Source organism: Drosophila miranda, chromosome 2 (genome assembly GCF_003369915.1).
Source record: "Drosophila miranda strain MSH22 chromosome 2, D.miranda_PacBio2.1, whole genome shotgun sequence".
Lineage (NCBI taxonomy): Eukaryota > Metazoa > Arthropoda > Insecta > Diptera > Drosophilidae > Drosophila > Drosophila miranda.
The window spans coordinates 10,788,347-11,001,011 of record NC_046675.1 but is presented as its reverse complement, the minus strand read 5'-3'; the positions used below and the strand labels follow the sequence as shown (position 1 = coordinate 11,001,011).

Below are 212,665 nucleotides of genomic sequence, written 5' to 3'. Positions count from 1 at the left end.
GCTTTAGCTGTAGCATTTGCTTTTCTCTCTCCTCGCTATTCCTCTTCGAACTGTGCAACTTCTGCTTTGTTCGATTTCAATTACTACAAATGATTTCTCTGTGTGTGTTTCGTTTCTCTCTTGCAGGTCGGAAAAGCTTCAGGGCTGAGATAGGGCTGGGGCTAGGCCTTGGGTTCTGTGGCACTTGATTTTCATTGACTTTGCACCTTCATATGCTTGCTGCTTTCTTTTCTCTGCCTTTTTCAATTGCTTCATTTAGTTTGACTTCTCTGTCGGCCATGAAGATTGTACCAATTTGTGTTACAGAGGTAGGTGGAGCCGAAGCTTAATAAATTACCTGGAAGCAACTTGTTTACTTTTATGTTGAAAATCACAAACTTTTGTCCCTTTTGGTCATTAAGTTAAATTGTGTATGTGCGTGGGGGTACATACATATGTATGTGTATCTGTGAGTGGCATCAAAAGTTGCCCTAGCCTTTGTCCTGGCCTCCCCCCAAATGGCTATCTCAGTCACCCGCTTGCCTCTACTTTTTAATTATGTATCACTGTCAGGACACTCGCACACATACTACAGTTGCACAGGACCCACGGACCCCGGAACCCGAACCCACACGATGTCAAAGTGGCCTGTCAACAGCCGTTGACCACTCGCCCGGGCAATCGAGCGGCCATCGGTGCAAACTTTTGATGAGGGTTGTCATCATCAGCGTCAAACAAATGAAAACATATGTAGCGGCAACATCAGAGGCGGTCCAGAGGCAGCAGCTCCTGTGGCACCAGCATCATAAGCAGCAGCTACTGACCAGAGACCAGAGAGCGTCTATATTAATATCAAATGAACTGTAAGCACAATGATGAGGTCGGGCATTGCGGCCTCGAATGTGGGTCCACTCTGATGAGATGGCAGCAGAACGTGCGAGACAAAACTTCATCCTGACAGTTGATACATGGCAGCAGCAGCAGCAGCAGCAGTGGCAGTGGCAACAACAATGAAAGTTAATAAGATTTTACAAGAATAAAGCCATCTGATGATGGCGAAACGGTCCGTCCCAAAATCAACAAGCTAATGTCGAGTGAAGTATCATGAGCACGACTTTGTTACACCGAAAGCCTTGATTTATCACAGGTTTATAGAATTTGATCGATCTGATTGTGCTACAAATCCGTATAGGATTACGGGAAGATAATATTTGAAATGTATTAATAGAAGAGTGTTGTTCTAGGGACCAATCAATAAATTAATTTGAAAGTTAATATATTTAATGTATTCGCTGCAAAGAGCGATAATCACATGTTTAACGTACTCATGCATAATAATAGTATGGACTCGAAAAAGTACTCAAAAAGTACTCGCACGGTGAAAATGCCAAACGTAGTGGAGTTCAATTTGCGAATGTGTTTAAACAACTCTTGACTCTCTCTCGCTCTCTCTGCACTGTAAAAATAATTGCGGCTGGCTGCTCAATTTGCAGCAGCTGGGCGTTGCACTGCCGAGCGTAGCACCCCGGGGGAGTAATGTCCGGGTTCGGTTGTTTGTTTGTGGCACATAAATAAAGCAAACACTCCGACAACTCCGGCATCGGGTTCAGGCAGTACACACGCAGTACACTCGCAGTGCCCCCACAGACAGAGTCCGGATTGCGTCTGGTGTGATATAATCAAAGACTATCGCATGGCGTTCTCCACCACTCCATTCCATTCCATTCGACTCCATACCGTTTCCTGGGCCCAGCCAGCCGTTCACTCGTTCAACTGGTGTGCGATAGCCGGATCCGGGTGCTCGCTTTATTGCACCTACGACTGACCGACGACTGCGACTCCCAATGCAAAGTCAACTGCTCCTGCCACTGGACAGAGGTAACTTCATTAGCACGGGCTCCTGATACGCAGCGAGTAAATTGCTCGTGAAGTTTCTGGACGGACGGACTTGACCAACGGCAGTCGTATCTTTAGACCTGGATCTTTGACTCAATTACTGGCAAGCGGCAGGTTGTTGATTTTGTCAGCTGCAGTTGACTTCCACTACCACTACCACTACCATTCCACGGCGGACTGTGCCCCATTTATGCATATGAATTTATTCAAATAAGGACCTGGCCAGAGCCGAAAGCATTTGTTGTGGCGCTGGCAGCGCTAAACTATTTTACATTTAGAGCAACTGCAAAGTTTGGGGCAGAACCAAAGGCACCGTCGAAGCCATGGCCAGAAGCCGAAGCCGAAGCCTGCCACCGGATTCGAGTATGTGGCAGCCACATGCATGCCTCTGTGCGTGCGCGCGTATGCCCGAGTGTGTGTTGGTGCTTTGTTCACATGTTTTCACTTTGTGCTTAATTTGCATTTAAATGGTTTTTGCACTTAGGCTATTTCCCGTGTAAATGAGCTTTGTTTGCCCCGTTGTTCCCGTTGCTTTGCTCGACTAAGCGAGTGAGTGAGCCCAAAAAAAGCGTGAGCCGGCCGAGCTTTTGTGTGTCTCGGGTTTTGGCCTGCATCGCTTCGCCTTCTTCAACATATCCTAACCAAATACTCGTCGAGGAGCCGGGCACCTTCGGAGGGGCACGGTCTCTATGTGACTGAGCGCTGGAAATTGCTTGGGGGCATGCCAGGCGCTTGCTTTTTTATTGGAACAAATTTCTCATCGCCCCCGCAGCCAATAGGATATTACGACCCCCGTGCCTGTGGCCGTGCCCGAGACACGAAATTTCCAGCTCAGCGCGTGCAATGCCCCCCAAAAGACTTCGAAATTTGGCCTTCTTTCAGTTTCACACTCGATGAAATTCCACAGAAATCCCAAACGGGAACACAATTCGAACATCGCTGAACGCATCAGCATTTTCCGCATTGATGCCCACGAGGGGTGGAAATTTGTGTTATTAAAATGGTTTTTAGTTGTATTTTAATTGCAGGACAGCTAAATGCACGGAGCACAAACATACAAAATTACTCGCCCATCAAAACTTTCCCCGCATTTGCATAAGCAAATATGAAATGGCAATAGGCATGAGAATTTGACTGTTGGCATTTATTCCATTTCCCATTTCCATTTTATGTGCAGACAGAAAAACTAACAGGAAACTCGCATTTGTTCAGCTGGGGGGATGGCCCTGACCGAGTGCTGACGGGGCTTGTGACATGATTTGTTTTCCTGGTTTATTTTCCGATTTGTGTATAGAGGGGTATTTCATTTAATGGATTTCAAGGATTTCGTGGATTTTTAGAGCATTTTCCAATTGCTTAAACAGGAATGGTTTGATCAGACTTTGAAGAGTGTCTATGGTTAATTTCTTCCCATGAAAGGTGGACTAAATTATTGCTCAAATTAGCAAAGGCAACGCCTTTTATGACTTAATACGTTAGACAAAATATATGTCACATACACAAGCATAGTACTAAAACAAACAAGAAGTGTGGATGGGAAAAGCGGATGGGACTGGGAATGGGACTGGGACCGAGCAGTGACCGACCGTGTTCTCATTTAGCGCAATGTCAACTTTTGCTGTTGTGGTCCCTAATGATGACAGCCTGGCCCGAACCCACACGCAGACACACTCGTTGAGCGGCTTTAGCCTGGTCAGTGCACAATGCAGAAACCTTGTCCAGAGACCTTGCTGTTCACTTGTCACCGAAGCTATGACAATGATGTGGCCCATGTCCGGCACATCCAGTCCCGCCGGCCACAGCTTGGACTACGACCAGAACTGGGGCAGGGGTTGATGTTAGCTGCCATCGCGGTTCTCGCACTACGGCGGAAAAAAAGGAAACAAAAGCAAACAGATTTGATTGTTTGTAATTAAAAGTGGACGGACGCGGCGAAAATTAAATGACCATACAGGGGGATATGCGGCAGGTCGTAGGTCGTACTGCCAGTGGGGTTGGTGGTGGTCCTGATCCTCGTCTGGGTCAGACTTTCCCTGTGTGTTTGCGTTTAAGCCGGACATAAAAGTTTACGGCCAGACGCCATGACGGGACTCTCTCGTTAATTTAAAAAGTAGAAATCTAATAAAACGGAAACCGCCGACAGGTACTGCACGTGCCGGAGATGGATCTGAGGCACACGCGTTTGTCTGTATGTGGGGACAATTTAAATGGTTAGTTAGCATAAATAATTCCGGGGGTTCATTTATTCCATCAAAACTTAAATGTTACGCGAAACATCTCGAGACAGTGGCAGTGGCACGACTTGAGGCAGATCCGTAGGCAAGCCCGTAGAATGTCTGTCAACATACACCATACAAATATGTATATATATGTATTAGTGGGAATGAGTAATGAGCTGTCAAAGGTCTTACACAGAAACAGCAACAGAAACGTGTCGGAAGAGCACAATCAAGAACTACGGAAGGAGTTGAGTACAAAATAAGGGACATGGCATTGAATGAAATATAATTGGTTATTCCTGATTTAAATATTATAATTGTGGAGATAATGTTTTTTATCCCCAATCGGCCGACTAATTATTTCGAATTAAATAAAACTCGGCGCAGAAATAAAATTACGATATGTTCTTTAATGCGTGACATCCAAATTGCAAGTGTGGCTTGCCTGCCCTTTACATTGCCGCTCCGGTCGCTAAGCGCAGCTTCGCTCGGCCGACGTCGGTAGGCAGACGCAAAGCGGAGATAGCGAAGAGCGAGCTGGCAGAGAGCGTTTAGCAGGGCAAGCAAGCGCAAAGCTTTAACAAACAAATGAGTGACATAGACATAAGTAACAAACAAAATAAGCGGCTGAGGGCCAAGAATTAGGTGCTATTTGGCAAGCAGCTAATCGGCTGGGTTCTGCTCCGAACATTCACCCCCCGTTGGAAGGCAAAGGCTTTCAACAGATCCATCCTGAAGGGGCAGAACCGCTATTTTTCCAACGGCCCTCTTGAAGATGCTTGCTTGGGCGCAGCTGGCGGCTACGCTGGGATGATCGTCGAACGCAGCAATCGGCGCTTCTTTACGAAGGCGGCTTGTCGTGATTACGTCTTGATCATCGGGAACCTCTGTAATTGTATAGAATGGCAGGAAATTTGGCAATGTAGAAATTGTTGAAAGTTGAATTTCATTTAGCGTGGATATGTAGGTTTTTAATATATAAAAAGGTCGCGCTGCAGTTCCTGATTCTCCGATCGCAGTTTTTCCACTTGCACCTGGCACTCGAGCAGCTGCTTCCTGCATTGCTGCTCTAAGTTTTGGTACTCCAGCGTTGTGGGTCGAAAATCGTCAATAGAGATGCACGAGGAATTTTCAAAAGCGGCTAAAGCTGCACGCTTATTCTCCGAGCTATCAATGCTTCCTGATACTATCCAACCAAGTTTTGTCTCCTGCAATGTTGGCAATTGGGCTGATAGTCGAATCTGTCCGACGCACATTAAATCGAAGAACAAACCAGAACCTATCAACAGATCGATACGTTGGGGCTTGGAGAAATTAGGATCAGCTAGTTTTAGATTATTCGGCATTGGCCAATCCTCTGCGTCTACGCCGAAGTTAGGCTGCATTTCCGTAATTGAGTTGGTGACAATTGCAGCGAAGGAAGCTCGATAGCTTGCGTCCTGGGATTGTACAACTATATGTACAGACTTGCTCGAAGGTAGAATGGAATCTCCGATTCCAGAGATGTGAACATAAGACGAGCGATGATCCAACTGCAACTGATCAGCAAGTCTAGATGTTACAAAGTTTGCCTGTGATGCAGAATCCAAAATGGCACGACATGGGATAAGTGCTCCATAACGATCTGTTACATGGACGAGTGCAGTAGATAGCAACACGTTCTGGCTAGGCTGAGATTTCTGGATCGAGGGGGGAGGGCTGGAACACCCGCTTGCTAGAAGCACAGTCGCGGCCTCTTGCTGGATCGATTCCTCGGCCGGTGAAGAGGAAGATGAAGCACCAGTTCCCGATGGAATGTGGAGTAGCGTGTGATGTTTGGCCTGGCAATGCCTGCAAAGTCCTGACCTGCACCTCTGCAATTCATGGCCTTTGTTGAGGCAGTTCAAACACAAGCGGCTCTTCTTTGCTTCTTTGTATCGTTCAAACGCAGAGAGATTCAGGAATGCCTGACATCTAGATATGTAATGCTCGGAGGAATTGCAATGGTTACATATGGGGTTAGGATGGTCGTTACTGGAGGTGATAAGGGTGACAGGTTTGTCTTCTCCCACCTGTTGACTAGGACTTGTTGCCATGGCTGATCCCAAATTCTCCAGCATCCGACATCTCGCTTCCAGAAATGAGGCCATGCTTGACCACCGAGGCAATTCTGACGTCGGCAAGTTCTCTTCCCATTTCTCCTTTGTTTTGTGGTCCAGTTTCGTGCCTATGATGAAGATCAGCAACCCATCGGATATCTCCTGCGGGGTCGCCAAGGTCTGAAGTGCACGCAAGTGCGAATTGATTTTGTCGCTGAGCGCGCGCAAGCCGATAGCCGAGCCCTTCTCCACCCCTTGCAGCCCGAAAATAGCCTTGACGTGTGCCTGAAAATGTAACAGTTTATTATCGAATCGCAACATTAGTAAATTCAACGCCTTGTCGTAATTCTCCTCAGAAAGTTCCAAGGAACGAATCGTATCCAGCGCAGCACCATCTAGACATCCACGAAGATATTGGAATTTTTCGATGATTGGTATACTCGGGCATTCGAGAACGGCCTATACTATTATAGGCGAACAACGACGAATTCCCCTCGAGAGTATGCCGAGTCGTTGAATTGGCAACATTTACCGTGCGAGCAGCCATCAACTCCCGCGACAGCCTGGACCTAACCTTGACATAAACATTCGAAAAGTCCAGCCGGGCATCATGGGCTAACTGCAGGAAATCTAGCCTTTCAAGGCTCGTTTGAGCGGCATCGAAATCCGCATTCATTCGCTCGATTTGCTCTAAGCGAGCTTGAAGTTCTGCCTCATCTAACTCGGCAAGCTCTTCCTTGGTAAGAAAGCGATCCATGGCCTTTAGTTGGCGCGCGATGGACTCGGCCTTGTGCTTGTAGAAATCTACATCACTCGGCATTGCTGCGTTCGCGACATTGGTAGGCTCAGGTGCTGCCATGTTGAGGTTTTAAAAGAGTCTCTCAGCACGACCGAAAAAGACACCCTGTATACGTATAAACGTGGGAACCGAAAGCAAAGGGATTACAGCTAATGCCTTTAGCTGTGCGGCTGTGCGAGCTGTCCGATTCCGCTTTGTACTCCGCTTGTGTGTATTAGTGAGTTCGCTGCACTGCCTACCGCACTGCACTGTATGTAGGTGTATGTAAGTGTGTTTTAGCACCGAATTGTGCTTAACCGCCGAAAATTTGCTAGGGCTAACGAATGTCGATCGCGAATGATTATTAATTGACACTGCAACTCAGAAATCACGTCGGGGTCACCAAACTTTATGTGGAGATAATGTTTTTTATCCCCAATCGGCCGACTAATTATTTCGAATTAAATAAAACTCGGCGCAGAAATAAAATTACGATATGTTCTTTAATGCGTGACATCCAAATTGCAAGTGTGGCTTGCCTGCCCTTTACATTGCCGCTCCGGTCGCTAAGCGCAGCTTCGCTCGGCCGACGTCGGTAGGCAGACGCAAAGCGGAGATAGCGAAGAGCGAGCTGGCAGAGAGCGTTTAGCAGGGCAAGCAAGCGCAAAGCTTTAACAAACAAATGAGTGACATAGACATAAGTAACAAACAAAATAAGCGGCTGAGGGCCAAGAATTAGGTGCTATTTGGCAAGCAGCTAATCGGCTGGGTTCTGCTCCGAACAATAATATCTAAGCTCTCTTTTGAGTATAGTAGACTATTTAATGAACTAGAAAATAGAGACAACCACAATAATATATGTATAAGTAATTCAAGAATAGGCATTCTTTAAAAATTCAAAATAAACTATGATTATATGTGTGCTCCACAATTGAGAGAGCTATAAAAGTCAACTGCTTAACTAATTAAAAAATACAAGGCCATTTTCTGGACGTGCCATAAACGGTACGGTATGGCCTGAGCTAAGGACCAGGGCCAGGCCACACTTAATGCATTTAAAGCGGCTGCTTTGGCCGCACACAGTCGAACGGACGGGGCCAAGAGGCCTGGGCCATCTAGCAGCCTGTTGATTCAGTGGGTTTTCAAGAAGAGGGGGGCTGGCTGGAACCGGCGTTGGGCGGAGACAGGCCAAGGAACTGTTGCCGTAGCGCAACAACTGGCCGGATAACTGAGCGGAAAAGCTCTCGTCCTGAGCTTTCGCTCTCTCGTGCCTGGCGCGGCTGGTGCTCGTGTTCGTGTTCGTGTTCGTGTCTCGGGTTCGTGGGGTGTGCACTTCCCTGGAATGCCTCGACTCCCACGTTGGGGGCTCTGGTGTGGAGGCGTCGGTGTGGGAGTATTCTCAGCCCGTCGATTTTCCAGCCAGGCAGTGCGTTCCGTTTCGCTTGCCACTTCAGTCTAGGATAAACGCTTGCGACGAGCACAACAAGTGCGCGCATGCAACCAGCCCCGGATCCAACCTCAGTCCGGAGTCAGTCAACAGCTCCGCAAGCCTGTTGTGTAGTGTAGTGCGAAAGTGAAATTTCCGAGTGCGAAGTCCATCAGAAGAGTGAGAGTGGGAGACGAGTGGGTGACTGGCAGGACATCTGCCCCAGCCGAATCCTTTCCTCCGGGGATGCGCGATGCGATTGCCCCCGAGTTAATTAACTGCGCGCGTGCATCAATCGTCGGGAAATCAAACATGTAACTCTGCGATCGATATTTGTGAGGTGGTGCCAAAGTAGAACCCCCAAAACGAAATCAGAAACAAGCCACCGATTTTGTGCAACTCCAAAGGAAGCATTGCCAGTGATTTTGTGAAGATAATCAGTGGCCTGATCGGGCAAGAAATCATTCGATTTTCGATATTGACTGATGGCCAACAACTCGTTTTGTTTGAAGAGTTTTGTGTGCTTTTAGGAAAAAAAATCAAAACCAATCCAATTGCAAAACCTATTCCGAACCCAACCCCAATCCAAAATTCAACCCACTTGCAAAGAGGGGCGGAACTTCTGCATCGAGTTGCCATTTCAGCTGGAACAAACCAATACGGAAATATGCATAGGTTTTGGATAATCGTTTTACTTTTAGGATTACTATATACAAAGCCAATAAGTAAGTACATTTCCAATCATGTATCGGCTTACCATTTTGTGGCTGATTGTGGATTATTCTCCGTTTTGTTGGTTTGGATTCCCTCAAATTTTAGTTGGGAAGAAAGCTTAGGCATCCTGGGACTGGCCGATCAATATTTTATGAATAGTTTCTCCCAAGTTTACCCAACGAAAACTTCGTTTATTTATAAAATATTGGCATTTAGCTTGGGGTTTGCATATGCAAAAAAGTTAAGAGTAAACCTGCCGCTGGCTAATTGCAAATGGGGCACGGGCATGTCAGCAGCCGACTCGACTCTGAAGAAAGTCGAATGTCACGCACTTGGTGAGACATAGGGTTGGGCAGGGGCAGCAGCCGGACACATTCTCAGCACCTGCCACCTCTGACTGCTGCTTGCTTTTCCATAAGATTCATGAATAATTCATGGTGCACGCTTCGATTATTTACTCCATAAACATACATACTCCTCCTTTACGGTCCGGTCTGGCTCGGTCGAATGGGAGGGAGTGCCAGTGCCAGTGCCAGTGCCCATGCCTTGGCCTTGGGTGGTCTGGCAGTTTACAAGTTTAATTTTAATAAATTGTGAATGGTTAGCTTTCCAGGGATCGGCACTTGCAGCACTTGCAACTCGCGATGAATGCGAAATGTCGCTGCTAATGGGAATTGCCTTTGGCAATTTGATTTGATTAACGAACCAGTGAGTGGCGGAAAGTATGCCACAAAATTAAATTTCATTACAGCTTCATTTCGGGCAAAAGTTAATCAAAAACCCAATGAGCAGCTCGTAAAACACAACTGCGCGGTTGCGGAGCGGTTCAAAGTCTCCGACTCCCACTTGGATCCTGGCTCCCAACACGCTGACTCGTTGACTCCCGCCGAATCCTGGCTTGTATCTATTACACGTTGTCGCTGGCAACGTAATTGCTGAAAAATTAATTCGCCAAGGGGCGCGGCAGGAGCGGCAGCGTCATCAGCAGCTTCAACCAAACGAAGGAGATCATCCTGTCGTAAAGCACGTTTTTGCCATTTTACCCCAGCACACTCTCTCCTTCGGCAAGGGAGCAAGGATACATGGAGTGGCGTCATATAAAATGCGCCGATGCCACAGTGAAATCAATTTCAAGTCATTAAACGAAATGAATCTTTATGGAGACGATGCCAGTGAAAGCAAAAGTTTCCCCGACCCCCGACCCCCGACAAAGATTAGCAGCTCCGGCTGTTGAGTGGTTGGTTGAGTGTATGGGCTCTTAAGAATTTAAACACGTTGCCATCTCCGACTCCACTTCCACTTCCAGCTTCAGCCTCTGCCTCTGCTTCAGATCCGGAAAGTGTAATCGAAACTGCCCGAAGACACTTGATGCGATTATTATTGATTTTCTGTACTGAAATTGTTCTGATTGAATTATTTATTGGGCGAGTGCTGGGTGGGTTGCTGGATCGAATCGGTGCAAAGTGGAGTGGAGTTCATTAGTTGGGCCACTCAGCACTCGCTCGGCTGACGGCTTAATTGAGTTGTGAAGTCTGCCGAACACTTATTTACACAAGCAACAAAAGGCGCACGTGACGGGAATACGCTTATCGAATGCTTCTTCTGCTTCTGCCGGGCCAACTCGTTCTCTGTTTGCACTGCTCTTGATGGCGAATAGCGTTTCGAAATTAAAGCAAAACATAAATCAATTTGACTAACTAAACAGTAAGCTGCATCATGAAATTCACATTTGAATAAATATTGTGTCAAGCCACTGGCTAACAGCCACTTCAGCGACGACGACGACGACGACATTAGCTGAGGAGGAGCAGGAGTCGGGGCAACAGCCTTAAGCGATGGCTGGCCTTCGCGTCGTATACTTAATGTGGCCACATGTCCATACAAATGTAATAATTGTGAGACCTAGTAGTGGCTGTGGCAAAGGAGACTGGGACAGCCATAACAAGGCAAGTGTGTGCACTCGGTGCAACCTCAATGGCAGGGCTGGTCCTGCCCCTGCTCCTGCTCCTGCCCCGCGGGCCAGCCAGAGATGTGGATGTAAATGAGGATGTAGATGTAGTTGGGGATGTCTGTTTGGGGACCTACACATCACACAGGCGACAGGCAACGACAGATCGGAGCAGAGAGAGATAGAGAGAGACGCAGCAAGATAGACCCTTATAGCCTGCAGCAGACTAACTGACTGCGTGGCCATGCCTGTGCCTGGCCGCCTGCCTCGCCTGTCTGCCATATGACATGTGATGACTTTGACAAAGCCAGCTCCTCTTCGGGCCGAAGTGAGTACCGTGCTGTGCAAAGACGCTTTTGGCATATCTAATGAAAGTTTTTTGCAGACTGCCCTTCGGCCCCCGGCCATAGCCACAGCCACAGCCACAGCCACATCCACATCCACAGCCGTTTGACATTGCACTTTAATGGACTCTCCACTCGAAAGAAAACGCAGAGAAAACTTGGCCTTTCCAATCGAAATAAATATTGTAAGCGGTCCATAAATTGTTGCTTTTTCCACGGGCAAAGTTTCGACCCATACCCACTCCGTGTGCTGTCGAAGTTAAGTTGAGTGGCAGAAATCAGATTAAGGCAAATATTATACTCGTACATGGCAGGCAGACTCGCGGCGCCGTATTGCATGGGACTTGCCCCATACCCAGTCGAACAATTTGCTCCAGCCAGCCGCAGGTGAGCGGAATTTGGAACAGGACTTGGAACAATTTTGCACAAATTTGGCGCAAAGACAATCAAAAAGTTATAAAACAAGCTTCGGTAAAAACAAAAGCAATGCTCGAGAGCGAGAGCTGCCATCAGAGCCGGAAGCTGAATCCGGACCCGACCCAGACCCCCATCTCCATCTCCATCTCGTTCGGAACTGAAGCTGGCCTAGGTGTCTCTGAGGCGTGTGTGTATCGGGCTGTGAAAACTTTGCTCAACTCTCGTTTTTTTCCCATTGTTTTCCTGTGTTTTGGGCCGTGGCTTTGCTGGCAATGCGCATACGCCGCGCGGTCTTATTATCAGCCGCATCAGAGGCGCCGTAAAGTAAATGCAAAGTGTGCAAAGTCTATAAACGAGCGTCAAACTTAAAAGCCCCAAGGTGGCGTCGCCTCGCCAAGGACGACAAGGACTTAAGCTTGTTTTTCCTTTAGCCTGAAGAGAGGGGAAAGCAGCGAAAGCACAGAGGAAAGCGAAATGGAGAGACGAGGGAAAGTCCCCGGTTTATCGGCCAAAGCGTGGTGCGGCCTATCAAAAAGTTGCTCACACGACAAATTGCCAGAGCGACATGAGAGGTAGTACCAGAACCAGAACCAGGAGCGGCGACAGGAGCGACACCAGGAGCGGAAGACGAAGGCTTCGAACAAGAAAACGAATTTTATATTTCTGCGTTTCCTATTATTTGTATTATTTATGGTGCCTCTGGCAATGTCGTTAAACGGGGGGACCATTAAAAAGACCTCCTATACGTTTTGCCTCTGCTACAGATGTGTGTGTGGGTGACAGATGCCAGATGCCAGCTGCCAGCTGCTAGACGGCACGAGACAGCGGATCACAAACAGGCAAATAAAAAAAAATGACGCTTCCTTGAAACAATTATGCCTAAGTGTAGGATCTGAAATATTTATGAAGCTTACTTTGCAAAACACTGCTCTGTGCCCCCAATTTCAAGCAGAGCCAATCCGATTGTCAGCTATTCTCGGCTGTAAAGTTCCCCAAATAAAAGTCAAAGCGGCTAAAGGGACTTGGAAAAACTATTAAGATGTCAGCAAATAATTACGCATGAAAGCAGCTGCATAAATCTGGTCGCCTCCCAATGCCAAATCCGCCACTAAAACGAACTGAGCTGGAAACTGCGGAGCCATCGAGGCGTTGCCTCCGAGAATGGCCATAATGCGACACTTGAGGAAAAGCGCTTCAACTTGCCAGTCACTGGATGCTGGATGCCGGAGGTCTGCCCGAAAGAAAGCACTTTATCAAGAGGGATTTGCGGAGCTGGCCCCAAACGTGGGAGAGGATGCATTTGCCCCACACTTGTCCCAGGGATCCGGACCCGGTCTCCACTTGGGATCTGGCTGGGTCTGGTCTGACAGTTTTGTAATAACAATGACCGCAAAGGAACGGAATCGATTTGCCATTTTTCACTAAATTTATGAGTTTATGAAGAATCATCCTTGTTGTTGCCGTTGACAGTAAATCGCGCCCCGGTTTTTATCATGAGAAATACTGATGGTATTTATATTTTATTGCCTCCCCTGCAGCTCCGTCCTCGGACTTGATAACTTTTTTTTTCCGGAACTTGTTCGCCAGAGTCTGCCTTAATGAGCCTTAATAAGGCGGCACGCAGCAGGAAACCACTGCAGCATAAATCTCAGCGAACCCGAGCCCGGCGAATCAGTGAACCCTACCCGAACCGACCCGAAATAAATTTCGCAAAAATCCATAAATTGCCCAGCGACACGCGAGGGTCAACGAGTGTTGACAAAAAAAAGGGAAAGTCTGACAAGTCCACCAGCAAAATCGAAATGTAAATTGACTTCCTACAATGACAGCCGGCACTGGCACATCGATGGGATGCGGCACGAGTCCGGCTTGAATGCTGCCCAGCGATGCGTTAATTATTCAGGACCAGAATAGCAGGTCCACGTATTATGAGCCAAGGATCAAGGACCCAGGCAAGCACTAGGCCACAAAGTGCTGGCCACCGCATTCATCATTATCCACAGTTTGATTTTTGCCACAAAGTTTTCGGCCTCAAAACTTTTGACAAAGGTCGAGAGCAGTTTAAATCCGAAGCCAAAGTCAAGTCAAACGCTCCAGGCAATTCCTACAAAATGAATGAATGATCCTCCTGCCTGGATGGCGGGGGGGCTGCCTGGCGGGAGGGTGAAAGTTTCAGCTTTTTTGAGGTTTTAAGGGATTTGGGGCGGAAGCAGCACACAAATGCAGAAACACCCGGAATTAAAGGCCAAAGTGATGGCGCATAAATTTCTGGGCAGAATCCGAAACAGCTTAAGCCATAAGCGAGGTGGTCAAGAAAACAAATGACAGCAAAACGCATAAATTGAACCGAAACCCGATACCGCTACCGGTCCTGGCCCCGGTCCCAGTTCTATTCAAATCATAGAAGTACGGGTACAGTCGGGCAGTTATGGGAAAAGTTCAATCTGTAAATGTCTGTGCAAGTCATTAGGAATCGGGTTATGGCCCGAGCATTTGTTGGCTTTGCGGTGAGCGGAACAGAACAGAACAGAACAGAACAGACCCTGATTCCGAGCTCCATGAATCACCGAAAACATCATTCTCCCTACTCAGAGGCAGAGTCATAACAATTTAATCACTGCCAAAGCCTGGGACAATTTAAAGTCAGCGACTGAGTATTTTATTTTATTGCCGCGATACGTACACAAGCCCGCGATATAAAGCCGCATGGTGCACATCCAAACGATTCGCCGACAGTGGGGAAAATTAATTAAAAAAGCCTGTGCCTGCCTGTGTCCGTGTGTCCTCTATCGCCTCCCCAATCTCTTCCACCCACAACATCCCTATCAAGCAAAATAAAAACATGTCTAGGCACTAAAAAGTTTATTATTGTAAGGCCGCCCAAGTAAAAAAGAACTCGCATTAAATGCCCCAAAAAAGAACGTCTCTGCGAAAGAGTGAACCGAGCAGAATGGAAAATTAAACAGAGTCGGAAATGTCACACATATATGTACAAGCCGCACCCACTCGCGCCCCACACACAGCCGCACACAGTGATACAGCCAGGAGGCAGGAGAAAGGAGTCGGGCAGTCAGGCAGCCAGGCAGACAGGAAGCAGGACGAAAGAACAAACAAACAATAACGACAGCAAATGCCTGGAAAAAGGGCTAGCAAAAGTTGGCCGACTGAGCTTCACGCGGCCGGGAGTGGGAAATGTGAATGGGTGAACCAACAAACAAAGACAAAAAAAAAACCAGAGAGAGCCAAGAGTCGACAATGAGATACCCGCTGCACACATGAGAATGGAAAATTAGCTGATATATAGAGTCGACGTTCGCGGTAAGCGACATACAAAAGGTATCATTAACTGCTTAGTCTCTCAGGTAGATGCAAGAAAACAATTGAAAGATACTGAGAATTATTTTTGGATAAAGTGTTCGACCGATAATTTCTCTGGCAGCTTTATGCTGTAGTGATCATACCTAAAAACATGCGATTATTAATTTTGTAATGCATGAATGGAAATATAGGGTATGCCGAAAGTGCCTACATGACACATCAAAATCATAATACCCTCCTCTGCAAGGGTACAAAAAGGAAAAACGAAGTAAACTACACATTTTTATTATGCAAAGGGGGCGCAAATGAAAGGCAAATGTTTTGTTTTTGCACTCGTGTCTTCCCTCTCTCCAAGTGCGTGCGGGTATATGTATGTGTGTAATTTTCTTTCATTGCATATGTGTGTGTGTGTGTGTGCTCACTTGAAAGTATTGTTAACGGGACACATAAAAGCAGAGTATAGAAGTGGAAAAGGGAAGCTCTGAAGAGTGGAGCAAAGCCCCATACGAGTGGGGCGCCCCAAAGTAGGCAATAAAACACTAGTCGAAATCTAGACACGCGCCCCTAAACACATGACAAACAATAAGCTGGAGCCTGGGCCCCGATTTTGGGCCCGAACTTCTGCCTTTTTATGAACACCAGAAATGAGACAAATAAAGTGTGATTACTGCAAATTGAGTGAGTCACATGAATTGTGTGACAAGCGGCTAAAACAACTTGCAGTTTGTCATGGGACGAAGTGTGAAAAGTTGAATATAAATCTAGAAATTATAACGAATTTGTGATTAAATCGTTGAATAGTTATGGATGGTGGATGGAACAAATCCATAAATTATACAGAATAAACCAAATAATCTTGTTTAAGTGCTGCTGTATAAACACAGATTTACCATTTATCCGTGCTTAGAACTTGAGCAGTTAAGCAATTTAGTCCATGCCACATATCTCCGGGCTGAAGTTCTGAAGTTCCCATGCAAATCGGATACATGTGTCTACTTATCCCAGGGCACTTTGTGTAGTATGCTTTGCTTACCCCGTCCAGAAAGCACAAAGCAGCTGCTTAATTAATTGGACTGACTCTCCGAGTCCTGATGCTTGTGCTGCTGCTCCTGGCCATGCTTCTGAGTGTGTATGCTTGTGAGAAAGGGCAATAATTTATCCAGTTGGCGGAGGACTGTGCAGGCTGTAATGATTGTGCGGCTTTCTCGACAATATCCTAGCCCTGCAGTTAATATGCGCCAGGTGACTCAGCATGAGGGTTCGAGAGCTGCTAATGAACACCCATGGAGGCTGATGTTGGAGTAATACCAGAAAGTACCATTGCCTTCCTTAACACGATCTTGGTCTGCGTATGAATAAAATATTTCATGCGTTAAATTGAATTAATAATGGTAATGGAAAGGCTTATGAATATGCGCTTTCGTGCCTACTTGACTTCTGGTCGGGGCTCACGTGCGAATGCGTAATCTTCGCTTCGCCCCAGCGCCTTATTAATTACCCCATTTGCGACATTTAAGCATACTGCGAACCATTGCCGTATACATTGGCATTTATATTCTTTGCTCAGCTATTTGCCGGCCATTTAAAATTCAATGCCAAGCACTGAACAAAATCCAAGTTAAGCCAAGTTCGGGCTGAGACTAAGCTGCTTATTATTCCAGAAGCTATATGGCTGCTCATAGCCTCATAGCTCCACAGCTCCACAGCTCCGTGGCTCTATCGCTCTTCTCTTCATGGCTGCTCGGGAGACGGCAATCACGGCGCGCTCAATAATTGTATATTATATAAGAGAGCAGGCAAGCAGGCGGCAAAGCACAGAGCACAAAGCCAAATACGCGTCAATTGGCAGCCACATGCGCACTTGAGTAAACACAATCCTCAAGGAATTACCAGCTGAATAATGGGGCAGCAACAATGGCTTCTGCCTCATAATAATGGAATCAGTGGGTTGTGGGGAGAAGGAAATACACAGAGTCAGCGGTAAAAATTAAATATAAATAAATAACACAGAAATGTGTGCAAATTAACAGCAGCAATCTGGAAGGACTGACTGCAAATGAGGTTGGTTGCCAGCCAAAGACATTTTTCCACTTTCAAACTTAACTTTCAGACCAGCTTGGAGCACAGTCAAGTGTATGCAGCGACGAGTTGGGAAAAGGCGTTTTGGGAATAGCTTAGCCAAAAGAAAACGAAGACAAAAGCAGCCAGAAAAGGGAAAACTTTCCACGAACACAGACCCAGACACTCACACAGACAGACAGACAGAGACAGAGAAAGAAAGTGAGATAGACCCAGTGGGTGGAGGGGTACGGGATTCACATAAGGACACACTTGAATGGCTGGCACTTCTGTCTTTGTAATTGCGGCCCCAATGCTAATGCCTCCTTGGGGCTGGGCAAAATGAAAATGCGTAAATTATTGATTACAATCGCCAGAAATCATGCAGTCCAAATAAAGGCCCAGCCACTCGCCACACCATACCCATGGCATACCATACTGTGCCATACCATTCGGATATATATATAGCCTTTTTTATGATGCCCTGAGCTGATTGTTACGCCTTTTGTGGCTACAGTGTGGGGGGGAGTATGTGGGGTTCCGGGCTGGATAAAAATAAAAATATTCGAGCCCTTGGCCCTGGTCGAGGGCCCCGGCCTGAAATCGGTGACGGGAAGCAATCGCATAATGAAGGCACTTTACATAGCCGTCGCCGTCCATAGCCGGCTGTGCGTTGATTTTTTAATGGCGCCTCGGGCCAGCGGGAGCAGCGGCAATTGGAATTCGGATTCAGATTGGGATCGGGTTCGGAATTGGAATGCAAACAAAGGCCGTTTGGCATTGATTGTGCAAGGACTTTTGTCCTACGCGCATTGTTTCAACAAGTTCTGGCCAAGGTTGACGAGGGTATGCTGTCGCCCAGGGCTTTGTGAGTCTGCTGCTCGTCTCCTTATTAGCACTAAGCAAATATGGTTTTACTTTTGCTTTTGCCACTGCCTTGGCCAAGGCGCCATACGGGGCTCAACTCAGCGACCAATGCGCATTTTCTGTCAGGGGTTGGAAGCACACGGCAAATGTCCAGACCATTCTGGACGTTCAATGTGTTTGTGTCTGTGCATCGCCCCCACTTTGCCGCAGACATTAACCAAACAGGTTGTCAGGTGGGCGGCAGTCAGGCAGGAGGCATGTGGCAGGCAGTCAGGAGGCAGGAGGCAAGCGGCAGGCGACAGGCGGCAGAAGCAGGTGCGGCCAAGTGTCAACGAAAATTGTGCCCCACATTTTGATCAAAATGATGAAGCCAACAAAAAACCAGAAGGAAATGCTAGCTATTGGGAGCCGTAGCTTTTGATACCCTTGCAGATCGATAGAATTTTGTATATGATATAAAATCATCCGGCTTGTGTTCAAAAAACATGAAACTAAAATATCTTACTTTCTGTAGGTTATGAATCTTATGAAAACTATATGAAATTTCGGTGTAGCATAGAGTAAGAACTAGTTGATTCTTCCTTTATGCTGAAGAGAGACATACTGAATGTATGGACTTACCTTTGATGCTAATTGAAAATATATTTACAAGGTTTCTTCTTTGCATTGCCAACATCTGATCAACATCGGAACACCCTCTGCAAGTGCATACTAAGCAAAACGAAACACGAACGAGGAAACAGAAAAAAAACGCTCAGCTGTGGGTCAAGCATAAATGTCAATATCATCAGCAGGCTCGAATATTGCTGCAGGCCCAGTCGCGTCATCCCCTGCTCTGCGCCGCTCCGCTCCGCCCTCATCCCATGTTTGTGTCAGCGGCCTAATGCCTGTGTAGATTAGAGATTAGGCCAACTTCAAAAAGCTGGCCAGGAGGATATTCCTTAACTGATTGGCGTTGCGTATACACAACATAATTGTGACTCTGGCTGTGGATGTGGCTTTGGCTCTGGCTCAAACGTTATGGCGGTCAGGAAAGGATGGTTTGCACAGAACGATTGGCAAGGACCCCCATTATTTTTCAAGGTGGGCGTGTGCTACCAGACACAGCCCACATCCCCATTACGGCCCCTTCCTTTTGCCCGTGTCCAACTGCGGTTGCCCGACAATCCTGTCATTTGCCCTGTGTCCTGGGGCAAAAGTTTTCAATTTTGAAAAGCCGTAAAACAGCTGCGCGTGTCACTTTTCCCACATCGTAGCCGCGAACTAAAAAAAAAATAAATAATTCTTCCTAACCCCGCCCCGTATTTAATTGCTTGCGACTAGACTGGTGTGTGGCGGCCCGTTGGCAGAGTCGAAATTGAATCGGATTTGGTAATAAACAAATCGAGCCATCCACAGAAATGTGCGGCGAGAGGAAAAATGTCAAATCCAGTTTTTGGGTTCGGCCAGCTGTCGTGAATGATTTAAATGTGTTTGCCAACCCAACCCGATTGCGGAATGTGTTTTTGCGGCACATGAATAAATGTAGCCGCCGGAAATGGGGCGCCTTTTGTGAACCGGAGTATTCCTCAATGAAAATTGCATTTTTCGGGCCGGCTGCTCAAATGTTCAAACTCAAATTGAAAATGTTTTTTACGCATCCGCCGCATTAGCCATGGCACACAATTATTGAAAATGAAACCGAAACCCTGCTCCGCCCCGCCCTGTCCACACGTTGTTTGGTGGGAAGCAGGAGCCCATTAATAATAAATAATTCCCCTTAAAAGTAATTTAAGTATTTTTATGTGTGGTTCGTCGTCGGTGGGGCCGGCGTCGTCAGCGTTTGCTTTTCATTTCTTTAATGGTCTGCATCTTTACGAGGCAGTAAGGTCCAGGTCGCGCTCACTGAAGCGGCAACTGTTGGCCAGCCATGCCACACACACAGACACAGATACGTACTAACACACACACACACGCGCAAAACACAAACACAAAGACATTGGGTCGTGGCGCATGTCTAACACTCGTTATGAGATTCATGGCCTACATGTGCTTGCTCCATGGCCTTGTAAATGGGCGCGGGGCGTGTTACCGGGCATGTACTTTACGTGCCGGGCAGGGCAGCCCTGTGGGCGCGACTGGGACTGGAGCTGGGGGTGGGGCAGGGCCAGAGCCTAGGCATTAGATGGCCCTGTAGCTGTAGCTGTAGCTGTAGTTGTGGCTGTGGCTGTAGTTGTGCAGCCGCCAGCAACAGCCCTACCATGAGGTGTCCTTGAAGCCATTTTCTTATAGTCGCACTCGCACTCGTACTCGTACATATAAACGGATTCTGTTCGTTTTGCCTTCTTTCTTTTCTTCCCATTTTGGTAGTCGCTGCCAGGACCGCCCAGATAAAATTTTCAACCAGGAAGTTGGCTTCCTGTGGCGCGCTGGTTCTGCTTTTGGCTCTGCTGCTGCTGGCACTTGTACTGCTGCTGGCTGCTGGCTGTGGCTCTGGCTCTGGCACTGGCCCTGGCCGGTCCGCAATTTTCTTTCATATTTTGTTTTGGCCATTACATTGGCTACTTTTTGTCGGTCATGGTGCTTGAATGCCTCTGTGTGTGGGGGCACAGGATGGTGTCTGTGTGTGTGTGTATGGCTGTGGAAGACATTCGCGTTGGCTATTTTCATTTTCTTTTGATTTTGATTTCATTCATGCAGCATTCGGCTTTGATTTAATTTCAGAAATGTGACTAAAATGTGCGAGTGAAAATTACAGAATCAAATAAAAGATTGCCTTTGTGCGGCAATTCAATTTGGAGTTCTACGCTGGAAGCCAACAAAACTTTAACAGTTTTTACTCCAGTTTAAGTTACCTTTTTCCAAAGTCAAAGTAATTTGTATTCCCAGGTAGTTTTACAATTTAAAACTCTGTTCTATTCCTCGGGGATCTGCAGGGAATAAAGTTTTTCATGCACTCGTTCGAGGTGGAGTATATGTATGAATATTTTTCCATTTCCAATCTGAAATTACAAGCCCTAAACAAGGATACTCTGCTGCAGGGCCACGTCCAGGCCACAATCGGCCATTTTTCTTGCGTCCCTTCAATGTTGCGTGTAGTCCTAGTCCTCATCCCGTAGTCCCCCCTCATCCTTTTGGGGTCCGTTTCTCCGTTTCAGATATTTGAATTTCACGCGCGCATACACTGGCAGGGATAAACTGGATTTATATCCGCTAATGCCTGTGATTTGTTCTATAAAATTACTTTATGCCTCCTCCAACATGCTGGCGGACCTTGTTGGGGCTTTTGTTTTCGTGCCCCAGCAAGGACAGCCGCCGCTGCGGGCCCCCGCCGACCAACGACCAAAGCCAGTGCTTACATTTTCTGAGCGAACGCCTCGGCAGCATAACGACTTATGGCCTTATCCTTTTTGTTGGCCAAGTGTGGGTAAATGTCGGGTGTTTGCCGTTTTATTGTTTGGCTTATGTTTGCTGATAGTGTGCGTGCCAGCCTTAGATATACTCGTACTCCTACGAGTATATACATGTGTATATCTCTGTGCATATTTGTGGGATTAGAAAAATGTTGGCTTTCGTGCGGTCAGCCTTAAAACCTTGCGGACTTTTGCCGCCCGAATTGGTCTGTCAGCCATGACTGCCCGGATCAGGCCTTGGGCTCCCAATCAAGCATACATTTACATTGGAAAGCCACATGGCCACAAATCAATTAGAAAATGGATGGTGTCCGTGCCCTGGCAGGACAAGACACTGGATGTTGAAAATTATTGACTGTCACGCTCGGCGGCACAGCTCGGCCAAGTTACTGGAGCGAGCAGCACACAAACAGCAGTAATGAGGACAGGAAATCAGTTTTGAAAAGTATTTGTTGGGGAATAGACAGGCAGACGGGCAGATAGGGGAAGGAAGGCCGGTTTGGCAGTTGCCACTGTCTAATGAACTCCATGGAATGTGCTCTTCTAAGTCGCACTCGTATTTTGTATTGTTCTGTTCTGGGCTACGGCTACGGCTTTGGCTATCCGTCTGCCAATCAACCATAATGGTTAGAGCAACAGAATGTTCAAAGCGCCGTGGGGCTTCTAACAGCCTGACTGACAGCTGGACGAACAAGCTCTTAGTCGAACGGACGGACAGACAGGAGACTGACCACAACGCTTCGAGTTGATATAATTGCGTTTTGCCTTGTCATTGCAACAGGCGCCGAGCATCCACCGACAATCATTCACTCCAAAATATCGTACTATTCGTATTCATTTTGTACTCGTGGTTTCTGTGAATTGGGGCCCTCGGGGTTGAGCATCGTTCATCGAGCTTGAATCATCAATGGAAAAGCTGCCAAAGTGCAGATATTGATTCGGAAATCAATTCATACAAAATGCCCGAAAATTGATCTTTATTGTTTGTGTGTCCTGGTGCTGTTTGTGTGTTTGCTGCAATTAGCGGTGTAGCAGAGGCAAACTCGTATTGTGGCTCCGGCAGTGTCAGTGGTGGCCACACTGTAATTATTGCGGCCTTTCCATGTGGTTCGGGAGCAATCAATCACCTGGCTAGCTCAATAGTTCTTAAATTATCCTCTGGCAAACAATAATTGACTTTAATAGTGCGCCCATTAATCAAGGCATTTGCCACTCATTCAGGACCATTCATTTAACTGGGATGGAGATGGAGAGCGGCTCAAATTGCTTCTGAGTAGCGGTCAGCAATGTGGTTGCCCAGAGGCAAAAGTTGAAATGGAGAGAATACCGTACTCGTAAATAGTATGAATGATTTCGGTAAACGGTTCGTAGGGGGTGTATATTTTTGAACACCTGTCCGAAAGTTTATTGCCATCTGGGAGTGAATGAGAATATGGAAGCGCATAAAGTTCCTATTGATAAATCTTTCCGAAACACTTAAAATTGATAACTCTCCGAATTGGATTTGTTGTTCCATCTGGCAATAAATTTCAATTGACTTGGAGGCCTAATCTAGTTGTTAAAGTCAGAAGGAAGCGGCCCAGAACGAAGTTGCTGCAACAGTTGCCCAGTGCGGCTTGTCTCGGGGGCAGAGCGTTGATTAATGTTGATTGATTGATTATTTGCGTTTTTCTGACATGATGCACGCTTTATTGTCGCTCAGCGCGTGGAAAATCATCAATTTCCGCTTGTAAAAAAGTACAACACGTACAACAAAACGTAGCTGCTGTCAAAGCAACCTCGTTTTTTCCATCTATCCATCCATCCATCCATCCATCCACCCATCCGACCATCCATTCAGTCAGTCAGGCAGTAAACGCAGTGGGATGGCAACGGAGGAGAGGTAAAGCCTCCTGCCAACGCGGCTCGTGGCTTGTTGCACAACCCAAAGAAGTCGCCTCCTCTCTCTTTGCCAGGGCCTGTAATGAATTTTTTTTTGTGCTCCCGTCTGGCAGGCAGTCAGCGGAGCATAATTGCGGTGGCTGAGCTCCTTGTCAGCGGTTCGTCGTGCAGTTCGAATTCGTTATTTTGCCCTGTTTTTCATTGTCTTTTCTTGGATATATATTGGCTAGCCGCCAACCGCCTGCCGTAGTCTACCATCTGCGATGTGCCATCTCCCATCTGCCAGCTGGGTAAAAAATGACGTAAAGTATTGCGACATTAATGTCAAAAAATTCGACATGATTATAAAGCCAGGAGGGATGGGTGCTTCTGGAAGTCAGAGGCCAGTGAGGTTGTAGGTCTTTGGCCGTGCAGCCTCTGGTGTCAGTTTGCTCCTTCGTCTGCTCGTCTGCTGCTTTTGCCTGTGGCCAGATGCCCGTGCCTCTTGCCTGCGGCTGACGGTTGCGGTTTTATCTACCGAAGAGTCTTGGTTCTAGGTCTGGGTCTGGCCGGCCTGGGCAATGATTGAATTTTCGTAAATTTTGGCTTGTTAGCGTGCGGCACGAACACGTACGTCATGCTGGGGGCTACGATACCAAAGCGGTGAAGGCATTTTGGCCATATTTATACCATGTATGGCAACAAGTTGCCAGCTGTTCCAGGGCAGTCCATACACCCTGCAACCTACAGCCAACACTCACACCGCACTCGCACACTCGCACTCGCATTCGCACTTGACACGCTTCATTTCATTGGGTTTTGTTCTTTTGGCCTCACGTTATCCGATTATTTCCATATTTTTCGCGCTGTCAGACACGTTTTTTACTTACTCAGTCGTTGACATTTTGCGTGACTGACGATAGACGCGTGGTGTGAATAAATGAAAATGAAAATGGAATCGAAATTGGCGCCGCGGGGTAGGCGCAGGCCCTTTTCGATCCCGACTGTGGCAATGTGTTTGCTTGTCCTTTGCCACTTTGTGTCTTAATTATGATTGCGAATGGCGGAAGCGCCCTGGTAGCTGCTGCCACATGCAAAATTAATTTATCGATTTCCACCGAGCAATTTTGAAAAGTCGTTCCAAAGAGTCTATTGGGGAATTATGTCCCAGGAAAATAGGAAAAAAGTACAGAAGATCTCACCGATTAAAGCTATGCTCATCATTTTACAGGGAAGTTACTTCATTTAACGTACAGTTTATTTGGTTTTGAAACACACACTAAATGTCAACAAGTGCCTGGAAAATATCCAGTGCTGACATTACGTATACGCAGCGGGTGTCCGGCGAGTGGCTGGCCATGAGTGTGGAGTGCGAACAAATATAAATTTTTCAATTTTAAAGCTCAATTTAGTACCGTCACCTTGGCTTGTACGTGCCGGCCACTGGGGTCAGTAGAGCGGGATACCAGCCGGAAAAAATGTCGTTTAAATGCCACCTTGCCCCACATGGCACGATGACACCATCAGAAGGCGAAGGAAAGAGACCGAGTGCAAAGAGGGGCACAAATATTTGACACCCGGGCTGCGCCGGGCAGACGCGCCGCCACCCCTGGCCCCCGGCATGCAGGCGCAAAAATTTCTCATGTGCACTTTGGCAAACAAATTAAGATTTATTGAGCCAGGGCGGGGTCACAATCCTGGGAGGACGATGTCCAGTAAGCTGGCAGCTCAGAGCAGGAGAAGAGCAGAACGGATCGTTCAGAGTGGGAAGCCGCACCAGGCAGGGTCTCCAGGGGGTCCTGTGTCTCCTCTTGTATTTTTACAGAAGAATAGTCGAAAAATGTGGGGTACATGTACGGCACTGCGGGGCTGCCACACTTTAAATTGCCTGCATATTCTCGGTGTTCGGTATTTTTCGATTTCCTTTTTATTTGGCCAAGCCCTTTTAATGGTTTTTCAATTAAGCCACAATTGGGCGAGCATCGATGTCGATGATTTTCATTGTAATTGCTTTTTTTCCGCACCTACATATAATCGAGACTTTCTGCTTGTTTAACCTGCCCACAGATGGACAATCGGACGTGGAGGTGCAGCTGGTGGTGCCCCGGTATGTGGAGCGCGGCTCGAGCGCCACTTTCAAGTGCCGGCACAATGTCCAACCGGAAATACTCTTCAAGGTAAGTGGCGATGGATTAGAATGGCCTCAGTCCATTAGCGTGGCGTGACCTGGATTAGTCCATGCATGGGGGATATAAATTATGGAAAGCGCATTAAAAACTTTAAATTGAAAAATAAAAACTGCCCCGTCTACGGCCGCTATTTTTCTCTCCCCCGCTCACAAAGAAACTTTGTTCGCCTTGCCTTGTGCTATTTTGTGGGCAAAAGTTTCCGGTACTGCATTGTGACAAACAAAACCGAACAGAACCCTGAAACATGGAGGAATTTTAAGCAAGTTTCGTGCCGCAACTTTGTGGTAGTCAAAGGCATCCCGCATCGCGGACCGGACCCTGTGCCAGTGCAGCAAACAAACTTGCACTCAAAGTGCCATTCCGCACCATCGAAGGGATCCAGTCGTAAACCGTTTACAACTTCCGTCTCAATATCGGCTCCTGGTTCTAGGTTTCTGCTAGGTTCGGTGTTCAGTGTTCGGTGTGGGTTTCCCAGACGCGGCAATTAATTTCACTTCAGTTTACTTAATTCCATCACGAAACATCAGCAGACACGCACTTGCGTAGGCGAAATCATGACCAAGCCCTGCCCTCCGCCTGATCCGTGTCCCGCTTCGAGGAGCCGTAGAATTTATGGCAAACATACTGCCCCAGTCACCGAGTCCAGAACAACTTGACCGCATAATGGCCCAGTGGCCCATGGCCCCTAGCCTCCATTGCCTCCGCATACTTTCAATTTAGCTCGGAACTTTGTGGCGGGGCGCACTTTGGAACTACAATTCGCACAGCTCAAGGCCAGAGCCAGAGAGAAGTCTCCTCTGCGTCCAGGTTAACGTTGACGTTGACGTTTTGTTCACTCTAAGTACCATAAAAAAAGCGTACAAATTTTTATGGCACATCAAGGAGGAATGGCTTGGGCAGCCAGCAGTGGATTACATTACGCGAATATTGATTTTTTCCATGAAACTAAGATGGATTTAGTGCGCCAAAGTTGATTATAGAAATGAGTGAGAGTTGGATGTCCCTCTGTTGTTCCTTGTTCCATTTCCGAATCGTGATCCGGGGCAACTTTAAGCTGGCTTTGTGTGCGACGTCTCATTTGCATGGAAATTCATTCGTGCAACGCTTCGTTGCCGATTTGCCGCCAAAGTGTCAGCGAACAAGTTTAATGCGCTGCTGAGCCGCACAAATGTGAAATGTGTTCCGGCGAGTGGACACGGATCAGGACCGGGGACCACGGACGGGAAACATGTACAATTAGCTGGCTAACCAAATAACCAAACAGTCAAATAGCAGCGACGCCTCCCCATGCAGATGTAGACATTCATTTATTCGGCCAGTTGGTCGAGTTGTGGCCAGTGCGATGGCTAATTAGTATAATTAACTATATACTCGTGAGCAAGGGCTCTTCCACCGTGAGCGACGCCCGATCTCATTCGAATTGTGGCACGAAGCGTGGCAAATTGTGTGGAAGTGGCACTAAAAAGGCAATTAAAACGCAAATGCGAATACTGTCGTCCGTACGGGCCGCTTTACACATGTAGAGCATACATTTTTGGGTAATATTCGTATTCGTACATATAAAAAATATTTATGCACACAAATTAAATAAACTAATTACGCCATAAGCCAGGGGGAATCGACGCCGGAATCGGGGCCAGTGCACATTAATGAGATTTTGATTTGCCGCCTGCCAGGCACGACACTTTTCAGCATTTTTGTGACAAGAGACCTGGGAACAAAGCGCGGCCCGGCTCGGCTCGACTCGACTTGGCTCGTATATGCGGGCTAATAAGCACAAACATCAACAAGAAGAAAAGTAAAAGCAAAGGAAATAAAGTCGAGCACTGAATGTGGCCCCGAGCAGCAGACTCGCCAAAAGCAAACACATGCCAGGCTCCTGGCTGCCGACTCCCGACTGCCGCGACTCCTGGGATGGTAAATATTTGGAGTGGGAGGCGAGGCCTTTGTTTTTCATTACTCTGAGAGATCCATTGGCAATATTATGACGATACGGTGCTGCATGTCAAATCGAGGGAAAATGTTTGGAACGACCACAAGTGGTTGATAAAATTTGATGCGTGTCTGGCGGTCCTAGAGTGCGGTAATGGCTGGTCATTCCCTCCACGTTCCACATTGGTCGCAATGTTTGTGTTTGAGTTTGTGTTTGCCCTCTCATTATATGTCAGGGGTGTGTGCTTTATCGATTGAGCCGCAGAACAAACGACCCGCAAAACGCTAAGCACACAGACACCCAAACACATACGGATCAGGGGCCACGGGTCGGCTGAGTAATGGCCAGGCTTGCGGTAGACATTACGCATACGCCTCGCCTGCCGCGGACACATTCAATGAGCACATTAATATTATTAAGTTGCGTGCAATCAATGCAATTTACTGGGAGCGTGTCAATCGGGCAATCAGCAGACGCCCGGGAGACACACGTGGAATAACTGAGCGAGTGGACACAGTCCACAGAGTGCAGCCGGATAAGACCTTATCTAAAGAGCAAAATAAATTACTTTTCTACTTTAATCCACCAGCACAAATACAGTGCACAAATATGATTATAACAAATACATAAATGGTAGGGCTGGCGTTAAAAAATATGCATAATAAATAAATGCTCTGCTGTAATTAAAAACCGGCAACAAGAGCCGCACATCCAGCCACCATCCCCGGCCACCACCATCCGACGGTAGTCCGGAATGTCTCCCATTCTGGCCCTCAGTTAGTTGTAAGTTGAATGTGGAAAACTTGCGCATGAAAATTAATTTCCATTTTCATTATTCATATTTGCCGTTGACATTGCTTAAGCCCCTTCCGCTTCCATCTCTGCAATGATGAAACTTTTTGTGTGTGCCGTGCCGTCCCTTGCGCTGCTAGTGGCATTTGTACGAGTACGAGTAGATTTTGTTTTTAATTGCAGGGGTGACATGCGCAAAGTCCCCCTTCATTCCGCCATTCTGACATTGCCATTGCCATTCCAATAAAAACATTTTATTATTTACAGTTTTACAGTTTAACGCGCAAACAATTCGCCCAGCATCGTTCTGTTTGTTGCAACTTGTTGCAAAGTTAAATTGCATCGCCAGGGGAGACAGAGTCGGAGATGAAGGGGAAAGCTCCCTGGCATTCGAGTTGTGCAATTTAAACAGTTTAATAATTTACTTTGGCAATATTAACTGAGCCCCGAAGCGGGGAGTCGGGGTCCTGGACAGAGGACAGCGGCTGCTGCCATGCCATCAAATATGACACATTCAATCACTGTCAGAAACAGCCATGGATTGACTTGAATCTGGGTCGAGTTTGGGATTTCCTGGTATTGCTGGGAGCCATCATTCGCAACAGTTTTTCGGATATATTTTAATATTACGCAAAATGTTTTGTGCTTTGCAGGTGACATGGCTGAAGGTTGACAAGGGAAAGTTCTTCGAGTTTATAAATGGACGGAACCCGCCATTCCGTAACTCCACCATCGAAGGGGCTGAAATTGACGTAAGTACATGGTTTGGCGGCATCCAAAGTGCTCTCTGGGCCGTGCTCACTTATTTACTCAATCATCATTAACGCTGCCACTGGGACTTCGATAATTGTCATCGAATTAAGCATTGAATAATGGTCTAGTAAATCGCAGCTAATTGGTAGACGTTTACCATACATCTACGAGACCCACCTTGTGGAAGAATCAATTGATTTGCTAATGAACTTTTTGTGTCTGGTCTGCCACTTTAATCCGCTCCTTTCCTCTGTTTCCTTTCTCACTTACAGTGGGACAACTCCAACGAGCAGCAGGTGACCCTCAGGGATGTGCAGTTCGATCTCTCCGGGCAGTTCTACTGCGAAGTCTCCACGGATACACCCATCTTCACCAAGGCCAGCGCCGACGAGCTGATGAGCGTGTTCTGTGCGTAACAATTATCGCCACCATTTACAAGAGGCCCACTCTAATTATTGTCTCCTTTCCCATCCATCTCCATCTATCTATCTATTTATCCATCTATCTGTCATGCAGTGCCCCAGACGGGTCCACCCACAATTAAGTTCCGCAAACGCACGCCCTTTGCGGTGGGCGAGAAACTTTTCGCACTGTGCAACACCACTCGCGGACGGCCTGCCCCGCACATCACGTGGCTAATCAATGGTAAAAAGGTGCGTATGCGTGATATTTGAAACCGTATGGCATGGAGGGATAGGGATCCACCACAATTGGATTGCGTGAATGTTACTCGCTTGTTTGCCCTTTAAAAAAAGTCAATTTGCAATGGATTATTAGCAAGTATCACATGTGTCGGGGCCTCGAATAGCCTTCTGGTTAATCAGTGGGATAATGCACTCAAAATGACTGTCAGGGGAAGTGGCAGAGCCAGTGTCTGTTTCAGTGGCAGTGTTGCAGAGCCCGTATCCATGGGAGCAGTGCATGGAGATTAACATCAGTTTAAGCCATTTTATAATTATGGCCTACACGAGCGGTCAGGGCAGCTTTCATTTTAATTACGAAAAGCCAGAGCCAGATGTTGCTGTCCTCCCACGAAAAAAAATAAAAAAATATACAGCTAGCGAGCGAGAAAAGGAAATGAAATTTAAATAAATTTATTATGTCTGCCAGTGGCGGATGGAATATGGGAAAACTCTAAAATGAAATTTATTCATAAACGCGCCCCTGGGCCACACTGAACCCCACTTACCCGCACCACCCCTACCGCCCGAAAAAATGCACCAGTGTATGGGCGTATGGGTGTCCTGGAGTGGAGAGCAGATGTGGAACTGACCCGCTGTGCCATGATCCATATTTAATTTAAGCTGTTCGCCAGAGAATGGGGTCGTGGAGAGGGCAGAGGTTTGACATTGAAGTGACTTTTGTGCAAAGCGTATTGTAGCAATTACAATGAACCGAGTACCCTTATCACGCCCGCAAACCCCACCCACCAACACTGAATTTCAACCCCCGTTTTTGTGTGTTTTTTGTGTTTGTCTTTCGGCAGGTGGAGGAGAAGTACGTGCGCACTCATCATGTGTTCTCGTTCAACGGCAAGCACCAGCGCCGCACGCAGCAGCAGCAGCAGACGCAGCTGAGTCAGCAGCAGCTGCAGCAGCAGTACTATCAGCAGCAGTACTACAACCAGTACCACCAGCAGTACCACATCCCAGTGGGCCAATTCATGGACCGCTATGACAAGAGCCTTCGTTGGCCGGCCGGCGCCCGTGCGGGTGAGTACGACTAGGATAGGGTGAGGGGTCCTTGAGCGTGGGAGTGGGTCCGACAATGGTAATCACTTTTTTGCTGCGCCGCTGATGCGACATTTCTGTGTGTCGTTATTTGAGTTCCAAATTGTGGAGAATGGAACATGGACAGAGGAGTCATCAGAAACCAAAAACTGCTGCAGCATTTACGTTAATTAGATTGTTTGATCGCTGATGTCCTGCTCTTTGCTCTTTACTATTTTTCTTTGCAGATGAATTTCCGCATTTTGCCGCACACCATCACGAGGGCCACCATCATGGCGGCGGCGCTGGCGGCGGAAGCAATATATACAACAATCCGTTTGGCTCGCTGGCTAACTACCATGACGTGGGCGAGTTCCATGAGATACATCAGCGCAACTATGACATCAACAAGAAGAAGCTCGAGCTGAAGAAGCAACAGCAGATGGAGCTGAAGAAGCACAGGTGAGTGTTGATGGGGACCCAGGCCCATTAATCACGAAACCTGACCCTTAACGCCATTACGGAGACCGGAGACCGCTCTCTGAACCATATTTATGAGCTATACAAATTAAAAAGCTGCAACTTTCGCGAGCCACAAGCCAAGCTCAGCCGCCGTTCCACAGCTCCTGGAAGGACTGGGACTATGACTAGGAAGGAATGTGAAAAGTTTCCCTCTGCTAGGATTCTGGCGGCAGGGGGTTGCTAGGCAAGCTGCTCAGTGCCCAGCGCAAACTTTTCATATTCTTATCAATTTCCCAGGTTGCGTGTGTGGCGTGTTTATTAAAGTTTTCTTATCTATGGTCTGAAAGGATTTCGCTATGGCGCTGCTAAGGCCAACGGCTGTTGGCACATTGTTTGGGGCTTGTTGGAGCTTGTGGTAGCTTGCCGTTGCCTGACTTCTTCGTCTTTTTTTGCCTTTTTGTTGTATAACGCATAAATAAATTCTGTGGCACGGCTCCCCTGTTTCCGCTGTTGCCCCTTCCCAGGCTGCCATGGCGCTGGGTATTCGAAATCTTCACGTGGGTGGCGATTGGATGTGAAACGTAAATGAACGCAATAAATTATTTACGTTCACCTGTGATATTAAAAATCAAGCACAGAAACTTTTCCAATATAACAACTTTTCGTTGCAAGTGTGTATGCGAAGGGGGGGAGGGCGAGAAGGTGAAGGTGTCGTATGGAGTGGATGTGGGTGTGGTCTCAGTTTAATGAAAGCCACAAGTCGCTGCGAGTTTCCACGAAGTGGCTGCTTCTTTGAAGTTGCCTGGTCGTGCCTGATATTACACATACGCCACGTGGCACGTAGCACACTTTCGGGGGAGGGATGGTAGATGGTGTGTGAGGTTCCTAAAAATACTAACATTGCAACCAACTTTCGCTCTTTGGGACAATTCAGGCCACTGGTCGGTCCACTATTCCCTGAGTGATGATGCACACTCTAAATGTCAAGGCCCCTGGTAATTGGTTAATGAATTTGCCATTTAAGGACTGCCGAAAGCTTATTGCCTGCCTTGGCTTTGCATTTGCATAAGCTAAAAAGTTTCGTATTCCGCCTCCGCCATAGAATTCCCAATTTATGGCCGTAAAAAGTTTGAACTCCGCATGTGTGTGTGTGTGGGAGCATGAAATAAACCCACTTGGTTAATTTGCCATAAACTAAAAACCATAATTTACACTCGTGCCATTTCCTTGCCTGGTAATCAGCGGACGCTAATTGCATTTGCCGTAAGCAGAAAGGGAGGCAGAGTGCCAGAGCCAGCTCCAAATGCACGAGCCGAACGCGAAACTATTTTATAAATAATTTCCCCGCAACTCAGAGTGGGGTATACGACGGGGTCTGGAGAACTAATTTCGCTAAAACCAAATGGCAATATGAAATAAATTATATGCAAAGCACAGAGGGAATATACATAAGCCAGAATAACGCAGAAGATGTGTACTACACTGGAAGGAAGGATTAGAGGCTTGTGCAATAAATTAGATTGAATCGTTAACTTTTTGCTGGCTGGGAAACCCAGCCAGACAGACACCTGTAGACGGCTTCGGTTATAGGTTTATGTGGGCGTGATTTCACACTCGCCCTTAACTGGAAACTGGGAAACCTTTGTGCCATAAAAGCATGTGATAAGCGTTGCATATTTATGCAGCAGTCTGGTGTAAACTCGGAAAAAATGGATACACATAAAGTGCACATGCAATAACAACATCCTACAAAAACAAACAACAAAAGTATAATTTTGGCGTCGAAGGTTCAGATACCCTGATACAGCCAATATTTCAAGTTGAAGTTGAAGCTTTATGATATGTTATATATAGAGTGTTCCGATCTTGGTGGCTTCAGCTCCTATACTGACTGACGGACATAGTTATTCCTTCCAGGTGGAACAAGATCATATGCTGTTTGGGTCGAAAATGCTTCCTGCATTGCGAACACCTGCTCAAAATGATTATACCCTATGAAAGGAACAACAAATACGGCAACAGCAACAATTACAAGGACGAACAACGGAAACAAAAGGGGAGGCGGCTGTGGCAGGCAGTAACAGGCAGCGTTTATGTGCATGCCAATGCCAATGTGCATAAATTCCATTGCATGTGTGTGCTTATTCATGGGGTAGAGTGTGGGTGCACGGCTTGGGCTGCTCGGCCGTCCAGGAATAAACTGCGCTCTTTATTAAGTTTATGCCTTATGCGCCCCTCGAACGTGTGTGGGTGTCGCCTCGCGCTGTGCGCCTGACTGGTGTTGTGGGCGTACTGTGGAGCATGGCGAAAATATTCATGTTATTTTATGCAAATGCAATGCTAATGTCATACCCACCGCCAGACAAGAGCCATGCCTTGGGTCAGGCACTGAACTGCTCTGCCGCCTAGCGGCCTTGCAAGATTTATGGCCTGCAATGGGCAACGCCATGTGGGGTGTGTGTGTGTGATTGGTTGGGTGGGAGTGTATGGGAATGTGCGATATAAGCAATCCAAAGTAATTAACCGCTTAACGTGATTAGTGACTGGGGGGCCGACAAACCGGCTTCGTCGAGTGCCACTTAAAAGCCAGAACATCAAAATGCTTTCATACTCTCATTGCCGTATTATGAAGCTGAATACTCGTACAACAATTCGTTATGGCTGGCTGCTCTCCTCCTTTCTCTAGAGCAGCTTGAAATGACTTTAAGAATGCAACATGAAAAGCACAAAAAACAAAAGAAGAGCTACAGCCATGAGGCAACAAAAGCAACAGCAGCAGACGTTCCTTCCATGGCTATAAAAGGTATAACACGTAGCTTTGAATGAACACTTGCCGAGGGAACAACGAGCAGCAGCAGCAGCAGAAACAGGAATACTCGTAGGATACCAAGGCAGGTCTGGCCTGGGCAAGGACATGGGGATGGGAATGGCGCGTTTCATGCAGTCAAAAAGTAGTTTACACGTTGTTGCACAATTTATGTTTGTGCAACACGTAAGGCCTTTGTGGCAGGCTCAGCTGTACAGGCCAGCCGGAGCACAACTCAACCTAAGCGCTGTGCAGGTCTGAAGGTCTGTATCTGCTTCTGCTTCTGTGGAAGTGTCGGTGTCTAGCTGCAACTTGGCTGCCTACTGCCTTTTATTCCGGCCGTTTGGCTGCCCTTTGCTTGCTTCCTTTGTGCCGTAAGTTCCCCGAACAGGTGGCCAACACACACGGGATCCGAAAAGCAATCCAAAAAGCCAGCAAACGGCAACCTAACTCGGCCACAGGAAACACCTCCTTAATCGCTGCTGTGGAATGTTTCTCCTGCTCCCTCAATGTCAGTTTAAAGGGAGGCTAAGCAGTCCCCATGGACTAGGGGAGTAGTGGAGTAGTTCCACTCGTAGATTGCACTTGGTTCATAATGAAATTCCTATTAAAAGTAAATTTCTAAATTATTTTGAGAGATGTCTGAGGAAGTACTTAAACAGCAACTGTTTCGGCGAAGGACTTCTGCACTTTTGCCAACAATTCTCAGCCTTCCTCTGCCCGAAGAAATTCCCAAGCACAAACAAAGGCAGAGCTGAGCGCTCCTAAAATGCAGCTGGCAATTTTCATTTAATTTTCAGTGTGGCTTTCCTTCATTCTCCTCTCCTTTCCTTGCCCTTCGCCAAGACCAAATTGCCACTGACTTGACCCTCAAAAGGGTGCCCATTAAATGTCGCGACTGGTGTATTTGAAGCGCCAGAAATTGGCTGGCCGTGTAGCTGTGGCTGCGGCGGTAATTAGCTGCTTTGCTGGCCCTGATCGCGTGTGTGGCGGTAATCCTTTAAGGCGGGTCAACGGTGGCCAACGTTGACGTGCCATAAACCGCGGCAGTAATGCCGGAGCCGGTTCTAGGGTTCCAGGGGACAAAGAACTGGACAAGGCCAGGACTCGGACTCCGACTCCGACACTGGGCCACTCGGATAAGGGACCGGTCGGTCACTTAAATTTACGGCAACTTTTAAACGCCAACGTCCAATGCCAATGCGCTTTTAGTTTTAATTGCAAGCTATGGGAGGGGATGGAGACGGACCAGAATGTCTAGGTAAGTGCCTCGTCGATAGCGACTACAAGACGTCGAAATGGCGTGCCCCATTAATCTCAACGAGAACAAGAACAAGAACAGCAAGCGCGCACATTAAAATTAAATTTCTATTTTATAACGAAGGAGGTTGAAGGAGGGTACTCCACAATTTGGCTAATTTGTTAATAAGGCTAGACTTCGAGCAACTATTTGACCTTGTTCACAGGCAAGTAAGTGGCCACAGGCGCGGCCTGGGCCGTGGGTGGGATGTAGGAAGTGGAGGGGGCCTCCAGCTCAACGCCAATGTTCGACACACTGCCAGTCGACGCCACATTGATGTTGGAGGCACGACGCTCATCCACCAGCTGCACTTGCTGTTGCTGCTGCTGTTGCTGTTGCTGTTGGAACTGTTGCTGGCGCTTGGAGGTGAAGTCCAGGACTGGAGCAACTCCTCCATTGTGAGAGGCAGAGGAGCCACCCAGGCGCTCATACTCCTGCTGGATGGTACGCTGGGCATTCAGAGCGTCCTCCGGCGTGCGGTACTTGACAAAGTGCACCTCGGGCTTGCTGGCACTCACATGGTTCAGGTTCTGCAGCTGGTTGGCCAGGCTGGAGAGGTCACCCTGCTTGGTCAGCACGTAGATGGCGGTCTGCTGCTCGGCAGCCTGCTTGGCCAGAGCCAGGGCGGCGTTCTCCAGGCCCTTGTTTTCGGGGGCACGGATGAAGACCACGCGCAAGTTCTTTTTCAGCGAAGCGGCCAGGTCACTAACGCTTTTGTTGTCCTCGAAGTCGGCCTCTGGGGCGCTGTAGGTGAAGAACTCCTTATTGAAATCGGTGTTGACGGGTGCATAGTCATTGGAGTAGCCCACGGAAGAGCCAAGCGATCCGCCAGACAGCGTAGCGCCGGAAATAGAGCCCCCAGAAAGGGAGCCGCTGGAACCACCAGAGTATGAACCGCCAGAGATTGAGCCGCCAGACAGAGATCCACCAGAGTTAGAACCTCCATTAGAGCCGCCAGACGAGCCACTCAGGCCGGCTCCGTAGTTGTAGCCACCTACATCGGCGCGCACTGCTGCTGCTGCTGCTGTCAAGAAGGTCAGAACCTGCTAAGGAAATCCAATCCAATGTATAATCCAAATGTTTGCAGCGACCCAACTCAATTTCACTTACGATTAATCCACGCATCTTCTGCGGTCTTTGCTGAACTCTTTTTCCCTGGAGGCTGCTAAAGCTGTCAACGCGTTAGTGGGCACGCCTCGAGTTGTGAACGGGTAATGTTGTGGCCCCTCCATCCGATGGGCGTTTTTATAGCCCGTCCCAAAGCGTGGTTAAGAAGAGATGCGATGCGGCTGTAGCTATTGCCGTTGTCTTGGTTCGATTATCCGCCTCATCCGCTAACCGCGAGCCGTTGCAAGTGACGCAAAACGTAAAACGGACCAACTGTATCCGCCAGCGAATTAGTTTTGCATAAATTCAAAGCGTATTGCCAATTTCTCTGAATGAAATGCAAATGCAAAGTGGAACTGGAGCTGGTGCTGCGGCTGCGGCTGGACATCGATAGGCCAAGCTTATCACCGTTCAAATGGAGCAATGCCAAATAATTTGCATAGCTGGCAGTTTTGTGGATACGTAATTAATGAATTACTAACATTACAGCCAAGAGGAGACAGCACAAAAACCGGACTACAAACAATAAAAAATAAATCAATTACAATGTCAACAGCACAGCCATCGGAGCCCATCCATCCATCCGCCCAACCAGATATAATTCTGGGAATGATTTGCAAAACTCAAAATTAATTAATGCCAACCGATATTTCGCTCTGTCAATTGGCAGCTCGAAAGCAGTGGAAACTGGCTGCAGCGGATCACAAATCATGGTCCCATCGAACGCGACTCGACTGGCTGTCCACTGTACAAAATCTATGGCTATTCGAATCTATTTCGTAAAAGCAACAGATACAATACTCGCACACATGTGGCCACAAAAAGACCTATTTATGCAAATTAGCTGGCGTCGCTTGCGGCATTTATAGTTTAGGGTTTCGTTTTTTTGTTGTTCGGCTTGTTGTTTGCATATGATTGAAGCATTTATGATAACATTTATGGTGGCATTTGAGATATGACTGATTTATTCCATTGATTTCGCAATTAGATGTGTTCAAGTGAGAATATAAGTTATAAATATTATTTTGAAAAAAAAAGCGATAAGTGATGGAGTGGAGCTATGGAGCTATAAGCCGCTGGGGATGTTACCTTCTGTACTTTGTATTATTTTATTATTACTTTTGTACTTTTTTGTATTTTGACACGAGTATCTGCGTCTTTAGACGAATCTTTCCACTTAAAATTCGGCGATTCGATGCATAAATTATATGTAAAAATATCAACGAGCTTTTGAATGAGAGCAACAGATCACGTAGTTTCCGCTGATATCAGTAGTGGCGCCACTGGAGTGAAATGTCATGTCATGTAAAATAAAGCAGTAGCTCCAGTTCACCTCAAACTGTTAAGATAAGCACTGTACTCTCTTGCGGCATTGAACTTAATCTCTGACACGTTTCTGTCTGTTGCCAAGAAGCCTGAAAGCCTGGAAGCGCTGCCAATAGAAATGCAATCAAGTTAATTACGGAAATATGCATTTTTCAAGTCAAACATGAACATGCAACTCTCTGTGATTGACGATAAATGGCCAATTACGGCAATTACCCGGCTCAGTACCCTGCGGCGGTACAACTTCAATGTCTGCATGTCGCGTGCAACATGTGCAAAGAGAATACATTCCGGAGAGTGAGTGTATGAATACCAAAATATTTTGCTATAATTTGATTTAAACTTAATTTATCGAATTGTTGCTCCTAATTGGTTGTGTTAAACGATGGAATTCTCCAATAATGAACAGCATTTTCCATTCGGTTTGACCTCACAGTCTACCTCTAATTAGCTGCATGCCCCATCTGCGAGTGGTCGGAGTGACACGCATGCAATTAATACACTTCTATGGCCATCTAAATGAGGTTTGCCAAGGGCAACACGCAAACAGCACTGACGCTCGCACGCGAAAAACGTCCGTTTTAAATGCATTTACATCACAATACCAAACATACCATCGCGTCGAGTCTCCTGTCTCTCGTTCTCTCTGGCATTTTTTGACTTGTTCGAGTCCTCGTACCTGCCATGGCAGGAAACGTATCGTAACGTAGCGTAGAGGCATGGCCAGGGGCTGTGGCACTTTATAGTGCATAAATTATTCAATGGGCCGCATGCCACAGCGAGTCAGAGACGACAAAAGGAGCTTCGCTGTCAGTTATAATTTCACACGCGTTGCCGTTGTCAGTGGCGGTAGTTTCTTTGTTGCGGCTGTGTCGGTGTTTGTGCCACGCAATGCGACGCGTCGCTTCTAACCCAGTTTTAAAGCCATTTCATGGCATACTTTTGTGCGCGCGCATCCGATCCGACTTTGGCCTGGTTCCCGTTCCCGTCCCAGATGACGAAACATTTTACACCCCTGAATAGTTAATACAAATTAGCTGGCCCCAGGCAACTACTTGCCAGCGAAAATTTGCATGCGTTGTGCCATGTAATTTAGCAGAGAGGGGAGTCAGGGTTCGGTTCTTGCCCCCCGGGTTAAGCTTTGATTTTGGCCAACAGTTTTGGGCTTTTGCAAAGTTAGCCTAGCAAAAAGTTGAGCTGGTAATCTGTGTGTCTGGTGTCTGGTTAGGATCCTGCTGCCTCTGTTCTGTTTTTGCTGTTGTTTCGAGTTGGTGCTGCCAAGTTGCGGTTCGCCCAAGTTCCGGTTTCCGATTTCCGATTTCAAGACCTCTTTCTGTGTACACCCGTATAAGAAATTCATGGTCCTGCACGCAGCCCTTGCGCCCACCTAAGTTGCTTTCCTTGTTCCTGCTAAGTGGAACGATGGAGCACAGAGCGGAATGCTTTCTCCTCTGTTCCAGTATTGGAAATACTATTTCGTGCTCTTCCCGCTCTGCCGTGTCCATCATAAATAGCTAAAAGGTTTTTCTGCCTTCGGGGGTTTGCTTGCGTTTTCAAACTAAATTAGTCTGCGGTTTCTGTGGCCCAGAGACAAATAAATATGCCAATACCACTCCAGCAGCAGCCCCAAAGAAACTACATGACTTATCAATTAATTAAGCCTATTTCTCAAATTATCACCCAGGGCCCGGGCGCCCCAAAGGCTGTTTTGCATGTCAGTGGAGAGTTAAGACATTTGGTAGTTTCTTTTCCTTAGTTGAGTGGAATTTAAAGTGTCATGCCAGACAGCAGTTTCATAACTTCGGAACACATTTTCGTCTAAGAATATTCCACGACTGTATACTGTACACCGGGGGCCGCATTTCCGTCTGATTTGAATTGCTTGGCAAGTTTGTTATGTTTTGAACTTGAGCTTCCTGCCACGGGTGCTGATGCTGTTGTTTCTTGCCTCGTCCTGCCAGCTTTCATGTTGCTGCCTTGCGTTCCTTGTTGTCGCTACCGGTGCTAGCTGGCTCTTCCTGCGAAAAGTGCGCTGCATAAGGAATTTTATTAAGACAACTGTAGCAACAGCAGCAGCAACAGTAGCAGCACCAACATCAACAGTAACAAGAGCTCTACGTTGATGATGCCGGGGCTGCAGCTGGTGCCTCTCTGTCTCGGATCCTTGCTGTCATCAGCCCCGTGCGGGCAAGGCGAGGACCTCCTCCTCCTCGTCGTCATCTTCGTAGAGCCAGAGCTGTCGAAGGCTTATGCGGATGATGTGCATTTGCTTTGAGTTTTGCCCAGCATTTGTTTGCTCCCCTAGTTAAACTGGCTTACTGTTGCCTCGAGCTGTCGTTTGGTTACTGCGTTCCCAGTTACCAAGCTACCGGCTATCTCTTCGTTATTATTGGTACTCGTACTGTTGCTGTTGCTTAAGTTTTTCCCAAGCTGCTGCTGCTGCTGCTACTCCTGCTGTTTGCGTTTCGTGCGTGCTGTGTGCCAGAGTTTGCAATGAATACCCTTTACGAAAGCCAAGGAATTCATGGCTTGTAAGCCACACTGGGAACTCTTAACAGCAATTCAGACCGTATTTTATTTGAAAAAACCTTAAAGAATGCATAATGGAAATCGATTTTTGTGTGCTCCTTATGATTATGCGATTGGGATATTCTCCATTTTGCTGGCAGCGCATCCATGTGCCGTCATATGCTCTCACAATTTGCATGACATTTGCCCATATTCTCTCTGGTTACCAAGTGCTCTCCCAGCACAGAGGAAGCGCACACACCCTCATAGCATACACACCATACACACACACACATTGCCGAAAGATTGAAAGAGAAGCAAACACTCGCACACAAAAGCAACTTTTTGCTGACACCTTGCTTTATCTCCAGGACTCCTTGCGGCATCCGTTGCCTTAGTTCATTCCGCTCTTGCTCTTGGTCTTAGTTCCGCTGCTGCTGCTGCACTTTAAGCCAAGTAATATTTAAATATAATTTTGCTAAAATTCTATGCCATTTACTTTCCAATTTGCATAAGCAGGCGAGCCTGACACAGAGCCAAAGGCAAACACAACGCCAGAGCGAAAGGAAGAGCAGACCGAAGTGATATGCAAATGAAATAATTGTTTAAATGAGACGGAAGTAAGCGCCCTGCAAATGGCATTCGAAAACGAGTTTGCCACAAAATCTAATGCTGTGTGCTGATGGCCCGTAAAGTGGGGTTCGGGCCGTAAACCAACACATCTGACAATTGGTTTGCCAGCACATTCGATGCATTAAACTTTATGGTATGGTATGGTATCCACATTATTTGCTCAAGTGTCTGGGCACGCACGGGGCTCGGCACCCATGTGAGTGATGTGTGTGGGTGTTTGTGAGTTTGCTCAGGCAATTTCGCTGTCATTTTGCATTTGTAATAAAGCAACATGTCGCTACGCCGCACATCGTCACAGCCTCTGTGGCGGCCTAAACCCAGCGAAGCCCAAGGTAATTACAGGGAAGGAGATCAGGCCCTCTCCCTGCCACAGCCAGCGGAACCGGGTTCATTTGTATGCCGTTCAGGCCTCTTATCAAATATGAAGCAAAGTCGTAAAAGCTAATTAGAGTTAGAATGTGCGTGGGCCAAGCAGAAACTGCTGCCGCCGCCTGAATAATGCAAGCTAATCAACCAGTAATGCAGGAGAATCATTAGAGAGCACGCCCATTGAGCGGCAAAAGTTTATTTCAAACGATCAATAACCGCACACAATGCTCGCCATTTCCAGGGAGTGAACGTCTGTGAACTTGAGAATAAGATTTGTATTTATGAAACTCGTTCGATTATCAATTATTTGGGGCTCTGCTGGAAATTATGACAGCTCGCATATCCATTCGGCTGGGATCCTTTGGGCAGATGTGCGTGCCTGGAATGTGGTGGGCTTCTCTTATGTGTCTTTTATTTGCTTTTCACGTTGCTATACATCAATCATAAAATGCAAATATTTACGATTTTATTTGTGTGCAAATTGGCCCAGACCCACGCCCATTAAACCCTGGCTCTAACTCTCCACACTCAATCGAATCCCTCCTTTTTTATTGCAGGAACAGCAGCAACCGCAAGTATCGGCGGCACATCAACGAGAACGCCCTGGGCATCATCCGGAGTACCCTGAACAGCGGTGGCTTTGGCCCCCAGGCGCCCAACATTGCCAAAGAGCTGGGCATACCCCCGAATTCGGGTCCCATGAATCAGCTGGCGGCCGGCTACCAGCGTCCGCTCTCCCATCCAGGCGGCGGTAGTGGCGTGGCAGCAGCCGCAGCGGCTGTGACCGCCGCCCAGCAGGAGAAGGGCATGTTTAGCATCAGCCAACTGAACCTGGAAATCACCGACGAGCATGTGGGCAGCAATGGGCGCATGGAGATCACCTGTCTGTCGACGATACCGGCGACTGTCGGCCAGGGCGAACAGTATGCCGACTACAAAACGTACTCCGTCAAAGGTGAGTGGTGGCGCAACGCAACGCAGCGTAATGTGGCGTATGCGTGATTCGCATGAATTGTGCGTCTCTGTCTGTGTGCACATTCGGTTTATTTATTCTGTAATGTAATGCTATGCAGGCATAATATTTGCTTTGGGTGTTGGGCCATACTCTCGTCCCGCAAAATGACGAGCCGTGAGCTCATCAAAAAATGCTCGCTTTTCACTCGGGGGAGGCACGCGCGACGAAAATTATGAGATGTAGAAGAGAATCACGGATGGAATTTTCACAAAATAAATTAGCATGATAATGGGATATATGTGTGTTGGGGTTTCGTTAGGGGTACGTTTGGGGTATGCCCATTGTTATTTCTCGGGCTGTCAGGATGTCTCCCGCAGCCGCCAAGAAAGATATACACAAAAGTCAACGTTGTCTTCCGTCTTTCTGGCAGATTTGAAATGTTGTCCTTATTTGCATTGGAGTTTGCCGAGCTGCTTTTGGCCGGGCTCATAAGCTACGCAAAGGGAGGTGCGGTGTCATGTCTCTTGCGTAAGTCTACACTGAGAATAATGGGAGGTTTTTGGAAAACCGTCTTAGCTTCTTAGCCAAGTGCATGAAAACTGACATTTTCTACAAGTGCACTGAATGTACGTTTAATTTCGAGTAACCCCCACCGCTAGAGAGACAAGGCAAACAAAGGTTAATTTATATATATTTGCCGACAGTGTTTGCCTACAAGCCGGTTGTTAACACTTGCTTCCAGACGAGTCGTTGCCTCGACTCGGGCACTGTTGTAAATTGTCCAGGATTGTAGGAAATAATTTACACATTACCAGGTCCATGACTCACAACGGTCGTTGGCCGTGGTCCCTGGCATCTAGCCGGAGGCGACTCCATTGTCTTTCGACCTCTTTGCCGCCCAAAAGTGCCGAAGTGGCTGCCAAACTGTCACTTGAACCAAGGGGCGTATGCGTGTTATTTATGTTGCGTGAAGTGCGTCATTTGTTTGGGCCACTTCGCAGCCGAGAATGCTCCTCCACATTGTAATTGTTTCTTATGATGCCCTAAGGGGCTACCATCAGTTAGCTGCTGGTCGCCGTCGCCTTGTTTATGCCAAAACTTTTTAGCGGCTGACTATTTCCATTCAATTCCATTCGTCTAATCGGCGACCTTTGCTGTGGTTTGCTGCTAGTCAGTTTCAAGGTCTTTTCCGCGATTTAAATTATTCAGCCCACAAGTGGAGCGCTGCTATTTCAAATTGATTTCCCCTTTTTTACGGCTTGGGCAATCATCCTGTCAGTCGGATATACTCATTCTCGCTGCCGTAATGGCTTTTAGTCTGTTCAATTAATTTTCCCTGCCAGCCTTGACCGGCAGCTCCTAGCAGCTCGCTAGCAAGGACACTGGTATTTCTTTTCACCTGATCCCCGCATTGTTTATCACAATCTAAGCCCCTATATATACGAGTATATATATATATTATATTTATCTTCTCTTTTCCGGATTTCTGCAGTTGAGGTTGAGCGACAATTGGCCTCCTCCACGTCGACGGCCGCGCCCAGCATCGGTATGGCGGCACTGGGCAACGGTAATGGACACGGGAACGAGACTTCGGCTGGGTCCGTGTCCGTAATGCCACATCTGTGGTCTCTTGCGCAGATTCTGCTACTCATGCTCCTGCCCCTGCCCCTGAGCTACTAGGAGCCCCAGCATGTGCAGCAGCAGCTGGAGAGAAGCAGACCACCGACATACTAAGGCATAGTTACGCCAAAACAAAGGACACCCACATCATCATCATCAGCATCAAGGACAGGAGCAGCAGCAGCAGCAGAAGCAGCAGCAGTAGCAGCAGAACTAAGTTGGGTTTTTATAAATTGTACACAAAATTTTAATTTATTTCCATGTGCATGAGCTCGATCGAGCAGGAAAATTAGCACAGCACAAAAACAAATTACAACAAAGACGGGGGACACGACGAAGAGCGAGTGGATTTGGAGGAGAATTTGTACCATTTTTGTGCTGCTCTCCTTGACAGCCAATTTAAATAGTTTACTTGTAGATATCGTAATTTGAAATGGTCGAGGGGCTTGATTTTTCCCCCTCGTTTTTTTTGTGGGGCACCAATGCCAAAGAGAAATGTTTGTAATTAAGTTGCAGTCGGATACCACGGGCTGTGGGTAGCCATTCCATTGCAGCCGATGCCGACGGGCATTTTTTGTAGCGCAAAGAAATTTTTGTATAGCTAATTGAACATAAGTTTTGTGGAGAGCGGCACCCACCGGGCGGCCAGCTAATCCAACTGAGAATATCAAGTTTTTGTGCTCTTCAAGGTCAGTGCACAATGGGTGTGGCATTCCACCCAGTGATTTTCCATCGCCGGCCTTGCCAGAAGTTTGTGCGAATGCCGCCCCCTGAGAAATCCACCATCCAAGCAAACGAAAAACGAAAAACGATTGAAGCCAAGTTTTTAGGCGTTTCCAAGCAGTCGCTACGAAGCTTGTACCTAAAATGCATCGCATCATCCAAGTGCAACAGCAAACAGATGAACAGATCCCCATCCCCCAGAGGCACATTAACAATTTAGCGAAATGAGAGTTATTTTTTATGGTGTTTGTAGCTTGTAGCTCCGGCTAGTCAAGGATGTGCATGTGGATGTGGCCACTGAGGGTTAGGCTAAGATTAAGGCAAATTGAATTTAAGCGCCAGCCACATTCCGCTAAATACGACTACCCCGAGAAACCCAGAGAAAATTAAACGTTTAAATGTAAAATAATTAGACAGTTAAACCAAGAAGCTTACAAAAACAATCAGTGTTAAAAACATTTTGAGAAAACCAAAAAAAGACAAACGAAACAAAGGAAACGGAAAACGAGACACAAGAAAATGGCGTCGCAATGGGCGCGCGTCTGCGGCGCGTGGTCGACCTCCAAAAAGGGTCAGCTCCGAATGGGTTGGACCGGCAGGGCTAATGGGTATCCACGGGCAGAAACAGAAACAGATTCATACCCAGACCCAGACCCAGGCCCCGCCGCAACACATTACGACGCTTATTTATTTATATTCATTTCGGGCTTTATTCTCGTTTAGTTCTGTGTGTACAAATGGTTATCGTTGCAATGGATCGTTTAGAGAGTAGTTAGGAAAATATTTGCCATTGCGATTAATTGTGTTTGCAATCGTTTTCGTTTCCGTTTCCGTTTTTGTTGAATCCTAGGCGCCCGTACTTGAGAGCAAGTACGGATGCATTACGTGTGTGTATATTTAGGAGAACCCTTTTTCAAACGCGCTTTAAGTGTCTATTTGCTAGAGGACAAAATTAAACACATCCATACATACGAGTAGCATACCAATGTAACTATGTAAAGCAAGACGATAGTAACCGGTAGCAGAAACGGTAACATAACAAACAACACGGCAAAGTAAATAAATGTAAAGCAATTAGCGGACTAGTCTGTATATCATATACCCCTATATACTATTATATATACGTGTACGTACATATATGTACATACATAGTACATACCCTACCTATACATGAGCATCTGTTTTGTGTGTGTAATTAGGCTTCTATTTTTGACTTCAAAATCGACGACGGCGAAACGCAACCAAAACCCAAAATAATATTAGTGTATAGAATTTAGCCTGCAGAAGTTCTCCTAAGCGAAATCAGCTAAACAAACCGATTGACAATTACCAGTTAAACAAAAACAATTGCAGAAAAAGATAGAGAAAACAACTCTTTTCCCAGTTGAAACACTTTCCAAACGGTTGTTCAGAGTGATCGGAACTGTAGTAAGTAGATCTAATACGAATACGATTACGAGTAGTTTCACGTCCATTGGTGGCGGCCGAGGGAGGGAGTGCAGCAACCGGATATTGCTTGAAAGAACTACAACAATTTTTTATAAATGAAAATATACTATAGTTATGACGACGGTAACGGTAACATCAAGTAAAGTAATAATAACAAAAACAGAAACAAAACAAAACAAAACAAAGTTCATATTACATATAAAAATATGGCTAAAATGTCTTATGCAGGTATTGACGTCTTCCTATGCTACGCTGTCTATTATTAACTGAACAAATGAATTACATTTATAAATTATACATTATGAATAGGTATGCATACAAAGTTTACTGTATGTGAAAGAAAAAACCAATGAAAACCGAAAAAAAAGAGAGATTAAATATTAATACTTATACACAAAAAATGATAATGCTTTAAGATCGTACGATAAGTTGTTTCTCTTAAGTTTCAATATGTCACTCACTATGATCAACTATTTTCCATCATCAGGACTCTATTCAATTCTGGATAATTTCGCTTGATTTGTGTAAGATTATCAAGGGAACTGGCTCCCAGTTTGTTATGGGTTTGATACTCACTCGTAAATGTTTCCCACCAATCTATAAACAAGTGCAAACACATCTTAACTCTCGGCACCTCATCGCATTGACACATATGCAGTTTGCACCTCCCAGTACCCATTATCACTCCCCAATCAGCACTCTCTCTTTCTACATGTGTATATGTGTATGTATCTGTCTGTTAAATATGCAAGCTGTGCGTTGTCCGCTAGTCAGTCGTCTCAGTCTGTTGTCTCAACATATACTAACTGCATGAATATGCATAATTGGTAATGGGCCAGGTGTCAATCATCCAGGTGTCTGCTAATTAATGTATGTGTCCCATGCAGGCACTCTCTATCCAGCATATAAGTGTGTATTTATGTAAAAAAAAAGCATTCATGTAAGTGTCAAGTGCAAAGGTAACACAAAAACGATGATATTTATAAAGAACAAATTAACGTACATTAAGTGTCGCAGCAATTCGTAAAACATATCATAAATGTTGTAACATTTTCTCTATATCATGTGTCAGTAACCTAAGAGAGAGACAAGCGACATACTTCATTAATAACATATGGTATTTTTCATTTAATTATTGTTTTTCTTTGAGGCCTCTCCCTTGGGAGCTACTACCAGTGAAAGTAATTCAAGCTGAAAATTGAATCAATTTGGAGGCGATGGAAATAACTGAAACACACACACAGCAAACACACATTAAATTTAAAAATGTTGTGTTTTGATAAGTCAAAAGTATTATAATGCCAGATCGTCAGACAAAGAGAGCAACTCGTTTCGTTCGGGGTCTGCGCCTCACATCATTTCACTCGCATCAAAATCTTCCAGTCACACATATCATTGCATATTGAACAAGCTGCAAGAAATTATACAAAATATATATTTAAAATATGTATGTATACAAAAAGAGAGGAGAAAAACCTCACAAAGGGTGTATAAAAAATATATATATATATATACACATTTATAAATGATGGCATAATTTATTAATTTTAAACACTTACACCACAAAAAGCTTTAACGTTTTTATTTCCATTGTTTGTCGAACATTTATATATTCCCATGCACATATTATACACATGGACATATTCAATACTCGTGTTGTACGACTTTATTTGACTTAACCTTTTTTGTATTGTATAAAATATTTTACTGTAAGAAAAGGTCTAGATAAATAGCATAATTCGAGGCTACTCCGAGTGCGGATAACTGACAAACAAAAAAAACCAATGAGGAAAAAAGACAAATTAAAATTGATTAAAATAACGAACATATTTATTTATAGATACAGACATACCAGTACCACTACGAATAGCAGGCGACAGTTGCAATTGTAATTGTTGTGAAAGGCAATATGCAGATTATACGCGATCGTAACCGCGTAATATTTGTGTGTATAATTGTACTAATACTAACATTTAAACATTAACAGATACGAGTCATTGCCGAGCAGGAAGGCAGGCGATTGTGCTGTGTGAAGCACAAACTAAATGTAAAATTTAAATGTAAAAAATACGAAAAACCATAAGAACAACAAGAACAAGAAATATAATTACAACTCAACCCAAATTATGGCGCCTACTGCTTGGCCAATCTACTACACTGAAGAGATATACAGCATATTAAATATACATACAGAAATACGAGTACGAATATTTGTGGTAAAAAGAGAACGAACTAAAAAATAAATGTTGAAAACAAGAAGCCAAAGGCATTTCATTTTGGGACAGACCCCCAACCAAAACCCTTTAAGCGGACCCGGCAAACAAAAAGCCGAAAGCACACACAAAAAGGCAAATGTAGAAAAACACGCAACGAAGTGGCAGCCGCAGAGAGTGCCACAAAAATCGGGTTGAGTGTGGAGGGTAGAGGGTAGAGTAGGGCTCTACTCCTCCCTGGGGTGGAGACAGGATTTTGCGGTGCGGGACCACACAAGTGCGTTAAACAAACTTGCGTAACTTTCTGCTTGACGAATATCCTTTTAATCCTTTTAAATGTGCAGGGAAATTGAAGCAGCCGGAGCCGGAGCCGGAGTTGGAGCCACAGCAGCAGCCGGGGCGGGACTGCTGTCCTGCGTAAGTGCGTAAACAAAGGCGGGCCACGTAAGGACACATAAGGTCAAAAGTCCCAGCAAAATTACCAAAGGGGCGGGCGTAAATGTCCTGCAATAATCAACGAAGGGATAAACTACGAAATAAATGGCGAATCAAGGGTATCATGGCCGTAAAACACATCCGCCCCAGAGACAGCGCCAGAGTCGAAATCGGAATGGGGGACGGGGACTGGGGCTGAGGCTGGTGCCACAAACAAAGCCCAAGACACAATGGTCGAGTATTTTCTTTTTCCTTCTTCTGCGATGTCTCTCTCCCTCTGCGACTCGTTTGTATGCCCCCAACGCCACAAAGGTGCAACGGTCCTGGTTGGCTCATTACGGAATCAAAGCCCTGTACACAGACACACACAACACACTCACAAGTCGTGGACAAGAGGACATCAGTGTGGGGGTGAGCGGGTGTATGGGTGTGTGTCTGGTGACAGATGCGCGCTATCGATTGCGAATTCGTGTGGCAAGCAAGCCGAGAGTCAGGCTGGAAGCAGGGGCCAAACGACAACGTTGCATGGAAATGAGCAATTAACGCCTGGGCATCGTTAGGCCAGACCAGTCTGGATATCGACGAATCAACAGATTTTCTGTGGCCCCATCAAAAGGGTTCTTTGCTGCTGTCTCTGGCCCTGGCTCTGGCTCTGTCCTGTGTCTCTCTTGATTAAGGTATAAATATTAAATTAGCAGTGGATATAGCCAAGATGTAGGAAGCTTCGCATAGCAGCAGTGGTAGTGGCAGCTGCTCCTACTGCTGCTACAGCTACTGCTTTTGGCCTTTGCTTTTACTGTTAATGAGCCATGGCCATGCCAGGAGAGGAAGACGGAGAGCGCAAACAGGATGTGGTTTGTTAAGAGGTTCGTTCGTTGCTTAATTATACATGGCAGCGCCTAAAAGTCGCCTAATTAATATGCAGCAGTCAGCCAGCGGAGAGTGGCACGGTTAATGAGCCGAAACTCCCAGCATGTGTGCCAAGAAGTTTCGACAGTCAGTCAAGCGTCTGTTTGGCATGCACACATTGAGATGCCAAATGCCAAAAGGCAGAAGGCGGAAGGCGGAAAGCAGTCGGAGTGCTAGTATTGCCCCGAGGGCTGCACTCTGTAGACGATGTTGCCCAAAAACAACTCAATTTTCATAGAGTGGCCCGGCTCGAGTACTCGCTCATGGGGAACACCAATAAACACTTTTTGCAACAAATCCGAACCATGCCCCTCAGAACCCGAACGAAGCGGCAGGCAACCACAGCGACAGGCGCAGTAAAACTTTTTGACAGCGACAACATGGCGTACAACTGCCAACTGCAAATGCATTTGGATGTGGCCAGGATTGGGGCTTTAGTTTGGGCTCCAGCCTCGGTTTGGGCCCACAGCTCATTGCCACCTGTATGGGTGAGTGCTGCGGTTGCCGAATTAACAAAAGCGAGCTACAGCGACTCCAGAAACTTTGTAGCCCCAAAAGGAGACTCGCTGAGAGCAGGGCCAAAAACAATAGCGACTGCAAAAACTGTCTCGAGCACATTTCAATTTGCGCTTATTTCTACCCTACAAAGTTGCCGCCTGCATGCGGACAAATGTCAAAATATTTAGTTGCACAACAAAACTTTCCTGCAAAGCGCGAGCGCATTCAGAAATTGAAAAGAAATATTGGTTAGCCGAAAAGGGTGGGTGGCATGAGAAGAACCTTGCCAGCAGAGCGAGAGCGGCAAAGTTCTGCTCCGTGAATTAAATCGAAATAAAAATGTTTGTTGCCTGCTGCCTGCATAGGGAGCATTGTTTGCTTGCAATTTGCCTCTGTGCCACACTGCCACACCGCCATGGTGCTGTGTTGTTGGCTCACCGCAGCTGTCGGCTGTTGTGATTGAAAGTGGCACAATACCCGTGCCCCTGTTTGCAAACAGTTCCATAATACCAGCGATTTGTATTTGGTTTTTGGTTATCCGCGTACAAAAAAAATGGATTTGATTTGGGCTTGTGCGCAAGAAGCCCCGAAAAAACCCCACTTGAGCGGGGCTCTGGATAAAAAACGCAGCCCAAAGGCAGGCTATACGTTTTTTCGAGATTTTCGGATCGTATACGCAACTTCTTTCTGCTGGCAATGTGGCGTATGTGCAACTACTTTGTGGGCCGTGAACTTGGGCCTCTTCAGTTTAGGACGAAAAAACTGGTCATTACCGCTTTTTTTAATACACTTAACTTGCGGTGGCACAGGGGTCTCTGTCAATTTGTTTACTTCAGGGGAATGCGGTAAATCATATTTATTGTGTTGGAGTGAAACCAATTTACACGTGCCCTATATGACTTATGTAATATTACTAAAAAAAGAAACATAAAATGTGATATATATACACTCTTTAATTCTACCTTTGTGAAACCCTTGTGGGGTGTTCTTCCGTGCAGGCAAAGCTTTTCAACTTTGCGGAAAATATGTTTGATATCTCTCTGGGTGTCAAAAGGAGCTTCAGCGTCAGCTTCAGCTTTGCCTTGGCGACAGTCGAGAGCGCAGTGAATGTCGTTTTAATAATTTATTTTCCGCGCACAGCAGGCTTCTCATTAACACACAAATACAGGCGCAGAAGGACAGACACACACACACACAGCAAGTACACGCATAGAACACGCACTTGGCAGCCTCGTCGGCGTTGATTCGGTCGGCTGACTGCTGCATATCACCTTAATTACAGGCAGCAGTCTGGGCGCAGTCAGACGGCAAATGGCAGACAAGCTAACAGCGTTTATGGTGGGCCAAATTGCCATTCCCCCATTCCCCATTCCCCAGCCCCCACTTGTACAAGCCATATTGTCGTTGCCGTTACGCTTTAGCGATTCGTTACTGTACTCGACAGAAAGAGCAACGGATTCAGTTTGCACTCGACTGCTGATAAGCGTGCGATTCCTGCAGGGGCTTCCACTTAGCGCACACACAAACTCATATCACCCAGTCACCGACACAGTCAAACAGCTGCCATGATGGCCATGAATACATGCACCGTTGGGTTGCGTTTATATCGGGCTTATGTTACATCTAAGTGAAATTTAAGGACTCCACTCAACAGCGTACCAAATCCTCTGCATAGTTCATGGATAGCCGTAGCCCTGATGGGGTCTGTGGGTTCGGGGGCTTGGGGCACATGGTGGCATTTCACATGATGAGTTTGCTTTCCACGGAAGCAGGAAGCCATCAAGGCACACACCCACTCACCGCCACGCTCTTATGTACACTCATCTACACTCACACAGAGATACACAATCATAGCCGATGAGTGTCAGCTGGCAAAACAGAACAGAGCAAATCAGCAGACCCAGCAGCCAGCAGCCAGCAGCCAGATTCCACCTGCAACAGGACGTTGCCACTTACACGGACCATAACTGGCAATGGCCTCAAAACGATAGCCGCCCAACCCAACCAACGGACCAGCCCGAAAAGGGTTGAATGAGAACCGGGCCTAGACCGGGCCATTGTGCAACCACTTCATTTCGATTCTAATAACTCCAATTACAAATGGCGGATGGGATAAAGCCGTTGTGCATATGCGACCGGAGGGTGGGAAGGGTGGAATCTATGATTGCGTGGGCTCGTTTTCCATGAGAGCCTTCTGTTGGGGGTGGCTCAACTTGTTGCTGGACTTTATGACATGCCAGCCGCTTTATCCAGGCTATTATTTCAAGGATTTAATGTGAAGGGACAACGCTCGAATACACAGCCGCACGCCAATGCTACGGCCACTGCCACTGCCATCGCCATCGCCCTCGCCATGACCATACTCGTTTCCATTGCCGTGGGCTGGGATTTGCCTCGCAAAACAAATCACACATAAAAGGAACGAAAAAGGGCGAAGAATGGTCCACGTCCCCGTCCGCATCCGTCCACGTACCCACTGTGTGGAAAGATTCGAACAATTAGGCGCCACCGAATGTGTTGTTAGCTGCAGACTGTTGGGGGCAGAGAGAGGGAGTTCACATCGGAAATTCGTCAGTTAACAAATTTTATTCCTAGACACTCGTATGGATACTTAAAAGCTAATTTGTTGCAATATGATGGGGGAAGTAATTTTCGATGTGGTCGTTTAGGAAACGTTACCGTGGTGGAAGCTCTATTTGTATTCGGTGCTTACTTGACGCGGAAGCGGCGCAGAGTAGGTGGCAGATAATCCTGGCCAGCCACCACATTGGCGGGCAGGTACTCAGAGCTGGGAGAGCGCGATACACTGGCGGGGACCGACTGGGACGCCGGCGAGGCAAAGTTCAACACTGGAGCTCGACCCTCATTGGAGATGCGGGACACGCCTGGCAGCTGGTTGTACTGGTTCTGGATGGCAAGCTGGGCGTTGGCCGCATCCTCGGGAGTGCGGTACTTGACGAAGTGCACCTCAGGCTTGTTGCTGGAAGTCGACTTAAGGGCATTCAGCTGCTTGGCCAGGTTGGCAACGTCAGCCTGTTTGCTCAGCACATAGATGGCTGTCTCCTGTTGAGCTGACTGCTTGGCCAACTGCAGGGCGGCACGCTCGAAGCCCTGGTTCTCGGGTGTCCGGATGAAGACGACGCGCAGGTTCTTCTTCAGCGAACTGGCGATCTGCTGGTTGTTTACACCCTCATCGAACTGCTCCTCGGGCGCCGCGTAGCTGTAGAACTCCTTCTGGAACTCCTCGACCAGAGGCACAGCCTGGGGAATGATGGGGGCCTCGATGGGCTGTGAGAGCACTGCCTCTCCGCTCTGCACCTGCTGCAGCTGCTGCTGGATCTCGACGGGTATCTGTCCGCTGCCCGGGAGGAAGGAGAGGCCCTCATCTGCATGGGCCACGGGCTGGTAGTTGTACCCCAGCTTATCGGCACAGCAGCTGGCTGCAAAAAGGCAGAGAAGCTGTGGGAAGGTGGCGGCGAGTGGTTAGAGGTGATACTTTTCCCCAATCAATGGATTGTTGACTTACAATGAAGACGCGCATTGTGGCTGGGCTGGTGGCTTGGTCTTGGAGGTGACAAGAGGAACTAATGCTCAAAGTTCAACAAAGTCTCGCTTTTATAGCCACAAACGAAACATTGAGAGAGGGAGAGAAATCGATGCATTGGGACGTTTGACACTCATCCCCCTCCCACAACACAAAATGAGGGGATCGCCTGGTTTCGGTGTGACCTTGCCGTTGATTTCGATGCCATTCGATAGTCATTAAAATGCCTCGACCGTTTAAATATGCATGCGTCTTCCCTGGCTTAGGCCTAGACCTGATCCATGAACGTCTGACTTGCCTCTTTTTGATTTAAATGCACTCTGCGACATCTATAAATATGCATGGACCGATCGCGATTGCGAATGCTGCTGCTGCTGCCACTGCCACTGCCACTGCCACATTATCTAATTGATTTGTGTTGGCTGCGACAGGCCATAAAACAGACTCTCAGTCGATGCTCCACAGCAGCATCACAGAGGGAGAGCATCACAGCAACACAGCAGCTGCCACTGTGTTGAAATGCCGTGGAAAATAAACAGCTACTGGCTTTGCCGATAATATCTGGAAGTTGGCTGTTGGCTTTGAGTCTTTGGGTCCAGGCCGAGGCCCAGGCACTTGCCAGCCGACCCGGCTTAAGCCGGTAATTATAATTTTCATAATTTTCCACAACTTGGGTTTTTCGCTGTGCTTGCTCGCTGCTCGCTGCTGGCTGCTATCTGCCGGCTGGCTGTTGGCTGTTGGCCGCGGACGTCAATCTCTTTCGACGGTTCAGTTAATGAAGTTCTTTAACTAATTTAAACTTTTTGGCATCGTTTGATGGCCGAGCAAAATAAGAATTTAACATTTTTTATCAACAGCTGCGTGGGCCGAGGCCTGTCCTGAAGACACAGAGATACAAAGAGATACGGGAATGAATTCTCAAATTCATAATTACAATTTCCCCTGACAAGTCATTTGCTTTGGCATAATTCCCTGACTACCCGACAACGTCAAAGCCAAAGTTTGTAATGTACTCTGATAAGCAGGGATTGGTTGATTGAATATTGATTTTAATACAGCGTTCCCTGCTCCCCAAGCTCCCACTTGAACTATTTTCTATGATAGAATATATCGTATTCGGGGGAAAGTGAATCTATAAACTTTCGGCTACTCATGCTGGCTATTACCCCTCTGCCCCTTCCAAGAGGCGATTGCCTCGCAAAGTTGGACGCCTCGGGTGAAAATAACAAGAGCAAAACCAGCGCCAAAATCCGCCTAATTTGTGGATGGGATGGGTATGGCGCTCCGCAAAAACGGAGAAAAGATTGAAAAACACGCAAACTTGGCAGCTGCTGCTGCTGTTGCTGCTGGAGTGAATCCGATCCAAGACTTGGACCTTGGATACACCTGTCCCGAAATTGCAGCCAGTCATGAGTCGTCCTGGCAGCCGCTGCCTCTGGCCAGGATTAAAGCAGTTCTCGCTTTGGCTATGGCTCTGGCTCCGTGCAGCCTGCTCCAGCCTGCTGGATACAACACGAAGAGAGGAGTTTCCTCCTCATTCTCCTCAGCTCCTCTAGAGCAGAATGTGAGACCGGCAGCTTTGACGTGACTGGCAAACTTTTTGGCAGGCACCGCTAACGAGCGACGCTCCTACTCCCCCGCTCCCGTCACCGTCCCCGTCCACTATGTTGCTCGAAAATGCTTAAACTAAAACTTGCTCAACAGATTTTCAGTGGCAGGGCGCCTTTTTTACGGCTGCACTTCACCGTGTCATATGGCAATGGAGGTGGAAGTGTGTGTTTGACCTTTGACACTAAAACAATTTGCAAAGCGAAATGATGTCAGCCTCTGTGTCCTCCTGCTTCACTCCCACTTCCCTATTCCACTTCCTGCTCTTCCTCCTGCATCTTGTCGTAATTTAGTTGAAACATTCTTAAAGCAGCGCCTGTCGTAAAGTCCGTGGCGACACAGAAGTTTGGGGCAGCGGATGCGACAGCGTTTGGGGCTCATGTGGGGAGGGGCGAGGGCGAGCTGCGGGAAAACTCCAAGTGTAGCTCATTAAAAAGTTTTCCAACGACAAGCAACAGCAACAGCAACGGCGACATTTGCTCAAGAAAACATTTGCATGGTTGGAAGCAAAGAGGAGTTGGATACCAACACCTTAATGATTATCTAAGAGATACTTTGAAGATACTCTTAATCCACGAAGTGTGTGTGGCCGGGCTCTGGGAGAACTCAAAAGTAAAATGTTACGTTCTGAGGCCGTGCCGTGCCGTACCGTGTAATTAATTATTCATAATAGCTATAAGAGCTATACATAGATAAACATCGGCCGCGTCGCCGTCTTGGCCAGCTTTCCATCCTTTCACGGCCTTGGCTACAACTAAATGTTTTTTGATTGAAATTTCAATTAAATTTGTTTGCCAAGTAATGCAAAGACAGCACAGCGAATCCTCGAAATACATTGAGTAATTTATGGGCGTTGTTGCGTTGTTTTTTGGCGCGAAACAATTATTCGCATAATTTCCATTAAGCAACGGGAGAAATTTCCCAGAAATTTAGTAATTCAAACGCCACAAAACTTTGTCTTTATTTACTAATTACAATTATAATTTAATTTAGTTTTTACAGTCTTTGGCAGAGGCCCTTTTCTACTTACAACCTAGCGGTGCTTTCCTGGCGGCAGGTATTCCCGGAACAGTGCCTGCAGCCGGGCCATCTCCAGTTCTGTGGCCTCCTCGTGCACTTCATAGTCAGAGCCACCTTTCGGCAGGATCTTGAAAATGACAGGCTCCGGCTGGCGGATTGTCTGGGGGACAGGTGGTCGAACAGTCTGGGGTATCACAGGCTGACTCAATGTCTGCAGCTGGGGCTTCACCTCGAAGACGTCGGCTGTCTCGATGGCGTGGCTAATACTGTTGCCGGGCAGCTGATCGTAGCCGCTCCTCAGGCTGGCCAGAGCCCGGGTGACATCTGCGGGAGTTCGGTACTTGACAAAGTGCACCGAGGGCTTGTGCTCCGCCTGCTGTTGGATGGCGGCTTGCTGTTGAGCCAGGGCTGCGGTGTCCGCTTGTCGCTGCAGCACATAAATATCCAGTGGATTCTGGGAAGCCAGCTGCTTGGCCGTCAGCGTGAAGATATTGGTCTCCGGGGTGCGGATGAAGACGACCTGCTGGGGCGGCACCAGGGCCTTGGCCAACTGGCGGGCTGCCTGCCAGGGCGCTGCCTGATCCTCATCCGGCGGAGCTGCGTAGGTGAAGTATTCCGTAGCCAAAGGGCGCTTCGGGGCGTAGTCACTGTTGGCCGGGAGGTAGGCGTTGTTCAGGGCATGGCTAATGCTGAAGAGCAGCGAGATGGACTGTGGATAGACACGGTTATTTTCTGGTTATCAGATAGCATCGCTTTCATCCTATTCCTACATACCATCAGGGTGCGCATGCTGAGAGGATCTTCTAAGTGTGCTATGGATGGCGGCCTGCCGCGGCTGATTTTCACCGTTCGAAGCTCTGTTTGGTTATAGTTTAGTCACAGCAACAAAACCATCCTTATATACGACACAAACAACAAGAGATGCTCGAAAGTAAGCTGACTTCTCGGCAGCGTCTCTCGGCTCTCTTTATGATTTTATGTTTTATTTAATTTTTTGCATTCGTTTTTCTTTTTATGAACTTATAAAAGATTTTTGCAAACACTGGCTCTGGCCAGCTAGCTCTGACGCTGGCTGTGGCTCTGCTCTGGTTTTGTGTGTGTTTGCTGCTCCGATTATCCATGTTAATGTCGTTTAATTTTGAAATGCAAATTTGTGGGCTTGCAAGACACCCGAGACAAAAGCCAAGTCCAAGCCAAATACGAGCCCAACAGCTACAGCCCATACGTGACCCGGGCACGGCGTGAACTTGAATTTAATTCGCATAAAATTTACAAATGAGCTCCCAATTTGAATTAGTTATAAAATATTTTCATATGCTATTGGGGCACCCTTGTTGTCGCTTGTCATAGACAAAGCCATTTGTTGTGACTGCTCCCCCGGCGGAGCGGCAGCAGAAGCAGCAGCAGCTGCTCTCCGGAGAGGCTTACACCTCCGCAGCTTTACTTTCACTTGGAAGATATTTTTATGGTCGACGTTTTATGGCTACCTGATTCGTTAATTTACACGTCATTTTGATGCTTGTTTTTTTCAGAGTCTTCTTTTTGTCATAAGCAAACGAGCATCATCGCATCGCCTAGGCCAGGCTCGGACTCGCATCTGATAAGCCGCTTAACAAATTTACAACTTAGACCCGGACCGATCACCGACCCGTTGAGATCTCACCAAAGAAGCAGAAGCGTAAGCAGAAACCCTGGTGGCAGGCAATTCATTGATATCTTGGGTTTTATTTGCAGCTACAACTAGATACACACGGGGCATGGCAGTCTTATGGAACTATTTTAATGTCTTAATTAGCGGAGGCATGTTTAGAGGTGGGCGCGTCTTCGGCGCTTGGAGACTTGCTGGGAACGATAGTAGTTGGAGGAGGATAGCTCTGTGGGAAAGACCATGCGACTGCCCGAGCGCCGTCTCTCGTTGGCTCGGAAACCGGTGCGAAGCGATCTCCCGGATCGTTCATCCAAGTCGTCGTAGCTGCCACCAAGATCCTGCTGCGGCTCAGGCAGAGGAGGCAAATCGATCTGCCCCAGAGTGCCTGCTGCCCCAGATCCAGCTCCAGCTGCATTGTAGCCCTGAGAAATGGAGGCATAGTTGGGCAAGGACGGCAGATATCCTGCTTGGGGAGGAGATGGGGGAAGGTAACTCGATTGAGGAGCTGGTGGCAGGTAATTCGTTTGCGGACGAGGTGCTGGTGGCAAATAGCTTGGTTGGGGGACTGGTGGCAAGTAGCTCGTCTGGGGCAAAGGTGTCGGCAAGTAACTGGTCGAAGGAGAAGGTGTTGGCAAGTAGCTGGACTGAGGAGATGGTGGCAAGTAACCAGGCCGTGGTGGTGGTGAGGCCGGCAATTGGGGCTCTGGATAGTAGCCCTGGTCCTGGTCCGGCTGCGGCTGCGGCTGCTGCTCCGGATAGTAGCCCAATGAGGATGCCTGTGCTGGCTGCGGGGACCCCGTTCCGCCGTACTGCTCCTGAATGTGCAGCTGTGCCTGGGCTGCCTCCGCTTCCGTCCTGTATTTGACAAAATGAACTTGGGGCTTGTGTTTGTGCTGCGCCTTCACGGCGCTCAGTTGGCTTGCCAATTCGTTCGAATCCGTCTGCTTGTTCAGCACATAGATGGCAGTCTTATCTTCGGTGGTCTGCTTGGCCAGTGCGTTGAGAGCCCCCACCACGGCCTTGTTTTCCGGGGCCTTGATGAACACCACCTGCAGGTTCTTCTGCGCGAGAGAGGCCAATTTTGTCTCCACCAGGTCCGCCTCCTCGGTGGAGTCGTAGGGCGCTTCGAAGGCATAAAAATGCTTGTGGAAATCGGCATGGTCGTGGTAGTGTTCATTAGCTAATGTTGGATAACCACCATCTCCAGCGGTTCCTTCGCTTCCATAGTCCTGAGCCGCAGCTCCATAACTGTTGAGGAGTGCATTGTTCTGCTGGTACTGGTACCCCAACTCTGCCGAGCAGGTGGCCAGAAATACAAGAAACTAAAATATCTTTATTAATATCTTGAAATACCTACAATATCCATTCCACTTACCACGATTCCTAACATGATATAACCACAGCGAAGAGCAACAGGCATTTGTCAGACAATCAACCAGCTCCGGTGCGTTTTATAATCTTAAGTCGTCTACCCAACCCCGCCAAATCGGGACTAATGATGGAACCGAGTCGTCCCGCCTTATAGGGTAAATAGTTCAATGTCGCGCTACGAAATTCGCCAGCTATTCCCAGACGCTTACAACATTTCGCATTAACAATATTTTATTTTAATTTTATTTTGGACTTCTCGTCTCGAAAATCGCAATACAAACTATTCAACAGAGATGGTCTCCATGTGGAGAAGGAGAGATGGGTCGCAGCGAGTGCGTAGGAATCAGTGAGGGTCAGTCGGGTCAGTCGGTTCAGTCGGCTGTCGTACGGCTCTTACAGGCGGCGACGCAGCACCGACGCGGGCAGGTAGGAGTTCTCCGGCGAGGAGGGAGCGGCCACTGGACGAGCGGGTGCCTGGGAGGCGAAGTTTAGCACTGGGGCAACACCGCCGTTCTGGATGGAGGAAGATCCTCCAAGCTGATCGTACTGTCCCTGGATGGCCTGCTGGGCATTGGCAGCGTCCTCGGGAGTGCGGTACTTGACGAAGTGCACCTCGGGCTTGTTGTTGTTGTTGCTGCGAATGGAGTTCAGCTTGTTGGCCAAATCTCCGATGTCAGCCTGCTTGTTCAGGACATAGATGGCGGTCTCCTGCTGGCCGGCCTGCTTGGCCAGGGCCAGGGCAGCATTCTCCAGGCCACGGTTCTCGGGTCCCTTGATGAAGATCACGCGCAGGGCCTTGTTCAAGGAGCTGGACACCTGCTCGGATCCAGCTGGCTCGTTGAAGGCGCTCTCATCGGCGGTGTACGTGAAGAACTCCTTCTGCAGCTCGGTCTGGGGAGCGGAGTAGTTGGGGGCGTCAGCCGAGGGAGCAGCTTCGGGAGCGCTAACAAAAGGTTCAGAGGGGGCATTGAATGTGGGCTGTTCCTGGGTGGCAGCCGCCGCGGGGCTGTAGGATTGTCCGCCAGTGGATTGGGTGTACGAGGGTTGGGCAGCAGCTTGGCTATATGATGGTCCGGCAGCAGAGGGAGCATAGGACGATGAGCCAGTGGAGGCAGATGGCTGATAGTTGTAGCCGAGCGAGTCAGCGCTGGCAGCAGCCACAAGGCAAAGGGCCTAAAGGAGTAGCAGAAGAAGGAGATTATAGTAGTCTTTAAATGAGTACTGACCAATCGAGGACTTACAATTAGGAAGCGCATCTTGGGACTTGTGTGTAGGTAGATAACTCCGATCGGTTTGCTGGGTAAACTTCGAGTATGCTGATGTCACAGACGCCCACGTCTTTTATGCGAAACTAAAGCTCGAAAAGGGGACTGCAGTTTGCAGCTCTCCTAATTAGCATTCCGCATTTTAATTGGGTGTCTTTTATTTTTGCACCTCATTTGGAGCAGGTCGATATTGGATGTTTGTCGCCAGTAATTCGCTGGCCATTCGCTCCCTCATCAGCGCCATCAGAGCATCGCCTCTTGCCAATTCCCATTCGCTTTTTGGCCACTTTTAATTTTAATTTGTACTTTTTTGTTTTTTTTTCGCATTTTTACTCGTATCGTTTGGTCTCAGTCTCAGTCTCAGGTTTGGTCTTGGCTCTGGGCATCGTTATCTGTGTTTTTCGCGCTTGGCTTGGCTTTTTTGCATAATTTGTCGACGAGCATAATTTTATATGATTTTTCTAACAGACTCTGGTGACGTTTCTGTTTTCGTTTTATGCTAATCAGCCGTAGTGGGTGCTCTTGAACAGAGCAGTCGATGTCCACTTTGGCTCTTTGTTATTGGCAATTCATCCGGCCGCTCTGTTATCACTCATACATTATGTATTACCCGATCCGATCCGAACCGATCCAGGCCCGTACCGTCTTGGTCTTGGTTCCGTCTTGCAGTTGCCATAAATTTACGCGCTAATAGTTTGTCTAACCTTTTACTTCACGCAGATTAACATTTTAATTATGATAAAAAAATTTCGTCGATTGTTTCGCCTGCATTCAAGAAAACAAAATATGTTAATTTTTTTTATTGATTTCCACTTGTATTCCATTTGGCGCCGTCGCTTCGGAATTTTTATTGCCACTCGGGGCATGTAATAAACGCCGAAATCTGCAATTTTTCAATCAAATCCGCTCCGAGTGAGTAATCTGCGTCCACCATCGACATTCACTTTTGACACTGACAACTTCATACGAACTTCATCCCACCACTCACTGTTCAGAGCGCCCAACTAAATAGTAAAACACTTGATTGCTTCAGTTTAAAGTATAATTGTATTTGAGGCGTTCGAAAAATCAATAGATAACACAAGAGCTAACAAATGGCAGATGGAAGAGCTCGAAAAGAGCTTTGGTTATGGCCTTCCTAGTAACGGAAGCGCAGGCGACGCAGCACCGACGAGGGCAGGTACGAGTTCTCAGGGATCTGGGCCTGGGCCTGACGCACTGGTCCCGCGGAGGCGAAGTTCAGGGCGTTGGCCACACCACCATCATGGGCCTGAGAGGATCCACCCAACTGGTCGTACTGGCTCTGGATGGCGCGCTGGGCGTTGGCAGCGTCCTCGGGAGTGCGGTACTTGACGAAGTGCACCTCGGGCTTGTTGTTCGAGTTGCTGCGGATGGCATTCAGCTTGCTGGCCAGATCTCCGATATCGGCCTGCTTGTTCAGGACATAGATGGCGGTCTCCTGCTGGGCAGCCTGCTTGGCCAGAGCCAGAGCAGCGTTCTCCAAGCCACGGTTCTCGGGTCCCTTGATGAAGACGACGCGCAGACCCTTGTTCACAGAGCTGGAGACGCGTTCCAAAGCCTCGGGTTCATCGAAGTCCTGTTCGTTGGCGGAGAAGGTAAAGAATTCCTTGTTGAGCTCAGCAGATGGAGCGGGAGCTTCGTAGCTGACGGGACCACTGAAGCCACCACCAAGACCGGAAGATCCAAGACCGGAGGATCCCAAGCCGGAAGATCCCAGACCGGAAGATCCCAGACCAGAAGATCCCAGACCAGAGCTGCCAAAGCCAGAGGATCCCAGATCCGAGGATCCAAGACCAAGTCCGGACAGGCCGCTGGAGCCACCGCCCAGACCGCTGTCCAGGCTGCCGAAGTTGCTGCCGCCTCCCAGACCTCCCAGGCTTCCTCCGAGTCCTTGGAGTCCTCCTCCGATGCTACCACTACCGATGCTGCCGCCGCCGATGCTACCACCACCAATGCTGCCGCTGCCAGGAGCAAAGGACAGGCCGGAGTTGGAGTGGCCCACGGGCTTGTAGTTGTAGCCGAGTTTGTCGGCGCAGGCGACGGCCACGAGGCACAGGACGATGAAGGCGCGCATCTTTGTTGATGTTCTACTTGGAGCTCTCGATTGAGAATGATGTCGGAGGTGGCCGGTGGGCCATTTATATACATGGATGTCAATCAGAACAAGCGCTTGACAATCATGCTAGAGATCACGATAAGGTCCGCATTGTTTGGGCCAACCTGTTTTTCTTTTCTTCTTGTTGGCGGTGTCTATGTCTATTTTGGCCTAGTCGCAGCCCAAGAAGCCACAACAACAACAACCAATACGAGCAGCAGCAGCGGCAGAAGTTGCGGTGGCGTCGTTGGCGGTGGCGGCGTTGGGGGCGACGGTGTTGATTAAAATTTGATGAACTTGCAGCTTACAATCCAACGAATCTTTATGCAAATCAGCAGCTCAGGCAGCGACGATAGCCACAAAGGGCTGGGCGGCAGCAGCTCCAAATTGTTCGACTGTGCAGTAGCCAGGTCCCTTTGTTCATTCATTTTGTTATGCAAATCGCTATGATGCCCCGCGCGATGATTGAAAGTAAGACTCTGCTCTGACCAATGCTTTTGGGCTAATTTCCCAGCTTAATAATTTTAAATTGCTTGGCTCCCTCCATGGACTTGGCCATTGTCAGCTGTCGTCTGCCGTCTAATGCAATTTGTCAAACGACGCGGCAGATTCAATTTGCCGAATGCGTGGGCTCCGCCACGAGGTGGCCCAAGTAGCAGGCAGATACAGATACCCGATAAGCCGTGTGTTATACACCGGATTATACAAAACGCTGCGGCAGAGAACATGTTATATTTCCGCTCATTTGCAATTTTCATAAACAGCCTAGCCGGCGGACTCATAATTCAGCATTCAGCCCGTCGGACCCGTTTGCCAGACGAAATGCGCGCCTCGCCGCCCAAGACTGCGGAGTGGAGCGGAGTTCAAAACAGACTATAACACGGAATACGTAAAATACTGACATTCCGAAACTCGCAAATACGTATCATTTCCATGTCTAGGAATGTTCGTTGAGTAGATCCGCAAACTATTTGGCAATTTAGATTTAACAAACAAATTTATTTTCGTATCATAAGAAAAACAGTAACAAAGGAATGTCGGCAACGGACTGGGATCTTAGAATCGCAGGCGGCGCAGAATGTTAGCGGGCAGGTAGGTGCTTCCAGGCGTCGATGGGGGCACATAGGAGGAGATTGGAGCAGTGGCCTCGGGCAGGCCAGAGGGCACGAACGGTCCCTGGGCGATGCCGGCGCCTGCGGGGGCGGCCACTGGAGCAGGAGCGCTTGAGGCGAAGTTCAGGGCTGGGGCAACACCACCATCGGTGGACTGGGAGGATCCTCCAAGCTGATCGTACTGTCCTTGGATGGCGCGCTGGGCGTTGGCCGCATCCTCGGGAGTGCGGTACTTGACGAAGTGAACCTCGGGCTTGTTGTTGTTGTTGCTGCGGATGGCATTCAGCTTGCTGGCCAGATCTCCGATATCAGCCTGCTTGTTCAGGACATAGATGGCGGTCTCCTGCTGGGCAGCTTGCTTGGCCAGGGCCAGGGCAGCGTTCTCCAGACCACGGTTCTCAGGTCCCTTGATGAAGACGACTCGCAGGGCCTTGTTCAGGGCGCTGGACACCTTCTCGGAGGCAGCGGGGTCGTTGAAATCACCCTCGTCGGCGGTGTAGGTAAAAAACTCCTTCTCCAGCTCAGCCTGGGGAGCGGCGTAGTTGGGGGAACCAGACGAAGAGGCTCCTACGGGACCGTCGATCGGTGCGGAGGGTCCAGCGGCAAAGCTGGGAGCATCGTTGCTGGACAATCCCGATGGCTGGAAGCTGCTCAATCCGGACGGCTGGAAGCTGGGTGCATCATTGCTGCCCGATTCCGATGGCTGGAAGCTGGGTCCCGCTGCAAAGCTGGGCGACTCATTGCTGGCCAGGCCGGATGGCTGGAAGCTGAGTCCGGAGGGTGAGTGCGCCACAGGCTGGTAGTTGTAGCCCAGTTTGTCGGCACTGGCCACTGCGGCGAGGCAAAAGCAGAGGATGAGGGAGAACTGACGCATGTTTAGCTGACGGATTGGCGGAGGAGTGTGATGCTGGTGGCAGGTGGTTCTTTGGCTTTTATGCAGATGGTTATGTGAGGCATTTACTCTTATGCAAAAAGCTCTTGCATAAAGCGGTCTAATTATGGTCGATACGCCGGAGCCCGGGCGACTAAAATATGCAAGAGATCCACTCGATTGCACTGCTATTTCGCTCGGCGAGGGTCGGTCGGCTACGTGGCTTGGCAGGAAGAAGCGATGCGATGTCCATGTATACTAGTAGTATTATGGCTGTCGCCATAAAACTCATATTAAATTCAATATGCTTATGTGCTGTTTTAATCAATAATTTTCGTTATTCTTCTTCGCGGCTCAACCTTGCCAAAGTTGGCAACTTCACATAGCCTTATCGTTGAAATCAATAAAATCGAACTACAAAAAGGTATGCTGAGTCGTAAAGCCGATTCGGGTAAATTTCATTCCCTCTTACTCACCTTTGAGTAGGAGGAGCCTCGGCCCCGCTCCGCACCGCACCGCAACGCACCCCCTGGGGCGGGCCGGGATGAGAAGTGTCGCCCACAATTGGTCCGCGAGCAAACAAAACGTTTGGCAGACCGTTTCACATGCAAATGAGGCGCGCCTAGTCGCGTTGTTGCTGCCAAAAATAAATATTTTAACGATTCGCGAAATTATTATTGCCTTTTTCAGCGGCTTTGTTCGCTTTGTGTGTTTTGTCCGTTTGTATGCTGAGATTTATGCAAATGTTGCGGGTGGAGGCGACCTTCCGCAGTCGCTCGTCCGCGCCGGAAGTGCGGCTCCGACTTCATTGCTAAATATAGCCGCCATCTTCTTTCTGCCTAACCTCTAATTGAAAACTGCACTGCAGCGACTTGTCAGCGACAAATAAAACAGTCTGATAATTGGTCTATTAATAAACTACTTGGCGCCATCTGGTTTGGCAATCGGAATCGAAATCACAGTCTCTTATCTGTGATCTGTGATCCAATCCCCAACCCGATGCTCTCTGGTCCAGCTATTTCTGGTCATCATCTAATTTGCATTGAAACTTCCAAAAAAAAAACATGGCTTAGTGTCGCAGAGCTATGCAAAAATCTGCAGCCGCAACAGAAAACGACATAAAAATATATATAATAAAACAAACGTATTTTAAGCAGATTATTTATGCATTTTCAAAGCAAATTTAGACTCTTCATAATTCATACGAGTTTATATTAATAATGCAGTGGTCGCCCCTTGTTTCAGATCATTAATTTCGCCGAATTTTGCCAAATCGAAGAACTGAATCTTGCACTTATAAAAGCCCAGAGTGCACGGAACTAAGGCAGTTACAAATCATCTCTCCAATCCACCAAATCACAAATCGCACTCCACAATCACAATGCGTGCTTTCATCGTCCTTTGCCTCGTGGCCCTGGCCAGCGCCGACAAACTGGGCTACAACTACCAGCCCGTGGCTCACTCCCCCTCCGGACTCAGCTTCCAGCCATCCGGCCTGGCCAGCAATGAGGCGCCCAGCTTTGCAGCGGGACCCAGCTTCCAGCCATCCGGATTGAGCAGCTTCCAGCCATCCGGATTGAGCAGCTTCCAGCCATCGGGATTGGCCAGCAATGATGCTCCTAGCTTTGCCGCTGGACCCTCCGCACCGATCGACGGTCCCGTAGGAGCCTCTTCGTCTGGTTCCCCCAACTACGCCGCTCCCCAGGCTGAGCTGGAGAAGGAGTTCTTCACCTACACCGCCGACGAGGGTGACTTCTACGATCCAGCAGCCTCCGAGAAGGTGTCTAGCGCCCTGAACAAGGCCCTGCGAGTCGTCTTCATCAAGGGACCCGAGAACCGTGGTCTGGAGAACGCTGCCCTGGCCCTGGCCAAGCAGGCTGCCCAGCAGGAGACCGCCATCTATGTCCTGAACAAGCAGGCCGATATCGGAGATCTGGCCAACAAGCTGAACTCCATCCGCAGCAACAACAACAACAAGCCCGAGGTGCACTTCGTCAAGTACCGCACTCCCGAGGATGCGGCCAACGCCCAGCGCGCCATTCAAGGACAGTACGATCAGCTTGGAGGATCCTCCCAGTCCACCGATGGTGGTGTCGCTTCCTCCCTAAACTTCGCCTCCCAGCCGGCGCCTGCTCATGAAAATCTTGGTGGTTCTGCCAGCGCTCCAGGCGCTAGCTACTTGCCTGCCAACATTTTCCGCCGTCTCCGTTTCTAAGATGGAACTAAAAATTGTTGATTTGTTGATTATTGTTTAAATAAATGAAAATATAATACGAATTTCAAATTGATTTTTCTTCTGAACAAAGAGCCGATCCTTAGGATAATCATCTGAAATGTCTTTTGAAATTTTGAATTTTGAATTTCGTATATCATATAACTCTTCGAATTGTGTTATATTGGTTTTAAATTCTATTATAGTATTCGGCTAAATTCTTTTAAATTCTATTCTTTTTTTCCGTCTATTTGTGCGCAGCCACAAACCAAAGAAGAAAGATCATTTGTGTCTAAAAGGAATTGACTCCTAAACATATGCTTTAAAAAAACCTCTTGCCATAAAGTTGAATAGTCTTAATAAAACTTGAAGCCCGGAAAAAACTGTATTTCTCTATATTAATAAGATTTAAAGCATTAAATATTATCATAAAATTTTTACAAGGTGATGTCAATTCTGACTTGGTTTCTTTATAAATAGACTTTGGAGACGAATCTCAGCCAGAATGATGCCTGAATGATGTAATTTGAGTTTTCGTCCCATTCTGACCGAAGTGATCTTATGGGGAGAGGTCGGTTTCCCACTGACGCAATGTGTTATTGATGGGACTTATGTAGAGGACTATTTAGTGTGGAATTCCCCTGCCGATCTGAAACTAGTTTCCAGCCACATACGTGGACAAACGAAGAGTTCAAAAAGCTCTTCCGACAACATTCTTCTTGACTTTGCACCCTCGAACTAGAACTAGAAACTTGTTCGATTTCTAACTCACTTTCGATTCATGGTGAGACAGAGATTCATAAACTATCAATGGAATCAGCATATCTGTAGGTTAATTTTATTGACTTGTAGGCGGAACTCCTAGAATGCAACGCATTGTTGTCGACTTTAACGACCGCTAGAACATTTATTGCCGACTCTTACTTTTGCGAAACGGGTTCGATAGTTTTGCAGCATTTTCCCAGTCGAATTCCAATCTGTTTCAGATCGGCCGAGAATAGAACCCGGCGCCGGGAACCGGTCCTCTAAAGCGCCTCTGCACTTGGGCAGAAAGTCGGGGTTCGCCGACTGGATCGGCATCGGCTCTATATAGGAATTAGATAGTTTTGCATAATCATTTCATAAGCGCAACACTTTGCATAAAAAACTAGTTGAGTTATGGACGAACCCGTCGGGAATCATTTCGGCTATTTCGGCTATTGTTCTAAGGCCGATCCCGCTGCGGTTCTTCCGTATAAAAGGTGCGCGCCGCAGCCTCAGGATTCAGTCTTGGCCTTTGCCTGTTCACTACACCTCAATCTACCAATCATCGACAATGCGTTTCCTCATCGCTCTCTGCCTGGTTGGCGCCGCATGCGCCCAGTACAACTACGGTGCGGGACAGTACACTGGCTCCGCCTCCGAAAATGTTCCTAGCTACTCCGGCGGCTCTGACAGCTCCTACGATGCCGCACCCAGCAACCAGAGGAACGACTACGCGCCCTCAAGCGAGCTGAACAAGGAATACTACACCTTCGAGGCTGATGAGAACGAGTTCGAGGATCCTCTTGCCGCCCAGAAGATTGCTGGCTCCGTGAACAAGGGTCTCCGTGTGGTCTTCATCAAGGGACCCGAAAACCGTGGCTTGGAGAACGCTGCCCTGGCCCTGGCCAAGCAGGCTGCCGAGCAGAGGACCGCCATCTATGTCCTGAACAAGCAGGCCGATATCGGAGATCTGGCCAACAAGCTGAATGCCGTCCGCCAGAATGCCAACAACAAGCCCGAGGTGCACTTCGTCAAGTACCGCACTCCCGAGGACGCTGCCAACGCCCAGCGCGCCATCCAGAGCCAGTATGACAACCTCGGTGGATCCTCTCAGTCCATCAACGGAGGCATTGCCAACGCCATCAACTTCGCCTCGCAGGCCCCAGCGGGTCCCTCCCGTCAGTCCGGTGGCAACTACTCGCCGCCCGGAGCCGTGAGCAACTCGTACCTGCCCGCCAACATCCTGCGTCGCCTGCGCGTCCGTTAAGGAGGGTATCCGCCCGCACTGATTGTTGTTGTATATTTTCCCCAGTTGTACCAATTTTTAAACGAATAAAGACGAAAAAAACGATGTAAACCCAAATTCCAGTCGATGGGAGTATGTCTTGTGTAATATGGCGGTCGCATTCCATGTTCAGCATTGCTGGCCGCATTGTGTGCGGTTATTGCATTTTTATGCTCATGTTTTTTATTTTTATTGATTTTCCTTATAATAACATTTATGCAAAGCTGAATTGCTCCGAGCTGGGCCCAAGCGCACACAAAGGCCGAGCGCTGCTACTTTGTAGGCGGAAAAAACATTTAGCGGCGTCATCGCTTTGTCTTCGAGAAGCTGCGCTGACAGCCTCGAAGACAGATTTGTATAAATAATAACCACCACCGCAGAGACAGTCAGAAGCCAACCGTGCTCCAAGCCAAGAGAACCTAAGCAGCAGAATCCAAGATGCGTGCCTTTATTGTAAGTTTCCGGCAGGATCAGCGCCAGCGCCAGCTCCAGCTGCAGCTCCAGCGCAAAGGCCTCTACTAATGGATTACTTTCGCCCCCACGTACTCGTACAATAGGTTATGTGCCTGATCGCAGTCGCTTGCGCCGACAAACTGGGCTACAACTACCAGCCCGTCGGACACTCCAACTCCGGACTTTCCTTTGCTCCTGGCAGCGGCAACATTGGTGGTGGTAGCATCGGCGGTGGCAGCATCGGCGGTGGCAGCATCGGCGGTGGCAGCATCGGCGGTGGCAGCATCGGAGGTGGACTCCAAGGACTCGGAGGTGGTCTAGGAGGTGGCAGCATCGGAGGTGGACTTGGAGGACTTGGAGGAGGATCCCTGGGAGGAGGATCTCTCGGAGGAGGATCTCTCGGTGGTGGCCTCATTGGCGACTCTGGTCTGGGCAGCCTCGGTGGTCTGTCTGGCGATTCTCTGAACGCTCCCGTCTCCTACAACGCCCCTGCCCCTACTGCCGAGCTCGAGAAGGAGTTCTTCACTTTCAGCGCCAACGAACAGGACTTCGATGAGCCCCAGGCTTTGGAGCGCGTTGCCGGTTCAGTCAACAAGGGACTGCGCGTCGTCTTCATCAAGGGACCCGAGAACCGTGGTCTGGAGAACGCTGCCCTGGCCCTGGCCAAGCAGGCTGCCCAGCAGGAGACCGCCATCTATGTCCTGAACAAGCAGGCTGATATCGGAGATCTGGCCAGCAAGCTGAATGCCATCCGCAGCAACAACAACAACAAGCCCGAGGTGCACTTCGTCAAGTACCGCACTCCCGAGGACGCTGCCAACGCCCAGCGCGCCATTCAGTCGCAGTACGATCAGCTCGGTGGCACCTCCTCGGCCACCGATGGTGGTGTTGCCCCAGCCCTGAACTTCGCCTCCGCTGGTCCAGTGCGTCAGGCTACTGCCCAGAGCCCTGACAACTCCTACCTGCCAACTTCGGTCTTCCGTCGCCTGCGCTTCTAAAAAGCGCATTCCTGAATGGTTTCGAGCAATCGAAACTATTTCTGGTCTTTGTTAAAGAATTATTGTTGAAGCTTATTGATAAATATAAAATAAAATAAAATAAAACCGAAATCAAAATATACACAATCTTTATTAATTAACATAAACTATAGTACAATTTAAAAGAATCTTGAAGTTGGTATTGACAGATGCATTTTTGAAGAAATGGCAGGAGTGGCTCTGTTTCAGATAGTGTCAACCATACTGAACCATTTCTTGACTGTTTCTGATATCTCAAAAGAATCATATTTCCAGCCTCCAAACCAATCTAGGAAAAAATAACCGACAGTTATCTTAAAAAATAATCAATAAAAAATTAGTCTTGATGGGATTTCAACAAAGCAAAAATATATATTTCTAGGGATTTAATTACACTTAAAACTGTGTTCTGTTGCTTTCTATGAGAAGCTAAATCTATTAAAAAATGAGATCGTGTTTCATGTCCATAGACTATGTTCTATATAAATTCCTCTTCATGGCTTTTGAGTATAATAATAATCAGGAAAAGAGTGTATTTGTGTTCTTCCGTTTTGCAATATTTTAGATTCGATTGTCCTTGGAGGTCGATGATCCAAAAAAATCACATAATATTCAAAAGCATTATCGTTCAAAGTTCAAACAAATCTCGTACTAAAAATAGCTGGATGATTCAATAAATAAATCAGAGAGGCGGCGTCTGAAACACCTCATTAGATGCACCTTCTAATTATGGAGCTTGTGTCATGCCCATAAATCAAAACCATAAAGATGTGTCGACATCGATTATGATAACTAAACGATTGTCGGTTGTCGGGTGTCGGTCTATCGGAAAAACCAAGTGCAGATGTCCTACATAGCACGACTCGATAGCCTTGCCAAAGAATTTGAGGGAGATATTTATTTTATATAATACATAATTATGACCCATCTGCATGATAAACTCATTCCGATGTGCTCGCGACATATTAATTTTATAATTTAATATTAATTCTTGTAAAATTATTGAATAAAAACTCGAATATTTGAATAACCCAAAGCCACCAGCTGCCGCAGCCCGATCGCAGCGCCATTCCAGCGCCGCTGCCCATCCGAACGCAACAAAAATTCCATTGCGACCATAAAACCAAAGAGGCAAAAACCTTTGTAGGCGGCAAAACACAGTGGCATCAAAGCGATCTCCGTGCAGCGACGACGCCGCGGCGGCGGTATCTTTGTCTTTATCAGCCTCGAAGATGGATTTGTATAAATAATAAAGATCGCTCCCATCCAAAGACAGAAGCAGTTCATATCTCGAATTGAAAGAACCAAAAACGAAGCAGAAAGATGCGCGCATTCATCGTAAGTCCCAAAATCGCCAAATCTCCAGGATAACCCCCACTCCCGACCATGGATAACCCTTCTCTTATTCTCTGTGCAACAGGTCTTGTGTTTGGTGGCAGTCGCCTGCGCCGATAAGCTCGGCTACAACTACCAGCCCGTGGGGCACTCCAACTCCGGCCTGTCTTTCGCTCCTGGCAGCGGCAGCATCGGCGGTGGTAGCATCGGCGGCGGCAGCATTGGAGGTGGCAGCATCGGCGGTGGCAGCATCGGCGGTGGCAGCATTGGAGCTGGCAGCATTGGAGGTGGCAGCCTCGGCGGTGGAAACCTCGGTGGTGGCCTCATTGGTGGCGACTCCGGTCTGGGCGGCCTCGGTGGTCTGTCTGGCGATTCTCTGAACGCTCCCGTCTCCTACAACGCCCCTGCCCCTACTGCCGAGCTCGAGAAGGAGTTCTTCACTTTCAGCGCCAACGAACAGGACTTCGATGAGCCCCAGGCTTTGGAGCGCGTTTCCGGTTCAGTCAACAAGGGACTGCGCGTCGTCTTCATCAAGGGACCCGAGAACCGTGGTCTGGAGAACGCCGCCCTGGCCCTGGCCAAGCAGGCTGCCCAGCAGGAGACCGCCATCTATGTCCTGAACAAGCAGGCCGATATCGGAGATCTGGCCAACAAGCTGAATGCCATCCGCAGCAACAACAACAACAAGCCCGAGGTGCACTTCGTCAAGTACCGCACTCCCGAGGACGCTGCCAACGCCCAGCGCGCCATTCAGTCGCAGTACGATCAGCTCGGTGGCACCTCCTCGGCCACCGATGGTGGTGTTGCCCCAGCCCTGAACTTCGCCTCCGCTGGTCCAGTGCGTCAGGCTACTGCCCAGAGCCCTGACAACTCCTACCTGCCAACTTCGGTCTTCCGTCGCCTGCGTTTCTAAATGGATTCCTGGACTTAGCTTAAGTGTGAACCGACTGAAGAAACTTCACTACCGACTCTTCTTGTTACAAATTGTTGACTAATGCATAATTACCCGAATAAATTTGAGATTTATATTTGACCCCGAAAATTCAGACAAAGGTGTTCTTTTAATGTTTGGCTAAGTGCCGTTTTATGGCGGATGTCTGCTCAGAATTTTATGAGCTTCGTGATCTTGTTTGCTAACGGATGCGGCAAATATAGACAATGCCATTCAAACTATAAATAGATTGAGTTAGTTTGAACTAGAATATACTCACTCGTTCATATATAGACAGGTTTCCTGTTAGAAGTATACGATTCACTTTCCGCTAAACGCTTTTGACAAATTCCTTTCCTGTCGATCCGAACAAATTAGCTACAAGATTACTCACGGATCTTCGCCCACCTAGGCGCCGGGGAAACACTAATTTCGTTCTCCCAGTTAGTGGCTTGACTAATTCCCCGCTGGTGACAGCTCAAGGTCTCCGAGCTGCCAACAACAGTTAGGTGACCTGGTTTTTGAGTGTGGCCCCGCCGTGTGTCAGGTACAATTAGAAAGGAATCTCAAGTGCAACCCACATACGAAGACAAAGAAGATTTATGCTCGATCGAAACCTGATTAGCCATAAAAACAAAAATCTAATCATTAATTTTATTAAGCTGACGATCACTTTTTTGTTGAAATCATTAACAAATAAGCGGTTCTGTATACATATTCAAACATATTGCGTGAGCGCCGATCTCTGTCTTATGCATAAATTATAAGCCAATTATGGGTGAATCACGGCTATCCAATCACCGCTCGGAAAACGATCGTCGATCGCCCCAGCTCGGGAACTGGACTCGTGCACGGACTCGGAATCGGAATTGGACCTGCACTCGGAACCGCATTCGGGCAAAAGGCGGCGCGATTGAAGCTGGCCCTCTGCTCAAAACAATGTGTTAAATGTGTTAAGAGCGAAATTATGTTAGCAGATTAACAGCATTCCGAAAACCCGATGGCCATTGGCCATTCACGAGTCGAGCTCGGAGATCGATGATCGTCAGCGGTCCAGCGGGCCAGAAGCGACGGGAACGCTGCTCAGCTCCGACGCGACGCTATGCGACGGCTCCATTCGACCAGATTTTCTGGTCTAATTTGAACCGTCTTCGCGTTGGCGGTATAAAAGCTAGTTAATAAAGATACATCCCGCATTCTATTAGAACAGTTCGGCAGCGATAGGACAACATCAGAATGCGTGCATTTATCTTCTTATGCTTTGTGGCGGTCGCCAGCGCCGGCCGCTTGTCCGGCTACAACTACGGACAGGGAACTAGCGGTGGAGCTATCGGTGGCGGCATTGGCAGTGGCATTGTCGGAGTCAGCAAGGGACTAGGAGGCCCAGTCAGCTATAATGCCGCTCCCCAGGCCGGAGTGACCAAGGAGTTCTACAGCTTCTACGCCAACGAGGCTGACTTTGAGGATCCCGATGCCCAGAGGAAGATCGCCGCCTCTCTGAAGAAGAGCGTGCGCGTCATCTTTATCAAGGGACCTGAGAACCGCGGCTACGAGAACGCTGTCCTCGCCTTGGCTAAGCAGGCCGCCGAGCAGCAGACCGCCATCTACGTCCTGCACAAGCAAACGGACATCAACGAGCTGGCCAACAAGTTCAATGCCGTTCGCCAGAACGCCAACCAGAAGCCCGAGGTGCACTTCGTCAAGTACCGCACGCCCGAGGACGCTGCCAACGCCCAGCGAGCTATCCAGTCGCAGTACGACAACCTGGGTGGATCCTCGCAGTCCATCAACGGAGGAGTCGCCAAAGCCCTGAACTTTGCCTCCCGTGCTCCTGCTCCAGTCCGTGCTGGACAGGTTCAAGCGCCCAACAGCGACTACCTTCCCGCCTCGATCATCAATCGCCTGCGCCACTGAAAAGCTTTCTAGTCGATCCATTTGTTATAGGTTACTTTCGAATAAAAAATCATAGAGTTTTGTTTTTAATTTTAAACTATATTGAGTTGTATCTATTTTTGACTAAAGTCAATATTTTAAAGGCTTTCAAAGGAGAGGCTGCAAGGTCCCGACCAGTGAAAGGACTGGAACCTAAAAAAGACTTCACATATTCGTCATATCTTCACTCAGAAAAAAATGGCATAGAAAAAAAAACCAAACAATATTTAAATATATATTTTTTAATTAAAAAAAAGTGAAATTAAATAGAATTCACATTGATTTAAGCATAGTTGTATTAAAAAGTGTTTTTATTACTACCCATATTTAATCGAAATATAAAACATTTTCAAATAATATAACATATTCAATTTGTAGGAAATTTATTTAATTTAAATATTTTATATTTTAGTTCTCGTTCTTTTGCTCATAGCCTATGCCTATTAGGCATACTATTTAAAACAAAAGGTTTATATTATTTTTCGATAATTTAGTTTGAATGTATGCTCTAAAGCTCTTACGGATAGCATTTGATTCCTTACAATTGGAATCTTTTGGCAATAATGCAATGCTGCTAATGATCCACCAGAATCGGAGAACCACCAAACAGGATTTAAAAAACATTATTTTTAAATGTAAAAATTGGAATTTATTTATTCATTAGTCAACAATAACTAGGATTTAAAATCAGTCAAAGATCGCTGGCGTTTTCGATTCAGAATTTCAGAATCAAACGAGCAACTTAGACGCGACGGAAGACGGAGCTGGGCAGGTAGGAGTTGTCGGGGTTCTGGGCGGTAGCCTGACGCACTGGTCCCGCCGAGGCGAAGTTCAGGACGGGAGCAACACCACCGTTGTGAGCCTGGGAAGATCCACCGAGCTGATCGTACTGACCCTGGATGGCGCGCTGGGCGTTGGCAGCGTCCTCGGGAGTGCGGTACTTGACGAAGTGCACCTCGGGCTTGTTGTTGTTGTTGCTGCGGATGGCATTCAGCTTGCTGGCCAGATCTCCGATATCAGCCTGCTTGTTCAGGACATAGATGGCGGTCTCCTGCTGGGCAGCCTGCTTGGCCAGGGCCAGGGCAGCGTTCTCCAGACCACGGTTCTCGGGTCCCTTGATGAAGACGACGCGCAGAGCCTTGTTCAGAGAGCTAGAGACGCGTTCCAAAGCTTGGGGCTCATCGAAGTCCTGTTCGTTGGCGGTGAAGGTGAAGAACTCCTTCTCGAGCTCGGCAGCTGGGGCAGGGGCGTTGTAGGAGACGGGAGCGCTGAGAGAATCGCCGGACTGGCCACCAAGGCCGCCCAGACCACCGAGGCTGCCACCACCGATGCTGCCACCGCCAATGCTGCCACCGCCTAGGGATCCGCCACCAATGCTGCCACCTCCGAGACTACCTCCAATTCCTCCAAGTCCTCCGAGTCCACCTCCAATACTGCCGCCGCCAATGCTGCTGCCGCCGATGCTGCCACCGCCGATGCTGCCACCGCCGATGCTGCCACCGCCGATGCTGCCACCGCCAATGCTGCCGCTACCAGGAGCGAAGGACAGGCCGGAGTTGGAGTGTCCCACGGGCTGGTAGTTGTAGCCGAGCTTATCGGCGCAGGCGACTGCCACCAAGCACATAACCTAGGGAGAGAAGAGTGTTAGTGTAATCCTTGGATATCCTTTGGGGGCTGCCCTGGATACTTACAATGAATGCACGCATTTTGAATTTAGTTCTTTGACTTCGACCACTGAGTTGTGTCTGACGTTTGCATCACCGAAAGGTCCAGTATTTATACGAAAACCACCGATCGGTGTCACTAGACTGCGCTCAAGTTCATGCAGACTTTTGCCGTGGCCACGGAGGCTGCTCTGGGCTCTGGCCATGTGGTTGTTGCTGTTGCTGCTGTTTCCTCAGCCGCTGCCGATCGGCAGTAGCTTCTTCTGCCGCTGCCTTTGTCTCTCGAATGGCTGTCCACCTTCGACAGAGACGCCAAAGCGATAAAACAATGGCGCCATCGCTGCGGACAAAGCGCAGTGCTATCTTGTCGCCCTATTCTTGCAAATGTTGCTGCCGTCATTATGATAATTTTCCAGTGTCAGAGCCAACTACAAGCAGCACTAGCCCTAACCATAGCCCAAGAGTGAGTCGCATTAATACGACAACCTTTGGCGGTCGCTCAGATTGTAAATCGATAGACCAGCACCGCATCGCATCGCATCAGGGCAGGCAGGCTCGGGTCATCAGCAGAGGAGAGCAGAGCAGAGCCGAGCGGAGCATCAAACTTGTTTAGCAAAAGCCACTATAAATGGTCATGCTTTCAATAAAAGAAATGTTTTTCTTCATATTTTATATGCTAAAACATTTGGCGGAGCATCAAAAAACGAGTTGTACGAGACGAAAACTAGACGAGACCGGCTCGGTTTTTCTACACTTTTTAGTTTGTTCAACCACATATTTCTAGCTGGGAATTCCCAAACGATTATTGCGTCCGTCCACGGTTTGGTATTCGGCGTTTGGTATTTGATATTTGATATTCGGTATTCAGTATTTGGAACTGGCTCTTCTTTCGCTGTATGGTCTTTCCGATAGCCAAACAAAGCTTATCAAGTTACATTGGTTGGAATGCAGGCTGCTGGTGGGGGGAGGGGAAACAATGGATGAAATCAATTTTCGCCAGCCTTTTTTGCCCATCCATTCAATCCATTCATCCATCAATCCATCGATCTGTCCATCCGTCCGTGCCGTCATCTCATCCATTTAACCTGTAGCAAAAACACGGTGCTCTGTTCGGCCAAATAGAAGCCATAAAGTTAACAACCGTTGCGACCTTGAGGTTTTTTACTGTTGACCAGCATCGCCTAGAGCCATCCATAGCCATCCGGCGGTAATCAGCTGGCGCCAGGCGACCATTTAATCTGATCAGCGATTATCACGTTTTTCATCATGGTTTATTGATATCATAAAAATTATTGCTTTTGCGTATTGATACACAAAAATTTCGGGTGTAGAAGGAGCGAAATAGCAACAACATTGTGCTGAAAACTGATTCGATTTGCATAATTAAAGAGTTTCAGCAGAGAAATACCCAAGATCCATATTTAAGATAGACGTATAGATTTGCAAATCAATAGCGAAATCTGTGACTGCCAGCCGGGCTTATGACTAAGATCAAATGATTGATATCATGGATAACTATAGCTATGAGTAACCCGAAGATGGGGGTCATGGAGCAGGCCTATGGTCTATGCCGTGTCATCCATGAGGTCACAGCGCATCTTTCGTTCTATATCTTTCTAGGTCTCCCATCGCAGCGGAGTTGGAGCGTGCTCATCGGAATCTAATCAAGATTCACAGTCGTAGTCACAAACAATTTGTCTTGTCTTTGTCTGTGCGCCCCACCGAAACCCAACCCAACCCGGTCCAATCGACTTGAGTCGGACCCAACTGTTGCTGATCGACCAATGGCCGGCCTCTCTGCTGCTCTGTGGCTGCTCTGCCACTCTCCATGTCGCTGGTGGCAATGTCATATGCAAACTAAACAAATGTAAACCTAATAAAACAAACCAGCCACAATTTCAAGGTCTCGGGCGCCACACGCACATAAAAGATGCACGCAGCGGCGACATAAAAATGGATAAGATTCAAAAAGACAGTGGAGCGCAGAGACCAGACCTCTCCCTCCAGTCCCCCACAAAGTCAGCCGATAATAGCGGTCGGACAACGTTGGCGTATCAATAAATAAATAAAAATCGACCCAGCTCCGGGAGGGAACTCCGGCGTCCGGAGACCGGACAGCGCTTTATGCAAATGCCCTTTGGGGTCAATCGATCTATTTACAAAATCTGTCACAGTTTTTGATGTTTTTTTCCCCCTTTCTTCTGAACAATAAGCCTACCCCCTATATTATTTTATTGCCATTGTAGCGAAAAAACAAACAAAATCAGGTAAAGTCCAAAAGAGCATACCTAAATTATATGGCATAATAGCTGTCAAACCGGGGCGGGGTCTTTCAGGTGCAAAAACCACTAAAACGAAACTGTCATCTCACATCATAAATAGGAGCATTAGTAAGTTCCTTAAATCACAAGGTTTATGTGCAATAATTTGCACTTTTTGATACGCTACTCATACTGGTCTGACTAGTTTGTTTGCTTCTTGCCTTTCTTTTGCAGAAATGTTTGAGCGGCTGCCTTTTAAGAACATTTTACGAGCTGTCCGCCGCTCTTTCGATTCTATTTGAAAAAATATTTCCGCATACCGCACCAAAAAAGGCAACAAAAACTGTTTCGCTAAAGAAAAAAAAAAAAACAGCCAGCTGCCAGTTAGCCATAAAATTGGCCGGTGTCGGTGTCTGCAGAAAAAAATATGCAAATTTATTAAATTTGATATGCAAATATCGGATAGGATAGCAATTATTGCATACGAAAAAAACCAACACTAGCTAAAAAAAAAAACGGAAACTAAAACTAAACTAAACTGAAAGCGGGCGCGAAAAGAGGCACGATTTTAATAACTGGCCGAGAGTGCTGAAAGGAATAAATCAAATCAAATCAAATTTCGCCGATTGGGCCAATTTGTTTAGCAAATTGTGTTAGCGTTCAAAACGTTTTGTATTGACAATCAAACGGCAACGACGACAGTCTTTGATTATTATTTTTCGGTTGTTTTTCAGCCCCAGATTATTTATTAAAAAGATGAGCAGAAAGCAGATTACTGCACTCTGGCAAATTGGCACCCGAATTGATGGGAGTAGGAAATGCCCTGATTCTTGGAAGTGCTCCCAAAATAAACATTTGAGATTGTTCTGCTTCTACCTTCAGAAGTAGCGGGTACGAACAAGAAACAAAAGAATAAATTCCAGGATTATTGTGGCCGCCCACAGGGAGGCAATGAATTATTTTCGAGTCCTCCTAAGTACGCGTCTTAAGCCCAGATGTAGCTCAAGACACATTGCTCGTATACGTGTATGTAGTGCATATTGTCGACGACACTTGAGCTTTGCTTTTTATTTTAATTGCAAGCATGCCTCTTGTTAATGCTGGCATTATGTCCCGGTTGCCGGCTTTTCAAAACGTTTTTCACGTAAGGACGGACGCTTAACGAGACAGTGGATTTTCCAAGTGCGAATTGTCGTTTAATTTATTAAGCAGCGAGTGGCAACGGCAACTGCTTTTAATATGAATAATAAACGTACAATACAAAACACTAATTACAAATACACAAGCATCCATCCAAACAAGCACACACCCACACTTAGAGAGTTATTAGAAAATAAAACACACAGATACACATAGTGTGCGCCCATTCGCGTCTCGCTGGTTGACATAAATTTGGCGCAACACTGCGTATACGTAATGAAAGCCATAAAGAGAGCACTAACAATTAAGCAGGGAGGGCGGCGGCGACTGGCTCTGGATCTGCAGAACGTCGGACGCACCATTGGGCTATATAAGCCAGACCGAACGAACGCGCAGACGGTTGGCCCCGGGCCAGAAACGGGTTGCCCGTATAGACACTGGAAACTGGTTGGCACCACTGTCACCTGGTTTGCCTGGCCTTTCCCCCAGAGCTCGCGCACGCACACCCGCAACGCACCACGAAATTTATTGCCAACTTGAACTTGAAGATGTCGCCAGGCTGATTTGCATTTATAATGAATACTCGCCGCACAGCACAGCAGAAGAACTCGGCCGCGTCTGCAGTGGTCAAGCGGAGAGCTTTGTCATCAAACCATTATGGAATTAACATGCTTCATGGCTGGCTCCAGCAGAGGGATGCACCCCGTAGAGTTAGTCGTAAGGCTGTGGGAAATATGTCAACATAAATTCCCAAATATTTGCCTAGCTCTGCCTTCTTTTAAACACTGGCAATTGCGTTAAATATATTTTCACAATTAAGCCATGGGGTGTTGTGGGTGGATTGTATTCTTGTTACGTTTTTAAGGACTACCAGGAAGAGGATGAAGCATCTAATGTTTCCACAATGTCCTCGAGTGTTTGCCTGTTGACAACAATCTGGATTTTTAGCATGCTCGCACTTGAGTTGTTAAATATTTCTGCAAGTAATTTCGTCAGCCCGTTTGGTATTTGATTTTATGGTATGGCATGCTTATGCTCGACTTTAAGTACTAAAATGAGAGTGAGAGTGATAACGAGAGTACACAGTGCGTATACTTGATGCCCATGCGCTTTAATCAGCGACCTTGCCCGAGGCTGTCATATTGGTTATTCCTGGCTGCCACTCATCACTAGCCCCGCCCAGCGCCCCCTTTACGCGTTACACATGACAATGAGACGCAGTCCCTTCTCAGGGTATCTGGCTCAGGATATCGCCCATTGCCCGCACTTGTCACGTCTGAGTCAATGAACATGGGGTTACGCTCTGGGCTGGATGGAACTCCCGTCTGGAGCTGGGACCGTGTTAAGTGGTGCCGAGTTTTTCCGTTAAAAGTGACTTTAGCACGTGTGCCGTCCACGTCAGATCAGCATCCCCATCAGCTTCTGCTTCAGCCCCGAAATCAACATCCACATCAGCACCAGCTCCAGTACCAGGACAACCGTTCCGAAGTGTATAGGAATGGGCAAAACTAGCAAACGATCTAATAACAATTCCTGGAACGTTCCCTTGCTTGTAGTTGATGCCGTTTCAAGTTGCTGGTGGGATGCTTGCGTGGTTTAATCAATCAGCAAACTAGTTGCACGTGCCAGCCACAGTCCATGCCACACAGACCCACATTAGGCAGAGCCCTGGCCTAAGACTTTGGTAATTTATGAACTTGGTCAATGCCAGCGGAAATGGAAACCCTGGCTTAGCCCCATAGGCTTATTATTGGAAATTTCATAAATTATTAGCTGAGGTTATCATGTTTTTCTCAAACGTCAAAAAGGTCTCTTTTTGTGCCGGCCCCGCCCCATCGGTGGCTTATGTTTCCCGTACGTGAGCAGGTGACAGATCTGTCAGCGGGGGAGGGGGTCTCCTGACATGCGTACTCTCATATCCATATCCAGGAGCTCCACGAGGAGCGACTGTCTGCCTTGTTTGTTCCTTTGGCTACACTTTGCCCTATCAATAAGCCTCGGAACAGGTAGCAGTTGTTGTTGTTTTTGTATGTTACCGCGTGTCACGTATCAAATTTATTACACACAAAAATTCTTCAATTTAGCAAAGGACCTCGCACCAATTTCCGCCGATATAGAGGGATTGGTCTTCCTCAGAATATGCGCTCATATATGTAGGGGGAACGACTGCTCCTGAATATTCGCTGATGTGGAGGTAGGAGGCAGGAGCTCTACAAAGGAGTCGAAATGTTATTCCCAGAACACTGTGGTAAACTATTTAATTAGCTGACAAGACAAAAGCCATTTGACTCGCAGAAAAACATCGATTGAATTAGTGTCCAACTCAGAAAGCAGTAATGGAGGCAAAAATCAACTTTGTGTCTTCGCTTCGATTCGATACAAGCCGCGCCGGATTACTGGTGGATGCGACTCGGTAAGTGCCTGTCCCTAATCTGGCCAGCATTAAGCCCTGGAGAACAAACAGCCGTCGAATGTCACTTGACTGTCTGATTGCGAAACAAATAAAATTGTTGGCCCGAAAAAAAGAATGGGCTACATCGACCGACAGCCGGCCGTGACTGACGCTTATCAATATTTGCACAGTAACGAGGCGAGAATTTTTTCTCTTTTTCTTCGGGCACGGCTTAGTGAAAGGCAAATAAGAAATTTCAAAGTAATCAAAAACTCATTGTGCTTCCATCTCTTTTGCTCAGTGTCTGGCTGTCTCTCTCTTCCATCTCTTTGTTCAGGGTTGAGGAAGAGTGCCTGATGTCGACCGAGGGTTTCCGCCCAGGCAACTATATTTTTATGGCCATGCTTTGGTTATTGCAAATTGCAAAAGCAAAACGCCTTCGCACACATTGCCACTTAGCTCGGCATTCAATTGCCGTTAAGCGGCCCCCCTGTAACAGCAGCAGCAGCAGGACCACCACCGCCAACAAACAGCACCACGAACAACGGACAAGGAACAACAGTAATGCCAACAATAAGTGTGTGTTCTCCTAAAAACGCCTAACGCGTCTGCCACGCCTCGCCAAGTTTTTAAAGAAAGCATTCTCAGCGTGTGTGTGTGTGTGTGTGTGTGTGTGTGTGTGTGGGAAGACATTTTTATGTTTATAGTGTCCGCCCCACCATTGACACTTGTTACAAGAGTGTGGTGGCCTTGGATGGCATTTTGTACTTTGGATTTCGCATTTTGTAAGTATTTCGGTTTTCGTTTTCATTTTCTTCGCATTTTGTATTCGCTTTGTTCGCGTCGCTTTTCGCTCGCTTTTATATTTATTTATATGAAAACTTTGGCTAGCAATTTGTGAGTACATAAAAGAAATTTGTTTTACGCTCAGCTATTTTATAAAATTGCCACTTAAACTTAAAGCTTTAGATCCCTCGTCCTCCGCCTCTGCCTACTCCCAGATACTACGTGACTTCTTCGTCCTTCTTCGTCCTTCCACCGAGTTTAATAAGCAGTTAAAAAAGTGTTGCCCGCTCATAGGCGCGCGGCAGCCAAATGACATTTCCGCATGTCAACCGCGAGATACGAGGCACCAAATTTATTGCCAGATACGAGACGAGACCCTCGAAATTGCAGCTGTGATTAGGCCCCGAATGGATGTCATTTGGGTTTGATGTGTCTGGAGTCTAGAGACAGATATGACAGAGCCTAAGCGAAAGATTGGCACATGGTAATGACTGTATTAATGCGTTGTTAGACTTGATTAATGTCGCCCCACAATTGGGAATAATAATGATAAATTTGTGCCCCAGATTCGACTGCTAGAACTAGAGACTTGGTGTATTGAAACACAAATATCAATTCACTCACGGTACTCGTAGGTTGGTTCTCCAACTGACCAACCGACCGACCACTCGACCACTCTATGGGTTTGTGCGGCTCTGTTCGAGCGTTGAGCAAATATAAATTTATTGATCCAAGCAATTATCGTTAATTGGGTAAATAAACAATATTTCAACGGTCGCTCTGCGACGTCCCGAACGCAGTAGTCGGTCAGGTGTGTCCTGGTGTGTGTGTGTTTGTGTCCCTGTATCTGTATCTGTGTCATTGGCCTGGTCTCGACTGCTCCTGCGGTGGCACTGCAAGTGGCAAATGAAAAGGAAAAGGGCGAAAAGGCGGAAAGGACAAGGCGAGGAGAGCCAACAACAGGCAAAACATCATTAAGCCCGGGCAACGCCCTCAATCGCCAGAAAATTCAAGTGTTCGGCTGAAGTGGCTTAAAGTTGAGGCAAGTGAAAAACCCAGCAACGAACATAGTTGCCGCAAGTGGCACTAAATCAAAACTGCAAGTAGAGACCGAGACCAAGAGACCGAAACCGAGAGACAGAGAGACCGAGACCAGAGAATGGAGAATGGTGAAAGGACACTGGCCAGTGTCTCGAGTTGTCTCCACTGAACTCGAGTTACAGACACATTGATGTATTTTATGTGCGTGCCAGGCCGGCTCCGGATCCGGATTCGGGAAAGACAAACTGAGACGTGGATAGGAATTACAACTACAAGTTGGCGTAATTTATATGCAGACATGAACATCGACGGCACATTGCGAGACACTGGGCTGAGGCTGAGACTGAGCCCCGCAGCAGCCGGCAAATCGAAGCAAAGTGCTCTCAAAAATATTGTTGCAAAATGTGGAGTACGACAGGAGGAATGCCCGCCCGGATATGAATGCCACTTGCTGTTTATAATGCAATGCAAAACTTTGCGGTTCCTCAATTTAAAAAGTACACAAAAAAGCTCCAAAATGAATTTTTATGATATGCAAATGATCCATCACGCTGCCCCTGCCTCAGCTCTCGGATACGCACTCACTCCGCTTGACCGCTTCCACTTGGCAGACCTCTCTGTGTGCCTGTGTGTGTGGGGGGCGTATGCAAATGGGGTTCCCCATTCCCCACGAAAACTAAATATTTATTTTTGGATACACACACACACACACATGTTTATAAAAGTCAGAAAATGTATACGTATTGTACGAGCAAACGGCAACAATTAAATGTTGATTAGATACAAAGTGAGGGGACCGCCTCAGACATCACTCGATATTTCATTTGCATCATCAATTTGCGATGACAGTCCCATTCGAATGTCCTTCCACACCCTGCAGTCCTGTAGAAGTCCGCCTGTCAGCCAAACAGGACGTGCTACTGGCTTTGCTCCTGTTCTCCGTTCTCAGTTTTCCGTTCTCCCAGTGTGCAAATAAATGGATCGAATCAAGAGTCGAAGCTCAAAGAAGTTCTCCGCCTGACGACGCACATGTGGGCGGCACCCGCACAATCATGCTTCACCCTCTGCCCCTCTTTATCTCTGTCTCTCTGTCTTGCCTCTGCGGTGCATAAAATAAAGAAGCTGCCACGCACATAAAAATGTTCTCTTAACGGAAGACTCAAATTGTTTTATTTTTTCGCACATACTTCGCCAGGGAGACGACGACGACCCACAGCGCAGCCCAATAAACTTTACAGTGTGTGTATTAAGTTCTGAAAATTACAGACGAAAATGCAGGTACCTCTGTGCGACTATGGATTGAATTTACAATTCCGAGTAGGTCATTTAAAGTAAGGTACAAAGATTACCAAAGGAACAGCTGATGGTAGGGTTGTATGGGATGCCATTTCTCTTGCGAAATTGTGGATGAAAAGTAAAATCTTGCATAACAATGCATTTCCCCTTCCCCTGCCCTGGGGCTTAGCTTCGTAGGTGGACAGCATCTAATTGCACAAAATTTATGAAATGCCATTTTTAGCCCAGGCAGAGAGAGCCCCAGCCAGGAAGCAGGAACCAGAAACACTAACCCCAAAGCCCCTTTTCCCCGGCTATGTGGATGCTGTTGCAAATATTTTGTGGCTGCGGTACCTGTGCCACGGCACCGCTCCACTTCCCCCTTTTCGGAACACGTCAACAGCAGCTGCATGGCTGCTGTTTTAAATAATTAAAAGCCAAGTGTTCAAGCAATGAAATATCTGGCAGGCAGTGGCCTTGCTTAGCACATGCCACTGCCACTAGCCTGCATGAGCGTGTAATCAGCCACCGAGTAATGGCGACGCCCACGCAAACAACTCAAACAATCTTGACAAAGAAAACAAATGAATCTCATTTCCGACAAATTTGAGCTTGAGCAAAAAGATTTGCCAAACGCCAGCTCCAGCTCCGGCGCGACGAAAACTATGAAAATTGCTTAACTTAAGTCCGCTGACAACTTATTTGTTGTGCGTCGCATTTGCTGGTTTACGGGAAAGCCGCAACTAATTACAACAAAATTGTCATTAGTTTCAACTTGTCGGCCGCCGCACAGCGGACAAAGTTTTTGTTCATGTTTTGCCACTTAGTCGTTGGCATTGCCACTGCCACTGCCATAGCCATCTCTCTCCATCGTTGCCACTTCCTATCCCTGCCGTACCCATCGCCGCACCGCCATTGCCATTTCGCAGTTGTAATTTTTTGCGCGCTTCCGCTTCCGTTGCCATCGCCAGAGTCAGAGCCAGAATCAGAGTCACAGTCAGAGCTACCGCCTTCGTTTGGAACAGTGCCAGAGCCACTGCCTCTGCACTTGACTTTTATTGGGCAAGAGGAGGAATCGCACAGGCAGATACATTTATAGAGTCATTCCGGCTGCATCCTGCAATTGAATGGCTGCCGAGTCCAACTGCCGACCGGCAACAGTTGGCATTGACCACATTAGCGTGCCTCGGCACGGACGCGGCTCGTTGACAAATGAAATATGCTTTTTTTGCCATGGAAGTGCAACAAGTTATGCAATAACCTGCCTGATCAAATGAATTTATTATTCATTTTTATTTCGCGTAACGATTCCCATTGTTCTCTGTAATAGCTGGGGGCGATATTCAATTATCTTTTGAATACAAATTTGATATTAGAAATATACGATTTAATATGACCCCCTGCAAATGTGCTACCAAGACATCAATTCATGGCCAAAGGGTTTTCAGCTGAAATATTGAACGATTTTTCACTTTTGTTCTTTTTCCGAGTACGAGTACAAGGCAGATGCCTGAAACAGCTGCAGATTTAACGCTTAAATTCGATTTTGCGAGAGTCGCTTTAATATTTCAGCAGACACTGTGCACTCGATCAAGATGATTTATTTTGTTGCCCAACGAGAAACTGGAAATTCCCCAACTAAATGGCAAGGAAAGTGCACTTAAAGCCGGCAATGTCGCCGCTTTTTATCAGCCAGCATCCCAGCATCCCAGCATCCAGCATACAGCATCCCGCACAGCTAGTCCTAGTCGTAACCCAAATAGTTTTAGAGACGGGTCGGTCGTTGGCGGGGGCAACAAGGTTGCGTTGCGTTCATGCAAAATCAAAAGCAAAGTTTTTACGGGCTAAAATGGGGCACAGCTTGAGGCTGGGGCGGGGGTGTGATGTGGATGCGGATGCGGATGGAGTCTGCTAGCTGTGCGCCTGCATAGGCGACATTTGGAAACTTTTATTTGAAGAGTGCGGGCGCGTGTGAGCTTAAGACACTTTCAGCACAATCCATCATTAGGTGGGAGCCGCGGGAGGCTCATCCCAAGGAGCAGCACAGCACAGCACAGCAGTGCAGAAGCGGCTGCTGCTGCAGCTTTCGTCTCCTTCCGTTTCCTGCGGATCCAGCGACAATATTTTTCAATTTTCTCCAGCAATCGAGCGTTGATAACAAACTAATGTTGAGTGCAGCAAAGTTGTTGCCGCCGCTGCTGCTGCTGCAGTTTCTGTGGCTGAAACAGACAGCAAATAGGGCTGAAAGCTGATGAGAAATGAAAGCAGCGGGTTATCAGAGCATTTCCCACAGTAGGGTTCATTTTTCTAGCGCACTTTTCAGGCGAATTGTAGTGTGGTTGACTCCATTGATATGCACGTAATAGCAATCAGCGAATTTTCATTTTTTACCAAACCTCTGATATTTAAATGCGTGAATCATCGTGTGGCATCGATTGAGTGTTCTTTACATTCGAACTCGCTTAATATCGGTTTAATTAAAAAGAGAAAAGAATTGTACAAAAATGCATATATAAATAAGTGTGTCGTTTACCAATGAAAAACAATGCACATTAAATGGACAATGGGAAAACCACGAGTTCGTCATCGGAGGCCTGTTCTTCCTGTTACTTTTGATGTTCCATGGTGACGACGATGATGTGAATGCTGTGTCAGAGCGTCGTGCTTATTAATGAGCTTGCATCGCTCAATCTGCCACATGCAACGAGGCGTTGCAAGTGACATGGGGTGGTCTCGCGTCCATCCCATTTAAATCAGTGGCCCAGGATAATCACAATCAAAATGTATGCAAATTGCGATGGTGCCATGGCTTCAACCAATTTAAGAGATTTTTTCAACTGCTCTTCCGCTGTGGCCGCCAGTTGATGGAGAGCCGGGATGAACAGGAATGCAACTCCAGAGCCAGACAACCAGAGCATATATGTATGCATGAAAATTAATTAACGGAGTTAAGTTGGATGGAAACGTAATGAAAGAATTTAAGGTAGAATAATTAAAATATTTCAGGGGAATGTTGCCCCCAGTTGAAGCTTCAGCAGAAAATAAATAGAAGGATAGAGGATGCTGCAGAATAAAGAATTCTGCAGCTGCAGCTTCAGTGGAACTTGAATCAATTTTGGAATGTTTGCAGTTAACTGCTTCCACCCATGAATTATGCTTGGCCATGTCGGAGTCCGCTCCGCGTTCACGTCTGCTTCCGTGTCCATGTCCGTGTCCGAGTCTCGGGAGTGTTTCTTGTATCTGCTGCTGCCTTTCGCCGCCTCATTACCATCGGGTTGCCTCATCTCTCTCCAAGGCTTGCCAACTGCACAAACACAGATAAACTTTTATGGTGTGAAGAGCAAGCTGCGCTCTCTTTCGCGTGTCTGGGATCCGGCGGTATGCCGGATACGGATACGGGCGCCAGCTCCTTGTCTTTGTTGGTGATTGCTTGCCTTTCGACTGCACTTTAAGCACCGAAGTTTGTTAATGCGAATACGTGAGCGTTGTTCAGATTCCCGGAGAGCGGCCCATCAACTTAGGGCTTCTCCACATCCTCCCCCACTGCTTGGATTAGGAACGGAGAAAAAGTTCGAGGTTCGAGGCAAAACTATGGTGAAACAACAACAAAGGAAACGAGCTGTCTATTTTCATTTTCGTTCAAGCAAATGTCGGAAATCTCGTAATACCAGATCCAGCACAAGCATACACCTTAACACACAGCTCATTATTAATGTTCCAACTTCGATGTGCCTCCCCTCCCGACGAGCACTCACTCACTAACCTTATATAACCCAAAAATGGGTGGCATCATTGTTACGCCAACGCCAACGCCAACTACTATGGCCGCCAGCTAATGATGGCGGAGTGGGCCTGTGCCTTTGCCATGTGCCTTACGCCTTGTGCCTTTGCCATGTGCCTTACGCCTTGTGCCTTTGCCTGTGCACAAGTGCTGGCTGGGTGATGCTCTGGGGCAGCATTAATAAATTCCGCACGTACTGAGCCCTCCATATAAATCTGTTTCAAGCATATCCTTGAAAATTGCAATTGCAAAGCAGCAGTTGCCGCAGTGGTGCGAAAAAGAGGAACAGCGCCAAGCCAAGACAGGCAGCTCAGAAAAAATTGGATTGGTGTGGGGATATGGGGTTGGCTTTGTCGTTGGGGAGGCACCAGGCACTAAATGAAAAAAAAAAAAAGTAAACGCGCCGCTTTCCAGGCAGTGAAAGAACAAAAAGCAAACTTCCAGGCAACGGAAACAACGGACACGATGAGGCCAACAACGACGACGAGGACGAGGACGAAGTCCCTTTGGGGACCTGCCCCACGCAAACAACTATTACAGCCCGGCGTGTGTTTGGATAAAGCCACGGATAAAATGTCCTTTGGAGGGGAAAGGCCAACTGCAACAGTTTGCGCTGACTTCCAGCGCCTGCGCAGTTTGTGCCACCAGCCAGAATCGGGCCGAGCAGCAACAGGCTGAAGGAGCAGCCTAACACACAATAGAAATCTGACTGAGAGAGGGGCTGTGGCCGTAACTGTGGCTGTGGCAGCATAAAAATTGCAATGCTAGTCGTGCATTTTTATGCCATCGGCTCTGCCCCAATGGCCCAGTGTTCATGGCAGGATACGATACGCTTATTCGTTCTTCGTGAGACCGAAAGTTCATCGAATTGGATTATTGTTTTCCATGGATATTTCATTGTCAGACTGGACTCCTTCTGGCCCTGATAAAGTGCTTGATAAATGAATCAGCCCGTTAAGCGCAATGGAGCTGCGCTCAATGTAAGCGCAACTAAACTTTCGAATAAAACGGAATATTATGCAGAGTCACAATTCCGTGTCCTCCTCTGTCTTGGGACTGCTCCTGGTCCCAGGTCCCTGGTCCCAGCTACGCCGCCGACGACCCACTTGGTGCCACCAGCCAGCCAGCCAGCTGCTGTGCTTATTTAAAATTTATGAAAACGCATCATCTGCACAGCACGTTCCATTATTTGCCAGATAACTCAGCAACGGGCGGCAGCAAATAGCACGACGAGCACGCGTCCAAGGACCACCGCCACAGACTCTTCTATTTCTACCTCTACCTCTACCTGGTCATATGTGGTGGCTCCTATGCCTGTCTTCATGGGTGTGTGTGTGTGTCTTTGTGCTACACAAACAAACAGTGGACATTTTTCAAAAGGTTCGACGACTAGCAGTAGCAGCAAGAAACATCCTTCCAGGATTTATGTGTGTAATGCGAAAAATTCTTAGCAGCAAATGCTGTAAATTTATGTGTGGCACCCACTCGACCAGAATGTGTGTGCCCTGCTGCTGGTGCATGGTGCATGGTGCCGGAATGTCTGTGTATGCGTATGCGTGTCCAAGGATATTTGTGTTTAACCAAGCATAATCCTATTAAATGTGACAGGGGACGACAATTGGCTGGATTTTTGGCCACGACAGCGATGCTTGTACTCGCCCTTGCACCACTTTCCACCAGAACACTCCAGGAGGGACCCCGCATCCTGACAGGGCAGCCAGCCATCAGTTGCATTGTCAGACCACTGGAGTGTATTAAAATATGACAAACTGTTTTTGTTTTTACCACCTCTACCCTGCGACCGTGCTCTCAGAGACTGCAACAATAGCACTGAGAGAAAATAAGTGATAAATACATTCCACATAAATGATATTTCGCACTGAATGCATTGATTGAAATGGACCTCGTCTTTTCCGAGTGTATGTAATGGGCAATGCGTCTGTGTCCTGCCCGGTCTGTCCCTCTGTGTATATGTGTGGGTGCCACCCACCCAAAATGAGATTTTGATTAATGCGTCGAGCATGGGTTAGATGTTGGTGGTGGTGCTGCACCGCTGCGGAGGTTGCATTAGCGTCATTGCCGAAATGCCCGCAGCACTGGAGCAGCTTCTGCATGTGAAGGGCTCCCCAAATGCAAATGCAACTGCATCAAGAGGCACGGGCCTCGCGTCGCGGGGCGCTCCGGAACAGGGCGGTCAAGGGCACGGGGAGACTCACACACATTCATTTGTCTTACTCAGCGCAGCGACAGAGAGCCTGAACCTGCCAGGCACAGGAGCATTGCACTTGGCACATGCAACATGCAACATGCAGCAGGCATCAGGCAACAGTGCAACATCTACGTCAGAAGACTGCTTTCCTCAGCGTTCAACAGAGCTTAATTCAATTGGTGGGCATGGAATACTTAATATGATGACGCAAGTGCACCCCAGTGTAAGTCTCTATCTCTCTCTCAGACGAGTACGTTGCGCACTCCAAATCGTATTATGCACCGTGCACAAAGTAGGAAACGTGAGTCTGTTCCCGTCCCCTGGCCATGGCCCGAGGACTCTACACGTTTCCTTTTCTTTCCGCTTCAAACTTCTTCTAGGCACACACGCAGATACGCGTTCCGTACTCATGCCCGTATGATGTGAACATTGAGCATGAGCCCTGAACGAATTCTAACGATTTTCACATTAGCAATCCGCCCCGTACCATGCCACGCCCTCGGACCTCGTACGCTCCTGGCAGCTGTCTATCTATTTGACTACCTGAACAGACGATGTCGGAAGACATTCTGCTGTGCGTTCTAGTTGTAGAACTCTCGCTCCCATCCCCATTGCCGTTCTCTAAAGTGGCAGCGCCTTCCGCTTTGCCATTCACTCCCACGACAGCCACCGTTGGAGGCTGATATCCCAGCCAAACAGATACGCATGCTTCACATGTATCTCATAGATACGCGCTGTCGAATAAGTTTCCTTATTGTTCAGCTTTAACAATATTTAATATATTCCTTTTAAAGGAAGTGCGCCATGCGAGATGTCAATTTGTTGCGATGTGGGTGCGGGCGGTATACCTGTTACATAAATCACTTACATCGCGACAGTTTGCTAAATAAAAATGTACGAATATAGGCATCTATTTATAGAGATGCCTGTGCTCGGGACCATTTTCAATGCCATTTTTTGTTGAATTTTAAGCCTCTCAACTGGTGCTGCCACTGCCAGGACTCTGCTCCTCTCTGCTGGAAAATATTTTCGGGCAAATCCATTTGACATAATTACACGCCCACGGCAATGGCAACAGCGACTGCTACAGCAACATGACAGAAGCAATCCTCGTTGAAAACCAATATCCAGTGAAGGCTCACGCCCACGGTCTAGAGCCAATCCCCATTAAGTACAGCACAAATTAAAGATTGAAAAGACTTGTTTGGCTTTAAATAAAAATGCATACAATTGGTTTATTATCATTCGTGTTTCGTTTTTCGCTTTTCTCTTAGTTTCGTTTCAATAAAAAGTTGAGTTTACACACTAAATATCATAGGTAGGTATTACATAAAATTGCTTGTAAAGATTTTTACATTTACATTTATATAAAAGTTGAAACTGAAATCGCTTTAGGATGTCGACAGTTCATACTCGTAGTTGTGCTTATGCATTGTGCATTGTTTACTTGCTAGGGATTACAACTGGACGATGCACTTACAGATTGCTATTCACTATTATTTACGATTAATAGTACGATTACGATATTTGATTTGTGTCTGTTTTCGCTTCGTCTCGAATCGTTTTGCTTATGGATACAACTAAGAGGAGTATGCCCCGGAAAATGCGGGCAATCGGAATGCTGACAGAAGGATCAGATCATGTCATAGTGAATACTTCAGACCGCTGCAGCGACTCGTATTATTTCTTGTGCTAAAACATAAAATGCAAATTAAATTGGCAGAAATTAAAAAAAAAAACGAAGCCCATTCGGAAAATGCAGTATGATGCAGGGACAAACTAGTGTACATACGTATGCAATATGCAAATGATAGTTAAATGCAAACAAAATGAAATTATTTAATTCAATTAAATAAGATTTTTGTTTCTGGTTGTATTAATACATATCTTTTATGAGGGCTTCGGATCGGGGCTGATGTGGTGTCTTTTTGTGGTTGCTGCACAACATTAAAATTTACGATTAATGTTGTACTCTGGGCAATTTTCATCTTTTTTTGTTTTTAATTTGCAATGAAAATATTTTGCTTCATGATTAGTAACAAATGAGTTTTTTTAAAGGCAGGGGACACGTTATTTGCACAATTAATTAAAATTATCAATACATATGCGTACATCGTACTGTACATACATACATATATTTACATATGTATACAATTAGTGGGAAAATAATGGACAGTGTCTGTGTGTGCGCTTGAAGTGGGAAATCACATACGAACCACATGGCGTATACGCAATCTCATCTCCTCCTTCCTTCTTTTTATTCTTTTTCCTATTTCTTCTTTCCCTTGCGCTTGTTCTTGTTGCGGTTATTGCTGCCATTGCCACCGCGATTGCTCTGCTGCTTGGTAATGCTCTCCGGTCGTGGAATGCCGCTGGTAACAATATTGGATACGGTCCTCGTGGTGGTCACCACACTGGTACTTGGCTCGCCAGCTGACGCTGCCGCTGCCGCCGCCGCCGCAGCTGATGTCGCTCCCTGTCCGGCGCTAGTTACAGCCTCTGTGGTCGTGGTGGTTGTCGTGATGGTCTCGCCCTGCTGCTGGTCGAAGATCTGGCGCTCCGCCTCGCCGGCACTCAGCAGACGGTTGAACAGAGCCTCTCCCGACTCCGAGGATACCTTTTTCTTCTCTTTCCTCACCACCTCCGTGACGGTTACCACCGCCGCACTGTCGCTGGCAGCGGGCAGGGTGTAGGTGCGCTGTGTCTCCACCACAGTGCCACCATCGGCACTGAGCAAATCCTCGACAGACTTGCGCAGCTGCTTTGAGATCTCGGCCAGGGCACGCTGTTCGGCCTGCAGCTGGGCCAGAGTGTCGGCGCCGCACTGGGATTCTGCTGGAGTCCGATCAGCCTCAGCGATAGCTTCAGTTTCGGGTTCGGGTGCGGCTTGGGGGTGCTCCTCCTCGGCCTGCTTCATGGTGGTGTAGGTTTGCGACTTTTGGAGCTTGCCGCCGGTGGCCAGCGTATTGAGATTCTCGATTACCTGGGCGCCCTGCACATAGGTAACATTCAGCTGCTCTTCGGCATTGTCCTCCTCGTCAGAGTCGTCGCTATCCTCGTCTGATGAGTCGCTGCTTTCGTCCTCCTCGTCGTCATCCTCCTCGTCATCATCGTCGGACAATTGGCCTGCCAATTTAGCAATGATTGTGTTGCGGTTGCTGTCCTTTATCAGCTCCTCGAGCAGCTGCTGATTGCCGTTCGCGGCATCATCCTGGTCATTAGTTCCACGGGTTGTGACCGGGGCAGCACCAAAGTCAACAACATCGTCCATGGCATCACCGTAGGCGCTCCTCTCGTCGTCGTCCCTCGCATCGCCAAAAGCATCCTCCCCATCCTCATCGTTGTCGTTGTCGCTGTGCTCCTCGAGGCTCTTCTGTAAATTCAATTTGACGCGCTCGTTCTCCAGCAGCTCCTCGAGCACAGTTTTCATTTTTGCATTTAATGACAGCTCAGACCTGCCGCCCACAACGCCTCCGCCGCTCTGGGGCAATACAAATGTTTCGCTACGCAGCACGGACACGGCCCCCTGCTCGAATTCGTCATCGTCAAACGGCACCCCGCTCACGTGGATGGTGCGGGCAGTGCCATCGCCCCCGATGACGGGATTTAGTACCTCCACGATGGTCGTCTCCTTGGCCAGTGTCTGGTGGAGGGACAGCGGCGTGGGCTTGATGCGCATCTTGCCGGATGTGACGCTCTCGATGGAGGACGGTCCGTAGGCATCCGAATCGTGTCGCAAAAACAGTTTCTCATTATTGCCCTGGACGGTAACAATAGAGGCGGTATCTTCCTCTTCTTCTTCCTCCTCCTCTTCTTCTTCATCCTCGTCGTCGTCATCGTCGTCATCGTCGTCATCTTCTGCAGCATCTTCGAAATCATCTTCCTCCTCCTCCAGTTCGAATGGCGGCTGTGTGTCGTCCAAAGTGCCATCCTCCGACTCGGGCACCTGCAGCTCCAGTGAAATGATACGCTCCTTGCAGGTCTCCACCTAAGTACATGGGAGATGCGGATACGTTGTGCATTTGGTTTTGGCCGGCACACTAACTTCTAACGAAAGCAACGACAGAAAGCAACAGGCAGGTGTCCACAACCAGAAGCAACTCAATCTACATGGAGTTTATGGGAAACAGGCGCTTTAAGGCGCTCGAACTCAAATTAAGCTAATTTACACAGCGTGGTAGAAAATGAAAATCTTGTGAATAGTGCATAGAGTGTGTGTAAGCCACAGCCCAACAAAAGGTGAATTAGTACAGTGAAATTTAAGTTATATATGCTTACAGAGGTGTAAAGGTGTAAGTCATTAGTTGTTGTGGAAGGAGAAGGACAGGCTGGGCAGGGCAGGGCAATATGTGCAAAAGTTTTTTGGTTCAGTTGTCTAGAACTAATCTGATCTGATCAGGGCTAGAAGATGACTAGCTGTCTGGCCGTCGAGAGAGGCGTCTAGGTAAATGTAAGGTAGGCACGCACGATGGCAGCCATGTCGGGTACGTGATATGAGGCAAATTGACAAACGACTGCTTCTGGGGAAAATTGCCTGCATTTTCTACTTGTCAAAGTGAAAGAGTCCTGAATAGGAAGATAAGATGAAACTAAGTCCTGCCGCTCCTCTGCTGCCGCTGACAGGCACTGTGCACTGTGCACTGTGCAATCGGAGAACAGAGGCTGGATGGCTTCTGCAGGCCGCCTGCGGTGCGGTGCATTTTGTGCAACGGGGTCAGCCTCTGGCCAGGAGGCTAGCTCTCAAGGCAAGGCAAAGGCAAAAGTTTCTCTCCAGCAGTCTGCCTACAGCAAAGTTTTTTGCACTCGAATTACCCGGAATGAAACCACAACCAGCTTGGGCTTCAGCTTCAGCCCCTCTTTCAGCTGCAGCTCCAGGGCCTTTGGCTGACATTCTTTCTAGTGGATGATGGGGTTGGGCTTTCGGCTCTGATGGCCCTTCCTTCCGTTGGCAAATTGAAAAGCAAATCAGAACCGTTTCCGAACCGAAACACGTGCCCCCAAAATATAACAATAGCGCATAAAATTCTTTGCGTGTTTGTTTTTATTTTTTTTTTTTTCGTTTTTATTTGCATTCTTTTCGGATACCCTAGAAGGGGGTATATGCAAGCATTGGGGAAAGCATCTTTGAACTATAAAGTAAAGTTGTTTTTTATTATCCTTCAATCAAACGATTGGGAAATCTGTAAAGTTGTTCGATCTCGATTTCGGGCGACTATTTTCTATAGCAAATATAAGAAGAAATGGTTCTGCTAGGGTATTAAGAGCTTCGGCCCTCGGGCCACTGCTGTTTTGAATTTATTTATTTTGAAAGTCATTAAAACGTGGCTGCCGCAAAACAAAAAACTTTTGCTTTAATTTTAATGGAGCTGGCCATAAAACGCTGCGCGTCATTATAATGCGTTTGCATACCAAAAATGGTATCCAGAATCAAGTCGAAGCCCAGGCTCCCAAATGACGGTCTGACGGTCGACTTCGCCGTCATCGACGTCGGGCTGTTTGTTATTGTCGCGCAGTCGCTCTATAGACACGTGACAACAACAAACCCTAAAACAGACAATGAAACTCTTTGAGGGTTCGAGACCCTGAAGTTGTATGGTAAAACCGCGACTCTCAAACATCAACAATAACTGGAAATGATTTCAGGCCCCGCGCGCGTGCACTGACTCTGCGCTGGCTCTCGACTCTGAAAACCTTTTCGCGTAGGTGGCTAACAAAAGTGGCTTATTGTCCTTTTATGCGCTGCACTTCAGCCGAGGATGGTGCATGGTGGATGGTCGTGGGAGGGCTGATGCTTGCGACCACCTGGTCGCGTAAGCCGGAGAAATGTCAACAGAATCCCCATAGCAGCCGAGAGTGCTTCGCGGATGTAAAAATTTGTTTTTACTCAACAAAATTCGAGCCGGAGATACTAAAAAGCGGAGGAGAGTTTTCCTGAGAGAATATGCACAAACAGACAAAAGGCTGACAGGAACAGGCCACGACCTCGACAGACCATAAAAATGATGAGCTCTATAAAATAATTAAGACTGTGAGGGAGACGGGATTTGCAGGAACGGGGACGTGGTGGGGACGGACTCGTGAGATGTTTGCTTTGTACAATGAGAGACGAGTGCTGCTGGATCCATTCAAGTGGTTCGTGGGGGTGCATTAAATGTTTAGGAGTGTGCAACTTGATAACTACTGTACGATACAATCTACTCGCAGATGAAAGACGCACAAACAAGAGGCGGCAACAAAAAACCGGGTATACTTGGAAAAAAAATAGAGTATCTTAAACGCTTTAGCATTGCTCTAACGAAACTCAAGATTGGTGCCAATTGATATATGTACAGTACGGATAACTGGATTGGATTTAATTTTGATTTTGTATGTAGCTAACCTCCGTTTCGATGATTTTCTCAATGTACTCGACGGTCCGCAGTTGAGGTCGCCCCGTTATGGGGCAGGCAACCTCCTCAGTGCGGCGCACGATTTTCTCGTCGAGTATTTTCTCGCGTTCGCGTACAATTACTGGACCGTCGCTTGATTTTATGGCAATTTTTGGAAATACTATTTTCGGCTGAGCCTGATTAGTGGATAAACAGCCATAAAGAGGGAGAGAGATAAAGATGGAGGGGGTTTGGGTGAGAGAAAGATAAAGATAGAATTTTGATTGAAATATAATTCGAGCGAGCGAGCACTTCATTCCTTCTTTATCCCTCTCATCATTAGTCACAGTCGAGAGGTAGGCTGGGGGTTTAGTTGGGGTTATTGTCTTGCAGTTAGTAAAGCAGACCATATGCAGCGCTTTTCTGGGTTATGTTCTCGGGCAGGATCGGGCCATTCCTCGGGCGATTCGCGCGCATGTTAATGGATATGTGGCTTTGGTTTTTGTTTTTGGGGGGGGTTTTTCGCTATGGGTTCGGTTAGTGCTCAAGATCAGTAGGGCCCTGGAGATGCGACTTACCTCGCTGGCCCTCGACTCGTGCGTGATCAGATCATCGGTCACCTTGCGCATATTCTTGATGACATCCTGGGCCTCGACGGCGCCCTGTTCGAGGGACCGGAGACGGGCTGCCCTCCAGGAGGCACGCTTCTCAGAGCTACATTGAATAAAAGTGAAATCCATTAGATATGTCTTTGATTTTCGGGGGAAATGACTACTCAATACGGCCGACAGACAGAATCTAAACTCCAGCTGAAGCAAAAATAATTACAAAATGTGACTATTGTACAGAGAGACTATTGTATTTACACAGAGACAGAGATATATATATATATAGTAAGAGTGTAAAAGAGTAGAAAGAAGATTGGGTGTGGGTGTGGCCTGAACAGTCACCGCAAAAACTAAAAACAAAGATGGGGGAAGGTGTTCCATCAATGGATATATATACTATACTAGGAGGATACATATACGGAAACATTGAGAATTCATATTTGCCTCTTCTCTGCGTGTGTGTGTGCGTTTGTTTGTGTGGGTGGGTGCATTTCTTGTGGGTGGTGGTGTGTAGGCTGCGGTCGAACCCAAATAGGGATTGTCTTTGTCTATTACCCTCGGATAAGCTACGCCTACAGCTGTATACCGGACAGCAGATGCTTGACCTGTGACCTTTCTTTCTAGGGCAGCTCCAACCTGTACACAACCTGTGCACGCACGTCAACTCTTTGACCGGCACGCATATAACTTACTTAATCATGGCCCGGCTCTTGCCTGTGGGCGTTGTCGGGGCCGCTGGCGATGTTGGCGATGATGGCGACTCGCCCTGGAGTCGCTCCTCCTCCAGCCGCCTTACGTACTCGTCGACACCGAGGCCCGCCTGCCGGGCGGCCGCTGCCAGGGCTCGGCGTTCAGCCTTCAGGGTGCGCACGGGTATCCGACTGCTGGTGGGAGATGTCGCCGCCAGCTCCTCCTCATGGTCCTCGGGTATGGTGGGCTCCTCTGGCTGGGATTGCTGCTGTTGCTGGTGCTGTTGCTCCTGCTGCTGCTTGAGGCGCTGCTGCAGTGCCGGCGGAATGACAACTTTGACCTTTGGCTTCGGCAGCAGCGAGGGCTTGGGCGGATCAGTTGCCGTGGCAGGTTTGATGGGAGCCGCCTTCGCTTTTGGCTTCTCCTTCTGCTTCTGCTTGGGGATTTTGCTGACTTTGATGGGGGCGTGCGGCAGTGTCGGCGCCAGACTTTGTGCGGTTCTGTCATAATTTTGAGATTTTTTTTTTTTTTTTTTTCGGTGTTCGAATTGTGCAAAGTAAAACACACATTTAATCAAAAAATTAGCTTGTTTGACAAAAAGGAGGGGTGTGGTTTGTGGTGGCGGTGAAATGCGGTTAGCACGTGATATGAGCTGTTACAGACATAATGACGTTAATTTTAGTCTTTTCCTTTAGTCACACACATGTACTGACGCGCACGTACGTGCCCTGACTTTCCTCCGCAGTTACCCAGTTACCGAGCTACCCCGAGTTTCCCAGTGCTCGAAAACTTTGGAATAACAAGTCGAATTCATTGTAATTAAAAACCAAGAAACATACTGTAAAGTTTTACACGAAAAACCCTCCTCAGCCCAACTCATCAGCCCAGTTGTCGGTAGTCGTCCCAGTCCCTGACAAAATCACTTTTTGAAAAACTTTCCCCAACAAGTGCAATAACATGGCAGCTGGAGATTAGCGTGTTGGGGCTCCGGCTCCTCCTTCGAGCAGCAGGAGCACCAGCACCAGCAGCATGTCTGTGGAGTCGTAAAACTTGCCAAACGTCGTCTCGCACTATATATATACGATATATATACGGTATATGGTATGCAAAATTTAATTTTAAATAAATCGTCTGAGAACTATTCGCAAGACGGTTTCTCATGTATATTTTTTTGTTTTGTCTAAGCTGCTGAGAGACCTATCTATGGGTAGCAGAACCTTCTCTCCTCCGACTTTCCTATTTTTCTTGCACCCAACTGGCTTTTGTTTTAAACAAATTGCTACACACTTTCAATTTAACTTTAATACGAAATTATTCCGCACAGAGCCTCAGCTTTGGGTACGGCTTCGTCGTCTACAACTACACGGCGTTAGTGGCAACAACTTCTGCTTGAGTGATTTATGTTTTTCAATTTGGGCGCCGCCGGCGTCTTGGTGGGGAAAACTTTTCGTTGGAGCATTTTCACTCACTACCTACAAATGTCACGCCTGAGAGGCGTCCGGAGAGGGTGCCCTGCCATTGCCACTGCCACACGAAGGAGTAGGGCAGATCTTGACCCAGGGAATTGCACTTATAATGTTCTCCAGATTCTCTTCTTGCTCATTTCTTCAGCCTGGCATTTGCTTGGCGCTCCGCTCCTCTTATTCATTCATTTGTCCCCTCGACTTTTAAATGAACTTTGCTCTGACACTCGAGCGCGTACCGACATACAATGGTCGCCCGTCCTGGGGCTCCATCGTCCGCGCAGTGCTAGTCCTGGCGGCTCGAGAGAGAACTCCCAGTGAAAGTATTTGAGCGCTCGTTCAGCTTTTGCAATTGACAGATTTATGCAATGGGCCTTCCACGGAACTTTCTTTTCCACCCCCAGGAAAAAAAATGTTTTGTGCTACTGTTCTGAGCTGGTGGATTGTTGGCCGCTTTCAATTGCTAATTGCTGAATTCCCCCCGTCTCATTATGATGGAGAGGCCAGCCCAGTTCGCAGCCCAGTGCTCGTTCCATAATCAAAAACACTTCCAATAAACGTCCGCGGCACAGATTGATAAGTAGTTATGGGTGGTTAGAGGGGGGGTAAAGTGGGTGTGGAAAGTGAAAAACGATGCAGAAACCACAACCTGAGAGTGCTCGAAAGTTGGTTAAAGTTCAAACAATTATGCAACGGTATTAAGTAGAAGCAATACAACTTTTTTCGATTCATTCACCTTTATTTTCTAGTTTCATGAAATTGTACTCTCTTTTTTTTTTTGATTTTTTTTTTGTTTTGTTTGTTTGGTGGCAAAATAACAGAAATACATTAATATGTTTATGTGTATGGCACAAATAGATGGATGATAAATAAATACAAAAGTACAAATACTTTGATGTGGGATGATAAATAGTATAATGACAGTGATGTAGTATAATGCAGGTGCTGGCCGTAACCATAGGCGTAATAAGTAATATATATATTATAATTAATACATGGATTAGCAGTGCTTAATTATGCTGTTCTTATTGTTCACACATTAACGTATAAATATTGTATTTATAAAATATATCGAAAAATGTAACGCTGCCTCGACACTACTACTCATCGTGAATGATAAAACTTAACTTTCAGAGGGACAAAACATTTGCAGTACATGTACTATGGATAACTATTAGGACTAACTTTAAGTCAGGAACTTTAAGCACTAATCGTTTCACAATGGAATCTCACTATAACATATGTAAAAGCAAATGCCCTGAATGACCCGCACAGCAAATTACTCGGCAATAAATCGACTCTATATCTGTGGGATCGTAACACATGTCTGTATCTTGTATCTGCGGCAATTAAAAGCCATTCACAAAAGGACATTCGTGGTCGAAAAGCAGGGCAAATAGTAATGAGTGTCCTATTAGTGGTCCTGCTCGAAAAATCATTACTTTTAATAACAAACATTTTTAAAATGCAAAATGCATATAAATTATGCAAGCAACAAAACGCCAGCCAAGGCACTCGTGTATCTGTCTATCAGAGTGTTAGTGTATCTATGTGAGTGTGTGCATTTTAAAAGCGTTGAAGGTGTGTGAGTGTGCAGGTGGTATACTCAAAAATTTCAAGTGCTGGCAGCCCGGACAGGGTCTCATACTCGTACTCGTACTCATACTCATACTGTAGTGCAGTTGTACTCGTACTCGTAGTTCTGGGGGGGAGGAGAAAAAGTTGGCCAATTTGGAAAAAGAGAGAAATAATTAGGCTAATAAAATGCACAAAAATAAAAGGCGGGCAAGTGGGCGGTACGTAACACACACGTGTGCCAGCATTAACACCATGCCTATCAAGTGTGAGGGGTGGGTGGGTGTACGGCTGTACGGCTGTACGCCTGTACGGGTGGGGCGTGGTGTTTGTGTGGCAGTAGTTGTCACTCTATAAAGTTTACGCTCGTAAAAAGTTGCCGTCTCGTATAGTAAAGTAGTATAAAAAATTACTTTATGTATATTGTAGGTTCAGTTGTAGGTTGCTTCTGTTTACTGGCTTGCTTTAGCAGTAGTAACTTATAGTCTGAAAAGTCTCGTGTCGAAATAAATATATAGATATACAAATACATATAAATATACATACATACATATACATATGTATGTATAAAGGTTAGAGTTTAAGTTATAGTTATAGTTTTTAATTATAGTTATTGTTAATAAACGTGTCACATTCTCACAACTGTGTGTTCGGTGTGGGTGTGTGTGTGTGTGGTTGTGGTTTGTGTTGTGTCAAAGCTTATTTTAGTTTTAATATCTAAATACTGCTTCAATTTCTTCAAGTGGATTCCTGGAAAAGTGATTGGGAAAAGCAGAAACAGAGAGAGAGAGAAAGAGAGTTTGTTGTTTTTTTTTTTGTGAGTTTTTTTTCTGGTGTGGTGTACAATCAAAACAGGTGCAGAGAGTCTCGCTAATTGTAAAATAATAAACACAGTCAAATTTCCACTCATTTTTGGTCTGGTTCTGTATCAGTTGAGCCGGGGGGTGGTGGGAGGGGATTTTGATTAATATTTATGCCCAACGAAAAGGGCGAAACAAAAAACGCATACTATAGACAAAAAATAAAATAAAAATTAAATAAAATAGACTGAGAAAAGCAAACAAAAACATCATTAACGCCCTCATTTTTAGCTTAAGGTCAAATTATGCTTTTGATATCAGAGACACGGTGAAAGAGAGACAACAACAGAGCATTCTGCGATTTGCATATGCGGAGCAGCAGCAGCAGCAGCGGCAGCGGCAGCAGAGGGGATGCGGAGCCGGTCCATTTGTGGAACGAACGAAGCGCCAACGCCATAAAATATAAATTAATTTATGCGCAATCAACAAAACATAAATATTTTCATCTGCATAAAATCACAAAAACGTCCAAAAGTCCAAGAAGCAAACGGCCGCAAACATATACATTTATAAATGTAAAATACAATAACAAAAAAAAAAACCAAAAAAAGAAGAGAGAAGCAGCATCATCCAATCTGCTGCTGTCGCCATCTCCACTGACCACCAATTGTCTTGTCGCGTCCAAAAGATTTTCAGATTCAGGGTCAACCGCTGCGCCAAACCGAATGACCAAAAAAAAAGTCCGAAAAACCAATTGAAAGCGAGAGCGACAGCGACAGCGACAGCGAGGGAGTTATATGCCAGTCCCCGAGTCCGAGTTCGATTTCGAGTCCGATCATTGGCCGGGCCAGGCCCAAGCCTTGGGCTACCAGAACAGGGGAGACGGACGACCAACTAATAATAGTTCATAAATTATCAAACAATAAATTAGACGATTAATGCACGGCTAAGAATTCGATTGCGTTTTGCCGCCGTCGCTGCCGTCGCGTCGTCTTTGTCGTCACGGAAGCCAAACTCTAATGTTGCCAAAAAAGAAGAAAAAATTCATAAACACGGATCTGGCGAGCCTTTTGTGTTTCACCGTTTTTATAGATTTAGACGAGTTTAATTTGAATATAAATAGAAATAGTTTTTTGGAGAACATTGCTATTGCCGGCTAATTTGATATCTGGGTTTTTTTTCTTTTTTTATACGCAACAAACATTCTTCTGGTCTTGCTCTGTTCTGTTCTATTCTATTTTTTTTTGTTTTGTTTTTTTTTACATACATTCTGCTATGCCAAAATTTATGCATAAAAACAGGAAAAAAGAAACCGACCGGCCGACCGACCGACCGACCGACCGACCCTGGGAGAACTAGTAGAAATTCTTGCCTAGAAATTTATTACAAGGTTATTAACATGTTTATCTTCTTTTCCTCGTTATGGATTCCAAGGGCAGGGCAGGCCGGAGAGGTGGAGGGGGCACCCAGCCGCAACATAATAACACACATTTCAATTTATTATATTATGCATGTAAAGTTGTAAGGCCAGACTGGTTCGAGACCCAAAACTTTTGGCAAATTTGATTTCAAGGTTTTCTTCGACAAAAACAGCCAGATTCCAGTGGGTTCTGGGTTCTAGGGTTCTGGGCGTTGGGCTTTTGGGAAATTGCGCAGATAACTCTTGTGAGGTCCGGAGCTATGAAGTCATGGTATATTTATTCCAAATTTTAATGATTAGTTCAAGGCTAGATCTAAATGCTGGCGTAGATCAAAAGAATAGCTCGAAAGTGGGAGGATTGGGAAAGGGTTCTGTTCACAGGGGGAATCCATCAAATGCCTTTGTAATGAAATGTACATAAATGGTGCCGCCCAAGTGAAAATTTACTCTCCTTGTTTTCATAGCCCTATCCAACATTTCATCTGCAAACACACAAAAAGGACACCATTTTGTTCGTGTGTGTGGGTGTGTGCCATATGCCATATGATATCTGCTGTTGTCATACGTGTTGTGTCGTCTGTCGTCTGTTTTCTGTTTGTGCACATTTTTCCCCCCTTTGCTGTTGTTGTTGTTTTCTTCTCCTTTGTCTTTGGCTAATATACCCTTATGACCGGAAGCAGGCATTCATTCGTTTTGCACTAGATGAAAGACTTCTCCGACTATCTATCTATCTATCTATTGATTTCCATATAAATACTCGTATGTGTGTGTCTGTGTGTGGGGGGAATTTATGGGGCTATAATTTGTGGCAAAGGTCAGTCTATTCGATCTGGTTTCTTGACGGGGGGATTGACCCGAGTAGAGTATGCCAAAGGCGACTCTTTCTCTCGCGCTCTGTGGCTTTTGTGCTCTTTTTAATGTTTTCCTGCAGCAGCTTTGGGGGCTAAAATTGTATTAAATTACTTTGTTGTTGCTCATTATATGATGTTGTTAGAGTCAGCCACCGGAACATCGCGTGGGGAGCAGCAGCTCCTTCAAGCCGCGACGCATATGTGTGAAAGTTTCCCGTTAAGCGCCGTCGGAGGATGGGCGACAGGGAAAATATGTGTTCGAGGGGTTCCGGGTGCTCTTAAATGGCTGCCATGGATCTAGGGGGAAGGTGCTGGCGTGGGCAGGTGAGAGCTTTCAGTCGTAGTTTCTTTCATTGTTTGTTTGGCAGACACCCTACACGCAGCACAGCTTTTGAAATGACAGAAGAGGAGCAACAGAAACAGCACCAACAACAACAGCAGCTTGCGGTAAAAGTTCCGCCGGGGTAACGCTTTGTGGTTGCTACGTGTTGCATGCAACCAACCTTCAGCGCGTCCAAGGGTCATCAAGTGGGGCAGCGACACAGGTACAGACAGCGCCCACAAAGGCGCTAATTATAATTGCCAGTTTCTGTCGTGTGGCCGACATTAAAATATCATTTGTCGCCGCACCCTTCACTCCTGTTTGTTTGTGTGTGTATGGGGCGTGGGGGGGGGGGGGGGGGGCATGCAAAAGGCTAGAAAATCAGTGAAATTTCCCGCTAGGTAGTCGTGATTCCCGGCACCTGGCTGCTGCAGCAACATACTTGGCATAAAATCATCGATTCCCCAGTGAATGCCAAAATTATGCGTACGTGTGCGTGGGCTCCTCCCCAAACGCAATTTGCGGAATGCCCAAAATGAAGTTATTCAATTGTAAAACAGATGGCATGGCGCCGCGGGGAATCGAAGTGCGCCCAAGTCGAGCACAGATATCGGGAGCGACTCACCCTAGGGGCATACCACAGTACCACGTTGCGTATACGCAATGCTTGCTCAAAATTAAGTAGAAGCAGCGCGGAAGTACTTACATTTTTGAGTTAAGTTTCCGACAGGAGGGGGGCAGAGAGATTACACACCCGCCCACAGCCATGTACTCTCTCCTACAGGATGATTTGATGCCCACTGGGTGGGTGGGTGTGTGGTCTACAATGTACTAAAAAGATTTCGCTGGCAGAGGAGAAGCCATAACATGTTTGCCGTACACTTTTTTAAAGTAAATGAACGGCTCAGAGGCTGATGCCTGTGCTGGCTGCCGGCTCTCGTCTGACGTCTGCGATTTACGAGTCCATGGAACGCGCTTAAGTGCTACATAAAACTTAAACTGCTTAGGGCTGCTTACACGCTTATAATCGTATGCATGGATATGAGGCGGAGGGTGAGCGGGCGGAGGGTGTGTACTGTGCTGTGCTGTGCGGAGTACTTACTATTAAAGACCTCTCTCTTACTCAGCCATAGATCGCTATCCTATCATATCCTTATTTAATAACACACTAAGTCTCAATAATGATTAGCAGCTCCGTCAGCGGGCTGAGTGTGTGTGTGTGTGTTGGTGTGGCATGTACAAATAGAGAAATATTTTGTATGTGTGTGTGCAGCATGTTGCATGTTGTATGATTGAAAGTAATCTAATTTAAGAGCAACGTAAAGAGAAACCGGCACCAGAACCAAACCAAAAGTCAGCGGAAAAACTTGACCAATAAAAATAAAAAATAAAAATATTGAAAAATATAGAGATAGATAATATTCTACGGCAAATGCACAAACACCGTGAAAATAATGTATGTGTGTGCGGAGTTGTGTGAGGGTGCATGTTTATGTGTTATCATAATCGTATATTCGGTTGGGGGGGTGTGTGGGAGAGGATGGCTGGATGTGGGGTTTTTTGATTGATTGGGGGGCGTGTCTGTGCATTCAGATGTAACATAAAAAGCGCAAAAACGCAAGCACCGATAATCCGAATAAATGAAGGCTCTCTCCCGGACATAGCCGACACTCACCTCATGTCTTCCGCCTCATTGAAGCGCCCCAAAGCGGCATTGTCGACGGCATCCTCTCGTGCGTTAGCCTCCTGGTCGCTGTCGTCGTCGTCGTTCTCATCCTCATCCTCATCCTCATCGTCGTCGTCGTCGTTGCCGCTGCCGCTGCTGTTGCCGGCGTTATCATAGCGCTTATCGGTATGACTGGCAGCGTCCTTGTCAATGTTGTCATTGGCTGCATCCAATAATCTGGATTTCTTATCACGGCGCAATGTTGCAATTTTCTTCTCCTCCTCCTGTCGCAACTTTTCCACTTCGTCCTTTGACAGGAATGAGAAAACTTTCTCTGAAAAGAGAAAGAGGGATGGGCAAAGAAAGTCGTAGCAAATCAGTGGGAATTCAAATATAAAAGGTATGTCGTCAAGAGGGAAATTAAATAAATAGCGATAGTTGCATTTATCTCCTCCAGATGCTCTTTCTCCCAGTCGTTGCATGCAACAGACAGTGCGGTGCGATACGATTCCACTCTCTCTAATTACTCGAACCACTGGAGCAAAAGGTGGCAGCAAACTGCGGTTGCTTCGCAACCATTGATAAGTGGTTTGATTGACAACTTGTGCGGCAAGTCTAAGTCTAAGATTTAAGTGGCAAGTGGCAAGTGGGAAGTGGCAAAGTGCCAGCCAGGGAAGAGGCGGGGCTTACATTGAGGTTCATTTGGGAAAGTTTTCTCACCTGTCTTTTGTGTGGGCTTGTGCTGATCCTCCATGGCTGATTCGAAGAAGCGTTTTTTATCGGAAACCGATTTAGGCACTTTTGTGAGTGTTGCCTCCTGGCCGCCAGGTGTTGACTGAAAAATGGCAAAAGGTTTTTCGTTAGCAACGTCAAAGGCGACACAATAAAGCAAAAAAAAAGAAGCCCAAAGATTTATTAATACTAAAATCAATAGACATATAAAGTCGAAACGGCAGTAGCTTTTGACTTTGTGCGCCATATTTTCAATTAAATGACTGGGAAAAAAAAGAAAGAAAGAGCAGCGAGAGCATTTTCCCCACAGTGAAAGCGGGGCAAAGTCCAAACGACCATAAAGAAAATTGATGACACCACACACACAGACACAAGTTTATTAAAAAGCAGAAGCGGAACGGAATGGAACGAACTGCGAGGTTGCTTTTTCTTGTTGTTTGTGGGACGATCATCATCCGTAGGCAGAGAGGTCGAGGCTTCAATCATAAAGCGAGCCCAGGGAGCTGTGTTTGGTTCCGTGCAACCCGGGGGCATGTAATTTACGGGGGGGGAGGCGGACACTGGAAGACCGGGCTTAGGATGGCTGCAGAAGTGGGCGCAAATTACAGCTGAGAGAGCGGGCTCCATCCTCGACCAGGGCCATTTATCACCCAAAGTCATGTACTGTCGGTTTTATGCTTTCATGCAATTCCTTCGTTTTAGCCAACATGAGACGACGACGACGACGCAGTGGACGCCAGCAGCCAGGAGCTGCAGCAGATAAGAGCCCGGCCGATGTGGGATGTGTGTGGCCGGGGGGTGGGGCAGGGGATAGATAGTTAGTGCCTCCAGCGGCAGCAACAGCAACGGCTACGACGACAAAGTCATTAAATGGCAACCATGCAATGGGCCAGAACGATGGCAAAAACAAAAGCAGGGAGCATCAGCATCAGCAGCAGGCCAAAGGCCAGCGTTAAACTGCACAAATTGCAACCGTATACCAATCCCTGGCTGTGGGCAATGGCACTCCAGCACATATACGGGATATGGGATACGGGATACGAGAGTCGGGGACAAGACCACACTAGGCCACTCCTGGGCTCATAAATAAAGCCAGGGCCAGGACCAGGACCGGAGACCATCGACCAGCAACGAACGATCCAGCGACAAGTGCATGGACAAAAGTGAAAGCTGAGAAGGAGTGCAAGCAAAAAGCAGGAGTGGCAGGAGAAGAAGCAGAGCTAAGCTGTATTTTTAGAAGAGAAATTAATTTCGTATCGGATTTTTCGATTTTCAATTAAAGTCAATGTCTGGGAGCGAGGCACTCGGTGTCCTGTTTGGTCCCTTGCCTTTACTTCATGGTAAAGTCCAACTAATAGAAATTTATTGAGCCATGAAAGTGTTGAGAGAGAGAGAGAGAGAGTGTGTGTGTGTGTGTACATGAACCCTCGACAGAGCATTAAAAGCCAATAAGCCATTGAAGTGGGGCGGCAGGGATGGCATGGGGAGTGTCATGCTAGTCGGTGACACATCATCGATAAGATAAGATAAGATAAAACGAAAGACAAGGCCCTATCGCGGTCTATTAGGGGTACTCGGTACGTACTCCCCGATAAGACTACAACCACGTTGATAAGGGAAATGGGAGCACTGGGAAATACACCTGCTGCTGCGGCCGCCTATATAAAGCGGTCTATGGTCGCTAGCCAAATCAGTGCAGGGCCCACTGCCAAACCGTGTGAGTGGCATGCCGCACAGCAGGGTCTGCCCACGAATGAGTGACCCACAAGTGAGGTCAAGGTCAATGCTCGCCAACATCTAGTTCCAGGGGCATTTACCGAAATAAACATTTAAATTAGAACCGAACCGAGGGGTTTTTTTTTCTGTCGGTTCGGGGAGGGACAAAAACAAAATGAAAAGCGTTCCGGCAACGGGGAGTACGAATACGAATAATACGCAGTGTTTATTTGCCTTAAGGTATGCAATTAAAAATGTTTCAGCTTTTGTTTTTTTCCCCCACTCTCTCCTGATAAAAATAAATTAGCATTAAAATCAACTTAACAGAGCGCTCTGCTCTTCGCTACAGCGAAATTAACTTTATAAATTGTTAAATTTTATTTTCTGTTTGTCTCTGTTTTTTGTTTTCCTTTGTTTATTCGGTTTTTTGGTTTCTGCAGTGTTTCGGTTTTTTGGTATTTCGTTTTTCATTTTATTCAAGTATTATTTTCCTTTCGTTATAATTATTTATTCGTTGGTTTTTGCACCGTAAAATAGGGGGCGGCAAAAAGTTAATGGGCCAGTGGGCGTGGCAGTTAGCTGCAGTTGGGGGGGCGGGCGACCGAAAACTGTTTCAATCAACGTCAAATTAAACCTGGCCAAAAAGTGCGGGGGCGCCGGACAGGTCTGCTGCTCAATTTCAACTGCAATTTTCTGAGGAGGGGGCAATTTTATCGTTGATGTGGCTTGGGGCTAGGTGGGGGCTGGGTTGATTGTCAAAGTCAACAAAAACTCGCATTCTAATTAGCTGGAAAGGTGCGTCGCCTGGGGCAAGTGCTGCCAGGGAAATCCAACAACAAATCAATCAATTTAAATGGCGAACGAAAATATTGAAAATTGTGCTACAAGAGAAACCCATTCACTGCCATGATTGGGGTTGTGGTTGGGGGTGGGCCCCATTTAATGGATGGCGAAAAGGTGCTAGAATTTAATTAAAATGTATGAGCAGTGACAGGAAGAAATAGTGGAGAGAGAAAGCCAAAGAAATGGTGTAGAAAAGAGAGAGGGAAACCCAAAGAAATGGAGTGGAAAAAGCGGTGGCAGAGCTGTTTGAATGGAAAGGTTGGGTGCTCTTGGAGTAATTAAAAGAACCTCTGAGAGAGCACTTGGCATGTGCCACAATCTACACAGTGGTCTCTTTTCCTGTGGGCGTTGTAGGAGTATGCGGCAGCGGGCTCCGGGCCCAGGACTGTGCCTCCAACTGCGGCTGGGACTGGGAGGAGCGCAGCTTGAAGCTGGCCAGGCCACGGAGTCCGTGCGGCTTGTGGGCCACTGGTGGAGCCGGTGCGGTGCGCACTACGTTCGGCTTCAGTGGCCGCTTGGGCGGCAATGGAGGCGGCGTGGGGGACTTGGAGGCGCGGCAGGAGAGCGAGGTGTCGCTGCTGCGACGCGAATCAAAGAACGCGGTATTACTGTAGATGGCCTCCTCAATGGTCGAGTAGATCTCCTCCGCCGTCTCATAGTAGCTGGACAGACCACCACCCCCAGTGGCTGGTGCGGAGGACTTGGTCTGCAGCGACGACGTGGAGGAGTCGATGGAGAAGGAGCTGCTGGTGGCCAGCGAGGAGTTGGATATGCCGGCGCGCGATGTGGTCATGTTTTGGTAATTGCTATTTGAGTCGGGACTGACCAGAATTTCCGAGAATGTGGGAAATTTCATTGCCGTGTACGAGGGCGATGGCGAGGAGGAGGCGCTGGAGGGCGGTGCCAGGAATTGTTGGGGCGGCTTTCCACTCGATTCACTCACCGGATTCTGCTGCACCGATTGCAGGTAGAGCGATGACACTTGACCCTGGTCGCCGGGCAGCAGCACAAAGTTGAAAATGGGCTGCGTTTGGGGCGGACTCTGGAGGTGAGACTGTGTCTTGGACGGGGACGGGGACTTTGTCTGTGTCTGGGTCTGAGGCGGTGTCAATGTAAGCGTATTCGGCTGTTGCGGTTGCGGGAGACTCGCATACTGCACGGGCAGTATTTGGGCCGTGGGAAAGATCTGTGTGGGCGACCCGGCGACCAGCAGCTGCTGCGGCGAACGCGAGGCGGCATCCATCAGGAGGCGGCCAGTGGCGGCGGCGGAGGAAGAAAATGGAGACGTTGATGCGTTAGTGGCGGCAGCGGTTAGTGGTGGCGCAGGCGGCTCATGCAAATGACGATTGGGGTGGTGGTGGTGTTGTTGGTGTTCGAGGTAGTGATGTAGCTGTGGTGGTGCTGCCTGTTCGGTGGGCGGTGTGGGCGGTGGTGGCAGTGGCAGGCTGTCAATGTCAGTGTCGCAACTATCTAGGAAGGGATTCGTTACCGCATAGCCGCCGCTCCCGCTGCCCGCAATGGGTATGGGCGGCGCGGGATCGAAGGGGGCCCGCAGCTGGTTCCGCAGCTCGTTCTCCCGCAGCAGATACTCTCGATGCTCCTGCGGCGTCACCAGGATGTTGTCCGGCGAGTTCTCGTGCACAAACTCGTGGGGACGGCGCTGCGAGGGCGGCACCGGTGGCAGGGCCTCCATATACAGCGACTCCTCCAGCACCGTGGGCGTGCTGGGCACCGGAATCTTTGGCAGGGTGGAATAGTTGACGGGCGGCGGCGGTGGACTCTCACGCGGCCGCGGCGGCGTCTTTGTGGACACACGCACCGGCACCTTGGCGCCCACGGGATGGATGGTGTTGGTGCTGGCGTCGTGCTCGAACACCGTGAAGTCCCCTGGCCCACATCGCTGGCCTGGAACGTCTCCAGGGCCACGTTTCGCACCAGATCCGCCTTCTTCACCAGCGGCTTGGGCGGCACCTTCGGCCGCGTGCCCGTCAGGTTCTCCGTCGATTTGGATATCACGGTGTTGGGGGTGCTGCGTCCACTGGAAAACGATTGCTCGAGCAGATCCTCGCTGGAGCGGGCGGAACCGAAGAAGAACTGATCCCGGGGGGAGCGGGGTGACCGCGGAGACCTGTTGATTGCCTTGGCGATCTGCGTGTACTCATCGTCCTCTATGGGGGTATGGCGGAAGGGATTCTCCCGCTCCAGTTCCCCGGGTCGTTCCGGCGAAGTGGCCCTCGACACGCGCTGCACCTGCGGGGATTCCACCTCTATGATGCGTGCCACAGTCGGCACAATGGGCGCCACCTTCTCCGGACGACGCTCCAGGGTGGAGCTGGTCGACGAAGACGGGCTCGTGGCCCGAAGGATGCCCTTCCGGGCAGGCGGTTCCGCGAATTGCCTCGATTATCCTGCTCGGAATCGTAGGCCCGCGTATAGCCATCCGGTGTTCGGGACCTCGAGCGTTCGAAGTCCGATCGGGAGCGCTCATCGCCGCTGAGGTCAAAGCTCACGGACTTGCGATGCCCTCCACCGTACTCTGGGGTACTGCGACCCGATCTCGAAGGCTTATACGGTCGACAGTCGCTCTCCGAGTCGCTGGTGTAACGTCCCCGGCGACGATCGAAGCAGTCGGAGTCGGACTCCGCATAGGAAGGTGGGGACTGCAGATCCAGGGGCGGAGAGCTCTCTACTTCCTCTTCGTCCTCCTCTTCGATGGCATCAATGTCGTCCAGATGCTGACGCGAGGTATCATCGTCCTCTTCGTCGTCGTCATCCTCATCATCGATGATGTACACGGTTCGGCCTTCTTGGACTTCTCTGACTGGGCCTTTGCACTGTTCCGGCTCTCCTCCTGATGCTCCAGCATCTGCTGGTAGGAGAATCGCGCACCTGGGGCCAGGCGTTCGGGCGTCTGGGTTCCACGCTGCTATTTGGAGTTTTCGGATTTCTCATTTAGTTTTTCAAATATCTTTATTTTAGTTGGGGTTTTTATTTGTTTTTTTTTTTTTTGTTTAATGTTTGTCAGAGGTGCAACGTCTTCTTCTTCGCACACAAGCATTGAACACAGACTGCAATGTGCAACGTTAATTGGTGGGGTGAGTGGTTGGTGTGTGCTTTGATTGTGTGTGTGTTTTTGTGGGTGGGGTGTTGATGGTTGGTTTTGTTGGAGGCAGGCTGCTGTTGGGGTTGGGTGCACACACAAATATCTGTACGATTGATTTTATTCTTTGTCTGTGCGGTGGGAAGGAGGATACCAATACCACTCTGCCATCTGCAGTCCATTAGCCAATTACCAGTGATTTCTGATTTCTGCTTTGATGATGAATGAGAGTTTGCGCGCTTCTGGCCGAATTTTTGGTTTCATTGATGATGAGGTTGATGAACTCGACGAAACATCAGCGATGCGATGCACAAAAACAGCGATACAGATACAGATATAGTCACAGATACAGATACAGATACAGAGACGCAGCGACAACGTCACATATGTGGCAAAATAAAAGCGCAAAAAAAAAACACTAAATCATAAGAAACTTTTTCAATTAACGAAAAGAACTCGTATCCTAAGTAAAAGTCCACCAATCCCCAATTTCTTTTCGTACGACAAATACATTAAGATTTATTGACACATCAAAAATGCACACTTTGAATTCCGTTTAGCTATCGTTTTAACTGTAACTATCGTATCATTAGGTAACAATGAAAGTGGGCGTGGTGGGTGTGGGTGAAAACCATACACAAAAACCCAACAAACGAGTATTCCTGCTGGTTTTAACAGTTGATACCTTTAACAAAATATCCTCTTTTTTTCCTAGTTTTATAGATAGGTAGTATACGATCTATAACAATGTTTTCTCTTTTGTTGCCTCCGGGTTTATTGTTTTTTTTTTCCTCTTGAGTATTATTCAGTTGCATAATTGGACCGTTTTGTGTGTGCTCTCCACACATTGTTACACATTTAGTAATATATATGTATTTAGTATCTGTGTGTGTGTAGTAGTAGCTTTTGGTACAAACATCGAAAGACTATAATTTACACGTGTATATGTTTTTTTTTTTGAATAATTTTTGTGCCGCAAAATGGCGACATTTTCCAGAGGTTTCCTTTTTAGATCTGTTTGCTCGGTATAAACAGTAGTTTTAGGGGGCAGAGAGAGAGAAAGAGAGAGAGAGAGACATTGAAACCGTTTGGGAATTCAGTTTTTGATTGAATTTCAAAATCGGAGGAGATACACGATATAGTATACATATATGTATGTATGTATGTATATAGACACACTGCCTACTATTCTGAAAATAGTAACTCTTGGCCCTTTGAACACGCGCCGCTCGAAGACAGACGCTCTTCTTGTTGTTTCTGTTTTCGGTTTTCCACTGAATCTTATACAAATTCTATCTGTGGGTTTGTCCTTGTACTCGTCCTCGTCCTTTCCCTTTAGCATATTTGTCTGTCTGTCTGTCTGTTTGTTTGCTTGTTTAAACTAAATATTCAGTCTTTTGGTGATAAACATCCGCTTGTTAAGCAATACGCTGCAATGAAAATCGAATGCAAGAACCCAAAAAGCAACAAAACAACAACAATCGAGTACAAACAAAAAGCCAACAGAAAATTCAGATTGCAAAATGATTGAAGGGGGGGGCGGGGAAAAAACCAAGAACGGAAAATGCCAGGGAAAAATATGTTTGTTGTTGAAAAGCAGCCAACGAGAGCCAGCATCAGAATCAGAATCAGAGCCAGAACGAGAACGAGAACGAGAACGATAGCGCAATATAGGAGTAAGAATGAGAGAAGTGAGGAGAGTGTATAAGAATGAGAAGAAGAAGGACGAGAAGAAGATATAAGAGAGACATTTTAATGGAAATTTTCTTCTGCAGTTTTTGAATTATTTACATTTACATATACATTTATTATATGTACGTATAGCGAGATGGTATATATATTAACTTGTATTTGTATTTGTATATTCGTATATATTTCAGCTTTTTTTTTTGTTTTGTTTTTTTGCACACTGCTTTCAATGCAAATTTCAAATGGGGCATGCTTTAAAGCCGGCAACCAGTTATACAAGCCACAAACAACGAAAACATTAAGGCACAATCATAACAGGCTACAGACAGGATAGATGTTGAAGGCAGACACCTTGGATACCCCTGCAGAGGTGTACTTTTTAAGGGAAAATACTATCAAATATAGTCATCTGATTTTGATAGATATAGATCGATTTTGATAGATATTACTATTAATGAAAAATTTAAAATATTTAGAAAAAATAAAAACAAAACCAATCCTCCCTATAAACAACAATCCTATACTATATTATATAGTGATACAATTTGTTCCATTTTTTTCCATTTTTTTAATTACCGATATGCATCTGCATGTAAAAATGCAATCTCCAAAAATTGTTTAAATTTTCTTTACAAATAAAAACGTTTGCTATATCATTCCTATACCCCTATACTATATTATAAAGCGAAACAATTTGTTCCCATTGAAAATTAAATTTTCAAAAATTGTTTGCATTTTCTTTACAAATAAAAAGGTTTGCTACAGCATTCCTATGGCAGTTATCCGATATAGTTAACCGATTTTAATAATTTTTGGAATAACTATGTAGGAACTCAGTGAATATAAATGGTTTTACAAGTTCTTTGAACGATTTTTGGTATCTTACAGGCGGACATGGCTATATATTCCTTTTTTTCCTTGTTTCTATATATTGTACATAAATCTATTGAAAATCATAATACCCTCTGCAAGGGGTATAAAAAGAATGCCCACGCAATGGAACAAAGACGGAAGGAACTAAAATGAATATAATATGAAAGTAGCATAAATAACACCAACAACAACAACAACAAGAACAACAACAATGATCAGGCCCCGCGTCAGCCGAAGGAACAGCTCCAATATGCTAATAAATAATAAATTGTCTGCTGCCATATCAATAAATGCGGGAAAGGTGAGAAAGAGGGGGAGAGCTCCCCCACAGAGTCGGTCGCGAGCGCCACGTGGGAGCAGCAGCGGCAGCATCATCTCGCAACCGACTCCCAGTGGCAGGCGGGGCAGGCAGGCAGACTGGCTCATACATAACTCATACGCCCCTGTGGCAGGCCCAAAGAGATAGGCAATGATTTTTTTATTCACTTTTAATTCAAATGCAACACAAAAGCACATTTAGAAAGCAGCAAAAACAAATGGACAACCGATGGATAATGCTTCATGGAGAAAGTGTACGTGAAAGTGCTCTCGTTTTAGTCACACTTTAGTAATGTTTTAATGGGTCAAAGGGTGAGTGAGTGACGGAGAGAGAACATGCTGTGAAAACAGTACTGGAAACTGTTTTCATTTCACAGAATAATGAATCGTTTGGTTTATGGTTTGTGGTGATTATGAGAGAACAATGATGATTCGGTTTTTTTTGTTTTATTTTTTATTTATATGGTATAATTTTGAACAACAAATACGAGTATATGTATAGACAACAGTTACGGACACAGACACACAAAACGGCACGCATACGAGTATCATTGACAGGGGCATTAGTGGGAGTTACACAGAAACAAGCAAACAGAAAAGTACGAAATCAAGTTAAAAGATTCGTGAGGTTTTTCTTTTGGGGTACAGGTATGTGTATGGGATTGAATGGCGACTGTCGGTTCATGTTAGGAAAGTTACAAGGGAAAAGTAAATCAAAAAGGCAGAGGGAGAGACACAAACGCACAACAGAAACGAGAAACATACGATCGGGAGGGATTTACACAGACAGACTCACACAGACACATACACATACACATACACGTACACATACAGATATTAAAGCCAAGACAACAGACACAAGACGTGCAGGCAGTCACTCGTCGTTTGGGTACATACCTGTAGCACCAGCTTCGCCTCATCCTTGTCCTCGGAGGGGGTCTGCGTCTGCACAGCCACAGCGGGCACTGGAGCAGGAGTGGGAGTGGGCGTGGGAGTGGTAGTGGGTGCTGGCACGGCGGCAGCTCCAGGGGCAACTGCGGTCACTGACTCCGCTGCAGAGCCAATGGGCGGGAGTGCTGACGGCGCTGACGGCGTTGTCGGTGTGGTCGGATTCGTGTCGAGCGTATGCTTCGATATGACAACCGTCGTCGTCTTTTGTATTTTATCCTGTTCATGGTGCTCGGACGGGGATTTCGGTGGCACGGCGGTGAAGGCGTCTGCGGCGCGTACAATTTCCAGCACCTGATTTGCGAATCGAAACAAGTCACATTAATTTTGGACTGCCCAAAAAGGGAAGGAGAGGCGAAGGAGGCCACCGGACTAACCTTCTCCTGGGTGCTCTTCTCCTGACCCAACGGCGCCAACTGCGTCTGCGGCTGTTGCTGCTGCTGCTGGTGGGCCCGTTCTGCGTGAATAAGCGCCACGGTCTGTGCGGCTGTTGTGTCCGATGGCGGTGCCAAGTCAGCGGCTGCCACAGGCGGCGTAGGTGTGGTGGGTACAGGCGATGGGGCGCCATGCACCAGGGCAGCAGCAGCTGCCAGACCCGTCTGACTCGTTGGCTCCGCCTCGGAATCCACCACCTTCTGTGTGGCAAACACGTCAAAGTCCTGCGCAAGGGAGAGGGTAATTTTAAAGAGGCTAAAGTTCGTGCGCTTGAAGATGGAAGGCAGGGCAACACTCACCTGTCGCAGTCGCTCATCCTCTTCGTGATCCAAACTGGATACGCTCTGACTTTGACTGAGCTCCGAGCCCGTTTCCGAGGCGCGAGAGCCTTGAGGAACGGAACCAAACGAAACGAAACGAAACGAAACAAACAGAATGCAAAGTGAGTGAAGGAGGAGGAGGCTTAAGGCCAAGGATTATGGTGGGTTACGTTACCTTGACGACTGCCACCGCTGCAGGATGCAGAGGAGTTGAATCCGGTGCTCATGCCGCCCGCCTGGCCGATGGAATGAATTAAATTGGATTTGTCGTAGCCCTTGCAGACAACCAACTGGATCTCGTTGCCGGCGTTCCTCAAGACATTGACCGCATCCTGATGCGAGGCACCCAGCAGGGAGTGTCCGTTAACCTCCAGCAGCCGCATGCCCACCTGCAGCCGCACACGCACGCACACAAGCAAAGAAAGTTTCGATTAAGTTCATGCCACGCCAGACAACAATGGTGTGTGGCACAAAACGTGTTACCTTAAGCCTTCCGTCGCGTCTGGCGGCGCCCACAGAGTTGATTTTGGAGACGAACACACCCTCGTCGGAGGGATCCCCGGGATTACCGCGCTGTCCGTTGAGGCCGCCCTTGATGTGCATGCCCAGGCGCTCGTTCTCGGCCTTGCTCAGGAGAACTTCCTGTGATTCACAAATTAGCAAAGAAACGGGGAAATTAGCAAGGACCGGCAAGGACTTGGCCATAACAATCAAGTGGTAAAAACAATGCAGAGGATGGATTGGGCGGAGCGGGAACGGGGGAACGGGGGAACTTAAACTATGGAAGGCATTTGGCTAATTGAAATGTTAATGCAAGTAATATTTGTTTTTGTTCTGCAGAGGGAGGGACAAGGAGGAGCTCTTTGTGTCGTGAGCAAGGGCTTACCTCGGTCTTTACATACTCTACTTCAATTTTCTGTGCGATATACATAATTTCGTGTGAAAGCGTTTTGTTTGCAGAGTACAATAACAATAAGAAGTACAAGTTGAGGTATAAGAAACAGTGACTCAAAGCTTATATACAACTAAAGATTGAAAGAAAGACAAAGAAGAGCAGAGTAAACCGGAAACTCACTTGGAAACCAGGTGGCAGTGGATCGTGCTGTATGGTCAATTTGATGTCATCTCCGGGCTTCAGTAGCTCCAGCACCGCATCCTGATGCGTTGCCTTGGACACATCCGCATCGTTTACCTTCAGTATACGATCGCCCATCCTCAGCTTGCCGCACTTTGAGGCAATGCCGCCAGGCACAATCTGTGGGTGTGTGTTTTTTCGGCTTAGTAAAAGTTTCTCCAAAGGTTGCCCTTTCATCTACTTACGTGTGAAATAAAGATGCCAGGCTCACGATTGCCAAACGGCACACAGGAATGATCCGTGCCGCCGATGATGCTGAAGCCCAGCGATCCCTGATTCTTGGGCAGTACAACCTCCTATGGAAACAATAGAGTAACCCGATTAGCAGGTCTTCAGAATGGTATGTATATAACTCTAGAAACCCTAAAAGGACTGCCGTGTATGATGCTGGGGTGCGCGTGCGTGCTTATATGTATGTCGGTGAGTGTCGTATGAATGTGAGATGTGTGTGCAAAATTGTTGGTGATATTTACATGGAATTTCAATCATTTATTTTCCGGGAGACATAAAAACATAAAAACAAAACAGACACCAGACACAAAAGAAAAAAAGGAAGGAAGGAAGGAAACAATCAAGAAACCCATAACAGAACAGAGAGAGCATTCATTAAACAAACATTTAATACCGGAAAGTGAGTAATAATTTAATAAATAATGAATAACCTTTGGCTTATGAATAACTTAACATTAGATTAAATGGCAGACCAGACCAGAGAGCAGAAAGCAGAGAGCTCTCTCCTTTTTGCAGTTTTATTAGTCAGATTCCGAGAAGCCATTCCCACACAAAGGGACTTTGCGGGCGGACCTGCGGTTCGTTCAAATCCTGAGTACTGAGATATTAAAATATCAAAACAAGAGGCACGGCACTTGTCTGGCAATCAAACAAAACTCCACTCCTGTCAAGATGCCAAATAAACACATGTGCGTGTGCAGTCTTGTGCATGTACATATGTGGCATGCAACAGCAAACTTTTATCAATTAACTCTGGCAACAAATTGAATTCTTAAGAGTTCGATGCCGCCGGCCAGCAGGGCAGCCATGGAAATTAAAAACAATTAAATATTTGATATAACATTTGCTTGAATGCCAGCAGCGGCATCAGTGTTTGCACACCACAGACCGACAGACAGACAGAAAGCCAGCAGATTGTGGAAGCAAACAGAAATATTTAAAGTTTACTTATGGGCTGATGCTCTGGATGAGCGAACAACCGGGAGAAATAAATCTGCAGTTGAGGCATTTAGAGTAAATCTCTTTTCGGGGCTCGAGACTCTGGTCTCTAGTAGTTTTTCATTCGTATATTATTTAAACACGTTTGCATGTTGCATAGTTTGCTGCTTTACTTATTTATGCAGCAAGTGGCAAAGTGACAAAGCTTGTGCCACACACACACAGAGAGAGAGGGAAAGAGAGATTTCTTGCCGGGATTTGCTTCATGTCAACGATGACACTCGAGTGGCTTTCTGTGGAGGAGGAGAAGGAGGATATAGAGGAGTGTGAGTGTGTAAACCGTTCTGTCGTTCAAAAGCGAAGGCGCTTTGGCCCGTCACTTGAAACGGATTCAGTTACAGCCAAAGAAAAAAAAAAAACACTAAATATTCAAGTGCTCAAGAGCCTTTTCCTCTTCCAGTCACTCTTTTTTTTTTTTGAGGGAAACATTAAAAACATGGTTTGTTCATTAGGGAATTATATTTATATATAAAATGTTGGTTAGTAGAGTAGTAGAATATTTAGTGTATTTTTTTTCTTTTCTTTTTTTTTAGTTGTTAAATTTTAAGTACAGAAAATGATTGATTGCATGCAAAAGTAGGTTTCCTTTCAAGTGATTAATCGATTAATAATTATTACTATAGGCTGTCCCTTCCATAACCATAACCATTTCATTGATATCCATTTCCGTTTCCCGTTTCCAGTCTCAAATGCTACTCAAATTAGTCATCGAAGCAGTCTCACAGCTCTCGTGTGAGTGTGTGTGGCAGAGGGTGCATGTTTTGCATGAAACGTAATGTAAGCGCAACCTCGTCCTCCATTCCATTCTTGGTTGTGGATGTGGGATGTGGATGGACCACTCGGACCAACAGTTAAATCAAATCGTTTTGCAAAACGCACAAGAATATTTATTAACCAAATGCATCGCTTAATCGAGTGCCAATATTGCAGTGTAGAATTATTAAATCATAAATTTCAATAAACATTTCGTTTTCGATTCATTGTGAAGGTGCATTGTGTGGAGACTTGAGTGCAGGTTTGGGGGTGCAGGTGGCATGTGTGTGTTTGTGGCAAGAGAGAAAGCTCGGAATGAACTGCTGTTCTGCCGCTGTACCGCTGTACCGCTACTGTTTTGTGGGGCAGGTTTACACAACGATTCGTTAACTCTTTGGTGGAGGGTGGAGGTTGGCGGTCTCTTGGCGGTGGGTCTGGCTCTGGGTGGGCTATGTGGGCTCTAGTGTAAGCGTGATGTGGAGATAGTCACCTCACTGATCAGGGGCTCCGCCAGCTGATTGTCGGTGATGCGCGTCATCACCGTCTCCGTGAACGTGGACTTGGTGATGGTCTCGGTGACTGTCCCCAGTTCGGTGGGCGCTGCCGGGAACATGGGCAGGTCGGGCTGCGGCTTGTTCACATTCACCGTTACAGCGCTGACGCCCACCTCATTGGGCCGTGCCACATGCACCTGATGCTGACTGCCGCCGCTGAGGAAGTGGGCCGGTATCATCGCCTGAAAATCATCGCTGGTCAGCGGTCGCAACGAGGAGGACTGCTCGGTATCGGGTATCGATGGGTTTTTTCGGCGGGGTTTCAGTTTTGTTTTTTTTGGTAGGTTTTTTCGGAATAATCAAAATAGTTTTAGGCAATTTTTTTTTGTTTTTTTTTTGGGTCGGTGTGGATTTAGAGAAAAAGAAAAACAAAAATATGTTGATTTTTTTTGTAAATTTTGGATGGATGCTCTATCTTTATCTATAATCTAAGCTAAGCTAAGCTAAGCTGCCCAAAGCCAAAGATTAGAGAACTGCATAGATGATGCATATCATTCCTTGAATTTGTTTTTCGTTTACTTTTTGAATGGAAAGCGATCATCTATGTGTTCTATAATCTTTGCTAACACGTTATACGTATGTTATATTATATATTGGATGATATATTGTATATACAATCCTCTAGGGGAAAACTCTGGCCTTCTTTTTTTTTGTATTTTGAGGTGCATTCAAGCCGGGGGGACAGAGAACACACATACAAATCAGTGCAGAACTTAAGCTATAAGATATATGGTTATGTGTCATGTATCTGGAGCTATAGAATGATGTTTTTTGGGGGAGGTACAGTACAGACAAAACACAAGGCAGGGGGCGCACAAGGGGGGCACATGCAAAACAAAACACATACAAATCCATTAGACGAGTACGAGTACGAGGGATGAGGAGAGCATATTGATAGGAGAGTTCTAGGAGTTCTATGGGGTTATGGATAATCTGGCGGATAAATGGATTAGCACAATTAGATATTAACTTAGGATCTACAATATAGGGTGTTGTGTTCATGTTTCATGTTTCCATTGATTTCTTTTCTTTTTTTTTTGGCGCAAAATATCAACAACAATTTGCGTGCGACTCGAAGACCTGCGCTGCAGTTCCTTAGGTATCCCAATACGACTTACCTTCGAAGGAATCACTTCTCTGTTTAATAAATAATAGGTATTCAATAATTTATGCCAACTGCAGCGCAGGTTTCTTTTTCTAAAGGGGGGCGGGGCAGGGAGGGCTCTTAAGTCTACCGAAAAATGATCTTATGGACAAGAACATTGAGAATGACGTGCAATGCAGCTAAACGGAAGACTAAGAGTTAGGGCTAATGGTGTCCCTGGTTTCCTTACCTGAGCCTCGCCCGAATCACCGCTGGCGGTGGAGGCCGCCCCATTGGGCGCCACACTCTCTGCGTCCCCCATGGGCACGGAATTGGTGCGCCTCGGGGCGGGCACTGGCTGGCCCGTCGTCTTGTCCAGTACTATCGAGCCAGCAGCTGCGGCAGCACCAAATCCATTCGTTTTTCTGCTTGGCAGCGTGTTGTTATTGTTGTTGTTGGCTGCCACAGGTGCCACAGCTGCGGATGCAAGTGTGGTGGGTGTGGTGGTGGCCAATGTGTTGTACTTGTACGGCTGCTCGACGTAACTGCCATCGCCCGCAGACCGCTGGAAGTTGGCTGCAGGAACACAGGAAAATGTCGGTTAATCAACGCGCAGGGGGGCAGGGGGATATCCGGAGGAGGAGGCGCACTAACCTGGACGATTGGCCAGATAGCCGGATGGACTCAACGAGTTGAGTACGGCGGGACTGCGCGGACTTGTCGGCGGCTCTAGGGGGCCGCGGTACTCGCGCTGCAGGACGAGCCGCACAAAGCGCTGCGGCTCGGTGAGGCAGGCCACGGCCGCATCGTGATGCGCCTCCGTCATATCGTTGCCGTTAATCTGCGCATCGGATGGTACAACGAAATGCCATTAGCACGTGTCGGAAGACCAACCCTAACCCTGGACCGCTACTTACCGCCATCACCCGGTCGCCGACCATGATTTTGCCATCGCGATGCGCCAGTCCGCCCTCCGTGATGCGTGATATGAAAATGCCATCGCAATCGTCCTTGAACGGTGGCGAGCCCTTGCCCCCGGCAATGCTGAAGCCCAGTCCCTGGCCAATTTGATCGCGTATCAGCGTCGTGTGCAGCTGGATGTAGCTCAACGGAGCAGCTTCCTGCAAGGATTCAACACAGAAATCAATCACGAGTGGGTGAATGCTAGGAAATTATGGGACACACACCCTGCCATTCGGTAGCAGGCCATTGGGGGCCGGCTCCACGATGCTCTGTACAGCTGGGGGCGTGGCAAACACATTAGCGGAATAGCCATGCGCCGGAGCCACCATTTGCTGGACTACAGGCTGCTGCAACATCTGTTGTGGCTGCTGGAGCTGCAGTTGCTGCTGCTGCTGGGGCATTATCTCGATGGGCGCTGGAATGTATCTCTCTTGCTGCGACTGTGGCACCTCTGTGGCCACCAGAGGACGCGTCTCCACGGAGATCTGTGACACACTGCCGTCCTCGCTGAACACCGGATGTCCAATCAGACGCGTCACCTCACGCTGCACCACCAGCACGAGGACAGCGCCGCAGGCCTTGAGCACCTGCACCGCCTGATAGTGGTCCGCCTCGACCACGACAATCCCATTGACCTTGAGCACTTTGTCGCCGACTTTGAGGCCGGCCAGGTCGGCGGGTCCCGCCTCGGTGACGCGTGATATGAAGATGCCGTCGTCGTCGCCCTTGAACGGTGTGGATCCCTTGCCACCGGCAATGCTCAAGCCGAGTCCCGCCGCCGTGCGCTCAATGTGGATCTCGTACTGCTCCAAACGCAGCTCTGTGACGCCATCCAAGTTATCTGCAAATAAAAGAGACAAAGGGAGACAACGTTTAAATGGTGCTTCTGGTGAGGATGATCTCTCGCTCGCTGTCTACCGTAGTGCTGTCGCTGCCTTTCCGCGTAATCCCTATCCACGGGATCATAGCTGGTGACGATGCGCACACGTTTGCCCTTCCTCTGAAGGGAGCCCATGGGACTGCGGTTCGAGGAGGCCAAAGAGCTTCGAAGGCTGCTCATCGCGGGGCTGTTCCTGCCACTGCCCGCTCCCGAATAGCCCCCAAAGTGGCTCCCATTGCCGTTTCCATTGCTCTTTTGGCCATTTCGTGGCAGGGTATTGTTACCCTCTTTGACTTTGATTTTGACATTGAACATTTTGTTTTTGTTTTATATATATTTGAGTGCACTTTTTAATATGAAAGCAGCAGCATCTTTGAACCGCCTGTGGAGGGTGAGGGGGAGGCAAGAACGTATTTTTTATTTCACTGCACTTTTTAATATGCTCAAAAACTAAACGAAACTTTGTTTGGCTATCGATCTGGTGCATGCACCATCTACTGCTTGCAATGCATCTGCTCGTGTGCAGTGGCATAGAAAACTCCTCTCCCTCGCCTCCCTCCCATCGCATCCATGCCCTGGAAATTAGCTCGATTTAATCAAATTTAAAACGACCCCCGCCCCGCCCCCCCACAAAACACCCACTTAGATAGATTTGGGCCTCGCATAAATTTGCGCTTTAATGACATTCAAATGGCCCCGAAAAAGTTGGCCCAAGCATCTGCCACTTGGCCATAAACACGGCAGTCAATGAACCGCTGCCGAAAAGAGACTAGAAAACAGACATAAAACCAACGACCTTGGGTTGGGGGTGGGATAGGGGGGGAGAGAGAACTTTCCCACCTCCGAATGACCGACGTTACAACGAGTTTGAATAATTATTTAATAAATAAACAGACACTCGACTTTTCAGGGGGGAGGAGCAACAAAATGGTGTCCCAGACAGGAGAGGCCCCACCGCACAGGTGGGTCATGGGGCAAGAGGTTGGGCCTGCGAGCCTCCCTGCTAGCTCATGATTTGCACTCAATAAATCCGTCGGCAACATGTTTTTGGCAACTCTCAAGGACGCCATAAAACGTAGAAAGAGACAGCCAGACAGTTGACAAAAGTAAAAGTAAGAGACAATTTCTGTTTGTAATTGTATGCGAGTTGTTTTTTCTTCATGTTAATCAAAGTATAATTCCAAAGAAAACCCAAAGAAAAGTCTGTCTCTGCCTTTTCCTGCCATCGTCGGAGTCAAAGACTTTAATTTTGTTGGCTTTCAGTCTCCTTCTCCGTCTCCTTCCTCCTCTTTGGCATCAAATCGATTTCAATTCGATTACAATGCGATTCCTTATTGAGTTTGACAAGTTGAGCGAAATATATTTACGAGCATATTCTTGAGATTTGTATACGAGTACTTTACGCATCATAATTCTCGTAAATTTACCAGCAAAAGGTGTTTCATTAAATTGTGTATAAATGCACAAGGCGAATATTTATGAATGTCTTTTTGTGTGCGTTTGTTTTTCGTACCCTGTTAAGGGGGTGGTATGATTTTCGTATGCCTATGTTTCCAAATGCAGAAAGAAAGAGTAGTTGTAGAGGAGGCAGTGGCCCAATAACGACTACAAATCCTTATCAGCGAGACTTGAATGGAGCATAAATGTGCCGCGTCATGTACACGACATGTACGTTGTTGCATATTTCGCTTGTGCCTCTCAAGTTCAGCATTAGTATGCCTGTATTGTATGTTGTTTTTTTATTCTAAGCCCCCAGCCTCGGTCTCCATCTCGGCTATATTTTGTTTTTGCATGCGCGGCCATTTTCCTTTGCATTTCTCTGAGAAATAGAAGCCATGAATATCAGCTTCAAAATATAATTTCTTTTTTTTCTATACACAATGGCTGTTCCAGGATATCAACAGCCCTTAAAGATAGTCCTTCCTTCCCTTGTCTTTTATGTTTGATTCCCTCATATTCTCGGAAAAACGGAAGGACATTCTTTATGGATTTGCAGGACAAGCCACACACTCGCACCCACACATGGAATGCGATGGCTTCATTTTGCCATCTTTTCAGGCTTTTCTTTGGCCTGTAAGAGGAGCCAGGGTCAACAATAACCCGAGGGGGGGAAAGCCATAAAACAAAATAAGATTTGTGTTGCCATGTGGCAAGAGGAGGACACGTGCCATGCCGTGTGTGTGGGTTCCAGGACTGTATTTAAGGAAAAGGTACAGCCACTACAAGTACAGCAGCAACGCATGCCACATATTTTGTTTTCACTCATTTGTGGCAGCAACTCTCTCTCTCTCTCTCGCCGTGTGGCAGCCCACTTAAGCAGACATTTAACCATTTTACGATGACATCCGTGGCTGTGATGCGTCCCTCCCAAAAGTAATACCCGCGTAAAAGAAATGGCATAAAGCATATAAAAATTTAAATACGCCAAAAGATGAGGAGAGACATAAAATGTTAAGGGGGACTCCAGCACAAGAAGGTGATGATGATTACGATGGAGATTCCCCGAATGCATTAGCATTCGCATTCACATTCGCACATGTATCTGGGAGTCTGTATCTCTGTTGCTGTATCTCTGGTGTATGGCAAATTCCAAATCAATGTTGTCCCTTCTCCGGTTTTTTTTTTTTTGTCATCTATATGTAAATGCGACCTGGAGGGAGAGGACTCCACTCCCCTGTTGGCCCTGGTAAATTAGCAGACAGTCGTCTGGACACATGCCAAAAGCCAGCAGCACAAATCATATTTCGCATCACCGCAGTCGTCTGTGGCCAAGAAATGACAGCACCAGTCCTCCTGCACCTCCGTCTCCGACTCATCCATGATATATTCGTTTGGACAAGTGGCACGGAAACTTTTGAGGCACACAAACAACTTTTCTGTCTTCGTTTATGCAGATGCCGGAATACATTTGCCCCCCCACAGTCGGGCCCTGCTTTGAGGCAATGACCGTATCGATTCAATCGATTTTAATTATCATGGAACACAAGATCAAGTATTCCAGGGCATATAAAGCGACTTAAAGAGCCCCATCTGCCCGTAGATCCATCGCTGCCCGCAGTCCCATCGATAGGGCCACGTGAGCTGCTGCGTCTGTTGTGAAAAATGCCCGAGTTATGGCCGGGGGAAAAGGTCAGAGCAGACTCCATGATTAATTGCAGTTCAGGTTGGTCGGGGACTAGTGTTGGGGCATGCCGCGGTTGACAAATTGCAAGTGTTAAGCTTTGAAACATCAACAATGCGGCGATGCCGCTTAAATGTGGCGACAAAAATTAATGAACAAAGTTTTTATGCCACCATCAAAATAAAACGGGGAAAAAAAAAACAATCACAATCTGACCCTCAATCAAATTTGGGGCGAAGGAGGGAAACCCTCTGTTTCCCTAGAGGATATTCCGGTAAAAATGTCCCCCAAGCGAAAGGATACATTCGAACTGTGGCGAATATTGCCATTCACGCGTGAACGTGAGAGAAACAACTCCCCTGCGAGTATTGCCCCACGAATAGAGGGGTGTCCTATCTTATCGCCACTTTCGGAATGCCTAAGCTTCCTTCATGTTGCGATAAGGGGAGTTGGGGGAGATAAAAAAAAAACACCTCTGACGCGACGCGTAGACCAAAAACAAAGCGATATGGATTGTATGTAGAACTTTGTGAATCATTACGACATACACGTATTTTTGGACACATGAAAGCATTACAAGGGGCACAGTCAAGTGGCAGGGCAGGTAATGACCTTGGTCCACCTGTCGTATCGGGATATACAGCGGGGGGAGGGGTGGGGAAAACTACTAAAAATCGTGTGCGAACTGTTGGCTGATTAACGTGTTTACAGAGAACTCTGTTGGATGATATCATGGCATTCTGGAGTCGGGAAGGGGGGGTGGGGTGGCAGACTGATTGTCCCTCCGGGTGCCATGTTGATTGCTATTGCCACTTGCCACAGGCGGCCGCATGTTGCTGCTTCTTGTTGCTGTTGCAGTCGGTTTGCTCGGCAATTACGCGAATTTTCCACATTTTCCGTACTGCTATCAACATGGCGGCGGGAAATATTGGAAAATGCTATGCAAAATTCTTTGACCTAACCGTCGCTCCCTCTCCCCCTCCCCCTCTCTCTCTCTCACTATTTCTGGATCTCTTGCTGTATCTCTCACTCGTTCTGTAGCTGGCATTTATTGCATTTTTGTTTGTTTTTGTCGCGCAAACGAGAAAATGGGGTTTGGGCTTTGGGGGGAAGGGGGGAAAGCTGTCACAAATCGGGAGGAAGACAGTTACCCCCCCTCCCCTCCCCCCGTTTAAAGCGTTAAACTTTGCATGCAACTGTGAAATGCCCCCAAGGCCCGTGAGCCGAAAACCTAAACAATATTTTTGGGCCAGGCCAGCAATAGAATTGCGCTTTTGTTTGGGGCAGAACAGAGCAAATAGTTTAAATTGTTATTTACACAGGGACTGTGCTGGGGCTGCAACACGCAACAATGATGTGTGATGAAAGGGTGCAAGCAAAACAGAACAAACAGAACAAACACAAGGAGCGGCAGCAAAAATTCAATAAGAATCCGATGCAATCAACGATACACAATACATAAATAATGAATGCCATTGCCTTGAGCTTATCAATGGTATTATTTATTGGCCAACATGCATCCCAGGACCCAGAAGCCCACAATGTTTTCGCTTTAAGGAAGGATATGTGCAGCTTATTGTTTGCCTTCGCAGCCGGCAAAAGGAATGCCAAAGGAATTGTGCAAATGTTGATTGTATTGCCGTAGCCGTGGCCGTATATCTAGCCAGAAAAATCTGTGCTGGCGCACATCGAAAAGGAAAGGGAAATTCCGGGGTAAACCGGATATGCACACAGAACCCGACCGAGCACTTTCCGATATTTGTCATCTGCAAATATCCAACAGAGCAGCAGCAGAGCTACCGTGTGATAGTGTGAGAATCCCAGCATTGAGGGATGCCTCCTCTCCTCTATATAAACAAGACTAAATTTACTTTCAAGTAGCTCATTTTCGGGGGTATGCCTGACAGACCCCGAATGCAAATAGGGCTTCTGCAAGGAGTATGCACTTGGCTTTTTCCGGTGGCAAGGGGGGGGCAACCTTGAAGGGCCTTGCATTTGCTACGGCAAATTTGCAGTTTGAAATTCAATTTGAGGCATACGCCGCGTATGCGCAATGCTCTACAGACAATCCAGACCAGAAGAAAAACCAAACAAAAATCGATATTCACACGTCGGAAGACAGACACAGAAAAAGAAGCATTTCACACACTCTCTCTCTCTCTCTCTCCCTCTCTCTGTGTTTCTTTCTCTTGAGAAATGCTTCTTTTTTTTGGGGTCTGGCCTTCTCTGTCGATGAGTCAGGTGTCTCAAGGCGTACTGCTGCGAAAGTGAAGTTCTGTGCGAAGTAAATGCAACTTCAGCTATTGTTAATTCAATGGCTATTGTTTATGCCTCTCTTTTGAAACAATAATAAAAGTTAAGTTCAACAAATTAGCAGCGAAACGGTGCTGTGCGGTGCGGTGCGGTGCGCGTCTCTCGCGACGTTGACAAAACGCAAGCGTAACTGAAAAATGACTAAAGCAGGCGTCCGGGCAGAGTGGGCCAAGTGCCCCAGGCCCCAAGCCCCAAGCCCCAGGCCGCAGGCAGAGTGGCCCCCACTCAATGGCAAATGCAATCAGTCGCTCTCCAAGAGAGCTCCCTCTCTCTCTCTCTCTTAGTCACTCTTTCTTTCTTGCTGTGCGCTCTCTGTGTACAGGTAGGCGGCGGCACTCGGGTACTGGCCATAATATGGCGACTCATTTCAGTTTCATTTAAACAGTTTTTTTTCCCCCCCCAGTACCCTGGAAAGTGTGGGTGGAACGAGGGTATGCTGTAGATACTCTTTTAAACTAATTGAATGTCTGTTTGTGCAGCTGTGTATCGAGGGCTACAGCACTTTGTGGAGAGTCATCATCGTGGAGCTGTGCTTTCAACAATTTTAAAGATATGGCACTCATAGTTGTATCTATTACAGGCACAGATATTATCCACTTAACTAACCCAAGGAGGTTCCCTTCTCTACAATTTCGCCATCTTTTTAGCCCATTCAAAATGGATTGCTCGCTGATTCCCTCAGTAAAAGGTACTCCCTAGTCGTTATCTACCCTTTTATAGTGTATTTTTTTCGTACTTGTTGCCCATCGAGCGCTCTCTAGCCTCGTCTTCTCTCTCTCTGTTCTCTTTTCTTTGTGCTCTGCCTGTTTATCCCCTCTTTCGAGTGAAGTTTGCACTGTTTTTGTCCGCTGTTCTTCGTTCTTTTATCTCTATGGTTCCTCCATTATTGCATTGCACCCTGCCGTGGGCTTGTAGCTGTTCATTTTTTTTGTGTTGTTTTGTTATCAGCTTTTGCAAGCCAGCAAACAGATATCGCTGGCTGATAAGCCCTACCTGCCGCTGCCCCTGTGATGGTGTGCGTGTTAGTGTAAAACTACGTGCAAGGCCTATTTATAGGCCAAGTTTTTCTGCCTGTTGCGTGTCTGCGTGTGTTGCACAAGCCCCGAGCCAGAGCCAGAGCCAGTGCCAAAGCGGGGGGCGTCTCTCCACACCTGTCGCTCTGTCGTAACGCGCTTTTAATCGTCGTCTCTCTCCCACTCTTTTTTCCTCTATTTTTTTGTTGTTTGTTGATATAATTAACGTCGAGCGTCGGACATAGGAAGTACAAGCCATTGAAAGGCCTAGACCGACATTTACATTTATATCTATAAAGATATGTGTTTGTGGGATGCACGAAAGAGCCACATCTAAAAGGGGTCATATGGGTGGCTCTCTCTCTCTTTCTGTGGTTTTTCTTTCTTTATGAATTTATTTCCACTTTAGCCTCTGATGCAAAATGAGTGGAAATTACTGGTCACTGGTCACTGGACCCCACCCCCTCCTCTCCTTTCCATATCGATTTCCCAATCAATGAAGCACTCATCAGGGCACTGTGCTGTACTGCTTGTGGAGGCAGTAATATGTACATGTATTGTAGATTTAATTAATTAGAACTATTTTGATATTTACCTTGTGTCCCTCCCTCCTTTGTCTTGCCTGTGGGTATGGGTATAGGCGATAGCGAGACGTCGAATGGATGCTGGGTCTGGGTCTGTGACTCTTGCCCCTCGGAATCGACATCGATATCGGCGTTCTCCTCCTCCTCAATGGGCGACGTCACTTTGCCCAGCGATGAGTGCGGCGGTGTGGTGGTTTCGTTGCGTTCCTGGGTGGCCAAGGCATTGGCCAGTATTTCGTTGGCCTGCTTGTCGGTTAAATGCTGAACGCGTTTGTTCTTCAAATGATGGGGAGTGTCCCTGGGGATTACAAGAATATAAATTAGTTTTAGTCGGGGGAAATGCAGTGTGGTTTCCCTCCCCTCTCTCTTACCTTCTGTGGAGTTTCGGTGGACGTTTGTAAAAGTCATCGTCCTCGCCCTCCACCTGAAAGCCCACACGGCGATCGGATTCCTGGTAAAGCGGGTAATTACAAACGATTACAGAGAATAACAGAAAGGCCCTTTCTAAACTTACGAATTCATCTTCCTGCTCTTCGTCGTCCGGCACATCTTCGGAGGCTGCGGCCACCGTTGCAGCTGCTGCCACAATCTCAACAACAGCTGCTGGTGCTGCCGCCTTTGTGTTGTTGTGGCTGCTGCCTTTGCTGCTGTTGTTGTCTGCGGCAGGTGCTGCAGGGGCACCTGTTGGAATGCTGTTGTTGGAGGAGGTCTGCTTGGAATTTACACCAACGACCGGTTGCTGCACTGGCTGCGGTGGCGCCTGTTGGTGATTATTTGCAAGGGTGCGCGTCTCGGTTGGTGTCTCCGCGACTTTTGTGCCATTCTACAAAAGAAACAGATACAGTAGATGTAGTTTCAAAGTATAATATAAGTAAAATGTATATGGTTTCTACAGAAGTAGTAATTGAGACATGTCTAAAACGTGTAAGATACATGTAGAGATCTGAAACCTACTGGCGCCAGCAGGTGTCGCTAGTATGTAGCAGCTGTGTCGTGTTACATCTATCCATCAAATGTAGATTTAAGAGGCTATACCATTTTGATTCAATTGAAATCTTTATAACTTTGCTATATACAATCGAAAAGATATGAAAATTGGTGGATACGCAGATAATTACTTCCCACACGTTTGGGCGCTGTTTCATTGCTCTGACTAAACAATTAAGGGCAATACCCAGGAGAGATTTGCCCAATCGCTCAAAATTATTGATTAAATCTAATTTATTTACATGTTTTTATAAAGATCTATAAAACGTTCCCTTGAAAACATAAAAATAAATACTTTCCCTTACTTTTGACCCCCCACCCCATATCGTTATGACTAAGTAAATGTATTAATCACACGATCAATGTGTGTTTTATGCCACAAATGAGTGTCATATATACACTACAGAGTCATGCCGATTACTGATAGATAGGGATGACCCGCTATCTGCAAAGACCCCACCACACAATTATGGATCCTAAACACTCACCTCCTCTGGCAGCGTCACCAGATTGGCATGCTCCTCGTGGCGACTGCGCTCCACCTTCAGCTTTTGCGCCTTGGCCTTGAGATCCTTGGGATGCGGCGTGTTCTGGCGCACGAAGGGCGTGTCCTTCTCCTGGGTGGCCTCCTCCGAGAACTTGACCACCGTGCGGGATGGCTCTCGCTCCTCGAACGGTTCCGAATCCGATTCCAGATCGCGTGCTGTATTTATGAAGAAAGCAGGCGAAAGAATTCCATTAGCAAGCAATTAATCGAGGTATACGAAGTGTGTGTGTGTTCGGGGGTGTTTCGGGGTCTCAGATTAGTGGAACTGCATGCCCATGCACACACACACACGATATATACATGGCTACTATATAATATACTCTATATACTATATGAAGAGTGTTATTTATTATATACAAACGGATTTATGTATTGGCTAAAAGCGCTTAATGGTCTACGGTTTTGGCTGTTGGCATTGGGTTTTTGCACAAATCAATAAATAATAAATAATACGACTATTAAAAGCCGAAGGAAACTATTTTCGGGCGCCGCGGCGTAAACATTTCCGGAGCAGCAAGTGGCAGGCATCCAATCGAAAACCTGGACACAACCAGAACCTCTCTAATCCATCAAGTGCTTATGAGTAGGCTGTGTGTGCGGCCGTAAATTTTCACACATGTAAACAACATAAAAGTTGCAACATGTGGCAACCAGAGAGGCACCTCTCAGGCACAGGCACAGCCTCCTGCCCCACCAATCAATCTACGCAGCAATTGCAGGCGCCCTCCCCCTTGCCCCGAGTGGTGGTTGGGTGGTTGGGTGGGTGGTCTGTTTGTTACAACAAATAAACAAGAATTTAATTATAGACTGCGGTAGTCGAGGCTGTAGATACCCTTACACCCTCAACCGAGGAGGGCTGCTGCATGACGCGGGACTCCATATGTTTCATATTTTGATGTTTTTTTACTGATTCGATCTAGGGGATTGCCTTGTATGTGCCTCGTAACGAAATTTAAGGAATCTGTTGTTTCCTACAGTCAGATACATATCTTTCCAATTGAGAGCCTAGCTCGTAAAAAACGCCTCCTTCTGCGAACCCCCCAGAGCTCCTCGAAGCTCTTCCAGAGTACAAACAAATGTACATGTAAATCATTGTTTATGGCACTTCCGTAGCCCAGGGCCGGCCCTGAGTCCTAAGTAGCTGCATCCACACACTGTCGTAACTTACAATCGTTAACGATTTTAGCATAGACAAATACTCGGTAGATCAACAGCCAGCAGGTTCCCTCGCAGCGGGGGGGAAAGAGACTTGAATAAACTGAATTTTGTGGGTCATCCAAGGAACAAATATGAAGATTTATGCAAATTAAATAAGCTGAATGAAACAACATGTTGTAATGACAATCATTTAAAGCCATGGGGGGCGTTAGGTGGTTCCGAGTCTTCCATGACCGTCACTCAAAAGAGCTTTAATTGGATAATTTGTACGACGCTGACGACTACGACGCTTACATGACTCTAAAAATATAATATCTACTCGCATTCGTAGATAGAAAACAATGAAAGCCAGTGCCAAAGCCAACGCCAAAGCGGTTTGATCTTGAAATCGTTCACACATTTGTCTAAATTGTTTGAGTTATGCGAGTTTTCCCCCCAGAGGTTGTTTTGTGTGCACTTAATCCGTCATTGGAGTGGATTGAATGGATCGGAACGGTACGGAACGGATCGGCAGTCGAGTCTGAGACGAGTTTTTTGAGCCGAGATCTATGCTGATGATATATACTATTTATAGGCCAGCACTTCTTCAATGCTAAAACCCGTTTCGAAGCCAAATAACAGTTACGACATATTGATAGATATACATTTCGATTGGGGAAGGAACTACGCAACAGAATGGCGACCACAAAACAGCAACAACATCTACTACTACAGCAACTACTACACAAAACAACAAAAATAACAGGTTGGAATCATAAGGCGACTGCCTTATGGATGGCACAGTGAAGACTCTAAAGAGGGGAGGCTAGACTCCAAACTAAAGCCATATTTACATATGATATTATTCAGAAATATGGTAGAAATAGCATACATTTCGATTTACTCATTTGTAGGATTGTATACCGCCCAAGAAAAATCTATACCATACGCATCATAGCTCTGGACTGTGTTATCGTATGTTATCGAATTATATCGATTTCTATGTTTGCTAAAAATCGAATATACTTTTGCTATTGATTGAAATAAAGTATTTCCATATCGAAATTGGTTTTATGATCAATTCTATATGGTTAAAAAAACATTTTGTTATCGAAATCGGGCTAAATATCCGTTTTAATATCGATCTAGGACTAAATATCGCTGTATCTGTCCATAGCCCGCTGATTTCATCCTAGTATATTACCTGCAGATTGTCTCCTGCATAAAACGATTGTTTATAAAATTCCAATTTCAATAAATAATCGATAAATCGATAGTTTATCATTCCTATGAAAGCTAGATATCGTTCTACCTCGAGAAACTCACAACTTTTGATACACTTTATGGCATGGGGCCGTTCCATCGTTAACCTCAAAGCCATGTTCCACTGTAATCCCCCCCGTGTGACAGGCCATTAATCAACCGTTAGTTTTGGTGGCACACACACACACACACACATTGAGAGCACTCACAAGGCGATTAATAATATTAACCAACGCAGCGTCATACCCAATTCTAATTACATTGCCCGACGATCTTGTTCCACATTCGCTTCCCCCAAACGCCACTCCCTGCCATGACGTCACACAATCGTTGACATCACTCAAGTGCTCGGTGGTGGGGTGGTGGGGGGGGGATACTCTTTGCAACAGACACACTTTTGGTGTTGTGTGTGCAGCATGGAAGATAAATGGAAATGGATCGCAACAGCAGCATCTTCGTGGCATTTGCAGCCAACAAACAAATCGTCTGTGTGGGGCATGTGGGGCATGTGAAGCCCGCTTTGATCATCTGGCATGCTGCCACTGACACGACAGCCAAAACTGCTCAATCAGAGGGCACCGAACAGGGTGGCAGGCGATCCATAACCAAATCCAAGTCCAAATCCGAAATGCCCCATTTGCCATTCCTCAAGTGGGGCAAAGCTTGTGGAAAATTCTGGCATTTGCGAATGAATGGAATATAAACAGAAAAGTACTATAATAACATAATCAAATCATAGACACACAAATCGACACACACTTTTGCCATCCATCTGCATGCGAGTATATTCGATGGGTGCGTGTGCCTTTTTCTAGATATTTGTTCTGAATATTTTCCCAGCCAACGCCCGGGCCAGAGATTGTTACTACAACAACAACAAAAAACTGAAAACAGAAAACTAGTTGTCATGACGTCATTTGTTAGTAGAGTAAAGACCGGTTTCTGTTTTGGTTTTCAAGCAATGACAATGGCCCAATGCTGACCGAGCCAAGATGCGTTTCAGAGACAAGTTTTTTTTCGGCAGAACTATGATCTAAGGAGAGCTTTAAGAAGGGGTACAGAATCGAGATGTTAATGAAGAAGAGGGAAAAGGAAAAAGAATGGTATATAGTCTTGTTTCTTTGGAGATCATCTAAATCTAAGATTCAAATGATTTTTCCTACGGCATTGGGATTGAATTTTGTTTAAAATCGAATGAAAATGCTGTTAAAGCTGAGATCATCTATATTATTCATCGGTTATGGTATACGATATACATTCCAAGCAGAGATCACATGCAAATGTTTTTGGGTCAGAGGCATGCTATGAAAGCGCGTCTTTAGAGTAGAGTCGGGATTCGCACAACTCTACTATAAAGACATATGTTTTATGTACAAAATGCTGATACATAGATAGATAGATAGATATATAGATAGCGTTTTTTTTTCACACACAAAAACAACGAGGTAATACTTAAGGCAAACCTTTCTGTTGATAACTGAAGAATTCCATTGAATCGAACTTTTCGCTTGATCTATAAAGCGTCGTGGCTGGATAGTCTTTCGATTGATTGGATCATCGATACACACACACACACACACACACACACACGCACACATACAGAGAGAAAGAGATAGGGAGCGAAAGAAGGTGGGTGGTTGGATAGAGTGAAGGACGTGTGTTGCAGAGCGTGATGTGGCAGATTGCAAAGAAAGTAAATCCAAAAATAAATCAGTAGGAAAACAATTAAGGAAAAAGGTGCCAACGCACAGATCACAATAGATATTTAGTTACACAGGGGAAAAGACACATACTATAAAATATAATATATAATAGGGCCAACAAATTGAATTTCAAAATCTTTTCCAGTTTGGAATTTGTTCCCCCCAAAGAGAGAGAGAGATAGTGAAAGGTTCGGGTTCCTCTACACACGGGTAACGGGCATTGTACACAGAGCTCTTTTGGATAGCAGCTCGTTTCTGGTTCTGTTTTTGCTTTTTGTCTGCGATGTTTGCTCACTTTGCTCCCTCGTTCTCTGCGGCTCAAAGTACACAAGACTCCACTTGGAGAAATATTCTCTGTGCAATTTAATAATATAAAATATTCCAGATATTAGAGAAAATAGTTGGAGAACTTTTAATCTGAATCTCAATTTTATAGCTTTCTTTACTTTTGAAAAATTGCCTTTGCCGCTTTTTTTGCAGGAAATTCAAATGATTTTAATTTTAAATTAGCTGATCAATTGATAGTGAGTTTAAAGGACATTTTCCTTTTGCATACAACAAGAATTGTTGTTTTTTTTAATTTAATTTTTTTAATTTAATTTTTGTAATTTAATTTTTTTAATTTAATTTTTTTAATTTAATTTTTTAATTTAATTTTTTTAATTTAATTTTTTTAATTTAATTTTTTTAATTTAATTTTTTTAATTTAATTTTTTTAATTTAATTTTTTTAATTTAATTTTTTAATTTAATTTAAATTGTTTGAATCAATTTTTTTTAAATTAATTTGATTTTATTTATTTTTTATTTTTTTAATTGATTTCATGTGGAAAACATATTTGTATTTATAAAGTTTATTAATTTATTTATTTCTAAATATGTCATTTTTATATCTTTAATTATTTCTTTATTTTTAATCATTTATTTATTTCTAATTATTTATTTATTTTTAATTATTTATTTATTTTTAATTATTTATTTATTTTTAATTATATATTTATTTTTAATGATTTATTTATTTTTAATTATTTAGTTTATCATTTATTTAAATATTTAGTTTATCATTTATTTAATTTTTTATTTTTACCTTTTCTTATTTATTAATTTTTTTAATTTTTTATTTTCTTTTATGTTTTTTATTGTTTTACGTTTCTCTTTTTTGTACCTTTTCTTTTTATTTTATTTATTATTATTTTTTATTCAAGATCTATCCAAAGTGTTTCTAGCCCAATTTCTAAGTTCCTTTCCTTTCTACCTGTTCGCTTTCTTAAATCTTTTTCTCTGAGTGCAGCGCACCACAGGTAGTGTTCGTATCTTATCGCGGAAATTCGAGCATAGATTGAAGATATTGCACAACGATAGGGGCTAGGGAATAGGGGCACAGTGGCCGCGTCAATGGGGTTTTGTGGAATCTATGTCAAAGGCAGATAAGAGGATTGGGAGGGCGCATAACTTGGCCAAAATTGGGCTTTCCAGTGCCGTGGCAGAACGGAGGCCAAAGCAACCAAAGCGAGCAAACAGCGCACAGCACAAGCCCCGTAGAGCCCCCATAAACCGTTCCATAGATGGTCGACTTTCGGCCCACTTGGTGGTAAACTCCTGGTGCTCACCTGGGGTAATCGGCTGGTACTCCTGCTGGGGCAACAGGTAGCAGGAGAGCACCTGCTCGCCCGTCTCCGAGTCCGTGTCCGGCTGGAAGGTGAGCAGCGGCTGCGACTGGTTCTCCGAGAGCCACACAGCCTTCAGCTGCAGATTGACCAGCGAGTAGGGCAGATACAGCAGCTGATTCCCGCTCACATCCAGCACATGCAGCACCGTGCAGTTGCCCAGCTCTGGGGGCAGCCTCTTCAGCTTGTTGTCGCGCAAACTGAGGACACCCAAATTGGCGCACTGGCCTATCTCCAGCGGCAGATACTCCAGGGCATTCCGATCCACATTCAGATTGCTCAGCTTCGTCATCCGTCCGATGGAGGCCGGCAGCTCCGAGAGGAAGTTCTCGGTCAGGATTAGTTCCTGCATATTGTCGCAGCTGAAGCGGAGAGATTGGTAGAGGTTAGAGATTAGATGTGTCCTTTGGGGGGTGGTGCTCCTTGCTACTTACTTCCCCAGGGTATCGTTCAATCGCTGCAATCGATTTTGGTCCAGCTTGAGGATGGTCAGACGACTCAGTTTCGCTATGCCGTCGGGCAGTGTTTCGAGCAGATTCTGTGCCAGATCGAGGTCCGTGAGGCTCACCAGACCGCTGATCTCGTTGGGCAGCTCCTCCAGCCGATTCTCGGACACATCGAGGTACGTGAGTTTCGTCAGCAGCCCCAGCTCTGGGGGCAGTCGCTGCAGCTGGTTGTGGTCCAGCCAGAGCTCGTGGAGACCCGGCAGATAGCCCAGATAGGGGGGCAGATCCTCGATTTCGTTGTCGCCCAGATCGAGGCGTTTGAGCTTCGTCAGTTGGCTTATTGTCTCCGGCAGATGCTTGAGCAGATTCTCGCGCAGCTCCAGCGACTCGAGCTGTGTGAGGCTGCCAAAGTCCGCCGGCAATGTCGTCAGCGACATGTCGTTTAGGCCCAGTATCGTCAGGTTCTTCAGCTGTGTGAAGCCCGATGGCAGTTTGGGTATCGGGTTCGAGCTGAAATCCGCCACCTGGAGGCTCTGCAGATGCTTGATGTCATCGGGAATGTCGGGTATGTCTGCAAAAAGGTGGAAAATAAGAGGGTTTTTTTTTATTAAGAGGCATTCCATATGGTTTCGGTTGCTGTTCGTTCAATTATCAGGTTACACAAAATCTCTTCCTCTCTCTCCCTCTCTCTCTTAGCTGTAGCTATTGATGGCCTTTCCCCCCGCCCCCTTTGTTAATATTTCACGCATGAATTGGCTTTAAGGGCCGCGCATTAATTTATTAATAAAACTTCTATAAATATTTCACGAGTGACAGAGTGACAGAGTGAGAGTGAGGCCTTGTTATTGCCTATAAAATCGGTTTTAATGCGTGGATTATACATCGATTTTCCACTATTCCACATTATGCCGTTATGCCGTACATACCCTGAACTGCTAAGCCACACTGGGAGAGAGAAAGAGGGTAAATTATGGTACCATTTTGCATTAAAGTTCATTCTTCTTCCTGGTTTTTCATAATTTTCATATCTTTCGCATCCCCATACATCCCCTTTATATCCTGTCGCCTCTTCCCTCTTCTGTTTCCTCTATTTCCTCTCTTTCTTTGGGGTCTTGGGGCCTTTGTTATTATTATTGTTTGCTGTTGTGCGGCGATAGAGCGAGACGAAGCGTAAAATGACAAACGAAACTTGTTGATCGAATAAATTTCGAGCTGCCAAAGCGGAAATGCGCACGCAAAGGACCCCCACAAGGCACGTGTAAATGTAGCTGTGTATCTGTGTATCTATGGGTTGCGTATGTATCTATGTGTGTTTTTGCACACACTCTCGCCCACAAAAGGGTCGTATGAAAAAAAAAAACAGCCAGCACAGTGGCAAAAAGTATGACAGGTGGACGGAGATGGGGGCGTGTCCGACGTGGAGTGTCAATCCTTTACAACACTGTTTAAAGTGACCCGGAATCGACGCTGCCACCCACTCGGCTGGGGTCAACCCATGCCCTTTGCGTCCACATTCAATACAACAAATACGACACGTGGGCCACAATGTGCCACAGTGGCAGTGTGGCAGTGTGGTAGGTGGCGGTGCCAGGAAACAGCATGGAGTATGTGGGGCTGGGGCTGTGTGTGGATCAAACAATGGACATGCCTGTGGCCTTCGTGCCCACGGCGGATGTGGCGAGTCACCTCCCACTACCCCTCCCACTCCCCCTCCCACTCCCCTCCCACTCCCCCTCCCACTCCCACTCATGTATTCGGACTGTTTGAAAATGTCGCCATTTGTGGCAGCTCGCCGATAAGCCATTTGCAACTGCAACAGCAACAGAATCATCAGAAACTGCTGTCAAACACGGGTTTTGTGGGCTGAGAAACAGCAGCCTTTTAATTAAAATATATATGTATTAGATTTTGCATTTATTTGTCTTGCATTTTGTTGGATTTTTCTCTCGTGCCAGACCTTGTTCCAAGGCCTTGTATGTCTTTCATTGAATCAAAGAACATTTGGATTTATTCTTATGCTCAAAAGAAAGACAAAGCTCTTTAGATCGAGGCACATGCAGATTATGGTGCTCTCTTTTATATGATTTATGATATTTTACACAGAAAATATATTTTCAAAAAAGATGTTTTCCGTTCTCTGCTAAGTCACACTGGGATAGAAAGAACATGCATTTTTAAGAGGCTTTCCCCCTTTTTCGGATTAAAAATCTCATCTGAATTTGAAAATCGGTCGTAAAACAGTGGATTATTGATAGATGATGGATTGAGGAAAATGTCCAGATCTTAAAAGACTTTAAAATCATTTAATGTCTGCTTAAGCTCCTTGAAAAATACCTCTTCCATTGCCCCCTCCATGGAATCATCTGTCATCTAAGAACAATATTCAATGCAATATTTGTAGTGTTTTATTCCGAATTTAACCGCAAAGTGAAGAAAACATCTTGAGTTTCTTCCTAGTTACAGAAACCATTCTACAAAGATATTCAGTATAAAGATATTTTTTTAAGGAATAAACTTCCATAAAATTTAATAATTCCACTCCATTTTTCTGCCAGTGTTTGTGCTCTTCAAACTTGCAATTGTCAAAAGAGGCCTTCTTGCAACATTGTAGCCTTGATCTGCAAGAGAGAGAGGCCACGAGAGTCAAGAGCATCAGAATCAGCAGCAGCCCCACACATCAGTCAATCCGTCAAGCAAAACACTCAGCGCGCGCATTGGGATCCCGCTGTCGACCGCAGACAAATGGACGCAGCAAGGCGTCCACAAACAGTTACACCCACACAACCTCACACGTATGGGGGGGGGGGCCATTAGAAACATATGGGGGATTGCTCTTGCTCCACATTTCTCTATCTCTCTCTATAGAGATTCGATGCTCAGATGTGCCGCACAGTTGGCGGTCATTAGATGGAACGACGACGACGACGTCGACGGTGACAAACAATTCATTGACCTTTCATGCCCCAAAGATAGAGATGGTGAGGGGAAAACTGTGCCAACATTTTCGGGAAACCCATTAAGAGAGACGGGAAATTATAGGAAATTGGAGGAAATGCTGTCGACCAGGCGGCACCCAACTGGGCAACCGGAGGGAAATTCGTAATCAATTTATGCAATTATGCAACACAGAGGCGCACAGAGGCAGCGGCAGAGGCAAACTTCAAAGAGACATCAAATATACAATTTAATCATTTTCATCATATATTATCACGGACTGTAAAAAGAGAAACAACGATCCGTAAATAGCATCTGAAACGGAGGAAAAACGGGAACGATGTGGCAGATTTTTTATAGCGTTTATAAATTTCCCCAAAAAAGAACCAGAGAAAGCTACAAAATCACACAACGATCGAAATAAGGGAAACAGACGGAAGGAAAATCTGATGATAGATGAAAGAACAAGCAACAGAGACACAATATATAACCAGACTAAGGGATCAGAAAGGATGCACCGACTGGGAAGATACCCTCTAATGGAGGGAAATATCTGTACAACTGGAATATCTTGGAACTGAATGTAAAAATTAAGCATTACAGTCGATGAGGCATTTCCTTGAATTTCTGGCGGAATTTTCTATATATTTTGATTGAAACGTAATAACGCAAAATTGTAGAACATATCTTTAATATTTATATCTGGAAGCTTCCCAAGAGTACATAGTTTTTCATTGATAGTATTTTTAGTACTTTGAAGTATTCTTTTGTAGTATTTCTGGCATTTAAAATTTCTGGTATTTTCTAGTATTTCTGATATTTGTAGTATTTTTGGTATTTTTAGTAGTTTCTAGTATTCCTATTATGGAATTTAGTATTTCTCGAATTTTTGGTATTTTTTAATATTTCTGATATTTTCTAGTATTTTTGTTATTATTAGTATTTAAAATATTTAAAAATACCATAAAATACAAGGAATACTAGAAATTACTAAAAATACGTGAATTGACAAAAAATATCAAAAATACTAAAAGCACAAAAATACTAGAAAATACCAGAAATAATAAGAATAACAAAAATACTAAAATTTTGTCAATTCAATGACTAAAAAGTCATTTCTAGTATTCCTAGTATTTTCTGATACTTTTAGTATTTATTAGATTTTCATAAAGCTTGCTTTTTCCTACCAATATTCATGTTAAGCCCAAAATTTTGACCAATTTCGATTCGTACACAAATAGTCTCTGTTTTGTGTCATTTGAGACGAATGTGTCCTCTCGCTTATGGGGAATTCGTATAGCGAATCAACGTCATGGGCGCATCATATGTCCCTTGTTACATACAGTTCTACGAAAACCATATACCCTTTCTGTTTCTGCAAATCTCAGATATTAATAAACGAGGCGAAACGTCAGCAACGACAGAGAAAAAACCAAGGAACGAAATGCTGTGGAGACGTGAGTGGGGATTTTTCACATATGAAAATTCTTTTCAATGTCATTGAACGAACAACAATTTTAAGAGCATGCCTGAAAATCGAGGGAAAATGAAATGATTTGTCAGTATATGAAGGCGAGACAGGCAGAAAGAGAGGCAGAAAGACAGACAGACAGACAGGCAGACAGGGAGAGGAGGAGATGGTTTTGGGGTCATCGGTGTGTCTCAATAGGAAGACTGCACTTAATGAAGATGATGTCGAGAAGGATGGATATGCAATGCATATTTCATTTGCCAGGGCTTTTCAATTTGTGCCCTGAATCCTGCCAGTGCCTGTGCAGCAGCAGCATACAAGGCTCCTGGCTCGTGGCTCCTGGCTCCTCTATACCTCGTTATGAGCTGCTTCTGCTCTTCATGGCACATTGCCATTTCGCTTATTGCATCCATCCATCCATCCCCCAAACTGATGAAAAGAAAGGCCAGCGAAAGCTGCCGGGGGAAAAGAAGTGGAGTCCTCGCTCATTGTCGTCTGTCTGGGCTGCAATTTTATGGCTGCAGCTGTGGCTGGCTCGTGGCATTGTGCAAAGTGCTCTCCTCGACAGAGTGCTGCTAAATCCCTAAGCGTCAACAGGGGAAAATGGCTTTCCGTCACAGAACGAGTGCCGCTGCGGGCGCGCGCTGTCTTTTGTGTCAGGAAGAGGGGGGCAAGAGAGGGATGGGAATAAGAGTGATAAGTGAAATGACTCTTAATTGTGGCAAGATTATCGCTTGGCTGCTGTGGAGCAACAGGTGCCACTCAAACGTTGCAGCGCATCTGTTTAGCAAAAGATTTTTAATTGATTTGAAAGCTCATTTCCTTCATGGGATTTAATTCGCATTAGTCTCACCCCCATCCACAGATGCGTATCTGAGTATCTGGCAGATACACGTCTGCTATTGACATTTTGAAGCCTCTGTCAGGGCAAAGTCCTTTGCTTCCTGCATGACATAATCAATTTTCCTTAACATTTTTCACTTAACCACGACCTTTGGACACCTGTGCCACATTTAGCGAGCGCGGCTTGTTGCCACAAAAAACAGGTTCTAGCCACAAAATATTAGCTAACCAGAAAAGCTGTTTTTCCAGCATTTTTTCAACAGCTTTTCCATGTGTACGTGTGTGTCTGCACTTAAAAACTGCGTTTAATGAGTAAAAACAAAAATACAAATAAATAAAACAGCTGTAAGCTGCAGGCCATTGAATGAAGTGTCAAAATGGGGCTTTTGATTTACTTTAAACAAAAAAAAAAATGCTTAACATTCAAAGAAAATTTGATTTTCCTAAGAAGAAAACGAATATTTCAATGCTTTTCTATTTTCTGATTGAAAATTCTTTATAATTTTCATACATCGAAGATTTCAGATGCCTTTTACACCCTTTACAAGCGTTGATCTTTAAAAATTTTTCGTAGAAATTTAATATTATCTCCAGAGGAAAGTGGGATCCGATTTGTATCCTTGCATATCAAAGAATCCAAGAAAATTCTATAAAAAAATTTCTAGGATTTTTCATACATTTTTCTAAAAAAGAAAGTAGCATACATTGTACATAAAAATTCAATTGAAATTCGTGTTTGTGTTTGCTTAAAATCAAGTTTGTTATTTTTTGGAATGAGTAAAACATTGTTTTCTTTTGGCAATTGAATAATTTTTGGCCACGTTTTGCTGCTTTTCGGTTGCCATGTCGAATCGCTCTGGCAACTTTTGATTTGTTGTTTTTACAGTCGAAGTAGGCAACCGATGGATGCCCCGTGCTGCCTGTTGCCTGCCTCCGAGTAGTTTTTAATTGCCTGCGCCCCCCACGCCTCTTTTTGAGGGGGAGGGAGTGACGTCAATTGGTTGCCAGAGTTTTAGATCATTGGGCGCTCTTCGCCGTTCAATGATTTCTGGCCAGTTTTCGCTGATTCTTTTCTGACATTTTGATTTAGTTTTTGTTTAATTCTATTAATTATACAATTCTTTTTGTTTGTCTGTCTGTCTGTCCATCCTTCCGTCTGTCTATCTGTTTGCTTGTTTAGAGACTACATTGAAATGTTCCCATCACTTGGACTTTGGTTTCTCTATTTGGCCAATTTCTAGTTCTTACAAAGTCATGGACGCTAATGGACGGCACGACAAAAGCTTGGGCTTTGATTTTTCTTTTGCCCTGTTTGTTCTCGTTGATTCCTTCTTTGCCTCCAGGTTTTTCTTCTTCATTTGAGGCTTATGGTTTATTTGCGAGTGTGTGTGTGCTGCACTTGGGGCAACAAAATGAGCACGCCACTTGAATGGAGGCGCCGCCGCGCATGGCACTTTAACTTTGACCCAGTTGACGCCTCAATTGCAACACAGCAGCAGCAGCAACAAACAAGCCACCATTTGAGGCACAAGCAACATCTCAAGAAGCGGCAGGCAACCATCTGAGGCATCAAGAAACATTATAGTAAATTTACTCGTGCGACACACATTTCCTGCTGAAGGGAGAGATGTGTCGCCTAAGGGCATGACTTTCAAATGGCATTTAATTGAGGTTTTTTCTGCCCAAGGGCAGGGCAAGGGATTGTGTCCCAATCAGCTTTATATATGGTATAGGGGGGGGTGGAGGGCCTCTCTTCCATAAATAGTTCCCATCGTTTCTATTGCTGGGAAAAGCTGATTATGGCAAATAATTACATTCCACAATCGAACGCCATATCTCGACTTTCCACTCTAATAAGTCGCGAGAATCATAGAGAGAGAGAGATTCCACCAGAGAGGGAAATGAAATTCCAGTTGAATAAATCACACTATTTCCACTATTGACATTATGGGAGTCGCCTCTCCCCCTCCCTCTCGCATCTGTTGCGCTTCACGCCTCGTCACACCGTGACTCCAATTGGGACGACAAATTCCACCACAAAAACGGAATTTTGGCAGCAATTTTGCCTGCAAAACGCAGTGCCAGTAGCCTTAAAAAAATACGTATTCGTGACACGAAATATTTGTTATTTAATAAACACGACACGCCGCCGACTGACTCTTCCACAAACAACGAAACTGCAGCTTGCGGAAAAATGTACTACTCGTAGAAATCATTGGGTGTCGACAACAAATATGCCCCTTAGCGACGGCAAAGAATAGAGTGCAAAAAAAGCAATCAGAAGCGATCAGCCGAGAGCCATTGACGATTGCCGAGACTCACAGACAGACAGCTAGAAGACGAAAGCCGAAGACGACATCCGACGAGAGACAGGCAGACAGAAGCGATACCCGTAGGCGACCCTCAAAGTCAGACAGAAGTGTTACCCGAAGGCCACCCACAAAGGCAGACAAAAGCGATACCCAAAGGCGATCCGCAAACACAGACAGAAGCGAAAGCCGATGACGATCCTCGCAGACAGGCAGAAACAAAAGCCGAATCCAAAGACAAGCGACCGACGAAGACAGACAGAAGCAGTCGTCAAAAGCTTTCTTCTATTTTTAGCGTCAAAAGCAAAGGGACTTACGTCCCTGATGCGATTTTAAAAATATTGCCATTTGGCCTAGGAATATCCCTATTCCCTATATCTGTAGGAATAATACACCCGTCAATAAATGCAGTTCTTTGATGGATAATAACCCTTTTGTATTAAGAGTATCTTTAATGGTCACCAAAGCACCTTTTCTAGTCAAAATCATCATACCCCTCTCTCCAAGAGGGTATCAAAATAATGTACATGCAAGAAAAGCAGGAAAAACTACAACTACATTTCATATGTACATGAAAATGAAATGAAAATAGAAAACGCAATACGCAAATAAACAAACAATTAGCAACAGTCGGCAAGAAGCAAAAAAAAATTCATTTTATATAGCAGCAGAGCCCTTTTGGCTCTCGGGTTTTGTAAGCGGGTCAGAAATTGTCATAATGATTTACGTGCACAACTCGCGAGTCGCTGTAGCCGTCGCCGACGACAAACAATGACACCTGCACAGGGGCACAGACCCTCACACAGCGGGGGTCACACGAATAGCACCAAGACCCACTTAAGGGGGCACAGATCTTGCATTGGGTTGGGGGCTTTTTTGCGTAGAAGGAATGGCATTTCTTGGGCAAATGTGACTCGAGCCAGGGAATAGTTTCTTGCATTCGATGGAATTTCACGTCAAAGTCGTGTTTAGATTTTGCTGATTCACTGTACACGTTCCCCATAAGCGAAGGGACACATTGGCAACGAAATTCACATCTCTGAGGGGATTTTATTTAACTATGGTAACATCTATTCTGCCTTTTGTCCCAAGAAATCGTCGAGAAGGTGGATAACATTTTAAGATCATATTTTATCTGAATTGGTCACAAAATGCTACGAAATTTCATTAAATAAACTTTCTTAATTAAAAAAAAAAAATAAAATTAAGAAATAAAATAAAATCAAATAAATAAATTAAAAATAAATAAACAAAATAAAAACAAATAAAGAATAAACTTTTTCTAATGCTGGTTTATCCAACTTAAAATTGTAACAGTGGAATATCTCAGAAGAAAAAGATTCAGAAGACCCCTATAAACCCTAATAAATATGATTTCAGAAGTATTCTGTCCTTAAAAAAACCCTTAAAAAGTGTTCCAAATCTACAGAAACTTTTCTAGCAAACTGTCTATAAAAATTGGAATCACTTTGTGAATGGGAAAATTGGTTTTTGGCCAAGGCCTTAACTATTTTTCCGCCAGTTAACGCTGCTATTATTCCGAGCACAGCTGTGCACACACAGTGCCGTGTATAAGTATATGTAAACACAGCAACACCCCCAAACCCACACCCACACCCACCACCGACATATAGCGATATGGGAATTTCATGTTTCTGTGAGAATTGTTATTGCAGCCACAGAGTCGGTCGTCGCGTTTCGATGTGACAAAGCGGCTCCCAGCTGCTGCTGCAACAAATTCTATTGTCAAGTGCAGCAACACCACGGACTCAGGGACTCACGGACTTTGGCTCTGTGTGGCATGGCCATCTATTGTTGTGGCAGCTTGGCTCTTTCTCTCCCTGAAATACGAATCGAGAAGGCTAATTTGAGGCGAAAATAGAATCGACAGGGCGCGCGCTGAGAATTGCGAAAGAAGAAATAAATGTGGCAATGAAAGAAAGGTGTGCCACAGAGATAGGGCGGGGGGGGCATGCCCCACACCTGTGCGGCGGCAAAACGAGTTCGGGCACTTGAGCGACGGCGTGTGGCAGCAATTGAATGTGAAAGGTCCCCTCCCCCACCCCCACCCACACACGTATCCACAGATTAAACGAAAATCTCTTTCAATATTTGCCCGATCGACTTATCCGCTCTTTGGCCGGCCATTAATCACGCCGATAGGAGGCCGTATAATCGCGAAATTTTTTCACGTGGGCGTCCGACTCCTTTCACCTTCTGGAAGGCAGGAAAATCCAGCTCATATTTCCAACAGCCAACAGGCCAGGCCATTCACTTGGTCATTTTGTGGGTCATGCCTATAAAGCCATAAACTGCACAATCAGCAGTGCAACACGATGCCGCATGCCGAATGCCGCGTCGCGTCTCGTCGCGGTGCCAAACTCGTCATCCCTCAAAGGCAAAGCAATGCTCGATCCAATTTGGGTAATGAGTGCACTCATGAGTGCCCTCCAATGAATGTCCGCCGGCAGGTAATGCAATATTTGGTCAAATGAAACCTTTTTTTGAAGACCTCCCGCACCAGAAAGGGAAACCCCGGAACAGCGACCCCAGACACACAGAGAAAACCGGAAGAAGGCGTTCATATATCGCTCGCTCTCTCTCTTCCAGTGGGTCTTGGCTCTCTTTCTCTCACTCTGCGCAGCTAGGAGGCACTCTCTCCCAGTGTGGCTGAGCAGCAAACCATTTTAGATTGGATTTTCATCGCATTGCCTCAACTTCTCTTGCTCTCTCCCGAAGAGACTTCAAGTCGAAAGGAAGCGTTTCTTCCGCTTCTTTATCTTTTTCTCTCTCCCAGTGTGGTCTAGAAGTAAAGAGTAGGTTCTCATGGACTCGAAGAGAGCGCACTCTGTCTCTGTCTCTTGATTTCTCCCCAATGATAGCTCCCTTACAGTGAGACTTTCTTTCTAACTCTCTCTCTCTCTCTTCCCCTCTCCCAGAGTGGGCTCCTGCACTCGGAGTGTACTCTTTCTCCTTCTTTCTTTACAGATATCTCCCTTCTTGGTCTTTTTTTCTGCAAGTGCAGTCCGAGTGCCGTATCGTGAATGAATGAACGATGAATCGTACGATATCCACTGTTGCTGTTGCCATGGCAATGCCAGTAGGAGAGTGGCGGCGGTTGTTGTATATTTTCTGTATATGTTTTATGTGTTTATTTTCTCATTTATTTTGACACAAAATGCAGCGGCAGGGGCAGGGGCAGAGGAGTTGCTGCCGGCGCTGCACTTGACTCCAATTACTGTTTACTGTTTACGGATTTACGCTTGCCTAAGCAGAAAAATCCATATGCCATGAAAGAATCGTATCTCTCCGATTCCCCCCAGTATCTGAGTGTGTGTGGGGGTGTGCATCTGTATCTGTGCAAGTGCATTCGAATATGACTAAAATTAAAAAAGTTATCAAACTTTCTGACAGAAACCTGGAACCTCGATGCCCACAGATGTTCGGGGCACGCGGCTTTCTGGTGCAGAAGAGATACTTCCTTTTCGTTGTGTTCTTTTCTGTTGCCTTTTAAATTGAACTGCACATTGGGGAATATCTTTTCGTGGTGCAGTGAAATTTAAAAGGGCAAATGCATCCAAATGGAAATTTCTGCATGCAAATGCAAAGAATATTGTATTTCATGCCAACAAATGGGACAAAGATACTCTGAAGATACAGATACTTGTGCTCTAGACACGGTACACCGATGCCAGTGTATTTTCTAACAAAAGATACTCGAATTTAATAGATACTTGCACTTTTCATTGCTCTAGATACATTGCTCAACGAATTCCAATCATTTTCCAGCCATTAAATACCATTTTGAGTTTATTTTCCTATCAAATACACTGCTTAAATGTATCTAAGAATCTTTGCAGCTCGAATTCCCAATCTAATGGATTAAACACCTCGAAATAATTTATGATTGATTCAATAAATGCTTCTAATGCCACAATTAAACGTGAATATGCAGTGGCTTCGGCAGGCGATTTATTCGATTAAATAATTTAAGACATTTAAAAAACAAAGTATTTTGTTGGCATTGCACACACACATTTTAGCCCGTATAATAATCATGAATAATCTAAAAACAATTCCATTCGCGGCACAATTCAATTTTTGCCTGTGATTTAATTTATTAAAAATAAATGGATGTTTGATTGAATTAGTCGCTCAATTGATATTGATATTTGATTGGAATGAACCGTGATAAAAGAGAGAGAGAGAGAGTCGTAGGAGAGAGGAAGAGAGAGTTCTATGAATATTTATGATAATTTTTGACAGCAAAAGCCATGAAATCCCATCACTCAATTAAACAAAAATTAAATCACTGCCAAACCACACTGGGAGAGGGAGAGGTAGCCGTGAGATACTTTAATTAAGAGTGCAAATCCCCTGCTGAGTCCCATCCATCCGCTGCACGATGCACACACAATTATCTGTGCATTGTTGCAGCATCTGTCCGTTGCATGTGGCACTCAATTTGTATATCAAAAGCCAAACATTTCCACCGCTGCTGTGGCGGCTGTTTCCCCGTCAATCAATCAATCATCTCTAACCCACAGGAACAGGCCTACCCACTTGTTGCATGCCACTTACCATTGCGTGAAACATCGAGCTCGACAAGATTTTCAAAATTTTGTATATCCGGCGGCAGGCGTCCAATTTCATTGTCACTCAGCCCCAACTTTCTCAGGCGATTCAATCTGAAGAAATTCTGCAAAAGAAAGAAAAGATTTAGACCTCAGAGCACGACACAAAAACACATCAAAGATACATTCAAATGTCATTGCATTTTCCGCTTTTCTCTGAAAGAAAGAAATTGCATTGCCCCTCGATATTCGTGGCCATAAATCTCCTTCAAGAGTTTGTCATTTGTTTTTGGGAAGCCGTGACCCAAACGTCGTCCATTAGAATGGAGCCATGGATAGGTTCGGTTCGGTTCGGTCCGGAGGAGACTCCGTGGGGCTGTGCTTTCTTTTCCCTCCGACTGGGGGTACATGTCGCCAACAATTCATTTATGAAAACTCACGACTTTGATTCGCAAATAAATTATGTCTCTCTGTCTGTCTTTTTGGTACTTTCCAAAAGTGAAGGGAGACCCCAGACCCGAGACCCCAGATCCCCAGACTCCACTCCATTGACCTTCCTTCAGTGCAATGTGGAGTACGACCCATCTCCCATCTTGCCGTCCCTTTTTCATTTCCACACCCACATTTTCACATTTCCACTGAGTCATAGACCTCAAGGTTAACAGCCGCAGCGGTCGGCTGGTCGTCGCCTGCCTCTTCCTCTTTTTATAGCCGCCCCCCCTGCGGGGGCCCGCAAACATTTGTGCCACCGCAGGAATAATAATGAAAATAATTCGTAGTTCTCGTAGTCATCATAAAGTTTATTAAATTCTTCTTCGGTTTCTTTTCTTTTACTTTTTTGGAATGCCCTGTAATACGTGTGAACACAAGGGAAGGGTATATTGTGTTTGCCTAGAGATGGGACACACCCAAGGGAGGGGAGAGCCAGTCTGCTGTTGGAGGAGGACACATGCCAGGCCATGGATTCCCCTGAGGTTTGTGCCGCCCTGTCTTTAGATACGACTAAATTTCTAAATGTTTTGCCTGTAAGAAGTTTTAGAGGAACTTTTTACCCATCTACTATCCAGAACTTAAGAGATACAAGTCTCTTTTTGGTATTGCTATAATCTAGCTAGAGGCAGAAGACTTTTTGTTAGCCTTCGTTAGAATCATATTTATTTGGGTCTTAAATACTTTAATTATTTTTTAAAATATTAATTTGATCTGAGAGGACCTCTACCCTAGAAACCTGGACAAATAATTGAACCAAATAATATCCCCCTCCCAATTCTTCGACCTTGATCACACGCTTTTTTTATTTTTTTCTTTTAAAACATCATAATTTGTTCTGTATAATTTTCTCCAACAAAAAAAAATTAATTAGTCTTAAATACTTTAATTATTTTAAAAAAATATTAATTTGAGTATTAAATACTTTAAATAATTTTTAAAAATAAAAATAAAATATCTATCGACCAACAAAAAAAATTATTAAAATTAAATATTAAAAAAAAAAAAAAAATAAAATTTCTATCTACTAAAAAAAATCATTAAAATCGCATCGCACATCCATACAGCATATGGAAAAATATGGGAATAATCGTCGAATATTTTGCTCTATTTTTAAGCAAGATACTTTGGCTTAAAAATATACCCCTTAAAATGTCACATTTTTTAGGGTATCCCCCAGTCGCTACTCTCAGTTTTAACCCGCTGTTGGCCCCCACATGACAATGGGAAATATGAGTACTGCTGTCCGTATGAGCCGCCGCTGCTGCTGCCTTTGGGGCCGTGACTCAATGAGATTGTTGACCCACTTCCAAAGAGACACAGAACAAAAACGAAATTCCACAAGAACACACACACACACACACAGACACAGACAGAACACACAGATACACGTACACGTACTTTTTGGACTTACAAATCGAATGGAATTCAAAGAACGAAACTAATTCTCTCTTTTTGGGGCCACCACGAGAGACAGAGAGAGAGAGAGAGAGAGAGAGAGAGGGAGAGAGAGTCAATGCCAAGCGCAAAAAAAAAGCAGCAAAAAATCAACGAACGAGAGACAAAAGGAGGTCTAAGCCCTAGAGGGACTGGACTCCATTAGTGCCTCCCACAAAAAAAAAACCTTTCAACAAATCATGCGTCAAAAAGTTGCAACTGTCAGGCGACTGACGACAAAGGCGACAGGCACACAGAGGCCGAAGAAAAGAAGAAACTTGCATATGAAAATGGCCCAAAGCGAAGTGCAGCAAAGATGGGGCGGGGCAATGGCCGAGAGGAAAGAATTGGAAGCAGGAGCCTTGGATACCCTTTTTGAAGGCAGAAACTATAGCTTTTTGAGGCCTCAACCGATCTGGATATAGTGCTCCCATCTTAGCCATTTCCCACTTCAACTAAAGCCTTAAGCCAGATACTTTTGCATCTTTTCCAGGGTGGATTTTGAAAGTGGCTTCAGGCTCTGTTAAAGCTCCCAAATCATCTGTACACACACATGCAAGCGGATTCCATTTACGGATTTCCATATATTTGCTCGCTTCCCAAAACCCTCGCTGCATATAACCATGGAAATGTATGGGCGTTACTCATCGTAATATTTATATTGTCTTTGGGTTTATCGCCCTTGTCTTGCAACCCATGGGATCGATAGGGTATTCCACCAAAAGAGGCACCCATGATGACAATAAAAGCCAAGTTCTGGCGCTGGCGCTGGCACTGGCTGGAGCCCACAAAAGAGAGGCGCATTCCCTGCTCCATGCAACCCACGCTTGCAACTTGAGTTTTGTTTGTATCTTTGCCTCCCTCTCTCTCTCTTGCCTGCTGCATGGACCATAAATTACCGGCCGGCCAGCAGACACCGGCCGGCAAATGCAATGTGGCTGCAACCTACCAGTTTTCTATGCCACACACACACACGCACACTCACACAGAGAGCGAGAGAGAGAGACAGGCTTTGGCTTTGGGGCAGGCACGACGACAGCCACAGCCACAGCAACACTTTTACTATTGTATCTAGTCGGAGCAGGCGCACAGCAAGTGGCAGAAGGCAGAGGCACTGCCGAGACTGGTTGCAACACAGCAGCGGGATTGGTGGCATGTTGCAGCTGAAACCCAACGATAATTTGATTTTCTGGCAAAGGCAAAAGCTTTTTATAAACGAATCTGATTTTCAAACAATTCAATTTTCTGTTTGGTTAAAACCCAATTTGTTTGCCTAATGGAATGTATCTGCTTCTAGATGAGAAACTATGTATCTCAGAGATACATCTGGGCTAAAGGGCAAGGGGGCAGGGCACTGAACCATGACATGTAAATGCAGTGCGCGCTTCGCTGGATTTGAGCAATTTTTTAAATGTTTCTGCTTTTTGTATCTCTATCTGCAAGTGTAGTCCGTGTATCTGTGTATCTGTCGCTCTTTCTGTCTCTGTTTTTTTCAGGGTTGTGTGTGCATGTTGCCGGCGACTAGGCGCCCAGCAACCAGTAGCCCGCGACACACACACACGCCTCGAGGCCGTGTGGAAAACGAGTTATAGATACATTTTGTGTGGACGAGACGCATCTGAAGCGTATAACCAGCTGAGAAGCTAGAACCAGAGACACGACCCGACACACGAGTGGCAACAATAATGTGGCCAGAGAGTGGCTTCCATGGCAGCCACGTTTAGTATTTCACGCCGCACTGCATCTTCAGATACACATGCGGCAGCGGCAGCACCAGCACCACTTGTAGATACACAGATACAAATATGTGTTGCAAATCCGCAAAAACAGAGCCCGTCTCCGGGTGGCATCTGGGCGCATCTGTGCGCCTATTCGAATCTGTACATCTTCATTTTTCTATCCAACGCAAACACACACGCACGCACACCAGCAACCAGTAACAGTAACAGATACAGTATCTGCAGCAGCAGCATCTGCATCTGTGTTTGTTTGTTAACAAAACTTTCTTTATAGCCGATGATTGCAACAGATACGAACTGCAGACAGCTGCTGGTGCATAATTTAGTAGCTTTCAAAGGCAATCCCATTAAGTTTAGTATCTCTCAGATGCAAATAAAGAAATTGCAACGCAATTGCCATAAATCTGAGTTATATCTTCGGAGCGGGAATCTTTGCCAACGAAAGCAGATGCACTCCTCTCCCGCTCTCTCTCTCTCTTTCTCTCTCTTCAACTGTATCTACGTATCTTTGTGCTTAAACAAAAGCTAAACAGAGCCTCAGATACGAATGCCATTGAGAACAATTAAGTGGAGAGAACGTTTCGAGGGGGAGAGGGGGGAAACCGGTTTCAAGCAGCGCTAAAGATAGATCTATCTATGGCCGGTAGAGGGGGGCGGTGGGGGGAAGTCTAGATTCTGTGTGTGACGAATGGAAAAACTAAAAACAAACACGAAATAAAACATTCCACATTCCACAGGTGGAAAGTACAGTTCAAATTGAAAACTGCACAAATGTATCTATGGAATGTACCAAATGTATCTGCTACTATTAAGCATGCAGTTTTCGGTTTCTTTTAGTTGGGAACCTCTTAAAAAATCACCAATTAAAGTACATAAAACCAAGATCGACAAATCTCTGAGGAAAAAAGATTTTTGAAGATTTTCTATTTCTAATTTTGGAACATTTTAACTGGAAATATATAGATCACGCTTGGGGGAAATCAAGCGAGATAGAGACCATTTCTAGATTATATTCCAATGACAATTTTTTAAGAAAAAATATAATTTTTCAGTAATGGATTTATAAAGTAGAATATTTGAGATTAATGTATATCAGAAGTCTGTGCTAAGCCACACTGCGAGAGAGAGAGAGAGAGAGAGGGCTTATAGACAGAGAATGAATGAGCGGACACAAGAGAGAGCGAGAGGGAGGGGGAGGGGGAGGCATAGAGAGAGGGAAAGCAAGGGAGAGCGAGAGGGCGGTAACGTTAGCCCTGAACCTGGAAACTTTCCTTCTTCATTCTGGCTGTAATCATCGGATCGGATAGCCATAACTTTCTAAAATCTAGTAAGAAAAATTATAATTTTTAAGGATTCTGGGTTCTGCCACAGGACTTGCTTTTGGAGGAGGTAATCTATGAGGTAAACCGGATATAAAAATACAATTTTGTACATTTTTGGTCGATGGATTTTAAGGGCCTCCAAGATTAAGTAAAATCCAAAGAAAAATAAACTTTGAAAACTTATTAAATTCTTTGAAAAATGTTTTGCAAATCTATTTAAAATTGTTGCAACAATATTTGAAAGATATCAATCCCTGAAATATCCATAGATACTGTAGAATACCGCTATGACAGCTGTAACTGGCAGATAGTGCATAATTATCCACAAATATCCGGTCTATTCCTCTGCTTATTCGATATATAAATCTCTTCAAAGCTAGAAGAAAATGTATCTCGAATTATAGCCCAAAGATAGATTACACAAAACACTGTCCAAAGAGCCACTAAAAACCGAAAGCCAGCGGTCATGTACGATTCGATACGATTCGATCTTCGATTGGAAGTGTTTCCCATAGCTGCCTGCCTTTTCATTGGGGTTTCTCCTATGGTCGAACGCCTCGAATGCCGATTACTGCCAAAATGATGTCATTGCCGCGCTGCTGCTGCTTATTTTCTGGGTCCCACTTTTGTGGAAGGGAAGGCGGGAAGGGTGCACCTGGGCTGCGACGGCTTCAGGTTTCGTAAGCCAAGAGGTAGACAATCAGGCAATGGATGGGGGCAATGCCAGGGCGATAAGGTGGCGATTACCTGGTATCTTATCTTTGAGCCGTGACTAATTGGCCCAAATGAATGGCGGAGGGCCCCAAACCATGGGTGGGTACTCTCTCCCCTCCCTCCTCTCTTTGTGTGTGTGTGTGTGTGTCTGCCACAAATTCTGGTTTGTTCTTGGGGTAGGTCCTCCCCCCCAGCCCCTGTCAAGAGGCGTTTCGCTGCTCTGCCACACAATTGTTAACCGAAATGAATGGCCTGTAGATTGAAGTAGATTGAGAGCCAGAGTCGATGCCCTACCGCTTATTGTTGCCTCTGACAACGCGGAAATGTGGTTCTGCATAAAAAAAGGGTTGTCCAGAGACCCCTCCCCCCCACAGTACATCAGTACATCCGTTGCTGCTGCCATCGTGATTGCTGTGAGAGACTTGTGTCCATTGTGGCAGCAACATGTGGCAGCGGCGACGGCGGCCGTTGAACGATGCTCTAATAAAATTGTGTCCGACTTGTGGCAGACATGAATTTGCATTAGAAGTTCATTAGTGAAAGGAGGAGGAAAACTCGAGGAAAACTCTAGGAAAACTCTAATGAAAACACAAGCCACAGCGACCGCAAATAAATTTGCAACCAGAGAAGGGGAACATGGACGGGGGGCTGCTCCTTCGCTTGGGTTGCAATTGCGGGGAGTACATGCATCTGTGTGCCACAGCACTCCTGCTCCGCCCCCACTCGTTGCTATGTCAACGAGACTGCTTCTGTTTATGTCTGTCCGACTCTGCCCCGCCGTTGTGGGTTCTCAGAGTTCTGCTTATTTGTTGTTGATTCGTCTATCCGGCAGATACAGATACACTCGCACACTCGCAAACGGAAGACCGCTGACAGAAAGAAATCAGAACCAGAAGCAGATACAGATACAGATACAGCAAATACAAATAAATTGCAGTTCAACGGAAGCTTCAGAACTTTTTCAATTATATCTAGTACATCCCATGGAAGTGATGGATTAGTTCCACATTTATTCAGATTAAAGGCAGATACTGGAAAAATATCAGAAAATACTAGAAGATACTAATATCACTACTAGAGTAGTATATTTTGTTTTAAGAATTATACTAGAAAAATAATAAAAAGCTGTTACTAGAATTTACATAATTAATGCTAGGAAAAATGCTGTTACATTACCAGAAAAATACTAGACTGATATTGATATAGATCAAAAATAAATACATACTAAAAAAAAATTCTCAACCGATACCAGAAACATATTGGAAACAAATTTTCGATTGAAGTTCGAAAAAATCTGCAATGATACTGACAAAAATACTAATCTTGTACTAGAAAATACTAAAAAAAAAAAAAAATACCAGAGAATATTGAATATTGGAGTTAGAATACACAAATACACAAAAAAAAATTATAAAAAAATAAAAAAAATCATTATTCTAGCTGAATATCTTATAAAAAAAATTACAACATTCGATTGTACGGTCGGATTTAAGACTAAATACGACCTGAAATTACATCACCAAAAAACAGAAGCGGTTCTTGAGGTTGGGTTACAAAATTACAAAACTATGCGAATTCGGTAGGACGACCTTTACAGCATTTTTGATGCTAATATAAGAAGTATTGAGCGATAATTTGTTCAAGTTCTTTTAACAAGAATCATCTCTCTTAAAGGAGATAATAATAAAGGAAAACATGACCTTAAAAATACCAAAAAAATACCGAACAGTTAACTTTTGGTTTTTTTAATAGGTTTTCACCTTAAAGTGCCCAAAATTATATGGAAATCTATTTTTATTGATTTTGAATGTTTTTGGAAGTGTGGATTTTATGTCGGCAATGCAAGAAAAATGCTAGAAAATACCAATAAAATTCTAATGCCACAACAGTGAATCAGAAATACTCTGCGAATGTCTCCTCCATAGATTCAGCGGGGCAGCGGGTGGAGGGTCCAATATTATCATAGGGGCAGCACTTGGCTATTAATTGGTATTACAGCCGGTGGCTTTTGATGTTGACATAATGCCCAAGAGTATCTTTGTGGCTGTGTCGATGTGTATCTATGTGTATCCACAAGTTGCGTAATTGTGGATTCAATTATGCATGCAACGCCCGACAGCCACCATGCCACCAGCCCCATGTACAGCATGTACTCAATATTAAAGCTTGTGCATTGTTAAATGTTAAAGATGCCTCCTCCCCCTTCCCCTGCCCCTGCCACCGCCCCGACCCGCTCTCCGCATTAATTAAAGACTTCCGCTCGGACGGAGGCACCGTCTTTTGTCGTAATTGTTGTCTGCTGTTCCCAAACGGTGGATGCCGAAGAAGCTACCCGTCGTACCAGGAGGCTGGCCAAAGTAGACCCTAGGCCCGAGGGTCAATGTCCTTCCAGGAATGTAGACTACGCGCCGAGGCGCATCAACCCTCTCCCGTCGTATCTGAGAGATGCGCAACAAGGTCATCCTCAGGGAGGTTCAGGTTTGACAAATTTGTTTGCTCTCCGATGATGGACCTTTCGGTTTGTTCTTTCAGATAACCCGATGGTTCGTAAATGTATCTTAGAATATTTACAAAGAACCAACTAAACGTTCACTCCTTCCCATTAATATTTAAAGTATTCATTTCCCAAACCACGGCGGAAACTGTAAAGGTCCCGCCCAGACCGAATTTCATTTCAATTTCCCCACGCACTTTTGAGAGCCCTGACATTTGTGGCACCACCCACCCACACACTCACCTTGGGCAAGTCCCTGATGTGATTGGCGTCCAGGAAGAGCTCCTCGAGGGTACGCGAGTAGCGTAGTATCTCCTCGGGCACTTGGGGCAGGGAGCAGTGGCGCTTGTCCACGAACTCCACCTGCCGGTTGCAGCCCTTGAAGATTGGAATGCACTTGAACATCGCGTCGCGTCGCGTCGCTTCGGGTCGGGCTTACTTTATTGGTCGTTTAGTGAATCTTTTAGATATTATTTTCGTATTTTCCTTTTTTTTGTATTCGCTTAAGTTATTTCCCACTGTGGTTGTTGCTGTTGTTGTTGTCGATTGTTTTGGGCCCAGGCTCAAACAACAGCATACACGCAGAAATGGCCAAATTGTTGCCACATTTGTTGTTTTGGCACTTTTTTAACTTTTCTTTTTTTTTGTTTCACGTTTTATTTTATTTACATCGATTATCGCACACTTTTTGACCACATTTTGGCCAGAATTTGATTCTGTAATTTATAGGAATTTTCATTAATTATTTGTATATTTTTTTCATTTATTTATTTCTTATTTATTTCACTTTGCGTCACGTTATCCGCGGTCTTTACGTTTGCGTTATGACGTTATGCGAAAAATAAACGGCAAAAAGGTAGCAACAAAAAAACGCACAAAAGAAGAAGAGAGACCTTGTCGCTGACAACAACAGCAACGTTGAGGAGTTGTTTGCCCGAGAGTGAGAGAGAGATAGAAGGAGAAGGAGGGAACAAAAGAGAGACACTCAAAAGAGAGCGCGTTTTTGGAGTCTTATGAAAATGAAATTGTTTGTCGCTGCTAATGTGTGTCTGGGTGTGTGTGTGTATCAGTAATAAGAGAAATAATGAATAATAATCAATTCTAATTGGCACTTAAGGGACCCGGGGAGGGGGCCAAAGGTAAAGGCAGGACAGGGACAGAGACACTTTATGCATTTCATCACGTAGTTGGTAGTCGCATTTGTTGCTTCTCTTTCCACACAAAACACAAACAGCACACGGCCAGCCAGCGAATGAGCCGAAAATGAGGGAATGACGGGGAGCACAAAGAGAGACAGACACACATTCCAAGCGGCATAAAAGTGGGAAAATTATAATAAAAGGCGAACCAGAGACACACCCAAAAATCGGAGTTACTTTTTGTGAGCTATAGTACATTTTAGTTAACTCCTCACCCTATACTCATGCACCTTGCCGCCACTGTGCAAAGAGCGGCGTATGTTTTGGAATTTACACACAACATACACACACACCACACACTTAACGCACTCCAAGCTACACCATACACACACTTTTGCACACGTATACGATGCGCAACAACAAAATGCTGGTCTTAGGCGGCGAAAAAAAGGAGCTAAGGAGATGGAGTGAGGGAGACGGAACTCAATATGAACGACAGCATTTTTCTCGGTTTTTTTTTTCGTTTTGCCTCGTTCTTGTTACCACCTTTCGCACGCTTTAACACGTTTTGACTTTTCGGCCACTTTGCGAATAAAGTAAAATAAATTTACTGTACAGGGAAAAACGCAAAAACAAAAAACAACAACGAAAACGACGCGCGTACAAGGCTCGTTTTTTCCCGCAGGCGGCAAACGTTTCACGGTTTCACATGGGAACTTCAGCCAAAAGATTATCAAATGGCACGGCACTGTTATTGTAGCACATTTAAATATTTGACTCTCCAAGAACTTTTCGAATTTCGCTTTCAGTTAAGTTAAGTTACCAAAATCATTAAAAGGCGCGCGCTGTTGCTGCCGGCCGAGAAATTTTAAGTTACCTGCAAATGGCTTCGATTGGAAATAAAACAAAAACACGCAAAAACCACCCAAACCAAAACACACGACCAGTGTGACCGCGAATTTAACGATAAAATATACCTTCCGACCCTCAGAAATATACCGAAACATACCGCCTCTTTTTCAAAATGTACCGTAAATATACTGACGAATTCAAGTTCTATTTTACATATTCCGATTTTGATCTTCCGTCGAATATTACTAACTATATAAAACATTTAGCCATGCCCACATAATTTTATCCGATTAATGAATCAATTTTTTACTTAACTGGCTTATTCGAAATACTTGCTTTTATTGGTTCTTGTCAGAAAAAAGGTGTTAGCGAAAATGGCCAACAGGCAATACGGTCCAGAAAATGCAAGCAATATTAAAACAGATAGTACCTATCACGACCAGTGCTGCCAGTTTAGCTTTTTCGGGCTAGATCTAGCATTTTAGAGGTGGACTAGCATATAAAATTTGCAAATAGCTGTTCAAGGCTGTTTAGCAATTTTTTAAAATAGATCCTTTTTTTGATTTTTTGTTGAATACAAAATATCGGAACTAGCTTTTTATGTATTTTGTGATGGAAACCGACACTTATCGTATAAATTTCTTATAAATTCACTGTATTTATTCAAATGGGAAAATACCGCAACTGCGAATTGACATTAAAATATTTTAAGTTAGTTTAAAAGAACGACAAATACTATAACAGTCAAGAGTAGGATGCTAAGGTGGCTAAACCTCTTTTAGCATATTTTTATTTGTTTGAAATCTAGCTTATATTGACTCTGAAAACCTGACAGCACTGATCACGTCAGACGATTGAACTAACTAAGCCCACCTAAACCCCTCTATTTAAACAGGCGAGAAACTTGAATTAAGTCGGGCAAAATAATTATATTTGTAAATTCTTCTGATAGATCCACCACACCCTATCTATCATCTTTTCAAAAATTACCACAATATCTTACACCTGAACAGCGCTAAAATTATCACATTTTCATTATTTTTGGTGGCATATAATAGTACCCCCCTTGGTCTAAAATGGGTTAATTTAATCGTTCTCCGTCAAAGATTAGAAACCATATTCCCTGATTTTGATATTCGATTTGATATTACCAGCTAGATAAAACGCTCGGCCCTGCCCACATAATTTTATCCGATTTATTAACATATTTTCAACTTGACTGGCTTATTTTAAACACTTTCTTTTATTGCATTTTGCGTAAAAAGAGGTTTTAGCGAAAAGGGTCAAACAAAAAAGGTCTTAGCGAAATAGGTCAAAACAAAAAAACCAAAAGGATAGTCGTTCATATTGCTCAATTTAGGGATTCCGTGGAATAATTCTGGCTAACTAAAATTCTTAGTTCTGCCCACATAGTTTTAGGCCGTTGATGAATAAATTTTCTTTAAGATTGGGTAGTTTTTAGTCCTTGCTTTTTTTGTATTTTGACTAAAACAAGGCTTAAACAAAATAGTTCAACAAAAAAAAACAGTCGCTATGTTGCGTGTAAGCCCTAGTATATGCCTTTGTATACCCTATTTTGTTAAAACCCAAAACAGATCTACATGTATGTATGTAATTTTTGTTGTTGTCCCAAGTCCTTTGTGGGATTGCTGAACTATAAACGATACGAAGAGGTTGGGATACGAACGAACATTTACTATTAATTTGGATTGATACACTTAAATTTTGGATCTGTACACTATGGAATTTTCTGCCAAGGAGTTTAGAAGGGTGATAGCTACGCAGAACTGATTAATCGGCGTTCATCAGTGTATCGTCATCGCCGTCACCGGGCGCTGTTAGTACATCATTCAAATATTCCTCGTTGTCATAGTCCTCAAAGTCATAGCCAATATGGCCGGTGTCGCGCGTCATCTCCTCCAGTTGTTCGGACATCGAAATGTAGTCCGACAGAGGCACAAACTGTTCCGGATCTTCGTCGGCCATCATCGTGCGCTGGACGGGGATCTGTTGTGGGGCCAAGTAAATGTTCAAGTTGGAGACGAACTTGTTGATCCAAACGGTTAGGTTGTTGGCCAATATCTTCTGATATTCGCGTAGGTTACTGGTCGTGTAGAACTCTTGATCTGCAGGGATGCCATACACAATATTTATTTTCAATTTGTCAACAGCTTAAGAGTTCTGTCACTCACCCGTAAACTCCCTAATCTTATCCAGTATCACAGCACAGAGCGGCGAGTTTTCGTCAACGATAAACTGATCGTTGAGCAGGAAATCCTTCATCTCCTCGAACAACACGCACACGATCTTCTGCATCTGGTTGCGCTGCCGCAGGAGGATTCGCTTCTTCAGGCTCTTGCAGCGACGGCGATGCAGTTGCTTGGCCGCTCGACGCTGTCGCAGCTCCTCCTCCAGGTACTCCAGGGCCCTGTCCATGCTCATCACCTCCACGGGCGGCTTGGGCTTCATTTGGTTCTGCAAGGCGGCCAATTGGCGGGGCTCGAGTACGTTCTTGTAGGTCTTGATCGTGTCCTTGACCCGGACCGGCAGGGGATCGGCCAGGCGTTCAATGCGGGCCGTGCACGTTGGCATAAAGTACTTTTTGGAGTAGTAAACCGGCGGCTTGAGTAGCTGTGGTGAGATCGGGTCCTTCTTGGGTGTGGCCAGGAAACAGATGTGCTCTTCCCGCGACAGCACGTCGCGGTCGATGATGATCTGGCCCGTGTGCTGGCAGGGTCCGTAGCAGGGATGGTATCGGGGACAGACGCAGATGAACTTGTACAATGCCTGCTGCTCGGTTGGGGGAAACTTGACCAGACGCTTGATGCGCTTGGCCCGATTCTCGCGCACGTGCACCATGGCCAGGCGAGCATTCAGCTCGTCCGCCACTGTGGGACCATCGGTCTCCTTGGACTTCATGGCTTCCTCTGGCTGGCGCATGCATGCCAGCTTCATGAAATTGAGAGCCTCCGCGACGGTCTGCTTCTCGTTCTCCAGCTTGATGGTGCGCGGTGGCATCGCGGACATCTCCTTGAAATTTATAGGCTTTTTGGCCATTTTACCGAATAAAACAAGAATAATTCAACAAAAAAACGAATGAGTGGGAACGCAACGAAACGATAGGTTTTACGGGTTCCTATGAACTGATGGAATGGATGACTTTTTTTTTTCGAAATCCAGCTCATGGCATGTCTTGACCTTACGGCCTTCGGTCCTTGCGAATCAAATATGTTGTATGCGTCCCTTGCCGATTTTCACAACGTTCCCGCTCGTTCCTTTTAAGGGTAAATGTTTTTTTGTATGGCAAATGTTCGGTTAAAACTGATGATGGGCCGCGATTTATTAAGAATTTACGTGCAGAAAGCCTGTTGGGGTATCCCAATCGAATATAAAGCTTTTGTGCGATACAAACCTCTCTAAAATTTTGTAACGCATTGTTTCCAAGGGTATCAAAATGTTCATCATTCCGCCGGAATGTTTTTTATTCGATGTTTAGCTGCCATCACCACAACTACAACAAAAAGTAGCTAGGTGGCGCGACGAAAGACACTAGGTGGCGCGACAAAAGATGCTAGGTGGCGCAACATGGAATGTTAACAGAATGTTGAGCTAACGTAAATTTTGTGTAGATGCCGTGTAGATATGAAACGTACAAAGCTTCCGTTCTATGAAACTATTAAGCCAGGATCTGGATATGCTGGACACGAACCTAGCGAAGCAACCATGCTTCCATTTAAAAATAAGCATTTGTCTTTATATTAGCCTTAGCCGCCGCCTCTGGGAAAAAGAAAGCTGAGAGGCCAACAGTTCCAGGAGTCGCCTTTCATGGAGTATCTAACCACTAGGACCCTACGACCGCGCGACTATCTGGCCCTTAATGTGGCCTTGAAAGTTGGTCCTCGAGCATTCATTCTCATCGGCTGTACGCTCCAGTCACAATTATTTATTACTTGCTACGCCTCAATCGATCAAGACGTGATTTTGGATAATTTAATCGACCAGGGGACCGCGATTTATCAAGAATATAGATACAGAAACTATTTGGTGGTCAGACATGGTCAGACATTTAATTTTTGCCCACATATGCTTTTTCGACGATGATGACCACCCACACAAATTTTATATAATTAAGAGCTATTGAAATCGGTGGATAAAATTTAATAATAATTTAATAAATAAATCTTCAAGCTTTAGTTCCTCCAATACAAAGACAATACAAATTACTGCTAAAATTAAATTTCCTCTAAATTTTAGAATAAAACATCACTTATTTCACTTATTTTTATATGGGTTTCAATAGCTCCCCCCCGGCAGAGGTGCGAAATTATTCCACCAGAAAATCAAGTAGAAAGTGAGCGATAGGACGAAGCCTGATTCGTTCAGTCCGCTTTGGTCGAGCTTGTTGATGTAGTGTTTCCACAGAAGTATACATACATATATCCATACCGCCCAAGAAAATCCCAGACATCCTTCCTTTCTAATTACCCCATTGAGTGGCGTTTCTCAGGACACCCCCTTTTCCCATGGCCCCCTTGTCTCTTTTATATTTATAGTTTGTCTAATATTCACTTAAGAATATTTAACCAGAAAAAGGCTAAAACGATTTCGAGAGACACAAACAAACAATCAGAAGAAAAATAATAAAACTTGAAAATGCAACTTTTTGGGGCTGTTGTGGCTACGCCGTTGCAAGGTTGCTGCTTCTTTTGCCGTTGTTGCCTCTTCTTCTTCTGCTGTTTTGTTGCTGCTGTTGCTGTTGTTGCAAGTTGTTAGTGGCTGTTGTTGCAGGTTTGCAAGTGCCACTGACAAACACAGCTGTCGAGTGTGGCGCTTAAATGGCAAGTAAACTGCAGCAGCACCAGAGCCGTTTGCTTTGCTAATTTTCCAGGCCGCCTTTGGGTGCACTTCTCTTGCACCACCTCCTGCAATTGTGTGGGCGTGGCAGCAACAACAACACCAGCAGTGGCACCAGCACCAGCACCAGTTGTGAAGTGTGGCAAGGTGCTGGGGCATGGGCGTGGCTGTGCACTTGCTGCTTATTATTTGCACTCGGCGGCAAGGCCAACAGCATAATAAATTGGTGTGAGGATGAGGGGCAAGCGTCTGGGGGTGAATCGGAAAATCTTTTATTCATGAATGCCCCATGCCGCCATCCGCCCCTCCTTCGCCCCATAAAAATTGCACAATTTGAAGCGGGTCCTCGTCCTCCAGTCCACATTTTGCGGCAGACGTATGTCCAAAAAAAAAAAAAAACAGAAAGAGTGGAAAAAATTTACGCGCCTTGGGCGGTGCTCTCAAGGATTTCGGCAATGGCTCTCTTGGTCGGAAACCATCCCCACCCGATCCCCCGACTACGTCTTGGGCGGGCTGCAGGCGATAGTTGCATAAATCATAAAAGGCGCGTTTCAGCTCCTTGCTGCCACACCTCTGCCCCGCACTCGAAGAAGGACTTTACGACACTTAAGCACCCGCTTGTCGAGAGCCGGAGAAGGAGTGAAGGTGCCACAGAGAATGTCTCCAAATGTCTGAATTTGATTGCGCGGCCACAACAGGCGCTTCTTTCCACGGGCTCCCTACTTAATCTTCAATGGGTTGCAGCAACTCCCCTTGAAATACTTCCAGCATTTATTTATGAAGGTCTGAAGGTCCTACCCCCGCTACAGCCCCAACTCTTGAGTGAATATCTGTAGATTTTCGAGGCTGGAAAATTGTGTTAATGTCGGGGAAAAATGGCAGAGAAGGGGTACTGATGGAGAGCTGGCGAAGGTGTGGAGAGGGGCGAGAGCTAGAGGGAGCGAGACGGGAGTGGATTCCGTGGGATATAGAGAGGTAGAAAGCGTGGGCAAAGCAAGATACAGATACATTGTTGAGAGACACTTTCGTGCAACAAGTTTTGTATTGGGGAAAAAATCCCTTCAGGCTGACATTCTGCTCTTTCGGCATTTGACAAACCAAAAAACTATTCCCAAAATTCCAAACTTTTCCAAACAAAACGTAGATGCTCGTAGAAGTTCGATTTAAATTGAAATTGAGTGAACTAAAATGACAAACACATCAACTAAAACAGATTTCGAAAGATTATAGACACAAACAATAAATAATTTGCATAATGTGAGAAATGTGTGGATAAAGAGAAATGTTTTTGATGCAAAGTGATGAAAAACAATTTTAAATATTCAGGAGGAAGATATGCTCTAAAAGATATTAATTACGATTTTAGTTTGGAGAAAATGTTTATAACAGACAACTTTTTGTAGGAAAATTCAAACAAAAATGCCTTCTTTGTTTTGTAATTCTCAGATTTAAGGTCAAATATCAATTAATTAAAAGTAAAAAAATTTGAGTGAAGATTAAGCTTAAAAACAGAATTAAAAGCAAAGCTAAAACAAAACGAAAGTCGAATATGGGCCGAGGTTGATTAAGATATTCAAAGGTCATGTTCAAAGTATGAATGATTATGTTTACACTTCTGAAATTCAATTAAAACGGAACCATATCTGACTGCACGTAATTTTGTATAAATCTCGGTGCATCGAGGGTATGTTTTTTCAATATTTTAGGAATATAGGCCCTTATATCGGACATCTACCCAATTGTATATCAAAGAATGTAATCCAAAATGTACATCCGTAGTAATTCCCTAAGGATTTATCTATCATTAAGGTGAACCAAAAATATTATCAAGAGGAAACAGGTAATGCGATCGATAGGAAATCTGTTCATCGTAAAGATCATTCATCGGGAAAACTTAAAGGGCCAGTATCTTATTCTATTAGGAATACATATTTTTATAGGCAATATATACTATTTATCCTGGAAACTGCATTGCACTTCAACAGAATGTGCATTGAGGATTATACCTCAAGTTTTTGGTATCTTCAGACACTACTTTTTGTAATTCTTCTCTCTTTACAGTCTTCTTAGGTAAATCTACCATTGATGATGATAGCTAGGACAACGATTATCGTACATATCGATATATGATACTTTGAACTATTTCCATTTACAATCCTTAGATGCAACACGGAGATCGTTGAACGCAAACCAGGCACCTGCCACCTCCGACACTCCTGCCCCTCCATTCACTCCATTCCCCATTCCACCTTCCCCTTCATCACTCTCCTTGCCCCCTGCAGGGCCACAGGTCAGAGGGGCTACGCACTTAATTTATGACTTGGCGGGCAATAATTCAAAGTCATAGGCCTCCAGAGACCATTCAGGGAACACTCGTCCACTCATTCGTCCAAGTGGCCAAGGGAGTGAGTGGCCACTGTTACACCTCAGAACAGGAAGAGGATGGACGCCTTAGAGGGCCGACACCTCAGGACCTGGTCTAAGGAGGGACGGAGCTGGCAAATTGTGGCTAAGGAATTTTTAATTAAAATATTAAAGCATTGGCCGTAAGGTGTTTTTAATCTTGAAAATTGTTTTAATTGTTATTTAGGATTTGTTGCTCCTAATGTTGTTGTGGTTCCTGTTGTTGCTGCCTCGGTGGGTGGATGGCTATGGCTGTGGCTGTGGCTGTGCCTGTTTGTGGTGCAATTTATGGGCGCCTAATTAGAACAGACAACAACGGTGTCAGAGGTTCGGTCTCAGAGTCGTCTGCTTTCTGTTGTTGTTCCTCTTGGTTTTTGTTTTTAATATTTTTCTTTTCGTAGCTGCTTTTATTTTTTTCCTGATGCAAAGCCGCTTCATAATTACCATATTTTCAAATTACCATTCGCCAAGTGCGTCCGGGGCCACGGCCATGGCCGCCATTTTCCTTTGCCCGGCGGCCATAAAAGCTAATTGTATGCGTGCGAGGCGCCCCCCAAAGAGTGTGGGTGAGTGGAGAGAGCGAGAGGAGCGGACGGAAGAGGGGCTTAGTGGGTGTGAGGTAAATCCTTGGCATGTTGTTGCTCGGTGATTTATATTTAATTGTTGTCATTATGGTCATCAAAATCGTGTGAAGTTCCAGCGGCTCTCGCGGTGGAGCGCGTCGCAAGCAAGTAAAGAATGAGGAGAGGATGTGGCATGATGGAGTGCCTGCTGCTGCCACCTGCCACAGGACTTTCCTATACACTTGGGGGAATGCTTTCCACATAGCAAGAAGTTTTGCAATCATTAAAGCCTTCAGGAATACAGGTTATAAATACATTTTGGACTATTCAGAAGATTTATTTTAAATTTGCATAAGATCAACACTTAATCACTAATAAATACACTCGAAGCAAGGCCTGTTCTAAGGAGCCAAGAGTTTACTATCAAGAAAACTAGCAATATGTAGATATAAGATTTATTTTCTAACTTTCGGAAATTTTTGTAGCGCAAACAACTATGAGATTATTTGTATTTGCAAACAAAATTGATTTGTATTCGTATCCTGATCGTTTTAAGTATTTCCAGGATTTGTTTTGATCAGCATTTGATCGCAAAATGTTAGTGCATTCAAGTTCTTCTCTTTTTTTCCTTATTTTAATTTCAGAAATGAAGGCTACCTTTTTCATGTATTTTTCTCAGTGTAATATTTGCTAGGTCTGAGTTTGAGTCTTCCTGCCAGATGCCTAATTGTTGTGCATGTTCTGGCCCATCCTGGTGCTGTTTACGTTTCTAGGAATACCGTCTCTCCTGTGATAAGAACAGCTCCTGGGTTTCTCTTCGAGCACGATAAAAGAGTAAACAGTATATAATCAACATTGCAACATTGTGGCAATGGAACACAGAGATGGCTCGGCGCATGCCTCGCTCTCGTTTCGTTCGTTTCAGTTTCAGGACATCGTTCTGTGGGGCTTCGTCTCAGTCGCCGGCCGTTTATGGCCGTTTATGGACGGTGTTTCCTGGGCCAGAACCGAATGGGCAGAATGTGTTCATATTATAATTTGGCTTGGCTTCCACGTACGAATAGCCGTAAATTATATTGCCAAGTGGATGTCCATCGTCCATAAGTGTCGATTGGAGGTGGAGCACAGTGGAGGATGTATTTGATATTGATATGCAACTTATCAAATTAATTTGCCTTTGAATGCGTTTTGGGATGAATTATATTCACACGAATGCTGGACTCGAGTGACGCAAATTTAATTGAATTGATTGGGCTGTACGGGATATGGTATGGATTTGATTATGCAATTTGGGCTTTAAGTGTGCATGAAAGTCAATTTGCCGTTGCGTTGGCCCGTTGGCCGGTGGCCGGTGTTGGAGTTCATCAGCATTCGGGGCAAAACCCAATAAATAATTTCAATTATTAATGGAATAAAGCGTACACTTATTTGTCTGATTAATACAATTTTCCCTGTCCGACTCGCTGCTTCCTTTCGTCTCCTCCTCCTCTCTCTCTCTCTCTTTTGATCTGAATTGACACAAATTAAATTAAACTCTTTTTTTTTCATTCGGTTTGGTTGTATTTTTGAATGAGATGGGGAAAAACAGAATAACATCAGTCTGAAACAGCACGAGCCATATTCATTAGTGATATTAATTCAATATGAAATTCCTTTTCTCATTGGTTCTGATGCAGTTTCTCCCGCTGTTCAGCCGCTCCCCGTCCCCCATTCTATCCCCCGTAATCGATTGTATGTTAAATATATTATTAATTTAAATTCGCTTAATGCCATTGTACGCGGGTTGTACGCTACCCTTTTTGTGTGGGTGTTCAATTTGTGGTAGGAATCAATCGGAGTGTTTGTTGGGGAATACTGGGTTACTAGATCATATAGCAACTGCAGGATCATTTTCTGGCTAAACTGATTTCACAGATTACCCTTTTTGTGGTCCATTAAAATTAATTAAAATGTTATTAATACGCTTTTTCTGTTTGTACATATCTTTCCATAACATCATAAATAAACAACTGCCAAACCTATTTTTAAATGCACAAATTATGTATTTTTTACTGAAGTTACATACATGTTTTATACCCTACTATTATTATTAATAATAAATCCGATTGAAATGCTTGAGGATAATATTTTTTTAGTCTTTAGGACAGAACCATTTAAAAAAGTTAAAAAAAATATGTTAAAATTGTCTGCCTGCAAATAAGGGTCCAACAAGATACTAGATTACAATTTTTACTACTGATTTTATGTGTAATATGCCAACAACATATTGGAATAATGAATAAATTGTAGAATGTTGGAAGAACCAAAGTGGTTTATTATTTACATAAAATAATCCTAAGTCTACTCAAAGAATAGTCGATTTAAGGTGCAGTTTCGAAGCGGTAAATTAACTATCTTTTAAGATCTCGTAAGGATATTTGGGAATTAATTTGAATCGGCTGACCAAATCCCATTATAGTAAAGAGAAAGAATGCTACTCGATGTCAAATAAATGCTTAGATATTTTAATTAAATCCGACAACATCCGATGACCATATTTCACACTTTTCAAAGAGAAAACTTTCTGACATCTCGAAGGGTATTTCAATATTCGATTTGCTTTGCCCATTTCCCATCTGTAGTTTTTTTAATTGACTTATCGCATAGTTGTGGGCATCCTCGTTGCAGTTTTTCTGTATTTTATTTTTAACATTTTTCTGCAAACGACAAACGCATTCATCGGACAGATTGTGCTGATATAATCAGCACTTTTCTGGTTAACCAGCAGATGCAGATACTCGTTGTATCCTTGAATTAGCTGGGGAAAAAGCCGAGTAAAACAGAGAATAAAATTAAAGAGATTCTCGCACTCATCTCGAAGATGGGCCTTTTTTCCCACAAATGAAAAACGGAAAAAGGGAAAAAAGCACCATTGGGGAGAGGAAAAACAAATTACTTAGGTTTGTTTGTTTTGCAAAAATATTTTTCCCATTTTCCCATTTTCCCATTTGCTTGTGCGACTTGGGCCCTAGACAAAAGCGCCTCGAGAGCCAAATATGGCTTCGTCATTTGCAAATTCGACAGTTTTTGCCATGGGAGTGTATCGAATTGAGGCACACAAATACACCCACAGAGACAGAAAATGAGTACAGCCCACGTAAATATCTAAAATTAAGTCCTCCCTTTCCCTAAACAAAGCACAAAACCCAAACCCGCAGAAGCATTCCAATAAATATGAGCTGGGAAATAAAATATCTCTCGTTAAATGATGACAGCAGCAAATATGAAAGCATGCCTGGAGGGGCAAAACATCATCCACCAGATACAGATACAATTACAGATCGAGATACGCAGCTTTCCGCACCTGTCCGGGGGGATGGGATGTGTGCAGGTGTGTGGGATGTGTGCGATGTGAGTGCGTGTGTGTGTGTGTGTGTGTGGGAAAGGGCATTAATTACAACTGTCTAAGTGCGATTCAAAAGGAAGAGTCGCACCCTCTACGGTGAGGTCCAGGCGCAGGCTCAGGACCAGTCAAGTGCTCTCCTGCTAAACAAATATTTAAGTTGATTGGGCGGGCGAGAGCAAATGCAAAAAGTTTCCACTCAAGGAGTTCACCAAATTCGCATAAATTCAATGCGTGCCCTGGCAGCCGTGAACTTTTTAATGTATTTTAAAACACTTTCCACTAAACATTTTAAGCAAACTGCTTGCCTCTTTCTCTCTCTACCTCAGTGCTCAGTCTTTGCCATCGTATCGTCTCTCTGTTTTAGTCGCAGTCACTGTCTCTGGCGGAGTCGCAAGTCCAAGTCGCTGGGCTGCCAAGTTGACTTCCTGTGAGAGCGGCAAAGTTTTCGTTCCTTGGTGCTGCTGCACGAAATCCCACGGAGGCTGAAATCAAGTATTTCATTTTGGATTCAACTGCTGTCCGAGAGCATTGCAACAACTAAATGGGGCAACCAGAGGGAAGGAAACTCAGCTTGGGGAAAGTCAAACGAATTTTAGATACCCTTGAATATGTGGAGCCCACAAAAACAAACATTTTTTTATCATGGATTCACTTTTAATAGTTGAAAATTTGGTTCTTTTTAGCTGAAACGATTAATAAATCTAGAAATTTCGCTATTTTCTGGATGAAAGAAAAAGGCCTCATCCGATGTGTAGGATAACATGATCATAGCTTCCAGTTTCTAAGGTTGCAAGTGTTGCTCTCTTTTCTGCTCATTAACTGCTAAGAAAATCACCTGATAAGGGCTCAAACCCCATTGTAGTTCTCAAAAAGTTCTAGTTCAATTCTTATGATACTTGACCGCGGGTTTCAATTTTTAGGATTCCTGAAAGTGCTTAATGCACAGATTTCACGCCTTCTTTAAAAAGGGAACTCGACTTTCGTGGAGAGCCAGGAGCAACAGCAAAAGCAACAGCAGCAGCATCCTCAACGTGGTAATAACAATGCCGGGAATAAGGAAAAGTTCTTGAGGAGTTTTTCGGCACTGCTCCTAGGATCCCATCCCACTCTTATGCTACCATCTTTCACTTCTCCGCCCCCCCCGCCCGTCGGCAGTTGGCAGATGAGTTTCGAGCAAGTTTTGGTCTACACAAAAAATACACGATATAAACTCCATTTTGTGGGGCTGGCTTGGTCAGTGTGTCAATGTTTGTTTTATGTGCCTAGCAGAAGTTTTACTCTTCCCCAAAAGAAAACTCAATCTCCCACACCCGCAGAGACGCATTTTTCAATTAATTATAGACTACAGGAAAAGGCGAATGGAATGGATGGGGAGGGTGGGGTAATAAATGAACAAATAGTGTGGAAAATCTTTGATTTGCTCACTTTTGCATTCACACAAGCGATTAATAATGCTGTCGATGCACTGGCCGGACTTAATTTGTGTGTGTTTTTGGTCTATTTAGAGCGGCTTAGGCCTGGCCTTTATTCCTTGGCTGTCGAGCATGTAATTGCATTAATTTATTTGGCCAAAAACGATGGCCAGAACTTTTGCCAGTTGCTCTGATCTCTGACCACGACAAGAGTCCGAATCCGTGCAGGACCTGGCCCGATATGCTCCGACTTGCCAGTAATTAAAACACTGAAAATGTTGGAGGGAAAATCCGGAAAACAAAATACAATTTAAAGTGTGTGGGGGGAGGGAGGTTGCAGCAGGAGGGCAAACAAAAGTTTTGCACATTTGAAATGCAGCTTGGATTTGTTTTAGTTTTTGCTTAGCATTGCTGCCAAATATTTGCAATGGCCCAGAGATTTGTTTGCTGCATTTACAGAGGCCCACAATGGCACAATGGAAGCCCAAATGCTTGACGGTTCAAATTGGAATTTGCTTTTAATTGTTTTTAATTAAGTATAATTTATTGTGCAAACATCGTCGGCCACAGTTTGTCTGCAAATGGAGCTTATTCCTAAGATTTCGAGTGGGGAAAACATTCTCGAAATTTCTTGGTAGCAACAACAAAAGCTTAAAGGTTGCTCTAGTTACTCGAATTTAAATAATAAATGGCTTGCTTTTGGAGGTTAATGCGAATCCGTTTAAATGGTTATCGATTTTGTTCAGCAGTTAATAAGCAGAAAATTCTAGCGACACTGAGAGGAAAACCATGAGAGAAACATTCGTAAACAATATTTGAATGAAAGAAGTATTTTGAAATGCTAATAACTTCATGCGATCCTCCTACGATTGGGGCTTAATCCCCCTTCTTTAATCTCTTGATTCGGTAATTCTTTGTTCTCAGTGCAAATCCAGGACTATAAAAGCCGGTGAACCTTGCAGTACAGTTCCACTTTGCTTGCAACATGCTGACAGAAAAGTTTCTGCGGCTACAGTCCTTTTACTTTCGCCTCCTGGGACTAGAGCTGTTGGACCAGCAGGAGGTTCAGAGTGTAGGGGATATAAGGCGAAGCATTTGCTGCATCCTGGCCGTGGCCACATTCCTGCCACTGAGCATCGCCTTTGGTCTAAACAACATCCACAATATGGATAAACTAACCGACACACTCTGCTCTGTGCTGGTGGATCTGTTGGCCCTCTGCAAGATTGGAATCTTCTTGGGGTTGTACAAAGACTTCAGAAGGCTAATTCAAAGATTTCACGATATGCTTGAGAGGGGTAATATTTGGTATGTGATTTGTAGGTTGATTTCCACAAAATTTCTCCTTTAGAGTGCCACTGGGAGGTTGCAGCGAAGATAGTTACCAGACAGAATGATCGGGATCAATTCATCAGCTCCTTGTACACAATCTGCTTCCTGGTGGCTGGTGGCTCCGCCTGCCTGATGTCTCCCCTGCACATGATAATACGCTTTTGGAGAACAGCCGAAATGGAGCCAGACTATTCCTTTCCCAGCGTGTAAGTGGAGGAAAAGAGTCCCCGGATGCATACATCACGTATCTTTCTCCTTTCAGATACCCCTGGGACAATCGTCGCTTCCACAACTACCTCTTCTCGTATCTGTGGAATGTGCTTGCCGCCTTCGGCGTGGCACTGGCCACCATCTGCGTGGACACACTCTTCTGCTCGCTGACGCACAATCTGTGCGGACTCTTTGAGATCTGCCGCCACAAAATGTTGACCTTTAATCGCAGAAGACCAGTGGAGACGCAGCAGAACCTAAGGCACATCTTCCACCTGTATGGCGAGTGCCTGGAGTTGGGGAGCTCATTAAATGGCTTCTTCAGGCTGATCATCTTTGCCCAGTTCATTGCCGCCTCGCTGCACCTGTGCGTGCTCTGCTACCAGCTCTCCTCGAACCTGATGCAGCCCGGTATGCTCTTCTATGCCGCCTTCATGGCGGCCATTCTCGGCCAGGTGGCCATCTACTGCCATGGCGGGGCCTGTGTCCAGGCGGAGAGCCAGCTCTTTGCAGAGGCCATCTACGAGAGCGACTGGCTTCCGCTGCTGCTGGACGGAAGGCTCGATGTGGGACGCTCGTTGCAGATTGGTATGGTGCGTGCCCAGCGCGGCTGTCGCCTCGATGGCTACTTTTTTGAGGCCAATCGGAAGACATTTGATTTGGTACGTGGCGTTGTCAAAGTGACTGTGAAAATTCCACTAAATAATATCTATTCGCTTGCAGATTGTTCGTACTGCCATGTCGTATGTGGCCCTACTGCGATCCACATCTTAGATCATCGATTATATTGTTCCGGTCATAAAAGAGCACAATTATTGATACAAATCGATTAGCTTGATAACGATAACTTTAGATTGAGTGGAAATGTTGTTAGTTACTCGTAGAAAGGGATACTCCTTCAAAGGGTCCCACTTTCAATATAGTTCTCCGTCGCCCCCATTAAATATTCATGAGTGCCCGAGGCGGCGCGTTCTGGTTTGATTAAGCTGCATGGAAATATTTGCAATTATGCTTTAAGCTGGTGTGGTTTAAGCCACTTGGCTAATTAAGCCTTGTTAATGGCAATAACTGCGTTGAAAAATCAGTGCCGGGGCCTGTTAATGCCTTTTGCATTATTGGTCCAGTCGCTCGTTGTTGTTGCTGTTACCACTTTACCCTGCTCATTGGACACGCAGAGGAGGGACGCACGTATACGTAATGTTTGCTGTTCGTTGTTCGGTTGGTTGCTTTTTTTTTCCATCATAGTAGCCTCGCACAACATTGCGGTTGTCTGCACGTGCCTGGGCCCACGATTATGTATAAAACTGTGACATGGTCAAAGGATTTTGGGCGATTTAACTTTGTTCCATCGATAGACACGCTCTCTCTTTCTCTGTCTCTGTCTCTCTCTCTCTCTTTTACTCACCTTCTCTGTCTTTCTCTATCTCTCTCTCTCTCTGTCTTTTGTGAGTGTTTGCTTGTGTGGCACGTGAGTGCGGTCGCGGAAAAGCCAATTGCAGTGACATGGATTTTGAACGCATCCGCATGCAACGCTTTGTCATAAACTGCACGCAACATGGAGGCTTAAGTTTAGCCGATTTTGTAATTTGACGGTGGCCCACAATGACAGGAAGCAGTGCAGGAACGGGGCAGGAAGTGAGAGGCGGGAGCAGAAAACAGATCTAGAGGTCAGGTAGGAAATAAAGGTGGAGCTATAGGGCAGGGTTATGGCCCGAAGTCCCCCAGGACTCTTTCAAAGCAACAATAGCCCCAACATTTTGTTTCATAACTCATTTGCTGGTTATGCACAAGTTTCCTTCGATTAAACATGACAAAATGCTGTTTAATTCCTGGTGTAACCGTTTCCCCCCCTCTCCACTCCACTCCCACAGCCCACAGACCAGAGGGCAAAGGGCATCCCACCAAGACACTTGTACCGTTCAATTGTGGGCCCAAGTTTTTCGGTGGCAAAACAGGCAGACAAACAAAATCAAAGACAGTCAACACTTTTGGCCGGGGCGGCGAAAGTGGCAAAAATATACCCCAAGGGCATTGGACTATCACTGTCTGCAGTCGGTCGCTCTCTAGTTCTTCCTCTCGCTCTCTCTGTCTTCTCTCTCTTTCTATCTCCGTTTGATGCTGTTGCCATCTCTTTTGGCGTGTCGTGTGGCGCTTTGTGGCCCATTGAGGCAAATAGTTTCGGTTTAGTCCAATAATGATGCTATTGCAACAGAGAGTTGCCAGTCCCTTGCCTCTAATACGATTCCCTTCTCTTTCTCTGGGAGTGTGTGTATTGAGGGAGGTGTGTCTATATGTGTGTGTGTGTGGGCGTGGCCGTTGGTCCACTTTCATTCAATTGACGCTCCTCGAGTTGAAATGCCATAATAAATTCAATTGTGCCAGTGAGACCATCCCACCCCGTAGGGCGTCTGTCACTTTTGTGTCGCCACAGATCCGTTCCAGCATTCCATTTCATCTCCATCTTCCTGCTCCGAAATCATTTATTATTTCGGTTTCCGAACATTGTCATAACATTTTCCCTTTTTACTTTCTTTCACTCTTTGCTCTCTGAGCGGCTGGTTTTCTTTGTGGAAGGAAATTCCCTTTTTAATTTGGCAATTAATCGAATCAATCGCCTGCACTTCCGCTGCCTGCCTTCCTGCGAGCCCCTGTCTTTTGGGTATTTGGCATTTTAATGTCGTTAATTTATGTGGTCAATTGTTCTTAGTTTTAACGAGGCATTCCGTTCATTTTTTATTGTAACGCTCCATTGATTCCGGGGCCGGACGCTTTCTAATTTTGGGTTTCTTTTTTGGTTCCTTACATTTTTTTTCTTTTGCAAGAGGGAAAAAAATGATGGAAAGTGACTTTTGAGTGCCAAAAACTGTATACTCTTGCAGTCAGATTACAAGGAAAAATGGTTTCTAAGAAATGCTCTACCTTTAGGAGAAAAGCCTTAAAAGTGAGTTAAAAGAAATGCCTTTATGACAACTTCGGATAATGATAAAGTTATATCTATTGTTTGAAAATTGAAGCCAACAATAGATTTGTTTCGCTTTGATTTCCAAAGATATCCATCTACTCAGAGAGCAAATACTCGTATGACCTAATGAATGCTGATTGGAACCCCACAAACTCTCACTCACACACACACAGATAGGACACGACAAGCAATACATGTACTGGACAGGGTTCAGGGCCTAGCTGTACCCTCAATTAGAGAATAAATATCAAATATTACGTATACGCCCAGCACTTCGCATATCCGAACATGCATCTGTATATGGGCCAAGCTAATGGATTCATTTATGGATATTGCTTGGTAAACGGCCGTTGCGAAAATACTCATAGTTTGTTGAATAAATGCCGGACCAGATGAAGCCATCTTGAGGTTTGGATTCCAAAACCGAAGGTTTATTAAAGGCAGCCTGTCTATAGTGGGGGATTCGTCCGCCTGGACCTGGACCTGGCCAACTAAAGTTCGGCATTGTACATGAAATTGTTATAAAGAGCTAACCGGATATTTTCGGAATTTTTAATTAATTCGTCTGCACATGCCCATGCCCCCGAAAACCTACCTACCTATGTATACACATCCTGAGCAGTCGTCCGGTGGCAAGTCCTTGCCTGTTGTCCTGCTGCTGCTGCAGCCTCTGCTGTCCTTCTTCTGTCCAGCAACTTGCAACTCAGCTGCTGCCCTACTATACATGCATGTATGTGGCTGCGTGAGTGTGTGTGTGTGTGAGTTCAATTTGCAGTTGTGTTGCTGTTGTCAAGGAGCGAGCGAGGAGAGAGAGCTGCAGCAATTTTCGGCAATTGCTATCCTGACTGAGGACACACTACTGCTCCTCTCATGCTCATCCTCTCCCGGTGCTCTCCATCGCCATCTCCATCTCCTGCTGCTCCTTTGTTGTTGCTCATTCATTGTGCAAAGTTTGTATAAATTTTTGATTTCTTTACACAAAATGCTGTGCATGTCTCTCTGACTGTCTGATGTCCTGCTGTTCCTGCTCCAGAGGAAGACTTCCTCGTCCTCGTCCTTGTACTCATTCTCGTTCTGGTTCTCGATCTGGGGTCTCGGTTCGGTTTCCCATTTCCCCCAACCCCAACCCCAATCCCCATCTCTAGCCTCAGTTCCAGCCCCATCGTTGCCGCCGTCACACAACACAAATGCCATTGATTGAGTCACATCGCCTGGGCATATAAATCTCCACTGATGGGGTGTGGCACGGTTGGCTGCTGTCAGAATTTTCTGGCTTGCCTACCTTAAAGTTTTCGCCGTGCTGCATGCCTCAGAGCCCAGACTGAAGAGACTCACAGTCACAGTCACATTCAGCGTCAGAGTCAGAGTCAGAGTCTGTGGCGTTTGGCGTAACTTGCCCGATGATTTCGTTATTGTTCGATTGACAATAAAAAATCAACTGAAAGTTGCAAAAGGCACAAAACTGTCATTGAATTTGCACAGACATACAGATGCGAAACGAATCCTTCGATGAGGGTCAGAACACGGTATGGTCTGCTCCTGGGGGAGAGCAAATGTAAGCATATAAAAATAAGTCGCTCGAGGCTTCCAGTGGCCCCCCACCCCCATCCCAAGCTTCCCATTTCGGACAAAAGGTTTCCAAATTTGTATGCAAAAATGCAATAAGCGAGTGCAGCTTAAATAAAATGCATTTCAATGATTGCATTTTGGATTAAAACAACAACAACAGCAGTCGAACAGCATTTTCTACATACATATTTATTAAAAGTTTTTCCCAGCCTCTGCCTTTTTTTTTTGCTTGTTGTTGTTGTTTAAGTTGTACAATATACTGAAAATGCAACGGACAGACATGGCATATCTACCGGTTTGCCTCTCAGTTTGCGTCTAAGTTTAGGTTTAATGAAGTGCAAATAGAAATATTTTCAATTAGAGGAGAGGATAACCGGAGAAACAGCACAAACCGAGACCAAACAATGTGGAAAAAGGTAAAAGTCGGAATGCCGACAAAAACAACGACATCTGAGCAGAGCAGGTGAGTGGCATGCAAATGCAGCTTGCTACACTTTCCCTTACCACACTTGCACACACACAACAGACAAAGCCCAAGTGCACTCACCCAAAGTTGCAAGCTCGAGTTTGTTGTCGGCTTTGGGTTGGTTTTTTCGTTGGCATCCTATCTACCGCTCACCCTTCAGAGCGGTTTACACATCTCTCAAAGTGGCTCCTGGCAGACACTGAGATCTCCGATCCTACTTGATCACTACTCCACTTTCCAGCATCCAAAGTCACACATGCTGCGGATATCTCTGGGATAAGACTTTGCCAAAAGTCAGTGCTTCGTTGCCACTGATTTGCCCTTACAGGGAAACCACTTTCAGAGGGGTTTATGCATCTTACTAAGTGCTCCCGAACATTCTTGATCGCCTGTAGCTCTCTCAGACCTCTCAAGGAAATACAAATTTCTGGGTGTATGTTCTTTTAGGATATCTTAACGATAAGGCTTCAGCACGTGCGTGATTTATGCCAAGGTCTGTGTTTCATTGTCCCTGATTGGCCTTTGTTGCCAGTCCCGACTAAACATTCAATAAATAAGGCAAACAAATTATGATTCGTTGATATTTTTACGACGGCGACGTGCGCATTTAAAAGTGTTTTTGATTTGTTGCCATCGCCGTTGCCGGCACATTAAATTTATATGCCAACATTTCACGCACTTCTAATTTATGTGGCTAAAAGTTGATGTTGCAAGTCGTATTCTGCCACCCAACAACTTTATTATTACGCTTCTTCCCCCCTTCAACTAAACACTTGGGCGATGACATTTTTATGTCTGCTATCAAAAACAAAAAGCGCTTTTTCCCCAGGCCAATGAATGGTAAATTATTACACAAAAAAGATTTGTCCCTCAAGAAAACGAAAGTGAAACTACATATTAGCGAAGGAAGAAAAGAAGGAAGGAAGGAATCTGTAAAATCTAGAGCCTATTATCATTTGATGATCCACTCCATGATTAATGATTAATGTACTGACACATGAATTACACATATGTACATATGTATTATCTGTTGAAATTATCTGAAATTGTTGCAAAAAAGTTGGAAAGATTTGAAAAAAAAAAATGAAATAATCATAACAATCAGAAATAAAATGTAATTTGTTGATCTATGTACTTAAAAAATGATGCATCCTTTGGCATGTGGGTTTATTGTAACATTTAACAGGGTAACCTTTAAAAATACGACTAAAATTCAATCACGAAAATATTTTATCCCAAGTAAATACTGCACTTGAAACTTTCAAGTTAGGAAAGCTATCTATTGAAATCAATAATCTATTGCCTCTTGTGGCTGAATAAATTATTTCAAATTTGTGTATGCTGTTTTTTCTATTCTATGTACGAATAAATTTAAAGAAAATACATTTTATTTTGGTTCAAAACAAGACATATATGTGAAATTTGACTATTTCTATAGCTACAAGTATTTGTGGTGCAATTATATATTTGTAAATAATTCTTTTACAAATTTTAATAAAAGTGTTACAACATTTGGAGTTGTATTTGTATGTTGTTGTTGTATGAGTATTTAAATAATTTGACTAGACTTCATTAAGTTAAGACAATGTCAGGAAAAGAATGACAAAAATGAAACTATATTTATACAGTCAAAATTGTGTGTCGTCAGGATACGATTTGCTGATATCCCTTCAAGCCAATTAGGGTTTCCTGTGGCTGAAGGGCCCCAGTGGTCAGAGAAGACTCAAGGAATCATATTTAATATCAAAAAATTTGTAAAAGTTAACCATTCAAGAATCTATTTAAAGCTCAGTTAAACTTTCTCTGCAGGCCCCCCCCACCCATACTATCGAGTGGCTCACATTCAGTCCAACATACCTCACATGCACTCGGTATTCGTGCAACAACAATTTGGAGAAGTTTTCAACTTATAGTTCGTTATTGCCGGGCGATGTTCCCCGGCACCCTCGTTCCCTTAAATATAATTTTTTCGCTTTCTGCCCCTCCAGCACACACACTCACACTGCTCGGTAGTTGTTGTCAGAGTCGCAGCCATAGACATGTAGCCATAATGCTTACCTGAGCGAAAGCACAGAAAAAATATACAAAAAATTTGCATGAAATCGCTTAAGTGCTTTTCCCATAACTTTGCAAGGCAAGACCGGAGCACAGAGGGGTAGTAGCCTGTTGAGAACTTTTCATAAAAGACAGAAACAACGGGAAATTGTGTGTATATATACAATATATATATATAAATAAAGAAAAGTTGTGCACATGTGATGAGCAATAAATACAGCAAATTAAACAGAATCCAACAAATTAAATCCTCAGCAAGGAAGGGTCTTCTTTTCGCTCTAGTAGTTATCGCTTGGTGTTGGACCTGTAGTCAGATCTCCAAGATGGAAAAAACTTCCGCATTGGGGAGTGTGTTTATCCATCCATTCATTCACTCACTTGGAGTTGGGGCCCCAAACAGCCTTGAGCTGTTGAGGCGACACTGAATCAAACTTAGAATAAGCTGAATTTGCTCCTTTCCATTGACAATGTGCTTCCGTGTAGTAGCTTCTTTCTTTCTTTCGTTGGGGGTTTTTTTTTTTTGAGACTTGCCATCTATCCAGGCAGCCATCTATCTATGTGTTCTATCCTCACGTAACTGAAAGCAGCTGCTATAGTTCTACCGTAGCTCTCTTCATTTGCTTTTGCTACTGCTCCTGTCATGGCTCCTCTCTGCCGTGTTGCATTGTCCGTATAGCTGCAGGCGCCATGTGTTTTGTAATTTCCTTTTGGCTCTCTCTCACGGATTGTTGCTACTTTCGTAGTCTCCTCTCCGTTGATATCCCATTCCATTTCCAGTGCATTGACCGATGGACAACGACCCACTGACACAAACTAATCCCTCACTCGGTCGGCACTCCTGAATGACGAATAGTGAATGGCAGGAGAACCAAAAAAGAGTCCTATATCCAAAGATATAGGATCCATAGAGTGTGTGGGTGGTTTTGGTCTGTTCCATTGTAAATTAATTTCGTAAAAACAATTAAATTTGACAAAATGAAACGGAATGAAAAGTGTGCGTGGCCCGGTGGTTTCCGCAACCGAATGGAAAAACTCAAATGAAATTTAATTAGTGCTAAAATGTGGAAATATATTTCGCTAATGACACAGCAAACCAATTTACTTGCGGCTCAGCGGCTCCATTCCTGTCACTCTCTCTCTCTCATTGTGCCACATTTAGCTGCAATTATTCGTGTTCTGTTGGATTGCATTCCCATTGCCATTGCCCCTATCAATTTAAATTCATTGCGTTTTGTCCATTCATTTGTTTATCAGACAACAGCTTTTTGGCAGTCAATGGGCGCGAGCGGTTGGTTGGGTTGGTTGGGTGGTTGCTTGTTGCTTATCATCGATTTTATTGGCATAATCAGCGTGAAAATTTGCATTATCCAACTTTTTGGCATCGGGCCACGCCCAACGCCCCCCACAAAGCGATAAACATTTATCTTCATTATCAAATTTGCGGCAGTCCACGGGTCTACCTTCTCATCCTCGTTCTCCGCCTGTTGTTGAGTTTCTTTTCCATCTTGTCGACCGCCTCCGTCATCATCAGCATCATCGTTGGCAGCTTAATGAAAAACTTTTTGCGTCTCGCGCATAACCCTTTTTAATTTTTATTAAGCAGAAAATTGCCTGTCGGCAAGGGCCCAAGCCCAGGTCCAGGCCCAGGCCAAGGCCCAGCAAAAGTAGCATAAAAATAACAACAGGCCAAGGAACACTGGCCCTTTGGCTTTACTGACTTTCAGGGCGCTACTTTTTTGCCGAAGAGAGAGTCCTGTCTGAGGATAGCCTTCTTCGAGATGTCGGCATTCTTAAAGTGGGAAATGGACACACGTAGTTTCTATACCACTGCTTCTTTGGATTATTCTTTACTTCTAATCTTGAAATAAGATCCTTAGAGGTGTTCCTTTTTCCCATGCCAAAGACTTTGAAATTCTTTCACTCCTATCAAGTTCGAAAATACTTTTCAAAGCTACATACAGCGCTCTCAGATTTCCTCTAGGCCTGGCCCAAAATCTCCATTGTCTACCCCTTTTTTTGTTTTGGGGCCACTTTGCTTTATCAACTTTTGCCTTGTTTATTTTGCTTCGCATTTTTCTGCGCTCTTTCAAAAATCTTTGCCCCAACTTAACATGGGGCGGGGGCGGGTACATTTTAAGCTGATTTTCCTCGGCACTGAGGCTTGAGATTGTTTCTGGAAAAAACAAATTAGGGAAAAAATAATTGCGTTCTTATTAGCCGAAAGTCCGGTTCAAATATTTTCAATCAATTCAATGACTGGGACGAGGACGAGAACAAGGAAGAGGATGCAGACAGGGAAACTGGCAGACCTGGTAGCACTTCAATCGGTGGCACGTGTCGCCTGTTTGCACTTCATTATTGTTAGCTCATCCATCAGTTGATTTTGCTGTTATTACATGTAAATGTACATGCCTGGCCACAATGAATATTTAAATGATTTCCGGTTGCCATATTTTTTTTGCTCAGCACCCGATTTAATTACACTTTTGTGAAAAATGACTCTCGCACAGTGCCTCACTGCCTCACTCTCTTACTGACTGAACGGTGGACAAAGTGTGCGAGTTAATTAAAATTTAATTTTATGTGTCATAAAAATATTTAACCAAATTTAGCAGAGCTTAATAAAATGCTTAATAGTTTATTTAGTGCGGCTAATTGAAATCATTTGCGGCTGACCCGGCGTATGAGTAATGTTTTAGAATACATTTGTATTCGCTTTGATGGATTGAGGCATTTAAGCGATTTAAACGATAATTGATCTGGAATTCAATAGACAGACAATTAAATATTCGAATTCGTCTACATTTCATACAGAATATCCCCCCTTTGTTGCTTCGAAATGCGGTTCCGATTCCGACTTGAAGGATGGCGGCTTAAGGCGATGCATTTAATAACCAATTGAGCGACCTTTAATATTGCTACAAATGTTCTCCAGAGCGCTTTGGGGAAACATGGGAAGCAAGAACTTCTCTCGCACCGCAGCAGGACTCTTTGTCATTTTACAAGCAACAAATTTCGACCACGCTTGCTTATTTAGTTAATTATCCCAGATTACTTGCTCTTGATTATTTTGTACCCGTCTCCAGACTTGCTCCAGATCCTTCAGCTCCTGCAGCTTTTGCTCCTTGCCAGCTGTAAAGTCAGCAACTTCGTGGGCCAACAGTTGACTGTTGTCTGGGTCCCCGTCATGTTTGCTTATTTTGACGCAGCATGTGGCCCTGCCAGCGCACAGCAGGCCAATGCCAGCTTGGATTTTCTTAGCTGACAAACGGAAGGACATACGGCACTGAGCGAGGGGGGCGAACAGAGGGGACATCTGGCCGAGTCCGTGGCTTTTTCCTCCAGGCTGCGATTCATTTGTAGCGTCGTAGCCATATCAACAATTAAATTAAACGTGTTTGCCTTACACAAGCGGGGCTTAAGCGTTCAATCAACGTTACGTAGATGGCGGAGCTCCGCCCCGAGAGCTATTCAATGCACGTGCCGCATTTTAAATTACTAATTACTCGTGTTTCAGGTAGCATTTACCCAGCAGCCCAGCAGCTGCTTGCTGGCTTTCACTCACATAATTAGCTGCAGGCGGAAAGGGTCTGGTAGAGAAAACTATGGATTCCTGTGCAAAAGATTCTTGTCGCACGATGCCGACATTCAAAGTCCAAGGTGGGGCAGGGAGCTCTGACAGAAGTATACCCTAATATCATTGAAGTTTATTTCTAAATTATGTCTCAATTAAAGCCTTGCATTTTGTCAGCCTGTTGTCTGCATATTTCACAGGCCATTGCAGTTCACTGATTTCATTTGTAGCCAGCCAGTGGCCGGCACACGTAGGGCGGTCAACATTAACAGGCAAAAGAGGCGCCCGACATCATCATCATCATCATCATCACTCTCAGCATCAGTATTGGTAGGCACACACAAAAACCCCAAAAACCCAAACTCAATTCCCAATTTCGTCGTCATAGTCATGACCATCCATGTCCGGGGCGGTCGGGCACCATTCTGCAGTGCAAATAAATACGCAGACTGCAGTTGCAGTTGCAGCGACGTGGCAACCCTAACCGTTTGGATAGCCCCCGTTGCAAATGAGCGGCAATAAACGCCAAAAGCAGAAAATTCAAGTTAATTACGTTTTTCAATTAAGCACTGGCTCCCAGCTTTAGCTCCATCTACAGTCCCATTCCCATTCCCCGCTCTCGCCCATTCAGCCCTCATCAGCGCCCCATCGGTGAAAGTCGCCCAGTCAACGTGGTGGAGGGTACGGCAACAAAAATTTGGCATTGAAATTGAATTGATGATGGGAGCTTAAAACGAAATCACTTTACGGGCATTATATTCCTGCGAAAAGCCTGCGATCGGAATGTTACATTTTGTCCATTAGAAATCCAAGGTGTTTTAGAGACCTTCGATAGCCGATAGAGTGGCAGTTCCAGTAAGTTTTTGGCTTACTATTCTTTGAAAATTCTGCATTTCGGCACTTCATGAGTAAAGAGCCTCTAACCGAAGAATTTCTAATGAAAATGTAGACTGCAGAAGGATTTTCTCTTGAAGCCATTAGTGTTGGTCTCTTCATATTATTGTGGCTGAGAAATTCATCTTGTTTTTGGTTGCAAAGAGCCTTCGATCTGTTTTTGGCTATCCTTTGTAGAAAATTCACCACTTTGGTGCTTGATGATGGAGCTTAAAGTGAAATCAGTTTAGGAGTTGTATTTCACTAGAGTAATCCTCCTATCAGAATGGATAAAATGCTTTAAAGATGCCTTGTTCAGTAGCAAGAAGGAAAAAGGAGCATGCTTTCGAGAGCATTCTCTACATCGATGCTTGACAAAAGTGGGATTATTGGTGATACTTTATATTTTATTGCTATGTCCGAGGCATACCAGGGGCAGTGGGGCAGGGCACTGCAATATGTATCCCAAATTGACCACCAAATATAATTCATCATTCATGTGTCCAAACTGACACGTCTGTGGCCGCAACACACAAAATGAAATTCACTTTGTTTGCGGTTTTAAAATTGTGCTATGGCTTCGTTTTGTATTTTTGTATGCCCTTTACCCTATACATTTTTTTGTGCACTCTCCAAGCGGAGGCCCCCTTTGTGGCATTAAATATTTATTGCCGAGCATTTTGTACGTGCATATATCGGTATAGAATTAATCAGAAAAATATGCGCTCAAGTGGAAGTTTTTGTAATCATCGCGGTTGGCAGTCGATTAGTAGGATGTGTTATACTATGATGAGTACCTAGGAACCTGCAAGCACCTTGGGGGTGGCGAGAAAGCCATCAAGCCAGCTAATAACTCGCCTTGGCTGTGTGGCACATTAAAAATTTATATAATTTTAATTTTTAAATAAGCAACTCGATGCTGAAACTTGAAGCGGGTTCCCGGCACTTCCCCCATTCGACTCTCAGTCTCGCTCGGCAAGGAAGCCACTCGAAGCCGTATAAATCCAAGATTGTGGCCTCCAACTTGTCGCATGTGTGTGTGTGTGTTCCTGTGTGAGTGTATGAGTCCTTGTGTGGGGGGAGGGAGGGCCATGTGTATGTGTGTGTGTGTGTGGCTGCTATCTTGACTTCATCCATGACTGGCACTGGAGCTCAGGCTTTGGCTTTGGCTTGGGCGATGGCCTGCTCCCATGCTCTCCTGCTCCTCTCTCACACTCTACGTTTGACTGTAATTGAAGCAAAATGAAAATCTTTTATTCATGAGGCTATAAAATTGCCCAATTTTCAGGCCATTAGCAAAATTTACGCCTTTTTCTCTGCACGCAGCGCATAGTGGCCATTAAGCACAGTCGCCTGCATAAGTATGCATGCCGCCATTCCGCCATGCCATGTGGTTTCTCTGGTGGGCGTTTAGATTTCTCAATCGCGTCTGCCGTTTCGGGTTGGTTTTTATTTTTAAATACACTGGTCGCTGCTCGCTGTTCGCTGCTCACTGCTCGGCACTTAACACTTTTCACCAGCTCCGCCTTGCCTTCCGCCATCCGCCTTTATCTTCGACTCCTGCTGGCAGGGGCCATAAACAACGCGGCGTATGCTTGATTTCTGCCTTAGTGCCTCTTGACAGCGGCAGCGTCAGTGCCTAATCCTATTAGGCCCGCTTGCTCGGCTTGTATCGAAAGCAGCTTAGACATGTCAACGTTGTAATTAAAAGCAGTTGAAAACATCAGTCTCAGAACGCCTCAGAGCACTCAGACCCTTCGTCGTCGTCGAAAATGCTGCCAAGTCACGCGTTGCCTGTCGGCTTTTCAAGCAAGTACTCAACAAAGAGGCCCTTCCATTCAGCTTGGCCTGGCTGGCCAATTATTATGTTAATTTTATGGTCAAGTGCGGCTCATTGAGAGTAATTAAAGTGCAGCCAGCGAGCTGTAAGCTCCACTACCACTACACCATGTCCAGGGTTCAAGCATAATGAGTTTTGTTCTTAGAAACATATTTGCTGAAAAGTATCCGTTACTTGTGTCCTCATCCGGATTAACAGATTCATTAAAATTGTGCTTCGCTGGCTTTTGTCTGAACTTGACATTCCACCAGGAATGAGCCAGGAAACTGGAAACTAGGCGGATAATACCTAATAGATTTTCAATTTCAATTTTCCAGCTATTGAGTAACCACACGGCAAGCGGCACGAGGCAAGAGGCAGGGTGTAAGGCACGGCAAGGCAAGGCTATACGTGGCTGCCGCACAATCTGCCAACTTTTGCCGTATTTCTGTTTTTATGAGAGTGCACAGGCACACATGGAGTATGCTTTTGCCTTTCGATTGCGTCTGAGCCTGGCTCTGAACTGTGGCAGCGTCAGCGGATTTATAGTCCTTTTATCCTGGTTAGGCTTCGATTCCTGGCAACTTTATCTACACCTGTTTGAGTGCGGATTTAATCGAATTTGTCTTCTTCTCTTTGACAGGCATATGTTCTGCTCTCTATGTTTTTCAATCTCTGTTTCTCTTTCTCTCTCTCTCTCGTTCTCTTTCTCTCTCTCCTTCTCTTTGGCTCGTTTAACCATATTATGCATACATTCAAAGACAGGACTTGTGGGCATTGGCCAGATATTACTTACAAATAAATAGCCTCAAGCAGATTCCACATCCAGACACTTTGGTCGGCCTCAGCTTAATAAATATTTATGAAATCCTCAAAGCATGCCATGCCATGCCTTTGCCAGTGAGCCCTCTGGCAAATTTTCGGCCCAGACATCCATCCATCCATAGTCTTTTTGTTCTTTGGTTAGTTAGCAACCGATTTAATCTGATCGAATTCGAATTTGGCTTTCTCTATAAGAGTATATGCTTGAATAATATTCAATTCAGTACAAAATACAGCTCCACAAGCTGCCATTAGAAATCAAACAACAATGGGAAATTCTTCTGCTCTTTCGCTTCCATCCCTCTATGCATTTTCGGGGGCATGGCAATGCTCATGGTGTGGCCATGTTCAACATGCAAACAAATGGTCGAAAAAATGTTTGTTCACACACAGATGCACACACCATACACTATACACATACACATACTTACACCGTGGCAAGCACAACTGTTGGCTGTGTGGCCGTGCCACACTCAAAGCGGAAGTATATAGGGGCATTTAAATATGCAAAGGAAGTGTGCACTTAATTTGTGCCATCCTTGTTGTTTGCCCTTGCTGTAGCCGTAGTTGTCGTTGTCGTCGCTTTTGCTTTTGTTTGTGTGGCCGAAAAACCCTCAAAATACAGCAAAAAAAAAAAAAATAAGAGAAAGGAACAGATGAGCAGTGGCCGATGTGACCGTAGAGCACAATATTCACAGCTCAAACACAAATCCCAACTAATGTGGGCCAAAAACTTTTGCGTGTCCCCCTCCCGATCCCACATAGGAGCAGCCGCCGCTGTGGCAGGCCCACAGGCCGGCAACCAGCTGACTCTGTTGACTGTTGAGTGGCGGAGTGGCAACGGGCGGACAGCAGCGCAGAGCAGAGGCAGAGGCAGAGCAGAGGAGGCGATCCGGCGGACAGACAGAGACTGGCGGGCCAGGCCACGCGGACAGCTTTAGTGGTCAGAATGTTGGCCGTGGCCCGCTGCTTTTGCCCTGGTCTGGCCATGTGCCATGGCCGTGCGCACAAGACAAAAGTTATCAGTGGGCCACAGCGTATACTCCCATCCACATGCAACGCCCCACCGTTGTTACCCCACTCGTTTTCCCATTTTCATCTGACAGTTTTAATTGCCTTGAATGTTTGCAAATTTCTTGCGATAGGAACGGGGAGAAATTGTTGTACCATGCGGTTGGCTAGACAGACAGACGCCGCCCTCGTTGCTGGCCAAATGGCAGTGGGGAATGGCAGCGGCAGGGAGGAGGAGCACGGACGAAGATCTTAAGCTGGTGAAAAGTTGTGCGTTGTATTTTTCTAAATGCTATTGCAAAAGTTTTCAGATACATGCTGTAGATGAAGTGACTTACACTGCAAGCGAGAACGAAACTTCAGAGACGCAGAACAAGAGCTGGAGCTGGAAGGAGCTGACGGAGCATCGAGAATGGAAGCTGCAGTTGGCCATCAAATCAGTGGCCAAATGTCCTCATTGTCTAGAAGGAGAGAAAATATGCTAATTATACGAGTACGACAGTTTTGTGGGTGCATTTCAATCTCCTGAGTGTGCGCATAGTAGTTCTTAAATTGAATTTAATTTCTGGTGACGCACTGCGCCAGAGTTGATCATTAAAAATTATTGATTGACTTGCCAACAAGCACCCCTTGACTGCTTCATCAATCCTTGCCCTTAGCCGCAGCACGGATACTCGTACTTCTATTGTTTTTATGCCACAGACCACATGCATCAAGGGGCAATGTTATGTACAGATATATACATATCGGTGTCATGTCCCTGCAGTGGCAAGCTCATCAGAATGCCGATGCTGCAGCATCGTCATCCACATTCACATCCACATCATCATCATCGTCGTCGTCGTCGTCTGCTTGCTAAGCGGTTGGCTCTGACTTTGGTTTATTGATTTCACAATGCAAGAGGAAAACACTTCCACTGCCAGGAAACGCCACCCATCATCCCACCATTCCTGCTAAGGGCAATCCTTCTGCAACACACACAGACTCCTCTGCAACATCGTGTGAACACGGACACATGTGTCAAGCACCTTTCAGGGCATGTCCTTTATATGCCGTCCACCAAATGACTTTAAGCCACAAGCTTATTATCTTTCACAAACGTTGTTTAAATTACCGTCTGCTGGCTCGAGGGCAATGTAATTAAGTTTTAATCAAACTTTAAGGCACGAGTACAGCTCATCCGCCGTGTGTTACGGCTAAAAAAAAAAAACAACAGAGATAACAACAACAACAACAAGAGAGTTGGGAGAATAAGGGGGAGTGAGGGCCAGACAATGAGCCAGAAAGAAGACAAATGTTTGATCATTATTACGCTACCATAAATAAAGCAGACGGATGCGGACCACGGGACAGACAACAATCCAACACAGACAACGACACGAACACCGGAGACCGAAGACCAAATTCCAACAGAGCAGGGACTCCGGCGATGGCGCACCTTTGGCCCACCTGAAAAGCGTAAATGATGACGGCCAAGATGGGTGGCCAGAAGGCTGAATGGTTGAATGGCTGGACAGGGTGGCGGTGGCTGGCTGTGGCCGTTTGAATAACTGCGATTAAAGCGGGCAACAAAACAATTATTGAGGATTTAATTGCTCGACAGAATGTAATTAAGCCAAGGTATCACGTTCTACCAGAGGCTCCAACCTACTCTCCCGCTCCCGCTCCCCCTCTTTCTCTCTCTCTCTCTGTGGATGGCGATAAACCACAGGATGGCTGGAACCTTTCTCTTCTTTGTGTCCTTTTCAATGCGATCGCATTAAACGCACTCTGGGGGGATAGTCGTTGCCTCAAGGGCCATACGGCCATAATGAAGTGAAGAGGCCTATTAGGGACAGCAAGACTTCAAAATCGTTTCGGCTGCTGACATGCCAAAAATGCCCCAACCAGCCATCAGCATCGCATTGGTGACAGCTCTTGGCACTTGCCGCGGAGGCACAGAATGGCTTCTGGCTTTGGCCATGGCTTTTGCTTCTGCCACACTGTTAAAACTTTGAAGCAAGTTTCAATTTATTAACGAAATAAAATGCAGATAAATGCTCTGGGCTCTAGGAGGCGCTGCTGCGCCATAAGCCGCAGTTGTTGTCGGAACTTTTGATGGCGCGCGGCATCAAGTTTTCTGGCGAGGCTAAAGTTCACCTCCGGCTGGGTGAAAGTAAAGGTGAGCGTGATTGCCCGCAGCCATATTTATGCACCGCTTGATTGACACTCAACACACATATAAAGCCACGGAATAGAGGAAGTGGCCAAGCCTTAACCTCCATTCCTTCCTTTCGGCCATGTTTTTTGACCAGGCTCCATTTTTGCTGCTATAGCTATTGCTTTGTGCTATTGCCACGAGTACTATATTGCCCCGGTTGCGGGGCGTTAGGCATCAATGGCAACGAAATTGCGGAATTTTATTTGTTACGCGCCCGCGATTTTCAATGCAATTTTCACCAGACACAGACAGAGAGACAGAGACACAGAGGCCCAAGGAACGTCAGTGGAGGAGCTGCCCCGCCGCTTGCAATCGGATTGCACATTGCATGTGTCTGTTGCTCTACGAATTGAAATTTTTTCAACATCCCGGGGTTTTCGTATTTATTTTTGTAGTTTCCTTTTTGTTTTTTTTCGACTTTTTTCTAGGCTCAGGCCCTGTGGCCTATGGACGGGCCAAAGGGACTGGCACTGCATTTATTGCGCTGACCAGCCAAAGCTGCGGGCGGCAATAATGCTCTCTGTGTTTGCTTAAACAGCGCAAGGGTCAAAGGGTATCGACTGAATGGTAAAGGGCAGGCTGAGGCTCACTCTCAGAAAAGGAAGAAACATTTCCCAAAATATCTTCTTAAAGTCTAGTTAAGTTTTCAGATCTCAATGGCTGTTTCCCCAACTTTGTGGCTATGGAAATTCCTTTCAATTTATATTTCAGTGGCTGTGTAAACGATTTGCAACCACTGCTAAAGGATTTTCGCGTTGTTGCCCTTGACAGACAGCTGTCTGAGGGCCTAACCGACTGACGTACTGAATGACTGAATGTCTGTCTGTGTGTTGCTATGTTGCGGCAGCAGCCCACCGCATACGAATGAGCAATGGGTTGTGAAAAGTTTTTCGATTAAAGTTCATAATTACACTTGCAAGTGTTGCAACTACAGAGCAAGAGCGGCCATGCCTCACATATTCTGATTGCCTAAGTAGTTTTAATTGAAAATCTTTAGCATTCAACCGAAAAAAAGAACAGAAATGATTCTCAAAATTCAGCGCAAATATGGTGGCAGTCAGCCGCCTGCAAGGCGCCATCTAAACTGCAGCCATCTGTATCTCGTAGCAGTATCTGTGTCTGTCTCTATATGTGTTTGTATCTATATCTACATCCATTTGTGAGTGCATATGTGTGTCTGTCGTTGCATTGATAGCTTCACTTTGCCTTTTTGCTGTCCCTCTGTGAGCTTCCCACACATTTATTTCAATTCCTGGGGACTGTTTAGCAATTCTCCACCCGGGCAGACAGTCAGACAGACAGACAGACAGACTGTCTGCTTCACTCCACACTCGACACTCTGCTGCGTGTGTGTGTGGGTTTGTCTCGAACTTGCTTGAATGACTCAAATATTTTAAATGTCTTTGTCTGAGTGACTGACTCGGTAACTGGCTCAGTGCGTTGTCAATCATGTGCATCGCTGGCTTTACGGGCTCCCACAATGGCAAATAGGAAAAGCAGAAAAATGGTAAAATGGAAAAGCTCTGCACACACACACACACACACACAGCCACACCCACGCACACTTATCGGTATCAGTTATCAGTGCATGTTCATCTCCGTGTAGTTTATGGCTTTATTAAGCCACTTATTTGCCTCCAACGAGTGAGAGAGACTCACTTGTATAATGATTTAATGTGCATTGACCGTGTCAATATTTTTCCATCATTTAAGTTGAATTTTTTGGTCGGCTCAAATAAAACAAGCCGAGCCTCCTTTCGCTCTCCCCGCAGCTCCTTAATTTAATTGAATTTGTTCTCGAAACAACTTTTCCATGAAACTTTGACAGGAATTAAGGAATTTTAATATATAACATTTCATTTGTCTGTTGTGGGAGATGAACAGCCCACCGGATTGCAGGAACAATTGCTAACGTAATCGAGTGGCAATCAGCTAAATGTCTTGTTTCAACAATATACTTTTCTCTCCCTCTCTCTCTCTCTCTCACTCGGCTCATGTTTGTTTTTTGACAGCACCCCCGAAAACAAAGGCCTAAGCACCCCCCACAGAAACACGCACACGCTCGCACAGGGATTCCTTTCTCTCGTTTTTAAACAGAATCTTGTCAACATATTAAGATAATACCTTTTTAATCCTTTGCCGTCCCAAGGTCACAGCTCACAGCTCCACCGATGGGGATGATGACAGTAAAAAAAATGCGCTCGAGTTTCACACAGAAAGCCTGGGCACCTGCCACATTTATCCCTTTTGGCTGGCTGGCCATAAAAACCCTTTTATAATTATGATGACAATAAACAAGGAGGCGCCTCGCCTGGCAAGAGTCGGCATCCCGTCCAGCCAGTCAGCAATTGTTCCTGTCCCCAGCCCCAAGGCTTGTGTTTGCGATGCTTCATTGGGGCAAAGAATGGAGATGGAGAGGGTTTTGGGATCTCGACTTTTATTAGCTACTTTGCCACGGCATTGTTACACCTTTCATTATGAATCTGCCAGACAGTGGAATGCTATGCGACGGGACTGGGCACGGGCATGGGCCTGGGCCTGCCACAACAATGCCAAGACCAAGGGGATATTTCAATTTAGCAGCTCAAACAGTTGCCACTTTGACGTTTGGCTGTTGTCTCTGCCGCCTGGCGCCTGTTGCCTGCTGCCTTGATGCCTTCCTTCTTCCAAGGAATGTCAGACGTAGATATTTATGCGGCACAATACCGAATACGGAATACGGAATACGGAGGAGAGCCAAAGGTGACGATGTCAGCTTTTTAACAGCTGCGGAATTTGTTGGCTGTCTTTGTCTGTCGGAGGCAGCAATCTCAACTAATCTGCGGTTGTCGTAAAATGTTAGGAGCATCCGAGGTTGGCCATGGGTTTGTGGCTGGCAATGGGAGTGGGAGTGGGGGGGAAGAGATATCTCAACAATGAATGACATGCCAGCCAGAAAATCCAACCAGTTCATCAATCATACCAGGAATTCTTATCGCATTGACGAGTGTGTACAATGTGACCCATAGATATTTTAAAAAAAAAGATAGCAATGGGTTTATCTTTGCTATGTATTTGGGCTTGGGTCTATGTTTGGTTTAATTGTTCCGCCAGCATTCAAGTTCATTTTTTATAAGACGTAAAGAAAAGTTTAAAGATGCCTAGCAAGGACTTGAATTGGCGTCAAGGGGTCTGGGTCTGGGCTTCTGCCATTCCTCTTGGCTTTAAAATGATCATCAATCTTGTTTAATGGTTGTCCGCACGATTGAATTATTACATGTGTCAGCAGCTGCGCGTGAGTTATTGATATTATGTAACAAATGAAGAAAGCGTCCAAATAAAAATCAACCATCAAAAGATACACACACATACATATACACATAAACATTACGAGCGGATGGTCCATAAGTACGGAGGAGTTTTACTGTAACTGTCTATTGATGGATACGAATGATTGTAGCATACTTTTGTGCGTTATATTTTCTCTCTCTCAATCGGTATTTTTTCTGTGTGCAACCAGTTGCATGCCACCCGTCAGGTGGTGTCGCTTTTCTGGCAAATTTCAAGCACTTTCAGCCGACCAAAAAAAAAACGAATCACCCGCCGAAATTGCTTCGAGTGCGACATGCCACATAAAATCGATGGCCAGCACCAGCCACCAACAAAAAACAAAGGAAAAAAATGGAAAAATAGAATTCCAACGTGATTTGCATATATTTATTTACTTGTAGCGCTGGGCAGAACAAAAAACGACAAAAAAAAAATGAAAAGCGTAACGAAACGAAAAACGAATTGAGCTGCCGACGTGAATCTGCTGAAAATCGAGCTCAGAGGCAAGTTTTTCCTTTCCACATGGCATAGCCAGAGCCAGAGCCAGAGCCCGAGCCGATCAGGCAAATACTCTTCAAGGCGACTTTGATTGCCCAATGCAATTTGTTCCGTTGCGGCATGGCGTCTACTGTCCTGGGAAATATTTCCATCTGAGGGAGCCTCCTCCGTGGCCTTGGCCGATTCATAAACTTCGGAAATTTCTGACATTTTAGAGTCTGCCATAGAGTATAGCCAGCATTTTTGGCAAGTCACGTGCTTAACATTGAAGGTATTAAAGGAATATCTTAAATTGTCATTTCATATTTTTGGGATCATCTTTACAATGCCAGCAATAAAATTTAAGCCATGTGCGGTAACTTTATGATGCAATTTTTGGCTTTGATAACCGCAATCCAGGGGGGTGGCAGGGGCGAGGCAGAGAACATATTTATAGTGCGGTTAATATCTAATGTATATTTATGCCACATCAAACTGTGGCCATAAACTGCAGTGCACTGGTGGCAGAGAATTTGCATAATGTAAATCGGGTTCTGTTCTGGCCAGAATGGAGTTATGGAGCCATCGAGCCAGCTGGGATTTCACTCGTACTCTGATTGCGTTTGGTTTTAATGGATCCACCGAGTTAATAATTGAAGCATTATTTTTGGCCAGAAACAGCTTTCAGCAACAGGCTAAAAGACTGGACACACCGCCAGCAGTACAAGCCTTGGGGGAAAACAGTGTGGACAAACACAGGGGAAAACCAGTGTGGACAAAAGATAGAACCGGGAGAAAAGTAGTGCGAACAAAGGTAGAAAACAATACATAGAAGGCCGTTGGCCGTTCGAGATAGACGATGGGTGACAAGCATTTGAAGCATGTCACAAAAAATTTCATTTCACTTAGCCCCCCCCCTCTGTCCTGTCACGGACACGGTGTCTCTTTGCATCCATCCTTCGTCCTCTGGTGTCAGCTTTTATTTTGACTTAAAGCTGTAAATAACATTGAATGAAATAGCCCGTTTTCCGTGCTGATGTTTGCATTACCCTTTACCCTTTCTCGGAGGGTATAATAAGTTCGATGAGGTGTTTGGAATGGAGAGAAGGGTGTTAAGGGTAGCAAAATCGCAAACTTTGAAAACTCCAAGATTGAGATACAATATCAAATCGTAGCAACTACCCATCGACCAGGGTAACTACATCTTCGATCCCTAAAAAGACATGTCCCTATTCCCTTGTTTCCCCTTCTGTTTTTTTTTTTGGTTTTGTCTTTCTTTGTGTTGTTCTTGTTGCTGTTTTTCTTTTAGCTTGTTTTTTTCCCCCCTGCACATTTTATCGCTCATTCGCTTTCTCGTTTCTGAAGGCGCGCTAAACGCTTTGGGGCGTGGCACTGATGCTGATGCTGATGCTGTTCCTCGTCCTCGTCCTCGCTCCTGACGCTGTCGCCGGCGCCGGTGTAAAACAGCATGAAAACTCAGTCACAACCAGTGCAAAAACATTTTGACACTAATTTCATTTTGTATATAGAAAAACAGGCACGAGTCTCCCTTTCTTTATCCGCTCCATTCATTTTTTTTTTTTTGCTTTTTTTTTGTTTTTGCTTGCTTTACTGGCGCGTCAAAGGATTTTCCGGGTACGAAACAGAGCAAAAAAAAAAAGGTTGAAATAGAAATAGAATAGAAATGTAGAAAACGACGAATGGCAGTGGGGAAAATGGAAAACACATTGCCACGGGGGAATTCAGGGACTCTGTCTCTCCTTATAGCACCCCAGGGGTGCCATGTCTTTGAAGTCGTCTGTTGTTGCTGCCACTGTTGCTGCTGCTGCTGCTGTTGTTGCTTGCCACTGATTTGCTAAATAAAAATTTATGCGGCATGCTAATTGAAATGCCACACACAAAAATAACTTTCAGTTTGGGCAAAGCTAAGCCGAAATAAGAGCCGCATGCGTTTTATAATTAACATAATTTGCTCAGACTTTCAACACTTTCACACCTGTGCGCAGGGGTAGACGACGAGGATGAGGACGAGGGACTGTATTCGCCAGGGACATTTAACGCTTCGTTTGGGGCAGGCAGAAATTAACTGCCGTGAAAACATTTAACATTTTTCAGCAAGAAGCCAAAAAAAAAAACAACAAAGGGAAATGTTTCGAAATGTACAGGGAAAAAAGTTTGTCAGTCTTCGACGAAGTTTGGATACGCTTTGTTAATCCGGGAACCCATTAACCATATCTGCTCGGATGCCTTAAACCACTTCAAACAGTTCCACATTTTCGGTGGGACCCAACTCTCTATTTAATTGCTTTAGCACTCGCCGAAAAACGAGCACGAGACAAGTTCCCTCTCCGCGTGTCGCTCCCCAAGGCAGTTGCAATCCATTTACTCGCCCCAGTGGCAACAGTGGCAGAAGTGGCACCAACCAACTGCCAGATAAAATGCGCATGCCAGGCCAACAAAAAGCCCAGACGAAAATTGCAAGTGACATTAAAAGGTCCGTCGAGGGTCCCCAGAGCTCTTAGCAACCATATCGCACCGAACTCTCACCCTCACCCTCACCATCCGCCCCGAAAGCCCCACCGAAAGACAAAGGAGCTGACAATAAAACAGGGGGCACGCGACGGGGCATAGGCAAATCGTGAGCCTCGTAAGAACTTGGTTAATTTTCAATTTGTTGGCCAGGCCGACAAAATGGCTAAGCAAAAAGCGTTTAGTGTGCTGCTGTAGAGAGTTCTCTAAATGAGTTTGGCAAAGAAGAAAGTTTTCTCTGCCTGGGTTTTTCAATTTCCCAGAGAACATTGAAGAGGTGGGCGCAGCAGCAGCAGTCTTATGTTCAAAGGCAAAGCACGCACAATTTGCCAAAGAAAACATAAATAGTAGCAACAGCAAACAGATGTATGGTATGGTAAATGAGCTGAAGGATGGCCGCCCTCTCTACAGGAAGGCCTGTCTACAGGAGGATGGGGAATTCTCAACGCATGGGGAGATGTAACTGAGAAAATGAAGTCATGTGCTCCACCTGCTCGATGCATTTCGTGTTCATTTGTATTGTTGTCGTTGCTATTATCACAGCAACTGCTGGGGATAACATCCACCGCTCTCGCCAGCGGCGTGTCTATCGTCGCTACATGAATGCTACGAGTATATCCCCTCAATCGCCCAATCTCTCTCCATATCTCTCTCTATGCGTGTGCGTGTGTGTGTGGGTGTAAACATGATTGGAAATTCGATCACAGCTGCACACGTAGAGCACATAAATCAGCCTAGGACTCCTCGTCCCCGGACTCTACATTGAGTTGAGTCCCTTTCAAGGCTTCGAGGTGCTGCTCGGGTAACCCAAAAGATACACCCCCGCGCCCATGACCACGACATTTGTATGCGTGCGTGCGAGTGTGCCTGTGCCTGTGCCCTACACCCACATTGATATGCAAACGCTCTGTCGCCTGCTGTGTGCGTAAATTAACAGACCGCCTGGCCATGTCCGAGTCCATGTCCAAGTCCAAGTCCATGTCCATGTTCATGTCCGTGTCCGTGTCCGAGTGCAGGCGATGCAACAATTGATTGTTGCATTTAAGTTTTAAAACCACATAATGAATTTATCTACACGTGGTCTGGGGCCCGGCCAATGTTCCCAGGACTTGCTTAATATATGTGAAATCCTCATGGTACATGTGAAAAATCCATAACTTAATTATAAGGTCGAAACAATGAGACCTAAATTTGCAACAATAGCCGTAAATGATGGCTTTTGTGCTGCCGCTGCTGCTGCTGCGGCACAACCGAAATGAAAAGTCAAGAGTGAGAGAGCATAGAACAGAGGAAGCCCGGCAGGACATTTAGACATTTAGTGCTATGAGCAGGCCTAGAGATATGTATGGCTATGCCCTGAGTATTTCCTGAATTTCCAAATGTAAAACATAAATTAAGTTAAATTGGCCATGCACATTGTTGTTGCCTACTGCCTGAACATTACACAACAAACTAAAAAGAAGGGATATGTAGTGAAAGATAAGACTTAATGGTACCCTCGATGTGTGTGTGAAGAAGAGGAGAATCTTAAGGCTATGATTTTGTTGATAGGCAAGCAAAACTGGACACGCAAACACCTTCCCCCAACGGAGGAAAAGAATAAAAGGTAAAAGAGCTAACAGTTGAAAGGGCTAAAATATCAATGAGTAATAGTATAAGTATTTCCACACTCTGATCTTTGATTGGACACGCAAATACCGGTTCCTAAGTATACTCCCATAAGATTAATAGCTCTCCATGATCCCTCTTCCCTTCAGATTCCATTGCTCTTCTTTTCGTTATGTTACATACCTTCCAAGCCACACATCATACCTTCCGGAAATCCATTTTACACCAAAAATACGTTGCATGCTTTTTAGGCTGACACTTCATTTTTATATCCACATAAAAATTGTTGATGGAAAATGTTTTTATTTTTAAACAAAAGCGCAAACAACAAAAAACCCAGCGAAAAAATAACAACTTTGGTTGATTATTTTGATGAGAGAATCGCGCATAAGTACAGAACAGTGAACATGGTTACCACACACACTCACACTCCCGCAATACAGTAAACGCATGCCAACACACACACAATCGCATATATGGAATAGGCGGCACATGTCAATGACTTGAATGGGGGCACAAGCCATAGGCTGGCGCTGGCTAGGTTTCGCTGTTTTGGGCCATGGGTTGGTAGCCAAATTGGCATATTTGCCATAGAAGCAAAGAGCAATTCATTCATTTGCCGCAGACAAACAATCTCAGCTGAAACCAAAAATGATAGTAGTTTTCGATCGCCGAAGACTTCGATGCCCTTGCCAAGCCAAAGAAATTTTGAAAAACCAATCAAGACTCTCGTGAAACTATAAACTACTTTGATTTGGATCTACCGATGCATGCTGTCTTAAAAAGGTCCCATGAAAAGCAAGAAAGTTATAAACTGAAGGATTAATTTTCATATAACTTGGCAAACATCGATTTATAATCGTTGTACCCCTCGAAAAGGGTATAATAAGCAAACACACACCAAACAGAGGCACAGATACAGATAAATACGCATATGAATGCGCGTATTACCGAATATTTAAAGGAGCCCTGAGAGCATGATAGAGAGAGGCCGTTGAGTGGCAGGGTAAGCAGTGAAAGTGAGGGGGTGGAGCGTTGCGAGCGACGACGCCAATGCCACAAACAGCGACATATTTTCAAATCAGTGCAAAATGGTAACTTCCGCTCGTTAAGCAAGTGAAAAATTAACTCTCGGCTGTAATTTGCTTATGGACGGAAGGGAATGGGCATGTGAAAGCGGGGCGTGGGGATGGGAATGAATGACTATGCCACTGGTTGGGGGGAAAGAATGGGTATTGGTGGACTGGGAGGACGAGGGCGAGGACAAAGACGAGGGCGGTTCGAGCTGACAATGATGCGGCTTATGTGGTGGCGTCGTTGGCGACGGCGGCAACAACAATAATTCGAGTAACGCTGGCGCCATAGTGCGCGTCTGGGCAGTAAATAAAAATAATTGCCTTCTGCTTCACTTCGTTGTCCTTTTCGGCTCTGTGTGTGCTTGTATCTGTGTGTATGTGTGTGGGATGCGTGTGTGCGAGTCATAAAAGCGTCTACATTATGAAGAAGCGGCTTAAAACTCACGCATGTCCGCAGTAGTTGTAGTGGTATTCCCACAACCCCCAAAATGGAGCTGGAGAAGTGGATAGCAGGGGCCCCTGAAGTTCGTTTTTGTATTCGTTTGCCTTTCTGTAATAAATGATTACTCTTGTGCCGCTTGTGCCACTTCCTTCTTTTTTTTTTCCTTGGTTCATTGTTCGTTTGTGTGTCAAATGGCACACAATGAATGCCTCACAGTCCAGTCGATTTTCACTGTTAAATGAAACACGTGCCAAGGAAGCAATTTCTGTGCAATCTATGACACAGACGGCCCTGCGCCTTCGGCTCTTTGGTCACTTTGGCACATTTAAAACGCCACGAGGCTCGAATGGATGGCTCATGGAGCATCCATGGATGGGACCATGGATGGGTCCTCGCACACACTCACCGTTTGAGCTCAGCCCGGTTTCGGTCAGGCTCTCCGCACATTCAATTTGGTTCGGCAGTTTCCGGGTTTTTTTCCTGCACTGGCCATCGCAACGAGCGGTGGCGGTTCGAATGCTGCAGGTTTGTTGGCCCAGAGTCGAAGCCACGGCCAGGTCAGCGGGGCTTAGGCCAAACAATTCGAGGCCGGAGTCAACGCCATATCAGCGGAAGTTAATGTTTGCCTGAGCTCAGCCCTAGCCCTGAGCATTGATTTCGATTGCTACGGCTGCTGCTGTTGTACCTCCATGGGGCATGGAAATGAAAGAAGTCCACTTTTTTCGAGGACAGGAGCCGCAGCCCACTCAATTCTAAGTCTTCAATTAGATCCACGCCAAACAATGCGGCAGCAAAAATTTCCTTTTTTGCTTTATTTTATTTTTGGCCAATTTTTCAAGTGTATTTTTTTGTTGTTGCTGGGCAGCAAAATTTATGCAAGTTCTTGGCACGCTTTACCAAGAATTCTCATTATTTTCTCAAGATTATGATTTCATAAAAATTATGTGCAGAGCAACCGCCCAACAGACTCTGAGTTCCCCGGACTCTCGGACTAGACTCGGCTTTCAAAATGACCCTCGGACATGCACACACACACACACATAGACCCACGAGCAAATAAACACACACACGCATACATATAGAAAGACACAGATGGGGGGGAAAGAGAGAGGGAGAGAGTTCTAAAGTTTTTCTATAAAATGGAAATATTAATTTCCGAGCAAGAAATTTGTTATTTCCGCGACGCCTGCGCCAATAAGAGTGTGGATGGGAGAGGGGGGGCGGATGTTAAAATTTTAATACGATAATAAATGACCAAAGGAGGCGGAGGTCCTACAATGCTGCAACACTCCCTTTGCCCCATCCCTAAAGACCTGCATGTACTTAAAATTTGAGTAATAAATTTGTATGTTGTGCTGCAACTTTTCAGAGCCCTGAAAAGTTGGCAACGAAAAGTTTTCGCAACAAAATTTAACTCCAACCGGAAATGGAATGACACTAACCCACGCATAAAGGTACGCTTACACTTTAAGTGCAATCTGAAGCATCAGCATCATTAAATGGATCTGCAGACACGCATAATTGCTTAAGGCTCTCGCACTCTCTCTGTCTGGTTCTGGGTCCAAGACTGCTTACCATAAGTGTGAATTCATTTGGTTAATTAGAGCAGGATTGCTGGATTACAATGCATAGTGCAGAGCCAAGAGCCAAGAGCCCAGAGTGCAGAGCCCTGACCGAGTTCAGGTGGTGCCTTGTGCAAGTGGGTAGGAGTCTGTGGTGGTTCAGATAGATTCAGAGACAGTCTCCATGAACGAACAGCTTCAAATGGATTGCGGTGAGTGCCACTTCTCGGTTGCGTCTTGAATGGAAACCCTGTACCTCTGCAGGTTGCCATGATTTCGCTTGGGGTGTGATACTTAGCATTCACTAATGAAGCTGCCTGGATACCGTGTCAAAATCATTAAACCTGACTCAAACCCCAACTTTTCCTAATGTGACAACAAGTGCGTGACAAACAGCAAAACAACAAAACAGCAACGATTTTTCACAACTCAATTGTAAATATTTTGAACATTATGCAACAAGAGCAGGCAAACGTTAAAGAGAAGGGGGAGAGCAGGTAAAATTGAATGTTTTTGTTGTGTGCGGCCAGGTACTGGGAAAACTTTATGGCCACAAACACAAATTACAACTACAACATTCAGCAACAATGGCAAAAACAGCAAGAACAACACAAAGTTGTGCCATGCAAACAAGCCAGGTGGACCGGTCCGGCAACTGGGCAGCAGCCCAGCAAACGACGGTGCTCGGAAAACAGTCGCAGCAGGACACGGAGTACACGGTGGATGCCGGAAAGTGCTAGAAAAGTGCGCTGATTTACATGTTGGCCGGCCATGGACTCTCACGGCCACTAAATTAGAAGTTACTCTGATGCTGATTTCAAGCCGGCGAGTGGTGTAGCGGCAGAGTGGTAGTGGAGAGTAGAGAGTGGGGAGTGGGGAGTGGGGAGTGGAGAGTGTGGCTGGTGGCTTCCATTTTATCTCAATTAAAAGTTGTCCTTCAGCATGTCAGCGCCGCAGCAAGCAACAGGAGGCGGAGAAGGTGGAAGAGGAGCCACGCTGTTGGCCACTTGAAAGTTTATGCCTTATGAGCCGCAAATGGCCACAGGACACGAACAGGAGAACGGACACGCTAAGGGACGATGTCTCTCTCTCCTGCTCATAATAAAGACACACGGACAAGGCAACAGGGACATGGACAGGAGCTGTAGCAGGACTAGAATCTGGGAGCAGGACCCTCAGCCGTAGCTAACTAAGCCGCCTGCAGAGCCCTGCAGACAAAAAAAAAGCTGCTGAGTCAACAGGAGCCAACTCCTGACTTGACTGGCTGCCTGGTAGCCTGTCTGCCTGGCTGCCTGGATGGCCTCTGGGGTGTTTGCGGCTGCCGGCGGCACTGGCGCTCGTCATTAGCATCTATAGCAGCGGGAGGATCCGAGAAACACCTACGCGTTTGTCTGCGGTTCTGCACTCGCTGTGGCCAAGGTGCAGGGACCAAGCCAACCGCAGCCGCAGCACCGTCAGCACCGCCAGACTCTGTGCTGCAGAATCAGACCCGTGTCCGTGTCCGGGTCCGTGCCTTCGGCGGGACTAGCAGTAACAATAAAACCGAATGTGCGCGGGTGTGTGTGTGTGTGTGTGGCGCTGTGGTTACCACAGTAAATCCCAAAAAAGTATGCTACAAAAACTGCACAAACTTAATTCAGTTTGTTTTGGGAATTTCTTGTCCGGTGCTTTTTTTGCGAATATTTTTTCTAACTCATTTCGCATGCAAATAAAATCGCTATGAATTATTTATGCATGCGTCTGGCTGTGTGTGCGGTTTGGCTGGCATTTAAAATAATAATTTTTTATGTAAACCTTCGTTCATGTACAAATTTTAATTTCTGTCCAAGCGAATTATGTGCAAACAATCATAAGCCTGGCGCTTTGCATCGGACACCGACGGCATCGGGTAGTTGAGTCTCAATACTGCGCAAAAAGTGCGGAGGGAATGACGCAAAAGATATTGTTGCAAAAACCACATTATTCTATATACTCGTAGATTATAATATTTTAATTAAAATCAAAGCCTACATACATATATAGTTGTATTTTATATCAATATGCCATGCCTTATGCAATCAAATTGAGCCAATAAACATGCAAATTGAAGTTTTATTTGGTATTTCTAATGCGGAATGCTTGCACAACCCAAAATTAGATCATATAATGCTCTCTGCTCTATGACCGCTAGCAGCATTATGATTTCCATCTGCACTTACATGCGGTTTCCCAACTGTGACTTCCAGTCAGAGATTCCTTATTCATGTATTGCATTATTCAGAGCTCTCATTTGGTCGGATTTCTCTCTCACTCTCTCTCTGATATATTTCATATTAACGGCATGTTTAAAATGTTGCAGGCTACCCTCTGGCGAAACTCAAAATGTCTAACGGGAGAACAAACATCAAAACAGGCAATCAGCCCGCCTGCCACTCAGTCAGACAGCCAGACTGCCAGACTGTCCAAAGGGACGGCAACGGGTACCTGCAAAAAATGAGCCGCGTCGCTTTGTAATCATTTTTGTGGGGCTGCGTGATGTATTACACTGGCATATGATTGTTCATTTTTGGGAATTTACACATGTTTACATGACCGTGCCCAAACCATCTACCCATTTCACACATCCCTCCAAAACACACACACACATACAAAACATATGCTAAACTGCTGACGATGATGCCGCCACACCCCACCATCGACATGTACTGCTCAGCCGCGAGTGGAGTCGCTTGTTTTGTGATGATAAAGCATTATACATTTTCTGGTCGTATTATATTTGTCACCAGGCACCACGCTCGCACCTTAAATCCCGGTAATTTTGTTAAAATATTGTTCAGCTTTTGCAGCAGCAGCGGCACTACCCCCGGCGGCAGTCCGTTGAGCCACGAATATGTTTGTTGATTTGCGGCTAAGCCGCTAAATGGTGCACGGCATTATCGTCGTCAGCTTTGACGTGCTTTAAGATTTATTTCCATGCAATCCATGACTACACGGAGGGATCGACAAAGGGCTGTGACCAGGATAGGGCAAGGGTCCACGTTTTTATACTTTTTCCAGGGGATTACTATGAATCCAAAAGTATCCCAGCTCGAGTCACTATATTAAAAGGCTGCAATAAGAGCAATCCTTCTGCAAGGTATTTAAATCCTCGTTTCCCCACTTACCCTTTTCCTACCTTTTCTGCTATGTTTGATGCAAGTCGTGAAGGTCCTTTAACTGGGGTTGGCCTTAAGCCTCCCACTAGCTCTCTCATTTACCAACATTTTCCCCTTTCCAACTTGTTTACCCATTGTCGTTGCTTTCACTTTGTGACCGCTCAGAATATTCGCTGTAGAAATTAAATGAAAGGATATTATGATTTTGTAAATGCATTTGCATCGCATTCAAAAGGGAAGGAAAGCTCTCTGCATAATTACGGAGAAGTTTTTAAAGCAAAAGCACAGTAGACTAAACTTTAAACTGTTGGAAAACACTTTCGCTGCTTGATTAATTTGAAACTTCGCCTAATCCTTAGAGTATCTAAACTTCATCTATGAAATCTGGAGGGGTTTTACTTTGCCGAAGAAAAGGGGTACGGCTTTTGGTTAGGGTTTGGGCCATGTTTTAGTTGCAAGGTCAGCACGTTTTCCGCACGGCTTGGCTGTCCATTAACATGATTAAAAACTGCTTAAGCTATTTTTAAAGCATTCGTTTTAGGCGCATAGATGACAATTTCACTGAGCAAAAGATAAATTTGGTTTACGTGCAACGATTTTCGCTGTGGCACCCGCTACATTTCGCAATTTACGAGGGGCACGGCACGCAGGAAAAACATTCCATGAAGAAAGACAATGTCTTCGGGTGTTCGGCCGCGTACAAATTCTCACATCAGGACAAAGCCGCTTAATCCTTTTAGTGTTAAACGCGGGCCAAGTGGCAACCGGCAAACGGCAACCGGCAACTGCCAAGCGAAAGAAGACAAGAGGCAAGACAACTTTTGCTTTGGGGCAACTCTCAGAGTAGTAGGAGTCCGTGTACGAGGAGAGTATTTCTTTAAAGTGAGACACAGCATGTGATGATGTGATGAGGAGCGGGGGTGGGTATGGGTATGGGGAGGCATGGACTTTGCGCTTTACACGCGTGTAATGTGCAAAAACGGCGTTTAATGCCTCACTAATCCCTCAACTACAATGCTGCCAATTTACGCAAGTGGCGCCTCAGCTCTACAACTTGCCACTGGCGCTGGCGTGGCCTCTCTGGGCCTGTGGCACTGGAAGTGGCAGCTTTGCTTTGCTCGTAGCCATAGCAACTTGCCGCATAAGTGTAATGAATGGGGACGTAAGAGTAAGAGCGCACAAGCTTGGCAAAGTAGTAAAGCATCAATTTATTTAAGTGGATTCCAGCAATGCGTATATCCTTCGTTGGAGTACATTTTCTTTTCCACCATTAGTTTAGCATTAGTTGGAAATTTGACAATATAACAGGAGTATCCATTTTCATACATTTTCTAGCACAATTTCTGGCATGGCATTCCTCTCTGGAAACTGCTCCAAATGTCAAAATTTACCAACATTTTGTCTTTCAATTAACGGAAGCGCAGGCATTTCCCTCCCACTCAACGGTATCGAATGGATCGGCCAGCAACAATTGATGTCGCTATCATTCCCCATTGCCATACTTCCCACACTTCTGATGAATCTCCCCACACACGGGCAGAGGGGGCCTCGCACTCATATCATGTGCAGCGTGTAGCGTGGTGCACCCTTATACCCTCTAAATCATTTAGTTAAAATGAAGCGTTGATTGCCGTGAAGCTGTGCGTGAAAATGCATCAAACTTTGTTTTTGTCTGACCGCCTGCCCATTGTCAGTGCTTGTGTGTGGGTGGGCCTGTTGTTTGCTATACAGGGTATAAGAACACCACAAAGGATATACTGTATATGCGAAAATGTATGTAACAAATTTTCAGACTTTAAAGAAAATAAATAGGCATATCTGTCTGCATTTAAAGCTGAATTTTTGCATACTATAAAACATGCAGAAAAATCGAAATAAAGATCTAATCTTAATGTGTTTTTTCTGTATACATTATAGTATGAATATACGATCTGCCGATCCATCCAAGTTTGTTGCGCACGTAAGCGCATATCTGTTATCTAAAGGACTACGAATTTTAGAACTGACAACGTATGGCTATGTGATATAATCGTTTATATTTATAGATATTATAGATATTGTGGATACAAGTAAGAAAACGGATGTCTTGTACGGATTCTATTTAAATGTGGCTGGCTTATTCATAGAATTGCTCCTTTTTACAGGTTATGACCTAGTCGTATCATTATCTAACCACCTTTCGGTTGTTTTTGCTCTAGTGCATTGCGTTGTATTGCGCATATAAATTGCATTTTTAACAAACAAAATTTTTGGTATTGGTATTGCTTTGGCATGCAGCATGCAGCCTGTTTCCTTCTCTTTCTCTTTTTTCAACAGCAGCGCTTCTGTTGTAGAATTTTTCTGAAAGAGTGGCAGGGGGGCCGGCGAGTGTGTTTTAATTGATTTGCCGCATTTTTGTTCTAAATGGCCAAATGTTGTTCCCACATTACGCATACGCCGTGTACGCCTGTGCGTGCGTGTGTGTGTGTGTGTGTGTGGTATTTCGATGTTATTTCGCTAACGCTTATTTTTTGCTAGCTGGATCGTTCACTCTTTCGCTCTTTCGTTTTTGTTTCAGCCTCGGAAGTCTATCAAAACAAAATTAATTTGCAGGCATTGGCTGGTATTTGTTTTTTGGGGGTTCGAGTGGAGTGGTAGTGGAGTGGGGATTGCAAAACTCGTGCGAAAATTGAAACGAAACACTTGAGTGCCAGAGCACTTCACACAGATACAGACACCGACGCGCATGCAGACATAGGCACACACACAAACGGAGGTGGTACGCAGGACAAGGACATGGCGGAGTGTGTTGGTGTTGGGGGCTGGTTGGAGATTTTGGGGAGCAGGGAAAGTTCAGGCCAAAAACTTTGTGAAACCACTTGAAAAGTTATTTACATTTTAAGTTGTTGAGGTTCACACGACGTCAAGTTGTGTTGTGTCCTTGTGATGTGGAAAATATCTGTAGGCAGGCAGGTAGGCGATACACAAAGGAGCTGCTGAATGTGTGTGTGTGTGCGGTCGCCGGTGTCAAATCTGTGGACCACAGAGGCTTACATAGAAAATCTATTAAATTGCGGTGCCAGGAAGGGAGTCCCTGATGCTGTTGCTGCTTGCTGTCACTCCCCCCCCCCTTTCTAATGCTGCTACTCCTGTTCCTGCGGATGCTGAGGCTCCTTCTACTACTCCTCCTGCTGCCCCTCTTGCTGGTCGTTGGCAAAGTTTGCAACATAAAACAAACATTGGCGAGATATCCCATCCAGCAGTGCAGATCCCGAGCTCCCGAACGCAGGAGCAGCACCGCGCAAGTCTTGACTGACGACGTCGCACTCGACGCTCTCAATGGCTGACTAAACTTTTGAATAAAGGCAGACAGTTGGCCCGGAGAAGGGGACCAGGTCCAAGACTGCAGCTTCAGCTCCAGCTCCAGCTCCAGCTGGAGTTCGGAGTTGCAGCTGGTCTGCTGTCGCTGCTGCGGCTGCCGTTGCTGCTGCTGCCGCTGGCTCTGTTGGCATTGCAGTTCAGCCGGAAAACATAAAAAACTACTTGATTCTTCCTGCTGGAGTGCCAAAAGTAAGCACAGCAGCGCCACATAATAAATAAAGCAGACGGCACGGCACAGCAGGGGCCAAGGCACTAGCAGCAGGAAATATGGCACTTAAAGTGCTTTAAATAACATTAGAAAGTTCTGCTGTTCACTTTCTGTCTGTATGTGTGTGTGCGATACGATACCTACCAGTGCGTACGTATATGAGGAGATCCTGTCTGGACTGTCTCCCCAGTCTCCCCCCGCCCCATCCCCATCATTGTCGACTTTGTCAGTCTGTTTGACTTGTGCGAAAATCTTTCAAGTTGTGACAATCTCAGGCAAAGGCAAAGGCAATGCCAAGGCAGGGCATTGCATTTGTTAAAGTTGTTCATTTGCAAGGCAGTTGACAGACGGACAGAACAGACAGGAACGGAGACAGCAACTAAGGAGCTGCCTGTTCCCTCATTGTTTGTCTTGTTGCTACAACGCATATGACACTCGCCACGCCCCCACCGACACACACAGCACTCCAGCAAACGCCCATAAATAAAACATTTCACTTTGTTTTGTCGACTGCCTCTTAGCCTAAACAAACACAGAGAACAGAAGAGCCGAGCATCCCTGGAAGAAGAAGCATCCTCAGATCCAGCCTCAGTCTCAGTCTCAGCATCAGGCATCAGCATCCTCCTTCCTGTGACACACTTTGATTTGACTTTAATGCACAATAACATTTTATACGGCACTGGAACTGCCTTTGGCTGTTTGTCTCGTGTCTCCTGCTGAAAAATGCACAAAAGCCGGAGCCAAATTGATGATGGAATGACGTTGGAATGCACTTCTCGAGTGCCACGGGGAAACCTCATGAATGTGCCTTTGTTGGCGCCGCCTCATGTTCATGTCTCTGTGCGTGGGGCCACAGGCCATTAATCATTATTCAAATCTGAGCGAAAACATATCCTAATGGAAATGGATACGCATTTAAAAGCCAATTAGAAGAAAATTGCACAGCTTTGTGGTTTCTGCCTTTCAGTCGAATCAGAAGCCACAACAAAGTCATTAAATTAGGAAAACTCGAAAGGTAAGGGGTAAAGTTATGCCTGGAATTTGTTTCGAAATATATTTGGGTGTTAGCAACGAAATGCACTTTAAATCAGCAGGAGATTTACAGCATGAGTTGAACCATTCATGAACCCCCATTCTTTCTTCTGCAGTTGGAATATAATGTTTTCTGGCTCTCTGAAAGAACTGCCTTTCTATTCCTAACATAATGAACTACATAATTAGTTGAATGCAAACTTTTTTACGCTGACTGACAACTTTATGGAGCAGTGGCCCGTCCACGAACCTAATGCAAATTTCAGCCGCTCATTCTGTCTCAATTTTTTTGCGGGTGTGGACTCGGAAAACTTTGCTTAATTGGCAAAGAAACGAAAAAAAAAAACGAAAGCGAAGGGAGACTGCAGAATGCAAAATGCCTTCAGTTTTCATAATCTGCTAGCCGCGAACATGTTTAACTCCTGCACAATGTCAGCGGGCCTGTCGCCGCCTTGGTCTTGGTCTTGGGTTTTGGGTTTGGGCCCTGTCTCGACTTTGGCTTGGCTACATTTCAGGGCACAGAAGCGAAGAAGAAGCCCTCGACAAGTTGCAGAACTGAGAACTGGCGAACTCTGTGGAAAGTTTTCGGTTGCAGAGTGCTCTCAAACAATTTTTGAAATGCGCCTGGAAATTTGTTGACAGTTTGAGGTCGTTAACTTTCGGTCGCATTAGAGGTGCGCGGTGGTGTGCGGCGGGCGGCGGGGGCGCCCACCAGTTAAATATTGAAAACGCGCACCGCACCCCAAGTTATTCAATAAATGTCAGCCGGGAAGCGATGTCTGCAACTTGTCAGGTAGATTTTTGGGGGCGCCGCATCGCCTCTCGCCTCCCGCCTTAGCTTCAGAGATTGGCCAAATTATTGCCATGGGCACGCGCCTGTCTGGCTGCAACTTCACGCACAATCCTCACGATTCTGCTGCCGTCCTCTACTATAGGGAGTCGCTTTTTCTTTTCTCTATTTTTCGGTGGTTTTTCGCGGGTTGGTGAAAG

At 45.7% G+C, this 212,665-nt stretch overlaps 17 protein-coding genes and 1 long non-coding RNA gene across 32 annotated transcripts; 8 read left to right on the top strand and 10 right to left on the bottom strand.

Moving 5' to 3' along the window:
• The first annotated feature begins 8,417 nt into the window (after positions 1-8,417).
• On the top strand, positions 8,418-48,183 carry LOC108157514. The gene is made up of 9 exons (XM_017289614.2): positions 8,418-9,101; positions 25,362-25,471; positions 28,862-28,960; positions 29,234-29,369; positions 29,478-29,614; positions 30,448-30,673; positions 30,919-31,132; positions 41,739-42,136; positions 43,629-48,183. Exons 1-9 carry the CDS (start codon positions 9,044-9,046, stop codon positions 43,814-43,816), a joined length of 1,566 nt encoding a protein of 521 aa, XP_017145103.1. The 5' UTR covers positions 8,418-9,043; the 3' UTR covers positions 43,817-48,183.
• Positions 35,335-36,689, bottom strand: LOC108153838 (keratin, type II cytoskeletal 1). Of its 2 annotated transcripts, none has more exons than XM_033389634.1 (2): positions 36,349-36,689; positions 35,335-36,284 (listed from the first exon to the last, which is right to left on the bottom strand). In XM_033389634.1, exons 1-2 carry the CDS (start codon positions 36,361-36,363, stop codon positions 35,385-35,387), a joined length of 915 nt encoding a protein of 304 aa, XP_033245525.1. In that variant the 5' UTR covers positions 36,364-36,689; the 3' UTR covers positions 35,335-35,384. The 2 variants fall into 2 exon arrangements, with proteins under 2 accessions (XP_033245525.1, XP_017139425.2); XM_017283936.2 differs by having other exon boundaries at positions 35,335-36,281.
• A 4,390-nt stretch (positions 48,184-52,573) lies between the features above and the next one.
• LOC108154570 lies at positions 52,574-53,645 on the bottom strand. Its single transcript, XM_017284868.2, has 2 exons — positions 53,510-53,645; positions 52,574-53,442 (listed from the first exon to the last, which is right to left on the bottom strand). The coding sequence occupies exons 1-2, from the start codon at positions 53,522-53,524 to the stop codon at positions 52,693-52,695; spliced, it is 765 nt and encodes a 254-aa protein (XP_017140357.2). The 5' UTR covers positions 53,525-53,645; the 3' UTR covers positions 52,574-52,692.
• A 2,510-nt stretch (positions 53,646-56,155) lies between these two features.
• LOC108153963 lies at positions 56,156-57,436 on the bottom strand. The gene is made up of 2 exons (XM_033390012.1): positions 56,930-57,436; positions 56,156-56,864 (listed from the first exon to the last, which is right to left on the bottom strand). Exons 1-2 carry the CDS (start codon positions 56,942-56,944, stop codon positions 56,169-56,171), a joined length of 711 nt encoding a protein of 236 aa, XP_033245903.1. The 5' UTR covers positions 56,945-57,436; the 3' UTR covers positions 56,156-56,168.
• Positions 57,437-57,961: 525 nt separating this feature from the next.
• LOC108153964 lies at positions 57,962-59,223 on the bottom strand. Its single transcript, XM_017284061.2, has 3 exons — positions 59,179-59,223; positions 58,542-59,125; positions 57,962-58,382 (listed from the first exon to the last, which is right to left on the bottom strand). The coding sequence occupies exons 1-3, from the start codon at positions 59,221-59,223 to the stop codon at positions 57,962-57,964; spliced, it is 1,050 nt and encodes a 349-aa protein (XP_017139550.2).
• A 219-nt stretch (positions 59,224-59,442) lies between these two features.
• Positions 59,443-60,467, bottom strand: LOC108153965. The gene is made up of 2 exons (XM_017284062.2): positions 60,416-60,467; positions 59,443-60,347 (listed from the first exon to the last, which is right to left on the bottom strand). The coding sequence occupies exons 1-2, from the start codon at positions 60,428-60,430 to the stop codon at positions 59,568-59,570; spliced, it is 795 nt and encodes a 264-aa protein (XP_017139551.1). The 5' UTR covers positions 60,431-60,467; the 3' UTR covers positions 59,443-59,567.
• Positions 60,468-61,536: 1,069 nt separating this feature from the next.
• On the bottom strand, positions 61,537-62,550 carry LOC108154550 (glycine, alanine and asparagine-rich protein). The gene has a single exon (XM_017284853.2). It carries the CDS (start codon positions 62,532-62,534, stop codon positions 61,578-61,580), a length of 957 nt encoding a protein of 318 aa, XP_017140342.2. The 5' UTR covers positions 62,535-62,550; the 3' UTR covers positions 61,537-61,577.
• Positions 62,551-63,611: 1,061 nt separating this feature from the next.
• Positions 63,612-64,541, bottom strand: LOC108154574. The gene is made up of 2 exons (XM_017284874.2): positions 64,372-64,541; positions 63,612-64,275 (listed from the first exon to the last, which is right to left on the bottom strand). The coding sequence occupies exons 1-2, from the start codon at positions 64,539-64,541 to the stop codon at positions 63,612-63,614; spliced, it is 834 nt and encodes a 277-aa protein (XP_017140363.2).
• Positions 64,542-65,919: 1,378 nt separating this feature from the next.
• On the top strand, positions 65,920-66,753 carry LOC108153966. Its single transcript, XM_033388159.1, has 2 exons — positions 65,920-66,063; positions 66,130-66,753. The coding sequence occupies exons 1-2, from the start codon at positions 65,920-65,922 to the stop codon at positions 66,751-66,753; spliced, it is 768 nt and encodes a 255-aa protein (XP_033244050.1).
• A 1,278-nt stretch (positions 66,754-68,031) lies between these two features.
• Positions 68,032-68,821, top strand: LOC108154584. Its single transcript, XM_017284887.2, has one exon. It carries the CDS (start codon positions 68,066-68,068, stop codon positions 68,759-68,761), a length of 696 nt encoding a protein of 231 aa, XP_017140376.1. The 5' UTR covers positions 68,032-68,065; the 3' UTR covers positions 68,762-68,821.
• Positions 68,822-69,217: 396 nt separating this feature from the next.
• LOC108154540 (uncharacterized PPE family protein PPE54-like) lies at positions 69,218-70,230 on the top strand. The gene is made up of 2 exons (XM_017284842.2): positions 69,218-69,232; positions 69,337-70,230. Exons 1-2 carry the CDS (start codon positions 69,218-69,220, stop codon positions 70,228-70,230), a joined length of 909 nt encoding a protein of 302 aa, XP_017140331.1.
• Positions 70,231-71,571: 1,341 nt separating this feature from the next.
• Positions 71,572-72,574, top strand: LOC108154512 (uncharacterized PPE family protein PPE10-like). Its single transcript, XM_017284812.2, has 2 exons — positions 71,572-71,586; positions 71,669-72,574. The coding sequence occupies exons 1-2, from the start codon at positions 71,572-71,574 to the stop codon at positions 72,494-72,496; spliced, it is 843 nt and encodes a 280-aa protein (XP_017140301.2). The 3' UTR covers positions 72,497-72,574.
• A 1,130-nt stretch (positions 72,575-73,704) lies between these two features.
• Positions 73,705-74,504, top strand: LOC108154503. Its single transcript, XM_017284802.2, has one exon. The coding sequence runs from the start codon at positions 73,751-73,753 to the stop codon at positions 74,426-74,428; it is 678 nt and encodes a 225-aa protein (XP_017140291.1). The 5' UTR covers positions 73,705-73,750; the 3' UTR covers positions 74,429-74,504.
• Positions 74,505-75,117: 613 nt separating this feature from the next.
• Positions 75,118-77,536, bottom strand: LOC108154412 (putative mediator of RNA polymerase II transcription subunit 17). Its single transcript, XM_017284684.2, has 2 exons — positions 76,138-77,536; positions 75,118-76,073 (listed from the first exon to the last, which is right to left on the bottom strand). The coding sequence occupies exons 1-2, from the start codon at positions 76,150-76,152 to the stop codon at positions 75,189-75,191; spliced, it is 900 nt and encodes a 299-aa protein (XP_017140173.2). The 5' UTR covers positions 76,153-77,536; the 3' UTR covers positions 75,118-75,188.
• A 14,662-nt stretch (positions 77,537-92,198) lies between these two features.
• Positions 92,199-161,540, bottom strand: LOC108155077 (protein lap4). 14 transcript variants are annotated; one of them, XR_004472004.1, is made up of 29 exons: positions 161,400-161,502; positions 159,681-160,153; positions 151,250-151,367; positions 139,100-139,682; positions 138,609-139,027; positions 136,760-136,834; positions 132,838-133,052; positions 131,877-132,185; positions 131,734-131,813; positions 131,374-131,660; positions 123,676-124,292; positions 123,406-123,609; positions 123,143-123,329; positions 122,739-123,064; positions 121,341-121,625; positions 119,053-119,163; positions 118,808-118,987; positions 118,216-118,374; positions 117,908-118,121; positions 117,712-117,800; positions 117,355-117,636; positions 116,927-117,271; positions 107,479-107,593; positions 106,768-107,092; positions 98,664-99,161; positions 97,942-98,077; positions 97,375-97,560; positions 93,212-94,983; positions 92,199-92,687 (listed from the first exon to the last, which is right to left on the bottom strand). XR_004472004.1 is itself a non-coding variant. In XM_033389574.1 (28 exons), the coding sequence occupies exons 2-28, from the start codon at positions 159,840-159,842 to the stop codon at positions 93,265-93,267; spliced, it is 8,226 nt and encodes a 2,741-aa protein (XP_033245465.1). In that variant the 5' UTR covers positions 159,843-160,153; positions 161,454-161,540; the 3' UTR covers positions 92,199-93,264. The 14 variants fall into 14 exon arrangements, 13 of the variants coding, with proteins under 13 accessions (XP_033245465.1, XP_017141169.2, XP_033245466.1 ...); XM_033389574.1 differs by having other exon boundaries at positions 92,199-94,983; positions 161,454-161,540; XM_017285680.2 differs by having other exon boundaries at positions 92,199-94,983.
• Positions 134,356-135,323, top strand: LOC117187260. Its single transcript, XR_004472005.1, has 2 exons — positions 134,356-134,549; positions 134,629-135,323. It is a non-coding gene; the product is annotated as an uncharacterized LOC117187260 (long non-coding RNA).
• Positions 161,541-162,790: 1,250 nt separating the features above from the next.
• On the bottom strand, positions 162,791-164,586 carry LOC108157809. Its single transcript, XM_017290006.2, has 2 exons — positions 163,621-164,586; positions 162,791-163,554 (listed from the first exon to the last, which is right to left on the bottom strand). Exons 1-2 carry the CDS (start codon positions 164,483-164,485, stop codon positions 163,220-163,222), a joined length of 1,200 nt encoding a protein of 399 aa, XP_017145495.1. The 5' UTR covers positions 164,486-164,586; the 3' UTR covers positions 162,791-163,219.
• Positions 164,587-175,030: 10,444 nt separating this feature from the next.
• LOC108153967 (putative odorant receptor 98b) lies at positions 175,031-176,361 on the top strand. Its single transcript, XM_017284064.2, has 4 exons — positions 175,031-175,343; positions 175,397-175,583; positions 175,640-176,249; positions 176,311-176,361. Exons 1-4 carry the CDS (start codon positions 175,031-175,033, stop codon positions 176,359-176,361), a joined length of 1,161 nt encoding a protein of 386 aa, XP_017139553.2.
• The last annotated feature ends 36,304 nt before the right edge of the window (positions 176,362-212,665 follow it).

Bases quoted from the DNA above. Each gene is read 5' to 3' on its own strand.
- LOC108157514 (XM_017289614.2), top strand. From the start codon at position 9,044: ATGCATAGGTTTTGGATAATCGTTTTACTTTTAGGATTACTATATACA. The intron at 25,472-28,861 runs GTAAGTGGCGAT...TGTGCTTTGCAG, and splicing joins AACCGGAAATACTCTTCAAG to GTGACATGGCTGAAGGTTGA. The intron at 28,961-29,233 runs GTAAGTACATGG...TCTCACTTACAG, and splicing joins TCGAAGGGGCTGAAATTGAC to TGGGACAACTCCAACGAGCA.
- LOC108153964 (XM_017284061.2), bottom strand. From the start codon at position 59,223: ATGCCTGTTGCTCTTCGCTGTGGTTATATCATGTTAGGAATCGTG. The intron at 59,126-59,178 runs GTAAGTGGAATG...AAGATATTTTAG, and splicing joins ATATCATGTTAGGAATCGTG to TTTCTTGTATTTCTGGCCAC. The intron at 58,383-58,541 runs GCCGCAGCCGGA...GCCCCAGACGAG, and splicing joins TATCCGGAGCAGCAGCCGCA to CTACTTGCCACCAGTCCCCC.
- LOC108154550 (XM_017284853.2), bottom strand. From the start codon at position 62,534: ATGCGCGCCTTCATCGTCCTGTGCCTCGTGGCCGTCGCCTGCGCCGAC.
- LOC108154574 (XM_017284874.2), bottom strand. From the start codon at position 64,541: ATGCGTCAGTTCTCCCTCATCCTCTGCTTTTGCCTCGCCGCAGTGGCC. The intron at 64,276-64,371 runs GCCATCGGAATC...CGATGCTCCCAG, and splicing joins GCAGCGGGACCCAGCTTCCA to CTTTGCCGCTGGACCCTCCG.
- LOC108153966 (XM_033388159.1), top strand. From the start codon at position 65,920: ATGCGTGCTTTCATCGTCCTTTGCCTCGTGGCCCTGGCCAGCGCCGAC. The intron at 66,064-66,129 runs GCGGGACCCAGC...AGCAGCTTCCAG, and splicing joins ATGAGGCGCCCAGCTTTGCA to CCATCGGGATTGGCCAGCAA.
- LOC108154584 (XM_017284887.2), top strand. From the start codon at position 68,066: ATGCGTTTCCTCATCGCTCTCTGCCTGGTTGGCGCCGCATGCGCCCAG.
- LOC108154503 (XM_017284802.2), top strand. From the start codon at position 73,751: ATGCGTGCATTTATCTTCTTATGCTTTGTGGCGGTCGCCAGCGCCGGC.
- LOC108155077 (XM_033389574.1), bottom strand. From the start codon at position 159,842: ATGTTCAAGTGCATTCCAATCTTCAAGGGCTGCAACCGGCAGGTGGAG. The intron at 123,610-123,675 runs GTGTGTGTCCCA...GAATCCTTGCAG, and splicing joins GCCTGCTACCGAATGGCAGG to GAAGCTGCTCCGTTGAGCTA. The intron at 94,984-97,374 runs GTTAGCTACATA...CCATGTACTTAG, and splicing joins AGAAAATCATCGAAACGGAG to GTGGAGACCTGCAAGGAGCG.
- LOC108157809 (XM_017290006.2), bottom strand. From the start codon at position 164,485: ATGGCCAAAAAGCCTATAAATTTCAAGGAGATGTCCGCGATGCCACCG. The intron at 163,555-163,620 runs GTGAGTGACAGA...GCATCCCTGCAG, and splicing joins TAAGATTAGGGAGTTTACGG to ATCAAGAGTTCTACACGACC.
- LOC108153967 (XM_017284064.2), top strand. From the start codon at position 175,031: ATGCTGACAGAAAAGTTTCTGCGGCTACAGTCCTTTTACTTTCGCCTC. The intron at 175,344-175,396 runs GTAATATTTGGT...TTTCTCCTTTAG, and splicing joins TCACGATATGCTTGAGAGGG to AGTGCCACTGGGAGGTTGCA. The intron at 176,250-176,310 runs GTACGTGGCGTT...ATTCGCTTGCAG, and splicing joins ATCGGAAGACATTTGATTTG to ATTGTTCGTACTGCCATGTC.